The sequence below is a fragment of the Lepisosteus platostomus genome, chromosome 18, assembly GCF_059453375.1.
Source record: "Lepisosteus platostomus isolate fLepPlt1 chromosome 18, fLepPlt1.hap1, whole genome shotgun sequence".
NCBI lineage: Eukaryota > Metazoa > Chordata > Actinopteri > Semionotiformes > Lepisosteidae > Lepisosteus > Lepisosteus platostomus.
The window spans coordinates 18,019,237-18,307,594 of NC_142628.1; positions in this window are offsets into that span (position 1 = coordinate 18,019,237).

Here is a 288,358-nt window from a genome sequence, read left to right on the forward strand (position 1 = left end):
TTTTTCAGCAGAAATAAACATGTTTCTGCAAGTTTGGTCAACCCCATGTAAGTTATGGGGCAGTAACAGCTCACTTTTCAAATCGTGTTTTTCAGCCCGAAATAAACGCGTTTTTTCAGACAGCTGTATCCCTATGTAACTGCAAGGCTCAGAAGAGCCCACACACTCAGGTCTTAACCCCAGTGTGCTGAAAGTGTCAAAACATGTTTTTCAGCAGAAATAAACATGTTTCTGCAAGTTTGGTCAACCCCATGTAAGTTATGGGTCAGTAACAGCTCACTTTTCAAAACGTGTTTTTCAGCCCGAAATAAACGCGTTTTTTCAGACAGCTGTATCCCTATGTAACTGCAAGGCTCAGAAGAGCCCACACACTCAGGTCTTAACCCCAGTGTGCTGAAAGTGTCAAAACATGTTTTTCAGCAGAAATAAACATGTTTCTGCAAGTTTGGTCAACCCCATGTAAGTTATGGGTCAGTAACAGCTCACTTTTCAAAACGTGTTTTTCAGCCCGAAATAAACGCGTTTTTTCAGACAGCTGTATCCCTATGTAACTGCAAGGCTCAGAAGAGCCCACACACTCAGGTCTTAACCCCAGTGTGCTGAAAGTGTCAAAACATGTTTTTCAGCAGAAATAAACATGTTTCTGCAAGTTTGGTCAACCCCATGTAACTTATGGGGCAGTAACAGCTCACTTTTCAAAACGTGTTTTTCAGCACGAAATAAACGCGTTTTTTCAGACAGCTGTATCCCTATGTAACTGCAAGGTTCAGAAGAGCCCACACACTCAGGTCTTACCCCAGTGTGCTGAAAGTGTCAAAACATGTTTTTCAGCAGAAATAAACATGTTTCTGCAAGTTTGGTCAACCCCATGTAAGTTATGGGGCAGTAACAGCTCACTTTTCAAAACGTGTTTTTCAGCCCGAAATAAACGCGTTTTTTCAGACAGCTGTATCCCTATGTAACTGCAAGGTTCAGAAGAGCCCACACACTCAGGTCTTAACCCCAGTGTGCTGAAAGTGTCAAAACATGTTTTTCAGCAGAAATAAACATGTTTCTGCAAGTTTGGTCAACCCCATGTAACTTATGGGGCAGTAACAGCTCACTTTTCAAAACGTGTTTTTCAGCCCGAAATAAACACGTTTTTTCAGACAGCTGTATCCCTATGTAACTGCAAGGCTCAGAAGAGCCCACACACTCAGGTCTTAACCCCAGTGTGCTGAAAGTGTCAAAACATGTTTTTCAGCAGAAATAAACATGTTTCTGCAAGTTTGGTCAACCCCATGTAAGTTATGGGGCAGTAACAGCTCACTTTTCAAAACGTGTTTTTCAGCCCGAAATAAACGCGTTTTTTCAGACAGCTGTATCCCTATGTAACTGCAAGGCTCAGAAGAGCCCACACACTCAGGTCTTAACCCCAGTGTGCTGAAAGTGTCAAAACATGTTTTTCAGCAGAAATAAACATGTTTCTGCAAGTTTGGTCAACCCCATGTAAGTTATGGGTCAGTAACAGCTCACTTTTCAAAACGTGTTTTTCATCCCGAAATAAACGCGTTTTTTCAGACAGCTGTATCCCTATGTAACTGCAAGGCTCAGAAGAGCCCACACACTCAGGTCTTAACCCCAGTGTGCTGAAAGTGTCAAAACATGTTTTTCAGCAGAAATAAACATGTTTCTGCAAGTTTGGTCAACCCCATGTAACTTACGGGGCAGTAACAGCTCACTTTTCAAAACGTGTTTTTCAGCCCGAAATAAACACGTTTTTTCAGACAGCTGTATCCCTATGTAACTGCAAGGCTCAGAAGAGCCCACACACTCAGGTCTTAACCCCAGTGTGCTGAAAGTGTCAAAACATGTTTTTCAGCAGAAATAAACATGTTTCTGCAAGTTTGGTCAACCCCATGTAAGTTATGGGGCAGTAACAGCTCACTTTTCAAAACGTGTTTTTCAGCCCGAAATAAACGCGTTTTTTCAGACAGCTGTATCCCTATGTAACTGCAAGGCTCAGAAGAGCCCACACACTCAGGTCTTAACCCCAGTGTGCTGAAAGTGTCAAAACATGTTTTTCAGCAGAAATAAACATGTTTCTGCAAGTTTGGTCAACCCCATGTAAGTTATGGGTTAGTAACAGCTCACTTTTCAAAACGTGTTTTTCAGCCCGAAATAAACGCGTTTTTTCAGACAGCTGTATCCCTATGTAACTGCAAGGCTCAGAAGAGCCCACACACTCAGGTCTTAACCCCAGTGTGCTGAAAGTGTCAAAACATGTTTTTCAGCAGAAATAAACATGTTTCTGCAAGTTTGGTCAACCCCATGTAAGTTATGGGTCAGTAACAGCTCACTTTTCAAAACGTGTTTTTCAGCCCGAAATAAACGCGTTTTTTCAGACAGCTGTATCCCTATGTAACTGCAAGGCTCAGAAGAGCCCACACACTCAGGTCTTAACCCCAGTGTGCTGAAAGTGTCAAAACATGTTTTTCAGCAGAAATAAACATGTTTCTGCAAGTTTGGTCAACCCCATGTAAGTTATGGGGCAGTAACAGCTCACTTTTCAAAACGTGTTTTTCAGCCCGAAATAAACGCGTTTTTTCAGACAGCTGTATCCCTATGTAACTGCAAGGCTCAGAAGAGCCCACACACTCAGGTCTTAACCCCAGTGTGCTGAAAGTGTCAAAACATGTTTTTCAGCAGAAATAAACATGTTTCTGCAAGTTTGGTCAACCCCATGTAAGTTATGGGTTAGTAACAGCTCACTTTTCAAAACGTGTTTTTCAGCCCGAAATAAACGCGTTTTTTCAGACAGCTGTATCCCTATGTAACTGCAAGGCTCAGAAGAGCCCACACACTCAGGTCTTAACCCCAGTGTGCTGAAAGTGTCAAAACATGTTTTTCAGCAGAAATAAACATGTTTCTGCAAGTTTGGTCAACCCCATGTAACTAATGGGGCAGTAACAGCTCACTTTTCAAAACGTGTTTTTCAGCCCGAAATAAACACGTTTTTTCAGACATCTGTATCCCTATGTAACTGCAAGGCTCAGAAGAGCCCACACACTCAGGTCTTAACCCCAGTGTGCTGAAAGTGTCAAAACATGTTTTTCAGCAGAAATAAACATGTTTCTGCAAGTTTGGTCAACCCCATGTAACTTATGGGGCAGTAACAGCTCACTTTTCAAAACGTGTTTTTCAGCCCGAAATAAACGCGTTTTTTCAGACAGCTGTATCCCTATGTAACTGCAAGGCTCAGAAGAGCCCACACACTCAGGTCTTAACCCCAGTGTGCTGAAAGTGTCAAAACATGTTTTTCAGCAGAAATAAACATGTTTCTGCAAGTTTGGTCAACCCCATGTAACTTATGGGGCAGTAACAGCTCACTTTTCAAAACGTGTTTTTCAGCCCGAAATAAACACGTTTTTTCAGACAGCTGTATCCCTATGTAACTGCAAGGCTCAGAAGAGCCCACACACTCAGGTCTTAACCCCAGTGTGCTGAAAGTGTCAAAACATGTTTTTCAGCAGAAATAAACATGTTTCTGCAAGTTTGGTCAACCCCATGTAAGTTATGGGGCAGTAACAGCTCACTTTTCAAAACGTGTTTTTCAGCCCGAAATAAACGCGTTTTTTCAGACAGCTGTATCCCTATGTAACTGCAAGGCTCAGAAGAGCCCACACACTCAGGTCTTAACCCCAGTGTGCTGAAAGTGTCAAAACATGTTTTTCAGCAGAAATAAACATGTTTCTGCAAGTTTGGTCAACCCCATGTAAGTTATGGGGCAGTAACAGCTCACTTTTCAAAACGTGTTTTTCAGCCCGAAATAAACACGTTTTTTCAGACAGCTGTATCCCTATGTAACTGCAAGGCTCAGAAGAGCCCACACACTCAGGTCTTAACCCCAGTGTGCTGAAAGTGTCAAAACATGTTTTTCAGCAGAAATAAACATGTTTCTGCAAGTTTGGTTAACCCCATGTAAGTTATGGGGCAGTAACAGCTCACTTTTCAAAACGTGTTTTTCAGCCCGAAATAAACGCGTTTTTTCAGACAGCTGTATCCCTATGTAACTGCAAGGCTCAGAAGAGCCCACACACTCAGGTCTTAACCCCAGTGTGCTGAAAGTGTCAAAACATGTTTTTCAGCAGAAATAAACATGTTTCTGCAAGTTTGGTCAACCCCATGTAAGTTATGGGGAGGTAACAGCTCACTTTTCAAAACGTGTTTTTCAGCCCGAAATAAACGCGTTTTTTCAGACAGCTGTATCCCTATGTAACTGCAAGGCTCAGAAGAGCCCACACACTCAGGTCTTAACCCCAGTGTGCTGAAAGTGTCAAAACATGTTTTTCAGCAGAAATAAACATGTTTCTGCAAGTTTGGTCAACCCCATGTAAGTTATGGGTCAGTAACAGCTCACTTTTCAAAACGTGTTTTTCAGCCCGAAATAAACGCGTTTTTTCAGACAGCTGTATCCCTATGTAACTGCAAGGCTCAGAAGAGCCCACACACTCAGGTCTTAACCCCAGTGTGCTGAAAGTGTCAAAACATGTTTTTCAGCAGAAATAAACATGTTTCTGCAAGTTTGGTCAACCCCATGTAACTTATGGGGCAGTAACAGCTCACTTTTCAAAACGTGTTTTTCAGCCCGAAATAAACGCGTTTTTTCAGACAGCTGTATCCCTATGTAACTGCAAGGTTCAGAAGAGCCCACACACTCAGGTCTTAACCCCAGTGTGCTGAAAGTGTCAAAACATGTTTTTCAGCAGAAATAAACATGTTTCTGCAAGTTTGGTCAACCCCATGTAAGTTATGGGTCAGTAACAGCTCACTTTTCAAAACGTGTTTTTCAGCCCGAAATAAACACGTTTTTTCAGACAGCTGTATTCCTATGTAACTGCAAGGCTCAGAAGAGCCCACACACTCAGGTCTTAACCCCAGTGTGCTGAAAGTGTCAAAACATGTTTTTCAGCAGAAATAAACATGTTTCTGCAAGTTTGGTTAACCCCATGTAAGTTATGGGGCAGTAACAGCTCACTTTTCAAAACGTGTTTTTCAGCCCGAAATAAACGCGTTTTTTCAGACAGCTGTATCCCTATGTAACTGCAAGGCTCAGAAGAGCCCACACACTCAGGTCTTAACCCCAGTGTGCTGAAAGTGTCAAAACATGTTTTTCAGCAGAAATAAACATGTTTCTGCAAGTTTGGTCAACCCCATGTAACTTATGGGGCAGTAACAGCTCACTTTTCAAAACGTGTTTTTCAGCCCGAAATAAACACGTTTTTTCAGACAGCTGTATCCCTATGTAACTGCAAGGCTCAGAAGAGCCCACACACTCAGGTCTTAACCCCAGTGTGCTCAAAGTGTCAAAACATGTTTTTCAGCAGAAATAAACATGTTTCTGCAAGTTTGGTCAACCCCATGTAACTTATGGGGCAGTAACAGCTCACTTTTCAAAACGTGTTTTTCAGCCCGAAATAAACGCGTTTTTTCAGACAGCTGTATCCCTATGTAACTGCAAGGCTCAGAAGAGCCCACACACTCAGGTCTTAACCCCAGTGTGCTGAAAGTGTCAAAACATGTTTTTCAGCAGAAATAAACATGTTTCTGCAAGTTTGGTCAACCCCATGTAACTTATGGGGCAGTAACAGCTCACTTTTCAAAACGTGTTTTCCAGCCCGAAATAAACGCGTTTTTTCAGACAGCTGTATCCCTATGTAACTGCAAGGCTCAGAAGAGCCCACACACTCAGGTCTTAACCCCAGTGTGCTGAAAGTGTCAAAACATGTTTTTCAGCAGAAATAAACATGTTTCTGCAAGTTTGGTCAACCCCATGTAAGTTATGGGTCAGTAACAGCTCACTTTTCAAAACGTGTTTTTCAGCCCGAAATAAACACGTTTTTTCAGACAGCTGTATCCCTATGTAACTGCAAGGCTCAGAAGAGCCCACACACTCAGGTCTTAACCCCAGTGTGCTGAAAGTGTCAAAACATGTTTTTCAGCAGAAATAAACATGTTTCTGCAAGTTTGGTTAACCCCATGTAAGTTATGGGGCAGTAACAGCTCACTTTTCAAAACGTGTTTTTCAGCCCGAAATAAACGCGTTTTTTCAGACAGCTGTATCCCTATGTAACTGCAAGGCTCAGAAGAGCCCACACACTCAGGTCTTAACCCAAGTGTGCTGAAAGTGTCAAAACATGTTTTTCAGCAGAAATAAACATGTTTCTGCAAGTTTGGTCAACCCCATGTAACTTATGGGGCAGTAACAGCTCAATTTTCAAAACGTGTTTTTCAGCCCGAAATAAACGCGTTTTTTCAGACAGCTGTATCCCTATGTAACTGCAAGGTTCAGAAGAGCCCACACACTCAGGTCTTAACCCCAGTGTGCTGAAAGTGTCAAAACATGTTTTTCAGCAGAAATAAACATGTTTCTGCAAGTTTGGTCAACCCCATGGAAGTTATGGGTCAGTAACAGCTCACTTTTCAAAACGTGTTTTTCAGCCCGAAATAAACACGTTTTTTCAGACAGCTGTATCCCTATGTAACTGCAAGGCTCAGAAGAGCCCACACACTCAGGTCTTAACCCCAGTGTGCTGAAAGTGTCAAAACATGTTTTTCAGCAGAAATAAACATGTTTCTGCAAGTTTGGTCAACCCCATGTAAGTTATGGGGAGGTAACAGCTCACTTTTCAAAACGTGTTTTTCAGCCCGAAATAAACGCGTTTTTTCAGACAGCTGTATCCCTATGTAACTGCAAGGCTCAGAAGAGCCCACACACTCAGGTCTTAACCCCAGTGTGCTGAAAGTGTCAAAACATGTTTTTCAGCAGAAATAAACATGTTTCTGCAAGTTTGGTCAACCCCTTGTAAGTTATGGGTCAGTAACAGCTCACTTTTCAAAACGTGTTTTTCAGCCCGAAATAAACGCGTTTTTTCAGACAGCTGTATCCCTATGTAACTGCAAGGCTCAGAAGAGCCCACACACTCAGGTCTTAACCCCAGTGTGCTGAAAGTGTCAAAACATGTTTTTCAGCAGAAATAAACATGTTTCTGCAAGTTTGGTCAACCCCATGTAACTTATGGGGCAGTAACAGCTCACTTTTCAAAACGTGTTTTTCAGCCCGAAATAAACGCGTTTTTTCAGACAGCTGTATCCCTATGTAACTGCAAGGTTCAGAAGAGCCAACACACTCAGGTCTTAACCCCAGTGTGCTGAAAGTGTCAAAACATGTTTTTCAGCAGAAATAAACATGTTTCTGCAAGTTTGGTCAACCCCATGTAAGTTATGGGTCAGTAACAGCTCACTTTTCAAAACGTGTTTTTCAGCCCGAAATAAACACGTTTTTTCAGACAGCTGTATCCCTATGTAACTGCAAGGCTCAGAAGAGCCCACACACTCAGGTCTTAACCCCAGTGTGCTGAAAGTGTCAAAACATGTTTTTCAGCAGAAATAAACATGTTTCTGCAAGTTTGGTTAACCCCATGTAAGTTATGGGTCAGTAACAGCTCACTTTTCAAAACGTGTTTTTCAGCCCGAAATAAACGCGTTTTTTCAGACAGCTGTATCCCTATGTAACTGCAAGGCTCAGAAGAGCCCACACACTCAGGTCTTAACCCCAGTGTGCTGAAAGTGTCAAAACATGTTTTTCAGCAGAAATAAACATGTTTCTGCAAGTTTGGTCAACCCCATGTAAGTTATGGGGAGGTAACAGCTCACTTTTCAAAACGTGTTTTTCAGCCCGAAATAAACGCGTTTTTTCAGACAGCTGTATCCCTATGTAACTGCAAGGCTCAGAAGAGCCCACACACTCAGGTCTTAACCCCAGTGTGCTGAAAGTGTCAAAACATGTTTTTCAGCAGAAATAAACATGTTTCTGCAAGTTTGGTCAACCCCATGTAAGTTATGGGTCAGTAACAGCTCACTTTTCAAAACGTGTTTTTCAGCCCGAAATAAACGCGTTTTTTCAGACAGCTGTATCCCTATGTAACTGCAAGGCTCAGAAGAGCCCACACACTCAGGTCTTAACCCCAGTGTGCTGAAAGTGTCAAAACATGTTTTTCAGCAGAAATAAACATGTTTCTGCAAGTTTGGTCAACCCCATGTAACTTATGGGGCAGTAACAGCTCACTTTTCAAAACGTGTTTTTCAGCCCGAAATAAACGCGTTTTTTCAGACAGCTGTATCCCTATGTAACTGCAAGGTTCAGAAGAGCCAACACACTCAGGTCTTAACCCCAGTGTGCTGAAAGTGTCAAAACATGTTTTTCAGCAGAAATAAACATGTTTCTGCAAGTTTGGTCAACCCCATGTAAGTTATGGGTCAGTAACAGCTCACTTTTCAAAACGTGTTTTTCAGCCCGAAATAAACACGTTTTTTCAGACAGCTGTATCCCTATGTAACTGCAAGGCTCAGAAGAGCCCACACACTCAGGTCTTAACCCCAGTGTGCTGAAAGTGTCAAAACATGTTTTTCAGCAGAAATAAACATGTTTCTGCAAGTTTGGTTAACCCCATGTAAGTTATGGGGCAGTAACAGCTCACTTTTCAAAACGTGTTTTTCAGCCCGAAATAAACGCGTTTTTTCAGACAGCTGTATCCCTATGTAACTGCAAGGCTCAGAAGAGCCCACACACTCAGGTCTTAACCCCAGTGTGCTGAAAGTGTCAAAACATGTTTTTCAGCAGAAATAAACATGTTTCTGCAAGTTTGGTCAACCCCATGTAACTTATGGGGCAGTAACAGCTCACTTTTCAAAACGTGTTTTTCAGCCCGAAATAAACACGTTTTTTCAGACAGCTGTATCCCTATGTAACTGCAAGGCTCAGAAGAGCCCACACACTCAGGTCTTAACCCCAGTGTGCTGAAAGTGTCAAAACATGTTTTTCAGCAGAAATAAACATGTTTCTGCAAGTTTGGTCAACCCCATGTAACTTATGGGGCAGTAACAGCTCACTTTTCAAAACGTGTTTTTCAGCCCGAAATAAACACGTTTTTTCAGACAGCTGTATCCCTATGTAACTGCAAGGCTCAGAAGAGCCCACACACTCAGGTCTTAACCCCAGTGTGCTCAAAGTGTCAAAACATGTTTTTCAGCAGAAATAAACATGTTTCTGCAAGTTTGGTCAACCCCATGTAACTTATGGGGCAGTAACAGCTCACTTTTCAAAACGTGTTTTTCAGCCCGAAATAAACGCGTTTTTTCAGACAGCTGTATCCCTATGTAACTGCAAGGCTCAGAAGAGCCCACACACTCAGGTCTTAACCCCAGTGTGCTGAAAGTGTCAAAACATGTTTTTCAGCAGAAATAAACATGTTTCTGCAAGTTTGGTCAACCCCATGTAACTTATGGGGCAGTAACAGCTCACTTTTCAAAACGTGTTTTCCAGCCCGAAATAAACGCGTTTTTTCAGACAGCTGTATCCCTATGTAACTGCAAGGCTCAGAAGAGCCCACACACTCAGGTCTTAACCCCACTGTGCTGAAAGTGTCAAAACATGTTTTTCAGCAGAAATAAACATGTTTCTGCAAGTTTGGTCAACCCCATGTAAGTTATGGGTCAGTAACAGCTCACTTTTCAAAACGTGTTTTTCAGCCCGAAATAAACACGTTTTTTCAGACAGCTGTATCCCTATGTAACTGCAAGGCTCAGAAGAGCCCACACACTCAGGTCTTAACCCCAGTGTGCTGAAAGTGTCAAAACATGTTTTTCAGCAGAAATAAACATGTTTCTGCAAGTTTGGTTAACCCCATGTAAGTTATGGGGCAGTAACAGCTCACTTTTCAAAACGTGTTTTTCAGCCCGAAATAAACGCGTTTTTTCAGACAGCTGTATCCCTATGTAACTGCAAGGCTCAGAAGAGCCCACACACTCAGGTCTTAACCCAAGTGTGCTGAAAGTGTCAAAACATGTTTTTCAGCAGAAATAAACATGTTTCTGCAAGTTTGGTCAACCCCATGTAACTTATGGGGCAGTAACAGCTCAATTTTCAAAACGTGTTTTTCAGCCCGAAATAAACGCGTTTTTTCAGACAGCTGTATCCCTATGTAACTGCAAGGTTCAGAAGAGCCCACACACTCAGGTCTTAACCCCAGTGTGCTGAAAGTGTCAAAACATGTTTTTCAGCAGAAATAAACATGTTTCTGCAAGTTTGGTCAACCCCATGGAAGTTATGGGTCAGTAACAGCTCACTTTTCAAAACGTGTTTTTCAGCCCGAAATAAACACGTTTTTTCAGACAGCTGTATCCCTATGTAACTGCAAGGCTCAGAAGAGCCCACACACTCAGGTCTTAACCCCAGTGTGCTGAAAGTGTCAAAACATGTTTTTCAGCAGAAATAAACATGTTTCTGCAAGTTTGGTCAACCCCATGTAAGTTATGGGGAGGTAACAGCTCACTTTTCAAAACGTGTTTTTCAGCCCGAAATAAACGCGTTTTTTCAGACAGCTGTATCCCTATGTAACTGCAAGGCTCAGAAGAGCCCACACACTCAGGTCTTAACCCCAGTGTGCTGAAAGTGTCAAAACATGTTTTTCAGCAGAAATAAACATGTTTCTGCAAGTTTGGTCAACCCCATGTAAGTTATGGGTCAGTAACAGCTCACTTTTCAAAACGTGTTTTTCAGCCCGAAATAAACGCGTTTTTTCAGACAGCTGTATCCCTAAGTAACTGCAAGGCTCAGAAGAGCCCACACACTCAGGTCTTAACCCCAGTGTGCTGAAAGTGTCAAAACATGTTTTTCAGCAGAAATAAACATGTTTCTGCAAGTTTGGTCAACCCCATGTAACTTATGGGGCAGTAACAGCTCACTTTTCAAAACGTGTTTTTCAGCCCGAAATAAACGCGTTTTTTCAGACAGCTGTATCCCTATGTAACTGCAAGGCTCAGAAGAGCCCACACACTCAGGTCTTAACCCCAGTGTGCTGAAAGTGTCAAAACATGTTTTTCAGCAGAAATAAACATGTTTCTGCAAGTTTGGTCAACCCCATGTAAGTTATGGGTCAGTAACAGCTCACTTTTCAAAACGTGTTTTTCAGCCCGAAATAAACACGTTTTTTCAGACAGCTGTATCCCTATGTAACTGCAAGGCTCAGAAGAGCCCACACACTCAGGTCTTAACCCCAGTGTGCTGAAAGTGTCAAAACATGTTTTTCAGCAGAAATAAACATGTTTCTGCAAGTTTGGTTAACCCCATGTAAGTTATGGGGCAGTAACAGCTCACTTTTCAAAACGTGTTTTTCAGCCCGAAATAAACGCGTTTTTTCAGACAGCTGTATCCCTATGTAACTGCAAGGCTCAGAAGAGCCCACACACTCAGGTCTTAACCCCAGTGTGCTGAAAGTGTCAAAACATGTTTTTCAGCAGAAATAAACATGTTTCTGCAAGTTTGGTCAACCCCATGTAACTTATGGGGCAGTAACAGCTCACTTTTCAAAACGTGTTTTTCAGCCCGAAATAAACACCTTTTTTCAGACAGCTGTATCCCTATGTAACTGCAAGGCTCAGAAGAGCCCACACACTCAGGTCTTAACCCCAGTGTGCTCAAAGTGTCAAAACATGTTTTTCAGCAGAAATAAACATGTTTCTGCAAGTTTGGTCAACCCCATGTAACTTATGGGGCAGTAACAGCTCACTTTTCAAAACGTGTTTTTCAGCCCGAAATAAACGCGTTTTTTCAGACAGCTGTATCCCTATGTAACTGCAAGGCTCAGAAGAGCCCACACACTCAGGTCTTAACCCCAGTGTGCTGAAAGTGTCAAAACATGTTTTTCAGCAGAAATAAACATGTTTCTGCAAGTTTGGTCAACCCCATGTAACTTATGGGGCAGTAACAGCTCACTTTTCAAAACGTGTTTTCCAGCCCGAAATAAACGCGTTTTTTCAGACAGCTGTATCCCTATGTAACTGCAAGGCTCAGAAGAGCCCACACACTCAGGTCTTAACCCCAGTGTGCTGAAAGTGTCAAAACATGTTTTTCAGCAGAAATAAACATGTTTCTGCAAGTTTGGTCAACCCCATGTAAGTTATGGGTCAGTAACAGCTCACTTTTCAAAACGTGTTTTTCAGCCCGAAATAAACACGTTTTTTCAGACAGCTGTATCCCTATGTAACTGCAAGGCTCAGAAGAGCCCACACACTCAGGTCTTAACCCCAGTGTGCTGAAAGTGTCAAAACATGTTTTTCAGCAGAAATAAACATGTTTCTGCAAGTTTGGTTAACCCCATGTAAGTTATGGGGCAGTAACAGCTCACTTTTCAAAACGTGTTTTTCAGCCCGAAATAAACGCGTTTTTTCAGACAGCTGTATCCCTATGTAACTGCAAGGCTCAGAAGAGCCCACACACTCAGGTCTTAACCCCAGTGTGCTGAAAGTGTCAAAACATGTTTTTCAGCAGAAATAAACATGTTTCTGCAAGTTTGGTCAACCCCATGTAACTTATGGGGCAGTAACAGCTCAATTTTCAAAACGTGTTTTTCAGCCCGAAATAAACGCGTTTTTTCAGACAGCTGTATCCCTATGTAACTGCAAGGTTCAGAAGAGCCCACACACTCAGGTCTTAACCTCAGTGTGCTGAAAGTGTCAAAACATGTTTTTCAGCAGAAATAAACATGTTTCTGCAAGTTTGGTCAACCCCATGTAAGTTATGGGTCAGTAACAGCTCACTTTTCAAAACGTGTTTTTCAGCCCGAAATAAACACGTTTTTTCAGACAGCTGTATCCCTATGTAACTGCAAGGCTCAGAAGAGCCCACACACTCAGGTCTTAACCCCAGTGTGCTGAAAGTGTCAAAACATGTTTTTCAGCAGAAATAAACATGTTTCTGCAAGTTTGGTTAACCCCATGTAAGTTATGGGGCAGTAACAGCTCACTTTTCAAAACGTGTTTTTCAGCCCGAAATAAACGCGTTTTTTCAGACAGCTGTATCCCTATGTAACTGCAAGGCTCAGAAGAGCCCACACACTCAGGTCTTAACCCCAGTGTGCTGAAAGTGTCAAAACATGTTTTTCAGCAGAAATAAACATGTTTCTGCAAGTTTGGTCAACCCCATGTAACTTATGGGGCAGTAACAGCTCACTTTTCAAAACGTGTTTTTCAGCCCGAAATAAACACGTTTTTTCAGACAGCTGTATCCCTATGTAACTGCAAGGCTCAGAAGAGCCCACACACTCAGGTCTTAACCCCAGTGTGCTGAAAGTGTCAAAACATGTTTTTCAGCAGAAATAAACATGTTTCTGCAAGTTTGGTCAACCCCATGTAACTTATGGGGCAGTAACAGCTCACTTTTCAAAACGTGTTTTTCAGCCCGAAATAAACGCGTTTTTTCAGACAGCTGTATCCCTATGTAACTGCAAGGCTCAGAAGAGCCCACACACTCAGGTCTTAACCCCAGTGTGCTGAAAGTGTCAAAACATGTTTTTCAGCAGAAATAAACATGTTTCTGCAAGTTTGGTCAACCCCATGTAACTTATGGGGCAGTAACAGCTCACTTTTCAAAACGTGTTTTCCAGCCCGAAATAAACGCGTTTTTTCAGACAGCTGTATCCCTATGTAACTGCAAGGCTCAGAAGAGCCCACACACTCAGGTCTTAACCCCAGTGTGCTGAAAGTGTCAAAACATGTTTTTCAGCAGAAATAAACATGTTTCTGCAAGTTTGGTCAACCCCATGTAACTTATGGGGCAGTAACAGCTCACTTTTCAAAACGTGTTTTTCAGCCCGAAATAAACACGTTTTTTCAGACAGCTGTATCCCTATGTAACTGCAAGGCTCAGAAGAGCCCACACACTCAGGTCTTAACCCCAGTGTGCTCAAAGTGTCAAAACATGTTTTTCAGCAGAAATAAACATGTTTCTGCAAGTTTGGTTAACCCCATGTAAGTTATGGGGCAGTAACAGCTCACTTTTCAAAACGTGTTTTTCAGCCCGAAATAAACGCGTTTTTTCAGACAGCTGTATCCCTATGTAACTGCAAGGCTCAGAAGAGCCCACACACTCAGGTCTTAACCCCAGTGTGCTGAAAGTGTCAAAACATGTTTTTCAGCAGAAATAAACATGTTTCTGCAAGTTTGGTCAACCCCATGTAACTTATGGGGCAGTAACAGCTCAATTTTCAAAACGTGTTTTTCAGCCCGAAATAAACGCGTTTTTTCAGACAGCTGTATCCCTATGTAACTGCAAGGCTCAGAAGAGCCCACACACTCAGGTCTTAACCCCAGTGTACTGAAAGTGTCAAAACATGTTTTTCAGCAGAAATAAACATGTTTCTGCAAGTTTGGTCAACCCCATGTAAGTTATGGGGCAGTAACAGCTCACTTTTCAAAACGTGTTTTTCAGCCCGAAATAAACGCGTTTTTTCAGACAGCTGTATCCCTATGTAACTGCAAGGCTCAGAAGAGCCCACACACTCAGGTCTTAACCCCAGTGTGCTGAAAGTGTCAAAACATGTTTTTCAGCAGAAATAAACATGTTTCTGCAAGTTTGGTCAACCCCATGTAAGTTATGGGGAGGTAACAGCTCACTTTTCAAAACGTGTTTTTCAGCCCGAAATAAACGCGTTTTTTCAGACAGCTGTATCCCTATGTAACTGCAAGGCTCAGAAGAGCCCACACACTCAGGTCTTAACCCCAGTGTGCTGAAAGTGTCAAAACATGTTTTTCAGCAGAAATAAACATGTTTCTGCAAGTTTGGTCAACCCCATGTAAGTTATGGGGCAGTAACAGCTCACTTTTCAAATCGTGTTTTTCAGCCCGAAATAAACGCGTTTTTTCAGACAGCTGTATCCCTATGTAACTGCAAGGCTCAGAAGAGCCCACACACTCAGGTCTTAACCCCAGTGTGCTGAAAGTGTCAAAACATGTTTTTCAGCAGAAATAAACATGTTTCTGCAAGTTTGGTCAACCCCATGTAAGTTATGGGGCAGTAACAGCTCACTTTTCAAAACGTGTTTTTCAGCCCGAAATAAACGCGTTTTTTCAGACAGCTGTATCCCTATGTAACTGCAAGGCTCAGAAGAGCCCACACACTCAGGTCTTAACCCCAGTGTGCTGAAAGTGTCAAAACATGTTTTTCAGCAGAAATAAACATGTTTCTGCAAGTTTGGTTAACCCCATGTAAGTTATGGGGCAGTAACAGCTCACTTTTCAAAACGTGTTTTTCAGCCCGAAATAAACGCGTTTTTTCAGACAGCTGTATCCCTATGTAACTGCAAGGCTCAGAAGAGCCCACACACTCAGGTCTTAACCCCAGTGTGCTGAAAGTGTCAAAACATGTTTTTCAGCAGAAATAAACATGTTTCTGCAAGTTTGGTCAACCCCATGTAACTTATGGGGCAGTAACAGCTCACTTTTCAAAACGTGTTTTTCAGCCCGAAATAAACACGTTTTTTCAGACAGCTGTATCCCTATGTAACTGCAAGGCTCAGAAGAGCCCACACACTCAGGTCTTAACCCCAGTGTGCTCAAAGTGTCAAAACATGTTTTTCAGCAGAAATAAACATGTTTCTGCAAGTTTGGTCAACCCCATGTAACTTATGGGGCAGTAACAGCTCACTTTTCAAAACGTGTTTTTCAGCCCGAAATAAACGCGTTTTTTCAGACAGCTGTATCCCTATGTAACTGCAAGGCTCAGAAGAGCCCACACACTCAGGTCTTAACCCCAGTGTGCTGAAAGGGTCAAAACATGTTTTTCAGCAGAAATAAACATGTTTCTGCAAGTTTGGTCAACCCCATGTAAGTTATGGGTCAGTAACAGCTCACTTTTCAAAACGTGTTTTCCAGCCCGAAATAAACGCGTTTTTTCAGACAGCTGTATCCCTATGTAACTGCAAGGCTCAGAAGAGCCCACACACTCAGGTCTTAACCCCAGTGTGCTGAAAGTGTCAAAACATGTTTTTCAGCAGAAATAAACATGTTTCTGCAAGTTTGGTTAACCCCATGTAAGTTATGGGGCAGTAACAGCTCACTTTTCAAAACGTGTTTTTCAGCCCGAAATAAACGCGTTTTTTCAGACAGCTGTATCCCTATGTAACTGCAAGGCTCAGAAGAGCCCACACACTCAGGTCTTAACCCCAGTGTGCTGAAAGTGTCAAAACATGTTTTTCAGCAGAAATAAACATGTTTCTGCAAGTTTGGTCAACCCCATGTAAGTTATGGGTCAGTAACAGCTCACTTTTCAAAACGTGTTTTTCAGCCCGAAATAAACGCGTTTTTTCAGACAGCTGTATCCCTATGTAACTGCAAGGCTCAGAAGAGCCCACACACTCAGGTCTTAACCCCAGTGTGCTGAAAGTGTCAAAACATGTTTTTCAGCAGAAATAAACATGTTTCTGCAAGTTTGGTCAACCCCATGTAACTAATGGGGCAGTAACAGCTCACTTTTCAAAACGTGTTTTTCAGCCCGAAATAAACACGTTTTTTCAGACAGCTGTATCCCTATGTAACTGCAAGGCTCAGAAGAGCCCACACACTCAGGTCTTAACCCCAGTGTGCTGAAAGTGTCAAAACATGTTTTTCAGCAGAAATAAACATGTTTCTGCAAGTTTGGTCAACCCCATGTAAGTTATGGGTCAGTAACAGCTCACTTTTCAAAACATGTTTTTCAGCCCGAAATAAACGCGTTTTTTCAGACAGCTGTATCCCTATGTAACTGCAAGGCTCAGAAGAGCCCACACACTCAGGTCTTAACCCCAGTGTGCTGAAAGTGTCAAAACATGTTTTTCAGCAGAAATAAACATGTTTCTGCAAGTTTGGTTAACCCCATGTAAGTTATGGGGCAGTAACAGCTCACTTTTCAAAACGTGTTTTTCAGCCCGAAATAAACGCGTTTTTTCAGACAGCTGTATCCCTATGTAACTGCAAGGCTCAGAAGAGCCCACACACTCAGGTCTTAACCCCAGTGTGCTGAAAGTGTCAAAACATGTTTTTCAGCAGAAATAAACATGTTTCTGCAAGTTTGGTCAACCCCATGTAACTTATGGGGCAGTAACAGCTCACTTTTCAAAACGTGTTTTTCAGCCCGAAATAAACACGTTTTTTCAGACAGCTGTATCCCTATGTAACTGCAAGGCTCAGAAGAGCCCACACACTCAGGTCTTAACCCCAGTGTGCTCAAAGTGTCAAAACATGTTTTTCAGCAGAAATAAACATGTTTCTGCAAGTTTGGTCAACCCCATGTAACTTATGGGGCAGTAACAGCTCACTTTTCAAAACGTGTTTTTCAGCCCGAAATAAACGCGTTTTTTCAGACAGCTGTATCCCTATGTAACTGCAAGGCTCAGAAGAGCCCACACACTCAGGTCTTAACCCCAGTGTGCTGAAAGTGTCAAAACATGTTTTTCAGCAGAAATAAACATGTTTCTGCAAGTTTGGTCAACCCCATGTAACTTATGGGGCAGTAACAGCTCACTTTTCAAAACGTGTTTTCCAGCCCGAAATAAACGCGTTTTTTCAGACAGCTGTATCCCTATGTAACTGCAAGGCTCAGAAGAGCCCACACACTCAGGTCTTAACCCCAGTGTGCTGAAAGTGTCAAAACATGTTTTTCAGCAGAAATAAACATGTTTCTGCAAGTTTGGTCAACCCCATGTAAGTTATGGGTCAGTAACAGCTCACTTTTCAAAACGTGTTTTTCAGCCCGAAATAAACACGTTTTTTCAGACAGCTGTATCCCTATGTAACTGCAAGGCTCAGAAGAGCCCACACACTCAGGTCTTAACCCCAGTGTGCTGAAAGTGTCAAAACATGTTTTTCAGCAGAAATAAACATGTTTCTGCAAGTTTGGTTAACCCCATGTAAGTTATGGGGCAGTAACAGCTCACTTTTCAAAACGTGTTTTTCAGCCCGAAATAAACGCGTTTTTTCAGACAGCTGTATCCCTATGTAACTGCAAGGCTCAGAAGAGCCCACACACTCAGGTCTTAACCCCAGTGTGCTGAAAGTGTCAAAACATGTTTTTCAGCAGAAATAAACATGTTTCTGCAAGTTTGGTCAACCCCATGTAACTTATGGGGCAGTAACAGCTCAATTTTCAAAACGTGTTTTTCAGCCCGAAATAAACGCGTTTTTTCAGACAGCTGTATCCCTATGTAACTGCAAGGTTCAGAAGAGCCCACACACTCAGGTCTTAACCCCAGTGTGCTGAAAGTGTCAAAACATGTTTTTCAGCAGAAATAAACATGTTTCTGCAAGTTTGGTCAACCCCATGTAAGTTATGGGTCAGTAACAGCTCACTTTTCAAAACGTGTTTTTCAGCCCGAAATAAACACGTTTTTTCAGACAGCTGTATCCCTATGTAACTGCAAGGCTCAGAAGAGCCCACACACTCAGGTCTTAACCCCAGTGTGCTGAAAGTGTCAAAACATGTTTTTCAGCAGAAATAAACATGTTTCTGCAAGTTTGGTTAACCCCATGTAAGTTATGGGGCAGTAACAGCTCACTTTTCAAAACGTGTTTTTCAGCCCGAAATAAACGCGTTTTTTCAGACAGCTGTATCCCTATGTAACTGCAAGGCTCAGAAGAGCCCACACACTCAGGTCTTAACCCCAGTGTGCTGAAAGTGTCAAAACATGTTTTTCAGCAGAAATAAACATGTTTCTGCAAGTTTGGTCAACCCCATGTAACTTATGGGGCAGTAACAGCTCACTTTTCAAAACGTGTTTTTCAGCCCGAAATAAACACGTTTTTTCAGACAGCTGTATCCCTATGTAACTGCAAGGCTCAGAAGAGCCCACACACTCAGGTCTTAACCCCAGTGTGCTGAAAGTGTCAAAACATGTTTTTCAGCAGAAATAAACATGTTTCTGCAAGTTTGGTCAACCCCATGTAACTTATGGGGCAGTAACAGCTCACTTTTCAAAACGTGTTTTTCAGCCCGAAATAAACACGTTTTTTCAGACAGCTGTATCCCTATGTAACTGCAAGGCTCAGAAGAGCCCACACACTCAGGTCTTAACCCCAGTGTGCTGAAAGTGTCAAAACATGTTTTTCAGCAGAAATAAACATGTTTCTGCAAGTTTGGTCAACCCCATGTAAGTTATGGGGCAGTAACAGCTCACTTTTCAAAACGTGTTTTTCAGCCCGAAATAAACGCGTTTTTTCAGACAGCTGTATCCCTATGTAACTGCAAGGTTCAGAAGAGCCCACACACTCAGGTCTTACCCCAGTGTGCTGAAAGTGTCAAAACATGTTTTTCAGCAGAAATAAACATGTTTCTGCAAGTTTGGTCAACCCCATGTAACTTATGGGGCAGTAACAGCTCACTTTTCAAAACGTGTTTTTCAGCCCGAAATAAACGCGTTTTTTCAGACAGCTGTATCCCTATGTAACTGCAAGGTTCAGAAGAGCCCACACACTAAGGTCTTAACCCCAGTGTGCTGAAAGTGTCAAAACATGTTTTTCAGCAGAAATAAACATGTTTCTGCAAGTTTGGTCAACCCCATGTAAGTTATGGGTCAGTAACAGCTCACTTTTCAAGACGTGTTTTTCAGCCCGAAATAAACGCGTTTTTTCAGACAGCTGTATCCCTATGTAACTGCAAGGCTCAGAAGAGCCCACACACTCAGGTCTTAACCCCAGTGTGCTGAAAGTGTCAAAACATGTTTTTCAGCAGAAATAAACATGTTTCTGCAAGTTTGGTCAACCCCATGTAACTTATGGGGCAGTAACAGCTCACTTTTCAAAACGTGTTTTTCAGCCCGAAATAAACACGTTTTTTCAGACAGCTGTATCCCTATGTAACTGCAAGGCTCAGAAGAGCCCACACACTCAGGTCTTAACCCCAGTGTGCTGAAAGTGTCAAAACATGTTTTTCAGCAGAAATAAACATGTTTCTGCAAGTTTGGTCAACCCCATGTAAGTTATGGGTCAGTAACAGCTCACTTTTCAAAACGTGTTTTTCAGCCCGAAATAAACGCGTTTTTTCAGACAGCTGTATCCCTATGTAACTGCAAGGCTCAGAAGAGCCCACACACTCAGGTCTTAACCCCAGTGTGCTGAAAGTGTCAAAACATGTTTTTCAGCAGAAATAAACATGTTTCTGCAAGTTTGGTCAACCCCATGTAAGTTATGGGTCAGTAACAGCTCACTTTTCAAAACGTGTTTTTCATCCCGAAATAAACGCGTTTTTTCAGACAGCTGTATCCCTATGTAACTGCAAGGCTCAGAAGAGCCCACACACTCAGGTCTTAACCCCAGTGTGCTGAAAGTGTCAAAACATGTTTTTCAGCAGAAATAAACATGTTTCTGCAAGTTTGGTCAACCCCATGTAAGTTATGGGGCAGTAACAGCTCACTTTTCAAAACGTGTTTTTCAGCCTGAAATAAACGCGTTTTTTCAGACAGCTGTATCCCTATGTAACTGCAAGGCTCAGAAGAGCCCACACACTCAGGTCTTAACCCCAGTGTGCTGAAAGTGTCAAAACATGTTTTTCAGCAGAAATAAACATGTTTCTGCAAGTTTGGTCAACCCCATGTAAGTTATGGGTTAGTAACAGCTCACTTTTCAAAACGTGTTTTTCAGCCCGAAATAAACGCGTTTTTTCAGACAGCTGTATCCCTATGTAACTGCAAGGCTCAGAAGAGCCCACACACTCAGGTCTTAACCCCAGTGTGCTGAAAGTGTCAAAACATGTTTTTCAGCAGAAATAAACATGTTTCTGCAAGTTTGGTCAACCCCATGTAACTAATGGGTCAGTAACAGCTCACTTTTCAAAACGTGTTTTTCAGCCCGAAATAAACGCGTTTTTTCAGACAGCTGTATCCCTATGTAACTGCAAGGCTCAGAAGAGCCCACACACTCAGGTCTTAACCCCAGTGTGCTGAAAGTGTCAAAACATGTTTTTCAGCAGAAATAAACATGTTTCTGCAAGTTTGGTCAACCCCATGTAAGTTATGGGGCAGTAACAGCTCACTTTTCAAAACGTGTTTTTCAGCCCGAAATAAACGCGTTTTTTCAGACAGCTGTATCCCTATGTAACTGCAAGGCTCAGAAGAGCCCACACACTCAGGTCTTAACCCCAGTGTGCTCAAAGTGTCAAAACATGTTTTTCAGCAGAAATAAACATGTTTCTGCAAGTTTGGTCAACCCCATGTAACTTATGGGGCAGTAACAGCTCACTTTTCAAAACGTGTTTTTCAGCCCGAAATAAACGCGTTTTTTCAGACAGCTGTATCCCTATGTAACTGCAAGGCTCAGAAGAGCCCACACACTCAGGTCTTAACCCCAGTGTGCTGAAAGTGTCAAAACATGTTTTTCAGCAGAAATAAACATGTTTCTGCAAGTTTGGTCAACCCCATGTAACTTATGGGGCAGTAACAGCTCACTTTTCAAAACGTGTTTTCCAGCCCGAAATAAACGCGTTTTTTCAGACAGCTGTATCCCTATGTAACTGCAAGGCTCAGAAGAGCCCACACACTCAGGTCTTAACCCCAGTGTGCTGAAAGTGTCAAAACATGTTTTTCAGCAGAAATAAACATGTTTCTGCAAGTTTGGTTAACCCCATGTAAGTTATGGGGCAGTAACAGCTCACTTTTCAAAACGTGTTTTTCAGCCCGAAATAAACGCGTTTTTTCAGACAGCTGTATCCCTATGTAACTGCAAGGCTCAGAAGAGCCCACACACTCAGGTCTTAACCCCAGTGTGCTGAAAGTGTCAAAACATGTATTTCAGCAGAAATAAACATGTTTCTGCAAGTTTGGTCAACCCCATGTAACTTATGGGGCAGTAACAGCTCAATTTTCAAAACGTGTTTTTCAGCCCGAAATAAACGCGTTTTTTCAGACAGCTGTATCCCTATGTAACTGCAAGGTTCAGAAGAGCCCACACACTCAGGTCTTAACCCCAGTGTGCTGAAAGTGTCAAAACATGTTTTTCAGCAGAAATAAACATGTTTCTGCAAGTTTGGTCAACCCCATGTAAGTTATGGGTCAGTAACAGCTCACTTTTCAAAACGTGTTTTTCAGCCCGAAATAAACACGTTTTTTCAGACAGCTGTATCCCTATGTAACTGCAAGGCTCAGAAGAGCCCACACACTCAGGTCTTAACCCCAGTGTGCTGAAAGTGTCAAAACATGTTTTTCAGCAGAAATAAACATGTTTCTGCAAGTTTGGTTAACCCCATGTAAGTTATGGGGCAGTAACAGCTCACTTTTCAAAACGTGTTTTTCAGCCCGAAATAAACGCGTTTTTTCAGACAGCTGTATCCCTATGTAACTGCAAGGCTCAGAAGAGCCCACACACTCAGGTCTTAACCCCAGTGTGCTGAAAGTGTCAAAACATGTTTTTCAGCAGAAATAAACATGTTTCTGCAAGTTTGGTCAACCCCATGTAACTTATGGGGCAGTAACAGCTCAATTTTCAAAACGTGTTTTTCAGCCCGAAATAAACGCGTTTTTTCAGACAGCTGTATCCCTATGTAACTGCAAGGTTCAGAAGAGCCCACACACTCAGGTCTTAACCCCAGTGTGCTGAAAGTGTCAAAACATGTTTTTCAGCAGAAATAAACATGTTTCTGCAAGTTTGGTCAACCCCATGTAAGTTATGGGTCAGTAACAGCTCACTTTTCAAAACGTGTTTTTCAGCCCGAAATAAACACGTTTTTTCAGACAGCTGTATCCCTATGTAACTGCAAGGCTCAGAAGAGCCCACACACTCAGGTCTTAACCCCAGTGTGCTGAAAGTTTCAAAACATGTTTTTCAGCAGAAATAAACATGTTTCTGCAAGTTTGGTTAACCCCATGTAAGTTATGGGGCAGTAACAGCTCACTTTTCAAAACGTGTTTTTCAGCCCGAAATAAACGCGTTTTTTCAGACAGCTGTATCCCTATGTAACTGCAAGGCTCAGAAGAGCCCACACACTCAGGTCTTAACCCCAGTGTGCTGAAAGTGTCAAAACATGTTTTTCAGCAGAAATAAACATGTTTCTGCAAGTTTGGTCAACCCCATGTAACTTATGGGGCAGTAACAGCTCACTTTTCAAAACGTGTTTTTCAGCCCGAAATAAACACGTTTTTTCAGACAGCTGTATCCCTATGTAACTGCAAGGCTCAGAAGAGCCCACACACTCAGGTCTTAACCCCAGTGTGCTCAAAGTGTCAAAACATGTTTTTCAGCAGAAATAAACATGTTTCTGCAAGTTTGGTCAACCCCATGTAAGTTATGGGTCAGTAACAGCTCACTTTTCAAAACGTGTTTTTCAGCCCGAAATAAACGCGTTTTTTCAGACAGCTGTATCCCTATGTAACTGCAAGGCTCAGAAGAGCCCACACACTCAGGTCTTAACCCCAGTGTGCTGAAAGTGTCAAAACATGTTTTTCAGCAGAAATAAACATGTTTCTGCAAGTTTGGTCAACCCCATGTAACTTATGGGGCAGTAACAGCTCACTTTTCAAAACGTGTTTTTCAGCCCGAAATAAACGCGTTTTTTCAGACAGCTGTATCCCTATGTAACTGCAAGGTTCAGAAGAGCCAACACACTCAGGTCTTAACCCCAGTGTGCTGAAAGTGTCAAAACATGTTTTTCAGCAGAAATAAACATGTTTCTGCAAGTTTGGTCAACCCCATGTAAGTTATGGGTCAGTAACAGCTCACTTTTCAAAACGTGTTTTTCAGCCCGAAATAAACACGTTTTTTCAGACAGCTGTATCCCTATGTAACTGCAAGGCTCAGAAGAGCCCACACACTCAGGTCTTAACCCCAGTGTGCTGAAAGTTTCAAAACATGTTTTTCAGCAGAAATAAACATGTTTCTGCAAGTTTGGTTAACCCCATGTAAGTTATGGGGCAGTAACAGCTCACTTTTCAAAACGTGTTTTTCAGCCCGAAATAAACGCGTTTTTTCAGACAGCTGTATCCCTATGTAACTGCAAGGCTCAGAAGAGCCCACACACTCAGGTCTTAACCCCAGTGTGCTGAAAGTGTCAAAACATGTTTTTCAGCAGAAATAAACATGTTTCTGCAAGTTTGGTCAACCCCATGTAACTTATGGGGCAGTAACAGCTCACTTTTCAAAACGTGTTTTTCAGCCCGAAATAAACACGTTTTTTCAGACAGCTGTATCCCTATGTAACTGCAAGGCTCAGAAGAGCCCACACACTCAGGTCTTAACCCCAGTGTGCTCAAAGTGTCAAAACATGTTTTTCAGCAGAAATAAACATGTTTCTGCAAGTTTGGTCAACCCCATGTAAGTTATGGGTCAGTAACAGCTCACTTTTCAAAACGTGTTTTTCAGCCCGAAATAAACGCGTTTTTTCAGACAGCTGTATCCCTATGTAACTGCAAGGCTCAGAAGAGCCCACACACTCAGGTCTTAACCCCAGTGTGCTGAAAGTGTCAAAACATGTTTTTCAGCAGAAATAAACATGTTTCTGCAAGTTTGGTCAACCCCATGTAACTTATGGGGCAGTAACAGCTCACTTTTCAAAACGTGTTTTTCAGCCCGAAATAAACGCGTTTTTTCAGACAGCTGTATCCCTATGTAACTGCAAGGTTCAGAAGAGCCAACACACTCAGGTCTTAACCCCAGTGTGCTGAAAGTGTCAAAACATGTTTTTCAGCAGAAATAAACATGTTTCTGCAAGTTTGGTCAACCCCATGTAAGTTATGGGTCAGTAACAGCTCACTTTTCAAAACGTGTTTTTCAGCCCGAAATAAACACGTTTTTTCAGACAGCTGTATCCCTATGTAACTGCAAGGCTCAGAAGAGCCCACACACTCAGGTCTTAACCCCAGTGTGCTGAAAGTGTCAAAACATGTTTTTCAGCAGAAATAAACATGTTTCTGCAAGTTTGGTTAACCCCATGTAAGTTATGGGGCAGTAACAGCTCACTTTTCAAAACGTGTTTTTCAGCCCGAAATAAACGCGTTTTTTCAGACAGCTGTATCCCTATGTAACTGCAAGGCTCAGAAGAGCCCACACACTCAGGTCTTAACCCCAGTGTGCTGAAAGTGTCAAAACATGTTTTTCAGCAGAAATAAACATGTTTCTGCAAGTTTGGTCAATCCCATGTAACTTATGGGGCAGTAACAGCTCACTTTTCAAAACGTGTTTTTCAGCCCGAAATAAACACGTTTTTTCAGACAGCTGTATCCCTATGTAACTGCAAGGCTCAGAAGAGCCCACACACTCAGGTCTTAACCCCAGTGTGCTGAAAGTGTCAAAACATGTTTTTCAGCAGAAATAAACATGTTTCTGCAAGTTTGGTCAACCCCATGTAACTTATGGGGCAGTAACAGCTCACTTTTCAAAACGTGTTTTTCAGCCCGAAATAAACACGTTTTTTCAGACAGCTGTATCCCTATGTAACTGCAAGGCTCAGAAGAGCCCACACACTCAGGTCTTAACCCCAGTGTGCTCAAAGTGTCAAAACATGTTTTTCAGCAGAAATAAACATGTTTCTGCAAGTTTGGTCAACCCCATGTAACTTATGGGGCAGTAACAGCTCACTTTTCAAAACGTGTTTTTCAGCCCGAAATAAACGCGTTTTTTCAGACAGCTGTATCCCTATGTAACTGCAAGGCTCAGAAGAGCCCACACACTCAGGTCTTAACCCCAGTGTGCTGAAAGTGTCAAAACATGTTTTTCAGCAGAAATAAACATGTTTCTGCAAGTTTGGTCAACCCCATGTAACTTATGGGGCAGTAACAGCTCACTTTTCAAAACGTGTTTTCCAGCCCGAAATAAACGCGTTTTTTCAGACAGCTGTATCCCTATGTAACTGCAAGGCTCAGAAGAGCCCACACACTCAGGTCTTAACCCCACTGTGCTGAAAGTGTCAAAACATGTTTTTCAGCAGAAATAAACATGTTTCTGCAAGTTTGGTCAACCCCATGTAAGTTATGGGTCAGTAACAGCTCACTTTTCAAAACGTGTTTTTCAGCCCGAAATAAACACGTTTTTTCAGACAGCTGTATCCCTATGTAACTGCAAGGCTCAGAAGAGCCCACACACTCAGGTCTTAACCCCAGTGTGCTGAAAGTGTCAAAACATGTTTTTCAGCAGAAATAAACATGTTTCTGCAAGTTTGGTTAACCCCATGTAAGTTATGGGGCAGTAACAGCTCACTTTTCAAAACGTGTTTTTCAGCCCGAAATAAACGCGTTTTTTCAGACAGCTGTATCCCTATGTAACTGCAAGGCTCAGAAGAGCCCACACACTCAGGTCTTAACCCAAGTGTGCTGAAAGTGTCAAAACATGTTTTTCAGCAGAAATAAACATGTTTCTGCAAGTTTGGTCAACCCCATGTAACTTATGGGGCAGTAACAGCTCAATTTTCAAAACGTGTTTTTCAGCCCGAAATAAACGCGTTTTTTCAGACAGCTGTATCCCTATGTAACTGCAAGGTTCAGAAGAGCCCACACACTCAGGTCTTAACCCCAGTGTGCTGAAAGTGTCAAAACATGTTTTTCAGCAGAAATAAACATGTTTCTGCAAGTTTGGTCAACCCCATGGAAGTTATGGGTCAGTAACAGCTCACTTTTCAAAACGTGTTTTTCAGCCCGAAATAAACACGTTTTTTCAGACAGCTGTATCCCTATGTAACTGCAAGGCTCAGAAGAGCCCACACACTCAGGTCTTAACCCCAGTGTGCTGAAAGTGTCAAAACATGTTTTTCAGCAGAAATAAACATGTTTCTGCAAGTTTGGTCAACCCCATGTAAGTTATGGGGAGGTAACAGCTCACTTTTCAAAACGTGTTTTTCAGCCCGAAATAAACGCGTTTTTTCAGACAGCTGTATCCCTATGTAACTGCAAGGCTCAGAAGAGCCCACACACTCAGGTCTTAACCCCAGTGTGCTGAAAGTGTCAAAACATGTTTTTCAGCAGAAATAAACATGTTTCTGCAAGTTTGGTCAACCCCATGTAAGTTATGGGTCAGTAACAGCTCACTTTTCAAAACGTGTTTTTCAGCCCGAAATAAACGCGTTTTTTCAGACAGCTGTATCCCTATGTAACTGCAAGGCTCAGAAGAGCCCACACACTCAGGTCTTAACCCCAGTGTGCTGAAAGTGTCAAAACATGTTTTTCAGCAGAAATAAACATGTTTCTGCAAGTTTGGTCAACCCCATGTAACTTATGGGGCAGTAACAGCTCACTTTTCAAAACGTGTTTTTCAGCCCGAAATAAACGCGTTTTTTCAGACAGCTGTATCCCTATGTAACTGCAAGGTTCAGAAGAGCCCACACACTCAGGTCTTAACCCCAGTGTGCTGAAAGTGTCAAAACATGTTTTTCAGCAGAAATAAACATGTTTCTGCAAGTTTGGTCAACCCCATGTAAGTTATGGGTCAGTAACAGCTCACTTTTCAAAACGTGTTTTTCAGCCCGAAATAAACACGTTTTTTCAGACAGCTGTATCCCTATGTAACTGCAAGGCTCAGAAGAGCCCACACACTCAGGTCTTAACCCCAGTGTGCTGAAAGTGTCAAAACATGTTTTTCAGCAGAAATAAACATGTTTCTGCAAGTTTGGTCAACCCCATGTAACTTATGGGGCAGTAACAGCTCACTTTTCAAAACGTGTTTTTCAGCCCGAAATAAACACGTTTTTTCAGACAGCTGTATCCCTATGTAACTGCAAGGCTCAGAAGAGCCCACACACTCAGGTCTTAACCCCAGTGTGCTCAAAGTGTCAAAACATGTTTTTCAGCAGAAATAAACATGTTTCTGCAAGTTTGGTCAACCCCATGTAACTTATGGGGCAGTAACAGCTCACTTTTCAAAACGTGTTTTTCAGCCCGAAATAAACGCGTTTTTTCAGACAGCTGTATCCCTATGTAACTGCAAGGCTCAGAAGAGCCCACACACTCAGGTCTTAACCCCAGTGTGCTGAAAGTGTCAAAACATGTTTTTCAGCAGAAATAAACATGTTTCTGCAAGTTTGGTCAACCCCATGTAACTTATGGGGCAGTAACAGCTCACTTTTCAAAACGTGTTTTCCAGCCCGAAATAAACGCGTTTTTTCAGACAGCTGTATCCCTATGTAACTGCAAGGCTCAGAAGAGCCCACACACTCAGGTCTTAACCCCAGTGTGCTGAAAGTGTCAAAACATGTTTTTCAGCAGAAATAAACATGTTTCTGCAAGTTTGGTCAACCCCATGTAAGTTATGGGTCAGTAACAGCTCACTTTTCAAAACGTGTTTTTCAGCCCGAAATAAACACGTTTTTTCAGACAGCTGTATCCCTATGTAACTGCAAGGCTCAGAAGAGCCCACACACTCAGGTCTTAACCCCAGTGTGCTGAAAGTGTCAAAACATGTTTTTCAGCAGAAATAAACATGTTTCTGCAAGTTTGGTTAACCCCATGTAAGTTATGGGGCAGTAACAGCTCACTTTTCAAAACGTGTTTTTCAGCCCGAAATAAACGCGTTTTTTCAGACAGCTGTATCCCTATGTAACTGCAAGGCTCAGAAGAGCCCACACACTCAGGTCTTAACCCCAGTGTGCTGAAAGTGTCAAAACATGTTTTTCAGCAGAAATAAACATGTTTCTGCAAGTTTGGTCAACCCCATGTAACTTATGGGGCAGTAACAGCTCAATTTTCAAAACGTGTTTTTCAGCCCGAAATAAACGCGTTTTTTCAGACAGCTGTATCCCTATGTAACTGCAAGGTTCAGAAGAGCCCACACACTCAGGTCTTAACCTCAGTGTGCTGAAAGTGTCAAAACATGTTTTTCAGCAGAAATAAACATGTTTCTGCAAGTTTGGTCAACCCCATGTAAGTTATGGGTCAGTAACAGCTCACTTTTCAAAACGTGTTTTTCAGCCCGAAATAAACACGTTTTTTCAGACAGCTGTATCCCTATGTAACTGCAAGGCTCAGAAGAGCCCACACACTCAGGTCTTAACCCCAGTGTGCTGAAAGTGTCAAAACATGTTTTTCAGCAGAAATAAACATGTTTCTGCAAGTTTGGTTAACCCCATGTAAGTTATGGGGCAGTAACAGCTCACTTTTCAAAACGTGTTTTTCAGCCCGAAATAAACGCGTTTTTTCAGACAGCTGTATCCCTATGTAACTGCAAGGCTCAGAAGAGCCCACACACTCAGGTCTTAACCCCAGTGTGCTGAAAGTGTCAAAACATGTTTTTCAGCAGAAATAAACATGTTTCTGCAAGTTTGGTCAACCCCATGTAACTTATGGGGCAGTAACAGCTCACTTTTCAAAACGTGTTTTTCAGCCCGAAATAAACACGTTTTTTCAGACAGCTGTATCCCTATGTAACTGCAAGGCTCAGAAGAGCCCACACACTCAGGTCTTAACCCCAGTGTGCTGAAAGTGTCAAAACATGTTTTTCAGCAGAAATAAACATGTTTCTGCAAGTTTGGTCAACCCCATGTAACTTATGGGGCAGTAACAGCTCACTTTTCAAAACGTGTTTTTCAGCCCGAAATAAACGCGTTTTTTCAGACAGCTGTATCCCTATGTAACTGCAAGGCTCAGAAGAGCCCACACACTCAGGTCTTAACCCCAGTGTGCTGAAAGTGTCAAAACATGTTTTTCAGCAGAAATAAACATGTTTCTGCAAGTTTGGTCAACCCCATGTAACTTATGGGGCAGTAACAGCTCACTTTTCAAAACGTGTTTTCCAGCCCGAAATAAACGCGTTTTTTCAGACAGCTGTATCCCTATGTAACTGCAAGGCTCAGAAGAGCCCACACACTCAGGTCTTAACCCCAGTGTGCTGAAAGTGTCAAAACATGTTTTTCAGCAGAAATAAACATGTTTCTGCAAGTTTGGTCAACCCCATGTAAGTTATGGGTCAGTAACAGCTCACTTTTCAAAACGTGTTTTTCAGCCCGAAATAAACACGTTTTTTCAGACAGCTGTATCCCTATGTAACTGCAAGGCTCAGAAGAGCCCACACACTCAGGTCTTAACCCCAGTGTGCTGAAAGTGTCAAAACATGTTTTTCAGCAGAAATAAACATGTTTCTGCAAGTTTGGTTAACCCCATGTAAGTTATGGGGCAGTAACAGCTCACTTTTCAAAACGTGTTTTTCAGCCCGAAATAAACGCGTTTTTTCAGACAGCTGTATCCCTATGTAACTGCAAGGCTCAGAAGAGCCCACACACTCAGGTCTTAACCCCAGTGTGCTGAAAGTGTCAAAACATGTTTTTCAGCAGAAATAAACATGTTTCTGCAAGTTTGGTCAACCCCATGTAACTTATGGGGCAGTAACAGCTCAATTTTCAAAACGTGTTTTTCAGCCCGAAATAAACGCGTTTTTTCAGACAGCTGTATCCCTATGTAACTGCAAGGCTCAGAAGAGCCCACACACTCAGGTCTTAACCCCAGTGTACTGAAAGTGTCAAAACATGTTTTTCAGCAGAAATAAACATGTTTCTGCAAGTTTGGTCAACCCCATGTAACTTATGGGGCAGTAACAGCTCACTTTTCAAAACGTGTTTTTCAGCCCGAAATAAACGCGTTTTTTCAGACAGCTGTATCCCTATGTAACTGCAAGGCTCAGAAGAGCCCACACACTCAGGTCTTAACCCCAGTGTGCTGAAAGTGTCAAAACATGTTTTTCAGCAGAAATAAACATGTTTCTGCAAGTTTGGTCAACCCCATGTAACTTATGGGGCAGTAACAGCTCACTTTTCAAAACGTGTTTTCCAGCCCGAAATAAACGCGTTTTTTCAGACAGCTGTATCCCTATGTAACTGCAAGGCTCAGAAGAGCCCACACACTCAGGTCTTAACCCCACTGTGCTGAAAGTGTCAAAACATGTTTTTCAGCAGAAATAAACATGTTTCTGCAAGTTTGGTCAACCCCATGTAAGTTATGGGTCAGTAACAGCTCACTTTTCAAAACGTGTTTTTCAGCCCGAAATAAACACGTTTTTTCAGACAGCTGTATCCCTATGTAACTGCAAGGCTCAGAAGAGCCCACACACTCAGGTCTTAACCCCAGTGTGCTGAAAGTGTCAAAACATGTTTTTCAGCAGAAATAAACATGTTTCTGCAAGTTTGGTTAACCCCATGTAAGTTATGGGGCAGTAACAGCTCACTTTTCAAAACGTGTTTTTCAGCCCGAAATAAACGCGTTTTTTCAGACAGCTGTATCCCTATGTAACTGCAAGGCTCAGAAGAGCCCACACACTCAGGTCTTAACCCAAGTGTGCTGAAAGTGTCAAAACATGTTTTTCAGCAGAAATAAACATGTTTCTGCAAGTTTGGTCAACCCCATGTAACTTATGGGGCAGTAACAGCTCAATTTTCAAAACGTGTTTTTCAGCCCGAAATAAACGCGTTTTTTCAGACAGCTGTATCCCTATGTAACTGCAAGGTTCAGAAGAGCCCACACACTCAGGTCTTAACCCCAGTGTGCTGAAAGTGTCAAAACATGTTTTTCAGCAGAAATAAACATGTTTCTGCAAGTTTGGTCAACCCCATGGAAGTTATGGGTCAGTAACAGCTCACTTTTCAAAACGTGTTTTTCAGCCCGAAATAAACGCGTTTTTTCAGACAGCTGTATCCCTATGTAACTGCAAGGCTCAGAAGAGCCCACACACTCAGGTCTTAACCCCAGTGTGCTGAAAGTGTCAAAACATGTTTTTCAGCAGAAATAAACATGTTTCTGCAAGTTTGGTCAACCCCATGTAACTTATGGGGCAGTAACAGCTCACTTTTCAAAACGTGTTTTTCAGCCCGAAATAAACGCGTTTTTTCAGACAGCTGTATCCCTATGTAACTGCAAGGTTCAGAAGAGCCCACACACTCAGGTCTTAACCCCAGTGTGCTGAAAGTGTCAAAACATGTTTTTCAGCAGAAATAAACATGTTTCTGCAAGTTTGGTCAACCCCATGGAAGTTATGGGTCAGTAACAGCTCACTTTTCAAAACGTGTTTTTCAGCCCGAAATAAACACGTTTTTTCATACAGCTGTATCCCTATGTAACTGCAAGGCTCAGAAGAGCCCACACACTCAGGTCTTAACCCCAGTGTGCTGAAAGTGTCAAAACATGTTTTTCAGCAGAAATAAACATGTTTCTGCAAGTTTGGTCAACCCCATGTAACTTATGGGGCAGTAACAGCTCACTTTTCAAAACGTGTTTTTCAGCCCGAAATAAACACGTTTTTTCAGACAGCTGTATCCCTATGTAACTGCAAGGCTCAGAAGAGCCCACACACTCAGGTCTTAACCCCAGTGTGCTCAAAGTGTCAAAACATGTTTTTCAGCAGAAATAAACATGTTTCTGCAAGTTTGGTCAACCCCATGTAACTTATGGGGCAGTAACAGCTCACTTTTCAAAACGTGTTTTTCAGCCCGAAATAAACGCGTTTTTTCAGACAGCTGTATCCCTATGTAACTGCAAGGCTCAGAAGAGCCCACACACTCAGGTCTTAACCCCAGTGTGCTGAAAGTGTCAAAACATGTTTTTCAGCAGAAATAAACATGTTTCTGCAAGTTTGGTCAACCCCATGTAACTTATGGGGCAGTAACAGCTCACTTTTCAAAACGTGTTTTCCAGCCCGAAATAAACGCGTTTTTTCAGACAGCTGTATCCCTATGTAACTGCAAGGCTCAGAAGAGCCCACACACTCAGGTCTTAACCCCAGTGTGCTGAAAGTGTCAAAACATGTTTTTCAGCAGAAATAAACATGTTTCTGCAAGTTTGGTCAACCCCATGTAAGTTATGGGTCAGTAACAGCTCACTTTTCAAAACGTGTTTTTCAGCCCGAAATAAACACGTTTTTTCAGACAGCTGTATCCCTATGTAACTGCAAGGCTCAGAAGAGCCCACACACTCAGGTCTTAACCCCAGTGTGCTGAAAGTGTCAAAACATGTTTTTCAGCAGAAATAAACATGTTTCTGCAAGTTTGGTTAACCCCATGTAAGTTATGGGGCAGTAACAGCTCACTTTTCAAAACGTGTTTTTCAGCCCGAAATAAACGCGTTTTTTCAGACAGCTGTATCCCTATGTAACTGCAAGGCTCAGAAGAGCCCACACACTCAGGTCTTAACCCCAGTGTGCTGAAAGTGTCAAAACATGTTTTTCAGCAGAAATAAACATGTTTCTGCAAGTTTGGTCAACCCCATGTAACTTATGGGGCAGTAACAGCTCAATTTTCAAAACGTGTTTTTCAGCCCGAAATAAACGCGTTTTTTCAGACAGCTGTATCCCTATGTAACTGCAAGGTTCAGAAGAGCCCACACACTCAGGTCTTAACCTCAGTGTGCTGAAAGTGTCAAAACATGTTTTTCAGCAGAAATAAACATGTTTCTGCAAGTTTGGTCAACCCCATGTAAGTTATGGGTCAGTAACAGCTCACTTTTCAAAACGTGTTTTTCAGCCCGAAATAAACACGTTTTTTCAGACAGCTGTATCCCTATGTAACTGCAAGGCTCAGAAGAGCCCACACACTCAGGTCTTAACCCCAGTGTGCTGAAAGTGTCAAAACATGTTTTTCAGCAGAAATAAACATGTTTCTGCAAGTTTGGTTAACCCCATGTAAGTTATGGGGCAGTAACAGCTCACTTTTCAAAACGTGTTTTTCAGCCCGAAATAAACGCGTTTTTTCAGACAGCTGTATCCCTATGTAACTGCAAGGCTCAGAAGAGCCCACACACTCAGGTCTTAACCCCAGTGTGCTGAAAGTGTCAAAACATGTTTTTCAGCAGAAATAAACATGTTTCTGCAAGTTTGGTCAACCCCATGTAACTTATGGGGCAGTAACAGCTCACTTTTCAAAACGTGTTTTTCAGCCCGAAATAAACACGTTTTTTCAGACAGCTGTATCCCTATGTAACTGCAAGGCTCAGAAGAGCCCACACACTCAGGTCTTAACCCCAGTGTGCTGAAAGTGTCAAAACATGTTTTTCAGCAGAAATAAACATGTTTCTGCAAGTTTGGTCAACCCCATGTAACTTATGGGGCAGTAACAGCTCACTTTTCAAAACGTGTTTTTCAGCCCGAAATAAACGCGTTTTTTCAGACAGCTGTATCCCTATGTAACTGCAAGGCTCAGAAGAGCCCACACACTCAGGTCTTAACCCCAGTGTGCTGAAAGTGTCAAAACATGTTTTTCAGCAGAAATAAACATGTTTCTGCAAGTTTGGTCAACCCCATGTAACTTATGGGGCAGTAACAGCTCACTTTTCAAAACGTGTTTTCCAGCCCGAAATAAACGCGTTTTTTCAGACAGCTGTATCCCTATGTAACTGCAAGGCTCAGAAGAGCCCACACACTCAGGTCTTAACCCCAGTGTGCTGAAAGTGTCAAAACATGTTTTTCAGCAGAAATAAACATGTTTCTGCAAGTTTGGTCAACCCCATGTAAGTTATGGGTCAGTAACAGCTCACTTTTCAAAACGTGTTTTTCAGCCCGAAATAAACACGTTTTTTCAGACAGCTGTATCCCTATGTAACTGCAAGGCTCAGAAGAGCCCACACACTCAGGTCTTAACCCCAGTGTGCTGAAAGTGTCAAAACATGTTTTTCAGCAGAAATAAACATGTTTCTGCAAGTTTGGTTAACCCCATGTAAGTTATGGGGCAGTAACAGCTCACTTTTCAAAACGTGTTTTTCAGCCCGAAATAAACGCGTTTTTTCAGACAGCTGTATCCCTATGTAACTGCAAGGCTCAGAAGAGCCCACACACTCAGGTCTTAACCCCAGTGTGCTGAAAGTGTCAAAACATGTTTTTCAGCAGAAATAAACATGTTTCTGCAAGTTTGGTCAACCCCATGTAACTTATGGGGCAGTAACAGCTCAATTTTCAAAACGTGTTTTTCAGCCCGAAATAAACGCGTTTTTTCAGACAGCTGTATCCCTATGTAACTGCAAGGCTCAGAAGAGCCCACACACTCAGGTCTTAACCCCAGTGTACTGAAAGTGTCAAAACATGTTTTTCAGCAGAAATAAACATGTTTCTGCAAGTTTGGTCAACCCCATGTAAGTTATGGGGCAGTAACAGCTCACTTTTCAAAACGTGTTTTTCAGCCCGAAATAAACGCGTTTTTTCAGACAGCTGTATCCCTATGTAACTGCAAGGCTCAGAAGAGCCCACACACTCAGGTCTTAACCCCAGTGTGCTGAAAGTGTCAAAACATGTTTTTCAGCAGAAATAAACATGTTTCTGCAAGTTTGGTCAACCCCATGTAAGTTATGGGGAGGTAACAGCTCACTTTTCAAAACGTGTTTTTCAGCCCGAAATAAACGCGTTTTTTCAGACAGCTGTATCCCTATGTAACTGCAAGGCTCAGAAGAGCCCACACACTCAGGTCTTAACCCCAGTGTGCTGAAAGTGTCAAAACATGTTTTTCAGCAGAAATAAACATGTTTCTGCAAGTTTGGTCAACCCCATGTAAGTTATGGGGCAGTAACAGCTCACTTTTCAAATCGTGTTTTTCAGCCCGAAATAAACGCGTTTTTTCAGACAGCTGTATCCCTATGTAACTGCAAGGCTCAGAAGAGCCCACACACTCAGGTCTTAACCCCAGTGTGCTGAAAGTGTCAAAACATGTTTTTCAGCAGAAATAAACATGTTTCTGCAAGTTTGGTCAACCCCATGTAAGTTATGGGGCAGTAACAGCTCACTTTTCAAAACGTGTTTTTCAGCCCGAAATAAACGCGTTTTTTCAGACAGCTGTATCCCTATGTAACTGCAAGGCTCAGAAGAGCCCACACACTCAGGTCTTAACCCCAGTGTGCTGAAAGTGTCAAAACATGTTTTTCAGCAGAAATAAACATGTTTCTGCAAGTTTGGTCAACCCCATGTAACTTATGGGGCAGTAACAGCTCAATTTTCAAAACGTGTTTTTCAGCCCGAAATAAACGCGTTTTTTCAGACAGCTGTATCCCTATGTAACTGCAAGGTTCAGAAGAGCCCACACACTCAGGTCTTAACCCCAGTGTGCTGAAAGTGTCAAAACATGTTTTTCAGCAGAAATAAACATGTTTCTGCAAGTTTGGTCAACCCCATGTAAGTTATGGGTCAGTAACAGCTCACTTTTCAAAACGTGTTTTTCAGCCCGAAATAAACACGTTTTTTCAGACAGCTGTATCCCTATGTAACTGCAAGGCTCAGAAGAGCCCACACACTCAGGTCTTAACCCCAGTGTGCTGAAAGTGTCAAAACATGTTTTTCAGCAGAAATAAACATGTTTCTGCAAGTTTGGTTAACCCCATGTAAGTTATGGGGCAGTAACAGCTCACTTTTCAAAACGTGTTTTTCAGCCCGAAATAAACGCGTTTTTTCAGACAGCTGTATCCCTATGTAACTGCAAGGCTCAGAAGAGCCCACACACTCAGGTCTTAACCCCAGTGTGCTGAAAGTGTCAAAACATGTTTTTCAGCAGAAATAAACATGTTTCTGCAAGTTTGGTCAACCCCATGTAACTTATGGGGCAGTAACAGCTCACTTTTCAAAACGTGTTTTTCAGCCCGAAATAAACACGTTTTTTCAGACAGCTGTATCCCTATGTAACTGCAAGGCTCAGAAGAGCCCACACACTCAGGTCTTAACCCCAGTGTGCTCAAAGTGTCAAAACATGTTTTTCAGCAGAAATAAACATGTTTCTGCAAGTTTGGTCAACCCCATGTAACTTATGGGGCAGTAACAGCTCACTTTTCAAAACGTGTTTTTCAGCCCGAAATAAACGCGTTTTTTCAGACAGCTGTATCCCTATGTAACTGCAAGGCTCAGAAGAGCCCACACACTCAGGTCTTAACCCCAGTGTGCTGAAAGGGTCAAAACATGTTTTTCAGCAGAAATAAACATGTTTCTGCAAGTTTGGTCAACCCCATGTAAGTTATGGGTCAGTAACAGCTCACTTTTCAAAACGTGTTTTCCAGCCCGAAATAAACGCGTTTTTTCAGACAGCTGTATCCCTATGTAACTGCAAGGCTCAGAAGAGCCCACACACTCAGGTCTTAACCCCAGTGTGCTGAAAGTGTCAAAACATGTTTTTCAGCAGAAATAAACATGTTTCTGCAAGTTTGGTCAACCCCATGTAAGTTATGGGTCAGTAACAGCTCACTTTTCAAAACGTGTTTTTCAGCCCGAAATAAACACGTTTTTTCAGACAGCTGTATCCCTATGTAACTGCAAGGCTCAGAAGAGCCCACACACTCAGGTCTTAACCCCAGTGTGCTGAAAGTGTCAAAACATGTTTTTCAGCAGAAATAAACATGTTTCTGCAAGTTTGGTTAACCCCATGTAAGTTATGGGGCAGTAACAGCTCACTTTTCAAAACGTGTTTTTCAGCCCGAAATAAACGCGTTTTTTCAGACAGCTGTATCCCTATGTAACTGCAAGGCTCAGAAGAGCCCACACACTCAGGTCTTAACCCCAGTGTGCTGAAAGTGTCAAAACATGTTTTTCAGCAGAAATAAACATGTTTCTGCAAGTTTGGTCAACCCCATGTAAGTTATGGGTCAGTAACAGCTCACTTTTCAAAACGTGTTTTTCAGCCCGAAATAAACGCGTTTTTTCAGACAGCTGTATCCCTATGTAACTGCAAGGCTCAGAAGAGCCCACACACTCAGGTCTTAACCCCAGTGTGCTGAAAGTGTCAAAACATGTTTTTCAGCAGAAATAAACATGTTTCTGCAAGTTTGGTCAACCCCATGTAACTAATGGGGCAGTAACAGCTCACTTTTCAAAACGTGTTTTTCAGCCCGAAATAAACACGTTTTTTCAGACAGCTGTATCCCTATGTAACTGCAAGGCTCAGAAGAGCCCACACACTCAGGTCTTAACCCCAGTGTGCTGAAAGTGTCAAAACATGTTTTTCAGCAGAAATAAACATGTTTCTGCAAGTTTGGTCAACCCCATGTAAGTTATGGGTCAGTAACAGCTCACTTTTCAAAACATGTTTTTCAGCCCGAAATAAACGCGTTTTTTCAGACAGCTGTATCCCTATGTAACTGCAAGGCTCAGAAGAGCCCACACACTCAGGTCTTAACCCCAGTGTGCTGAAAGTGTCAAAACATGTTTTTCAGCAGAAATAAACATGTTTCTGCAAGTTTGGTTAACCCCATGTAAGTTATGGGGCAGTAACAGCTCACTTTTCAAAACGTGTTTTTCAGCCCGAAATAAACGCGTTTTTTCAGACAGCTGTATCCCTATGTAACTGCAAGGCTCAGAAGAGCCCACACACTCAGGTCTTAACCCCAGTGTGCTGAAAGTGTCAAAACATGTTTTTCAGCAGAAATAAACATGTTTCTGCAAGTTTGGTCAACCCCATGTAACTTATGGGGCAGTAACAGCTCACTTTTCAAAACGTGTTTTTCAGCCCGAAATAAACACGTTTTTTCAGACAGCTGTATCCCTATGTAACTGCAAGGCTCAGAAGAGCCCACACACTCAGGTCTTAACCCCAGTGTGCTCAAAGTGTCAAAACATGTTTTTCAGCAGAAATAAACATGTTTCTGCAAGTTTGGTCAACCCCATGTAACTTATGGGGCAGTAACAGCTCACTTTTCAAAACGTGTTTTTCAGCCCGAAATAAACGCGTTTTTTCAGACAGCTGTATCCCTATGTAACTGCAAGGCTCAGAAGAGCCCACACACTCAGGTCTTAACCCCAGTGTGCTGAAAGTGTCAAAACATGTTTTTCAGCAGAAATAAACATGTTTCTGCAAGTTTGGTCAACCCCATGTAACTTATGGGGCAGTAACAGCTCACTTTTCAAAACGTGTTTTCCAGCCCGAAATAAACGCGTTTTTTCAGACAGCTGTATCCCTATGTAACTGCAAGGCTCAGAAGAGCCCACACACTCAGGTCTTAACCCCAGTGTGCTGAAAGTGTCAAAACATGTTTTTCAGCAGAAATAAACATGTTTCTGCAAGTTTGGTCAACCCCATGTAAGTTATGGGTCAGTAACAGCTCACTTTTCAAAACGTGTTTTTCAGCCCGAAATAAACACGTTTTTTCAGACAGCTGTATCCCTATGTAACTGCAAGGCTCAGAAGAGCCCACACACTCAGGTCTTAACCCCAGTGTGCTGAAAGTGTCAAAACATGTTTTTCAGCAGAAATAAACATGTTTCTGCAAGTTTGGTTAACCCCATGTAAGTTATGGGGCAGTAACAGCTCACTTTTCAAAACGTGTTTTTCAGCCCGAAATAAACGCGTTTTTTCAGACAGCTGTATCCCTATGTAACTGCAAGGCTCAGAAGAGCCCACACACTCAGGTCTTAACCCCAGTGTGCTGAAAGTGTCAAAACATGTTTTTCAGCAGAAATAAACATGTTTCTGCAAGTTTGGTCAACCCCATGTAACTTATGGGGCAGTAACAGCTCAATTTTCAAAACGTGTTTTTCAGCCCGAAATAAACGCGTTTTTTCAGACAGCTGTATCCCTATGTAACTGCAAGGTTCAGAAGAGCCCACACACTCAGGTCTTAACCCCAGTGTGCTGAAAGTGTCAAAACATGTTTTTCAGCAGAAATAAACATGTTTCTGCAAGTTTGGTCAACCCCATGTAACTTATGGGGCAGTAACAGCTCAATTTTCAAAACGTGTTTTTCAGCCCGAAATAAACGCGTTTTTTCAGACAGCTGTATCCCTATGTAACTGCAAGGTTCAGAAGAGCCCACACACTCAGGTCTTAACCTCAGTGTGCTGAAAGTGTCAAAACATGTTTTTCAGCAGAAATAAACATGTTTCTGCAAGTTTGGTCAACCCCATGTAAGTTATGGGTCAGTAACAGCTCACTTTTCAAAACGTGTTTTTCAGCCCGAAATAAACACGTTTTTTCAGACAGCTGTATCCCTATGTAACTGCAAGGCTCAGAAGAGCCCACACACTCAGGTCTTAACCCCAGTGTGCTGAAAGTGTCAAAACATGTTTTTCAGCAGAAATAAACATGTTTCTGCAAGTTTGGTTAACCCCATGTAAGTTATGGGGCAGTAACAGCTCACTTTTCAAAACGTGTTTTTCAGCCCGAAATAAACGCGTTTTTTCAGACAGCTGTATCCCTATGTAACTGCAAGGCTCAGAAGAGCCCACACACTCAGGTCTTAACCCCAGTGTGCTGAAAGTGTCAAAACATGTTTTTCAGCAGAAATAAACATGTTTCTGCAAGTTTGGTCAACCCCATGTAACTTATGGGGCAGTAACAGCTCACTTTTCAAAACGTGTTTTTCAGCCCGAAATAAACACGTTTTTTCAGACAGCTGTATCCCTATGTAACTGCAAGGCTCAGAAGAGCCCACACACTCAGGTCTTAACCCCAGTGTGCTGAAAGTGTCAAAACATGTTTTTCAGCAGAAATAAACATGTTTCTGCAAGTTTGGTCAACCCCATGTAACTTATGGGGCAGTAACAGCTCACTTTTCAAAACGTGTTTTTCAGCCCGAAATAAACGCGTTTTTTCAGACAGCTGTATCCCTATGTAACTGCAAGGCTCAGAAGAGCCCACACACTCAGGTCTTAACCCCAGTGTGCTGAAAGTGTCAAAACATGTTTTTCAGCAGAAATAAACATGTTTCTGCAAGTTTGGTCAACCCCATGTAACTTATGGGGCAGTAACAGCTCACTTTTCAAAACGTGTTTTCCAGCCCGAAATAAACGCGTTTTTTCAGACAGCTGTATCCCTATGTAACTGCAAGGCTCAGAAGAGCCCACACACTCAGGTCTTAACCCCAGTGTGCTGAAAGTGTCAAAACATGTTTTTCAGCAGAAATAAACATGTTTCTGCAAGTTTGGTCAACCCCATGTAAGTTATGGGTCAGTAACAGCTCACTTTTCAAAACGTGTTTTTCAGCCCGAAATAAACACGTTTTTTCAGACAGCTGTATCCCTATGTAACTGCAAGGCTCAGAAGAGCCCACACACTCAGGTCTTAACCCCAGTGTGCTGAAAGTGTCAAAACATGTTTTTCAGCAGAAATAAACATGTTTCTGCAAGTTTGGTTAACCCCATGTAAGTTATGGGGCAGTAACAGCTCACTTTTCAAAACGTGTTTTTCAGCCCGAAATAAACGCGTTTTTTCAGACAGCTGTATCCCTATGTAACTGCAAGGCTCAGAAGAGCCCACACACTCAGGTCTTAACCCCAGTGTGCTGAAAGTGTCAAAACATGTTTTTCAGCAGAAATAAACATGTTTCTGCAAGTTTGGTCAACCCCATGTAACTTATGGGGCAGTAACAGCTCAATTTTCAAAACGTGTTTTTCAGCCCGAAATAAACGCGTTTTTTCAGACAGCTGTATCCCTATGTAACTGCAAGGCTCAGAAGAGCCCACACACTCAGGTCTTAACCCCAGTGTACTGAAAGTGTCAAAACATGTTTTTCAGCAGAAATAAACATGTTTCTGCAAGTTTGGTCAACCCCATGTAACTTATGGGGCAGTAACAGCTCACTTTTCAAAACGTGTTTTTCAGCCCGAAATAAACGCGTTTTTTCAGACAGCTGTATCCCTATGTAACTGCAAGGCTCAGAAGAGCCCACACACTCAGGTCTTAACCCCAGTGTGCTGAAAGTGTCAAAACATGTTTTTCAGCAGAAATAAACATGTTTCTGCAAGTTTGGTCAACCCCATGTAACTTATGGGGCAGTAACAGCTCACTTTTCAAAACGTGTTTTCCAGCCCGAAATAAACGCGTTTTTTCAGACAGCTGTATCCCTATGTAACTGCAAGGCTCAGAAGAGCCCACACACTCAGGTCTTAACCCCACTGTGCTGAAAGTGTCAAAACATGTTTTTCAGCAGAAATAAACATGTTTCTGCAAGTTTGGTCAACCCCATGTAAGTTATGGGTCAGTAACAGCTCACTTTTCAAAACGTGTTTTTCAGCCCGAAATAAACACGTTTTTTCAGACAGCTGTATCCCTATGTAACTGCAAGGCTCAGAAGAGCCCACACACTCAGGTCTTAACCCCAGTGTGCTGAAAGTGTCAAAACATGTTTTTCAGCAGAAATAAACATGTTTCTGCAAGTTTGGTTAACCCCATGTAAGTTATGGGGCAGTAACAGCTCACTTTTCAAAACGTGTTTTTCAGCCCGAAATAAACGCGTTTTTTCAGACAGCTGTATCCCTATGTAACTGCAAGGCTCAGAAGAGCCCACACACTCAGGTCTTAACCCAAGTGTGCTGAAAGTGTCAAAACATGTTTTTCAGCAGAAATAAACATGTTTCTGCAAGTTTGGTCAACCCCATGTAACTTATGGGGCAGTAACAGCTCAATTTTCAAAACGTGTTTTTCAGCCCGAAATAAACGCGTTTTTTCAGACAGCTGTATCCCTATGTAACTGCAAGGTTCAGAAGAGCCCACACACTCAGGTCTTAACCCCAGTGTGCTGAAAGTGTCAAAACATGTTTTTCAGCAGAAATAAACATGTTTCTGCAAGTTTGGTCAACCCCATGGAAGTTATGGGTCAGTAACAGCTCACTTTTCAAAACGTGTTTTTCAGCCCGAAATAAACACGTTTTTTCAGACAGCTGTATCCCTATGTAACTGCAAGGCTCAGAAGAGCCCACACACTCAGGTCTTAACCCCAGTGTGCTGAAAGTGTCAAAACATGTTTTTCAGCAGAAATAAACATGTTTCTGCAAGTTTGGTCAACCCCATGTAAGTTATGGGGAGGTAACAGCTCACTTTTCAAAACGTGTTTTTCAGCCCGAAATAAACGCGTTTTTTCAGACAGCTGTATCCCTATGTAACTGCAAGGCTCAGAAGAGCCCACACACTCAGGTCTTAACCCCAGTGTGCTGAAAGTGTCAAAACATGTTTTTCAGCAGAAATAAACATGTTTCTGCAAGTTTGGTCAACCCCATGTAAGTTATGGGTCAGTAACAGCTCACTTTTCAAAACGTGTTTTTCAGCCCGAAATAAACGCGTTTTTTCAGACAGCTGTATCCCTATGTAACTGCAAGGCTCAGAAGAGCCCACACACTCAGGTCTTAACCCCAGTGTGCTGAAAGTGTCAAAACATGTTTTTCAGCAGAAATAAACATGTTTCTGCAAGTTTGGTCAACCCCATGTAACTTATGGGGCAGTAACAGCTCACTTTTCAAAACGTGTTTTTCAGCCCGAAATAAACGCGTTTTTTCAGACAGCTGTATCCCTATGTAACTGCAAGGTTCAGAAGAGCCCACACACTCAGGTCTTAACCCCAGTGTGCTGAAAGTGTCAAAACATGTTTTTCAGCAGAAATAAACATGTTTCTGCAAGTTTGGTCAACCCCATGTAAGTTATGGGTCAGTAACAGCTCACTTTTCAAAACGTGTTTTTCAGCCCGAAATAAACACGTTTTTTCAGACAGCTGTATCCCTATGTAACTGCAAGGCTCAGAAGAGCCCACACACTCAGGTCTTAACCCCAGTGTGCTGAAAGTGTCAAAACATGTTTTTCAGCAGAAATAAACATGTTTCTGCAAGTTTGGTCAACCCCATGTAACTTATGGGGCAGTAACAGCTCACTTTTCAAAACGTGTTTTTCAGCCCGAAATAAACACGTTTTTTCAGACAGCTGTATCCCTATGTAACTGCAAGGCTCAGAAGAGCCCACACACTCAGGTCTTAACCCCAGTGTGCTCAAAGTGTCAAAACATGTTTTTCAGCAGAAATAAACATGTTTCTGCAAGTTTGGTCAACCCCATGTAACTTATGGGGCAGTAACAGCTCACTTTTCAAAACGTGTTTTTCAGCCCGAAATAAACGCGTTTTTTCAGACAGCTGTATCCCTATGTAACTGCAAGGCTCAGAAGAGCCCACACACTCAGGTCTTAACCCCAGTGTGCTGAAAGTGTCAAAACATGTTTTTCAGCAGAAATAAACATGTTTCTGCAAGTTTGGTCAACCCCATGTAACTTATGGGGCAGTAACAGCTCACTTTTCAAAACGTGTTTTCCAGCCCGAAATAAACGCGTTTTTTCAGACAGCTGTATCCCTATGTAACTGCAAGGCTCAGAAGAGCCCACACACTCAGGTCTTAACCCCAGTGTGCTGAAAGTGTCAAAACATGTTTTTCAGCAGAAATAAACATGTTTCTGCAAGTTTGGTCAACCCCATGTAAGTTATGGGTCAGTAACAGCTCACTTTTCAAAACGTGTTTTTCAGCCCGAAATAAACACGTTTTTTCAGACAGCTGTATCCCTATGTAACTGCAAGGCTCAGAAGAGCCCACACACTCAGGTCTTAACCCCAGTGTGCTGAAAGTGTCAAAACATGTTTTTCAGCAGAAATAAACATGTTTCTGCAAGTTTGGTTAACCCCATGTAAGTTATGGGGCAGTAACAGCTCACTTTTCAAAACGTGTTTTTCAGCCCGAAATAAACGCGTTTTTTCAGACAGCTGTATCCCTATGTAACTGCAAGGCTCAGAAGAGCCCACACACTCAGGTCTTAACCCCAGTGTGCTGAAAGTGTCAAAACATGTTTTTCAGCAGAAATAAACATGTTTCTGCAAGTTTGGTCAACCCCATGTAACTTATGGGGCAGTAACAGCTCAATTTTCAAAACGTGTTTTTCAGCCCGAAATAAACGCGTTTTTTCAGACAGCTGTATCCCTATGTAACTGCAAGGTTCAGAAGAGCCCACACACTCAGGTCTTAACCTCAGTGTGCTGAAAGTGTCAAAACATGTTTTTCAGCAGAAATAAACATGTTTCTGCAAGTTTGGTCAACCCCATGTAAGTTATGGGTCAGTAACAGCTCACTTTTCAAAACGTGTTTTTCAGCCCGAAATAAACACGTTTTTTCAGACAGCTGTATCCCTATGTAACTGCAAGGCTCAGAAGAGCCCACACACACAGGTCTTAACCCCAGTGTGCTGAAAGTGTCAAAACATGTTTTTCAGCAGAAATAAACATGTTTCTGCAAGTTTGGTTAACCCCATGTAAGTTATGGGGCAGTAACAGCTCACTTTTCAAAACGTGTTTTTCAGCCCGAAATAAACGCGTTTTTTCAGACAGCTGTATCCCTATGTAACTGCAAGGCTCAGAAGAGCCCACACACTCAGGTCTTAACCCCAGTGTGCTGAAAGTGTCAAAACATGTTTTTCAGCAGAAATAAACATGTTTCTGCAAGTTTGGTCAACCCCATGTAACTTATGGGGCAGTAACAGCTCACTTTTCAAAACGTGTTTTTCAGCCCGAAATAAACACGTTTTTTCAGACAGCTGTATCCCTATGTAACTGCAAGGCTCAGAAGAGCCCACACACTCAGGTCTTAACCCCAGTGTGCTGAAAGTGTCAAAACATGTTTTTCAGCAGAAATAAACATGTTTCTGCAAGTTTGGTCAACCCCATGTAACTTATGGGGCAGTAACAGCTCACTTTTCAAAACGTGTTTTTCAGCCCGAAATAAACGCGTTTTTTCAGACAGCTGTATCCCTATGTAACTGCAAGGCTCAGAAGAGCCCACACACTCAGGTCTTAACCCCAGTGTGCTGAAAGTGTCAAAACATGTTTTTCAGCAGAAATAAACATGTTTCTGCAAGTTTGGTCAACCCCATGTAACTTATGGGGCAGTAACAGCTCACTTTTCAAAACGTGTTTTCCAGCCCGAAATAAACGCGTTTTTTCAGACAGCTGTATCCCTATGTAACTGCAAGGCTCAGAAGAGCCCACACACTCAGGTCTTAACCCCAGTGTGCTGAAAGTGTCAAAACATGTTTTTCAGCAGAAATAAACATGTTTCTGCAAGTTTGGTCAACCCCATGTAAGTTATGGGTCAGTAACAGCTCACTTTTCAAAACGTGTTTTTCAGCCCGAAATAAACACGTTTTTTCAGACAGCTGTATCCCTATGTAACTGCAAGGCTCAGAAGAGCCCACACACTCAGGTCTTAACCCCAGTGTGCTGAAAGTGTCAAAACATGTTTTTCAGCAGAAATAAACATGTTTCTGCAAGTTTGGTTAACCCCATGTAAGTTATGGGGCAGTAACAGCTCACTTTTCAAAACGTGTTTTTCAGCCCGAAATAAACGCGTTTTTTCAGACAGCTGTATCCCTATGTAACTGCAAGGCTCAGAAGAGCCCACACACTCAGGTCTTAACCCCAGTGTGCTGAAAGTGTCAAAACATGTTTTTCAGCAGAAATAAACATGTTTCTGCAAGTTTGGTCAACCCCATGTAACTTATGGGGCAGTAACAGCTCAATTTTCAAAACGTGTTTTTCAGCCCGAAATAAACGCGTTTTTTCAGACAGCTGTATCCCTATGTAACTGCAAGGCTCAGAAGAGCCCACACACTCAGGTCTTAACCCCAGTGTACTGAAAGTGTCAAAACATGTTTTTCAGCAGAAATAAACATGTTTCTGCAAGTTTGGTCAACCCCATGTAAGTTATGGGGCAGTAACAGCTCACTTTTCAAAACGTGTTTTTCAGCCCGAAATAAACGCGTTTTTTCAGACAGCTGTATCCCTATGTAACTGCAAGGCTCAGAAGAGCCCACACACTCAGGTCTTAACCCCAGTGTACTGAAAGTGTCAAAACATGTTTTTCAGCAGAAATAAACATGTTTCTGCAAGTTTGGTCAACCCCATGTAACTTATGGGGCAGTAACAGCTCACTTTTCAAAACGTGTTTTTCAGCCCGAAATAAACGCGTTTTTTCAGACAGCTGTATCCCTATGTAACTGCAAGGCTCAGAAGAGCCCACACACTCAGGTCTTAACCCCAGTGTGCTGAAAGTGTCAAAACATGTTTTTCAGCAGAAATAAACATGTTTCTGCAAGTTTGGTCAACCCCATGTAACTTATGGGGCAGTAACAGCTCACTTTTCAAAACGTGTTTTCCAGCCCGAAATAAACGCGTTTTTTCAGACAGCTGTATCCCTATGTAACTGCAAGGCTCAGAAGAGCCCACACACTCAGGTCTTAACCCCACTGTGCTGAAAGTGTCAAAACATGTTTTTCAGCAGAAATAAACATGTTTCTGCAAGTTTGGTCAACCCCATGTAAGTTATGGGTCAGTAACAGCTCACTTTTCAAAACGTGTTTTTCAGCCCGAAATAAACACGTTTTTTCAGACAGCTGTATCCCTATGTAACTGCAAGGCTCAGAAGAGCCCACACACTCAGGTCTTAACCCCAGTGTGCTGAAAGTGTCAAAACATGTTTTTCAGCAGAAATAAACATGTTTCTGCAAGTTTGGTTAACCCCATGTAAGTTATGGGGCAGTAACAGCTCACTTTTCAAAACGTGTTTTTCAGCCCGAAATAAACGCGTTTTTTCAGACAGCTGTATCCCTATGTAACTGCAAGGCTCAGAAGAGCCCACACACTCAGGTCTTAACCCAAGTGTGCTGAAAGTGTCAAAACATGTTTTTCAGCAGAAATAAACATGTTTCTGCAAGTTTGGTCAACCCCATGTAACTTATGGGGCAGTAACAGCTCAATTTTCAAAACGTGTTTTTCAGCCCGAAATAAACGCGTTTTTTCAGACAGCTGTATCCCTATGTAACTGCAAGGTTCAGAAGAGCCCACACACTCAGGTCTTAACCCCAGTGTGCTGAAAGTGTCAAAACATGTTTTTCAGCAGAAATAAACATGTTTCTGCAAGTTTGGTCAACCCCATGGAAGTTATGGGTCAGTAACAGCTCACTTTTCAAAACGTGTTTTTCAGCCCGAAATAAACACGTTTTTTCAGACAGCTGTATCCCTATGTAACTGCAAGGCTCAGAAGAGCCCACACACTCAGGTCTTAACCCCAGTGTGCTGAAAGTGTCAAAACATGTTTTTCAGCAGAAATAAACATGTTTCTGCAAGTTTGGTCAACCCCATGTAAGTTATGGGGAGGTAACAGCTCACTTTTCAAAACGTGTTTTTCAGCCCGAAATAAACGCGTTTTTTCAGACAGCTGTATCCCTATGTAACTGCAAGGCTCAGAAGAGCCCACACACTCAGGTCTTAACCCCAGTGTGCTGAAAGTGTCAAAACATGTTTTTCAGCAGAAATAAACATGTTTCTGCAAGTTTGGTCAACCCCATGTAAGTTATGGGTCAGTAACAGCTCACTTTTCAAAACGTGTTTTTCAGCCCGAAATAAACGCGTTTTTTCAGACAGCTGTATCCCTATGTAACTGCAAGGCTCAGAAGAGCCCACACACTCAGGTCTTAACCCCAGTGTGCTGAAAGTGTCAAAACATGTTTTTCAGCAGAAATAAACATGTTTCTGCAAGTTTGGTCAACCCCATGTAACTTATGGGGCAGTAACAGCTCACTTTTCAAAACGTGTTTTTCAGCCCGAAATAAACGCGTTTTTTCAGACAGCTGTATCCCTATGTAACTGCAAGGTTCAGAAGAGCCCACACACTCAGGTCTTAACCCCAGTGTGCTGAAAGTGTCAAAACATGTTTTTCAGCAGAAATAAACATGTTTCTGCAAGTTTGGTCAACCCCATGTAAGTTATGGGTCAGTAACAGCTCACTTTTCAAAACGTGTTTTTCAGCCCGAAATAAACACGTTTTTTCAGACAGCTGTATCCCTATGTAACTGCAAGGCTCAGAAGAGCCCACACACTCAGGTCTTAACCCCAGTGTGCTGAAAGTGTCAAAACATGTTTTTCAGCAGAAATAAACATGTTTCTGCAAGTTTGGTCAACCCCATGTAACTTATGGGGCAGTAACAGCTCACTTTTCAAAACGTGTTTTTCAGCCCGAAATAAACACGTTTTTTCAGACAGCTGTATCCCTATGTAACTGCAAGGCTCAGAAGAGCCCACACACTCAGGTCTTAACCCCAGTGTGCTCAAAGTGTCAAAACATGTTTTTCAGCAGAAATAAACATGTTTCTGCAAGTTTGGTCAACCCCATGTAACTTATGGGGCAGTAACAGCTCACTTTTCAAAACGTGTTTTTCAGCCCGAAATAAACGCGTTTTTTCAGACAGCTGTATCCCTATGTAACTGCAAGGCTCAGAAGAGCCCACACACTCAGGTCTTAACCCCAGTGTGCTGAAAGTGTCAAAACATGTTTTTCAGCAGAAATAAACATGTTTCTGCAAGTTTGGTCAACCCCATGTAACTTATGGGGCAGTAACAGCTCACTTTTCAAAACGTGTTTTCCAGCCCGAAATAAACGCGTTTTTTCAGACAGCTGTATCCCTATGTAACTGCAAGGCTCAGAAGAGCCCACACACTCAGGTCTTAACCCCAGTGTGCTGAAAGTGTCAAAACATGTTTTTCAGCAGAAATAAACATGTTTCTGCAAGTTTGGTCAACCCCATGTAAGTTATGGGTCAGTAACAGCTCACTTTTCAAAACGTGTTTTTCAGCCCGAAATAAACACGTTTTTTCAGACAGCTGTATCCCTATGTAACTGCAAGGCTCAGAAGAGCCCACACACTCAGGTCTTAACCCCAGTGTGCTGAAAGTGTCAAAACATGTTTTTCAGCAGAAATAAACATGTTTCTGCAAGTTTGGTTAACCCCATGTAAGTTATGGGGCAGTAACAGCTCACTTTTCAAAACGTGTTTTTCAGCCCGAAATAAACGCGTTTTTTCAGACAGCTGTATCCCTATGTAACTGCAAGGCTCAGAAGAGCCCACACACTCAGGTCTTAACCCCAGTGTGCTGAAAGTGTCAAAACATGTTTTTCAGCAGAAATAAACATGTTTCTGCAAGTTTGGTCAACCCCATGTAACTTATGGGGCAGTAACAGCTCAATTTTCAAAACGTGTTTTTCAGCCCGAAATAAACGCGTTTTTTCAGACAGCTGTATCCCTATGTAACTGCAAGGTTCAGAAGAGCCCACACACTCAGGTCTTAACCTCAGTGTGCTGAAAGTGTCAAAACATGTTTTTCAGCAGAAATAAACATGTTTCTGCAAGTTTGGTCAACCCCATGTAAGTTATGGGTCAGTAACAGCTCACTTTTCAAAACGTGTTTTTCAGCCCGAAATAAACACGTTTTTTCAGACAGCTGTATCCCTATGTAACTGCAAGGCTCAGAAGAGCCCACACACTCAGGTCTTAACCCCAGTGTGCTGAAAGTGTCAAAACATGTTTTTCAGCAGAAATAAACATGTTTCTGCAAGTTTGGTTAACCCCATGTAAGTTATGGGGCAGTAACAGCTCACTTTTCAAAACGTGTTTTTCAGCCCGAAATAAACGCGTTTTTTCAGACAGCTGTATCCCTATGTAACTGCAAGGCTCAGAAGAGCCCACACACTCAGGTCTTAACCCCAGTGTGCTGAAAGTGTCAAAACATGTTTTTCAGCAGAAATAAACATGTTTCTGCAAGTTTGGTCAACCCCATGTAACTTATGGGGCAGTAACAGCTCACTTTTCAAAACGTGTTTTTCAGCCCGAAATAAACACGTTTTTTCAGACAGCTGTATCCCTATGTAACTGCAAGGCTCAGAAGAGCCCACACACTCAGGTCTTAACCCCAGTGTGCTGAAAGTGTCAAAACATGTTTTTCAGCAGAAATAAACATGTTTCTGCAAGTTTGGTCAACCCCATGTAACTTATGGGGCAGTAACAGCTCACTTTTCAAAACGTGTTTTTCAGCCCGAAATAAACGCGTTTTTTCAGACAGCTGTATCCCTATGTAACTGCAAGGCTCAGAAGAGCCCACACACTCAGGTCTTAACCCCAGTGTGCTGAAAGTGTCAAAACATGTTTTTCAGCAGAAATAAACATGTTTCTGCAAGTTTGGTCAACCCCATGTAACTTATGGGGCAGTAACAGCTCACTTTTCAAAACGTGTTTTCCAGCCCGAAATAAACGCGTTTTTTCAGACAGCTGTATCCCTATGTAACTGCAAGGCTCAGAAGAGCCCACACACTCAGGTCTTAACCCCAGTGTGCTGAAAGTGTCAAAACATGTTTTTCAGCAGAAATAAACATGTTTCTGCAAGTTTGGTCAACCCCATGTAAGTTATGGGTCAGTAACAGCTCACTTTTCAAAACGTGTTTTTCAGCCCGAAATAAACACGTTTTTTCAGACAGCTGTATCCCTATGTAACTGCAAGGCTCAGAAGAGCCCACACACTCAGGTCTTAACCCCAGTGTGCTGAAAGTGTCAAAACATGTTTTTCAGCAGAAATAAACATGTTTCTGCAAGTTTGGTTAACCCCATGTAAGTTATGGGGCAGTAACAGCTCACTTTTCAAAACGTGTTTTTCAGCCCGAAATAAACGCGTTTTTTCAGACAGCTGTATCCCTATGTAACTGCAAGGCTCAGAAGAGCCCACACACTCAGGTCTTAACCCCAGTGTGCTGAAAGTGTCAAAACATGTTTTTCAGCAGAAATAAACATGTTTCTGCAAGTTTGGTCAACCCCATGTAACTTATGGGGCAGTAACAGCTCAATTTTCAAAACGTGTTTTTCAGCCCGAAATAAACGCGTTTTTTCAGACAGCTGTATCCCTATGTAACTGCAAGGCTCAGAAGAGCCCACACACTCAGGTCTTAACCCCAGTGTACTGAAAGTGTCAAAACATGTTTTTCAGCAGAAATAAACATGTTTCTGCAAGTTTGGTCAACCCCATGTAAGTTATGGGGCAGTAACAGCTCACTTTTCAAAACGTGTTTTTCAGCCCGAAATAAACGCGTTTTTTCAGACAGCTGTATCCCTATGTAACTGCAAGGCTCAGAAGAGCCCACACACTCAGGTCTTAACCCCAGTGTGCTGAAAGTGTCAAAACATGTTTTTCAGCAGAAATAAACATGTTTCTGCAAGTTTGGTCAACCCCATGTAAGTTATGGGGAGGTAACAGCTCACTTTTCAAAACGTGTTTTTCAGCCCGAAATAAACGCGTTTTTTCAGACAGCTGTATCCCTATGTAACTGCAAGGCTCAGAAGAGCCCACACACTCAGGTCTTAACCCCAGTGTGCTGAAAGTGTCAAAACATGTTTTTCAGCAGAAATAAACATGTTTCTGCAAGTTTGGTCAACCCCATGTAAGTTATGGGGCAGTAACAGCTCACTTTTCAAATCGTGTTTTTCAGCCCGAAATAAACGCGTTTTTTCAGACAGCTGTATCCCTATGTAACTGCAAGGCTCAGAAGAGCCCACACACTCAGGTCTTAACCCCAGTGTGCTGAAAGTGTCAAAACATGTTTTTCAGCAGAAATAAACATGTTTCTGCAAGTTTGGTCAACCCCATGTAAGTTATGGGGCAGTAACAGCTCACTTTTCAAAACGTGTTTTTCAGCCCGAAATAAACGCGTTTTTTCAGACAGCTGTATCCCTATGTAACTGCAAGGCTCAGAAGAGCCCACACACTCAGGTCTTAACCCCAGTGTGCTGAAAGTGTCAAAACATGTTTTTCAGCAGAAATAAACATGTTTCTGCAAGTTTGGTCAACCCCATGTAACTTATGGGGCAGTAACAGCTCAATTTTCAAAACGTGTTTTTCAGCCCGAAATAAACGCGTTTTTTCAGACAGCTGTATCCCTATGTAACTGCAAGGTTCAGAAGAGCCCACACACTCAGGTCTTAACCCCAGTGTGCTGAAAGTGTCAAAACATGTTTTTCAGCAGAAATAAACATGTTTCTGCAAGTTTGGTCAACCCCATGTAAGTTATGGGTCAGTAACAGCTCACTTTTCAAAACGTGTTTTTCAGCCCGAAATAAACACGTTTTTTCAGACAGCTGTATCCCTATGTAACTGCAAGGCTCAGAAGAGCCCACACACTCAGGTCTTAACCCCAGTGTGCTGAAAGTGTCAAAACATGTTTTTCAGCAGAAATAAACATGTTTCTGCAAGTTTGGTTAACCCCATGTAAGTTATGGGGCAGTAACAGCTCACTTTTCAAAACGTGTTTTTCAGCCCGAAATAAACGCGTTTTTTCAGACAGCTGTATCCCTATGTAACTGCAAGGCTCAGAAGAGCCCACACACTCAGGTCTTAACCCCAGTGTGCTGAAAGTGTCAAAACATGTTTTTCAGCAGAAATAAACATGTTTCTGCAAGTTTGGTCAACCCCATGTAACTTATGGGGCAGTAACAGCTCACTTTTCAAAACGTGTTTTTCAGCCCGAAATAAACACGTTTTTTCAGACAGCTGTATCCCTATGTAACTGCAAGGCTCAGAAGAGCCCACACACTCAGGTCTTAACCCCAGTGTGCTGAAAGTGTCAAAACATGTTTTTCAGCAGAAATAAACATGTTTCTGCAAGTTTGGTTAACCCCATGTAAGTTATGGGGCAGTAACAGCTCACTTTTCAAAACGTGTTTTTCAGCCCGAAATAAACGCGTTTTTTCAGACAGCTGTATCCCTATGTAACTGCAAGGCTCAGAAGAGCCCACACACTCAGGTCTTAACCCCAGTGTGCTGAAAGTGTCAAAACATGTTTTTCAGCAGAAATAAACATGTTTCTGCAAGTTTGGTCAACCCCATGTAACTTATGGGGCAGTAACAGCTCACTTTTCAAAACGTGTTTTCCAGCCCGAAATAAACGCGTTTTTTCAGACAGCTGTATCCCTATGTAACTGCAAGGCTCAGAAGAGCCCACACACTCAGGTCTTAACCCCAGTGTGCTGAAAGTGTCAAAACATGTTTTTCAGCAGAAATAAACATGTTTCTGCAAGTTTGGTCAACCCCATGTAAGTTATGGGTCAGTAACAGCTCACTTTTCAAAACGTGTTTTTCAGCCCGAAATAAACACGTTTTTTCAGACAGCTGTATCCCTATGTAACTGCAAGGCTCAGAAGAGCCCACACACTCAGGTCTTAACCCCAGTGTGCTGAAAGTGTCAAAACATGTTTTTCAGCAGAAATAAACATGTTTCTGCAAGTTTGGTTAACCCCATGTAAGTTATGGGGCAGTAACAGCTCACTTTTCAAAACGTGTTTTTCAGCCCGAAATAAACGCGTTTTTTCAGACAGCTGTATCCCTATGTAACTGCAAGGCTCAGAAGAGCCCACACACTCAGGTCTTAACCCCAGTGTGCTGAAAGTGTCAAAACATGTTTTTCAGCAGAAATAAACATGTTTCTGCAAGTTTGGTCAACCCCATGTAACTTATGGGGCAGTAACAGCTCAATTTTCAAAACGTGTTTTTCAGCCCGAAATAAACGCGTTTTTTCAGACAGCTGTATCCCTATGTAACTGCAAGGCTCAGAAGAGCCCACACACTCAGGTCTTAACCCCAGTGTACTGAAAGTGTCAAAACATGTTTTTCAGCAGAAATAAACATGTTTCTGCAAGTTTGGTCAACCCCATGTAAGTTATGGGGCAGTAACAGCTCACTTTTCAAAACGTGTTTTTCAGCCCGAAATAAACGCGTTTTTTCAGACAGCTGTATCCCTATGTAACTGCAAGGCTCAGAAGAGCCCACACACTCAGGTCTTAACCCCAGTGTGCTGAAAGTGTCAAAACATGTTTTTCAGCAGAAATAAACATGTTTCTGCAAGTTTGGTCAACCCCATGTAAGTTATGGGGAGGTAACAGCTCACTTTTCAAAACGTGTTTTTCAGCCCGAAATAAACGCGTTTTTTCAGACAGCTGTATCCCTATGTAACTGCAAGGCTCAGAAGAGCCCACACACTCAGGTCTTAACCCCAGTGTGCTGAAAGTGTCAAAACATGTTTTTCAGCAGAAATAAACATGTTTCTGCAAGTTTGGTCAACCCCATGTAAGTTATGGGGCAGTAACAGCTCACTTTTCAAATCGTGTTTTTCAGCCCGAAATAAACGCGTTTTTTCAGACAGCTGTATCCCTATGTAACTGCAAGGCTCAGAAGAGCCCACACACTCAGGTCTTAACCCCAGTGTGCTGAAAGTGTCAAAACATGTTTTTCAGCAGAAATAAACATGTTTCTGCAAGTTTGGTCAACCCCATGTAAGTTATGGGGCAGTAACAGCTCACTTTTCAAAACGTGTTTTTCAGCCCGAAATAAACGCGTTTTTTCAGACAGCTGTATCCCTATGTAACTGCAAGGCTCAGAAGAGCCCACACACTCAGGTCTTAACCCCAGTGTGCTGAAAGTGTCAAAACATGTTTTTCAGCAGAAATAAACATGTTTCTGCAAGTTTGGTCAACCCCATGTAACTTATGGGGCAGTAACAGCTCAATTTTCAAAACGTGTTTTTCAGCCCGAAATAAACGCGTTTTTTCAGACAGCTGTATCCCTATGTAACTGCAAGGTTCAGAAGAGCCCACACACTCAGGTCTTAACCCCAGTGTGCTGAAAGTGTCAAAACATGTTTTTCAGCAGAAATAAACATGTTTCTGCAAGTTTGGTCAACCCCATGTAAGTTATGGGTCAGTAACAGCTCACTTTTCAAAACGTGTTTTTCAGCCCGAAATAAACACGTTTTTTCAGACAGCTGTATCCCTATGTAACTGCAAGGCTCAGAAGAGCCCACACACTCAGGTCTTAACCCCAGTGTGCTGAAAGTGTCAAAACATGTTTTTCAGCAGAAATAAACATGTTTCTGCAAGTTTGGTTAACCCCATGTAAGTTATGGGGCAGTAACAGCTCACTTTTCAAAACGTGTTTTTCAGCCCGAAATAAACGCGTTTTTTCAGACAGCTGTATCCCTATGTAACTGCAAGGCTCAGAAGAGCCCACACACTCAGGTCTTAACCCCAGTGTGCTGAAAGTGTCAAAACATGTTTTTCAGCAGAAATAAACATGTTTCTGCAAGTTTGGTCAACCCCATGTAACTTATGGGGCAGTAACAGCTCACTTTTCAAAACGTGTTTTTCAGCCCGAAATAAACACGTTTTTTCAGACAGCTGTATCCCTATGTAACTGCAAGGCTCAGAAGAGCCCACACACTCAGGTCTTAACCCCAGTGTGCTCAAAGTGTCAAAACATGTTTTTCAGCAGAAATAAACATGTTTCTGCAAGTTTGGTCAACCCCATGTAACTTATGGGGCAGTAACAGCTCACTTTTCAAAACGTGTTTTTCAGCCCGAAATAAACGCGTTTTTTCAGACAGCTGTATCCCTATGTAACTGCAAGGCTCAGAAGAGCCCACACACTCAGGTCTTAACCCCAGTGTGCTGAAAGGGTCAAAACATGTTTTTCAGCAGAAATAAACATGTTTCTGCAAGTTTGGTCAACCCCATGTAAGTTATGGGTCAGTAACAGCTCACTTTTCAAAACGTGTTTTCCAGCCCGAAATAAACGCGTTTTTTCAGACAGCTGTATCCCTATGTAACTGCAAGGCTCAGAAGAGCCCACACACTCAGGTCTTAACCCCAGTGTGCTGAAAGTGTCAAAACATGTTTTTCAGCAGAAATAAACATGTTTCTGCAAGTTTGGTCAACCCCATGTAAGTTATGGGTCAGTAACAGCTCACTTTTCAAAACGTGTTTTTCAGCCCGAAATAAACACGTTTTTTCAGACAGCTGTATCCCTATGTAACTGCAAGGCTCAGAAGAGCCCACACACTCAGGTCTTAACCCCAGTGTGCTGAAAGTGTCAAAACATGTTTTTCAGCAGAAATAAACATGTTTCTGCAAGTTTGGTTAACCCCATGTAAGTTATGGGGCAGTAACAGCTCACTTTTCAAAACGTGTTTTTCAGCCCGAAATAAACGCGTTTTTTCAGACAGCTGTATCCCTATGTAACTGCAAGGCTCAGAAGAGCCCACACACTCAGGTCTTAACCCCAGTGTGCTGAAAGTGTCAAAACATGTTTTTCAGCAGAAATAAACATGTTTCTGCAAGTTTGGTCAACCCCATGTAAGTTATGGGTCAGTAACAGCTCACTTTTCAAAACGTGTTTTTCAGCCCGAAATAAACGCGTTTTTTCAGACAGCTGTATCCCTATGTAACTGCAAGGCTCAGAAGAGCCCACACACTCAGGTCTTAACCCCAGTGTGCTGAAAGTGTCAAAACATGTTTTTCAGCAGAAATAAACATGTTTCTGCAAGTTTGGTCAACCCCATGTAACTAATGGGGCAGTAACAGCTCACTTTTCAAAACGTGTTTTTCAGCCCGAAATAAACACGTTTTTTCAGACAGCTGTATCCCTATGTAACTGCAAGGCTCAGAAGAGCCCACACACTCAGGTCTTAACCCCAGTGTGCTGAAAGTGTCAAAACATGTTTTTCAGCAGAAATAAACATGTTTCTGCAAGTTTGGTCAACCCCATGTAAGTTATGGGTCAGTAACAGCTCACTTTTCAAAACATGTTTTTCAGCCCGAAATAAACGCGTTTTTTCAGACAGCTGTATCCCTATGTAACTGCAAGGCTCAGAAGAGCCCACACACTCAGGTCTTAACCCCAGTGTGCTGAAAGTGTCAAAACATGTTTTTCAGCAGAAATAAACATGTTTCTGCAAGTTTGGTTAACCCCATGTAAGTTATGGGGCAGTAACAGCTCACTTTTCAAAACGTGTTTTTCAGCCCGAAATAAACGCGTTTTTTCAGACAGCTGTATCCCTATGTAACTGCAAGGCTCAGAAGAGCCCACACACTCAGGTCTTAACCCCAGTGTGCTGAAAGTGTCAAAACATGTTTTTCAGCAGAAATAAACATGTTTCTGCAAGTTTGGTCAACCCCATGTAACTTATGGGGCAGTAACAGCTCACTTTTCAAAACGTGTTTTTCAGCCCGAAATAAACACGTTTTTTCAGACAGCTGTATCCCTATGTAACTGCAAGGCTCAGAAGAGCCCACACACTCAGGTCTTAACCCCAGTGTGCTCAAAGTGTCAAAACATGTTTTTCAGCAGAAATAAACATGTTTCTGCAAGTTTGGTCAACCCCATGTAACTTATGGGGCAGTAACAGCTCACTTTTCAAAACGTGTTTTTCAGCCCGAAATAAACGCGTTTTTTCAGACAGCTGTATCCCTATGTAACTGCAAGGCTCAGAAGAGCCCACACACTCAGGTCTTAACCCCAGTGTGCTGAAAGTGTCAAAACATGTTTTTCAGCAGAAATAAACATGTTTCTGCAAGTTTGGTCAACCCCATGTAACTTATGGGGCAGTAACAGCTCACTTTTCAAAACGTGTTTTCCAGCCCGAAATAAACGCGTTTTTTCAGACAGCTGTATCCCTATGTAACTGCAAGGCTCAGAAGAGCCCACACACTCAGGTCTTAACCCCAGTGTGCTGAAAGTGTCAAAACATGTTTTTCAGCAGAAATAAACATGTTTCTGCAAGTTTGGTCAACCCCATGTAAGTTATGGGTCAGTAACAGCTCACTTTTCAAAACGTGTTTTTCAGCCCGAAATAAACACGTTTTTTCAGACAGCTGTATCCCTATGTAACTGCAAGGCTCAGAAGAGCCCACACACTCAGGTCTTAACCCCAGTGTGCTGAAAGTGTCAAAACATGTTTTTCAGCAGAAATAAACATGTTTCTGCAAGTTTGGTTAACCCCATGTAAGTTATGGGGCAGTAACAGCTCACTTTTCAAAACGTGTTTTTCAGCCCGAAATAAACGCGTTTTTTCAGACAGCTGTATCCCTATGTAACTGCAAGGCTCAGAAGAGCCCACACACTCAGGTCTTAACCCCAGTGTGCTGAAAGTGTCAAAACATGTTTTTCAGCAGAAATAAACATGTTTCTGCAAGTTTGGTCAACCCCATGTAACTTATGGGGCAGTAACAGCTCAATTTTCAAAACGTGTTTTTCAGCCCGAAATAAACGCGTTTTTTCAGACAGCTGTATCCCTATGTAACTGCAAGGTTCAGAAGAGCCCACACACTCAGGTCTTAACCCCAGTGTGCTGAAAGTGTCAAAACATGTTTTTCAGCAGAAATAAACATGTTTCTGCAAGTTTGGTCAACCCCATGTAAGTTATGGGTCAGTAACAGCTCACTTTTCAAAACGTGTTTTTCAGCCCGAAATAAACACGTTTTTTCAGACAGCTGTATCCCTATGTAACTGCAAGGCTCAGAAGAGCCCACACACTCAGGTCTTAACCCCAGTGTGCTGAAAGTGTCAAAACATGTTTTTCAGCAGAAATAAACATGTTTCTGCAAGTTTGGTTAACCCCATGTAAGTTATGGGGCAGTAACAGCTCACTTTTCAAAACGTGTTTTTCAGCCCGAAATAAACGCGTTTTTTCAGACAGCTGTATCCCTATGTAACTGCAAGGCTCAGAAGAGCCCACACACTCAGGTCTTAACCCCAGTGTGCTGAAAGTGTCAAAACATGTTTTTCAGCAGAAATAAACATGTTTCTGCAAGTTTGGTCAACCCCATGTAACTTATGGGGCAGTAACAGCTCACTTTTCAAAACGTGTTTTTCAGCCCGAAATAAACACGTTTTTTCAGACAGCTGTATCCCTATGTAACTGCAAGGCTCAGAAGAGCCCACACACTCAGGTCTTAACCCCAGTGTGCTCAAAGTGTCAAAACATGTTTTTCAGCAGAAATAAACATGTTTCTGCAAGTTTGGTCAACCCCATGTAACTTATGGGGCAGTAACAGCTCACTTTTCAAAACGTGTTTTTCAGCCCGAAATAAACACGTTTTTTCAGACAGCTGTATCCCTATGTAACTGCAAGGCTCAGAAGAGCCCACACACTCAGGTCTTAACCCCAGTGTGCTGAAAGTGTCAAAACATGTTTTTCAGCAGAAATAAACATGTTTCTGCAAGTTTGGTCAACCCCATGTAAGTTATGGGGCAGTAACAGCTCACTTTTCAAAACGTGTTTTTCAGCCCGAAATAAACGCGTTTTTTCAGACAGCTGTATCCCTATGTAACTGCAAGGTTCAGAAGAGCCCACACACTCAGGTCTTACCCCAGTGTGCTGAAAGTGTCAAAACATGTTTTTCAGCAGAAATAAACATGTTTCTGCAAGTTTGGTCAACCCCATGTAACTTATGGGGCAGTAACAGCTCACTTTTCAAAACGTGTTTTTCAGCCCGAAATAAACGCGTTTTTTCAGACAGCTGTATCCCTATGTAACTGCAAGGTTCAGAAGAGCCCACACACTCAGGTCTTAACCCCAGTGTGCTGAAAGTGTCAAAACATGTTTTTCAGCAGAAATAAACATGTTTCTGCAAGTTTGGTCAACCCCATGTAAGTTATGGGTCAGTAACAGCTCACTTTTCAAGACGTGTTTTTCAGCCCGAAATAAACGCTTTTTTTCAGACAGCTGTATCCCTATGTAACTGCAAGGCTCAGAAGAGCCCACACACTCAGGTCTTAACCCCAGTGTGCTGAAAGTGTCAAAACATGTTTTTCAGCAGAAATAAACATGTTTCTGCAAGTTTGGTCAACCCCATGTAACTTATGGGGCAGTAACAGCTCACTTTTCAAAACGTGTTTTTCAGCCCGAAATAAACACGTTTTTTCAGACAGCTGTATCCCTATGTAACTGCAAGGCTCAGAAGAGCCCACACACTCAGGTCTTAACCCCAGTGTGCTGAAAGTGTCAAAACATGTTTTTCAGCAGAAATAAACATGTTTCTGCAAGTTTGGTCAACCCCATGTAAGTTATGGGTCAGTAACAGCTCACTTTTCAAAACGTGTTTTTCAGCCCGAAATAAACGCGTTTTTTCAGACAGCTGTATCCCTATGTAACTGCAAGGCTCAGAAGAGCCCACACACTCAGGTCTTAACCCCAGTGTGCTGAAAGTGTCAAAACATGTTTTTCAGCAGAAATAAACATGTTTCTGCAAGTTTGGTCAACCCCATGTAAGTTATGGGTCAGTAACAGCTCACTTTTCAAAACGTGTTTTTCATCCCGAAATAAACGCGTTTTTTCAGACAGCTGTATCCCTATGTAACTGCAAGGCTCAGAAGAGCCCACACACTCAGGTCTTAACCCCAGTGTGCAGAAAGTGTCAAAACATGTTTTTCAGCAGAAATAAACATGTTTCTGCAAGTTTGGTCAACCCCATGTAACTTACGGGGCAGTAACAGCTCACTTTTCAAAACGTGTTTTTCAGCCCGAAATAAACACGTTTTTTCAGACAGCTGTATCCCTATGTAACTGCAAGGCTCAGAAGAGCCCACACACTCAGGTCTTAACCCCAGTGTGCTGAAAGTGTCAAAACATGTTTTTCAGCAGAAATAAACATGTTTCTGCAAGTTTGGTCAACCCCATGTAAGTTATGGGGCAGTAACAGCTCACTTTTCAAAACGTGTTTTTCAGCCTGAAATAAACGCGTTTTTTCAGACAGCTGTATCCCTATGTAACTGCAAGGCTCAGAAGAGCCCACACACTCAGGTCTTAACCCCAGTGTGCTGAAAGTGTCAAAACATGTTTTTCAGCAGAAATAAACATGTTTCTGCAAGTTTGGTCAACCCCATGTAAGTTATGGGTTAGTAACAGCTCACTTTTCAAAACGTGTTTTTCAGCCCGAAATAAACGCGTTTTTTCAGACAGCTGTATCCCTATGTAACTGCAAGGCTCAGAAGAGCCCACACACTCAGGTCTTAACCCCAGTGTGCTGAAAGTGTCAAAACATGTTTTTCAGCAGAAATAAACATGTTTCTGCAAGTTTGGTCAACCCCATGTAACTAATGGGTCAGTAACAGCTCACTTTTCAAAACGTGTTTTTCAGCCCGAAATAAACGCGTTTTTTCAGACAGCTGTATCCCTATGTAACTGCAAGGCTCAGAAGAGCCCACACACTCAGGTCTTAACCCCAGTGTGCTGAAAGTGTCAAAACATGTTTTTCAGCAGAAATAAACATGTTTCTGCAAGTTTGGTCAACCCCATGTAAGTTATGGGGCAGTAACAGCTCACTTTTCAAAACGTGTTTTTCAGCCCGAAATAAACGCGTTTTTTCAGACAGCTGTATCCCTATGTAACTGCAAGGCTCAGAAGAGCCCACACACTCAGGTCTTAACCCCAGTGTGCTCAAAGTGTCAAAACATGTTTTTCAGCAGAAATAAACATGTTTCTGCAAGTTTGGTCAACCCCATGTAACTTATGGGGCAGTAACAGCTCACTTTTCAAAACGTGTTTTTCAGCCCGAAATAAACGCGTTTTTTCAGACAGCTGTATCCCTATGTAACTGCAAGGCTCAGAAGAGCCCACACACTCAGGTCTTAACCCCAGTGTGCTGAAAGTGTCAAAACATGTTTTTCAGCAGAAATAAACATGTTTCTGCAAGTTTGGTCAACCCCATGTAAGTTATGGGGCAGTAACAGCTCACTTTTCAAAACGTGTTTTCCAGCCCGAAATAAACGCGTTTTTTCAGACAGCTGTATCCCTATGTAACTGCAAGGCTCAGAAGAGCCCACACACTCAGGTCTTAACCCCAGTGTGCTGAAAGTGTCAAAACATGTTTTTCAGCAGAAATAAACATGTTTCTGCAAGTTTGGTTAACCCCATGTAAGTTATGGGGCAGTAACAGCTCACTTTTCAAAACGTGTTTTTCAGCCCGAAATAAACGCGTTTTTTCAGACAGCTGTATCCCTATGTAACTGCAAGGCTCAGAAGAGCCCACACACTCAGGTCTTAACCCCAGTGTGCTGAAAGTGTCAAAACATGTATTTCAGCAGAAATAAACATGTTTCTGCAAGTTTGGTCAACCCCATGTAACTTATGGGGCAGTAACAGCTCAATTTTCAAAACGTGTTTTTCAGCCCGAAATAAACGCGTTTTTTCAGACAGCTGTATCCCTATGTAACTGCAAGGTTCAGAAGAGCCCACACACTCAGGTCTTAACCCCAGTGTGCTGAAAGTGTCAAAACATGTTTTTCAGCAGAAATAAACATGTTTCTGCAAGTTTGGTCAACCCCATGTAAGTTATGGGTCAGTAACAGCTCACTTTTCAAAACGTGTTTTTCAGCCCGAAATAAACACGTTTTTTCAGACAGCTGTATCCCTATGTAACTGCAAGGCTCAGAAGAGCCCACACACTCAGGTCTTAACCCCAGTGTGCTGAAAGTGTCAAAACATGTTTTTCAGCAGAAATAAACATGTTTCTGCAAGTTTGGTTAACCCCATGTAAGTTATGGGGCAGTAACAGCTCACTTTTCAAAACGTGTTTTTCAGCCCGAAATAAACGCGTTTTTTCAGACAGCTGTATCCCTATGTAACTGCAAGGCTCAGAAGAGCCCACACACTCAGGTCTTAACCCCAGTGTGCTGAAAGTGTCAAAACATGTTTTTCAGCAGAAATAAACATGTTTCTGCAAGTTTGGTCAACCCCATGTAACTTATGGGGCAGTAACAGCTCAATTTTCAAAACGTGTTTTTCAGCCCGAAATAAACGCGTTTTTTCAGACAGCTGTATCCCTATGTAACTGCAAGGTTCAGAAGAGCCCACACACTCAGGTCTTAACCCCAGTGTGCTGAAAGTGTCAAAACATGTTTTTCAGCAGAAATAAACATGTTTCTACAAGTTTGGTCAACCCCATGTAAGTTATGGGTCAGTAACAGCTCACTTTTCAAAACGTGTTTTTCAGCCCGAAATAAACACGTTTTTTCAGACAGCTGTATCCCTATGTAACTGCAAGGCTCAGAAGAGCCCACACACTCAGGTCTTAACCCCAGTGTGCTGAAAGTTTCAAAACATGTTTTTCAGCAGAAATAAACATGTTTCTGCAAGTTTGGTTAACCCCATGTAAGTTATGGGGCAGTAACAGCTCACTTTTCAAAACGTGTTTTTCAGCCCGAAATAAACGCGTTTTTTCAGACAGCTGTATCCCTATGTAACTGCAAGGCTCAGAAGAGCCCACACACTCAGGTCTTAACCCCAGTGTGCTGAAAGTGTCAAAACATGTTTTTCAGCAGAAATAAACATGTTTCTGCAAGTTTGGTCAACCCCATGTAACTTATGGGGCAGTAACAGCTCACTTTTCAAAACGTGTTTTTCAGCCCGAAATAAACACGTTTTTTCAGACAGCTGTATCCCTATGTAACTGCAAGGCTCAGAAGAGCCCACACACTCAGGTCTTAACCCCAGTGTGCTCAAAGTGTCAAAACATGTTTTTCAGCAGAAATAAACATGTTTCTGCAAGTTTGGTCAACCCCATGTAACTTATGGGGCAGTAACAGCTCACTTTTCAAAACGTGTTTTTCAGCCCGAAATAAACGCGTTTTTTCAGACAGCTGTATCCCTATGTAACTGCAAGGCTCAGAAGAGCCCACACACTCAGGTCTTAACCCCAGTGTGCTGAAAGTGTCAAAACATGTTTTTCAGCAGAAATAAACATGTTTCTGCAAGTTTGGTCAACCCCATGTAAGTTATGGGGCAGTAACAGCTCACTTTTCAAAACGTGTTTTTCAGCCCGAAATAAACGCGTTTTTTCAGACAGCTGTATCCCTATGTAACTGCAAGGTTCAGAAGAGCCCACACACTCAGGTCTTACCCCAGTGTGCTGAAAGTGTCAAAACATGTTTTTCAGCAGAAATAAACATGTTTCTGCAAGTTTGGTCAACCCCATGTAACTTATGGGGCAGTAACAGCTCACTTTTCAAAACGTGTTTTTCAGCCCGAAATAAACACGTTTTTTCAGACAGCTGTATCCCTATGTAACTGCAAGGCTCAGAAGAGCCCACACACTCAGGTCTTAACCCCAGTGTGCTGAAAGTGTCAAAACATGTTTTTCAGCAGAAATAAACATGTTTCTGCAAGTTTGGTCAACCCCATGTAAGTTATGGGTCAGTAACAGCTCACTTTTCAAAACGTGTTTTTCAGCCCGAAATAAACGCGTTTTTTCAGACAGCTGTATCCCTATGTAACTGCAAGGCTCAGAAGAGCCCACACACTCAGGTCTTAACCCCAGTGTGCTGAAAGTGTCAAAACATGTTTTTCAGCAGAAATAAACATGTTTCTGCAAGTTTGGTCAACCCCATGTAAGTTATGGGTCAGTAACAGCTCACTTTTCAAAACGTGTTTTTCATCCCGAAATAAACGCGTTTTTTCAGACAGCTGTATCCCTATGTAACTGCAAGGCTCAGAAGAGCCCACACACTCAGGTCTTAACCACAGTGTGCTGAAAGTGTCAAAACATGTTTTTCAGCAGAAATAAACATGTTTCTGCAAGTTTGGTCAACCCCATGTAACTTACGGGGCAGTAACAGCTCACTTTTCAAAACGTGTTTTTCAGCACGAAATAAACACGTTTTTTCAGACAGCTGTATCCCTATGTAACTGCAAGGCTCAGAAGAGCCCACACACTCAGGTCTTAACCCCAGTGTGCTGAAAGTGTCAAAACATGTTTTTCAGCAGAAATAAACATGTTTCTGCAAGTTTGGTCAACCCCATGTAAGTTATGGGGCAGTAACAGCTCACTTTTCAAAACGTGTTTTTCAGCCCGAAATAAACGCGTTTTTTCAGACAGCTGTATCCCTATGTAACTGCAAGGCTCAGAAGAGCCCACACACTCAGGTCTTAACCCCAGTGTGCTGAAAGTGTCAAAACATGTTTTTCAGCAGAAATAAACATGTTTCTGCAAGTTTGGTCAACCCCATGTAAGTTATGGGTTAGTAACAGCTCACTTTTCAAAACGTGTTTTTCAGCCCGAAATAAACGCGTTTTTTCAGACAGCTGTATCCCTATGTAACTGCAAGGCTCAGAAGAGCCCACACACTCAGGTCTTAACCCCAGTGTGCTGAAAGTGTCAAAACATGTTTTTCAGCAGAAATAAACATGTTTCTGCAAGTTTGGTCAACCCCATGTAACTAATGGGGCAGTAACAGCTCACTTTTCAAAACGTGTTTTTCAGCCCGAAATAAACACGTTTTTTCAGACAGCTGTATCCCTATGTAACTGCAAGGCTCAGAAGAGCCCACACACTCAGGTCTTAACCCCAGTGTGCTGAAAGTGTCAAAACATGTTTTTCAGCAGAAATAAACATGTTTCTGCAAGTTTGGTCAACCCCATGTAAGTTATGGGTCAGTAACAGCTCACTTTTCAAAACGTGTTTTTCAGCCCGAAATAAACGCGTTTTTTCAGACAGCTGTATCCCTATGTAACTGCAAGGCTCAGAAGAGCCCACACACTCAGGTCTTAACCCCAGTGTGCTGAAAGTGTCAAAACATGTTTTTCAGCAGAAATAAACATGTTTCTGCAAGTTTGGTCAACCCCATGTAAGTTATGGGGCAGTAACAGCTCACTTTTCAAAACGTGTTTTTCAGCCCGAAATAAACGCGTTTTTTCAGACAGCTGTATCCCTATGTAACTGCAAGGCTCAGAAGAGCCCACACACTCAGGTCTTAACCCCAGTGTGCTGAAAGTGTCAAAACATGTTTTTCAGCAGAAATAAACATGTTTCTGCAAGTTTGGTCAACCCCATGTAAGTTATGGGTTAGTAACAGCTCACTTTTCAAAACGTGTTTTTCAGCCCGAAATAAACGCGTTTTTTCAGACAGCTGTATCCCTATGTAACTGCAAGGCTCAGAAGAGCCCACACACTCAGGTCTTAACCCCAGTGTGCTGAAAGTGTCAAAACATGTTTTTCAGCAGAAATAAACATGTTTCTGCAAGTTTGGTCAACCCCATGTAACTAATGGGGCAGTAACAGCTCACTTTTCAAAACGTGTTTTTCAGCCCGAAATAAACACGTTTTTTCAGACAGCTGTATCCCTATGTAACTGCAAGGCTCAGAAGAGCCCACACACTCAGGTCTTAACCCCAGTGTGCTGAAAGTGTCAAAACATGTTTTTCAGCAGAAATAAACATGTTTCTGCAAGTTTGGTCAACCCCATGTAACTTATGGGTCAGTAACAGCTCACTTTTCAAAACGTGTTTTTCAGCCCGAAATAAACACGTTTTTTCAGACAGCTGTATCCCTATGTAACTGCAAGGCTCAGAAGAGCCCACACACTCAGGTCTTAACCCCAGTGTGCTGAAAGCGTCAAAACATGTTTTTCAGCAGAAATAAACATGTTTCTGCAAGTTTGGTTAACCCCATGTAAGTTATGGGGCAGTAACAGCTCACTTTTCAAAACGTGTTTTTCAGCCCGAAATAAACGCGTTTTTTCAGACAGCTGTATCCCTATGTAACTGCAAGGCTCAGAAGAGCCCACACACTCAGGTCTTAACCCCAGTGTGCTGAAAGTGTCAAAACATGCTTTTCAGCAGAAATAAACATGTTTCTGCAAGTTTGGTCAACCCCATGTAAGTTATGGGTCAGTAACAGCTCACTTTTCAAAACGTGTTTTTCAGCCCGAAATAAACACGTTTTTTCAGACAGCTGTATCCCTATGTAACTGCAAGGCTCAGAAGAGCCCACACACTCAGGTCTTAACCCCAGTGTGCTGAAAGTGTCAAAACATGTTTTTCAGCAGAAATAAACATGTTTCTGCAAGTTTGGTCAACCCCATGTAACTTACGGGGCAGTAACAGCTCACTTTTCAAAACGTGTTTTTCAGCCCGAAATAAACACGTTTTTTCAGACAGCTGTATCCCTATGTAACTGCAAGGCTCAGAAGAGCCCACACACTCAGGTCTTAACCCCAGTGTGCTGAAAGTGTCAAAACATGTTTTTCAGCAGAAATAAACATGTTTCTGCAAGTTTGGTCAACCCCATGTAAGTTATGGGGCAGTAACAGCTCACTTTTCAAAACGTGTTTTTCAGCCCGAAATAAACGCGTTTTTTCAGACAGCTGTATCCCTATGTAACTGCAAGGCTCAGAAGAGCCCACACACTCAGGTCTTAACCCCAGTGTGCTGAAAGTGTCAAAACATGTTTTTCAGCAGAAATAAACATGTTTCTGCAAGTTTGGTCAACCCCATGTAAGTTATGGGTTAGTAACAGCTCACTTTTCAAAACGTGTTTTTCAGCCCGAAATAAACGCGTTTTTTCAGACAGCTGTATCCCTATGTAACTGCAAGGCTCAGAAGAGCCCACACACTCAGGTCTTAACCCCAGTGTGCTGAAAGTGTCAAAACATGTTTTTCAGCAGAAATAAACATGTTTCTGCAAGTTTGGTCAACCCCATGTAACTAATGGGGCAGTAACAGCTCACTTTTCAAAACGTGTTTTTCAGCCCGAAATAAACACGTTTTTTCAGACAGCTGTATCCCTATGTAACTGCAAGGCTCAGAAGAGCCCACACACTCAGGTCTTAACCCCAGTGTGCTGAAAGTGTCAAAACATGTTTTTCAGCAGAAATAAACATGTTTCTGCAAGTTTGGTCAACCCCATGTAAGTTATGGGGCAGTAACAGCTCACTTTTCAAAACGTGTTTTTCAGCCCGAAATAAACGCGTTTTTTCAGACAGCTGTATCCCTATGTAACTGCAAGGCTCAGAAGAGCCCACACACTCAGGTCTTAACCCCAGTGTGCTGAAAGTGTCAAAACATGTTTTTCAGCAGAAATAAACATGTTTCTGCAAGTTTGGTCAACCCCATGTAAGTTATGGGGCAGTAACAGCTCACTTTTCAAAACGTGTTTTTCAGCCCGAAATAAACGCGTTTTTTCAGACAGCTGTATCCCTATGTAACTGCAAGGCTCAGAAGAGCCCACACACTCAGGTCTTAACCCCAGTGTGCTGAAAGTGTCAAAACATGTTTTTTCAGCAGAAATAAACATGTTTCTGCAAGTTTGGTCAACCCCATGTAAGTTATGGGTTAGTAACAGCTCACTTTTCAAAACGTGTTTTTCAGCCCGAAATAAACGCGTTTTTTCAGACAGCTGTATCCCTATGTAACTGCAAGGCTCAGAAGAGCCCACACACTCAGGTCTTAACCCCAGTGTGCTGAAAGTGTCAAAACATGTTTTTCAGCAGAAATAAACATGTTTCTGCAAGTTTGGTCAACCCCATGTAACTAATGGGGCAGTAACAGCTCACTTTTCAAAACGTGTTTTTCAGCCCGAAATAAACACGTTTTTTCAGACAGCTGTATCCCTATGTAACTGCAAGGCTCAGAAGAGCCCACACACTCAGGTCTTAACCCCAGTGTGCTGAAAGTGTCAAAACATGTTTTTCAGCAGAAATAAACATGTTTCTGCAAGTTTGGTCAACCCCATGTAACTTATGGGTCAGTAACAGCTCACTTTTCAAAACGTGTTTTTCAGCCCGAAATAAACACGTTTTTTCAGACAGCTGTATCCCTATGTAACTGCAAGGCTCAGAAGAGCCCACACACTCAGGTCTTAACCCCAGTGTGCTGAAAGTGTCAAAACATGTTTTTCAGCAGAAATAAACATGTTTCTGCAAGTTTGGTCAACCCCATGTAACTTATGGGGCAGTAACAGCTCACTTTTCAAAACGTGTTTTCCAGCCCGAAATAAACGCGTTTTTTCAGACAGCTGTATCCCTATGTAACTGCAAGGCTCAGAAGAGCCCACACACTCAGGTCTTAACCCCAGTGTGCTGAAAGTGTCAAAACATGTTTTTCAGCAGAAATAAACATGTTTCTGCAAGTTTGGTCAACCCCATGTAAGTTATGGGTCAGTAACAGCTCACTTTTCAAAACGTGTTTTTCAGCCCGAAATAAACACGTTTTTTCAGACAGCTGTATCCCTATGTAACTGCAAGGCTCAGAAGAGCCCACACACTCAGGTCTTAACCCCAGTGTGCTGAAAGTGTCAAAACATGTTTTTCAGCAGAAATAAACATGTTTCTGCAAGTTTGGTTAACCCCATGTAAGTTATGGGGCAGTAACAGCTCACTTTTCAAAACGTGTTTTTCAGCCCGAAATAAACGCGTTTTTTCAGACAGCTGTATCCCTATGTAACTGCAAGGCTCAGAAGAGCCCACACACTCAGGTCTTAACCCAAGTGTGCTGAAAGTGTCAAAACATGTTTTTCAGCAGAAATAAACATGTTTCTGCAAGTTTGGTCAACCCCATGTAACTTATGGGGCAGTAACAGCTCAATTTTCAAAACGTGTTTTTCAGCCCGAAATAAACGCGTTTTTTCAGACAGCTGTATCCCTATGTAACTGCAAGGTTCAGAAGAGCCCACACACTCAGGTCTTAACCCCAGTGTGCTGAAAGTGTCAAAACATGTTTTTCAGCAGAAATAAACATGTTTCTGCAAGTTTGGTCAACCCCATGGAAGTTATGGGTCAGTAACAGCTCACTTTTCAAAACGTGTTTTTCAGCCCGAAATAAACACGTTTTTTCAGACAGCTGTATCCCTATGTAACTGCAAGGCTCAGAAGAGCCCACACACTCAGGTCTTAACCCCAGTGTGCTGAAAGTGTCAAAACATGTTTTTCAGCAGAAATAAACATGTTTCTGCAAGTTTGGTCAACCCCATGTAAGTTATGGGGAGGTAACAGCTCACTTTTCAAAACGTGTTTTTCAGCCCGAAATAAACGCGTTTTTTCAGACAGCTGTATCCCTATGTAACTGCAAGGCTCAGAAGAGCCCACACACTCAGGTCTTAACCCCAGTGTGCTGAAAGTGTCAAAACATGTTTTTCAGCAGAAATAAACATGTTTCTGCAAGTTTGGTCAACCCCATGTAAGTTATGGGTCAGTAACAGCTCACTTTTCAAAACGTGTTTTTCAGCCCGAAATAAACGCGTTTTTTCAGACAGCTGTATCCCTATGTAACTGCAAGGCTCAGAAGAGCCCACACACTCAGGTCTTAACCCCAGTGTGCTGAAAGTGTCAAAACATGTTTTTCAGCAGAAATAAACATGTTTCTGCAAGTTTGGTCAACCCCATGTAACTTATGGGGCAGTAACAGCTCACTTTTCAAAACGTGTTTTTCAGCCCGAAATAAACGCGTTTTTTCAGACAGCTGTATCCCTATGTAACTGCAAGGTTCAGAAGAGCCAACACACTCAGGTCTTAACCCCAGTGTGCTGAAAGTGTCAAAACATGTTTTTCAGCAGAAATAAACATGTTTCTGCAAGTTTGGTCAACCCCATGTAAGTTATGGGTCAGTAACAGCTCACTTTTCAAAACGTGTTTTTCAGCCCGAAATAAACACGTTTTTTCAGACAGCTGTATCCCTATGTAACTGCAAGGCTCAGAAGAGCCCACACACTCAGGTCTTAACCCCAGTGTGCTGAAAGTGTCAAAACATGTTTTTCAGCAGAAATAAACATGTTTCTGCAAGTTTGGTTAACCCCATGTAAGTTATGGGTCAGTAACAGCTCACTTTTCAAAACGTGTTTTTCAGCCCGAAATAAACGCGTTTTTTCAGACAGCTGTATCCCTATGTAACTGCAAGGCTCAGAAGAGCCCACACACTCAGGTCTTAACCCCAGTGTGCTGAAAGTGTCAAAACATGTTTTTCAGCAGAAATAAACATGTTTCTGCAAGTTTGGTCAACCCCATGTAAGTTATGGGGAGGTAACAGCTCACTTTTCAAAACGTGTTTTTCAGCCCGAAATAAACGCGTTTTTTCAGACAGCTGTATCCCTATGTAACTGCAAGGCTCAGAAGAGCCCACACACTCAGGTCTTAACCCCAGTGTGCTGAAAGTGTCAAAACATGTTTTTCAGCAGAAATAAACATGTTTCTGCAAGTTTGGTCAACCCCATGTAACTTATGGGGCAGTAACAGCTCACTTTTCAAAACGTGTTTTTCAGCCCGAAATAAACGCGTTTTTTCAGACAGCTGTATCCCTATGTAACTGCAAGGCTCAGAAGAGCCCACACACTCAGGTCTTAACCCCAGTGTGCTGAAAGTGTCAAAACATGTTTTTCAGCAGAAATAAACATGTTTCTGCAAGTTTGGTCAACCCCATGTAACTTATGGGGCAGTAACAGCTCACTTTTCAAAACGTGTTTTTCAGCCCGAAATAAACGCGTTTTTTCAGACAGCTGTATCCCTATGTAACTGCAAGGTTCAGAAGAGCCAACACACTCAGGTCTTAACCCCAGTGTGCTGAAAGTGTCAAAACATGTTTTTCAGCAGAAATAAACATGTTTCTGCAAGTTTGGTCAACCCCATGTAAGTTATGGGTCAGTAACAGCTCACTTTTCAAAACGTGTTTTTCAGCCCGAAATAAACACGTTTTTTCAGACAGCTGTATCCCTATGTAACTGCAAGGCTCAGAAGAGCCCACACACTCAGGTCTTAACCCCAGTGTGCTGAAAGTGTCAAAACATGTTTTTCAGCAGAAATAAACATGTTTCTGCAAGTTTGGTTAACCCCATGTAAGTTATGGGGCAGTAACAGCTCACTTTTCAAAACGTGTTTTTCAGCCCGAAATAAACGCGTTTTTTCAGACAGCTGTATCCCTATGTAACTGCAAGGCTCAGAAGAGCCCACACACTCAGGTCTTAACCCCAGTGTGCTGAAAGTGTCAAAACATGTTTTTCAGCAGAAATAAACATGTTTCTGCAAGTTTGGTCAACCCCATGTAACTAATGGGGCAGTAACAGCTCACTTTTCAAAACGTGTTTTTCAGCCCGAAATAAACACGTTTTTTCAGACAGCTGTATCCCTATGTAACTGCAAGGCTCAGAAGAGCCCACACACTCAGGTCTTAACCCCAGTGTGCTGAAAGTGTCAAAACATGTTTTTCAGCAGAAATAAACATGTTTCTGCAAGTTTGGTCAACCCCATGTAACTTATGGGGCAGTAACAGCTCACTTTTCAAAACGTGTTTTCCAGCCCGAAATAAACGCGTTTTTTCAGACAGCTGTATCCCTATGTAACTGCAAGGCTCAGAAGAGCCCACACACTCAGGTCTTAACCCCAGTGTGCTGAAAGTGTCAAAACATGTTTTTCAGCAGAAATAAACATGTTTCTGCAAGTTTGGTCAACCCCATGTAAGTTATGGGTCAGTAACAGCTCACTTTTCAAAACGTGTTTTTCAGCCCGAAATAAACACGTTTTTTCAGACAGCTGTATCCCTATGTAACTGCAAGGCTCAGAAGAGCCCACACACTCAGGTCTTAACCCCAGTGTGCTGAAAGTGTCAAAACATGTTTTTCAGCAGAAATAAACATGTTTCTGCAAGTTTGGTTAACCCCATGTAAGTTATGGGTCAGTAACAGCTCACTTTTCAAAACGTGTTTTTCAGCCCGAAATAAACGCGTTTTTTCAGACAGCTGTATCCCTATGTAACTGCAAGGCTCAGAAGAGCCCACACACTCAGGTCTTAACCCAAGTGTGCTGAAAGTGTCAAAACATGTTTTTCAGCAGAAATAAACATGTTTCTGCAAGTTTGGTCAACCCCATGTAACTTATGGGGCAGTAACAGCTCAATTTTCAAAACGTGTTTTTCAGCCCGAAATAAACGCGTTTTTTCAGACAGCTGTATCCCTATGTAACTGCAAGGTTCAGAAGAGCCCACACACTCAGGTCTTAACCCCAGTGTGCTGAAAGTGTCAAAACATGTTTTTCAGCAGAAATAAACATGTTTCTGCAAGTTTGGTCAACCCCATGGAAGTTATGGGTCAGTAACAGCTCACTTTTCAAAACGTGTTTTTCAGCCCGAAATAAACACGTTTTTTCAGACAGCTGTATCCCTATGTAACTGCAAGGCTCAGAAGAGCCCACACACTCAGGTCTTAACCCCAGTGTGCTGAAAGTGTCAAAACATGTTTTTCAGCAGAAATAAACATGTTTCTGCAAGTTTGGTCAACCCCATGTAAGTTATGGGGAGGTAACAGCTCACTTTTCAAAACGTGTTTTTCAGCCCGAAATAAACGCGTTTTTTCAGACAGCTGTATCCCTATGTAACTGCAAGGCTCAGAAGAGCCCACACACTCAGGTCTTAACCCCAGTGTGCTGAAAGTGTCAAAACATGTTTTTCAGCAGAAATAAACATGTTTCTGCAAGTTTGGTCAACCCCATGTAAGTTATGGGTCAGTAACAGCTCACTTTTCAAAACGTGTTTTTCAGCCCGAAATAAACGCGTTTTTTCAGACAGCTGTATCCCTATGTAACTGCAAGGCTCAGAAGAGCCCACACACTCAGGTCTTAACCCCAGTGTGCTGAAAGTGTCAAAACATGTTTTTCAGCAGAAATAAACATGTTTCTGCAAGTTTGGTCAACCCCATGTAACTTATGGGGCAGTAACAGCTCACTTTTCAAAACGTGTTTTTCAGCCCGAAATAAACGCGTTTTTTCAGACAGCTGTATCCCTATGTAACTGCAAGGTTCAGAAGAGCCCACACACTCAGGTCTTAACCCCAGTGTGCTGAAAGTGTCAAAACATGTTTTTCAGCAGAAATAAACATGTTTCTGCAAGTTTGGTCAACCCCATGTAAGTTATGGGGAGGTAACAGCTCACTTTTCAAAACGTGTTTTTCAGCCCGAAATAAACGCGTTTTTTCAGACAGCTGTATCCCTATGTAACTGCAAGGCTCAGAAGAGCCCACACACTCAGGTCTTAACCCCAGTGTGCTGAAAGTGTCAAAACATGTTTTTCAGCAGAAATAAACATGTTTCTGCAAGTTTGGTCAACCCCATGTAAGTTATGGGTCAGTAACAGCTCACTTTTCAAAACGTGTTTTTCAGCCCGAAATAAACGCGTTTTTTCAGACAGCTGTATCCCTATGTAACTGCAAGGCTCAGAAGAGCCCACACACTCAGGTCTTAACCACAGTGTGCTGAAAGTGTCAAAACATGTTTTTCAGCAGAAATAAACATGTTTCTGCAAGTTTGGTCAACCCCATGTAACTTACGGGGCAGTAACAGCTCACTTTTCAAAACGTGTTTTTCAGCACGAAATAAACACGTTTTTTCAGACAGCTGTATCCCTATGTAACTGCAAGGCTCAGAAGAGCCCACACACTCAGGTCTTAACCCCAGTGTGCTGAAAGTGTCAAAACATGTTTTTCAGCAGAAATAAACATGTTTCTGCAAGTTTGGTCAACCCCATGTAAGTTATGGGGCAGTAACAGCTCACTTTTCAAAACGTGTTTTTCAGCCCGAAATAAACGCGTTTTTTCAGACAGCTGTATCCCTATGTAACTGCAAGGCTCAGAAGAGCCCACACACTCAGGTCTTAACCCCAGTGTGCTGAAAGTGTCAAAACATGTTTTTCAGCAGAAATAAACATGTTTCTGCAAGTTTGGTCAACCCCATGTAAGTTATGGGTTAGTAACAGCTCACTTTTCAAAACGTGTTTTTCAGCCCGAAATAAACGCGTTTTTTCAGACAGCTGTATCCCTATGTAACTGCAAGGCTCAGAAGAGCCCACACACTCAGGTCTTAACCCCAGTGTGCTGAAAGTGTCAAAACATGTTTTTCAGCAGAAATAAACATGTTTCTGCAAGTTTGGTCAACCCCATGGAAGTTATGGGTCAGTAACAGCTCACTTTTCAAAACGTGTTTTTCAGCCCGAAATAAACACGTTTTTTCAGACAGCTGTATCCCTATGTAACTGCAAGGCTCAGAAGAGCCCACACACTCAGGTCTTAACCCCAGTGTGCTGAAAGTGTCAAAACATGTTTTTCAGCAGAAATAAACATGTTTCTGCAAGTTTGGTCAACCCCATGTAAGTTATGGGGAGGTAACAGCTCACTTTTCAAAACGTGTTTTTCAGCCCGAAATAAACGCGTTTTTTCAGACAGCTGTATCCCTATGTAACTGCAAGGCTCAGAAGAGCCCACACACTCAGGTCTTAACCCCAGTGTGCTGAAAGTGTCAAAACATGTTTTTCAGCAGAAATAAACATGTTTCTGCAAGTTTGGTCAACCCCATGTAAGTTATGGGGCAGTAACAGCTCACTTTTCAAAACGTGTTTTTCAGCCCGAAATAAACGCGTTTTTTCAGACAGCTGTATCCCTATGTAACTGCAAGGCTCAGAAGAGCCCACACACTCAGGTCTTAACCCCAGTGTGCTGAAAGTGTCAAAACATGTTTTTCAGCAGAAATAAACATGTTTCTGCAAGTTTGGTCAACCCCATGTAACTTATGGGGCAGTAACAGCTCACTTTTCAAAACGTGTTTTTCAGGCCGAAATAAACGCGTTTTTTCAGACAGCTGTATCCCTATGTAACTGCAAGGTTCAGAAGAGCCCACACACTCAGGTCTTAACCCCAGTGTGCTGAAAGTGTCAAAACATGTTTTTCAGCAGAAATAAACATGTTTCTGCAAGTTTGGTCAACCCCATGTAAGTTATGGGGAGGTAACAGCTCACTTTTCAAAACGTGTTTTTCAGCCCGAAATAAACGCGTTTTTTCAGACAGCTGTATCCCTATGTAACTGCAAGGCTCAGAAGAGCCCACACACTCAGGTCTTAACCCCAGTGTGCTGAAAGTGTCAAAACATGTTTTTCAGCAGAAATAAACATGTTTCTGCAAGTTTGGTCAACCCCATGTAAGTTATGGGTCAGTAACAGCTCACTTTTCAAAACGTGTTTTTCAGCCCGAAATAAACGCGTTTTTTCAGACAGCTGTATCCCTATGTAACTGCAAGGCTCAGAAGAGCCCACACACTCAGGTCTTAACCACAGTGTGCTGAAAGTGTCAAAACATGTTTTTCAGCAGAAATAAACATGTTTCTGCAAGTTTGGTCAACCCCATGTAACTTACGGGGCAGTAACAGCTCACTTTTCAAAACGTGTTTTTCAGCACGAAATAAACACGTTTTTTCAGACAGCTGTATCCCTATGTAACTGCAAGGCTCAGAAGAGCCCACACACTCAGGTCTTAACCCCAGTGTGCTGAAAGTGTCAAAACATGTTTTTCAGCAGAAATAAACATGTTTCTGCAAGTTTGGTCAACCCCATGTAAGTTATGGGGCAGTAACAGCTCACTTTTCAAAACGTGTTTTTCAGCCCGAAATAAACGCGTTTTTTCAGACAGCTGTATCCCTATGTAACTGCAAGGCTCAGAAGAGCCCACACACTCAGGTCTTAACCCCAGTGTGCTGAAAGTGTCAAAACATGTTTTTCAGCAGAAATAAACATGTTTCTGCAAGTTTGGTCAACCCCATGTAAGTTATGGGTTAGTAACAGCTCACTTTTCAAAACGTGTTTTTCAGCCCGAAATAAACGCGTTTTTTCAGACAGCTGTATCCCTATGTAACTGCAAGGCTCAGAAGAGCCCACACACTCAGGTCTTAACCCCAGTGTGCTGAAAGTGTCAAAACATGTTTTTCAGCAGAAATAAACATGTTTCTGCAAGTTTGGTCAACCCCATGTAACTAATGGGGCAGTAACAGCTCACTTTTCAAAACGTGTTTTTCAGCCCGAAATAAACACGTTTTTTCAGACAGCTGTATCCCTATGTAACTGCAAGGCTCAGAAGAGCCCACACACTCAGGTCTTAACCCCAGTGTGCTGAAAGTGTCAAAACATGTTTTTCAGCAGAAATAAACATGTTTCTGCAAGTTTGGTCAACCCCATGTAAGTTATGGGTCAGTAACAGCTCACTTTTCAAAACGTGTTTTTCAGCCCGAAATAAACGCGTTTTTTCAGACAGCTGTATCCCTATGTAACTGCAAGGCTCAGAAGAGCCCACACACTCAGGTCTTAACCCCAGTGTGCTGAAAGTGTCAAAACATGTTTTTCAGCAGAAATAAACATGTTTCTGCAAGTTTGGTCAACCCCATGTAAGTTATGGGGCAGTAACAGCTCACTTTTCAAAACGTGTTTTTCAGCCCGAAATAAACGCGTTTTTTCAGACAGCTGTATCCCTATGTAACTGCAAGGCTCAGAAGAGCCCACACACTCAGGTCTTAACCCCAGTGTGCTGAAAGTGTCAAAACATGTTTTTCAGCAGAAATAAACATGTTTCTGCAAGTTTGGTCAACCCCATGTAAGTTATGGGTTAGTAACAGCTCACTTTTCAAAACGTGTTTTTCAGCCCGAAATAAACGCGTTTTTTCAGACAGCTGTATCCCTATGTAACTGCAAGGCTCAGAAGAGCCCACACACTCAGGTCTTAACCCCAGTGTGCTGAAAGTGTCAAAACATGTTTTTCAGCAGAAATAAACATGTTTCTGCAAGTTTGGTCAACCCCATGTAACTAATGGGGCAGTAACAGCTCACTTTTCAAAACGTGTTTTTCAGCCCGAAATAAACACGTTTTTTCAGACAGCTGTATCCCTATGTAACTGCAAGGCTCAGAAGAGCCCACACACTCAGGTCTTAACCCCAGTGTGCTGAAAGTGTCAAAACATGTTTTTCAGCAGAAATAAACATGTTTCTGCAAGTTTGGTCAACCCCATGTAACTTATGGGTCAGTAACAGCTCACTTTTCAAAACGTGTTTTTCAGCCCGAAATAAACACGTTTTTTCAGACAGCTGTATCCCTATGTAACTGCAAGGCTCAGAAGAGCCCACACACTCAGGTCTTAACCCCAGTGTGCTGAAAGCGTCAAAACATGTTTTTCAGCAGAAATAAACATGTTTCTGCAAGTTTGGTTAACCCCATGTAAGTTATGGGGCAGTAACAGCTCACTTTTCAAAACGTGTTTTTCAGCCCGAAATAAACGCGTTTTTTCAGACAGCTGTATCCCTATGTAACTGCAAGGCTCAGAAGAGCCCACACACTCAGGTCTTAACCCCAGTGTGCTGAAAGTGTCAAAACATGTTTTTCAGCAGAAATAAACATGTTTCTGCAAGTTTGGTCAACCCCATGTAAGTTATGGGTCAGTAACAGCTCACTTTTCAAAACGTGTTTTTCAGCCCGAAATAAACACGTTTTTTCAGACAGCTGTATCCCTATGTAACTGCAAGGCTCAGAAGAGCCCACACACTCAGGTCTTAACCCCAGTGTGCTGAAAGTGTCAAAACATGTTTTTCAGCAGAAATAAACATGTTTCTGCAAGTTTGGTCAACCCCATGTAACTTACGGGGCAGTAACAGCTCACTTTTCAAAACGTGTTTTTCAGCCCGAAATAAACACGTTTTTTCAGACAGCTGTATCCCTATGTAACTGCAAGGCTCAGAAGAGCCCACACACTCAGGTCTTAACCCCAGTGTGCTGAAAGTATCAAAACATGTTTTTCAGCAGAAATAAACATCTTTCTGCAAGTTTGGTCAACCCCATGTAAGTTATGGGGCAGTAACAGCTCACTTTTCAAAACGTGTTTTTCAGCCCGAAATAAACGCGTTTTTTCAGACAGCTGTATCCCTATGTAACTGCAAGGCTCAGAAGAGCCCACACACTCAGGTCTTAACCCCAGTGTGCTGAAAGTGTCAAAACATGTTTTTCAGCAGAAATAAACATGTTTCTGCAAGTTTGGTCAACCCCATGTAAGTTATGGGTTAGTAACAGCTCACTTTTCAAAACGTGTTTTTCAGCCCGAAATAAACGCGTTTTTACAGACAGCTGTATCCCTATGTAACTGCAAGGCTCAGAAGAGCCCACACACTCAGGTCTTAACCCCAGTGTGCTGAAAGTGTCAAAACATGTTTTTCAGCAGAAATAAACATGTTTCTGCAAGTTTGGTCAACCCCATGTAACTAATGGGGCAGTAACAGCTCACTTTTCAAAACGTGTTTTTCAGCCCGAAATAAACACGTTTTTTCAGACAGCTGTATCCCTATGTAACTGCAAGGCTCAGAAGAGCCCACACACTCAGGTCTTAACCCCAGTGTGCTGAAAGTGTCAAAACATGTTTTTCAGCAGAAATAAACATGTTTCTGCAAGTTTGGTCAACCCCATGTAAGTTATGGAGCAGTAACAGCTCACTTTTCAAAACGTGTTTTTCAGCCCGAAATAAACGCGTTTTTTCAGACAGCTGTATCCCTATGTAACTGCAAGGCTCAGAAGAGCCCACACACTCAGGTCTTAACCCCAGTGTGCTGAAAGTGTCAAAACATGTTTTTCAGCAGAAATAAACATGTTTCTGCAAGTTTGGTCAACCCCATGTAAGTTATGGGGCAGTAACAGCTCACTTTTCAAAACGTGTTTTTCAGCCCGAAATAAACGCGTTTTTTCAGACAGCTGTATCCCTATGTAACTGCAAGGCTCAGAAGAGCCCACACACTCAGGTCTTAACCCCAGTGTGCTGAAAGTGTCAAAACATGTTTTTCAGCAGAAATAAACATGTTTCTGCAAGTTTGGTCAACCCCATGTAAGTTATGGGTTAGTAACAGCTCACTTTTCAAAACGTGTTTTTCAGCCCGAAATAAACGCGTTTTTACAGACAGCTGTATCCCTATGTAACTGCAAGGCTCAGAAGAGCCCACACACTCAGGTCTTAACCCCAGTGTGCTGAAAGTGTCAAAACATGTTTTTCAGCAGAAATAAACATGTTTCTGCAAGTTTGGTCAACCCCATGTAACTAATGGGGCAGTAACAGCTCACTTTTCAAAACGTGTTTTTCAGCCCGAAATAAACACGTTTTTTCAGACAGCTGTATCCCTATGTAACTGCAAGGCTCAGAAGAGCCCACACACTCAGGTCTTAACCCCAGTGTGCTGAAAGTGTCAAAACATGTTTTTCAGCAGAAATAAACATGTTTCTGCAAGTTTGGTCAACCCCATGTAAGTTATGGAGCAGTAACAGCTCACTTTTCAAAACGTGTTTTTCAGCCCGAAATAAACGCGTTTTTTCAGACAGCTGTATCCCTATGTAACTGCAAGGCTCAGAAGAGCCCACACACTCAGGTCTTAACCCCAGTGTGCTGAAAGTGTCAAAACATGTTTTTCAGCAGAAATAAACATGTTTCTGCAAGTTTGGTCAACCCCATGTAAGTTATGGGGCAGTAACAGCTCACTTTTCAAAACGTGTTTTTCAGCCCGAAATAAACGCGTTTTTTCAGACAGCTGTATCCCTATGTAACTGCAAGGCTCAGAAGAGCCCACACACTCAGGTCTTAACCCCAGTGTGCTGAAAGTGTCAAAACATGTTTTTTCAGCAGAAATAAACATGTTTCTGCAAGTTTGGTCAACCCCATGTAAGTTATGGGTTAGTAACAGCTCACTTTTCAAAACGTGTTTTTCAGCCCGAAATAAACGCGTTTTTTCAGACAGCTGTATCCCTATGTAACTGCAAGGCTCAGAAGAGCCCACACACTCAGGTCTTAACCCCAGTGTGCTGAAAGTGTCAAAACATGTTTTTCAGCAGAAATAAACATGTTTCTGCAAGTTTGGTCAACCCCATGTAACTAATGGGGCAGTAACAGCTCACTTTTCAAAACGTGTTTTTCAGCCCGAAATAAACACGTTTTTTCAGACAGCTGTATCCCTATGTAACTGCAAGGCTCAGAAGAGCCCACACACTCAGGTCTTAACCCCAGTGTGCTGAAAGTGTCAAAACATGTTTTTCAGCAGAAATAAACATGTTTCTGCAAGTTTGGTCAACCCCATGTAACTTATGGGTCAGTAACAGCTCACTTTTCAAAACGTGTTTTTCAGCCCGAAATAAACACGTTTTTTCAGACAGCTGTATCCCTATGTAACTGCAAGGCTCAGAAGAGCCCACACACTCAGGTCTTAACCCCAGTGTGCTGAAAGCGTCAAAACATGTTTTTCAGCAGAAATAAACATGTTTCTGCAAGTTTGGTTAACCCCATGTAAGTTATGGGGCAGTAACAGCTCACTTTTCAAAACGTGTTTTTCAGCCCGAAATAAACGCGTTTTTTCAGACAGCTGTATCCCTATGTAACTGCAAGGCTCAGAAGAGCCCACACACTCAGGTCTTAACCCCAGTGTGCTGAAAGTGTCAAAACATGTTTTTCAGCAGAAATAAACATGTTTCTGCAAGTTTGGTCAACCCCATGTAACTTATGGGGCAGTAACAGCTCACTTTTCAAAACGTGTTTTTCAGCCTGAAATAAACACGTTTTTTCAGACAGCTGTATCCCTATGTAACTGCAAGGCTCAGAAGAGCCCACACACTCAGGTCTTAACCCCAGTGTGCTGAAAGTGTCAAAACATGTTTTTCAGCAGAAATAAACATGTTTCTGCAAGTTTGGTCAACCCCATGTAAGTTATGGGTCAGTAACAGCTCACTTTTCAAAACGTGTTTTTCAGCCCGAAATAAACACGTTTTTTCAGACAGCTGTATCCCTATGTAACTGCAAGGCTCAGAAGAGCCCACACACTCAGGTCTTAACCCCAGTGTGCTGAAAGTGTCAAAACATGTTTTTCAGCAGAAATAAACATGTTTCTGCAAGTTTGGTTAACCCCATGTAAGTTATGGGGCAGTAACAGCTCACTTTTCAAAACGTGTTTTTCAGCCCGAAATAAACGCGTTTTTTCAGACAGCTGTATCCCTATGTAACTGCAAGGCTCAGAAGAGCCCACACACTCAGGTCTTAACCCCAGTGTGCTGAAAGTGTCAAAACATGTTTTTCAGCAGAAATAAACACGTTTCTGCAAGTTTGGTCAACCCCATGTAACTTATGGGTCAGTAACAGCTCACTTTTCAAAACGTGTTTTTCAGCCCGAAATAAACGCGTTTTTTCAGACAGCTGTATCCCTATGTAACTGCAAGGCTCAGAAGAGCCCACACACTCAGGTCTTAACCCCAGTGTGCTGAAAGTGTCAAAACATGTTTTTCAGCAGAAATAAACATGTTTCTGCAAGTTTGGTTAACCCCATGTAAGTTATGGGGCAGTAACAGCTCACTTTTCAAAACGTGTTTTTCAGCCCGAAATAAACGCGTTTTTTCAGACAGCTGTATCCCTATGTAACTGCAAGGCTCAGAAGAGCCCACACACTCAGGTCTTAACCCCAGTGTGCTGAAAGTGTCAAAACATGTTTTTCAGCAGAAATAAACATGTTTCTGCAAGTTTGGTCAACCCCTTGTAACTTATGGGGCAGTAACAGCTCACTTTTCAAAACGTGTTTTTCAGCCCGAAATAAACACGTTTTTTCAGACAGCTGTATCCCTATGTAACTGCAAGGCTCAGAAGAGCCCACACACTCAGGTCTTAACCCCAGTGTGCTGAAAGTGTCAAAACATGTTTTTCAGCAGAAATAAACATGTTTCTGCAAGTTTGGTCAACCCCATGTAAGTTATGGGTCAGTAACAGCTCACTTTTCAAAACGTGTTTTTCAGCCCGAAATAAACACGTTTTTTCAGACAGCTGTATCCCTATGTAACTGCAAGGCTCAGAAGAGCCCACACACTCAGGTCTTAACCCCAGTGTGCTGAAAGTGTCAAAACATGTTTTTCAGCAGAAATAAACATGTTTCTGCAAGTTTGGTTAACCCCATGTAAGTTATGGGGCAGTAACAGCTCACTTTTCAAAACGTGTTTTTCAGCCCGAAATAAACGCGTTTTTTCAGACAGCTGTATCCCTATGTAACTGCAAGGCTCAGAAGAGCCCACACACTCAGGTCTTAACCCCAGTGTGCTGAAAGTGTCAAAACATGTTTTTCAGCAGAAATAAACATGTTTCTGCAAGTTTGGTCAACCCCATGTAACTTATGGGGCAGTAACAGCTCAATTTTCAAAACGTGTTTTTCAGCCCGAAATAAACGCGTTTTTTTCAGACAGCTGTATCCCTATGTAACTGCAAGGTTCAGAAGAGCCCACACACTCAGGTCTTAACCCCAGTGTGCTGAAAGTGTCAAAACATGTTTTTCAGCTGAAATAAACATGTTTCTGCAAGTTTGGTCAACCCCATGTAAGTTATGGGTCAGTAACAGCTCACTTTTCAAAACGTGTTTTTCAGCCCGAAATAAACACGTTTTTTCAGACAGCTGTATCCCTATGTAACTGCAAGGCTCAGAAGAGCCCACACACTCAGGTCTTAACCCCAGTGTGCTGAAAGTGTCAAAACATGTTTTTCAGCAGAAATAAACATGTTTCTGCAAGTTTGGTTAACCCCATGTAAGTTATGGGGCAGTAACAGCTCACTTTTCAAAACGTGTTTTTCAGCCCGAAATAAACACGTTTTTTCAGACAGCTGTATCCCTATGTAACTGCAAGGCTCAGAAGAGCCCACACACTCAGGTCTTAACCCCAGTGTGCTGAAAGTGTCAAAACATGTTTTTCAGCAGAAATAAACATGTTTCTGCAAGTTTGGTCAACCCCATGTAACTTATGGGGCAGTAACAGCTCACTTTTCAAAACGTGTTTTTCAGCCCGAAATAAACACGTTTTTTCAGACAGCTGTATCCCTATGTAACTGCAAGGCTCAGAAGAGCCCACACACTCAGGTCTTAACCCCAGTGTGCTGAAGGTGTCAAAACATGTTTTTCAGCAGAAATAAACATGTTTCTGCAAGTTTGGTCAACCCCATGTAACTTATGGGGCAGTAACAGCTCACTTTTCAAAACGTGTTTTCCAGCCCGAAATAAACGCGTTTTTTCAGACAGCTGTATCCCTATGTATCTGCAAGGCTCAGAAGAGCCCACACACTCAGGTCTTAACCCCAGTGTGCTGAAAGTGTCAAAACATGTTTTTCAGCAGAAATAAACATGTTTCTGCAAGTTTGGTCAACCCCATGTAAGTTATGGGTCAGTAACAGCTCACTTTTCAAAACGTGTTTTTCAGCCCGAAATAAACACGTTTTTTCAGACAGCTGTATCCCTATGTAACTGCAAGGCTCAGAAGAGCCCACACACTCAGGTCTTAACCCCAGTGTGCTGAAAGTGTCAAAACATGTTTTTCAGCAGAAATAAACATGTTTCTGCAAGTTTGGTTAACCCCATGTAAGTTATGGGGCAGTAACAGCTCACTTTTCAAAACGTGTTTTTCAGCCCGAAATAAACGCGTTTTTTCAGACAGCTGTATCCCTATGTAACTGCAAGGCTCAGAAGAGCCCACACACTCAGGTCTTAACCCCAGTGTGCTGAAAGTGTCAAAACATGTTTTTCAGCAGAAATAAACATGTTTCTGCAAGTTTGGTCAACCCCATGTAACTTATGGGGCAGTAACAGCTCACTTTTCAAAACGTGTTTTTCAGCCCGAAATAAACACGTTTTTTCAGACAGCTGTATCCCTATGTAACTGCAAGGCTCAGAAGAGCCCACACACTCAGGTCTTAACCCCAGTGTGCTGAAAGTGTCAAAACATGTTTTTCAGCAGAAATAAACATGTTTCTGCAAGTTTGGTCAACCCCATGTAAGTTATGGGTCAGTAACAGCTCACTTTTCAAAACGTGTTTTTCAGCCCGAAATAAACGCGTTTTTTCAGACAGCTGTATCCCTATGTAACTGCAAGGCTCAGAAGAGCCCACACACTCAGGTCTTAACCCCAGTGTGCTGAAAGTGTCAAAACATGTTTTTCAGCAGAAATAAACATGTTTCTGCAAGTTTGGTCAACCCCATGTAAGTTATGGGTCAGTAACAGCTCACTTTTCAAAACGTGTTTTTCATCCCGAAATAAACGCGTTTTTTCAGACAGCTGTATCCCTATGTAACTGCAAGGCTCAGAAGAGCCCACACACTCAGGTCTTAACCCCAGTGTGCTGAAAGTGTCAAAACATGTTTTTCAGCAGAAATAAACATGTTTCTGCAAGTTTGGTCAACCCCATGTAACTTACGGGGCAGTAACAGCTCACTTTTCAAAACGTGTTTTTCAGCCCGAAATAAACACGTTTTTTCAGACAGCTGTATCCCTATGTAACTGCAAGGCTCAGAAGAGCCCACACACTCAGGTCTTAACCCCAGTGTGCTGAAAGTGTCAAAACATGTTTTTCAGCAGAAATAAACATGTTTCTGCAAGTTTGGTCAACCCCATGTAAGTTATGGGGCAGTAACAGCTCACTTTTCAAAACGTGTTTTTCAGCCCGAAATAAACGCGTTTTTTCAGACAGCTGTATCCCTATGTAACTGCAAGGCTCAGAAGAGCCCACACACTCAGGTCTTAACCCCAGTGTGCTGAAAGTGTCAAAACATGTTTTTCAGCAGAAATAAACATGTTTCTGCAAGTTTGGTCAACCCCATGTAAGTTATGGGTTAGTAACAGCTCACTTTTCAAAACGTGTTTTTCAGCCCGAAATAAACGCGTTTTTTCAGACAGCTGTATCCCTATGTAACTGCAAGGCTCAGAAGAGCCCACACACTCAGGTCTTAACCCCAGTGTGCTGAAAGTGTCAAAACATGTTTTTCAGCAGAAATAAACATGTTTCTGCAAGTTTGGTCAACCCCATGTAAGTTATGGGGCAGTAACAGCTCACTTTTCAAAACGTGTTTTTCAGCCCGAAATAAACGCGTTTTTTCAGACAGCTGTATCCCTATGTAACTGCAAGGCTCAGAAGAGCCCACACACTCAGGTCTTAACCCCAGTGTGCTGAAAGTGTCAAAACATGTTTTTCAGCAGAAATAAACATGTTTCTGCAAGTTTGGTCAACCCCATGTAAGTTATGGGTTAGTAACAGCTCACTTTTCAAAACGTGTTTTTCAGCCCGAAATAAACGCGTTTTTTCAGACAGCTGTATCCCTATGTAACTGCAAGGCTCAGAAGAGCCCACACACTCAGGTCTTAACCCCAGTGTGCTGAAAGTGTCAAAACATGTTTTTCAGCAGAAATAAACATGTTTCTGCAAGTTTGGTCAACCCCATGTAACTAATGGGGCAGTAACAGCTCACTTTTCAAAACGTGTTTTTCAGCCCGAAATAAACACGTTTTTTCAGACAGCTGTATCCCTATGTAACTGCAAGGCTCAGAAGAGCCCACACACTCAGGTCTTAACCCCAGTGTGCTGAAAGTGTCAAAACATGTTTTTCAGCAGAAATAAACATGTTTCTGCAAGTTTGGTCAACCCCATGTAACTTATGGGTCAGTAACAGCTCACTTTTCAAAACGTGTTTTTCAGCCCGAAATAAACACGTTTTTTCAGACAGCTGTATCCCTATGTAACTGCAAGGCTCAGAAGAGCCCACACACTCAGGTCTTAACCCCAGTGTGCTGAAAGCGTCAAAACATGTTTTTCAGCAGAAATAAACATGTTTCTGCAAGTTTGGTTAACCCCATGTAAGTTATGGGGCAGTAACAGCTCACTTTTCAAAACGTGTTTTTCAGCCCGAAATAAACGCGTTTTTTCAGACAGCTGTATCCCTATGTAACTGCAAGGCTCAGAAGAGCCCACACACTCAGGTCTTAACCCCAGTGTGCTGAAAGTGTCAAAACATGTTTTTCAGCAGAAATAAACATGTTTCTGCAAGTTTGGTCAACCCCATGTAACTTATGGGGCAGTAACAGCTCAATTTTCAAAACGTGTTTTTCAGCCCGAAATAAACGCGTTTTTTCAGACAGCTGTATCCCTATGTAACTGCAAGGTTCAGAAGAGCCCACACACTCAGGTCTTAACCCCAGTGTGCTGAAAGTGTCAAAACATGTTTTTCAGCAGAAATAAACATGTTTCTGCAAGTTTGGTTAACCCCATGTAAGTTATGGGGCAGTAACAGCTCACTTTTCAAAACGTGTTTTTCAGCCCGAAATAAACGCGTTTTTTCAGACAGCTGTATCCCTATGTAACTGCAAGGCTCAGAAGAGCCCACACACTCAGGTCTTAACCCCAGTGTGCTGAAAGTGTCAAAACATGTTTTTCAGCAGAAATAAACATGTTTCTGCAAGTTTGGTCAACCCCATGTAACTTATGGGGCAGTAACAGCTCAATTTTCAAAACGTGTTTTTCAGCCCGAAATAAACGCGTTTTTTCAGACAGCTGTATCCCTATGTAACTGCAAGGTTCAGAAGAGCCCACACACTCAGGTCTTAACCCCAGTGTGCTGAAAGTGTCAAAACATGTTTTTCAGCAGAAATAAACATGTTTCTGCAAGTTTGGTCAACCCCATGTAACTTATGGGGCAGTAACAGCTCACTTTTCAAAACGTGTTTTTCAGCCCGAAATAAACACGTTTTTTCAGACAGCTGTATCCCTATGTAACTGCAAGGCTCAGAAGAGCCCACACACTCAGGTCTTAACCCCAGTGTGCTGAAAGTGTCAAAACATGTTTTTCAGCAGAAATAAACATGTTTCTGCAAGTTTGGTCAACCCCATGTAACTTATGGGGCAGTAACAGCTCACTTTTCAAAACGTGTTTTCTAGCCCGAAATAAACGCGTTTTTTCAGACAGCTGTATCCCTATGTAACTGCAAGGCTCAGAAGAGCCCACACACTCAGGTCTTAACCCCAGTGTGCTGAAAGTGTCAAAACATGTTTTTCAGCAGAAATAAACATGTTTCTGCAAGTTTGGTCAACCCCATGTAAGTTATGGGTCAGTAACAGCTCACTTTTCAAAACGTGTTTTTCAGCCCGAAATAAACACGTTTTTTCAGACAGCTGTATCCCTATGTAACTGCAAGGCTCAGAAGAGCCCACACACTCAGGTCTTAACCCCAGTGTGCTGAAAGTGTCAAAACATGTTTTTCAGCAGAAATAAACATGTTTCTGCAAGTTTGGTTAACCCCATGTAAGTTATGGGGCAGTAACAGCTCACTTTTCAAAACGTGTTTTTCAGCCCGAAATAAACGCGTTTTTTCAGACAGCTGTATCCCTATGTAACTGCAAGGCTCAGAAGAGCCCACACACTCAGGTCTTAACCCCAGTGTGCTGAAAGTGTCAAAACATGTTTTTCAGCAGAAATAAACATGTTTCTGCAAGTTTGGTCAACCCCATGTAACTTATGGGGCAGTAACAGCTCACTTTTCAAAACGTGTTTTTCAGCCCGAAATAATCACGTTTTTTCAGACAGCTGTATCCCTATGTAACTGCAAGGCTCAGAAGAGCCCACACACTCAGGTCTTAACCCCAGTGTGCTGAAAGTGTCAAAACATGTTTTTCAGCAGAAATAAACATGTTTCTGCAAGTTTGGTCAACCCCATGTAACTTAAGGGGCAGTAACAGCTCACTTTTCAAAACGTGTTTTTCAGCCCGAAATAAACACGTTTTTTCAGACAGCTGTATCCCTATGTAACTGCAAGGCTCAGAAGAGCCCACACACTCAGGTCTTAACCCCAGTGTGCTGAAAGTGTCAAAACATGTTTTTCAGCAGAAATAAACATGTTTCTGCAAGTTTGGTCAACCCCATGTAACTTATGGGGCAGTAACAGCTCACTTTTCAAAACGTGTTTTCCAGCCCGAAATAAACGCGTTTTTTCAGACAGCTGTATCCCTATGTAACTGCAAGGCTCAGAAGAGCCCACACACTCAGGTCTTAACCCCAGTGTGCTGAAAGTGTCAAAACATGTTTTTCAGCAGAAATAAACATGTTTCTGCAAGTTTGGTCAACCCCATGTAAGTTATGGGTCAGTAACAGCTCACTTTTCAAAACGTGTTTTTCAGCCCGAAATAAACACGTTTTTTCAGACAGCTGTATCCCTATGTAACTGCAAGGCTCAGAAGAGCCCACACACTCAGGTCTTAACCCCAGTGTGCTGAAAGTGTCAAAACATGTTTTTCAGCAGAAATAAACATGTTTCTGCAAGTTTGGTTAACCCCATGTAAGTTATGGGGCAGTAACAGCTCACTTTTCAAAACGTGTTTTTCAGCCCGAAATAAACGCGTTTTTTCAGACAGCTGTATCCCTATGTAACTGCAAGGCTCAGAAGAGCCCACACACTCAGGTCTTAACCCCAGTGTGCTGAAAGTGTCAAAACATGTTTTTCAGCAGAAATAAACATGTTTCTGCAAGTTTGGTCAACCCCATGTAACTTATGGGGCAGTAACAGCTCACTTTTCAAAACGTGTTTTTCAGCCCGAAATAAACACGTTTTTTCAGACAGCTGTATCACTATGTAACTGCAAGGCTCAGAAGAGCCCACACACTCAGGTCTTAACCCCAGTGTGCTGAAAGTGTCAAAACATGTTTTTCAGCAGAAATAAACATGTTTCTGCAAGTTTGGTCAACCCCATGTAAGTTATGGGTCAGTAACAGCTCACTTTTCAAAACGTGTTTTTCAGCCCGAAATAAACGCGTTTTTTCAGACAGCTGTATCCCTATGTAACTGCAAGGCTCAGAAGAGCCCACACACTCAGGTCTTAACCCCAGTGTGCTGAAAGTGTCAAAACATGTTTTTCAGCAGAAATAAACATGTTTCTGCAAGTTTGGTCAACCCCATGTAAGTTATGGGTCAGTAACAGCTCACTTTTCAAAACGTGTTTTTCATCCCGAAATAAACGCGTTTTTTCAGACAGCTGTATCCCTATGTAACTGCAAGGCTCAGAAGAGCCCACACACTCAGGTCTTAACCCCAGTGTGCTGAAAGTGTCAAAACATGTTTTTCAGCAGAAATAAACATGTTTCTGCAAGTTTGGTCAACCCCATGTAACTTACGGGGCAGTAACAGCTCACTTTTCAAAACGTGTTTTTCAGCCCGAAATAAACACGTTTTTTCAGACAGCTGTATCCCTATGTAACTGCAAGGCTCAGAAGAGCCCACACACTCAGGTCTTAACCCCAGTGTGCTGAAAGTGTCAAAACATGTTTTTCAGCAGAAATAAACATGTTTCTGCAAGTTTGGTCAACCCCATGTAAGTTATGGGGCAGTAACAGCTCACTTTTCAAAACGTGTTTTTCAGCCCGAAATAAACGCGTTTTTTCAGACAGCTGTATCCCTATGTAACTGCAAGGCTCAGAAGAGCCCACACACTCAGGTCTTAACCCCAGTGTGCTGAAAGTGTCAAAACATGTTTTTCAGCAGAAATAAACATGTTTCTGCAAGTTTGGTCAACCCCATGTAAGTTATGGGTTAGTAACAGCTCACTTTTCAAAACGTGTTTTTCAGCCCGAAATAAACGCGTTTTTTCAGACAGCTGTATCCCTATGTAACTGCAAGGCTCAGAAGAGCCCACACACTCAGGTCTTAACCCCAGTGTGCTGAAAGTGTCAAAACATGTTTTTCAGCAGAAATAAACATGTTTCTGCAAGTTTGGTCAACCCCATGTAACTAATGGGGCAGTAACAGCTCACTTTTCAAAACGTGTTTTTCAGCCCGAAATAAACACGTTTTTTCAGACAGCTGTATCCCTATGTAACTGCAAGGCTCAGAAGAGCCCACACACTCAGGTCTTAACCCCAGTGTGCTGAAAGTGTCAAAACATGTTTTTCAGCAGAAATAAACATGTTTCTGCAAGTTTGGTCAACCCCATGTAAGTTATGGGTCAGTAACAGCTCACTTTTCAAAACGTGTTTTTCAGCCCGAAATAAACGCGTTTTTTCAGACAGCTGTATCCCTATGTAACTGCAAGGCTCAGAAGAGCCCACACACTCAGGTCTTAACCCCAGTGTGCTGAAAGTGTCAAAACATGTTTTTCAGCAGAAATAAACATGTTTCTGCAAGTTTGGTCAACCCCATGTAACTTATGGGGCAGTAACAGCTCACTTTTCAAAACGTGTTTTTCAGCCCGAAATAAACACGTTTTTTCAGACAGCTGTATCCCTATGTAACTGCAAGGCTCAGAAGAGCCCACACACTCAGGTCTTAACCCCAGTGTGCTGAAAGTGTCAAAACATGTTTTTCAGCAGAAATAAACATGTTTCTGCAAGTTTGGTCAACCCCATGTAACTTATGGGGCAGTAACAGCTCACTTTTCAAAACGTGTTTTTCAGCCCGAAATAAACGCGTTTTTTCAGACAGCTGTATCCCTATGTAACTGCAAGGCTCAGAAGAGCCCACACACTCAGGTCTTAACCCCAGTGTGCTGAAAGTGTCAAAACATGTTTTTCAGCAGAAATAAACATGTTTCTGCAAGTTTGGTCAACCCCATGTAACTTATGGGGCAGTAACAGCTCACTTTTCAAAACGTGTTTTCCAGCCCGAAATAAACGCGTTTTTTCAGACAGCTGTATCCCTATGTAACTGCAAGGCTCAGAAGAGCCCACACACTCAGGTCTTAACCCCAGTGTGCTGAAAGTGTCAAAACATGTTTTTCAGCAGAAATAAACATGTTTCTGCAAGTTTGGTTAACCCCATGTAAGTTATGGGGCAGTAACAGCTCACTTTTCAAAACGTGTTTTTCAGCCCGAAATAAACGCGTTTTTTCAGACAGCTGTATCCCTATGTAACTGCAAGGCTCAGAAGAGCCCACACACTCAGGTCTTAACCCCAGTGTGCTGAAAGTGTCAAAACATGTTTTTCAGCAGAAATAAACATGTTTCTGCAAGTTTGGTCAACCCCATGTAACTTATGGGGCAGTAACAGCTCAATTTTCAAAACGTGTTTTTCAGCCCGAAATAAACGCGTTTTTTCAGACAGCTGTATCCCTATGTAACTGCAAGGCTCAGAAGAGCCCACACACTCAGGTCTTAACCCCAGTGTACTGAAAGTGTCAAAACATGTTTTTCAGCAGAAATAAACATGTTTCTGCAAGTTTGGTCAACCCCATGTAAGTTATGGGGCAGTAACAGCTCACTTTTCAAAACGTGTTTTTCAGCCCGAAATAAACGCGTTTTTTCAGACAGCTGTATCCCTATGTAACTGCAAGGCTCAGAAGAGCCCACACACTCAGGTCTTAACCCCAGTGTGCTGAAAGTGTCAAAACATGTTTTTCAGCAGAAATAAACATGTTTCTGCAAGTTTGGTCAACCCCATGTAAGTTATGGGGAGGTAACAGCTCACTTTTCAAAACGTGTTTTTCAGCCCGAAATAAACGCGTTTTTTCAGACAGCTGTATCCCTATGTAACTGCAAGGCTCAGAAGAGCCCACACACTCAGGTCTTAACCCCAGTGTGCTGAAAGTGTCAAAACATGTTTTTCAGCAGAAATAAACATGTTTCTGCAAGTTTGGTCAACCCCATGTAAGTTATGGGGCAGTAACAGCTCACTTTTCAAATCGTGTTTTTCAGCCCGAAATAAACGCGTTTTTTCAGACAGCTGTATCCCTATGTAACTGCAAGGCTCAGAAGAGCCCACACACTCAGGTCTTAACCCCAGTGTGCTGAAAGTGTCAAAACATGTTTTTCAGCAGAAATAAACATGTTTCTGCAAGTTTGGTCAACCCCATGTAAGTTATGGGGCAGTAACAGCTCACTTTTCAAAACGTGTTTTTCAGCCCGAAATAAACGCGTTTTTTCAGACAGCTGTATCCCTATGTAACTGCAAGGCTCAGAAGAGCCCACACACTCAGGTCTTAACCCCAGTGTGCTGAAAGTGTCAAAACATGTTTTTCAGCAGAAATAAACATGTTTCTGCAAGTTTGGTCAACCCCATGTAACTTATGGGGCAGTAACAGCTCAATTTTCAAAACGTGTTTTTCAGCCCGAAATAAACGCGTTTTTTCAGACAGCTGTATCCCTATGTAACTGCAAGGTTCAGAAGAGCCCACACACTCAGGTCTTAACCCCAGTGTGCTGAAAGTGTCAAAACATGTTTTTCAGCAGAAATAAACATGTTTCTGCAAGTTTGGTCAACCCCATGTAAGTTATGGGTCAGTAACAGCTCACTTTTCAAAACGTGTTTTTCAGCCCGAAATAAACACGTTTTTTCAGACAGCTGTATCCCTATGTAACTGCAAGGCTCAGAAGAGCCCACACACTCAGGTCTTAACCCCAGTGTGCTGAAAGTGTCAAAACATGTTTTTCAGCAGAAATAAACATGTTTCTGCAAGTTTGGTTAACCCCATGTAAGTTATGGGGCAGTAACAGCTCACTTTTCAAAACGTGTTTTTCAGCCCGAAATAAACGCGTTTTTTCAGACAGCTGTATCCCTATGTAACTGCAAGGCTCAGAAGAGCCCACACACTCAGGTCTTAACCCCAGTGTGCTGAAAGTGTCAAAACATGTTTTTCAGCAGAAATAAACATGTTTCTGCAAGTTTGGTCAACCCCATGTAACTTATGGGGCAGTAACAGCTCACTTTTCAAAACGTGTTTTTCAGCCCGAAATAAACACGTTTTTTCAGACAGCTGTATCCCTATGTAACTGCAAGGCTCAGAAGAGCCCACACACTCAGGTCTTAACCCCAGTGTGCTCAAAGTGTCAAAACATGTTTTTCAGCAGAAATAAACATGTTTCTGCAAGTTTGGTCAACCCCATGTAACTTATGGGGCAGTAACAGCTCACTTTTCAAAACGTGTTTTTCAGCCCGAAATAAACGCGTTTTTTCAGACAGCTGTATCCCTATGTAACTGCAAGGCTCAGAAGAGCCCACACACTCAGGTCTTAACCCCAGTGTGCTGAAAGTGTCAAAACATGTTTTTCAGCAGAAATAAACATGTTTCTGCAAGTTTGGTCAACCCCATGTAAGTTATGGGTCAGTAACAGCTCACTTTTCAAAACGTGTTTTCCAGCCCGAAATAAACGCGTTTTTTCAGACAGCTGTATCCCTATGTAACTGCAAGGCTCAGAAGAGCCCACACACTCAGGTCTTAACCCCAGTGTGCTGAAAGTGTCAAAACATGTTTTTCAGCAGAAATAAACATGTTTCTGCAAGTTTGGTCAACCCCATGTAAGTTATGGGTCAGTAACAGCTCACTTTTCAAAACGTGTTTTTCAGCCCGAAATAAACACGTTTTTTCAGACAGCTGTATCCCTATGTAACTGCAAGGCTCAGAAGAGCCCACACACTCAGGTCTTAACCCCAGTGTGCTGAAAGTGTCAAAACATGTTTTTCAGCAGAAATAAACATGTTTCTGCAAGTTTGGTTAACCCCATGTAAGTTATGGGGCAGTAACAGCTCACTTTTCAAAACGTGTTTTTCAGCCCGAAATAAACGCGTTTTTTCAGACAGCTGTATCCCTATGTAACTGCAAGGCTCAGAAGAGCCCACACACTCAGGTCTTAACCCCAGTGTGCTGAAAGTGTCAAAACATGTTTTTCAGCAGAAATAAACATGTTTCTGCAAGTTTGGTCAACCCCATGTAAGTTATGGGTCAGTAACAGCTCACTTTTCAAAACGTGTTTTTCAGCCCGAAATAAACGCGTTTTTTCAGACAGCTGTATCCCTATGTAACTGCAAGGCTCAGAAGAGCCCACACACTCAGGTCTTAACCCCAGTGTGCTGAAAGTGTCAAAACATGTTTTTCAGCAGAAATAAACATGTTTCTGCAAGTTTGGTCAACCCCATGTAACTAATGGGGCAGTAACAGCTCACTTTTCAAAACGTGTTTTTCAGCCCGAAATAAACACGTTTTTTCAGACAGCTGTATCCCTATGTAACTGCAAGGCTCAGAAGAGCCCACACACTCAGGTCTTAACCCCAGTGTGCTCAAAGTGTCAAAACATGTTTTTCAGCAGAAATAAACATGTTTCTGCAAGTTTGGTCAACCCCATGTAACTTATGGGGCAGTAACAGCTCACTTTTCAAAACGTGTTTTTCAGCCCGAAATAAACGCGTTTTTTCAGACAGCTGTATCCCTATGTAACTGCAAGGCTCAGAAGAGCCCACACACTCAGGTCTTAACCCCAGTGTGCTGAAAGTGTCAAAACATGTTTTTCAGCAGAAATAAACATGTTTCTGCAAGTTTGGTCAACCCCATGTAACTTATGGGGCAGTAACAGCTCACTTTTCAAAACGTGTTTTCCAGCCCGAAATAAACGCGTTTTTTCAGACAGCTGTATCCCTATGTAACTGCAAGGCTCAGAAGAGCCCACACACTCAGGTCTTAACCCCAGTGTGCTGAAAGTGTCAAAACATGTTTTTCAGCAGAAATAAACATGTTTCTGCAAGTTTGGTCAACCCCATGTAAGTTATGGGTCAGTAACAGCTCACTTTTCAAAACGTGTTTTTCAGCCCGAAATAAACACGTTTTTTCAGACAGCTGTATCCCTATGTAACTGCAAGGCTCAGAAGAGCCCACACACTCAGGTCTTAACCCCAGTGTGCTGAAAGTGTCAAAACATGTTTTTCAGCAGAAATAAACATGTTTCTGCAAGTTTGGTTAACCCCATGTAAGTTATGGGGCAGTAACAGCTCACTTTTCAAAACGTGTTTTTCAGCCCGAAATAAACGCGTTTTTTCAGACAGCTGTATCCCTATGTAACTGCAAGGCTCAGAAGAGCCCACACACTCAGGTCTTAACCCCAGTGTGCTGAAAGTGTCAAAACATGTTTTTCAGCAGAAATAAACATGTTTCTGCAAGTTTGGTCAACCCCATGTAACTTATGGGGCAGTAACAGCTCAATTTTCAAAACGTGTTTTTCAGCCCGAAATAAACGCGTTTTTTCAGACAGCTGTATCCCTATGTAACTGCAAGGTTCAGAAGAGCCCACACACTCAGGTCTTAACCCCAGTGTGCTGAAAGTGTCAAAACATGTTTTTCAGCAGAAATAAACATGTTTCTGCAAGTTTGGTCAACCCCATGTAAGTTATGGGTCAGTAACAGCTCACTTTTCAAAACGTGTTTTTCAGCCCGAAATAAACACGTTTTTTCAGACAGCTGTATCCCTATGTAACTGCAAGGCTCAGAAGAGCCCACACACTCAGGTCTTAACCCCAGTGTGCTGAAAGTGTCAAAACATGTTTTTCAGCAGAAATAAACATGTTTCTGCAAGTTTGGTCAACCCCATGTAACTTATGGGGCAGTAACAGCTCACTTTTCAAAACGTGTTTTTCAGCCCGAAATAAACACGTTTTTTCAGACAGCTGTATCCCTATGTAACTGCAAGGCTCAGAAGAGCCCACACACTCAGGTCTTAACCCCAGTGTGCTCAAAGTGTCAAAACATGTTTTTCAGCAGAAATAAACATGTTTCTGCAAGTTTGGTCAACCCCATGTAACTTATGGGGCAGTAACAGCTCACTTTTCAAAACGTGTTTTTCAGCCCGAAATAAACACGTTTTTTCAGACAGCTGTATCCCTATGTAACTGCAAGGCTCAGAAGAGCCCACACACTCAGGTCTTAACCCCAGTGTGCTGAAAGTGTCAAAACATGTTTTTCAGCAGAAATAAACATGTTTCTGCAAGTTTGGTCAACCCCATGTAAGTTATGGGGCAGTAACAGCTCACTTTTCAAAACGTGTTTTTCAGCCCGAAATAAACGCGTTTTTTCAGACAGCTGTATCCCTATGTAACTGCAAGGTTCAGAAGAGCCCACACACTCAGGTCTTACCCCAGTGTGCTGAAAGTGTCAAAACATGTTTTTCAGCAGAAATAAACATGTTTCTGCAAGTTTGGTCAACCCCATGTAAGTTATGGGTCAGTAACAGCTCACTTTTCAAAACGTGTTTTTCAGCCCGAAATAAACGCGTTTTTTCAGACAGCTGTATCCCTATGTAACTGCAAGGCTCAGAAGAGCCCACACACTCAGGTCTTAACCCCAGTGTGCTGAAAGTGTCAAAACATGTTTTTCAGCAGAAATAAACATGTTTCTGCAAGTTTGGTCAACCCCATGTAACTTATGGGGCAGTAACAGCTCAATTTTCAAAACGTGTTTTTCAGCCCGAAATAAACGCGTTTTTTCAGACAGCTGTATCCCTATGTAACTGCAAGGTTCAGAAGAGCCCACACACTCAGGTCTTAACCCCAGTGTGCTGAAAGTGTCAAAACATGTTTTTCAGCAGAAATAAACATGTTTCTGCAAGTTTGGTCAACCCCATGTAAGTTATGGGTCAGTAACAGCTCACTTTTCAAAACGTGTTTTTCAGCCCGAAATAAACACGTTTTTTCAGACAGCTGTATCCCTATGTAACTGCAAGGCTCAGAAGAGCCCACACACTCAGGTCTTAACCCCAGTGTGCTGAAAGTGTCAAAACATGTTTTTCAGCAGAAATAAACATGTTTCTGCAAGTTTGGTCAACCCCATGTAACTTATGGGGCAGTAACAGCTCACTTTTCAAAACGTGTTTTTCAGCCCGAAATAAACACGTTTTTTCAGACAGCTGTATCCCTATGTAACTGCAAGGCTCAGAAGAGCCCACACACTCAGGTCTTAACCCCAGTGTGCTCAAAGTGTCAAAACATGTTTTTCAGCAGAAATAAACATGTTTCTGCAAGTTTGGTCAACCCCATGTAACTTATGGGGCAGTAACAGCTCACTTTTCAAAACGTGTTTTTCAGCCCGAAATAAACACGTTTTTTCAGACAGCTGTATCCCTATGTAACTGCAAGGCTCAGAAGAGCCCACACACTCAGGTCTTAACCCCAGTGTGCTGAAAGTGTCAAAACATGTTTTTCAGCAGAAATAAACATGTTTCTGCAAGTTTGGTCAACCCCATGTAAGTTATGGGGCAGTAACAGCTCACTTTTCAAAACGTGTTTTTCAGCCCGAAATAAACGCGTTTTTTCAGACAGCTGTATCCCTATGTAACTGCAAGGTTCAGAAGAGCCCACACACTCAGGTCTTACCCCAGTGTGCTGAAAGTGTCAAAACATGTTTTTCAGCAGAAATAAACATGTTTCTGCAAGTTTGGTCAACCCCATGTAAGTTATGGGTCAGTAACAGCTCACTTTTCAAGACGTGTTTTTCAGCCCGAAATAAACGCGTTTTTTCAGACAGCTGTATCCCTATGTAACTGCAAGGCTCAGAAGAGCCCACACACTCAGGTCTTAACCCCAGTGTGCTGAAAGTGTCAAAACATGTTTTTCAGCAGAAATAAACATGTTTCTGCAAGTTTGGTCAACCCCATGTAACTTATGGGGCAGTAACAGCTCACTTTTCAAAACGTGTTTTTCAGCCCGAAATAAACACGTTTTTTCAGACAGCTGTATCCCTATGTAACTGCAAGGCTCAGAAGAGCCCACACACTCAGGTCTTAACCCCAGTGTGCTGAAAGTGTCAAAACATGTTTTTCAGCAGAAATAAACATGTTTCTGCAAGTTTGGTCAACCCCATGTAAGTTATGGGTCAGTAACAGCTCACTTTTCAAAACGTGTTTTTCAGCCCGAAATAAACGCGTTTTTTCAGACAGCTGTATCCCTATGTAACTGCAAGGCTCAGAAGAGCCCACACACTCAGGTCTTAACCCCAGTGTGCTGAAAGTGTCAAAACATGTTTTTCAGCAGAAATAAACATGTTTCTGCAAGTTTGGTCAACCCCATGTAAGTAATGGGTCAGTAACAGCTCACTTTTCAAAACGTGTTTTTCATCCCGAAATAAACGCGTTTTTTCAGACAGCTGTATCCCTATGTAACTGCAAGGCTCAGAAGAGCCCACACACTCAGGTCTTAACCCCAGTGTGCAGAAAGTGTCAAAACATGTTTTTCAGCAGAAATAAACATGTTTCTGCAAGTTTGGTCAACCCCATGTAACTTACGGGGCAGTAACAGCTCACTTTTCAAAACGTGTTTTTCAGCCCGAAATAAACACGTTTTTTCAGACAGCTGTATCCCTATGTAACTGCAAGGCTCAGAAGAGCCCACACACTCAGGTCTTAACCCCAGTGTGCTGAAAGTGTCAAAACATGTTTTTCAGCAGAAATAAACATGTTTCTGCAAGTTTGGTCAACCCCATGTAAGTTATGGGGCAGTAACAGCTCACTTTTCAAAACGTGTTTTTCAGCCCGAAATAAACGCGTTTTTTCAGACAGCTGTATCCCTATGTAACTGCAAGGCTCAGAAGAGCCCACACACTCAGGTCTTAACCCCAGTGTGCTGAAAGTGTCAAAACATGTTTTTCAGCAGAAATAAACATGTTTCTGAAAGTTTGGTCAACCCCATGTAAGTTATGGGTTAGTAACAGCTCACTTTTCAAAACGTGTTTTTCAGCCCGAAATAAACGCGTTTTTTCAGACAGCTGTATCCCTATGTAACTGCAAGGCTCAGAAGAGCCCACACACTCAGGTCTTAACCCCAGTGTGCTGAAAGTGTCAAAACATGTTTTTCAGCAGAAATAAACATGTTTCTGCAAGTTTGGTCAACCCCATGTAACTAATGGGTCAGTAACAGCTCACTTTTCAAAACGTGTTTTTCAGCCCGAAATAAACGCGTTTTTTCAGACAGCTGTATCCCTATGTAACTGCAAGGCTCAGAAGAGCCCACACACTCAGGTCTTAACCCCAGTGTGCTGAAAGTGTCAAAACATGTTTTTCAGCAGAAATAAACATGTTTCTGCAAGTTTGGTCAACCCCATGTAAGTTATGGGGCAGTAACAGCTCACTTTTCAAAACGTGTTTTTCAGCCCGAAATAAACGCGTTTTTTCAGACAGCTGTATCCCTATGTAACTGCAAGGCTCAGAAGAGCCCACACACTCAGGTCTTAACCCCAGTGTGCTGAAAGTGTCAAAACATGTTTTTCAGCAGAAATAAACATGTTTCTGCAAGTTTGGTCAACCCCATGTAAGTTATGGGTTAGTAACAGCTCACTTTTCAAAACGTGTTTTTCAGCCCGAAATAAACACGTTTTTTCAGACAGCTGTATCCCTATGTAACTGCAAGGCTCAGAAGAGCCCACACACTCAGGTCTTAACCCCAGTGTGCTCAAAGTGTCAAAACATGTTTTTCAGCAGAAATAAACATGTTTCTGCAAGTTTGGTCAACCCCATGTAACTTATGGGGCAGTAACAGCTCACTTTTCAAAACGTGTTTTTCAGCCCGAAATAAACGCGTTTTTTCAGACAGCTGTATCCCTATGTAACTGCAAGGCTCAGAAGAGCCCACACACTCAGGTCTTAACCCCAGTGTGCTGAAAGTGTCAAAACATGTTTTTCAGCAGAAATAAACATGTTTCTGCAAGTTTGGTCAACCCCATGTAACTTATGGGGCAGTAACAGCTCACTTTTCAAAACGTGTTTTCCAGCCCGAAATAAACGCGTTTTTTCAGACAGCTGTATCCCTATGTAACTGCAAGGCTCAGAAGAGCCCACACACTCAGGTCTTAACCCCAGTGTGCTGAAAGTGTCAAAACATGTTTTTCAGCAGAAATAAACATGTTTCTGCAAGTTTGGTTAACCCCATGTAAGTTATGGGGCAGTAACAGCTCACTTTTCAAAACGTGTTTTTCAGCCCGAAATAAACGCGTTTTTTCAGACAGCTGTATCCCTATGTAACTGCAAGGCTCAGAAGAGCCCACACACTCAGGTCTTAACCCCAGTGTGCTGAAAGTGTCAAAACATGTTTTTCAGCAGAAATAAACATGTTTCTGCAAGTTTGGTCAACCCCATGTAACTTATGGGGCAGTAACAGCTCAATTTTCAAAACGTGTTTTTCAGCCCGAAATAAACGCGTTTTTTCAGACAGCTGTATCCCTATGTAACTGCAAGGTTCAGAAGAGCCCACACACTCAGGTCTTAACCCCAGTGTGCTGAAAGTGTCAAAACATGTTTTTCAGCAGAAATAAACATGTTTCTGCAAGTTTGGTCAACCCCATGTAAGTTATGGGTCAGTAACAGCTCACTTTTCAAAACGTGTTTTTCAGCCCGAAATAAACACGTTTTTTCAGACAGCTGTATCCCTATGTAACTGCAAGGCTCAGAAGAGCCCACACACTCAGGTCTTAACCCCAGTGTGCTGAAAGTGTCAAAACATGTTTTTCAGCAGAAATAAACATGTTTCTGCAAGTTTGGTTAACCCCATGTAAGTTATGGGGCAGTAACAGCTCACTTTTCAAAACGTGTTTTTCAGCCCGAAATAAACGCGTTTTTTCAGACAGCTGTATCCCTATGTAACTGCAAGGCTCAGAAGAGCCCACACACTCAGGTCTTAACCCCAGTGTGCTGAAAGTGTCAAAACATGTTTTTCAGCAGAAATAAACATGTTTCTGCAAGTTTGGTCAACCCCATGTAACTTATGGGGCAGTAACAGCTCAATTTTCAAAACGTGTTTTTCAGCCCGAAATAAACGCGTTTTTTCAGACAGCTGTATCCCTATGTAACTGCAAGGTTCAGAAGAGCCCACACACTCAGGTCTTAACCCCAGTGTGCTGAAAGTGTCAAAACATGTTTTTCAGCAGAAATAAACATGTTTCTGCAAGTTTGGTCAACCCCATGTAAGTTATGGGTCAGTAACAGCTCACTTTTCAAAACGTGTTTTTCAGCCCGAAATAAACACGTTTTTTCAGACAGCTGTATCCCTATGTAACTGCAAGGCTCAGAAGAGCCCACACACTCAGGTCTTAACCCCAGTGTGCTGAAAGTTTCAAAACATGTTTTTCAGCAGAAATAAACATGTTTCTGCAAGTTTGGTTAACCCCATGTAAGTTATGGGGCAGTAACAGCTCACTTTTCAAAACGTGTTTTTCAGCCCGAAATAAACGCATTTTTTCAGACAGCTGTATCCCTATGTAACTGCAAGGCTCAGAAGAGCCCACACACTCAGGTCTTAACCCCAGTGTGCTGAAAGTGTCAAAACATGTTTTTCAGCAGAAATAAACATGTTTCTGCAAGTTTGGTCAACCCCATGTAACTTATGGGGCAGTAACAGCTCACTTTTCAAAACGTGTTTTTCAGCCCGAAATAAACGCGTTTTTTCAGACAGCTGTATCCCTATGTAACTGCAAGGTTCAGAAGAGCCCACACACTCAGGTCTTAACCCCAGTGTGCTGAAAGTGTCAAAACATGTTTTTCAGCAGAAATAAACATGTTTCTGCAAGTTTGGTCAACCCCATGTAAGTTATGGGTCAGTAACAGCTCACTTTTCAAGACGTGTTTTTCAGCCCGAAATAAACGCGTTTTTTCAGACAGCTGTATCCCTATGTAACTGCAAGGCTCAGAAGAGCCCACACACTCAGGTCTTAACCCCAGTGTGCTGAAAGTGTCAAAACATGTTTTTCAGCAGAAATAAACATGTTTCTGCAAGTTTGGTCAACCCCATGTAACTTATGGGGCAGTAACAGCTCACTTTTCAAAACGTGTTTTTCAGCCCGAAATAAACACGTTTTTTCAGACAGCTGTATCCCTATGTAACTGCAAGGCTCAGAAGAGCCCACACACTCAGGTCTTAACCCCAGTGTGCTGAAAGTGTCAAAACATGTTTTTCAGCAGAAATAAACATGTTTCTGCAAGTTTGGTCAACCCCATGTAAGTTATGGGTCAGTAACAGCTCACTTTTCAAGACGTGTTTTTCAGCCCGAAATAAACGCGTTTTTTCAGACAGCTGTATCCCTATGTAACTGCAAGGCTCAGAAGAGCCCACACACTCAGGTCTTAACCCCAGTGTGCTGAAAGTGTCAAAACATGTTTTTCAGCAGAAATAAACATGTTTCTGCAAGTTTGGTCAACCCCATGTAAGTTATGGGTCAGTAACAGCTCACTTTTCAAAACGTGTTTTTCATCCCGAAATAAACGCGTTTTTTCAGACAGCTGTATCCCTATGTAACTGCAAGGCTCAGAAGAGCCCACACACTCAGGTCTTAACCCCAGTGTGCAGAAAGTGTCAAAACATGTTTTTCAGCAGAAATAAACATGTTTCTGCAAGTTTGGTCAACCCCATGTAACTTACGGGGCAGTAACAGCTCACTTTTCAAAACGTGTTTTTCAGCCCGAAATAAACACGTTTTTTCAGACAGCTGTATCCCTTTGTAACTGAAAGGCTCAGAAGAGCCCACACACTCAGGTCTTAACCCCAGTGTGCTGAAAGTGTCAAAACATGTTTTTCAGCAGAAATAAACATGTTTCTGCAAGTTTGGTCAACCCCATGTAAGTTATGGGGCAGTAACAGCTCACTTTTCAAAACGTGTTTTTCAGCCCGAAATAAACGCGTTTTTTCAGACAGCTGTATCCCTATGTAACTGCAAGGCTCAGAAGAGCCCACACACTCAGGTCTTAACCCCAGTGTGCTGAAAGTGTCAAAACATGTTTTTCAGCAGAAATAAACATGTTTCTGCAAGTTTGGTCAACCCCATGTAAGTTATGGGTTAGTAACAGCTCACTTTTCAAAACGTGTTTTTCAGCCCGAAATAAACGCGTTTTTTCAGACAGCTGTATCCCTATGTAACTGCAAGGCTCAGAAGAGCCCACACACTCAGGTCTTAACCCCAGTGTGCTGAAAGTGTCAAAACATGTTTTTCAGCAGAAATAAACATGTTTCTGCAAGTTTGGTCAACCCCATGTAACTAATGGGTCAGTAACAGCTCACTTTTCAAAACGTGTTTTTCAGCCCGAAATAAACGCGTTTTTTCAGACAGCTGTATCCCTATGTAACTGCAAGGCTCAGAAGAGCCCACACACTCAGGTCTTAACCCCAGTGTGCTGAAAGTGTCAAAACATGTTTTTCAGCAGAAATAAACATGTTTCTGCAAGTTTGGTCAACCCCATGTAAGTTATGGGGCAGTAACAGCTCACTTTTCAAAACGTGTTTTTCAGCCCGAAATAAACGCGTTTTTTCAGACAGCTGTATCCCTATGTAACTGCAAGGCTCAGAAGAGCCCACACACTCAGGTCTTAACCCCAGTGTGCTGAAAGTGTCAAAACATGTTTTTCAGCAGAAATAAACATGTTTCTGCAAGTTTGGTCAACCCCATGTAAGTTATGGGTTAGTAACAGCTCACTTTTCAAAACGTGTTTTTCAGCCCGAAATAAACACGTTTTTTCAGACAGCTGTATCCCTATGTAACTGCAAGGCTCAGAAGAGCCCACACACTCAGGTCTTAACCCCAGTGTGCTCAAAGTGTCAAAACATGTTTTTCAGCAGAAATAAACATGTTTCTGCAAGTTTGGTCAACCCCATGTAACTTATGGGGCAGTAACAGCTCACTTTTCAAAACGTGTTTTTCAGCCCGAAATAAACGCGTTTTTTCAGACAGCTGTATCCCTATGTAACTGCAAGGCTCAGAAGAGCCCACACACTCAGGTCTTAACCCCAGTGTGCTGAAAGTGTCAAAACATGTTTTTCAGCAGAAATAAACATGTTTCTGCAAGTTTGGTCAACCCCATGTAACTTATGGGGCAGTAACAGCTCACTTTTCAAAACGTGTTTTCCAGCCCGAAATAAACGCGTTTTTTCAGACAGCTGTATCCCTATGTAACTGCAAGGCTCAGAAGAGCCCACACACTCAGGTCTTAACCCCAGTGTGCTGAAAGTGTCAAAACATGTTTTTCAGCAGAAATAAACATGTTTCTGCAAGTTTGGTTAACCCCATGTAAGTTATGGGGCAGTAACAGCTCACTTTTCAAAACGTGTTTTTCAGCCCGAAATAAACGCGTTTTTTCAGACAGCTGTATCCCTATGTAACTGCAAGGCTCAGAAGAGCCCACACACTCAGGTCTTAACCCCAGTGTGCTGAAAGTGTCAAAACATGTTTTTCAGCAGAAATAAACATGTTTCTGCAAGTTTGGTCAACCCCATGTAACTTATGGGGCAGTAACAGCTCAATTTTCAAAACGTGTTTTTCAGCCCGAAATAAACGCGTTTTTTCAGACAGCTGTATCCCTATGTAACTGCAAGGTTCAGAAGAGCCCACACACTCAGGTCTTAACCCCAGTGTGCTGAAAGTGTCAAAACATGTTTTTCAGCAGAAATAAACATGTTTCTGCAAGTTTGGTCAACCCCATGTAAGTTATGGGTCAGTAACAGCTCACTTTTCAAAACGTGTTTTTCAGCCCGAAATAAACACGTTTTTTCAGACAGCTGTATCCCTATGTAACTGCAAGGCTCAGAAGAGCCCACACACTCAGGTCTTAACCCCAGTGTGCTGAAAGTGTCAAAACATGTTTTTCAGCAGAAATAAACATGTTTCTGCAAGTTTGGTTAACCCCATGTAAGTTATGGGGCAGTAACAGCTCACTTTTCAAAACGTGTTTTTCAGCCCGAAATAAACGCGTTTTTTCAGACAGCTGTATCCCTATGTAACTGCAAGGCTCAAAAGAGCCCACACACTCAGGTCTTAACCCCAGTGTGCTGAAAGTGTCAAAACATGTTTTTCAGCAGAAATAAACATGTTTCTGCAAGTTTGGTCAACCCCATGTAACTTATGGGGCAGTAACAGCTCAATTTTCAAAACGTGTTTTTCAGCCCGAAATAAACGCGTTTTTTCAGACAGCTGTATCCCTATGTAACTGCAAGGTTCAGAAGAGCCCACACACTCAGGTCTTAACCCCAGTGTGCTGAAAGTGTCAAAACATGTTTTTCAGCAGAAATAAACATGTTTCTGCAAGTTTGGTCAACCCCATGTAAGTTATGGGTCAGTAACAGCTCACTTTTCAAAACGTGTTTTTCAGCCCGAAATAAACACGTTTTTTCAGACAGCTGTATCCCTATGTAACTGCAAGGCTCAGAAGAGCCCACACACTCAGGTCTTAACCCCAGTGTGCTGAAAGTTTCAAAACATGTTTTTCAGCAGAAATAAACATGTTTCTGCAAGTTTGGTTAACCCCATGTAAGTTATGGGGCAGTAACAGCTCACTTTTCAAAACGTGTTTTTCAGCCCGAAATAAACGCGTTTTTTCAGACAGCTGTATCCCTATGTAACTGCAAGGCTCAGAAGAGCCCACACACTCAGGTCTTAACCCCAGTGTGCTGAAAGTGTCAAAACATGTTTTTCAGCAGAAATAAACATGTTTCTGCAAGTTTGGTCAACCCCATGTAACTTATGGGGCAGTAACAGCTCACTTTTCAAAACGTGTTTTTCAGCCCGAAATAAACACGTTTTTTCAGACAGCTGTATCCCTATGTAACTGCAAGGCTCAGAAGAGCCCACACACTCAGGTCTTAACCCCAGTGTGCTCAAAGTGTCAAAACATGTTTTTCAGCAGAAATAAACATGTTTCTGCAAGTTTGGTCAACCCCATGTAACTTATGGGGCAGTAACAGCTCACTTTTCAAAACGTGTTTTTCAGCCCGAAATAAACGCGTTTTTTCAGACAGCTGTATCCCTATGTAACTGCAAGGCTCAGAAGAGCCCACACACTCAGGTCTTAACCCCAGTGTGCTGAAAGTGTCAAAACATGTTTTTCAGCAGAAATAAACATGTTTCTGCAAGTTTGGTCAACCCCATGTAAGTTATGGGGCAGTAACAGCTCACTTTTCAAAACGTGTTTTTCAGCCCGAAATAAACGCGTTTTTTCAGACAGCTGTATCCCTATGTAACTGCAAGGTTCAGAAGAGCCCACACACTCAGGTCTTACCCCAGTGTGCTGAAAGTGTCAAAACATGTTTTTCAGCAGAAATAAACATGTTTCTGCAAGTTTGGTCAACCCCATGTAACTTATGGGGCAGTAACATCTCACTTTTCAAAACGTGTTTTTCAGCCCGAAATAAACACGTTTTTTCAGACAGCTGTATCCCTATGTAACTGCAAGGCTCAGAAGAGCCCACACACTCAGGTCTTAACCCCAGTGTGCTGAAAGTGTCAAAACATGTTTTTCAGCAGAAATAAACATGTTTCTGCAAGTTTGGTCAACCCCATGTAAGTTATGGGTCAGTAACAGCTCACTTTTCAAAACGTGTTTTTCAGCCCGAAATAAACGCGTTTTTTCAGACAGCTGTATCCCTATGTAACTGCAAGGCTCAGAAGAGCCCACACACTCAGGTCTTAACCCCAGTGTGCTGAAAGTGTCAAAACATGTTTTTCAGCAGAAATAAACATGTTTCTGCAAGTTTGGTCAACCCCATGTAAGTTATGGGTCAGTAACAGCTCACTTTTCAAAACGTGTTTTTCATCCCGAAATAAACGCGTTTTTTCAGACAGCTGTATCCCTATGTAACTGCAAGGCTCAGAAGAGCCCACACACTCAGGTCTTAACCCCAGTGTGCTGAAAGTGTCAAAACATGTTTTTCAGCAGAAATAAACATGTTTCTGCAAGTTTGGTCAACCCCATGTAAGTTATGGGTCAGTAACAGCTCACTTTTCAAAACGTGTTTTTCATCCCGAAATAAACGCGTTTTTTCAGACAGCTGTATCCCTATGTAACTGCAAGGTTCAGAAGAGCCCACACACTCAGGTCTTACCCCAGTGTGCTGAAAGTGTCAAAACATGTTTTTCAGCAGAAATAAACATGTTTCTGCAAGTTTGGTCAACCCCATGTAACTTATGGGGCAGTAACAGCTCACTTTTCAAAACGTGTTTTTCAGCCCGAAATAAACACGTTTTTTCAGACAGCTGTATCCCTATGTAACTGCAAGGCTCAGAAGAGCCCACACACTCAGGTCTTAACCCCAGTGTGCTGAAAGTGTCAAAACATGTTTTTCAGCAGAAATAAACATGTTTCTGCAAGTTTGGTCAACCCCATGTAAGTTATGGGTCAGTAACAGCTCACTTTTCAAGACGTGTTTTTCAGCCCGAAATAAACGCGTTTTTTCAGACAGCTGTATCCCTATGTAACTGCAAGGCTCAGAAGAGCCCACACACTCAGGTCTTAACCCCAGTGTGCTGAAAGTGTCAAAACATGTTTTTCAGCAGAAATAAACATGTTTCTGCAAGTTTGGTCAACCCCATGTAACTTACGGGGCAGTAACAGCTCACTTTTCAAAACGTGTTTTTCAGCCCGAAATAAACACGTTTTTTCAGACAGCTGTATCCCTATGTAACTGCAAGGCTCAGAAGAGCCCACACACTCAGGTCTTAACCCCAGTGTGCTGAAAGTGTCAAAACATGTTTTTCAGCAGAAATAAACATGTTTCTGCAAGTTTGGTCAACCCCATGTAAGTTATGGGGCAGTAACAGCTCACTTTTCAAAACGTGTTTTTCAGCCCGAAATAAACGCGTTTTTTCAGACAGCTGTATCCCTATGTAACTGCAAGGCTCAGAAGAGCCCACACACTCAGGTCTTAACCCCAGTGTGCTGAAAGTGTCAAAACATGTTTTTCAGCAGAAATAAACATGTTTCTGCAAGTTTGGTCAACCCCATGTAAGTTATGGGTTAGTAACAGCTCACTTTTCAAAACGTGTTTTTCAGCCCGAAATAAACGCGTTTTTTCAGACAGCTGTATCCCTATGTAACTGCAAGGCTCAGAAGAGCCCACACACTCAGGTCTTAACCCCAGTGTGCTGAAAGTGTCAAAACATGTTTTTCAGCAGAAATAAACATGTTTCTGCAAGTTTGGTCAACCCCATGTAACTAATGGGGCAGTAACAGCTCACTTTTCAAAACGTGTTTTTCAGCCCGAAATAAACACGTTTTTTCAGACAGCTGTATCCCTATGTAACTGCAAGGCTCAGAAGAGCCCACACACTCAGGTCTTAACCCCAGTGTGCTGAAAGTGTCAAAACATGTTTTTCAGCAGAAATAAACATGTTTCTGCAAGTTTGGTCAACCCCATGTAAGTTATGGGTCAGTAACAGCTCACTTTTCAAAACGTGTTTTTCAGCCCGAAATAAACGCGTTTTTTCAGACAGCTGTATCCCTATGTAACTGCAAGGCTCAGAAGAGCCCACACACTCAGGTCTTAACCCCAGTGTGCTGAAAGTGTCAAAACATGTTTTTCAGCAGAAATAAACATGTTTCTGCAAGTTTGGTCAACCCCATGTAAGTTATGGGGCAGTAACAGCTCACTTTTCAAAACGTGTTTTTCAGCCCGAAATAAACGCGTTTTTTCAGACAGCTGTATCCCTATGTAACTGCAAGGCTCAGAAGAGCCCACACACTCAGGTCTTAACCCCAGTGTGCTGAAAGTGTCAAAACATGTTTTTCAGCAGAAATAAACATGTTTCTGCAAGTTTGGTCAACCCCATGTAAGTTATGGGTTAGTAACAGCTCACTTTTCAAAACGTGTTTTTCAGCCCGAAATAAACGCGTTTTTTCAGACAGCTGTATCCCTATGTAACTGCAAGGCTCAGAAGAGCCCACACACTCAGGTCTTAACCCCAGTGTGCTGAAAGTGTCAAAACATGTTTTTCAGCAGAAATAAACATGTTTCTGCAAGTTTGGTCAACCCCATGTAACTTATGGGGCAGTAACAGCTCACTTTTCAAAACGTGTTTTTCAGCCCGAAATAAACACGTTTTTTCAGACAGCTGTATCCCTATGTAACTGCAAGGCTCAGAAGAGCCCACACACTCAGGTCTTAACCCCAGTGTGCTGAAAGTGTCAAAACATGTTTTTCAGCAGAAATAAACATGTTTCTGCAAGTTTGGTCAACCCCATGTAACTTATGGGTCAGTAACAGCTCACTTTTCAAAACGTGTTTTTCAGCCCGAAATAAACGCGTTTTTTCAGACAGCTGTATCCCTATGTAACTGCAAGGCTCAGAAGAGCCCACACACTCAGGTCTTAACCCCAGTGTGCTGAAAGTGTCAAAACATGTTTTTCAGCAGAAATAAACATGTTTCTGCAAGTTTGGTCAACCCCATGTAAGTTATGGGTCAGTAACAGCTCACTTTTCAAAACGTGTTTTTCAGCCCGAAATAAACACGTTTTTTCAGACAGCTGTATCCCTATGTAACTGCAAGGCTCAGAAGAGCCCACACACTCAGGTCTTAACCCCAGTGTGCTGAAAGTGTCAAAACATGTTTTTCAGCAGAAATAAACATGTTTCTGCAAGTTTGGTTAACCCCATGTAAGTTATGGGGCAGTAACAGCTCACTTTTCAAAACGTGTTTTTCATCCCGAAATAAACGCGTTTTTTCAGACAGCTGTATCCCTATGTAACTGCAAGGCTCAGAAGAGCCCACACACTCAGGTCTTAACCCCAGTGTGCTGAAAGTGTCAAAACATGTTTTTCAGCAGAAATAAACATGTTTCTGCAAGTTTGGTCAACCCCATGTAACTTACGGGGCAGTAACAGCTCACTTTTCAAAACGTGTTTTTCAGCCCGAAATAAACACGTTTTTTCAGACAGCTGTATCCCTATGTAACTGCAAGGCTCAGAAGAGCCCACACACTCAGGTCTTAACCCCAGTGTGCTGAAAGTGTCAAAACATGTTTTTCAGCAGAAATAAACATGTTTCTGCAAGTTTGGTCAACCCCATGTAAGTTATGGGGCAGTAACAGCTCACTTTTCAAAACGTGTTTTTCAGCCCGAAATAAACGCGTTTTTTCAGACAGCTGTATCCCTATGTAACTGCAAGGCTCAGAAGAGCCCACACACTCAGGTCTTAACCCCAGTGTGCTGAAAGTGTCAAAACATGTTTTTCAGCAGAAATAAACATGTTTCTGCAAGTTTGGTCAACCCCATGTAAGTTATGGGTTAGTAACAGCTCACTTTTCAAAACGTGTTTTTCAGCCCGAAATAAACGCGTTTTTTCAGACAGCTGTATCCCTATGTAACTGCAAGGCTCAGAAGAGCCCACACACTCAGGTCTTAACCCCAGTGTGCTGACAGTGTCAAAACATGTTTTTCAGCAGAAATAAACATGTTTCTGCAAGTTTGGTCAACCCCATGTAACTAATGGGGCAGTAACAGCTCACTTTTCAAAACGTGTTTTTCAGCCCGAAATAAACACGTTTTTTCAGACAGCTGTATCCCTATGTAACTGCAAGGCTCAGAAGAGCCCACACACTCAGGTCTTAACCCCAGTGTGCTGAAAGTGTCAAAACATGTTTTTCAGCAGAAATAAACATGTTTCTGCAAGTTTGGTCAACCCCATGTAAGTTATGGGTCAGTAACAGCTCACTTTTCAAAACGTGTTTTTCAGCCCGAAATAAACGCGTTTTTTCAGACAGCTGTATCCCTATGTAACTGCAAGGCTCAGAAGAGCCCACACACTCAGGTCTTAACCCCAGTGTGCTGAAAGTGTCAAAACATGTTTTTCAGCAGAAATAAACATGTTTCTGCAAGTTTGGTCAACCCCATGTAAGTTATGGGGCAGTAACAGCTCACTTTTCAAAACGTGTTTTTCAGCCCGAAATAAACGCGTTTTTTCAGACAGCTGTATCCCTATGTAACTGCAAGGCTCAGAAGAGCCCACACACTCAGGTCTTAACCCCAGTGTGCTGAAAGTGTCAAAACATGTTTTTCAGCAGAAATAAACATGTTTCTGCAAGTTTGGTCAACCCCATGTAAGTTATGGGTTAGTAACAGCTCACTTTTCAAAACGTGTTTTTCAGCCCGAAATAAACGCGTTTTTTCAGACAGCTGTATCCCTATGTAACTGCAAGGCTCAGAAGAGCCCACACACTCAGGTCTTAACCCCAGTGTGCTGAAAGTGTCAAAACATGTTTTTCAGCAGAAATAAACATGTTTCTGCAAGTTTGGTCAACCCCATGTAACTAATGGGGCAGTAACAGCTCACTTTTCAAAACGTGTTTTTCAGCCCGAAATAAACACGTTTTTTCAGACAGCTGTATCCCTATGTAACTGCAAGGCTCAGAAGAGCCCACACACTCAGGTCTTAACCCCAGTGTGCTGAAAGTGTCAAAACATGTTTTTCAGCAGAAATAAACATGTTTCTGCAAGTTTGGTCAACCCCATGTAACTTATGGGTCAGTAACAGCTCACTTTTCAAAACGTGTTTTTCAGCCCGAAATAAACACGTTTTTTCAGACAGCTGTATCCCTATGTAACTGCAAGGCTCAGAAGAGCCCACACACTCAGGTCTTAACCCCAGTGTGCTGAAAGCGTCAAAACATGTTTTTCAGCAGAAATAAACATGTTTCTGCAAGTTTGGTTAACCCCATGTAAGTTATGGGGCAGTAACAGCTCACTTTTCAAAACGTGTTTTTCAGCCCGAAATAAACGCGTTTTTTCAGACAGCTGTATCCCTATGTAACTGCAAGGCTCAGAAGAGCCCACACACTCAGGTCTTAACCCCAGTGTGCTGAAAGTGTCAAAACATGTTTTTCAGCAGAAATAAACATGTTTCTGCAAGTTTGGTCAACCCCATGTAACTTATGGGGCAGTAACAGCTCACTTTTCAAAACGTGTTTTTCAGCCCGAAATAAACACGTTTTTTCAGACAGCTGTATCCCTATGTAACTGCAAGGCTCAGAAGAGCCCACACACTCAGGTCTTAACCCCAGTGTGCTGAAAGTGTCAAAACATGTTTTTCAGCAGAAATAAACATGTTTCTGCAAGTTTGGTCAACCCCATGTAAGTTATGGGGCAGTAACAGCTCACTTTTCAAAACGTGTTTTTCAGCCCGAAATAAACACGTTTTTTCAGACAGCTGTATCCCTATGTAACTGCAAGGCTCAGAAGAGCCCACACACTCAGGTCTTAACCCCAGTGTGCTGAAAGTGTCAAAACATGTTTTTCAGCAGAAATAAACATGTTTCTGCAAGTTTGGTCAACCCCATGTAAGTTATGGGTCAGTAACAGCTCACTTTTCAAAACGTGTTTTTCAGCCCGAAATAAACACGTTTTTTCAGACAGCTGTATCCCTATGTAACTGCAAGGCTCAGAAGAGCCCACACACTCAGGTCTTAACCCCAGTGTGCTGAAAGTGTCAAAACATGTTTTTCAGCAGAAATAAACATGTTTCTGCAAGTTTGGTTAACCCCATGTAAGTTATGGGGCAGTAACAGCTCACTTTTCAAAACGTGTTTTTCAGCCCGAAATAAACGCGTTTTTTCAGACAGCTGTATCCCTATGTAACTGCAAGGCTCAGAAGAGCCCACACACTCAGGTCTTAACCCCAGTGTGCTGAAAGTGTCAAAACATGTTTTTCAGCAGAAATAAACATGTTTCTGCAAGTTTGGTCAACCCCATGTAACTTATGGGGCAGTAACAGCTCACTTTTCAAAACGTGTTTTTCAGCCCGAAATAAACACGTTTTTTCAGACAGCTGTATCCCTATGTAACTGCAAGGCTCAGAAGAGCCCACACACTCAGGTCTTAACCCCAGTGTGCTGAAAGTGTCAAAACATGTTTTTCAGCAGAAATAAACATGTTTCTGCAAGTTTGGTCAACCCCATGTAAGTTATGGGGCAGTAACAGCTCAATTTTCAAAACGTGTTTTTCAGCCCGAAATAAACGCGTTTTTTCAGACAGCTGTATCCCTATGTAACTGCAAGGCTCAGAAGAGCCCACACACTCAGGTCTTAACCCCAGTGTACTGAAAGTGTCAAAACATGTTTTTCAGCAGAAATAAACATGTTTCTGCAAGTTTGGTCAACCCCATGTAAGTTATGGGGCAGTAACAGCTCACTTTTCAAAACGTGTTTTTCAGCCCGAAATAAACGCGTTTTTTCAGACAGCTGTATCCCTATGTAACTGCAAGGCTCAGAAGAGCCCACACACTCAGGTCTTAACCCCAGTGTGCTGAAAGTGTCAAAACATGTTTTTCAGCAGAAATAAACATGTTTCTGCAAGTTTGGTCAACCCCATGTAAGTTATGGGTTAGTAACAGCTCACTTTTCAAAACGTGTTTTTCAGCCCGAAATAAACGCGTTTTTTCAGACAGCTGTATCCCTATGTAACTGCAAGGCTCAGAAGAGCCCACACACTCAGGTCTTAACCCCAGTGTGCTGAAAGTGTCAAAACATGTTTTTCAGCAGAAATAAACATGTTTCTGCAAGTTTGGTCAACCCCATGTAACTAATGGGGCAGTAACAGCTCACTTTTCAAAACGTGTTTTTCAGCCCGAAATAAACACGTTTTTTCAGACAGCTGTATCCCTATGTAACTGCAAGGCTCAGAAGAGCCCACACACTCAGGTCTTAACCCCAGTGTGCTGAAAGTGTCAAAACATGTTTTTCAGCAGAAATAAACATGTTTCTGCAAGTTTGGTCAACCCCATGTAACTTATGGGTCAGTAACAGCTCACTTTTCAAAACGTGTTTTTCAGCCCGAAATAAACACGTTTTTTCAGACAGCTGTATCCCTATGTAACTGCAAGGCTCAGAAGAGCCCACACACTCAGGTCTTAACCCCAGTGTGCTGAAAGCGTCAAAACATGTTTTTCAGCAGAAATAAACATGTTTCTGCAAGTTTGGTTAACCCCATGTAAGTTATGGGGCAGTAACAGCTCACTTTTCAAAACGTGTTTTTCAGCCCGAAATAAACGCGTTTTTTCAGACAGCTGTATCCCTATGTAACTGCAAGGCTCAGAAGAGCCCACACACTCAGGTCTTAACCCCAGTGTGCTGAAAGTGTCAAAACATGTTTTTCAGCAGAAATAAACATGTTTCTGCAAGTTTGGTCAACCCCATGTAACTTATGGGGCAGTAACAGCTCACTTTTCAAAACGTGTTTTTCAGCCCGAAATAAACACGTTTTTTCAGACAGCTGTATCCCTATGTAACTGCAAGGCTCAGAAGAGCCCACACACTCAGGTCTTAACCCCAATGTGCTGAAAGTGTCAAAACATGTTTTTCAGCAGAAATAAACATGTTTCTGCAAGTTTGGTCAACCCCATGTAAGTTATGGGGCAGTAACAGCTCACTTTTCAAAACGTGTTTTTCAGCCCGAAATAAACACGTTTTTTCAGACAGCTGTATCCCTATGTAACTGCAAGGCTCAGAAGAGCCCACACACTCAGGTCTTAACCCCAGTGTGCTGAAAGTGTCAAAACATGTTTTTCAGCAGAAATAAACATGTTTCTGCAAGTTTGGTCAACCCCATGTAAGTTATGGGTCAGTAACAGCTCACTTTTCAAAACGTGTTTTTCAGCCCGAAATAAACACGTTTTTTCAGACAGCTGTATCCCTATGTAACTGCAAGGCTCAGAAGAGCCCACACACTCAGGTCTTAACCCCAGTGTGCTGAAAGTGTCAAAACATGTTTTTCAGCAGAAATAAACATGTTTCTGCAAGTTTGGTTAACCCCATGTAAGTTATGGGGCAGTAACAGCTCACTTTTCAAAACGTGTTTTTCAGCCCGAAATAAACGCGTTTTTTCAGACAGCTGTATCCCTATGTAACTGCAAGGCTCAGAAGAGCCCACACACTCAGAACTTAACCCCAGTGTGCTGAAAGTGTCAAAACATGTTTTTCAGCAGAAATAAACATGTTTCTGCAAGTTTGGTCAACCCCATGTAACTTATGGGGCAGTAACAGCTCACTTTTCAAAACGTGTTTTTCAGCCCGAAATAAACACGTTTTTTCAGACAGCTGTATCCCTATGTAACTGCAAGGCTCAGAAGAGCCCACACACTCAGGTCTTAACCCCAGTGTGCTGAAAGTGTCAAAACATGTTTTTCAGCAGAAATAAACATGTTTCTGCAAGTTTGGTCAACCCCATGTAAGTTATGGGGCAGTAACAGCTCACTTTTCAAAACGTGTTTTCCAGCCCGAAATAAACGCGTTTTTTCAGACAGCTGTATCCCTATGTAACTGCAAGGCTCAGAAGAGCCCACACACTCAGGTCTTAACCCCAGTGTGCTGAAAGTGTCAAAACATGTTTTTCAGCAGAAATAAACATGTTTCTGCAAGTTTGGTCAACCCCATGTAACTAATGGGGCAGTAACAGCTCACTTTTCAAAACGTGTTTTTCAGCCCGAAATAAACACGTTTTTTCAGACAGCTGTATCCCTATGTAACTGCAAGGCTCAGAAGAGCCCACACACTCAGGTCTTAACCCCAGTGTGCTGAAAGTGTCAAAACATGTTTTTCAGCAGAAATAAACATGTTTCTGCAAGTTTGGTCAACCCCATGTAAGTTATGGGTCAGTAACAGCTCACTTTTCAAAACGTGTTTTTCAGCCCGAAATAAACGCGTTTTTTCAGACAGCTGTATCCCTATGTAACTGCAAGGCTCAGAAGAGCCCACACACTCAGGTCTTAACCCCAGTGTGCTGAAAGTGTCAAAACATGTTTTTCAGCAGAAATAAACATGTTTCTGCAAGTTTGGTCAACCCCATGTAAGTTATGGGGCAGTAACAGCTCACTTTTCAAAACGTGTTTTTCAGCCCGAAATAAACGCGTTTTTTCAGACAGCTGTATCCCTATGTAACTGCAAGGCTCAGAAGAGCCCACACACTCAGGTCTTAACCCCAGTGTGCTGAAAGTGTCAAAACATGTTTTTCAGCAGAAATAAACATGTTTCTGCAAGTTTGGTCAACCCCATGTAAGTTATGGGTTAGTAACAGCTCACTTTTCAAAACGTGTTTTTCAGCCCGAAATAAACGCGTTTTTTCAGACAGCTGTATCCCTATGTAACTGCAAGGCTCAGAAGAGCCCACACACTCAGGTCTTAACCCCAGTGTGCTGAAAGTGTCAAAACATGTTTTTCAGCAGAAATAAACATGTTTCTGCAAGTTTGGTCAACCCCATGTAACTAATGGGGCAGTAACAGCTCACTTTTCAAAACGTGTTTTTCAGCCCGAAATAAACACGTTTTTTCAGACAGCTGTATCCCTATGTAACTGCAAGGCTCAGAAGAGCCCACACACTCAGGTCTTAACCCCAGTGTGCTGAAAGTGTCAAAACATGTTTTTCAGCAGAAATAAACATGTTTCTGCAAGTTTGGTCAACCCCATGTAACTTATGGGTCAGTAACAGCTCACTTTTCAAAACGTGTTTTTCAGCCCGAAATAAACACGTTTTTTCAGACAGCTGTATCCCTATGTAACTGCAAGGCTCAGAAGAGCCCACACACTCAGGTCTTAACCCCAGTGTGCTGAAAGCGTCAAAACATGTTTTTCAGCAGAAATAAACATGTTTCTGCAAGTTTGGTTAACCCCATGTAAGTTATGGGGCAGTAACAGCTCACTTTTCAAAACGTGTTTTTCAGCCCGAAATAAACGCGTTTTTTCAGACAGCTGTATCCCTATGTAACTGCAAGGCTCAGAAGAGCCCACACACTCAGGTCTTAACCCCAGTGTGCTGAAAGTGTCAAAACATGTTTTTCAGCAGAAATAAACATGTTTCTGCAAGTTTGGTCAACCCCATGTAACTTATGGGGCAGTAACAGCTCACTTTTCAAAACGTGTTTTTCAGCCCGAAATAAACACGTTTTTTCAGACAGCTGTATCCCTATGTAACTGCAAGGCTCAGAAGAGCCCACACACTCAGGTCTTAACCCCAGTGTGCTGAAAGTGTCAAAACATGTTTTTCAGCAGAAATAAACATGTTTCTGCAAGTTTGGTCAACCCCATGTAAGTTATGGGGCAGTAACAGCTCACTTTTCAAAACGTGTTTTTCAGCCCGAAATAAACGCGTTTTTTCAGACAGCTGTATCCCTATGTAACTGCAAGGCTCAGAAGAGCCCACACACTCAGGTCTTAACCCCAGTGTGCTGAAAGTGTCAAAACATGTTTTTCAGCAGAAATAAACATGTTTCTGCAAGTTTGGTCAACCCCATGTAAGTTATGGGTCAGTAACAGCTCACTTTTCAAAACGTGTTTTTCAGCCCGAAATAAACACGTTTTTTCAGACAGCTGTATCCCTATGTAACTGCAAGGCTCAGAAGAGCCCACACACTCAGGTCTTAACCCCAGTGTGCTGAAAGTGTCAAAACATGTTTTTCAGCAGAAATAAACATGTTTCTGCAAGTTTGGTTAACCCCATGTAAGTTATGGGGCAGTAACAGCTCACTTTTCAAAACGTGTTTTTCAGCCCGAAATAAACGCGTTTTTTCAGACAGCTGTATCCCTATGTAACTGCAAGGCTCAGAAGAGCCCACACACTCAGGTCTTAACCCCAGTGTGCTGAAAGTGTCAAAACATGTTTTTCAGCAGAAATAAACATGTTTCTGCAAGTTTGGTCAACCCCATGTAAGTTATGGGGAGGTAACAGCTCACTTTTCAAAACGTGTTTTTCAGCCCGAAATAAACGCGTTTTTTCAGACAGCTGTATCCCTATGTAACTGCAAGGCTCAGAAGAGCCCACACACTCAGGTCTTAACCCCAGTGTGCTGAAAGTGTCAAAACATGTTTTTCAGCAGAAATAAACATGTTTCTGCAAGTTTGGTCAACCCCATGTAACTTATGGGGCAGTAACAGCTCACTTTTCAAAACGTGTTTTTCAGCCCGAAATAAACGCGTTTTTTCAGACAGCTGTATCCCTATGTAACTGCAAGGTTCAGAAGAGCCCACACACTCAGGTCTTAACCCCAGTGTGCTGAAAGTGTCAAAACATGTTTTTCAGCAGAAATAAACATGTTTCTGCAAGTTTGGTCAACCCCATGTAAGTTATGGGTCAGTAACAGCTCACTTTTCAAAACGTGTTTTTCAGCCCGAAATAAACGCGTTTTTTCAGACAGCTGTATCCCTATGTAACTGCAAGGCTCAGAAGAGCCCACACACTCAGGTCTTAACCCCAGTGTGCTGAAAGTGTCAAAACATGTTTTTCAGCAGAAATAAACATGTTTCTGCAAGTTTGGTCAACCCCATGTAACTTATGGGGCAGTAACAGCTCACTTTTCAAAACGTGTTTTCCAGCCCGAAATAAACGCGTTTTTTCAGACAGCTGTATCCCTATGTAACTGCAAGGCTCAGAAGAGCCCACACACTCAGGTCTTAACCCCAGTGTGCTGAAAGTGTCAAAACATGTTTTTCAGCAGAAATAAACATGTTTCTGCAAGTTTGGTCAACCCCATGTAAGTTATGGGTCAGTAACAGCTCACTTTTCAAAACGTGTTTTTCAGCCCGAAATAAACACGTTTTTTCAGACAGCTGTATCCCTATGTAACTGCAAGGCTCAGAAGAGCCCACACACTCAGGTCTTAACCCCAGTGTGCTGAAAGTGTCAAAACATGTTTTTCAGCAGAAATAAACATGTTTCTGCAAGTTTGGTTAACCCCATGTAAGTTATGGGGCAGTAACAGCTCACTTTTCAAAACGTGTTTTTCAGCCCGAAATAAACGCGTTTTTTCAGACAGCTGTATCCCTATGTAACTGCAAGGCTCAGAAGAGCCCACACACTCAGGTCTTAACCCAAGTGTGCTGAAAGTGTCAAAACATGTTTTTCAGCAGAAATAAACATGTTTCTGCAAGTTTGGTCAACCCCATGTAACTTATGGGGCAGTAACAGCTCACTTTTCAAAACGTGTTTTTCAGCCCGAAATAAACGCGTTTTTTCAGACAGCTGTATCCCTATGTAACTGCAAGGTTCAGAAGAGCCCACACACTCAGGTCTTAACCCCAGTGTGCTGAAAGTGTCAAAACATGTTTTTCAGCAGAAATAAACATGTTTCTGCAAGTTTGGTCAACCCCATGGAAGTTATGGGTCAGTAACAGCTCACTTTTCAAAACGTGTTTTTCAGCCCGAAATAAACACGTTTTTTCAGACAGCTGTATCCCTATGTAACTGCAAGGCTCAGAAGAGCCCACACACTCAGGTCTTAACCCCAGTGTGCTGAAAGTGTCAAAACATGTTTTTCAGCAGAAATAAACATGTTTCTGCAAGTTTGGTCAACCCCATGTAAGTTATGGGGAGGTAACAGCTCACTTTTCAAAACGTGTTTTTCAGCCCGAAATAAACGCGTTTTTTCAGACAGCTGTATCCCTATGTAACTGCAAGGCTCAGAAGAGCCCACACACTCAGGTCTTAACCCCAGTGTGCTGAAAGTGTCAAAACATGTTTTTCAGCAGAAATAAACATGTTTCTGCAAGTTTGGTCAACCCCATGTAAGTTATGGGTCAGTAACAGCTCACTTTTCAAAACGTGTTTTTCAGCCCGAAATAAACGCGTTTTTTCAGACAGCTGTATCCCTATGTAACTGCAAGGCTCAGAAGAGCCCACACACTCAGGTCTTAACCCCAGTGTGCTGAAAGTGTCAAAACATGTTTTTCAGCAGAAATAAACATGTTTCTGCAAGTTTGGTCAACCCCATGTAACTTATGGGGCAGTAACAGCTCACTTTTCAAAACGTGTTTTTCAGCCCGAAATAAACGCGTTTTTTCAGACAGCTGTATCCCTATGTAACTGCAAGGTTCAGAAGAGCCCACACACTCAGGTCTTAACCCCAGTGTGCTGAAAGTGTCAAAACATGTTTTTCAGCAGAAATAAACATGTTTCTGCAAGTTTGGTCAACCCCATGTAAGTTATGGGTCAGTAACAGCTCACTTTTCAAAACGTGTTTTTCAGCCCGAAATAAACACGTTTTTTCAGACAGCTGTATCCCTATGTAACTGCAAGGCTCAGAAGAGCCCACACACTCAGGTCTTAACCCCAGTTTGCTGAAAGTGTCAAAACATGTTTTTCAGCAGAAATAAACATGTTTCTGCAAGTTTGGTTAACCCCATGTAAGTTATGGGGCAGTAACAGCTCACTTTTCAAAACGTGTTTTTCAGCCCGAAATAAACGCGTTTTTTCAGACAGCTGTATCCCTATGTAACTGCAAGGCTCAGAAGAGCCCACACACTCAGGTCTTAACCCCAGTGTGCTGAAAGTGTCAAAACATGTTTTTCAGCAGAAATAAACATGTTTCTGCAAGTTTGGTCAACCCCATGTAACTTATGGGGCAGTAACAGCTCACTTTTCAAAACGTGTTTTTCAGCCCGAAATAAACACGTTTTTTCAGACAGCTGTATCCCTATGTAACTGCAAGGCTCAGAAGAGCCCACACACTCAGGTCTTAACCCCAGTGTGCTCAAAGTGTCAAAACATGTTTTTCAGCAGAAATAAACATGTTTCTGCAAGTTTGGTCAACCCCATGTAACTTATGGGGCAGTAACAGCTCACTTTTCAAAACGTGTTTTTCAGCCCGAAATAAACGCGTTTTTTCAGACAGCTGTATCCCTATGTAACTGCAAGGCTCAGAAGAGCCCACACACTCAGGTCTTAACCCCAGTGTGCTGAAAGTGTCAAAACATGTTTTTCAGCAGAAATAAACATGTTTCTGCAAGTTTGGTCAACCCCATGTAACTTATGGGGCAGTAACAGCTCACTTTTCAAAACGTGTTTTCCAGCCCGAAATAAACGCGTTTTTTCAGACAGCTGTATCCCTATGTAACTGCAAGGCTCAGAAGAGCCCACACACTCAGGTCTTAACCCCAGTGTGCTGAAAGTGTCAAAACATGTTTTTCAGCAGAAATAAACATGTTTCTGCAAGTTTGGTCAACCCCATGTAAGTTATGGGTCAGTAACAGCTCACTTTTCAAAACGTGTTTTTCAGCCCGAAATAAACACGTTTTTTCAGACAGCTGTATCCCTATGTAACTGCAAGGCTCAGAAGAGCCCACACACTCAGGTCTTAACCCCAGTGTGCTGAAAGTGTCAAAACATGTTTTTCAGCAGAAATAAACATGTTTCTGCAAGTTTGGTTAACCCCATGTAAGTTATGGGGCAGTAACAGCTCACTTTTCAAAACGTGTTTTTCAGCCCGAAATAAACGCGTTTTTTCAGACAGCTGTATCCCTATGTAACTGCAAGGCTCAGAAGAGCCCACACACTCAGGTCTTAACCCCAGTGTGCTGAAAGTGTCAAAACATGTTTTTCAGCAGAAATAAACATGTTTCTGCAAGTTTGGTCAACCCCATGTAACTTATGGGGCAGTAACAGCTCAATTTTCAAAACGTGTTTTTCAGCCCGAAATAAACGCGTTTTTTCAGACAGCTGTATCCCTATGTAACTGCAAGGTTCAGAAGAGCCCACACACTCAGGTCTTAACCTCAGTGTGCTGAAAGTGTCAAAACATGTTTTTCAGCAGAAATAAACATGTTTCTGCAAGTTTGGTCAACCCCATGTAAGTTATGGGTCAGTAACAGCTCACTTTTCAAAACGTGTTTTTCAGCCCGAAATAAACACGTTTTTTCAGACAGCTGTATCCCTATGTAACTGCAAGGCTCAGAAGAGCCCACACACTCAGGTCTTAACCCCAGTGTGCTGAAAGTGTCAAAACATGTTTTTCAGCAGAAATAAACATGTTTCTGCAAGTTTGGTCAACCCCATGTAACTTATGGGGCAGTAACAGCTCACTTTTCAAAACGTGTTTTTCAGCCCGAATAAACACGTTTTTTCAGACAGCTGTATCCCTATGTAACTGCAAGGCTCAGAAGAGCCCACACACTCAGGTCTTAACCCCAGTGTGCTCAAAGTGTCAAAACATGTTTTTCAGCAGAAATAAACATGTTTCTGCAAGTTTGGTCAACCCCATGTAACTTATGGGGCAGTAACAGCTCACTTTTCAAAACGTGTTTTTCAGCCCGAAATAAACGCGTTTTTTCAGACAGCTGTATCCCTATGTAACTGCAAGGCTCAGAAGAGCCCACACACTCAGGTCTTAACCCCAGTGTGCTGAAAGTGTCAAAACATGTTTTTCAGCAGAAATAAACATGTTTCTGCAAGTTTGGTCAACCCCATGTAACTTATGGGGCAGTAACAGCTCACTTTTCAAAACGTGTTTTCCAGCCCGAAATAAACGCGTTTTTTCAGACAGCTGTATCCCTATGTAACTGCAAGGCTCAGAAGAGCCCACACACTCAGGTCTTAACCCCAGTGTGCTGAAAGTGTCAAAACATGTTTTTCAGCAGAAATAAACATGTTTCTGCAAGTTTGGTCAACCCCATGTAAGTTATGGGTCAGTAACAGCTCACTTTTCAAAACGTGTTTTTCAGCCCGAAATAAACACGTTTTTTCAGACAGCTGTATCCCTATGTAACTGCAAGGCTCAGAAGAGCCCACACACTCAGGTCTTAACCCCAGTGTGCTGAAAGTGTCAAAACATGTTTTTCAGCAGAAATAAACATGTTTCTGCAAGTTTGGTTAACCCCATGTAAGTTATGGGGCAGTAACAGCTCACTTTTCAAAACGTGTTTTTCAGCCCGAAATAAACGCGTTTTTTCAGACAGCTGTATCCCTATGTAACTGCAAGGCTCAGAAGAGCCCACACACTCAGGTCTTAACCCCAGTGTGCTGAAAGTGTCAAAACATGTTTTTCAGCAGAAATAAACATGTTTCTGCAAGTTTGGTCAACCCCATGTAACTTATGGGGCAGTAACAGCTCAATTTTCAAAACGTGTTTTTCAGCCCGAAATAAACGCGTTTTTTCAGACAGCTGTATCCCTATGTAACTGCAAGGCTCAGAAGAGCCCACACACTCAGGTCTTAACCCCAGTGTACTGAAAGTGTCAAAACATGTTTTTCAGCAGAAATAAACATGTTTCTGCAAGTTTGGTCAACCCCATGTAAGTTATGGGGCAGTAACAGCTCACTTTTCAAAACGTGTTTTTCAGCCCGAAATAAACGCGTTTTTTCAGACAGCTGTATCCCTATGTAACTGCAAGGCTCAGAAGAGCCCACACACTCAGGTCTTAACCCCAGTGTGCTGAAAGTGTCAAAACATGTTTTTCAGCAGAAATAAACATGTTTCTGCAAGTTTGGTCAACCCCATGTAAGTTATGGGGAGGTAACAGCTCACTTTTCAAAACGTGTTTTTCAGCCCGAAATAAACGCGTTTTTTCAGACAGCTGTATCCCTATGTAACTGCAAGGCTCAGAAGAGCCCACACACTCAGGTCTTAACCCCAGTGTGCTGAAAGTGTCAAAACATGTTTTTCAGCAGAAATAAACATGTTTCTGCAAGTTTGGTCAACCCCATGTAAGTTATGGGGCAGTAACAGCTCACTTTTCAAATCGTGTTTTTCAGCCCGAAATAAACGCGTTTTTTCAGACAGCTGTATCCCTATGTAACTGCAAGGCTCAGAAGAGCCCACACACTCAGGTCTTAACCCCAGTGTGCTGAAAGTGTCAAAACATGTTTTTCAGCAGAAATAAACATGTTTCTGCAAGTTTGGTCAACCCCATGTAAGTTATGGGGCAGTAACAGCTCACTTTTCAAAACGTGTTTTTCAGCCCGAAATAAACGCGTTTTTTCAGACAGCTGTATCCCTATGTAACTGCAAGGCTCAGAAGAGCCCACACACTCAGGTCTTAACCCCAGTGTGCTGAAAGTGTCAAAACATGTTTTTCAGCAGAAATAAACATGTTTCTGCAAGTTTGGTCAACCCCATGTAACTTATGGGGCAGTAACAGCTCAATTTTCAAAACGTGTTTTTCAGCCCGAAATAAACGCGTTTTTTCAGACAGCTGTATCCCTATGTAACTGCAAGGTTCAGAAGAGCCCACACACTCAGGTCTTAACCCCAGTGTGCTGAAAGTGTCAAAACATGTTTTTCAGCAGAAATAAACATGTTTCTGCAAGTTTGGTCAACCCCATGTAAGTTATGGGTCAGTAACAGCTCACTTTTCAAAACGTGTTTTTCAGCCCGAAATAAACACGTTTTTTCAGACAGCTGTATCCCTATGTAACTGCAAGGCTCAGAAGAGCCCACACACTCAGGTCTTAACCCCAGTGTGCTGAAAGTGTCAAAACATGTTTTTCAGCAGAAATAAACATGTTTCTGCAAGTTTGGTTAACCCCATGTAAGTTATGGGGCAGTAACAGCTCACTTTTCAAAACGTGTTTTTCAGCCCGAAATAAACGCGTTTTTTCAGACAGCTGTATCCCTATGTAACTGCAAGGCTCAGAAGAGCCCACACACTCAGGTCTTAACCCCAGTGTGCTGAAAGTGTCAAAACATGTTTTTCAGCAGAAATAAACATGTTTCTGCAAGTTTGGTCAACCCCATGTAACTTATGGGGCAGTAACAGCTCACTTTTCAAAACGTGTTTTTCAGCCCGAAATAAACACGTTTTTTCAGACAGCTGTATCCCTATGTAACTGCAAGGCTCAGAAGAGCCCACACACTCAGGTCTTAACCCCAGTGTGCTCAAAGTGTCAAAACATGTTTTTCAGCAGAAATAAACATGTTTCTGCAAGTTTGGTCAACCCCATGTAACTTATGGGGCAGTAACAGCTCACTTTTCAAAACGTGTTTTTCAGCCCGAAATAAACGCGTTTTTTCAGACAGCTGTATCCCTATGTAACTGCAAGGCTCAGAAGAGCCCACACACTCAGGTCTTAACCCCAGTGTGCTGAAAGTGTCAAAACATGTTTTTCAGCAGAAATAAACATGTTTCTGCAAGTTTGGTCAACCCCATGTAAGTTATGGGTCAGTAACAGCTCACTTTTCAAAACGTGTTTTCCAGCCCGAAATAAACGCGTTTTTTCAGACAGCTGTATCCCTATGTAACTGCAAGGCTCAGAAGAGCCCACACACTCAGGTCTTAACCCCAGTGTGCTGAAAGTGTCAAAACATGTTTTTCAGCAGAAATAAACATGTTTCTGCAAGTTTGGTCAACCCCATGTAAGTTATGGGTCAGTAACAGCTCACTTTTCAAAACGTGTTTTTCAGCCCGAAATAAACACGTTTTTTCAGACAGCTGTATCCCTATGTAACTGCAAGGCTCAGAAGAGCCCACACACTCAGGTCTTAACCCCAGTGTGCTGAAAGTGTCAAAACATGTTTTTCAGCAGAAATAAACATGTTTCTGCAAGTTTGGTTAACCCCATGTAAGTTATGGGGCAGTAACAGCTCACTTTTCAAAACGTGTTTTTCAGCCCGAAATAAACGCGTTTTTTCAGACAGCTGTATCCCTATGTAACTGCAAGGCTCAGAAGAGCCCACACACTCAGGTCTTAACCCCAGTGTGCTGAAAGTGTCAAAACATGTTTTTCAGCAGAAATAAACATGTTTCTGCAAGTTTGGTCAACCCCATGTAAGTTATGGGTCAGTAACAGCTCACTTTTCAAAACGTGTTTTTCAGCCCGAAATAAACGCGTTTTTTCAGACAGCTGTATCCCTATGTAACTGCAAGGCTCAGAAGAGCCCACACACTCAGGTCTTAACCCCAGTGTGCTGAAAGTGTCAAAACATGTTTTTCAGCAGAAATAAACATGTTTCTGCAAGTTTGGTCAACCCCATGTAACTAATGGGGCAGTAACAGCTCACTTTTCAAAACGTGTTTTTCAGCCCGAAATAAACACGTTTTTTCAGACAGCTGTATCCCTATGTAACTGCAAGGCTCAGAAGAGCCCACACACTCAGGTCTTAACCCCAGTGTGCTGAAAGTGTCAAAACATGTTTTTCAGCAGAAATAAACATGTTTCTGCAAGTTTGGTCAACCCCATGTAAGTTATGGGTCAGTAACAGCTCACTTTTCAAAACATGTTTTTCAGCCCGAAATAAACGCGTTTTTTCAGACAGCTGTATCCCTATGTAACTGCAAGGCTCAGAAGAGCCCACACACTCAGGTCTTAACCCCAGTGTGCTGAAAGTGTCAAAACATGTTTTTCAGCAGAAATAAACATGTTTCTGCAAGTTTGGTTAACCCCATGTAAGTTATGGGGCAGTAACAGCTCACTTTTCAAAACGTGTTTTTCAGCCCGAAATAAACGCGTTTTTTCAGACAGCTGTATCCCTATGTAACTGCAAGGCTCAGAAGAGCCCACACACTCAGGTCTTAACCCCAGTGTGCTGAAAGTGTCAAAACATGTTTTTCAGCAGAAATAAACATGTTTCTGCAAGTTTGGTCAACCCCATGTAACTTATGGGGCAGTAACAGCTCACTTTTCAAAACGTGTTTTTCAGCCCGAAATAAACACGTTTTTTCAGACAGCTGTATCCCTATGTAACTGCAAGGCTCAGAAGAGCCCACACACTCAGGTCTTAACCCCAGTGTGCTCAAAGTGTCAAAACATGTTTTTCAGCAGAAATAAACATGTTTCTGCAAGTTTGGTCAACCCCATGTAACTTATGGGGCAGTAACAGCTCACTTTTCAAAACGTGTTTTTCAGCCCGAAATAAACGCGTTTTTTCAGACAGCTGTATCCCTATGTAACTGCAAGGCTCAGAAGAGCCCACACACTCAGGTCTTAACCCCAGTGTGCTGAAAGTGTCAAAACATGTTTTTCAGCAGAAATAAACATGTTTCTGCAAGTTTGGTCAACCCCATGTAACTTATGGGGCAGTAACAGCTCACTTTTCAAAACGTGTTTTCCAGCCCGAAATAAACGCGTTTTTTCAGACAGCTGTATCCCTATGTAACTGCAAGGCTCAGAAGAGCCCACACACTCAGGTCTTAACCCCAGTGTGCTGAAAGTGTCAAAACATGTTTTTCAGCAGAAATAAACATGTTTCTGCAAGTTTGGTCAACCCCATGTAAGTTATGGGTCAGTAACAGCTCACTTTTCAAAACGTGTTTTTCAGCCCGAAATAAACACGTTTTTTCAGACAGCTGTATCCCTATGTAACTGCAAGGCTCAGAAGAGCCCACACACTCAGGTCTTAACCCCAGTGTGCTGAAAGTGTCAAAACATGTTTTTCAGCAGAAATAAACATGTTTCTGCAAGTTTGGTTAACCCCATGTAAGTTATGGGGCAGTAACAGCTCACTTTTCAAAACGTGTTTTTCAGCCCGAAATAAACGCGTTTTTTCAGACAGCTGTATCCCTATGTAACTGCAAGGCTCAGAAGAGCCCACACACTCAGGTCTTAACCCCAGTGTGCTGAAAGTGTCAAAACATGTTTTTCAGCAGAAATAAACATGTTTCTGCAAGTTTGGTCAACCCCATGTAACTTATGGGGCAGTAACAGCTCAATTTTCAAAACGTGTTTTTCAGCCCGAAATAAACGCGTTTTTTCAGACAGCTGTATCCCTATGTAACTGCAAGGTTCAGAAGAGCCCACACAATCAGGTCTTAACCCCAGTGTGCTGAAAGTGTCAAAACATGTTTTTCAGCAGAAATAAACATGTTTCTGCAAGTTTGGTCAACCCCATGTAAGTTATGGGTCAGTAACAGCTCACTTTTCAAAACGTGTTTTTCAGCCCGAAATAAACACGTTTTTTCAGACAGCTGTATCCCTATGTAACTGCAAGGCTCAGAAGAGCCCACACACTCAGGTCTTAACCCCAGTGTGCTCAAAGTGTCAAAACATGTTTTTCAGCAGAAATAAACATGTTTCTGCAAGTTTGGTCAACCCCATGTAACTTATGGGGCAGTAACAGCTCACTTTTCAAAACGTGTTTTTCAGCCCGAAATAAACACGTTTTTTCAGACAGCTGTATCCCTATGTAACTGCAAGGCTCAGAAGAGCCCACACACTCAGGTCTTAACCCCAGTGTGCTGAAAGTGTCAAAACATGTTTTTCAGCAGAAATAAACATGTTTCTGCAAGTTTGGTCAACCCCATGTAAGTTATGGGGCAGTAACAGCTCACTTTTCAAAACGTGTTTTTCAGCCCGAAATAAACGCGTTTTTTCAGACAGCTGTATCCCTATGTAACTGCAAGGTTCAGAAGAGCCCACACACTCAGGTCTTACCCCAGTGTGCTGAAAGTGTCAAAACATGTTTTTCAGCAGAAATAAACATGTTTCTGCAAGTTTGGTCAACCCCATGTAACTTATGGGGCAGTAACAGCTCACTTTTCAAAACGTGTTTTTCAGCCCGAAATAAACGCGTTTTTTCAGACAGCTGTATCCCTATGTAACTGCAAGGTTCAGAAGAGCCCACACACTCAGGTCTTAACCCCAGTGTGCTGAAAGTGTCAAAACATGTTTTTCAGCAGAAATAAACATGTTTCTGCAAGTTTGGTCAACCCCATGTAAGTTATGGGTCAGTAACAGCTCACTTTTCAAGACGTGTTTTTCAGCCCGAAATAAACGCGTTTTTTCAGACAGCTGTATCCCTATGTAACTGCAAGGCTCAGAAGAGCCCACACACTCAGGTCTTAACCCCAGTGTGCTGAAAGTGTCAAAACATGTTTTTCAGCAGAAATAAACATGTTTCTGCAAGTTTGGTCAACCCCATGTAACTTATGGGGCAGTAACAGCTCACTTTTCAAAACGTGTTTTTCAGCCCGAAATAAACACGTTTTTTCAGACAGCTGTATCCCTATGTAACTGCAAGGCTCAGAAGAGCCCACACACTCAGGTCTTAACCCCAGTGTGCTGAAAGTGTCAAAACATGTTTTTCAGCAGAAATAAACATGTTTCTGCAAGTTTGGTCAACCCCATGTAAGTTATGGGTCAGTAACAGCTCACTTTTCAAAACGTGTTTTTCAGCCCGAAATAAACGCGTTTTTTCAGACAGCTGTATCCCTATGTAACTGCAAGGCTCAGAAGAGCCCACACACTCAGGTCTTAACCCCAGTGTGCTGAAAGTGTCAAAACATGTTTTTCAGCAGAAATAAACATGTTTCTGCAAGTTTGGTCAACCCCATGTAAGTTATGGGTCAGTAACAGCTCACTTTTCAAAACGTGTTTTTCATCCCGAAATAAACGCGTTTTTTCAGACAGCTGTATCCCTATGTAACTGCAAGGCTCAGAAGAGCCCACACACTCAGGTCTTAACCCCAGTGTGCAGAAAGTGTCAAAACATGTTTTTCAGCAGAAATAAACATGTTTCTGCAAGTTTGGTCAACCCCATGTAACTTACGGGGCAGTAACAGCTCACTTTTCAAAACGTGTTTTTCAGCCCGAAATAAACACGTTTTTTCAGACAGCTGTATCCCTATGTAACTGCAAGGCTCAGAAGAGCCCACACACTCAGGTCTTAACCCCAGTGTGCTGAAAGTGTCAAAACATGTTTTTCAGCAGAAATAAACATGTTTCTGCAAGTTTGGTCAACCCCATGTAAGTTATGGGGCAGTAACAGCTCACTTTTCAAAACGTGTTTTTCAGCCCGAAATAAACGCGTTTTTTCAGACAGCTGTATCCCTATGTAACTGCAAGGCTCAGAAGAGCCCACACACTCAGGTCTTAACCCCAGTGTGCTGAAAGTGTCAAAACATGTTTTTCAGCAGAAATAAACATGTTTCTGCAAGTTTGGTCAACCCCATGTAAGTTATGGGTTAGTAACAGCTCACTTTTCAAAACGTGTTTTTCAGCCCGAAATAAACGCGTTTTTTCAGACAGCTGTATCCCTATGTAACTGCAAGGCTCAGAAGAGCCCACACACTCAGGTCTTAACCCCAGTGTGCTGAAAGTGTCAAAACATGTTTTTCAGCAGAAATAAACATGTTTCTGCAAGTTTGGTCAACCCCATGTAACTAATGGGGCAGTAACAGCTCACTTTTCAAAACGTGTTTTTCAGCCCGAAATAAACACGTTTTTTCAGACAGCTTTATCCCTATATAACTGCAAGGCTCAGAAGAGCCCACACACTCAGGTCTTAACCCCAGTGTGCTGAAAGTGTCAAAACATGTTTTTCAGCAGAAATAAACATGTTTCTGCAAGTTTGGTCAACCCCATGTAAGTTATGGGTCAGTAACAGCTCACTTTTCAAAACGTGTTTTTCAGCCCGAAATAAACGCGTTTTTTCAGACAGCTGTATCCCTATGTAACTGCAAGGCTCAGAAGAGCCCACACACTCAGGTCTTAACCCCAGTGTGCTGAAAGTGTCAAAACATGTTTTTCAGCAGAAATAAACATGTTTCTGCAAGTTTGGTCAACCCCATGTAAGTTATGGGGCAGTAACAGCTCACTTTTCAAAACGTGTTTTTCAGCCCGAAATAAACGCGTTTTTTCAGACAGCTGTATCCCTATGTAACTGCAAGGCTCAGAAGAGCCCACACACTCAGGTCTTAACCCCAGTGTGCTGAAAGTGTCAAAACATGTTTTTCAGCAGAAATAAACATGTTTCTGCAAGTTTGGTCAACCCCATGTAAGTTATGGGTTAGTAACAGCTCACTTTTCAAAACGTGTTTTTCAGCCCGAAATAAACACGTTTTTTCAGACAGCTGTATCCCTATGTAACTGCAAGGCTCAGAAGAGCCCACACACTCAGGTCTTAACCCCAGTGTGCTCAAAGTGTCAAAACATGTTTTTCAGCAGAAATAAACATGTTTCTGCAAGTTTGGTCAACCCCATGAAACTTATGGGGCAGTAACAGCTCACTTTTCAAAACGTGTTTTTCAGCCCGAAATAAACGCGTTTTTTCAGACAGCTGTATCCCTATGTAACTGCAAGGCTCAGAAGAGCCCACACACTCAGGTCTTAACCCCAGTGTGCTGAAAGTGTCAAAACATGTTTTTCAGCAGAAATAAACATGTTTCTGCAAGTTTGGTCAACCCCATGTAACTTATGGGGCAGTAACAGCTCACTTTTCAAAACGTGTTTTCCAGCCCGAAATAAACGCGTTTTTTCAGACAGCTGTATCCCTATGTAACTGCAAGGCTCAGAAGAGCCCACACACTCAGGTCTTAACCCCAGTGTGCTGAAAGTGTCAAAACATGTTTTTCAGCAGAAATAAACATGTTTCTGCAAGTTTGGTTAACCCCATGTAAGTTATGGGGCAGTAACAGCTCACTTTTCAAAACGTGTTTTTCAGCCCGAAATAAACGCGTTTTTTCAGACAGCTGTATCCCTATGTAACTGCAAGGCTCAGAAGAGCCCACACACTCAGGTCTTAACCCCAGTGTGCTGAAAGTGTCAAAACATGTTTTTCAGCAGAAATAAACATGTTTCTGCAAGTTTGGTCAACCCCATGTAACTTATGGGGCAGTAACAGCTCAATTTTCAAAACGTGTTTTTCAGCCCGAAATAAACGCGTTTTTTCAGACAGCTGTATCCCTATGTAACTGCAAGGTTCAGAAGAGCCCACACACTCAGGTCTTAACCCCAGTGTGCTGAAAGTGTCAAAACATGTTTTTCAGCAGAAATAAACATGTTTCTGCAAGTTTGGTCAACCCCATGTAAGTTATGGGTCAGTAACAGCTCACTTTTCAAAACGTGTTTTTCAGCCCGAAATAAACACGTTTTTTCAGACAGCTGTATCCCTATGTAACTGCAAGGCTCAGAAGAGCCCACACACTCAGGTCTTAACCCCAGTGTGCTGAAAGTGTCAAAACATGTTTTTCAGCAGAAATAAACATGTTTCTGCAAGTTTGGTTAACCCCATGTAAGTTATGGGGCAGTAACAGCTCACTTTTCAAAACGTGTTTTTCAGCCCGAAATAAACGCGTTTTTTCAGACAGCTGTATCCCTATGTAACTGCAAGGCTCAGAAGAGCCCACACACTCAGGTCTTAACCCCAGTGTGCTGAAAGTGTCAAAACATGTTTTTCAGCAGAAATAAACATGTTTCTGCAAGTTTGGTCAACCCCATGTAACTTATGGGGCAGTAACAGCTCAATTTTCAAAACGTGTTTTTCAGCCCGAAATAAACGCGTTTTTTCAGACAGCTGTATCCCTATGTAACTGCAAGGTTCAGAAGAGCCCACACACTCAGGTCTTAACCCCAGTGTGCTGAAAGTGTCAAAACATGTTTTTCAGCAGAAATAAACATGTTTCTGCAAGTTTGGTCAACCCCATGTAAGTTATGGGTAAGTAACAGCTCACTTTTCAAAACGTGTTTTTCAGCCCGAAATAAACACGTTTTTTCAGACAGCTGTATCCCTATGTAACTGCAAGGCTCAGAAGAGCCCACACACTCAGGTCTTAACCCCAGTGTGCTGAAAGTGTCAAAACATGTTTTTCAGCAGAAATAAACATGTTTCTGCAAGTTTGGTTAACCCCATGTAAGTTATGGGGCAGTAACAGCTCACTTTTCAAAACGTGTTTTTCAGCCCGAAATAAACGCGTTTTTTCAGACAGCTGTATCCCTATGTAACTGCAAGGCTCAGAAGAGCCCACACACTCAGGTCTTAACCCCAGTGTGCTGAAAGTGTCAAAACATGTTTTTCAGCAGAAATAAACATGTTTCTGCAAGTTTGGTCAACCCCATGTAAGTTATGGGTCAGTAACAGCTCACTTTTCAAAACGTGTTTTTCAGCCCGAAATAAACACGTTTTTTCAGACAGCTGTATCCCTATGTAACTGCAAGGCTCAGAAGAGCCCACACACTCAGGTCTTAACCCCAGTGTGCTGAAAGTGTCAAAACATGTTTTTCAGCAGAAATAAACATGTTTCTGCAAGTTTGGTTAACCCCATGTAAGTTATGGGGCAGTAACAGCTCACTTTTCAAAACGTGTTTTTCAGCCCGAAATAAACACGTTTTTTCAGACAGCTGTATCCCTATGTAACTGCAAGGCTCAGAAGAGCCCACACACTCAGGTCTTAACCCCAGTGTGCTGAAAGTGTCAAAACATGTTTTTCAGCAGAAATAAACATGTTTCTGCAAGTTTGGTCAACCCCATGTAAGTTATGGGTCAGTAACAGCTCACTTTTCAAAACGTGTTTTTCAGCCCGAAATAAACGCGTTTTTTCAGACAGCTGTATCCCTATGTAACTGCAAGGCTCAGAAGAGCCCACACACTCAGGTCTTAACCCCAGTGTGCTGAAAGTGTCAAAACATGTTTTTCAGCAGAAATAAACATGTTTCTGCAAGTTTGGTCAACCCCATGTAACTAATGGGGCAGTAACAGCTCACTTTTCAAAACATGTTTTTCAGCCCGAAATAAACACGTTTTTTCAGACAGCTGTATCCCTATGTAACTGCAAGGCTCAGAAGAGCCCACACACTCAGGTCTTAACCCCAGTGTGCTGAAAGTGTCAAAACATGTTTTTCAGCAGAAATAAACATGTTTCTGCAAGTTTGGTTAACCCCATGTAAGTTATGGGGCAGTAACAGCTCACTTTTCAAAACGTGTTTTTCAGCCCGAAATAAACGCGTTTTTTCAGACAGCTGTATCCCTATGTAACTGCAAGGCTCAGAAGAGCCCACACACTCAGGTCTTAACCCCAGTGTGCTGAAAGTGTCAAAACATGTTTTTCAGCAGAAATAAACATGTTTCTGCAAGTTTGGTCAACCCCATGTAACTTATGGGGCAGTAACAGCTCACTTTTCAAAACGTGTTTTTCAGCCCGAAATAAACACGTTTTTTCAGACAGCTGTATCCCTATGTAACTGCAAGGCTCAGAAGAGCCCACACACTCAGGTCTTAACCCCAGTGTGCTCAAAGTGTCAAAACATGTTTTTCAGCAGAAATAAACATGTTTCTGCAAGTTTGGTCAACCCCATGTAACTTATGGGGCAGTAACAGCTCACTTTTCAAAACGTGTTTTTCAGCCCGAAATAAACGCGTTTTTTCAGACAGCTGTATCCCTATGTAACTGCAAGGCTCAGAAGAGCCCACACACTCAGGTCTTAACCCCAGTGTGCTGAAAGTGTCAAAACATGTTTTTCAGCAGAAATAAACATGTTTCTGCAAGTTTGGTCAACCCCATGTAACTTATGGGGCAGTAACAGCTCACTTTTCAAAACGTGTTTTCCAGCCCGAAATAAACGCGTTTTTTCAGACAGCTGTATCCCTATGTAACTGCAAGGCTCAGAAGAGCCCACACACTCAGGTCTTAACCCCAGTGTGCTGAAAGTGTCAAAACATGTTTTTCAGCAGAAATAAACATGTTTCTGCAAGTTTGGTCAACCCCATGTAAGTTATGGGTCAGTAACAGCTCACTTTTCAAAACGTGTTTTTCAGCCCGAAATAAACACGTTTTTTCAGACAGCTGTATCCCTATGTAACTGCAAGGCTCAGAAGAGCCCACACACTCAGGTCTTAACCCCAGTGTGCTGAAAGTGTCAAAACATGTTTTTCAGCAGAAATAAACATGTTTCTGCAAGTTTGGTTAACCCCATGTAAGTTATGGGGCAGTAACAGCTCACTTTTCAAAACGTGTTTTTCAGCCCGAAATAAACGCGTTTTTTCAGACAGCTGTATCCCTATGTAACTGCAAGGCTCAGAAGAGCCCACACACTCAGGTCTTAACCCCAGTGTGCTGAAAGTGTCAAAACATGTTTTTCAGCAGAAATAAACATGTTTCTGCAAGTTTGGTCAACCCCATGTAACTTATGGGGCAGTAACAGCTCAATTTTCAAAACGTGTTTTTCAGCCCGAAATAAACGCGTTTTTTCAGACAGCTGTATCCCTATGTAACTGCAAGGTTCAGAAGAGCCCACACACTCAGGTCTTAACCCCAGTGTGCTGAAAGTGTCAAAACATGTTTTTCAGCAGAAATAAACATGTTTCTGCAAGTTTGGTCAACCCCATGTAAGTTATGGGTCAGTAACAGCTCACTTTTCAAAACGTGTTTTTCAGCCCGAAATAAACACGTTTTTTCAGACAGCTGTATCCCTATGTAACTGCAAGGCTCAGAAGAGCCCACACACTCAGGTCTTAACCCCAGTGTGCTGAAAGTGTCAAAACATGTTTTTCAGCAGAAATAAACATGTTTCTGCAAGTTTGGTTAACCCCATGTAAGTTATGGGGCAGTAACAGCTCACTTTTCAAAACGTGTTTTTCAGCCCGAAATAAACGCGTTTTTTCAGACAGCTGTATCCCTATGTAACTGCAAGGCTCAGAAGAGCCCACACACTCAGGTCTTAACCCCAGTGTGCTGAAAGTGTCAAAACATGTTTTTCAGCAGAAATAAACATGTTTCTGCAAGTTTGGTCAACCCCATGTAACTTATGGGGCAGTAACAGCTCACTTTTCAAAACGTGTTTTTCAGCCCGAAATAAACACGTTTTTTCAGACAGCTGTATCCCTATGTAACTGCAAGGCTCAGAAGAGCCCACACACTCAGGTCTTAACCCCAGTGTGCTGAAAGTGTCAAAACATGTTTTTCAGCAGAAATAAACATGTTTCTGCAAGTTTGGTCAACCCCATGTAAGTTATGGGGCAGTAACAGCTCACTTTTCAAAACGTGTTTTTCAGCCCGAAATAAACGCGTTTTTTCAGACAGCTGTATCCCTATGTAACTGCAAGGCTCAGAAGAGCCCACACACTCAGGTCTTAACCCCAGTGTGCTGAAAGTGTCAAAACATGTTTTTCAGCAGAAATAAACATGTTTCTGCAAGTTTGGTCAACCCCATGTAAGTTATGGGTTAGTAACAGCTCACTTTTCAAAACGTGTTTTTCAGCCCGAAATAAACGCGTTTTTTCAGACAGCTGTATCCCTATGTAACTGCAAGGCTCAGAAGAGCCCACACACTCAGGTCTTAACCCCAGTGTGCTGAAAGTGTCAAAACATGTTTTTCAGCAGAAATAAACATGTTTCTGCAAGTTTGGTCAACCCCATGTAACTAATGGGGCAGTAACAGCTCACTTTTCAAAACGTGTTTTTCAGCCCGAAATAAACACGTTTTTTCAGACAGCTGTATCCCTATGTAACTGCAAGGCTCAGAAGAGCCCACACACTCAGGTCTTAACCCCAGTGTGCTGAAAGTGTCAAAACATGTTTTTCAGCAGAAATAAACATGTTTCTGCAAGTTTGGTCAACCCCATGTAAGTTATGGGTCAGTAACAGCTCACTTTTCAAAACGTGTTTTTCAGCCCGAAATAAACGCGTTTTTTCAGACAGCTGTATCCCTATGTAACTGCAAGGCTCAGAAGAGCCCACACACTCAGGTCTTAACCCCAGTGTGCTGAAAGTGTCAAAACATGTTTTTCAGCAGAAATAAACATGTTTCTGCAAGTTTGGTCAACCCCATGTAAGTTATGGGGCAGTAACAGCTCACTTTTCAAAACGTGTTTTTCAGCCCGAAATAAACGCGTTTTTTCAGACAGCTGTATCCCTATGTAACTGCAAGGCTCAGAAGAGCCCACACACTCAGGTCTTAACCCCAGTGTGCTGAAAGTGTCAAAACATGTTTTTCAGCAGAAATAAACATGTTTCTGCAAGTTTGGTCAACCCCATGTAAGTTATGGGTTAGTAACAGCTCACTTTTCAAAACGTGTTTTTCAGCCCGAAATAAACACGTTTTTTCAGACAGCTGTATCCCTATGTAACTGCAAGGCTCAGAAGAGCCCACACACTCAGGTCTTAACCCCAGTGTGCTCAAAGTGTCAAAACATGTTTTTCAGCAGAAATAAACATGTTTCTGCAAGTTTGGTCAACCCCATGTAACTTATGGGGCAGTAACAGCTCACTTTTCAAAACGTGTTTTTCAGCCCGAAATAAACGCGTTTTTTCAGACAGCTGTATCCCTATGTAACTGCAAGGCTCAGAAGAGCCCACACACTCAGGTCTTAACCCCAGTGTGCTGAAAGTGTCAAAACATGTTTTTCAGCAGAAATAAACATGTTTCTGCAAGTTTGGTCAACCCCATGTAACTTATGGGGCAGTAACAGCTCACTTTTCAAAACGTGTTTTCCAGCCCGAAATAAACGCGTTTTTTCAGACAGCTGTATCCCTATGTAACTGCAAGGCTCAGAAGAGCCCACACACTCAGGTCTTAACCCCAGTGTGCTGAAAGTGTCAAAACATGTTTTTCAGCAGAAATAAACATGTTTCTGCAAGTTTGGTTAACCCCATGTAAGTTATGGGGCAGTAACAGCTCACTTTTCAAAACGTGTTTTTCAGCCCGAAATAAACGCGTTTTTTCAGACAGCTGTATCCCTATGTAACTGCAAGGCTCAGAAGAGCCCACACACTCAGGTCTTAACCCCAGTGTGCTGAAAGTGTCAAAACATGTTTTTCAGCAGAAATAAACATGTTTCTGCAAGTTTGGTCAACCCCATGTAACTTATGGGGCAGTAACAGCTCAATTTTCAAAACGTGTTTTTCAGCCCGAAATAAACGCGTTTTTTCAGACAGCTGTATCCCTATGTAACTGCAAGGTTCAGAAGAGCCCACACACTCAGGTCTTAACCCCAGTGTGCTGAAAGTGTCAAAACATGTTTTTCAGCAGAAATAAACATGTTTCTGCAAGTTTGGTCAACCCCATGTAAGTTATGGGTCAGTAACAGCTCACTTTTCAAAACGTGTTTTTCAGCCCGAAATAAACACGTTTTTTCAGACAGCTGTATCCCTATGTAACTGCAAGGCTCAGAAGAGCCCACACACTCAGGTCTTAACCCCAGTGTGCTCAAAGTGTCAAAACATGTTTTTCAGCAGAAATAAACATGTTTCTGCAAGTTTGGTCAACCCCATGTAACTTATGGGGCAGTAACAGCTCACTTTTCAAAACGTGTTTTTCAGCCCGAAATAAACGCGTTTTTTCAGACAGCTGTATCCCTATGTAACTGCAAGGCTCAGAAGAGCCCACACACTCAGGTCTTAACCCCAGTGTGCTGAAAGTGTCAAAACATGTTTTTCAGCAGAAATAAACATGTTTCTGCAAGTTTGGTCAACCCCATGTAACTTATGGGGCAGTAACAGCTCACTTTTCAAAACGTGTTTTTCAGCCCGAAATAAACACGTTTTTTCAGACAGCTGTATCCCTATGTAACTGCAAGGCTCAGAAGAGCCCACACACTCAGGTCTTAACCCCAGTGTGCTGAAAGTGTCAAAACATGTTTTTCAGCAGAAATAAACATGTTTCTGCAAGTTTGGTCAACCCCATGTAACTTATGGGTCAGTAACAGCTCACTTTTCAAAACGTGTTTTTCAGCCCGAAATAAACGCGTTTTTTCAGACAGCTGTATCCCTATGTAACTGCAAGGCTCAGAAGAGCCCACACACTCAGGTCTTAACCCCAGTGTGCTGAAAGTGTCAAAACATGTTTTTCAGCAGAAATAAACATGTTTCTGCAAGTTTGGTCAACCCCATGTAAGTTATGGGTCAGTAACAGCTCACTTTTCAAAACGTGTTTTTCAGCCCGAAATAAACACGTTTTTTCAGACAGCTGTATCCCTATGTAACTGCAAGGCTCAGAAGAGCCCACACACTCAGGTCTTAACCCCAGTGTGCTGAAAGTGTCAAAACATGTTTTTCAGCAGAAATAAACATGTTTCTGCAAGTTTGGTTAACCCCATGTAAGTTATGGGGCAGTAACAGCTCACTTTTCAAAACGTGTTTTTCATCCCGAAATAAACGCGTTTTTTCAGACAGCTGTATCCCTATGTAACTGCAAGGCTCAGAAGAGCCCACACACTCAGGTCTTAACCCCAGTGTGCTGAAAGTGTCAAAACATGTTTTTCAGCAGAAATAAACATGTTTCTGCAAGTTTGGTCAACCCCATGTAACTTACGGGGCAGTAACAGCTCACTTTTCAAAACGTGTTTTTCAGCCCGAAATAAACACGTTTTTTCAGACAGCTGTATCCCTATGTAACTGCAAGGCTCAGAAGAGCCCACACACTCAGGTCTTAACCCCAGTGTGCTGAAAGTGTCAAAACATGTTTTTCAGCAGAAATAAACATGTTTCTGCAAGTTTGGTCAACCCCATGTAAGTTATGGGGCAGTAACAGCTCACTTTTCAAAACGTGTTTTTCAGCCCGAAATAAACGCGTTTTTTCAGACAGCTGTATCCCTATGTAACTGCAAGGCTCAGAAGAGCCCACACACTCAGGTCTTAACCCCAGTGTGCTGAAAGTGTCAAAACATGTTTTTCAGCAGAAATAAACATGTTTCTGCAAGTTTGGTCAACCCCATGTAAGTTATGGGTTAGTAACAGCTCACTTTTCAAAACGTGTTTTTCAGCCCGAAATAAACGCGTTTTTTCAGACAGCTGTATCCCTATGTAACTGCAAGGCTCAGAAGAGCCCACACACTCAGGTCTTAACCCCAGTGTGCTGAAAGTGTCAAAACATGTTTTTCAGCAGAAATAAACATGTTTCTGCAAGTTTGGTCAACCCCATGTAACTAATGGGGCAGTAACAGCTCACTTTTCAAAACGTGTTTTTCAGCCCGAAATAAACACGTTTTTTCAGACAGCTGTATCCCTATGTAACTGCAAGGCTCAGAAGAGCCCACACACTCAGGTCTTAACCCCAGTGTGCTGAAAGTGTCAAAACATGTTTTTCAGCAGAAATAAACATGTTTCTGCAAGTTTGGTCAACCCCATGTAAGTTATGGGTCAGTAACAGCTCACTTTTCAAAACGTGTTTTTCAGCCCGAAATAAACGCGTTTTTTCAGACAGCTGTATCCCTATGTAACTGCAAGGCTCAGAAGAGCCCACACACTCAGGTCTTAACCCCAGTGTGCTGAAAGTGTCAAAACATGTTTTTCAGCAGAAATAAACATGTTTCTGCAAGTTTGGTCAACCCCATGTAACTTATGGGGCAGTAACAGCTCACTTTTCAAAACGTGTTTTTCAGCCCGAAATAAACGCGTTTTTTCAGACAGCTGTATCCCTATGTAACTGCAAGGCTCAGAAGAGCCCACACACTCAGGTCTTAACCCCAGTGTGCTGAAAGTGTCAAAACATGTTTTTCAGCAGAAATAAACATGTTTCTGCAAGTTTGGTCAACCCCATGTAAGTTATGGGTTAGTAACAGCTCACTTTTCAAAACGTGTTTTTCAGCCCGAAATAAACGCGTTTTTTCAGACAGCTGTATCCCTATGTAACTGCAAGGCTCAGAAGAGCCCACACACTCAGGTCTTAACCCCAGTGTGCTGAAAGTGTCAAAACATGTTTTTCAGCAGAAATAAACATGTTTCTGCAAGTTTGGTCAACCCCATGTAACTAATGGGGCAGTAACAGCTCACTTTTCAAAACGTGTTTTTCAGCCCGAAATAAACACGTTTTTTCAGACAGCTGTATCCCTATGTAACTGCAAGGCTCAGAAGAGCCCACACACTCAGGTCTTAACCCCAGTGTGCTGAAAGTGTCAAAACATGTTTTTCAGCAGAAATAAACATGTTTCTGCAAGTTTGGTCAACCCCATGTAACTTATGGGTCAGTAACAGCTCACTTTTCAAAACGTGTTTTTCAGCCCGAAATAAACACGTTTTTTCAGACAGCTGTATCCCTATGTAACTGCAAGGCTCAGAAGAGCCCACACACTCAGGTCTTAACCCCAGTGTGCTGAAAGCGTCAAAACATGTTTTTCAGCAGAAATAAACATGTTTCTGCAAGTTTGGTTAACCCCATGTAAGTTATGGGGCAGTAACAGCTCACTTTTCAAAACGTGTTTTTCAGCCCGAAATAAACGCGTTTTTTCAGACAGCTGTATCCCTATGTAACTGCAAGGCTCAGAAGAGCCCACACACTCAGGTCTTAACCCCAGTGTGCTGAAAGTGTCAAAACATGTTTTTCAGCAGAAATAAACATGTTTCTGCAAGTTTGGTCAACCCCATGTAACTTATGGGGCAGTAACAGCTCACTTTTCAAAACGTGTTTTTCAGCCCGAAATAAACACGTTTTTTCAGACAGCTGTATCCCTATGTAACTGCAAGGCTCAGAAGAGCCCACACACTCAGGTCTTAACCCCAGTGTGCTGAAAGTGTCAAAACATGTTTTTCAGCAGAAATAAACATGTTTCTGCAAGTTTGGTCAACCCCATGTAAGTTATGGGGCAGTAACAGCTCACTTTTCAAAACGTGTTTTTCAGCCCGAAATAAACACGTTTTTTCAGACAGCTGTATCCCTATGTAACTGCAAGGCTCAGAAGAGCCCACACACTCAGGTCTTAACCCCAGTGTGCTGAAAGTGTCAAAACATGTTTTTCAGCAGAAATAAACATGTTTCTGCAAGTTTGGTCAACCCCATGTAAGTTATGGGTCAGTAACAGCTCACTTTTCAAAACGTGTTTTTCAGCCCGAAATAAACACGTTTTTTCAGACAGCTGTATCCCTATGTAACTGCAAGGCTCAGAAGAGCCCACACACTCAGGTCTTAACCCCAGTGTGCTGAAAGTGTCAAAACATGTTTTTCAGCAGAAATAAACATGTTTCTGCAAGTTTGGTTAACCCCATGTAAGTTATGGGGCAGTAACAGCTCACTTTTCAAAACGTGTTTTTCAGCCCGAAATAAACGCGTTTTTTCAGACAGCTGTATCCCTATGTAACTGCAAGGCTCAGAAGAGCCCACACACTCAGGTCTTAACCCCAGTGTGCTGAAAGTGTCAAAACATGTTTTTCAGCAGAAATAAACATGTTTCTGCAAGTTTGGTCAACCCCATGTAACTTATGGGGCAGTAACAGCTCACTTTTCAAAACGTGTTTTTCAGCCCGAAATAAACACGTTTTTTCAGACAGCTGTATCCCTATGTAACTGCAAGGCTCAGAAGAGCCCACACACTCAGGTCTTAACCCCAGTGTGCTGAAAGTGTCAAAACATGTTTTTCAGCAGAAATAAACATGTTTCTGCAAGTTTGGTCAACCCCATGTAAGTTATGGGGCAGTAACAGCTCAATTTTCAAAACGTGTTTTTCAGCCCGAAATAAACGCGTTTTTTCAGACAGCTGTATCCCTATGTAACTGCAAGGCTCAGAAGAGCCCACACACTCAGGTCTTAACCCCAGTGTACTGAAAGTGTCAAAACATGTTTTTCAGCAGAAATAAACATGTTTCTGCAAGTTTGGTCAACCCCATGTAAGTTATGGGGCAGTAACAGCTCACTTTTCAAAACGTGTTTTTCAGCCCGAAATAAACGCGTTTTTTCAGACAGCTGTATCCCTATGTAACTGCAAGGCTCAGAAGAGCCCACACACTCAGGTCTTAACCCCAGTGTGCTGAAAGTGTCAAAACATGTTTTTCAGCAGAAATAAACATGTTTCTGCAAGTTTGGTCAACCCCATGTAAGTTATGGGGAGGTAACAGCTCACTTTTCAAAACGTGTTTTTCAGCCCGAAATAAACGCGTTTTTTCAGACAGCTGTATCCCTATGTAACTGCAAGGCTCAGAAGAGCCCACACACTCAGGTCTTAACCCCAGTGTGCTGAAAGTGTCAAAACATGTTTTTCAGCAGAAATAAACATGTTTCTGCAAGTTTGGTCAACCCCATGTAACTTATGGGGCAGTAACAGCTCACTTTTCAAAACGTGTTTTCCAGCCCGAAATAAACGCGTTTTTTCAGACAGCTGTATCCCTATGTAACTGCAAGGCTCAGAAGAGCCCACACACTCAGGTCTTAACCCCAGTGTGCTGAAAGTGTCAAAACATGTTTTTCAGCAGAAATAAACATGTTTCTGCAAGTTTGGTCAACCCCATGTAACTAATGGGGCAGTAACAGCTCACTTTTCAAAATGTGTTTTTCAGCCCGAAATAAACACGTTTTTTCAGACAGCTGTATCCCTATGTAACTGCAAGGCTCAGAAGAGCCCACACACTCAGGTCTTAACCCCAGTGTGCTGAAAGCGTCAAAACATGTTTTTCAGCAGAAATAAACATGTTTCTGCAAGTTTGGTTAACCCCATGTAAGTTATGGGGCAGTAACAGCTCACTTTTCAAAACGTGTTTTTCAGCCCGAAATAAACGCGTTTTTTCAGACAGCTGTATCCCTATGTAACTGCAAGGCTCAGAAGAGCCCACACACTCAGGTCTTAACCCCAGTGTGCTGAAAGTGTCAAAACATGTTTTTCAGCAGAAATAAACATGTTTCTGCAAGTTTGGTCAACCCCATGTAAGTTATGGGGAGGTAACAGCTCACTTTTCAAAACGTGTTTTTCAGCCCGAAATAAACGCGTTTTTTCAGACAGCTGTATCCCTATGTAACTGCAAGGCTCAGAAGAGCCCACACACTCAGGTCTTCACCCCAGTGTGCTGAAAGTGTCAAAACATGTTTTTCAGCAGAAATAAACATGTTTCTGCAAATTTGGTCAACCCCATGTAAGTTATGGGTCAGTAACAGCTCACTTTTCAAAACGTGTTTTTCAGCCCGAAATAAACGCGTTTTTTCAGACAGCTGTATCCCTATGTAACTGCAAGGCTCAGAAGAGCCCACACACTCAGGTCTTAACCCCAGTGTGCTGAAAGTGTCAAAACATGTTTTTCAGCAGAAATAAACATGTTTCTGCAAGTTTGGTCAACCCCATGTAACTTATGGGGCAGTAACAGCTCACTTTTCAAAACGTGTTTTTCAGCCCGAAATAAACGCGTTTTTTCAGACAGCTGTATCCCTATGTAACTGCAAGGTTCAGAAGAGCCCACACACTCAGGTCTTAACCCCAGTGTGCTGAAAGTGTCAAAACATGTTTTTCAGCAGAAATAAACATGTTTCTGCAAGTTTGGTCAACCCCATGTAAGTTATGGGTCAGTAACAGCTCACTTTTCAAAACGTGTTTTTCAGCCCGAAATAAACGCGTTTTTTCAGACAGCTGTATCCCTATGTAACTGCAAGGCTCAGAAGAGCCCACACACTCAGGTCTTAACCCCAGTGTGCTGAAAGTGTCAAAACATGTTTTTCAGCAGAAATAAACATGTTTCTGCAAGTTTGGTCAACCCCATGTAACTTATGGGGCAGTAACAGCTCACTTTTCAAAACGTGTTTTCCAGCCCGAAATAAACGCGTTTTTTCAGACAGCTGTATCCCTATGTAACTGCAAGGCTCAGAAGAGCCCACACACTCAGGTCTTAACCCCAGTGTGCTGAAAGTGTCAAAACATGTTTTTCAGCAGAAATAAACATGTTTCTGCAAGTTTGGTCAACCCCATGTAAGTTATGGGTCAGTAACAGCTCACTTTTCAAAACGTGTTTTTCAGCCCGAAATAAACACGTTTTTTCAGACAGCTGTATCCCTATGTAACTGCAAGGCTCAGAAGAGCCCACACACTCAGGTCTTAACCCCAGTGTGCTGAAAGTGTCAAAACATGTTTTTCAGCAGAAATAAACATGTTTCTGCAAGTTTGGTTAACCCCATGTAAGTTATGGGGCAGTAACAGCTCACTTTTCAAAACGTGTTTTTCAGCCCGAAATAAACGCGTTTTTTCAGACAGCTGTATCCCTATGTAACTGCAAGGCTCAGAAGAGCCCACACACTCAGGTCTTAACCCAAGTGTGCTGAAAGTGTCAAAACATGTTTTTCAGCAGAAATAAACATGTTTCTGCAAGTTTGGTCAACCCCATGTAACTTATGGGGCAGTAACAGCTCACTTTTCAAAACGTGTTTTTCAGCCCGAAATAAACGCGTTTTTTCAGACAGCTGTATCCCTATGTAACTGCAAGGTTCAGAAGAGCCCACACACTCAGGTCTTAACCCCAGTGTGCTGAAAGTGTCAAAACATGTTTTTCAGCAGAAATAAACATGTTTCTGCAAGTTTGGTCAACCCCATGGAAGTTATGGGTCAGTAACAGCTCACTTTTCAAAACGTGTTTTTCAGCCCGAAATAAACACGTTTTTTCAGACAGCTGTATCCCTATGTAACTGCAAGGCTCAGAAGAGCCCACACACTCAGGTCTTAACCCCAGTGTGCTGAAAGTGTCAAAACATGTTTTTCAGCAGAAATAAACATGTTTCTGCAAGTTTGGTCAACCCCATGTAAGTTATGGGGAGGTAACAGCTCACTTTTCAAAACGTGTTTTTCAGCCCGAAATAAACGCGTTTTTTCAGACAGCTGTATCCCTATGTAACTGCAAGGCTCAGAAGAGCCCACACACTCAGGTCTTAACCCCAGTGTGCTGAAAGTGTCAAAACATGTTTTTCAGCAGAAATAAACATGTTTCTGCAAGTTTGGTCAACCCCATGTAAGTTATGGGTCAGTAACAGCTCACTTTTCAAAACGTGTTTTTCAGCCCGAAATAAACGCGTTTTTTCAGACAGCTGTATCCCTATGTAACTGCAAGGCTCAGAAGAGCCCACACACTCAGGTCTTAACCCCAGTGTGCTGAAAGTGTCAAAACATGTTTTTCAGCAGAAATAAACATGTTTCTGCAAGTTTGGTCAACCCCATGTAACTTATGGGGCAGTAACAGCTCACTTTTCAAAACGTGTTTTTCAGCCCGAAATAAACGCGTTTTTTCAGACAGCTGTATCCCTATGTAACTGCAAGGTTCAGAAGAGCCCACACACTCAGGTCTTAACCCCAGTGTGCTGAAAGTGTCAAAACATGTTTTTCAGCAGAAATAAACATGTTTCTGCAAGTTTGGTCAACCCCATGTAAGTTATGGGTCAGTAACAGCTCACTTTTCAAAACGTGTTTTTCAGCCCGAAATAAACACGTTTTTTCAGACAGCTGTATCCCTATGTAACTGCAAGGCTCAGAAGAGCCCACACACTCAGGTCTTAACCCCAGTTTGCTGAAAGTGTCAAAACATGTTTTTCAGCAGAAATAAACATGTTTCTGCAAGTTTGGTTAACCCCATGTAAGTTATGGGGCAGTAACAGCTCACTTTTCAAAACGTGTTTTTCAGCCCGAAATAAACGCGTTTTTTCAGACAGCTGTATCCCTATGTAACTGCAAGGCTCAGAAGAGCCCACACACTCAGGTCTTAACCCCAGTGTGCTGAAAGTGTCAAAACATGTTTTTCAGCAGAAATAAACATGTTTCTGCAAGTTTGGTCAACCCCATGTAACTTATGGGGCAGTAACAGCTCACTTTTCAAAACGTGTTTTTCAGCCCGAAATAAACACGTTTTTTCAGACAGCTGTATCCCTATGTAACTGCAAGGCTCAGAAGAGCCCACACACTCAGGTCTTAACCCCAGTGTGCTCAAAGTGTCAAAACATGTTTTTCAGCAGAAATAAACATGTTTCTGCAAGTTTGGTCAACCCCATGTAACTTATGGGGCAGTAACAGCTCACTTTTCAAAACGTGTTTTTCAGCCCGAAATAAACGCGTTTTTTCAGACAGCTGTATCCCTATGTAACTGCAAGGCTCAGAAGAGCCCACACACTCAGGTCTTAACCCCAGTGTGCTGAAAGTGTCAAAACATGTTTTTCAGCAGAAATAAACATGTTTCTGCAAGTTTGGTCAACCCCATGTAACTTATGGGGCAGTAACAGCTCACTTTTCAAAACGTGTTTTCCAGCCCGAAATAAACGCGTTTTTTCAGACAGCTGTATCCCTATGTAACTGCAAGGCTCAGAAGAGCCCACACACTCAGGTCTTAACCCCAGTGTGCTGAAAGTGTCAAAACATGTTTTTCAGCAGAAATAAACATGTTTCTGCAAGTTTGGTCAACCCCATGTAAGTTATGGGTCAGTAACAGCTCACTTTTCAAAACGTGTTTTTCAGCCCGAAATAAACACGTTTTTTCAGACAGCTGTATCCCTATGTAACTGCAAGGCTCAGAAGAGCCCACACACTCAGGTCTTAACCCCAGTGTGCTGAAAGTGTCAAAACATGTTTTTCAGCAGAAATAAACATGTTTCTGCAAGTTTGGTTAACCCCATGTAAGTTATGGGGCAGTAACAGCTCACTTTTCAAAACGTGTTTTTCAGCCCGAAATAAACGCGTTTTTTCAGACAGCTGTATCCCTATGTAACTGCAAGGCTCAGAAGAGCCCACACACTCAGGTCTTAACCCCAGTGTGCTGAAAGTGTCAAAACATGTTTTTCAGCAGAAATAAACATGTTTCTGCAAGTTTGGTCAACCCCATGTAACTTATGGGGCAGTAACAGCTCAATTTTCAAAACGTGTTTTTCAGCCCGAAATAAACGCGTTTTTTCAGACAGCTGTATCCCTATGTAACTGCAAGGTTCAGAAGAGCCCACACACTCAGGTCTTAACCTCAGTGTGCTGAAAGTGTCAAAACATGTTTTTCAGCAGAAATAAACATGTTTCTGCAAGTTTGGTCAACCCCATGTAAGTTATGGGTCAGTAACAGCTCACTTTTCAAAACGTGTTTTTCAGCCCGAAATAAACACGTTTTTTCAGACAGCTGTATCCCTATGTAACTGCAAGGCTCAGAAGAGCCCACACACTCAGGTCTTAACCCCAGTGTGCTGAAAGTGTCAAAACATGTTTTTCAGCAGAAATAAACATGTTTCTGCAAGTTTGGTCAACCCCATGTAACTTATGGGGCAGTAACAGCTCACTTTTCAAAACGTGTTTTTCAGCCCGAATAAACACGTTTTTTCAGACAGCTGTATCCCTATGTAACTGCAAGGCTCAGAAGAGCCCACACACTCAGGTCTTAACCCCAGTGTGCTCAAAGTGTCAAAACATGTTTTTCAGCAGAAATAAACATGTTTCTGCAAGTTTGGTCAACCCCATGTAACTTATGGGGCAGTAACAGCTCACTTTTCAAAACGTGTTTTTCAGCCCGAAATAAACGCGTTTTTTCAGACAGCTGTATCCCTATGTAACTGCAAGGCTCAGAAGAGCCCACACACTCAGGTCTTAACCCCAGTGTGCTGAAAGTGTCAAAACATGTTTTTCAGCAGAAATAAACATGTTTCTGCAAGTTTGGTCAACCCCATGTAACTTATGGGGCAGTAACAGCTCACTTTTCAAAACGTGTTTTCCAGCCCGAAATAAACGCGTTTTTTCAGACAGCTGTATCCCTATGTAACTGCAAGGCTCAGAAGAGCCCACACACTCAGGTCTTAACCCCAGTGTGCTGAAAGTGTCAAAACATGTTTTTCAGCAGAAATAAACATGTTTCTGCAAGTTTGGTCAACCCCATGTAAGTTATGGGTCAGTAACAGCTCACTTTTCAAAACGTGTTTTTCAGCCCGAAATAAACACGTTTTTTCAGACAGCTGTATCCCTATGTAACTGCAAGGCTCAGAAGAGCCCACACACTCAGGTCTTAACCCCAGTGTGCTGAAAGTGTCAAAACATGTTTTTCAGCAGAAATAAACATGTTTCTGCAAGTTTGGTTAACCCCATGTAAGTTATGGGGCAGTAACAGCTCACTTTTCAAAACGTGTTTTTCAGCCCGAAATAAACGCGTTTTTTCAGACAGCTGTATCCCTATGTAACTGCAAGGCTCAGAAGAGCCCACACACTCAGGTCTTAACCCCAGTGTGCTGAAAGTGTCAAAACATGTTTTTCAGCAGAAATAAACATGTTTCTGCAAGTTTGGTCAACCCCATGTAACTTATGGGGCAGTAACAGCTCAATTTTCAAAACGTGTTTTTCAGCCCGAAATAAACGCGTTTTTTCAGACAGCTGTATCCCTATGTAACTGCAAGGCTCAGAAGAGCCCACACACTCAGGTCTTAACCCCAGTGTACTGAAAGTGTCAAAACATGTTTTTCAGCAGAAATAAACATGTTTCTGCAAGTTTGGTCAACCCCATGTAAGTTATGGGGCAGTAACAGCTCACTTTTCAAAACGTGTTTTTCAGCCCGAAATAAACGCGTTTTTTCAGACAGCTGTATCCCTATGTAACTGCAAGGCTCAGAAGAGCCCACACACTCAGGTCTTAACCCCAGTGTGCTGAAAGTGTCAAAACATGTTTTTCAGCAGAAATAAACATGTTTCTGCAAGTTTGGTCAACCCCATGTAAGTTATGGGGAGGTAACAGCTCACTTTTCAAAACGTGTTTTTCAGCCCGAAATAAACGCGTTTTTTCAGACAGCTGTATCCCTATGTAACTGCAAGGCTCAGAAGAGCCCACACACTCAGGTCTTAACCCCAGTGTGCTGAAAGTGTCAAAACATGTTTTTCAGCAGAAATAAACATGTTTCTGCAAGTTTGGTCAACCCCATGTAAGTTATGGGGCAGTAACAGCTCACTTTTCAAATCGTGTTTTTCAGCCCGAAATAAACGCGTTTTTTCAGACAGCTGTATCCCTATGTAACTGCAAGGCTCAGAAGAGCCCACACACTCAGGTCTTAACCCCAGTGTGCTGAAAGTGTCAAAACATGTTTTTCAGCAGAAATAAACATGTTTCTGCAAGTTTGGTCAACCCCATGTAAGTTATGGGGCAGTAACAGCTCACTTTTCAAAACGTGTTTTTCAGCCCGAAATAAACGCGTTTTTTCAGACAGCTGTATCCCTATGTAACTGCAAGGCTCAGAAGAGCCCACACACTCAGGTCTTAACCCCAGTGTGCTGAAAGTGTCAAAACATGTTTTTCAGCAGAAATAAACATGTTTCTGCAAGTTTGGTCAACCCCATGTAACTTATGGGGCAGTAACAGCTCAATTTTCAAAACGTGTTTTTCAGCCCGAAATAAACGCGTTTTTTCAGACAGCTGTATCCCTATGTAACTGCAAGGTTCAGAAGAGCCCACACACTCAGGTCTTAACCCCAGTGTGCTGAAAGTGTCAAAACATGTTTTTCAGCAGAAATAAACATGTTTCTGCAAGTTTGGTCAACCCCATGTAAGTTATGGGTCAGTAACAGCTCACTTTTCAAAACGTGTTTTTCAGCCCGAAATAAACACGTTTTTTCAGACAGCTGTATCCCTATGTAACTGCAAGGCTCAGAAGAGCCCACACACTCAGGTCTTAACCCCAGTGTGCTGAAAGTGTCAAAACATGTTTTTCAGCAGAAATAAACATGTTTCTGCAAGTTTGGTTAACCCCATGTAAGTTATGGGGCAGTAACAGCTCACTTTTCAAAACGTGTTTTTCAGCCCGAAATAAACGCGTTTTTTCAGACAGCTGTATCCCTATGTAACTGCAAGGCTCAGAAGAGCCCACACACTCAGGTCTTAACCCCAGTGTGCTGAAAGTGTCAAAACATGTTTTTCAGCAGAAATAAACATGTTTCTGCAAGTTTGGTCAACCCCATGTAACTTATGGGGCAGTAACAGCTCACTTTTCAAAACGTGTTTTTCAGCCCGAAATAAACACGTTTTTTCAGACAGCTGTATCCCTATGTAACTGCAAGGCTCAGAAGAGCCCACACACTCAGGTCTTAACCCCAGTGTGCTCAAAGTGTCAAAACATGTTTTTCAGCAGAAATAAACATGTTTCTGCAAGTTTGGTCAACCCCATGTAACTTATGGGGCAGTAACAGCTCACTTTTCAAAACGTGTTTTTCAGCCCGAAATAAACGCGTTTTTTCAGACAGCTGTATCCCTATGTAACTGCAAGGCTCAGAAGAGCCCACACACTCAGGTCTTAACCCCAGTGTGCTGAAAGTGTCAAAACATGTTTTTCAGCAGAAATAAACATGTTTCTGCAAGTTTGGTCAACCCCATGTAAGTTATGGGTCAGTAACAGCTCACTTTTCAAAACGTGTTTTCCAGCCCGAAATAAACGCGTTTTTTCAGACAGCTGTATCCCTATGTAACTGCAAGGCTCAGAAGAGCCCACACACTCAGGTCTTAACCCCAGTGTGCTGAAAGTGTCAAAACATGTTTTTCAGCAGAAATAAACATGTTTCTGCAAGTTTGGTCAACCCCATGTAAGTTATGGGTCAGTAACAGCTCACTTTTCAAAACGTGTTTTTCAGCCCGAAATAAACACGTTTTTTCAGACAGCTGTATCCCTATGTAACTGCAAGGCTCAGAAGAGCCCACACACTCAGGTCTTAACCCCAGTGTGCTGAAAGTGTCAAAACATGTTTTTCAGCAGAAATAAACATGTTTCTGCAAGTTTGGTTAACCCCATGTAAGTTATGGGGCAGTAACAGCTCACTTTTCAAAACGTGTTTTTCAGCCCGAAATAAACGCGTTTTTTCAGACAGCTGTATCCCTATGTAACTGCAAGGCTCAGAAGAGCCCACACACTCAGGTCTTAACCCCAGTGTGCTGAAAGTGTCAAAACATGTTTTTCAGCAGAAATAAACATGTTTCTGCAAGTTTGGTCAACCCCATGTAAGTTATGGGTCAGTAACAGCTCACTTTTCAAAACGTGTTTTTCAGCCCGAAATAAACGCGTTTTTTCAGACAGCTGTATCCCTATGTAACTGCAAGGCTCAGAAGAGCCCACACACTCAGGTCTTAACCCCAGTGTGCTGAAAGTGTCAAAACATGTTTTTCAGCAGAAATAAACATGTTTCTGCAAGTTTGGTCAACCCCATGTAACTAATGGGGCAGTAACAGCTCACTTTTCAAAACGTGTTTTTCAGCCCGAAATAAACACGTTTTTTCAGACAGCTGTATCCCTATGTAACTGCAAGGCTCAGAAGAGCCCACACACTCAGGTCTTAACCCCAGTGTGCTGAAAGTGTCAAAACATGTTTTTCAGCAGAAATAAACATGTTTCTGCAAGTTTGGTCAACCCCATGTAAGTTATGGGTCAGTAACAGCTCACTTTTCAAAACATGTTTTTCAGCCCGAAATAAACGCGTTTTTTCAGACAGCTGTATCCCTATGTAACTGCAAGGCTCAGAAGAGCCCACACACTCAGGTCTTAACCCCAGTGTGCTGAAAGTGTCAAAACATGTTTTTCAGCAGAAATAAACATGTTTCTGCAAGTTTGGTTAACCCCATGTAAGTTATGGGGCAGTAACAGCTCACTTTTCAAAACGTGTTTTTCAGCCCGAAATAAACGCGTTTTTTCAGACAGCTGTATCCCTATGTAACTGCAAGGCTCAGAAGAGCCCACACACTCAGGTCTTAACCCCAGTGTGCTGAAAGTGTCAAAACATGTTTTTCAGCAGAAATAAACATGTTTCTGCAAGTTTGGTCAACCCCATGTAACTTATGGGGCAGTAACAGCTCACTTTTCAAAACGTGTTTTTCAGCCCGAAATAAACACGTTTTTTCAGACAGCTGTATCCCTATGTAACTGCAAGGCTCAGAAGAGCCCACACACTCAGGTCTTAACCCCAGTGTGCTCAAAGTGTCAAAACATGTTTTTCAGCAGAAATAAACATGTTTCTGCAAGTTTGGTCAACCCCATGTAACTTATGGGGCAGTAACAGCTCACTTTTCAAAACGTGTTTTTCAGCCCGAAATAAACGCGTTTTTTCAGACAGCTGTATCCCTATGTAACTGCAAGGCTCAGAAGAGCCCACACACTCAGGTCTTAACCCCAGTGTGCTGAAAGTGTCAAAACATGTTTTTCAGCAGAAATAAACATGTTTCTGCAAGTTTGGTCAACCCCATGTAACTTATGGGGCAGTAACAGCTCACTTTTCAAAACGTGTTTTCCAGCCCGAAATAAACGCGTTTTTTCAGACAGCTGTATCCCTATGTAACTGCAAGGCTCAGAAGAGCCCACACACTCAGGTCTTAACCCCAGTGTGCTGAAAGTGTCAAAACATGTTTTTCAGCAGAAATAAACATGTTTCTGCAAGTTTGGTCAACCCCATGTAAGTTATGGGTCAGTAACAGCTCACTTTTCAAAACGTGTTTTTCAGCCCGAAATAAACACGTTTTTTCAGACAGCTGTATCCCTATGTAACTGCAAGGCTCAGAAGAGCCCACACACTCAGGTCTTAACCCCAGTGTGCTGAAAGTGTCAAAACATGTTTTTCAGCAGAAATAAACATGTTTCTGCAAGTTTGGTTAACCCCATGTAAGTTATGGGGCAGTAACAGCTCACTTTTCAAAACGTGTTTTTCAGCCCGAAATAAACGCGTTTTTTCAGACAGCTGTATCCCTATGTAACTGCAAGGCTCAGAAGAGCCCACACACTCAGGTCTTAACCCCAGTGTGCTGAAAGTGTCAAAACATGTTTTTCAGCAGAAATAAACATGTTTCTGCAAGTTTGGTCAACCCCATGTAACTTATGGGGCAGTAACAGCTCAATTTTCAAAACGTGTTTTTCAGCCCGAAATAAACGCGTTTTTTCAGACAGCTGTATCCCTATGTAACTGCAAGGTTCAGAAGAGCCCACACACTCAGGTCTTAACCCCAGTGTGCTGAAAGTGTCAAAACATGTTTTTCAGCAGAAATAAACATGTTTCTGCAAGTTTGGTCAACCCCATGTAAGTTATGGGTCAGTAACAGCTCACTTTTCAAAACGTGTTTTTCAGCCCGAAATAAACACGTTTTTTCAGACAGCTGTATCCCTATGTAACTGCAAGGCTCAGAAGAGCCCACACACTCAGGTCTTAACCCCAGTGTGCTCAAAGTGTCAAAACATGTTTTTCAGCAGAAATAAACATGTTTCTGCAAGTTTGGTCAACCCCATGTAACTTATGGGGCAGTAACAGCTCACTTTTCAAAACGTGTTTTTCAGCCCGAAATAAACACGTTTTTTCAGACAGCTGTATCCCTATGTAACTGCAAGGCTCAGAAGAGCCCACACACTCAGGTCTTAACCCCAGTGTGCTGAAAGTGTCAAAACATGTTTTTCAGCAGAAATAAACATGTTTCTGCAAGTTTGGTCAACCCCATGTAAGTTATGGGGCAGTAACAGCTCACTTTTCAAAACGTGTTTTTCAGCCCGAAATAAACGCGTTTTTTCAGACAGCTGTATCCCTATGTAACTGCAAGGTTCAGAAGAGCCCACACACTCAGGTCTTACCCCAGTGTGCTGAAAGTGTCAAAACATGTTTTTCAGCAGAAATAAACATGTTTCTGCAAGTTTGGTCAACCCCATGTAACTTATGGGGCAGTAACAGCTCACTTTTCAAAACGTGTTTTTCAGCCCGAAATAAACGCGTTTTTTCAGACAGCTGTATCCCTATGTAACTGCAAGGTTCAGAAGAGCCCACACACTCAGGTCTTAACCCCAGTGTGCTGAAAGTGTCAAAACATGTTTTTCAGCAGAAATAAACATGTTTCTGCAAGTTTGGTCAACCCCATGTAAGTTATGGGTCAGTAACAGCTCACTTTTCAAGACGTGTTTTTCAGCCCGAAATAAACGCGTTTTTTCAGACAGCTGTATCCCTATGTAACTGCAAGGCTCAGAAGAGCCCACACACTCAGGTCTTAACCCCAGTGTGCTGAAAGTGTCAAAACATGTTTTTCAGCAGAAATAAACATGTTTCTGCAAGTTTGGTCAACCCCATGTAACTTATGGGGCAGTAACAGCTCACTTTTCAAAACGTGTTTTTCAGCCCGAAATAAACACGTTTTTTCAGACAGCTGTATCCCTATGTAACTGCAAGGCTCAGAAGAGCCCACACACTCAGGTCTTAACCCCAGTGTGCTGAAAGTGTCAAAACATGTTTTTCAGCAGAAATAAACATGTTTCTGCAAGTTTGGTCAACCCCATGTAAGTTATGGGTCAGTAACAGCTCACTTTTCAAAACGTGTTTTTCAGCCCGAAATAAACGCGTTTTTTCAGACAGCTGTATCCCTATGTAACTGCAAGGCTCAGAAGAGCCCACACACTCAGGTCTTAACCCCAGTGTGCTGAAAGTGTCAAAACATGTTTTTCAGCAGAAATAAACATGTTTCTGCAAGTTTGGTCAACCCCATGTAAGTTATGGGTCAGTAACAGCTCACTTTTCAAAACGTGTTTTTCATCCCGAAATAAACGCGTTTTTTCAGACAGCTGTATCCCTATGTAACTGCAAGGCTCAGAAGAGCCCACACACTCAGGTCTTAACCCCAGTGTGCAGAAAGTGTCAAAACATGTTTTTCAGCAGAAATAAACATGTTTCTGCAAGTTTGGTCAACCCCATGTAACTTACGGGGCAGTAACAGCTCACTTTTCAAAACGTGTTTTTCAGCCCGAAATAAACACGTTTTTTCAGACAGCTGTATCCCTATGTAACTGCAAGGCTCAGAAGAGCCCACACACTCAGGTCTTAACCCCAGTGTGCTGAAAGTGTCAAAACATGTTTTTCAGCAGAAATAAACATGTTTCTGCAAGTTTGGTCAACCCCATGTAAGTTATGGGGCAGTAACAGCTCACTTTTCAAAACGTGTTTTTCAGCCCGAAATAAACGCGTTTTTTCAGACAGCTGTATCCCTATGTAACTGCAAGGCTCAGAAGAGCCCACACACTCAGGTCTTAACCCCAGTGTGCTGAAAGTGTCAAAACATGTTTTTCAGCAGAAATAAACATGTTTCTGCAAGTTTGGTCAACCCCATGTAAGTTATGGGTTAGTAACAGCTCACTTTTCAAAACGTGTTTTTCAGCCCGAAATAAACGCGTTTTTTCAGACAGCTGTATCCCTATGTAACTGCAAGGCTCAGAAGAGCCCACACACTCAGGTCTTAACCCCAGTGTGCTGAAAGTGTCAAAACATGTTTTTCAGCAGAAATAAACATGTTTCTGCAAGTTTGGTCAACCCCATGTAACTAATGGGGCAGTAACAGCTCACTTTTCAAAACGTGTTTTTCAGCCCGAAATAAACACGTTTTTTCAGACAGCTTTATCCCTATGTAACTGCAAGGCTCAGAAGAGCCCACACACTCAGGTCTTAACCCCAGTGTGCTGAAAGTGTCAAAACATGTTTTTCAGCAGAAATAAACATGTTTCTGCAAGTTTGGTCAACCCCATGTAAGTTATGGGTCAGTAACAGCTCACTTTTCAAAACGTGTTTTTCAGCCCGAAATAAACGCGTTTTTTCAGACAGCTGTATCCCTATGTAACTGCAAGGCTCAGAAGAGCCCACACACTCAGGTCTTAACCCCAGTGTGCTGAAAGTGTCAAAACATGTTTTTCAGCAGAAATAAACATGTTTCTGCAAGTTTGGTCAACCCCATGTAAGTTATGGGGCAGTAACAGCTCACTTTTCAAAACGTGTTTTTCAGCCCGAAATAAACGCGTTTTTTCAGACAGCTGTATCCCTATGTAACTGCAAGGCTCAGAAGAGCCCACACACTCAGGTCTTAACCCCAGTGTGCTGAAAGTGTCAAAACATGTTTTTCAGCAGAAATAAACATGTTTCTGCAAGTTTGGTCAACCCCATGTAAGTTATGGGTTAGTAACAGCTCACTTTTCAAAACGTGTTTTTCAGCCCGAAATAAACACGTTTTTTCAGACAGCTGTATCCCTATGTAACTGCAAGGCTCAGAAGAGCCCACACACTCAGGTCTTAACCCCAGTGTGCTCAAAGTGTCAAAACATGTTTTTCAGCAGAAATAAACATGTTTCTGCAAGTTTGGTCAACCCCATGAAACTTATGGGGCAGTAACAGCTCACTTTTCAAAACGTGTTTTTCAGCCCGAAATAAACGCGTTTTTTCAGACAGCTGTATCCCTATGTAACTGCAAGGCTCAGAAGAGCCCACACACTCAGGTCTTAACCCCAGTGTGCTGAAAGTGTCAAAACATGTTTTTCAGCAGAAATAAACATGTTTCTGCAAGTTTGGTCAACCCCATGTAACTTATGGGGCAGTAACAGCTCACTTTTCAAAACGTGTTTTCCAGCCCGAAATAAACGCGTTTTTTCAGACAGCTGTATCCCTATGTAACTGCAAGGCTCAGAAGAGCCCACACACTCAGGTCTTAACCCCAGTGTGCTGAAAGTGTCAAAACATGTTTTTCAGCAGAAATAAACATGTTTCTGCAAGTTTGGTTAACCCCATGTAAGTTATGGGGCAGTAACAGCTCACTTTTCAAAACGTGTTTTTCAGCCCGAAATAAACGCGTTTTTTCAGACAGCTGTATCCCTATGTAACTGCAAGGCTCAGAAGAGCCCACACACTCAGGTCTTAACCCCAGTGTGCTGAAAGTGTCAAAACATGTTTTTCAGCAGAAATAAACATGTTTCTGCAAGTTTGGTCAACCCCATGTAACTTATGGGGCAGTAACAGCTCAATTTTCAAAACGTGTTTTTCAGCCCGAAATAAACGCGTTTTTTCAGACAGCTGTATCCCTATGTAACTGCAAGGTTCAGAAGAGCCCACACACTCAGGTCTTAACCCCAGTGTGCTGAAAGTGTCAAAACATGTTTTTCAGCAGAAATAAACATGTTTCTGCAAGTTTGGTCAACCCCATGTAAGTTATGGGTCAGTAACAGCTCACTTTTCAAAACGTGTTTTTCAGCCCGAAATAAACACGTTTTTTCAGACAGCTGTATCCCTATGTAACTGCAAGGCTCAGAAGAGCCCACACACTCAGGTCTTAACCCCAGTGTGCTGAAAGTGTCAAAACATGTTTTTCAGCAGAAATAAACATGTTTCTGCAAGTTTGGTTAACCCCATGTAAGTTATGGGGCAGTAACAGCTCACTTTTCAAAACGTGTTTTTCAGCCCGAAATAAACGCGTTTTTTCAGACAGCTGTATCCCTATGTAACTGCAAGGCTCAGAAGAGCCCACACACTCAGGTCTTAACCCCAGTGTGCTGAAAGTGTCAAAACATGTTTTTCAGCAGAAATAAACATGTTTCTGCAAGTTTGGTCAACCCCATGTAACTTATGGGGCAGTAACAGCTCAATTTTCAAAACGTGTTTTTCAGCCCGAAATAAACGCGTTTTTTCAGACAGCTGTATCCCTATGTAACTGCAAGGTTCAGAAGAGCCCACACACTCAGGTCTTAACCCCAGTGTGCTGAAAGTGTCAAAACATGTTTTTCAGCAGAAATAAACATGTTTCTGCAAGTTTGGTCAACCCCATGTAAGTTATGGGTCAGTAACAGCTCACTTTTCAAAACGTGTTTTTCAGCCCGAAATAAACACGTTTTTTCAGACAGCTGTATCCCTATGTAACTGCAAGGCTCAGAAGAGCCCACACACTCAGGTCTTAACCCCAGTGTGCTGAAAGTGTCAAAACATGTTTTTCAGCAGAAATAAACATGTTTCTGCAAGTTTGGTCAACCCCATGTAAGTTATGGGGCAGTAACAGCTCACTTTTCAAAACGTGTTTTTCAGCCCGAAATAAACGCGTTTTTTCAGACAGCTGTATCCCTATGTAACTGCAAGGCTCAGAAGAGCCCACACACTCAGGTCTTAACCCCAGTGTGCTGAAAGTGTCAAAACATGTTTTTCAGCAGAAATAAACATGTTTCTGCAAGTTTGGTCAACCCCATGTAAGTTATGGGTCAGTAACAGCTCACTTTTCAAAACGTGTTTTTCAGCCCGAAATAAACGCGTTTTTTCAGACAGCTGTATCCCTATGTAACTGCAAGGCTCAGAAGAGCCCACACACTCAGGTCTTAACCCCAGTGTGCTGAAAGTGTCAAAACATGTTTTTCAGCAGAAATAAACATGTTTCTGCAAGTTTGGTCAACCCCATGTAACTAATGGGGCAGTAACAGCTCACTTTTCAAAACATGTTTTTCAGCCCGAAATAAACACGTTTTTTCAGACAGCTGTATCCCTATGTAACTGCAAGGCTCAGAAGAGCCCACACACTCAGGTCTTAACCCCAGTGTGCTGAAAGTGTCAAAACATGTTTTTCAGCAGAAATAAACATGTTTCTGCAAGTTTGGTCAACCCCATGTAAGTTATGGGTCAGTAACAGCTCACTTTTCAAAACATGTTTTTCAGCCCGAAATAAACGCGTTTTTTCAGACAGCTGTATCCCTATGTAACTGCAAGGCTCAGAAGAGCCCACACACTCAGGTCTTAACCCCAGTGTGCTGAAAGTGTCAAAACATGTTTTTCAGCAGAAATAAACATGTTTCTGCAAGTTTGGTTAACCCCATGTAAGTTATGGGGCAGTAACAGCTCACTTTTCAAAACGTGTTTTTCAGCCCGAAATAAACGCGTTTTTTCAGACAGCTGTATCCCTATGTAACTGCAAGGCTCAGAAGAGCCCACACACTCAGGTCTTAACCCCAGTGTGCTGAAAGTGTCAAAACATGTTTTTCAGCAGAAATAAACATGTTTCTGCAAGTTTGGTCAACCCCATGTAACTAATGGGGCAGTAACAGCTCACTTTTCAAAACATGTTTTTCAGCCCGAAATAAACACGTTTTTTCAGACAGCTGTATCCCTATGTAACTGCAAGGCTCAGAAGAGCCCACACACTCAGGTCTTAACCCCAGTGTGCTGAAAGTGTCAAAACATGTTTTTCAGCAGAAATAAACATGTTTCTGCAAGTTTGGTCAACCCCATGTAAGTTATGGGTCAGTAACAGCTCACTTTTCAAAACATGTTTTTCAGCCCGAAATAAACGCGTTTTTTCAGACAGCTGTATCCCTATGTAACTGCAAGGCTCAGAAGAGCCCACACACTCAGGTCTTAACCCCAGTGTGCTGAAAGTGTCAAAACATGTTTTTCAGCAGAAATAAACATGTTTCTGCAAGTTTGGTTAACCCCATGTAAGTTATGGGGCAGTAACAGCTCACTTTTCAAAACGTGTTTTTCAGCCCGAAATAAACGCGTTTTTTCAGACAGCTGTATCCCTATGTAACTGCAAGGCTCAGAAGAGCCCACACACTCAGGTCTTAACCCCAGTGTGCTGAAAGTGTCAAAACATGTTTTTCAGCAGAAATAAACATGTTTCTGCAAGTTTGGTCAACCCCATGTAACTTATGGGGCAGTAACAGCTCACTTTTCAAAACGTGTTTTTCAGCCCGAAATAAACACGTTTTTTCAGACAGATGTATCCCTATGTAACTGCAAGGCTCAGAAGAGCCCACACACTCAGGTCTTAACCCCAGTGTGCTCAAAGTGTCAAAACATGTTTTTCAGCAGAAATAAACATGTTTCTGCAAGTTTGGTCAACCCCATGTAACTTATGGGGCAGTAACAGCTCACTTTTCAAAACGTGTTTTTCAGCCCGAAATAAACGCGTTTTTTCAGACAGCTGTATCCCTATGTAACTGCAAGGCTCAGAAGAGCCCACACACTCAGGTCTTAACCCCAGTGTGCTGAAAGTGTCAAAACATGTTTTTCAGCAGAAATAAACATGTTTCTGCAAGTTTGGTCAACCCCATGTAACTTATGGGGCAGTAACAGCTCACTTTTCAAAACGTGTTTTCCAGCCCGAAATAAACGCGTTTTTTCAGACAGCTGTATCCCTATGTAACTGCAAGGCTCAGAAGAGCCCACACACTCAGGTCTTAACCCCAGTGTGCTGAAAGTGTCAAAACATGTTTTTCAGCAGAAATAAACATGTTTCTGCAAGTTTGGTCAACCCCATGTAAGTTATGGGTCAGTAACAGCTCACTTTTCAAAACGTGTTTTTCAGCCCGAAATAAACACGTTTTTTCAGACAGCTGTATCCCTATGTAACTGCAAGGCTCAGAAGAGCCCACACACTCAGGTCTTAACCCCAGTGTGCTGAAAGTGTCAAAACATGTTTTTCAGCAGAAATAAACATGTTTCTGCAAGTTTGGTTAACCCCATGTAAGTTATGGGGCAGTAACAGCTCACTTTTCAAAACGTGTTTTTCAGCCCGAAATAAACGCGTTTTTTCAGACAGCTGTATCCCTATGTAACTGCAAGGCTCAGAAGAGCCCACACACTCAGGTCTTAACCCCAGTGTGCTGAAAGTGTCAAAACATGTTTTTCAGCAGAAATAAACATGTTTCTGCAAGTTTGGTCAACCCCATGTAACTTATGGGGCAGTAACAGCTCAATTTTCAAAACGTGTTTTTCAGCCCGAAATAAACGCGTTTTTTCAGACAGCTGTATCCCTATGTAACTGCAAGGTTCAGAAGAGCCCACACACTCAGGTCTTAACCCCAGTGTGCTGAAAGTGTCAAAACATGTTTTTCAGCAGAAATAAACATGTTTCTGCAAGTTTGGTCAACCCCATGTAAGTTATGGGTCAGTAACAGCTCACTTTTCAAAACGTGTTTTTCAGCCCGAAATAAACACGTTTTTTCAGACAGCTGTATCCCTATGTAACTGCAAGGCTCAGAAGAGCCCACACACTCAGGTCTTAACCCCAGTGTGCTGAAAGTGTCAAAACATGTTTTTCAGCAGAAATAAACATGTTTCTGCAAGTTTGGTTAACCCCATGTAAGTTATGGGGCAGTAACAGCTCACTTTTCAAAACGTGTTTTTCAGCCCGAAATAAACGCGTTTTTTCAGACAGCTGTATCCCTAAGTAACTGCAAGGCTCAGAAGAGCCCACACACTCAGGTCTTAACCCCAGTGTGCTGAAAGTGTCAAAACATGTTTTTCAGCAGAAATAAACATGTTTCTGCAAGTTTGGTCAACCCCATGTAACTTATGGGGCAGTAACAGCTCACTTTTCAAAACGTGTTTTTCAGCCCGAAATAAACACGTTTTTTCAGACAGCTGTATCCCTATGTAACTGCAAGGCTCAGAAGAGCCCACACACTCAGGTCTTAACCCCAGTGTGCTGAAAGTGTCAAAACATGTTTTTCAGCAGAAATAAACATGTTTCTGCAAGTTTGGTCAACCCCATGTAAGTTATGGGGCAGTAACAGCTCACTTTTCAAAACGTGTTTTTCAGCCCGAAATAAACGCGTTTTTTCAGACAGCTGTATCCCTATGTAACTGCAAGGCTCAGAAGAGCCCACACACTCAGGTCTTAACCCCAGTGTGCTGAAAGTGTCAAAACATGTTTTTCAGCAGAAATAAACATGTTTCTGCAAGTTTGGTCAACCCCATGTAAGTTATGGGGCAGTAACAGCTCACTTTTCAAAACGTGTTTTTCATCCCGAAATAAACGCGTTTTTTCAGACAGCTGTATCCCTATGTAACTGCAAGGCTCAGAAGAGCCCACACACTCAGGTCTTAACCCCAGTGTGCTGAAAGTGTCAAAACATGTTTTTCAGCAGAAATAAACATGTTTCTGCAAGTTTGGTCAACCCCATGTAAGTTATGGGTCAGTAACAGCTCACTTTTCAAAACGTGTTTTTCATCCCGAAATAAACGCGTTTTTTCAGACAGCTGTATCCCTATGTAACTGCAAGGCTCAGAAGAGCCCACACACTCAGGTCTTAACCCCAGTGTGCAGAAAGTGTCAAAACATGTTTTTCAGCAGAAATAAACATGTTTCTGCAAGTTTGGTCAACCCCATGTAACTTACGGGGCAGTAACAGCTCACTTTTCAAAACGTGTTTTTCAGCCCGAAATAAACACGTTTTTTCAGACAGCTGTATCCCTATGTAACTGCAAGGCTCAGAAGAGCCCACACACTCAGGTCTTAACCCCAGTGTGCTGAAAGTGTCAAAACATGTTTTTCAGCAGAAATAAACATGTTTCTGCAAGTTTGGTCAACCCCATGTAAGTTATGGGGCAGTAACAGCTCACTTTTCAAAACGTGTTTTTCAGCCCGAAATAAACGCGTTTTTTCAGACAGCTGTATCCCTATGTAACTGCAAGGCTCAGAAGAGCCCACACACTCAGGTCTTAACCCCAGTGTGCTGAAAGTGTCAAAACATGTTTTTCAGCAGAAATAAACATGTTTCTGCAAGTTTGGTCAACCCCATGTAAGTTATGGGTTAGTAACAGCTCACTTTTCAAAACGTGTTTTTCAGCCCGAAATAAACGCGTTTTTTCAGACAGCTGTATCCCTATGTAACTGCAAGGCTCAGAAGAGCCCACACACTCAGGTCTTAACCCCAGTGTGCTGAAAGTGTCAAAACATGTTTTTCAGCAGAAATAAACATGTTTCTGCAAGTTTGGTCAACCCCATGTAACTAATGGGGCAGTAACAGCTCACTTTTCAAAACGTGTTTTTCAGCCCGAAATAAACACGTTTTTTCAGACAGCTGTATCCCTATGTAACTGCAAGGCTCAGAAGAGCCCACACACTCAGGTCTTAACCCCAGTGTGCTGAAAGTGTCAAAACATGTTTTTCAGCAGAAATAAACATGTTTCTGCAAGTTTGGTCAACCCCATGTAAGTTATGGGTCAGTAACAGCTCACTTTTCAAAACGTGTTTTTCAGCCCGAAATAAACGCGTTTTTTCAGACAGCTGTATCCCTATGTAACTGCAAGGCTCAGAAGAGCCCACACACTCAGGTCTTAACCCCAGTGTGCTGAAAGTGTCAAAACATGTTTTTCAGCAGAAATAAACATGTTTCTGCAAGTTTGGTCAACCCCATGTAAGTTATGGGGCAGTAACAGCTCACTTTTCAAAACGTGTTTTTCAGCCCGAAATAAACGCGTTTTTTCAGACAGCTGTATCCCTATGTAACTGCAAGGCTCAGAAGAGCCCACACACTCAGGTCTTAACCCCAGTGTGCTGAAAGTGTCAAAACATGTTTTTCAGCAGAAATAAACATGTTTCTGCAAGTTTGGTCAACCCCATGTAAGTTATGGGTTAGTAACAGCTCACTTTTCAAAACGTGTTTTTCAGCCCGAAATAAACACGTTTTTTCAGACAGCTGTATCCCTATGTAACTGCAAGGCTCAGAAGAGCCCACACACTCAGGTCTTAACCCCAGTGTGCTCAAAGTGTCAAAACATGTTTTTCAGCAGAAATAAACATGTTTCTGCAAGTTTGGTCAACCCCATGTAACTTATGGGGCAGTAACAGCTCACTTTTCAAAACGTGTTTTTCAGCCCGAAATAAACGCGTTTTTTCAGACAGCTGTATCCCTATGTAACTGCAAGGCTCAGAAGAGCCCACACACTCAGGTCTTAACCCCAGTGTGCTGAAAGTGTCAAAACATGTTTTTCAGCAGAAATAAACATGTTTCTGCAAGTTTGGTCAACCCCATGTAACTTATGGGGCAGTAACAGCTCACTTTTCAAAACGTGTTTTCCAGCCCGAAATAAACGCGTTTTTTCAGACAGCTGTATCCCTATGTAACTGCAAGGCTCAGAAGAGCCCACACACTCAGGTCTTAACCCCAGTGTGCTGAAAGTGTCAAAACATGTTTTTCAGCAGAAATAAACATGTTTCTGCAAGTTTGGTTAACCCCATGTAAGTTATGGGGCAGTAACAGCTCACTTTTCAAAACGTGTTTTTCAGCCCGAAATAAACGCGTTTTTTCAGACAGCTGTATCCCTATGTAACTGCAAGGCTCAGAAGAGCCCACACACTCAGGTCTTAACCCCAGTGTGCTGAAAGTGTCAAAACATGTTTTTCAGCAGAAATAAACATGTTTCTGCAAGTTTGGTCAACCCCATGTAACTTATGGGGCAGTAACAGCTCAATTTTCAAAACGTGTTTTTCAGCCCGAAATAAACGCGTTTTTTCAGACAGCTGTATCCCTATGTAACTGCAAGGTTCAGAAGAGCCCACACACTCAGGTCTTAACCCCAGTGTGCTGAAAGTGTCAAAACATGTTTTTCAGCAGAAATAAACATGTTTCTGCAAGTTTGGTCAACCCCATGTAAGTTATGGGTCAGTAACAGCTCACTTTTCAAAACGTGTTTTTCAGCCCGAAATAAACACGTTTTTTCAGACAGCTGTATCCCTATGTAACTGCAAGGCTCAGAAGAGCCCACACACTCAGGTCTTAACCCCAGTGTGCTCAAAGTGTCAAAACATGTTTTTCAGCAGAAATAAACATGTTTCTGCAAGTTTGGTCAACCCCATGTAACTTATGGGGCAGTAACAGCTCACTTTTCAAAACGTGTTTTTCAGCCCGAAATAAACGCGTTTTTTCAGACAGCTGTATCCCTATGTAACTGCAAGGCTCAGAAGAGCCCACACACTCAGGTCTTAACCCCAGTGTGCTGAAAGTGTCAAAACATGTTTTTCAGCAGAAATAAACATGTTTCTGCAAGTTTGGTCAACCCCATGTAACTTATGGGGCAGTAACAGCTCACTTTTCAAAACGTGTTTTCCAGCCCGAAATAAACGCGTTTTTTCAGACAGCTGTATCCCTATGTAACTGCAAGGCTCAGAAGAGCCCACACACTCAGGTCTTAACCCCAGTGTGCTGAAAGTGTCAAAACATGTTTTTCAGCAGAAATAAACATGTTTCTGCAAGTTTGGTTAACCCCATGTAAGTTATGGGGCAGTAACAGCTCACTTTTCAAAACGTGTTTTTCAGCCCGAAATAAACGCGTTTTTTCAGACAGCTGTATCCCTATGTAACTGCAAGGCTCAGAAGAGCCCACACACTCAGGTCTTAACCCCAGTGTGCTGAAAGTGTCAAAACATGTTTTTCAGCAGAAATAAACATGTTTCTGCAAGTTTGGTCAACCCCATGTAACTTATGGGGCAGTAACAGCTCAATTTTCAAAACGTGTTTTTCAGCCCGAAATAAACGCGTTTTTTCAGACAGCTGTATCCCTATGTAACTGCAAGGTTCAGAAGAGCCCACACACTCAGGTCTTAACCTCAGTGTGCTGAAAGTGTCAAAACATGTTTTTCAGCAGAAATAAACATGTTTCTGCAAGTTTGGTCAACCCCATGTAAGTTATGGGTCAGTAACAGCTCACTTTTCAAAACGTGTTTTTCAGCCCGAAATAAACACGTTTTTTCAGACAGCTGTATCCCTATGTAACTGCAAGGCTCAGAAGAGCCCACACACTCAGGTCTTAACCCCAGTGTGCTGAAAGTGTCAAAACATGTTTTTCAGCAGAAATAAACATGTTTCTGCAAGTTTGGTTAACCCCATGTAAGTTATGGGGCAGTAACAGCTCACTTTTCAAAACGTGTTTTTCAGCCCGAAATAAACGCGTTTTTTCAGACAGCTGTATCCCTATGTAACTGCAAGGCTCAGAAGAGCCCACACACTCAGGTCTTAACCCCAGTGTGCTGAAAGTGTCAAAACATGTTTTTCAGCAGAAATAAACATGTTTCTGCAAGTTTGGTCAACCCCATGTAACTTATGGGGCAGTAACAGCTCACTTTTCAAAACGTGTTTTTCAGCCCGAAATAAACACGTTTTTTCAGACAGCTGTATCCCTATGTAACTGCAAGGCTCAGAAGAGCCCACACACTCAGGTCTTAACCCCAGTGTGCTCAAAGTGTCAAAACATGTTTTTCAGCAGAAATAAACATGTTTCTGCAAGTTTGGTCAACCCCATGTAACTTATGGGGCAGTAACAGCTCACTTTTCAAAACGTGTTTTTCAGCCCGAAATAAACGCGTTTTTTCAGACAGCTGTATCCCTATGTAACTGCAAGGCTCAGAAGAGCCCACACACTCAGGTCTTAACCCCAGTGTGCTGAAAGTGTCAAAACATGTTTTTCAGCAGAAATAAACATGTTTCTGCAAGTTTGGTCAACCCCATGTAACTTATGGGGCAGTAACAGCTCACTTTTCAAAACGTGTTTTCCAGCCCGAAATAAACGCGTTTTTTCAGACAGCTGTATCCCTATGTAACTGCAAGGCTCAGAAGAGCCCACACACTCAGGTCTTAACCCCAGTGTGCTGAAAGTGTCAAAACATGTTTTTCAGCAGAAATAAACATGTTTCTGCAAGTTTGGTCAACCCCATGTAAGTTATGGGTCAATAACAGCTCACTTTTCAAAACGTGTTTTTCAGCCCGAAATAAACACGTTTTTTCAGACAGCTGTATCCCTATGTAACTGCAAGGCTCAGAAGAGCCCACACACTCAGGTCTTAACCCCAGTGTGCTGAAAGTGTCAAAACATGTTTTTCAGCAGAAATAAACATGTTTCTGCAAGTTTGGTCAACCCCATGTAACTTATGGGGCAGTAACAGCTCAATTTTCAAAACGTGTTTTTCAGCCCGAAATAAACGCGTTTTTTCAGACAGCTGTATCCCTATGTAACTGCAAGGCTCAGAAGAGCCCACACACTCAGGTCTTAACCCCAGTGTACTGAAAGTGTCAAAACATGTTTTTCAGCAGAAATAAACATGTTTCTGCAAGTTTGGTCAACCCCATGTAAGTTATGGGGCAGTAACAGCTCACTTTTGAAAACGTGTTTTTCAGCCCGAAATAAACGCGTTTTTTCAGACAGCTGTATCCCTATGTAACTGCAAGGCTCAGAAGAGCCCACACACTCAGGTCTTAACCCCAGTGTGCTGAAAGTGTCAAAACATGTTTTTCAGCAGAAATAAACATGTTTCTGCAAGTTTGGTCAACCCCATGTAAGTTATGGGGAGGTAACAGCTCACTTTTCAAAACGTGTTTTTCAGCCCGAAATAAACGCGTTTTTTCAGACAGCTGTATCCCTATGTAACTGCAAGGCTCAGAAGAGCCCACACACTCAGGTCTTAACCCCAGTGTGCTGAAAGTGTCAAAACATGTTTTTCAGCAGAAATAAACATGTTTCTGCAAGTTTGGTCAACCCCATGTAAGTTATGGGGCAGTAACAGCTCACTTTTCAAATCGTGTTTTTCAGCCCGAAATAAACGCGTTTTTTCAGACAGCTGTATCCCTATGTAACTGCAAGGCTCAGAAGAGCCCACACACTCAGGTCTTAACCCCAGTGTGCTGAAAGTGTCAAAACATGTTTTTCAGCAGAAATAAACATGTTTCTGCAAGTTTGGTCAACCCCATGTAACTTATGGGGCAGTAACAGCTCACTTTTCAAAACGTGTTTTTCAGCCCGAAATAAACACGTTTTTTCAGACAGCTGTATCCCTATGTAACTGCAAGGCTCAGAAGAGCCCACACACTCAGGTCTTAACCCCAGTGTGCTCAAAGTGTCAAAACATGTTTTTCAGCAGAAATAAACATGTTTCTGCAAGTTTGGTCAACCCCATGTAACTTATGGGGCAGTAACAGCTCACTTTTCAAAACGTGTTTTTCAGCCCGAAATAAACGCGTTTTTTCAGACAGCTGTATCCCTATGTAACTGCAAGGCTCAGAAGAGCCCACACACTCAGGTCTTAACCCCAGTGTGCTGAAAGTGTCAAAACATGTTTTTCAGCAGAAATAAACATGTTTCTGCAAGTTTGGTCAACCCCATGTAACTTATGGGGCAGTAACAGCTCACTTTTCAAAACGTGTTTTCCAGCCCGAAATAAACGCGTTTTTTCAGACAGCTGTATCCCTATGTAACTGCAAGGCTCAGAAGAGCCCACACACTCAGGTCTTAACCCCAGTGTGCTGAAAGTGTCAAAACATGTTTTTCAGCAGAAATAAACATGTTTCTGCAAGTTTGGTCAACCCCATGTAAGTTATGGGTCAATAACAGCTCACTTTTCAAAACGTGTTTTTCAGCCCGAAATAAACACGTTTTTTCAGACAGCTGTATCCCTATGTAACTGCAAGGCTCAGAAGAGCCCACACACTCAGGTCTTAACCCCAGTGTGCTGAAAGTGTCAAAACATGTTTTTCAGCAGAAATAAACATGTTTCTGCAAGTTTGGTCAACCCCATGTAACTTATGGGGCAGTAACAGCTCAATTTTCAAAACGTGTTTTTCAGCCCGAAATAAACGCGTTTTTTCAGACAGCTGTATCCCTATGTAACTGCAAGGCTCAGAAGAGCCCACACACTCAGGTCTTAACCCCAGTGTACTGAAAGTGTCAAAACATGTTTTTCAGCAGAAATAAACATGTTTCTGCAAGTTTGGTCAACCCCATGTAAGTTATGGGGCAGTAACAGCTCACTTTTGAAAACGTGTTTTTCAGCCCGAAATAAACGCGTTTTTTCAGACAGCTGTATCCCTATGTAACTGCAAGGCTCAGAAGAGCCCACACACTCAGGTCTTAACCCCAGTGTGCTGAAAGTGTCAAAACATGTTTTTCAGCAGAAATAAACATGTTTCTGCAAGTTTGGTCAACCCCATGTAAGTTATGGGGAGGTAACAGCTCACTTTTCAAAACGTGTTTTTCAGCCCGAAATAAACGCGTTTTTTCAGACAGCTGTATCCCTATGTAACTGCAAGGCTCAGAAGAGCCCACACACTCAGGTCTTAACCCCAGTGTGCTGAAAGTGTCAAAACATGTTTTTCAGCAGAAATAAACATGTTTCTGCAAGTTTGGTCAACCCCATGTAAGTTATGGGGCAGTAACAGCTCACTTTTCAAATCGTGTTTTTCAGCCCGAAATAAACGCGTTTTTTCAGACAGCTGTATCCCTATGTAACTGCAAGGCTCAGAAGAGCCCACACACTCAGGTCTTAACCCCAGTGTGCTGAAAGTGTCAAAACATGTTTTTCAGCAGAAATAAACATGTTTCTGCAAGTTTGGTCAACCCCATGTAAGTTATGGGGCAGTAACAGCTCACTTTTCAAAACGTGTTTTTCAGCCCGAAATAAACGCGTTTTTTCAGACAGCTGTATCCCTATGTAACTGCAAGGCTCAGAAGAGCCCACACACTCAGGTCTTAACCCCAGTGTGCTGAAAGTGTCAAAACATGTTTTTCAGCAGAAATAAACATGTTTCTGCAAGTTTGGTCAACCCCATGTAACTTATGGGGCAGTAACAGCTCAATTTTCAAAACGTGTTTTTCAGCCCGAAATAAACGCGTTTTTTCAGACAGCTGTATCCCTATGTAACTGCAAGGTTCAGAAGAGCCCACACACTCAGGTCTTAACCCCAGTGTGCTGAAAGTGTCAAAACATGTTTTTCAGCAGAAATAAACATGTTTCTGCAAGTTTGGTCAACCCCATGTAAGTTATGGGTCAGTAACAGCTCACTTTTCAAAACGTGTTTTTCAGCCCGAAATAAACACGTTTTTTCAGACAGCTGTATCCCTATGTAACTGCAAGGCTCAAAAGAGCCCACACACTCAGGTCTTAACCCCAGTGTGCTGAAAGTGTCAAAACATGTTTTTCAGCAGAAATAAACATGTTTCTGCAAGTTTGGTTAACCCCATGTAAGTTATGGGGCAGTAACAGCTCACTTTTCAAAACGTGTTTTTCAGCCCGAAATAAACGCGTTTTTTCAGACAGCTGTATCCCTATGTAACTGCAAGGCTCAGAAGAGCCCACACACTCAGGTCTTAACCCCAGTGTGCTGAAAGTGTCAAAACATGTTTTTCAGCAGAAATAAACATGTTTCTGCAAGTTTGGTCAACCCCATGTAACTTATGGGGCAGTAACAGCTCACTTTTCAAAACGTGTTTTTCAGCCCGAAATAAACACGTTTTTTCAGACAGCTGTATCCCTATGTAACTGCAAGGCTCAGAAGAGCCCACACACTCAGGTCTTAACCCCAGTGTGCTCAAAGTGTCAAAACATGTTTTCCAGCAGAAATAAACATGTTTCTGCAAGTTTGGTCAACCCCATGTAACTTATGGGGCAGTAACAGCTCACTTTTCAAAACGTGTTTTTCAGCCCGAAATAAACACGTTTTTTCAGACAGCTGTATCCCTATGTAACTGCAAGGCTCAGAAGAGCCCACACACTCAGGTCTTAACCCCAGTGTGCTGAAAGTGTCAAAACATGTTTTTCAGCAGAAATAAACATGTTTCTGCAAGTTTGGTCAACCCCATGTAAGTTATGGGTCAGTAACAGCTCACTTTTCAAAACGTGTTTTCCAGCCCGAAATAAACGCGTTTTTTCAGACAGCTGTATCCCTATGTAACTGCAAGGCTCAGAAGAGCCCACACACTCAGGTCTTAACCCCAGTGTGCTGAAAGTGTCAAAACATGTTTTTCAGCAGAAATAAACATGTTTCTGCAAGTTTGGTCAACCCCATGTAAGTTATGGGTCAGTAACAGCTCACTTTTCAAAACGTGTTTTTCAGCCCGAAATAAACACGTTTTTTCAGACAGCTGTATCCCTATGTAACTGCAAGGCTCAGAAGAGCCCACACACTCAGGTCTTAACCCCAGTGTGCTGAAAGTGTCAAAACATGTTTTTCAGCAGAAATAAACATGTTTCTGCAAGTTTGGTTAACCCCATGTAAGTTATGGGGCAGTAACAGCTCACTTTTCAAAACGTGTTTTTCAGCCCGAAATAAACGCGTTTTTTCAGACAGCTGTATCCCTATGTAACTGCAAGGCTCAGAAGAGCCCACACACTCAGGTCTTAACCCCAGTGTGCTGAAAGTGTCAAAACATGTTTTTCAGCAGAAATAAACATGTTTCTGCAAGTTTGGTCAACCCCATGTAAGTTATGGGTCAGTAACAGCTCACTTTTCAAAACGTGTTTTTCAGCCCGAAATAAACGCGTTTTTTCAGACAGCTGTATCCCTATGTAACTGCAAGGCTCAGAAGAGCCCACACACTCAGGTCTTAACCCCAGTGTGCTGAAAGTGTCAAAACATGTTTTTCAGCAGAAATAAACATGTTTCTGCAAGTTTGGTCAACCCCATGTAACTAATGGGGCAGTAACAGCTCACTTTTCAAAACGTGTTTTTCAGCCCGAAATAAACACGTTTTTTCAGACAGCTGTATCCCTATGTAACTGCAAGGCTCAGAAGAGCCCACACACTCAGGTCTTAACCCCAGTGTGCTGAAAGTGTCAAAACATGTTTTTCAGCAGAAATAAACATGTTTCTGCAAGTTTGGTCAACCCCATGTAAGTTATGGGTCAGTAACAGCTCACTTTTCAAAACATGTTTTTCAGCCCGAAATAAACGCGTTTTTTCAGACAGCTGTATCCCTATGTAACTGCAAGGCTCAGAAGAGCCCACACACTCAGGTCTTAACCCCAGTGTGCTGAAAGTGTCAAAACATGTTTTTCAGCAGAAATAAACATGTTTCTGCAAGTTTGGTTAACCCCATGTAAGTTATGGGGCAGTAACAGCTCACTTTTCAAAACGTGTTTTTCAGCCCGAAATAAACGCGTTTTTTCAGACAGCTGTATCCCTATGTAACTGCAAGGCTCAGAAGAGCCCACACACTCAGGTCTTAACCCCAGTGTGCTGAAAGTGTCAAAACATGTTTTTCAGCAGAAATAAACATGTTTCTGCAAGTTTGGTCAACCCCATGTAACTTATGGGGCAGTAACAGCTCACTTTTCAAAACGTGTTTTTCAGCCCGAAATAAACACGTTTTTTCAGACAGCTGTATCCCTATGTAACTGCAAGGCTCAGAAGAGCCCACACACTCAGGTCTTAACCCCAGTGTGCTCAAAGTGTCAAAACATGTTTTTCAGCAGAAATAAACATGTTTCTGCAAGTTTGGTCAACCCCATGTAACTTATGGGGCAGTAACAGCTCACTTTTCAAAACGTGTTTTTCAGCCCGAAATAAACGCGTTTTTTCAGACAGCTGTATCCCTATGTAACTGCAAGGCTCAGAAGAGCCCACACACTCAGGTCTTAACCCCAGTGTGCTGAAAGTGTCAAAACATGTTTTTCAGCAGAAATAAACATGTTTCTGCAAGTTTGGTCAACCCCATGTAACTTATGGGGCAGTAACAGCTCACTTTTCAAAACGTGTTTTCCAGCCCGAAATAAACGCGTTTTTTCAGACAGCTGTATCCCTATGTAACTGCAAGGCTCAGAAGAGCCCACACACTCAGGTCTTAACCCCAGTGTGCTGAAAGTGTCAAAACATGTTTTTCAGCAGAAATAAACATGTTTCTGCAAGTTTGGTCAACCCCATGTAAGTTATGGGTCAGTAACAGCTCACTTTTCAAAACGTGTTTTTCAGCCCGAAATAAACACGTTTTTTCAGACAGCTGTATCCCTATGTAACTGCAAGGCTCAGAAGAGCCCACACACTCAGGTCTTAACCCCAGTGTGCTGAAAGTGTCAAAACATGTTTTTCAGCAGAAATAAACATGTTTCTGCAAGTTTGGTTAACCCCATGTAAGTTATGGGGCAGTAACAGCTCACTTTTCAAAACGTGTTTTTCAGCCCGAAATAAACGCGTTTTTTCAGACAGCTGTATCCCTATGTAACTGCAAGGCTCAGAAGAGCCCACACACTCAGGTCTTAACCCCAGTGTGCTGAAAGTGTCAAAACATGTTTTTCAGCAGAAATAAACATGTTTCTGCAAGTTTGGTCAACCCCATGTAACTTATGGGGCAGTAACAGCTCAATTTTCAAAACGTGTTTTTCAGCCCGAAATAAACGCGTTTTTTCAGACAGCTGTATCCCTATGTAACTGCAAGGTTCAGAAGAGCCCACACACTCAGGTCTTAACCCCAGTGTGCTGAAAGTGTCAAAACATGTTTTTCAGCAGAAATAAACATGTTTCTGCAAGTTTGGTCAACCCCATGTAAGTTATGGGTCAGTAACAGCTCACTTTTCAAAACGTGTTTTTCAGCCCGAAATAAACACGTTTTTTCAGACAGCTGTATCCCTATGTAACTGCAAGGCTCAGAAGAGCCCACACACTCAGGTCTTAACCCCAGTGTGCTGAAAGTGTCAAAACATGTTTTTCAGCAGAAATAAACATGTTTCTGCAAGTTTGGTTAACCCCATGTAAGTTATGGGGCAGTAACAGCTCACTTTTCAAAACGTGTTTTTCAGCCCGAAATAAACGCGTTTTTTCAGACAGCTGTATCCCTATGTAACTGCAAGGCTCAGAAGAGCCCACACACTCAGGTCTTAACCCCAGTGTGCTGAAAGTGTCAAAACATGTTTTTCAGCAGAAATAAACATGTTTCTGCAAGTTTGGTCAACCCCATGTAACTTATGGGGCAGTAACAGCTCACTTTTCAAAACGTGTTTTTCAGCCCGAAATAAACACGTTTTTTCAGACAGCTGTATCCCTATGTAACTGCAAGGCTCAGAAGAGCCCACACACTCAGGTCTTAACCCCAGTGTGCTCAAAGTGTCAAAACATGTTTTTCAGCAGAAATAAACATGTTTCTGCAAGTTTGGTCAACCCCATGTAACTTATGGGGCAGTAACAGCTCACTTTTCAAAACGTGTTTTTCAGCCCGAAATAAACACGTTTTTTCAGACAGCTGTATCCCTATGTAACTGCAAGGCTCAGAAGAGCCCACACACTCAGGTCTTAACCCCAGTGTGCTGAAAGTGTCAAAACATGTTTTTCAGCAGAAATAAACATGTTTCTGCAAGTTTGGTCAACCCCATGTAAGTTATGGGGCAGTAACAGCTCACTTTTCAAAACGTGTTTTTCAGCCCGAAATAAACGCGTTTTTTCAGACAGCTGTATCCCTATGTAACTGCAAGGTTCAGAAGAGCCCACACACTCAGGTCTTACCCCAGTGTGCTGAAAGTGTCAAAACATGTTTTTCAGCAGAAATAAACATGTTTCTGCAAGTTTGGTCAACCCCATGTAACTTATGGGGCAGTAACAGCTCACTTTTCAAAACGTGTTTTTCAGCCCGAAATAAACGCGTTTTTTCAGACAGCTGTATCCCTATGTAACTGCAAGGCTCAGAAGAGCCCACACACTCAGGTCTTAACCCCAGTGTGCTGAAAGTGTCAAAACATGTTTTTCAGCAGAAATAAACATGTTTCTGCAAGTTTGGTCAACCCCATGTAAGTTATGGGTTAGTAACAGCTCACTTTTCAAAACGTGTTTTTCAGCCCGAAATAAACACGTTTTTTCAGACAGCTGTATCCCTATGTAACTGCAAGGCTCAGAAGAGCCCACACACTCAGGTCTTAACCCCAGTGTGCTCAAAGTGTCAAAACATGTTTTTCAGCAGAAATAAACATGTTTCTGCAAGTTTGGTCAACCCCATGTAACTTATGGGGCAGTAACAGCTCACTTTTCAAAACGTGTTTTTCAGCCCGAAATAAACGCGTTTTTTCAGACAGCTGTATCCCTATGTAACTGCAAGGCTCAGAAGAGCCCACACACTCAGGTCTTAACCCCAGTGTGCTGAAAGTGTCAAAACATGTTTTTCAGCAGAAATAAACATGTTTCTGCAAGTTTGGTCAACCCCATGTAACTTATGGGGCAGTAACAGCTCACTTTTCAAAACGTGTTTTCCAGCCCGAAATAAACGCGTTTTTTCAGACAGCTGTATCCCTATGTAACTGCAAGGCTCAGAAGAGCCCACACACTCAGGTCTTAACCCCAGTGTGCTGAAAGTGTCAAAACATGTTTTTCAGCAGAAATAAACATGTTTCTGCAAGTTTGGTTAACCCCATGTAAGTTATGGGGCAGTAACAGCTCACTTTTCAAAACGTGTTTTTCAGCCCGAAATAAACGCGTTTTTTCAGACAGCTGTATCCCTATGTAACTGCAAGGCTCAGAAGAGCCCACACACTCAGGTCTTAACCCCAGTGTGCTGAAAGTGTCAAAACATGTTTTTCAGCAGAAATAAACATGTTTCTGCAAGTTTGGTCAACCCCATGTAACTTATGGGGCAGTAACAGCTCAATTTTCAAAACGTGTTTTTCAGCCCGAAATAAACGCGTTTTTTCAGACAGCTGTATCCCTATGTAACTGCAAGGTTCAGAAGAGCCCACACACTCAGGTCTTAACCCCAGTGTGCTGAAAGTGTCAAAACATGTTTTTCAGCAGAAATAAACATGTTTCTGCAAGTTTGGTCAACCCCATGTAAGTTATGGGTCAGTAACAGCTCACTTTTCAAAACGTGTTTTTCAGCCCGAAATAAACACGTTTTTTCACACAGCTGTATCCCTATGTAACTGCAAGGCTCAGAAGAGCCCACACACTCAGGTCTTAACCCCAGTGTGCTCAAAGTGTCAAAACATGTTTTTCAGCAGAAATAAACATGTTTCTGCAAGTTTGGTCAACCCCATGTAAGTTATGGGGCAGTAACAGCTCACTTTTCAAAACGTGTTTTTCAGCCCGAAATAAACGCGTTTTTTCAGACAGCTGTATCCCTATGTAACTGCAAGGCTCAGAAGAGCCCACACACTCAGGTCTTAACCCCAGTGTGCTGAAAGTGTCAAAACATGTTTTTCAGCAGAAATAAACATGTTTCTGCAAGTTTGGTCAACCCCATGTAACTTATGGGGCAGTAACAGCTCACTTTTCAAAACGTGTTTTCCAGCCCGAAATAAACGCGTTTTTTCAGACAGCTGTATCCCTATGTAACTGCAAGGCTCAGAAGAGCCCACACACTCAGGTCTTAACCCCAGTGTGCTGAAAGTGTCAAAACATGTTTTTCAGCAGAAATAAACATGTTTCTGCAAGTTTGGTCAACCCCATGTAAGTTATGGGTCAGTAACAGCTCACTTTTCAAAACGTGTTTTTCAGCCCGAAATAAACACGTTTTTTCAGACAGCTGTATCCCTATGTAACTGCAAGGCTCAGAAGAGCCCACACACTCAGGTCTTAACCCCAGTGTGCTGAAAGTGTCAAAACATGTTTTTCAGCAGAAATAAACATGTTTCTGCAAGTTTGGTTAACCCCATGTAAGTTATGGGGCAGTAACAGCTCACTTTTCAAAACGTGTTTTTCAACCCGAAATAAACGCGTTTTTTCAGACAGCTGTATCCCTATGTAACTGCAAGGCTCAGAAGAGCCCACACACTCAGGTCTTAACCCCAGTGTGCTGAAAGTGTCAAAACATGTTTTTCAGCAGAAATAAACATGTTTCTGCAAGTTTGGTCAACCCCATGTAACTTATGGGGCAGTAACAGCTCAATTTTCAAAACGTGTTTTTCAGCCCGAAATAAACGCGTTTTTTCAGACAGCTGTATCCCTATGTAACTGCAAGGTTCAGAAGAGCCCACACACTCAGGTCTTAACCTCAGTGTGCTGAAAGTGTCAAAACATGTTTTTCAGCAGAAATAAACATGTTTCTGCAAGTTTGGTCAACCCCATGTAAGTTATGGGTCAGTAACAGCTCACTTTTCAAAACGTGTTTTTCAGCCCGAAATAAACACGTTTTTTCAGACAGCTGTATCCCTATGTAACTGCAAGGCTCAGAAGAGCCCACACACTCAGGTCTTAACCCCAGTGTGCTGAAAGTGTCAAAACATGTTTTTCAGCAGAAATAAACATGTTTCTGCAAGTTTGGTTAACCCCATGTAAGTTATGGGGCAGTAACAGCTCACTTTTCAAAACGTGTTTTTCAGCCCGAAATAAACGCGTTTTTTCAGACAGCTGTATCCCTATGTAACTGCAAGGCTCAGAAGAGCCCACACACTCAGGTCTTAACCCCAGTGTGCTGAAAGTGTCAAAACATGTTTTTCAGCAGAAATAAACATGTTTCTGCAAGTTTGGTCAACCCCATGTAACTTATGGGGCAGTAACAGCTCACTTTTCAAAACGTGTTTTTCAGCCCGAAATAAACACGTTTTTTCAGACAGCTGTATCCCTATGTAACTGCAAGGCTCAGAAGAGCCCACACACTCAGGTCTTAACCCCAGTGTGCTCAAAGTGTCAAAACATGTTTTTCAGCAGAAATAAACATGTTTCTGCAAGTTTGGTCAACCCCATGTAACTTATGGGGCAGTAACAGCTCACTTTTCAAAACGTGTTTTTCAGCCCGAAATAAACGCGTTTTTTCAGACAGCTGTATCCCTATGTAACTGCAAGGCTCAGAAGAGCCCACACACTCAGGTCTTAACCCCAGTGTGCTGAAAGTGTCAAAACATGTTTTTCAGCAGAAATAAACATGTTTCTGCAAGTTTGGTCAACCCCATGTAACTTATGGGGCAGTAACAGCTCACTTTTCAAAACGTGTTTTCCAGCCCGAAATAAACGCGTTTTTTCAGACAGCTGTATCCCTATGTAACTGCAAGGCTCAGAAGAGCCCACACACTCAGGTCTTAACCCCAGTGTGCTGAAAGTGTCAAAACATGTTTTTCAGCAGAAATAAACATGTTTCTGCAAGTTTGGTCAACCCCATGTAAGTTATGGGTCAGTAACAGCTCACTTTTCAAAACGTGTTTTTCAGCCCGAAATAAACACGTTTTTTCAGACAGCTGTATCCCTATGTAACTGCAAGGCTCAGAAGAGCCCACACACTCAGGTCTTAACCCCAGTGTGCTGAAAGTGTCAAAACATGTTTTTCAGCAGAAATAAACATGTTTCTGCAAGTTTGGTTAACCCCATGTAAGTTATGGGGCAGTAACAGCTCACTTTTCAAAACGTGTTTTTCAGCCCGAAATAAACGCGTTTTTTCAGACAGCTGTATCCCTATGTAACTGCAAGGCTCAGAAGAGCCCACACACTCAGGTCTTAACCCCAGTGTGCTGAAAGTGTCAAAACATGTTTTTCAGCAGAAATAAACATGTTTCTGCAAGTTTGGTCAACCCCATGTAACTTATGGGGCAGTAACAGCTCAATTTTCAAAACGTGTTTTTCAGCCCGAAATAAACGCGTTTTTTCAGACAGCTGTATCCCTATGTAACTGCAAGGCTCAGAAGAGCCCACACACTCAGGTCTTAACCCCAGTGTACTGAAAGTGTCAAAACATGTTTTTCAGCAGAAATAAACATGTTTCTGCAAGTTTGGTCAACCCCATGTAAGTTATGGGGCAGTAACAGCTCACTTTTCAAAACGTGTTTTTCAGCCCGAAATAAACGCGTTTTTTCAGACAGCTGTATCCCTATGTAACTGCAAGGCTCAGAAGAGCCCACACACTCAGGTCTTAACCCCAGTGTGCTGAAAGTGTCAAAACATGTTTTTCAGCAGAAATAAACATGTTTCTGCAAGTTTGGTCAACCCCATGTAAGTTATGGGGAGGTAACAGCTCACTTTTCAAAACGTGTTTTTCAGCCCGAAATAAACGCGTTTTTTCAGACAGCTGTATCCCTATGTAACTGCAAGGCTCAGAAGAGCCCACACACTCAGGTCTTAACCCCAGTGTGCTGAAAGTGTCAAAACATGTTTTTCAGCAGAAATAAACATGTTTCTGCAAGTTTGGTCAACCCCATGTAAGTTATGGGGCAGTAACAGCTCACTTTTCAAATCGTGTTTTTCAGCCCGAAATAAACGCGTTTTTTCAGACAGCTGTATCCCTATGTAACTGCAAGGCTCAGAAGAGCCCACACACTCAGGTCTTAACCCCAGTGTGCTGAAAGTGTCAAAACATGTTTTTCAGCAGAAATAAACATGTTTCTGCAAGTTTGGTCAACCCCATGTAAGTTATGGGGCAGTAACAGCTCACTTTTCAAAACGTGTTTTTCAGCCCGAAATAAACGCGTTTTTTCAGACAGCTGTATCCCTATGTAACTGCAAGGCTCAGAAGAGCCCACACACTCAGGTCTTAACCCCAGTGTGCTGAAAGTGTCAAAACATGTTTTTCAGCAGAAATAAACATGTTTCTGCAAGTTTGGTCAACCCCATGTAACTTATGGGGCAGTAACAGCTCAATTTTCAAAACGTGTTTTTCAGCCCGAAATAAACGCGTTTTTTCAGACAGCTGTATCCCTATGTAACTGCAAGGTTCAGAAGAGCCCACACACTCAGGTCTTAACCCCAGTGTGCTGAAAGTGTCAAAACATGTTTTTCAGCAGAAATAAACATGTTTCTGCAAGTTTGGTCAACCCCATGTAAGTTATGGGTCAGTAACAGCTCACTTTTCAAAACGTGTTTTTCAGCCCGAAATAAACACGTTTTTTCAGACAGCTGTATCCCTATGTAACTGCAAGGCTCAGAAGAGCCCACACACTCAGGTCTTAACCCCAGTGTGCTGAAAGTGTCAAAACATGTTTTTCAGCAGAAATAAACATGTTTCTGCAAGTTTGGTTAACCCCATGTAAGTTATGGGGCAGTAACAGCTCACTTTTCAAAACGTGTTTTTCAGCCCGAAATAAACGCGTTTTTTCAGACAGCTGTATCCCTATGTAACTGCAAGGCTCAGAAGAGCCCACACACTCAGGTCTTAACCCCAGTGTGCTGAAAGTGTCAAAACATGTTTTTCAGCAGAAATAAACATGTTTCTGCAAGTTTGGTCAACCCCATGTAACTTATGGGGCAGTAACAGCTCACTTTTCAAAACGTGTTTTTCAGCCCGAAATAAACACGTTTTTTCAGACAGCTGTATCCCTATGTAACTGCAAGGCTCAGAAGAGCCCACACACTCAGGTCTTAACCCCAGTGTGCTCAAAGTGTCAAAACATGTTTTTCAGCAGAAATAAACATGTTTCTGCAAGTTTGGTCAACCCCATGTAACTTATGGGGCAGTAACAGCTCACTTTTCAAAACGTGTTTTTCAGCCCGAAATAAACGCGTTTTTTCAGACAGCTGTATCCCTATGTAACTGCAAGGCTCAGAAGAGCCCACACACTCAGGTCTTAACCCCAGTGTGCTGAAAGTGTCAAAACATGTTTTTCAGCAGAAATAAACATGTTTCTGCAAGTTTGGTCAACCCCATGTAAGTTATGGGTCAGTAACAGCTCACTTTTCAAAACGTGTTTTCCAGCCCGAAATAAACGCGTTTTTTCAGACAGCTGTATCCCTATGTAACTGCAAGGCTCAGAAGAGCCCACACACTCAGGTCTTAACCCCAGTGTGCTGAAAGTGTCAAAACATGTTTTTCAGCAGAAATAAACATGTTTCTGCAAGTTTGGTCAACCCCATGTAAGTTATGGGTCAGTAACAGCTCACTTTTCAAAACGTGTTTTTCAGCCCGAAATAAACACGTTTTTTCAGACAGCTGTATCCCTATGTAACTGCAAGGCTCAGAAGAGCCCACACACTCAGGTCTTAACCCCAGTGTGCTGAAAGTGTCAAAACATGTTTTTCAGCAGAAATAAACATGTTTCTGCAAGTTTGGTTAACCCCATGTAAGTTATGGGGCAGTAACAGCTCACTTTTCAAAACGTGTTTTTCAGCCCGAAATAAACGCGTTTTTTCAGACAGCTGTATCCCTATGTAACTGCAAGGTTCAGAAGAGCCCACACACTCAGGTCTTAACCTCAGTGTGCTGAAAGTGTCAAAACATGTTTTTCAGCAGAAATAAACATGTTTCTGCAAGTTTGGTCAACCCCATGTAAGTTATGGGTCAGTAACAGCTCACTTTTCAAAACGTGTTTTTCAGCCCGAAATAAACACGTTTTTTCAGACAGCTGTATCCCTATGTAACTGCAAGGCTCAGAAGAGCCCACACACTCAGGTCTTAACCCCAGTGTGCTGAAAGTGTCAAAACATGTTTTTCAGCAGAAATAAACATGTTTCTGCAAGTTTGGTTAACCCCATGTAAGTTATGGGGCAGTAACAGCTCACTTTTCAAAACGTGTTTTTCAGCCCGAAATAAACGCGTTTTTTCAGACAGCTGTATCCCTATGTAACTGCAAGGCTCAGAAGAGCCCACACACTCAGGTCTTAACCCCAGTGTGCTGAAAGTGTCAAAACATGTTTTTCAGCAGAAATAAACATGTTTCTGCAAGTTTGGTCAACCCCATGTAAGTTATGGGTCAGTAACAGCTCACTTTTCAAAACGTGTTTTCCAGCCCGAAATAAACGCGTTTTTTCAGACAGCTGTATCCCTATGTAACTGCAAGGCTCAGAAGAGCCCACACACTCAGGTCTTAACCCCAGTGTGCTGAAAGTGTCAAAACATGTTTTTCAGCAGAAATAAACATGTTTCTGCAAGTTTGGTCAACCCCATATAAGTTATGGGTCAGTAACAGCTCACTTTTCAAAACATGTTTTTCAGCCCGAAATAAACGCGTTTTTTCAGACAGCTGTATCCCTATGTAACTGCAAGGCTCAGAAGAGCCCACACACTCAGGTCTTAACCCCAGTGTGCTGAAAGTGTCAAAACATGTTTTTCAGCAGAAATAAACATGTTTCTGCAAGTTTGGTTAACCCCATGTAAGTTATGGGGCAGTAACAGCTCACTTTTCAAAACGTGTTTTTCAGCCCGAAATAAACGCGTTTTTTCAGACAGCTGTATCCCTATGTAACTGCAAGGCTCAGAAGAGCCCACACACTCAGGTCTTAACCCCAGTGTGCTGAAAGTGTCAAAACATGTTTTTCAGCAGAAATAAACATGTTTCTGCAAGTTTGGTCAACCCCATGTAAGTTATGGGTCAGTAACAGCTCACTTTTCAAAACGTGTTTTTCAGCCGGAAATAAACGCGTTTTTTCAGACAGCTGTATCCCTATGTAACTGCAAGGCTCAGAAGAGCCCACACACTCAGGTCTTAACCCCAGTGTGCTGAAAGTGTCAAAACATGTTTTTCAGCAGAAATAAACATGTTTCTGCAAGTTTGGTCAACCCCATGTAACTAATGGGGCAGTAACAGCTCACTTTTCAAAACGTGTTTTTCAGCCCGAAATAAACACGTTTTTTCAGACAGCTGTATCCCTATGTAACTGCAAGGCTCAGAAGAGCCCACACACTCAGGTCTTAACCCCAGTGTGCTGAAAGTGTCAAAACATGTTTTTCAGCAGAAATAAACATGTTTCTGCAAGTTTGGTCAACCCCATGTAAGTTATGGGTCAGTAACAGCTCACTTTTCAAAACATGTTTTTCAGCCCGAAATAAACGCGTTTTTTCAGACAGCTGTATCCCTATTTAACTGCAAGGCTCAGAAGAGCCCACACACTCAGGTCTTAACCCCAGTGTGCTGAAAGTGTCAAAACATGTTTTTCAGCAGAAATAAACATGTTTCTGCAAGTTTGGTTAACCCCATGTAAGTTATGGGGCAGTAACAGCTCACTTTTCAAAACGTGTTTTTCAGCCCGAAATAAACGCGTTTTTTCAGACAGCTGTATCCCTATGTAACTGCAAGGCTCAGAAGAGCCCACACACTCAGGTCTTAACCCCAGTGTGCTGAAAGTGTCAAAACATGTTTTTCAGCAGAAATAAACATGTTTCTGCAAGTTTGGTCAACCCCATGTAACTTATGGGGCAGTAACAGCTCACTTTTCAAAACGTGTTTTTCAGCCCGAAATAAACACGTTTTTTCAGACAGCTGTATCCCTATGTAACTGCAAGGCTCAGAAGAGCCCACACACTCAGGTCTTAACCCCAGTGTGCTCAAAGTGTCAAAACATGTTTTTCAGCAGAAATAAACATGTTTCTGCAAGTTTGGTCAACCCCATGTAACTTATGGGGCAGTAACAGCTCACTTTTCAAAACGTGTTTTTCAGCCCGAAATAAACGCGTTTTTTCAGACAGCTGTATCCCTATGTAACTGCAAGGCTCAGAAGAGCCCACACACTCAGGTCTTAACCCCAGTGTGCTGAAAGTGTCAAAACATGTTTTTCAGCAGAAATAAACATGTTTCTGCAAGTTTGGTCAACCCCATGTAAGTTATGGGGCAGTAACAGCTCACTTTTCAAAACGTGTTTTTCAGCCCGAAATAAACGCGTTTTTTCAGACAGCTGTATCCCTATGTAACTGCAAGGCTCAGAAGAGCCCACACACTCAGGTCTTAACCCCAGTGTGCTGAAAGTGTCAAAACATGTTTTTCAGCAGAAATAAACATGTTTCTGCAAGTTTGGTCAACCCCATGTAACTTATGGGGCAGTAACAGCTCAATTTTCAAAACGTGTTTTTCAGCCCGAAATAAACGCGTTTTTTCAGACAGCTGTATCCCTATGTAACTGCAAGGTTCAGAAGAGCCCACACACTCAGGTCTTAACCCCAGTGTGCTGAAAGTGTCAAAACATGTTTTTCAGCAGAAATAAACATGTTTCTGCAAGTTTGGTCAACCCCATGTAAGTTATGGGTCAGTAACAGCTCACTTTTCAAAACGTGTTTTTCAGCCCGAAATAAACACGTTTTTTCAGACAGCTGTATCCCTATGTAACTGCAAGGCTCAGAAGAGCCCACACACTCAGGTCTTAACCCCAGTGTGCTGAAAGTGTCAAAACATGTTTTTCAGCAGAAATAAACATGTTTCTGCAAGTTTGGTTAACCCCATGTAAGTTATGGGGCAGTAACAGCTCACTTTTCAAAACGTGTTTTTCAGCCCGAAATAAACGCGTTTTTTCAGACAGCTGTATCCCTATGTAACTGCAAGGCTCAGAAGAGCCCACACACTCAGGTCTTAACCCCAGTGTGCTGAAAGTGTCAAAACATGTTTTTCAGCAGAAATAAACATGTTTCTGCAAGTTTGGTCAACCCCATGTAACTTATGGGGCAGTAACAGCTCACTTTTCAAAACGTGTTTTTCAGCCCGAAATAAACACGTTTTTTCAGACAGCTGTATCCCTATGTAACTGCAAGGCTCAGAAGAGCCCACACACTCAGGTCTTAACCCCAGTGTGCTCAAAGTGTCAAAACATGTTTTTCAGCAGAAATAAACATGTTTCTGCAAGTTTGGTCAACCCCATGTAACTTATGGGGCAGTAACAGCTCACTTTTCAAAACGTGTTTTTCAGCCCGAAATAAACGCGTTTTTTCAGACAGCTGTATCCCTATGTAACTGCAAGGCTCAGAAGAGCCCACACACTCAGGTCTTAACCCCAGTGTGCTGAAAGTGTCAAAACATGTTTTTCAGCAGAAATAAACATGTTTCTGCAAGTTTGGTCAACCCCATGTAAGTTATGGGTCAGTAACAGCTCACTTTTCAAAACGTGTTTTCCAGCCCGAAATAAACGCGTTTTTTCAGACAGCTGTATCCCTATGTAACTGCAAGGCTCAGAAGAGCCCACACACTCAGGTCTTAACCCCAGTGTGCTGAAAGTGTCAAAACATGTTTTTCAGCAGAAATAAACATGTTTCTGCAAGTTTGGTCAACCCCATGTAAGTTATGGGTCAGTAACAGCTCACTTTTCAAAACGTGTTTTTCAGCCCGAAATAAACACGTTTTTTCAGACAGCTGTATCCCTATGTAACTGCAAGGCTCAGAAGAGCCCACACACTCAGGTCTTAACCCCAGTGTGCTGAAAGTGTCAAAACATGTTTTTCAGCAGAAATAAACATGTTTCTGCAAGTTTGGTTAACCCCATGTAAGTTATGGGGCAGTAACAGCTCACTTTTCAAAACGTGTTTTTCAGCCCGAAATAAACGCGTTTTTTCAGACAGCTGTATCCCTATGTAACTGCAAGGCTCAGAAGAGCCCACACACTCAGGTCTTAACCCCAGTGTGCTGAAAGTGTCAAAACATGTTTTTCAGCAGAAATAAACATGTTTCTGCAAGTTTGGTCAACCCCATGTAAGTTATGGGTCAGTAACAGCTCACTTTTCAAAACGTGTTTTTCAGCCGGAAATAAACGCGTTTTTTCAGACAGCTGTATCCCTATGTAACTGCAAGGCTCAGAAGAGCCCACACACTCAGGTCTTAACCCCAGTGTGCTGAAAGTGTCAAAACATGTTTTTCAGCAGAAATAAACATGTTTCTGCAAGTTTGGTCAACCCCATGTAACTAATGGGGCAGTAACAGCTCACTTTTCAAAACGTGTTTTTCAGCCCGAAATAAACACGTTTTTTCAGACAGCTGTATCCCTATGTAACTGCAAGGCTCAGAAGAGCCCACACACTCAGGTCTTAACCCCAGTGTGCTGAAAGTGTCAAAACATGTTTTTCAGCAGAAATAAACATGTTTCTGCAAGTTTGGTCAACCCCATGTAAGTTATGGGTCAGTAACAGCTCACTTTTCAAAACATGTTTTTCAGCCCGAAATAAACGCGTTTTTTCAGACAGCTGTATCCCTATGTAACTGCAAGGCTCAGAAGAGCCCACACACTCAGGTCTTAACCCCAGTGTGCTGAAAGTGTCAAAACATGTTTTTCAGCAGAAATAAACATGTTTCTGCAAGTTTGGTTAACCCCATGTAAGTTATGGGGCAGTAACAGCTCACTTTTCAAAACGTGTTTTTCAGCCCGAAATAAACGCGTTTTTTCAGACAGCTGTATCCCTATGTAACTGCAAGGCTCAGAAGAGCCCACACACTCAGGTCTTAACCCCAGTGTGCTGAAAGTGTCAAAACATGTTTTTCAGCAGAAATAAACATGTTTCTGCAAGTTTGGTCAACCCCATGTAACTTATGGGGCAGTAACAGCTCACTTTTCAAAACGTGTTTTTCAGCCCGAAATAAACACGTTTTTTCAGACAGCTGTATCCCTATGTAACTGCAAGGCTCAGAAGAGCCCACACACTCAGGTCTTAACCCCAGTGTGCTCAAAGTGTCAAAACATGTTTTTCAGCAGAAATAAACATGTTTCTGCAAGTTTGGTCAACCCCATGTAACTTATGGGGCAGTAACAGCTCACTTTTCAAAACGTGTTTTTCAGCCCGAAATAAACGCGTTTTTTCAGACAGCTGTATCCCTATGTAACTGCAAGGCTCAGAAGAGCCCACACACTCAGGTCTTAACCCCAGTGTGCTGAAAGTGTCAAAACATGTTTTTCAGCAGAAATAAACATGTTTCTGCAAGTTTGGTCAACCCCATGTAACTTATGGGGCAGTAACAGCTCACTTTTCAAAACGTGTTTTCCAGCCCGAAATAAACGCGTTTTTTCAGACAGCTGTATCCCTATGTAACTGCAAGGCTCAGAAGAGCCCACACACTCAGGTCTTAACCCCAGTGTGCTGAAAGTGTCAAAACATGTTTTTCAGCAGAAATAAACATGTTTCTGCAAGTTTGGTCAACCCCATGTAAGTTATGGGTCAGTAACAGCTCACTTTTCAAAACGTGTTTTTCAGCCCGAAATAAACACGTTTTTTCAGACAGCTGTATCCCTATGTAACTGCAAGGCTCAGAAGAGCCCACACACTCAGGTCTTAACCCCAGTGTGCTGAAAGTGTCAAAACATGTTTTTCAGCAGAAATAAACATGTTTCTGCAAGTTTGGTTAACCCCATGTAAGTTATGGGGCAGTAACAGCTCACTTTTCAAAACGTGTTTTTCAGCCCGAAATAAACGCGTTTTTTCAGACAGCTGTATCCCTATGTAACTGCAAGGCTCAGAAGAGCCCACACACTCAGGTCTTAACCCCAGTGTGCTGAAAGTGTCAAAACATGTTTTTCAGCAGAAATAAACATGTTTCTGCAAGTTTGGTCAACCCCATGTAACTTATGGGGCAGTAACAGCTCAATTTTCAAAACGTGTTTTTCAGCCCGAAATAAACGCGTTTTTTCAGACAGCTGTATCCCTATGTAACTGCAAGGTTCAGAAGAGCCCACACACTCAGGTCTTAACCCCAGTGTGCTGAAAGTGTCAAAACATGTTTTTCAGCAGAAATAAACATGTTTCTGCAAGTTTGGTCAACCCCATGTAAGTTATGGGTCAGTAACAGCTCACTTTTCAAAACGTGTTTTTCAGCCCGAAATAAACACGTTTTTTCAGACAGCTGTATCCCTATGTAACTGCAAGGCTCAGAAGAGCCCACACACTCAGGTCTTAACCCCAGTGTGCTGAAAGTGTCAAAACATGTTTTTCAGCAGAAATAAACATGTTTCTGCAAGTTTGGTCAACCCCATGTAAGTTATGGGTCAGTAACAGCTCACTTTTCAAAACGTGTTTTTCAGCCCGAAATAAACACGTTTTTTCAGACAGCTGTATCCCTATGTAACTGCAAGGCTCAGAAGAGCCCACACACTCAGGTCTTAACCCCAGTGTGCTGAAAGTGTCAAAACATGTTTTTCAGCAGAAATAAACATGTTTCTGCAAGTTTGGTCAACCCCATGTAAGTTATGGGGAGGTAACAGCTCACTTTTCAAAACGTGTTTTTCAGCCCGAAATAAACGCGTTTTTTCAGACAGCTGTATCCCTATGTAACTGCAAGGCTCAGAAGAGCCCACACACTCAGGTCTTAACCCCAGTGTGCTGAAAGTGTCAAAACATGTTTTTCAGCAGAAATAAACATGTTTCTGCAAGTTTGGTCAACCCCATGTAAGTTATGGGGCAGTAACAGCTCACTTTTCAAATCGTGTTTTTCAGCCCGAAATAAACGCGTTTTTTCAGACAGCTGTATCCCTATGTAACTGCAAGGCTCAGAAGAGCCCACACACTCAGGTCTTAACCCCAGTGTGCTGAAAGTGTCAAAACATGTTTTTCAGCAGAAATAAACATGTTTCTGCAAGTTTGGTCAACCCCATGTAAGTTATGGGGCAGTAACAGCTCACTTTTCAAAACGTGTTTTTCAGCCCGAAATAAACGCGTTTTTTCAGACAGCTGTATCCCTATGTAACTGCAAGGCTCAGAAGAGCCCACACACTCAGGTCTTAACCCCAGTGTGCTGAAAGTGTCAAAACATGTTTTTCAGCAGAAATAAACATGTTTCTGCAAGTTTGGTCAACCCCATGTAACTTATGGGGCAGTAACAGCTCAATTTTCAAAACGTGTTTTTCAGCCCGAAATAAACGCGTTTTTTCAGACAGCTGTATCCCTATGTAACTGCAAGGTTCAGAAGAGCCCACACACTCAGGTCTTAACCCCAGTGTGCTGAAAGTGTCAAAACATGTTTTTCAGCAGAAATAAACATGTTTCTGCAAGTTTGGTCAACCCCATGTAAGTTATGGGTCAGTAACAGCTCACTTTTCAAAACGTGTTTTTCAGCCCGAAATAAACACGTTTTTTCAGACAGCTGTATCCCTATGTAACTGCAAGGCTCAGAAGAGCCCACACACTCAGGTCTTAACCCCAGTGTGCTGAAAGTGTCAAAACATGTTTTTCAGCAGAAATAAACATGTTTCTGCAAGTTTGGTTAACCCCATGTAAGTTATGGGGCAGTAACAGCTCACTTTTCAAAACGTGTTTTTCAGCCCGAAATAAACGCGTTTTTTCAGACAGCTGTATCCCTATGTAACTGCAAGGCTCAGAAGAGCCCACACACTCAGGTCTTAACCCCAGTGTGCTGAAAGTGTCAAAACATGTTTTTCAGCAGAAATAAACATGTTTCTGCAAGTTTGGTCAACCCCATGTAACTTATGGGGCAGTAACAGCTCACTTTTCAAAACGTGTTTTTCAGCCCGAAATAAACACGTTTTTTCAGACAGCTGTATCCCTATGTAACTGCAAGGCTCAGAAGAGCCCACACACTCAGGTCTTAACCCCAGTGTGCTCAAAGTGTCAAAACATGTTTTTCAGCAGAAATAAACATGTTTCTGCAAGTTTGGTCAACCCCATGTAACTTATGGGGCAGTAACAGCTCACTTTTCAAAACGTGTTTTTCAGCCCGAAATAAACGCGTTTTTTCAGACAGCTGTATCCCTATGTAACTGCAAGGCTCAGAAGAGCCCACACACTCAGGTCTTAACCCCAGTGTGCTGAAAGTGTCAAAACATGTTTTTCAGCAGAAATAAACATGTTTCTGCAAGTTTGGTCAACCCCATGTAAGTTATGGGTCAGTAACAGCTCACTTTTCAAAACGTGTTTTCCAGCCCGAAATAAACGCGTTTTTTCAGACAGCTGTATCCCTATGTAACTGCAAGGCTCAGAAGAGCCCACACACTCAGGTCTTAACCCCAGTGTGCTGAACGTGTCAAAACATGTTTTTCAGCAGAAATAAACATGTTTCTGCAAGTTTGGTCAACCCCATGTAAGTTATGGGTCAGTAACAGCTCACTTTTCAAAACGTGTTTTTCAGCCCGAAATAAACACGTTTTTTCAGACAGCTGTATCCCTATGTAACTGCAAGGCTCAGAAGAGCCCACACACTCAGGTCTTAACCCCAGTGTGCTGAAAGTGTCAAAACATGTTTTTCAGCAGAAATAAACATGTTTCTGCAAGTTTGGTTAACCCCATGTAAGTTATGGGGCAGTAACAGCTCACTTTTCAAAACGTGTTTTTCAGCCCGAAATAAACGCGTTTTTTCAGACAGCTGTATCCCTATGTAACTGCAAGGCTCAGAAGAGCCCACACACTCAGGTCTTAACCCCAGTGTGCTGAAAGTGTCAAAACATGTTTTTCAGCAGAAATAAACATGTTTCTGCAAGTTTGGTCAACCCCATGTAAGTTATGGGTCAGTAACAGCTCACTTTTCAAAACGTGTTTTTCAGCCGGAAATAAACGCGTTTTTTCAGACAGCTGTATCCCTATGTAACTGCAAGGCTCAGAAGAGCCCACACACTCAGGTCTTAACCCCAGTGTGCTGAAAGTGTCAAAACATGTTTTTCAGCAGAAATAAACATGTTTCTGCAAGTTTGGTCAACCCCATGTAACTAATGGGGCAGTAACAGCTCACTTTTCAAAACGTGTTTTTCAGCCCGAAATAAACACGTTTTTTCAGACAGCTGTATCCCTATGTAACTGCAAGGCTCAGAAGAGCCCACACACTCAGGTCTTAACCCCAGTGTGCTGAAAGTGTCAAAACATGTTTTTCAGCAGAAATAAACATGTTTCTGCAAGTTTGGTCAACCCCATGTAAGTTATGGGTCAGTAACAGCTCACTTTTCAAAACATGTTTTTCAGCCCGAAATAAACGCGTTTTTTCAGACAGCTGTATCCCTATGTAACTGCAAGGCTCAGAAGAGCCCACACACTCAGGTCTTAACCCCAGTGTGCTGAAAGTGTCAAAACATGTTTTTCAGCAGAAATAAACATGTTTCTGCAAGTTTGGTTAACCCCATGTAAGTTATGGGGCAGTAACAGCTCACTTTTCAAAACGTGTTTTTCAGCCCGAAATAAACGCGTTTTTTCAGACAGCTGTATCCCTATGTAACTGCAAGGCTCAGAAGAGCCCACACACTCAGGTCTTAACCCCAGTGTGCTGAAAGTGTCAAAACATGTTTTTCAGCAGAAATAAACATGTTTCTGCAAGTTTGGTCAACCCCATGTAACTTATGGGGCAGTAACAGCTCACTTTTCAAAACGTGTTTTTCAGCCCGAAATAAACACGTTTTTTCAGACAGCTGTATCCCTATGTAACTGCAAGGCTCAGAAGAGCCCACACACTCAGGTCTTAACCCCAGTGTGCTCAAAGTGTCAAAACATGTTTTTCAGCAGAAATAAACATGTTTCTGCAAGTTTGGTCAACCCCATGTAACTTATGGGGCAGTAACAGCTCACTTTTCAAAACGTGTTTTTCAGCCCGAAATAAACGCGTTTTTTCAGACAGCTGTATCCCTATGTAACTGCAAGGCTCAGAAGAGCCCACACACTCAGGTCTTAACCCCAGTGTGCTGAAAGTGTCAAAACATGTTTTTCAGCAGAAATAAACATGTTTCTGCAAGTTTGGTCAACCCCATGTAACTTATGGGGCAGTAACAGCTCACTTTTCAAAACGTGTTTTCCAGCCCGAAATAAACGCGTTTTTTCAGACAGCTGTATCCCTATGTAACTGCAAGGCTCAGAAGAGCCCACACACTCAGGTCTTAACCCCAGTGTGCTGAAAGTGTCAAAACATGTTTTTCAGCAGAAATAAACATGTTTCTGCAAGTTTGGTCAACCCCATGTAAGTTATGGGTCAGTAACAGCTCACTTTTCAAAACGTGTTTTTCAGCCCGAAATAAACACGTTTTTTCAGACAGCTGTATCCCTATGTAACTGCAAGGCTCAGAAGAGCCCACACACTCAGGTCTTAACCCCAGTGTGCTGAAAGTGTCAAAACATGTTTTTCAGCAGAAATAAACATGTTTCTGCAAGTTTGGTTAACCCCATGTAAGTTATGGGGCAGTAACAGCTCACTTTTCAAAACGTGTTTTTCAGCCCGAAATAAACGCGTTTTTTCAGACAGCTGTATCCCTATGTAACTGCAAGGCTCAGAAGAGCCCACACACTCAGGTCTTAACCCCAGTGTGCTGAAAGTGTCAAAACATGTTTTTCAGCAGAAATAAACATGTTTCTGCAAGTTTGGTCAACCCCATGTAACTTATGGGGCAGTAACAGCTCAATTTTCAAAACGTGTTTTTCAGCCCGAAATAAACGCGTTTTTTCAGACAGCTGTATCCCTATGTAACTGCAAGGTTCAGAAGAGCCCACACACTCAGGTCTTAACCCCAGTGTGCTGAAAGTGTCAAAACATGTTTTTCAGCAGAAATAAACATGTTTCTGCAAGTTTGGTCAACCCCATGTAAGTTATGGGTCAGTAACAGCTCACTTTTCAAAACGTGTTTTTCAGCCCGAAATAAACACGTTTTTTCAGACAGCTGTATCCCTATGTAACTGCAAGGCTCAGAAGAGCCCACACACTCAGGTCTTAACCCCAGTGTGCTGAAAGTGTCAAAACATGTTTTTCAGCAGAAATAAACATGTTTCTGCAAGTTTGGTCAACCCCATGTAAGTTATGGGTCAGTAACAGCTCACTTTTCAAAACGTGTTTTTCAGCCCGAAATAAACACGTTTTTTCAGACAGCTGTATCCCTATGTAACTGCAAGGCTCAGAAGAGCCCACACACTCAGGTCTTAACCCCAGTGTGCTGAAAGTGTCAAAACATGTTTTTCAGCAGAAATAAACATGTTTCTGCAAGTTTGGTTAACCCCATGTAAGTTATGGGGCAGTAACAGCTCACTTTTCAAAACGTGTTTTTCAGCCCGAAATAAACGCGTTTTTTCAGACAGCTGTATCCCTATGTAACTGCAAGGCTCAGAAGAGCCCACACACTCAGGTCTTAACCCCAGTGTGCTGAAAGTGTCAAAACATGTTTTTCAGCAGAAATAAACATGTTTCTGCAAGTTTGGTCAACCCCATGTAACTTATGGGGCAGTAACAGCTCAATTTTCAAAACGTGTTTTTCAGCCCGAAATAAACGCGTTTTTTCAGACAGCTGTATCCCTATGTAACTGCAAGGTTCAGAAGAGCCCACACACTCAGGTCTTAACCTCAGTGTGCTGAAAGTGTCAAAACATGTTTTTCAGCAGAAATAAACATGTTTCTGCAAGTTTGGTCAACCCCATGTAAGTTATGGGTCAGTAACAGCTCACTTTTCAAAACGTGTTTTTCAGCCCGAAATAAACACGTTTTTTCAGACAGCTGTATCCCTATGTAACTGCAAGGCTCAGAAGAGCCCACACACTCAGGTCTTAACCCCAGTGTGCTGAAAGTGTCAAAACATGTTTTTCAGCAGAAATAAACATGTTTCTGCAAGTTTGGTTAACCCCATGTAAGTTATGGGGCAGTAACAGCTCACTTTTCAAAACGTGTTTTTCAGCCCGAAATAAACGCGTTTTTTCAGACAGCTGTATCCCTATGTAACTGCAAGGCTCAGAAGAGCCCACACACTCAGGTCTTAACCCCAGTGTGCTGAAAGTGTCAAAACATGTTTTTCAGCAGAAATAAACATGTTTCTGCAAGTTTGGTCAACCCCATGTAACTTATGGGGCAGTAACATCTCACTTTTCAAAACGTGTTTTTCAGCCCGAAATAAACACGTTTTTTCAGACAGCTGTATCCCTATGTAACTGCAAGGCTCAGAAGAGCCCACACACTCAGGTCTTAACCCCAGTGTGCTCAAAGTGTCAAAACATGTTTTTCAGCAGAAATAAACATGTTTCTGCAAGTTTGGTCAACCCCATGTAACTTATGGGGCAGTAACAGCTCACTTTTCAAAACGTGTTTTTCAGCCCGAAATAAACGCGTTTTTTCAGACAGCTGTATCCCTATGTAACTGCAAGGCTCAGAAGAGCCCACACACTCAGGTCTTAACCCCAGTGTGCTGAAAGTGTCAAAACATGTTTTTCAGCAGAAATAAACATGTTTCTGCAAGTTTGGTCAACCCCATGTAACTTATGGGGCAGTAACAGCTCACTTTTCAAAACGTGTTTTCCAGCCCGAAATAAACGCGTTTTTTCAGACAGCTGTATCCCTATGTAACTGCAAGGCTCAGAAGAGCCCACACACTCAGGTCTTAACCCCAGTGTGCTGAAAGTGTCAAAACATGTTTTTCAGCAGAAATAAACATGTTTCTGCAAGTTTGGTCAACCCCATGTAAGTTATGGGTCAGTAACAGCTCACTTTTCAAAACGTGTTTTTCAGCCCGAAATAAACACGTTTTTTCAGACAGCTGTATCCCTATGTAACTGCAAGGCTCAGAAGAGCCCACACACTCAGGTCTTAACCCCAGTGTGCTGAAAGTGTCAAAACATGTTTTTCAGCAGAAATAAACATGTTTCTGCAAGTTTGGTCAACCCCATGTAACTTATGGGGCAGTAACAGCTCAATTTTCAAAACGTGTTTTTCAGCCCGAAATAAACGCGTTTTTTCAGACAGCTGTATCCCTATGTAACTGCAAGGCTCAGAAGAGCCCACACACTCAGGTCTTAACCCCAGTGTACTGAAAGTGTCAAAACATGTTTTTCAGCAGAAATAAACATGTTTCTGCAAGTTTGGTCAACCCCATGTAAGTTATGGGGCAGTAACAGCTCACTTTTCAAAACGTGTTTTTCAGCCCGAAATAAACGCGTTTTTTCAGACAGCTGTATCCCTATGTAACTGCAAGGCTCAGAAGAGCCCACACACTCAGGTCTTAACCCCAGTGTGCTGAAAGTGTCAAAACATGTTTTTCAGCAGAAATAAACATGTTTCTGCAAGTTTGGTCAACCCCATGTAAGTTATGGGGAGGTAACAGCTCACTTTTCAAAACGTGTTTTTCAGCCCGAAATAAACGCGTTTTTTCAGACAGCTGTATCCCTATGTAACTGCAAGGCTCAGAAGAGCCCACACACTCAGGTCTTAACCCCAGTGTGCTGAAAGTGTCAAAACATGTTTTTCAGCAGAAATAAACATGTTTCTGCAAGTTTGGTCAACCCCATGTAAGTTATGGGGCAGTAACAGCTCACTTTTCAAATCGTGTTTTTCAGCCCGAAATAAACGCGTTTTTTCAGACAGCTGTATCCCTATGTAACTGCAAGGCTCAGAAGAGCCCACACACTCAGGTCTTAACCCCAGTGTGCTGAAAGTGTCAAAACATGTTTTTCAGCAGAAATAAACATGTTTCTGCAAGTTTGGTCAACCCCATGTAAGTTATGGGGCAGTAACAGCTCACTTTTCAAAACGTGTTTTTCAGCCCGAAATAAACGCGTTTTTTCAGACAGCTGTATCCCTATGTAACTGCAAGGCTCAGAAGAGCCCACACACTCAGGTCTTAACCCCAGTGTGCTGAAAGTGTCAAAACATGTTTTTCAGCAGAAATAAACATGTTTCTGCAAGTTTGGTCAACCCCATGTAACTTATGGGGCAGTAACAGCTCAATTTTCAAAACGTGTTTTTCAGCCCGAAATAAACGCGTTTTTTCAGACAGCTGTATCCCTATGTAACTGCAAGGTTCAGAAGAGCCCACACACTCAGGTCTTAACCCCAGTGTGCTGAAAGTGTCAAAACATGTTTTTCAGCAGAAATAAACATGTTTCTGCAAGTTTGGTCAACCCCATGTAAGTTATGGGTCAGTAACAGCTCACTTTTCAAAACGTGTTTTTCAGCCCGAAATAAACACGTTTTTTCAGACAGCTGTATCCCTATGTAACTGCAAGGCTCAGAAGAGCCCACACACTCAGGTCTTAACCCCAGTGTGCTGAAAGTGTCAAAACATGTTTTTCAGCAGAAATAAACATGTTTCTGCAAGTTTGGTTAACCCCATGTAAGTTATGGGGCAGTAACAGCTCACTTTTCAAAACGTGTTTTTCAGCCCGAAATAAACGCGTTTTTTCAGACAGCTGTATCCCTATGTAACTGCAAGGCTCAGAAGAGCCCACACACTCAGGTCTTAACCCCAGTGTGCTGAAAGTGTCAAAACATGTTTTTCAGCAGAAATAAACATGTTTCTGCAAGTTTGGTCAACCCCATGTAACTTATGGGGCAGTAACAGCTCACTTTTCAAAACGTGTTTTTCAGCCCGAAATAAACACGTTTTTTCAGACAGCTGTATCCCTATGTAACTGCAAGGCTCAGAAGAGCCCACACACTCAGGTCTTAACCCCAGTGTGCTCAAAGTGTCAAAACATGTTTTTCAGCAGAAATAAACATGTTTCTGCAAGTTTGGTCAACCCCATGTAACTTATGGGGCAGTAACAGCTCACTTTTCAAAACGTGTTTTTCAGCCCGAAATAAACGCGTTTTTTCAGACAGCTGTATCCCTATGTAACTGCAAGGCTCAGAAGAGCCCACACACTCAGGTCTTAACCCCAGTGTGCTGAAAGTGTCAAAACATGTTTTTCAGCAGAAATAAACATGTTTCTGCAAGTTTGGTCAACCCCATGTAACTTATGGGGCAGTAACAGCTCACTTTTCAAAACGTGTTTTCCAGCCCGAAATAAACGCGTTTTTTCAGACAGCTGTATCCCTATGTAACTGCAAGGCTCAGAAGAGCCCACACACTCAGGTCTTAACCCCAGTGTGCTGAAAGTGTCAAAACATGTTTTTCAGCAGAAATAAACATGTTTCTGCAAGTTTGGTCAACCCCATGTAAGTTATGGGTCAGTAACAGCTCACTTTTCAAAACGTGTTTTTCAGCCCGAAATAAACACGTTTTTTCAGACAGCTGTATCCCTATGTAACTGCAAGGCTCAGAAGAGCCCACACACTCAGGTCTTAACCCCAGTGTGCTGAAAGTGTCAAAACATGTTTTTCAGCAGAAATAAACATGTTTCTGCAAGTTTGGTTAACCCCATGTAAGTTATGGGGCAGTAACAGCTCACTTTTCAAAACGTGTTTTTCAGCCCGAAATAAACGCGTTTTTTCAGACAGCTGTATCCCTATGTAACTGCAAGGCTCAGAAGAGCCCACACACTCAGGTCTTAACCCCAGTGTGCTGAAAGTGTCAAAACATGTTTTTCAGCAGAAATAAACATGTTTCTGCAAGTTTGGTCAACCCCATGTAAGTTATGGGTCAGTAACAGCTCACTTTTCAAAACGTGTTTTTCAGCCCGAAATAAACGCGTTTTTTCAGACAGCTGTATCCCTATGTAACTGCAAGGCTCAGAAGAGCCCACACACTCAGGTCTTAACCCCAGTGTGCTGAAAGTGTCAAAACATGTTTTTCAGCAGAAATAAACATGTTTCTGCAAGTTTGGTCAACCCCATGTAACTAATGGGGCAGTAACAGCTCACTTTTCAAAACGTGTTTTTCAGCCCGAAATAAACACGTTTTTTCAGACAGCTGTATCCCTATGTAACTGCAAGGCTCAGAAGAGCCCACACACTCAGGTCTTAACCCCAGTGTGCTGAAAGTGTCAAAACATGTTTTTCAGCAGAAATAAACATGTTTCTGCAAGTTTGGTCAACCCCATGTAAGTTATGGGTCAGTAACAGCTCACTTTTCAAAACATGTTTTTCAGCCCGAAATAAACGCGTTTTTTCAGACAGCTGTATCCCTATGTAACTGCAAGGCTCAGAAGAGCCCACACACTCAGGTCTTAACCCCAGTGTGCTGAAAGTGTCAAAACATGTTTTTCAGCAGAAATAAACATGTTTCTGCAAGTTTGGTTAACCCCATGTAAGTTATGGGGCAGTAACAGCTCACTTTTCAAAACGTGTTTTTCAGCCCGAAATAAACGCGTTTTTTCAGACAGCTGTATCCCTATGTAACTGCAAGGCTCAGAAGAGCCCACACACTCAGGTCTTAACCCCAGTGTGCTGAAAGTGTCAAAACATGTTTTTCAGCAGAAATAAACATGTTTCTGCAAGTTTGGTCAACCCCATGTAACTTATGGGGCAGTAACAGCTCACTTTTCAAAACGTGTTTTTCAGCCCGAAATAAACACGTTTTTTCAGACAGCTGTATCCCTATGTAACTGCAAGGCTCAGAAGAGCCCACACACTCAGGTCTTAACCCCAGTGTGCTCAAAGTGTCAAAACATGTTTTTCAGCAGAAATAAACATGTTTCTGCAAGTTTGGTCAACCCCATGTAACTTATGGGGCAGTAACAGCTCACTTTTCAAAACGTGTTTTTCAGCCCGAAATAAACGCGTTTTTTCAGACAGCTGTATCCCTATGTAACTGCAAGGCTCAGAAGAGCCCACACACTCAGGTCTTAACCCCAGTGTGCTGAAAGTGTCAAAACATGTTTTTCAGCAGAAATAAACATGTTTCTGCAAGTTTGGTCAACCCCATGTAACTTATGGGTCAGTAACAGCTCACTTTTCAAAACGTGTTTTTCAGCCCGAAATAAACACGTTTTTTCAGACAGCTGTATCCCTATGTAACTGCAAGGCTCAGAAGAGCCCACACACTCAGGTCTTAACCCCAGTGTGCTGAAAGTGTCAAAACATGTTTTTCAGCAGAAATAAACATGTTTCTGCAAGTTTGGTTAACCCCATGTAAGTTATGGGGCAGTAACAGCTCACTTTTCAAAACGTGTTTTTCAGCCCGAAATAAACGCGTTTTTTCAGACAGCTGTATCCCTATGTAACTGCAAGGCTCAGAAGAGCCCACACACTCAGGTCTTAACCCCAGTGTGCTGAAAGTGTCAAAACATGTTTTTCAGCAGAAATAAACATGTTTCTGCAAGTTTGGTCAACCCCATGTAACTTATGGGGCAGTAACAGCTCAATTTTCAAAACGTGTTTTTCAGCCCGAAATAAACGCGTTTTTTCAGACAGCTGTATCCCTATGTAACTGCAAGGTTCAGAAGAGCCCACACACTCAGGTCTTAACCCCAGTGTGCTGAAAGTGTCAAAACATGTTTTTCAGCAGAAATAAACATGTTTCTGCAAGTTTGGTCAACCCCATGTAAGTTATGGGTCAGTAACAGCTCACTTTTCAAAACGTGTTTTTCAGCCCGAAATAAACACGTTTTTTCAGACAGCTGTATCCCTATGTAACTGCAAGGCTCAGAAGAGCCCACACACTCAGGTCTTAACCCCAGTGTGCTCAAAGTGTCAAAACATGTTTTTCAGCAGAAATAAACATGTTTCTGCAAGTTTGGTCAACCCCATGTAACTTATGGGGCAGTAACAGCTCACTTTTCAAAACGTGTTTTTCAGCCCGAAATAAACACGTTTTTTCAGACAGCTGTATCCCTATGTAACTGCAAGGCTCAGAAGAGCCCACACACTCAGGTCTTAACCCCAGTGTGCTGAAAGTGTCAAAACATGTTTTTCAGCAGAAATAAACATGTTTCTGCAAGTTTGGTCAACCCCATGTAAGTTATGGGGCAGTAACAGCTCACTTTTCAAAACGTGTTTTTCAGCCCGAAATAAACGCGTTTTTTCAGACAGCTGTATCCCTATGTAACTGCAAGGTTCAGAAGAGCCCACACACTCAGGTCTTACCCCAGTGTGCTGAAAGTGTCAAAACATGTTTTTCAGCAGAAATAAACATGTTTCTGCAAGTTTGGTCAACCCCATGTAACTTATGGGGCAGTAACAGCTCACTTTTCAAAACGTGTTTTTCAGCCCGAAATAAACGCGTTTTTTCAGACAGCTGTATCCCTATGTAACTGCAAGGTTCAGAAGAGCCCACACACTCAGGTCTTAACCCCAGTGTGCTGAAAGTGTCAAAACATGTTTTTCAGCAGAAATAAACATGTTTCTGCAAGTTTGGTCAACCCCATGTAAGTTATGGGTCAGTAACAGCTCACTTTTCAAGACGTGTTTTTCAGCCCGAAATAAACGCGTTTTTTCAGACAGCTGTATCCCTATGTAACTGCAAGGCTCAGAAGAGCCCACACACTCAGGTCTTAACCCCAGTGTGCTGAAAGTGTCAAAACATGTTTTTCAGCAGAAATAAACATGTTTCTGCAAGTTTGGTCAACCCCATGTAACTTATGGGGCAGTAACAGCTCACTTTTCAAAACGTGTTTTTCAGCCCGAAATAAACACGTTTTTTCAGACAGCTGTATCCCTATGTAACTGCAAGGCTCAGAAGAGCCCACACACTCAGGTCTTAACCCCAGTGTGCTGAAAGTGTCAAAACATGTTTTTTCAGCAGAAATAAACATGTTTCTGCAAGTTTGGTCAACCCCATGTAAGTTATGGGTCAGTAACAGCTCACTTTTCAAAACGTGTTTTTCAGCCCGAAATAAACGCGTTTTTTCAGACAGCTGTATCCCTATGTAACTGCAAGGCTCAGAAGAGCCCACACACTCAGGTCTTAACCCCAGTGTGCTGAAAGTGTCAAAACATGTTTTTCAGCAGAAATAAACATGTTTCTGCAAGTTTGGTCAACCCCATGTAAGTTATGGGTCAGTAACAGCTCACTTTTCAAAACGTGTTTTTCATCCCGAAATAAACGCGTTTTTTCAGACAGCTGTATCCCTATGTAACTGCAAGGCTCAGAAGAGCCCACACACTCAGGTCTTAACCCCAGTGTGCAGAAAGTGTCAAAACATGTTTTTCAGCAGAAATAAACATGTTTCTGCAAGTTTGGTCAACCCCATGTAACTTACGGGGCAGTAACAGCTCACTTTTCAAAACGTGTTTTTCAGCCCGAAATAAACACGTTTTTTCAGACAGCTGTATCCCTATGTAACTGCAAGGCTCAGAAGAGCCCACACACTCAGGTCTTAACCCCAGTGTGCTGAAAGTGTCAAAACATGTTTTTCAGCAGAAATAAACATGTTTCTGCAAGTTTGGTCAACCCCATGTAAGTTATGGGGCAGTAACAGCTCACTTTTCAAAACGTGTTTTTCAGCCCGAAATAAACGCGTTTTTTCAGACAGCTGTATCCCTATGTAACTGCAAGGCTCAGAAGAGCCCACACACTCAGGTCTTAACCCCAGTGTGCTGAAAGTGTCAAAACATGTTTTTCAGCAGAAATAAACATGTTTCTGCAAGTTTGGTCAACCCCATGTAAGTTATGGGTTAGTAACAGCTCACTTTTCAAAACGTGTTTTTCAGCCCGAAATAAACGCGTTTTTTCAGACAGCTGTATCCCTATGTAACTGCAAGGCTCAGAAGAGCCCACACACTCAGGTCTTAACCCCAGTGTGCTGAAAGTGTCAAAACATGTTTTTCAGCAGAAATAAACATGTTTCTGCAAGTTTGGTCAACCCCATGTAACTAATGGGGCAGTAACAGCTCACTTTTCAAAACGTGTTTTTCAGCCCGAAATAAACACGTTTTTTCAGACAGCTTTATCCCTATGTAACTGCAAGGCTCAGAAGAGCCCACACACTCAGGTCTTAACCCCAGTGTGCTGAAAGTGTCAAAACATGTTTTTCAGCAGAAATAAACATGTTTCTGCAAGTTTGGTCAACCCCATGTAAGTTATGGGTCAGTAACAGCTCACTTTTCAAAACGTGTTTTTCAGCCCGAAATAAACGCGTTTTTTCAGACAGCTGTATCCCTATGTAACTGCAAGGCTCAGAAGAGCCCACACACTCAGGTCTTAACCCCAGTGTGCTGAAAGTGTCAAAACATGTTTTTCAGCAGAAATAAACATGTTTCTGCAAGTTTGGTCAACCCCATGTAAGTTATGGGGCAGTAACAGCTCACTTTTCAAAACGTGTTTTCCAAGCCCGAAATAAACGCGTTTTTTCAGACAGCTGTATCCCTATGTAACTGCAAGGCTCAGAAGAGCCCACACACTCAGGTCTTAACCCCAGTGTGCTGAAAGTGTCAAAACATGTTTTTCAGCAGAAATAAACATGTTTCTGCAAGTTTGGTCAACCCCATGTAAGTTATGGGTCAGTAACAGCTCACTTTTCAAAACGTGTTTTTCAGCCCGAAATAAACACGTTTTTTCAGACAGCTGTATCCCTATGTAACTGCAAGGCTCAGAAGAGCCCACACACTCAGGTCTTAACCCCAGTGTGCTGAAAGTGTCAAAACATGTTTTTCAGCAGAAATAAACATGTTTCTGCAAGTTTGGTTAACCCCATGTAAGTTATGGGGCAGTAACAGCTCACTTTTCAAAACGTGTTTTTCAGCCCGAAATAAACGCGTTTTTTCAGACAGCTGTATCCCTATGTAACTGCAAGGCTCAGAAGAGCCCACACACTCAGGTCTTAACCCCAGTGTGCTGAAAGTGTCAAAACATGTTTTTCAGCAGAAATAAACATGTTTCTGCAAGTTTGGTCAACCCCATGTAAGTTATGGGTCAGTAACAGCTCACTTTTCAAAACGTGTTTTTCAGCCCGAAATAAACGCGTTTTTTCAGACAGCTGTATCCCTATGTAACTGCAAGGCTCAGAAGAGCCCACACACTCAGGTCTTAACCCCAGTGTGCTGAAAGTGTCAAAACATGTTTTTCAGCAGAAATAAACATGTTTCTGCAAGTTTGGTCAACCCCATGTAACTAATGGGGCAGTAACAGCTCACTTTTCAAAACGTGTTTTTCAGCCCGAAATAAACACGTTTTTTCAGACAGCTGTATCCCTATGTAACTGCAAGGCTCAGAAGAGCCCACACACTCAGGTCTTAACCCCAGTGTGCTGAAAGTGTCAAAACATGTTTTTCAGCAGAAATAAACATGTTTCTGCAAGTTTGGTCAACCCCATGTAAGTTATGGGTCAGTAACAGCTCACTTTTCAAAACATGTTTTTCAGCCCGAAATAAACGCGTTTTTTCAGACAGCTGTATCCCTATGTAACTGCAAGGCTCAGAAGAGCCCACACACTCAGGTCTTAACCCCAGTGTGCTGAAAGTGTCAAAACATGTTTTTCAGCAGAAATAAACATGTTTCTGCAAGTTTGGTTAACCCCATGTAAGTTATGGGGCAGTAACAGCTCACTTTTCAAAACGTGTTTTTCAGCCCGAAATAAACGCGTTTTTTCAGACAGCTGTATCCCTATGTAACTGCAAGGCTCAGAAGAGCCCACACACTCAGGTCTTAACCCCAGTGTGCTGAAAGTGTCAAAACATGTTTTTCAGCAGAAATAAACATGTTTCTGCAAGTTTGGTCAACCCCATGTAAGTTATGGGTCAGTAACAGCTCACTTTTCAAAACGTGTTTTTCAGCCCGAAATAAACGCGTTTTTTCAGACAGCTGTATCCCTATGTAACTGCAAGGCTCAGAAGAGCCCACACACTCAGGTCTTAACCCCAGTGTGCTGAAAGTGTCAAAACATGTTTTTCAGCAGAAATAAACATGTTTCTGCAAGTTTGGTCAACCCCATGTAACTAATGGGGCAGTAACAGCTCACTTTTCAAAACGTGTTTTTCAGCCCGAAATAAACACGTTTTTTCAGACAGCTGTATCCCTATGTAACTGCAAGGCTCAGAAGAGCCCACACACTCAGGTCTTAACCCCAGTGTGCTGAAAGTGTCAAAACATGTTTTTCAGCAGAAATAAACATGTTTCTGCAAGTTTGGTCAACCCCATGTAAGTTATGGGTCAGTAACAGCTCACTTTTCAAAACATGTTTTTCAGCCCGAAATAAACGCGTTTTTTCAGACAGCTGTATCCCTATGTAACTGCAAGGCTCAGAAGAGCCCACACACTCAGGTCTTAACCCCAGTGTGCTGAAAGTGTCAAAACATGTTTTTCAGCAGAAATAAACATGTTTCTGCAAGTTTGGTTAACCCCATGTAAGTTATGGGGCAGTAACAGCTCACTTTTCAAAACGTGTTTTTCAGCCCGAAATAAACGCGTTTTTTCAGACAGCTGTATCCCTATGTAACTGCAAGGCTCAGAAGAGCCCACACACTCAGGTCTTAACCCCAGTGTGCTGAAAGTGTCAAAACATGTTTTTCAGCAGAAATAAACATGTTTCTGCAAGTTTGGTCAACCCCATGTAACTTATGGGGCAGTAACAGCTCACTTTTCAAAACGTGTTTTTCAGCCCGAAATAAACACGTTTTTTCAGACAGCTGTATCCCTATGTAACTGCAAGGCTCAGAAGAGCCCACACACTCAGGTCTTAACCCCAGTGTGCTCAAAGTGTCAAAACATGTTTTTCAGCAGAAATAAACATGTTTCTGCAAGTTTGGTCAACCCCATGTAACTTATGGGGCAGTAACAGCTCACTTTTCAAAACGTGTTTTTCAGCCCGAAATAAACGCGTTTTTTCAGACAGCTGTATCCCTATGTAACTGCAAGGCTCAGAAGAGCCCACACACTCAGGTCTTAACCCCAGTGTGCTGAAAGTGTCAAAACATGTTTTTCAGCAGAAATAAACATGTTTCTGCAAGTTTGGTCAACCCCATGTAACTTATGGGGCAGTAACAGCTCACTTTTCAAAACGTGTTTTCCAGCCCGAAATAAACGCGTTTTTTCAGACAGCTGTATCCCTATGTAACTGCAAGGCTCAGAAGAGCCCACACACTCAGGTCTTAACCCCAGTGTGCTGAAAGTGTCAAAACATGTTTTTCAGCAGAAATAAACATGTTTCTGCAAGTTTGGTCAACCCCATGTAAGTTATGGGTCAGTAACAGCTCACTTTTCAAAACGTGTTTTTCAGCCCGAAATAAACACGTTTTTTCAGACAGCTGTATCCCTATGTAACTGCAAGGCTCAGAAGAGCCCACACACTCAGGTCTTAACCCCAGTGTGCTGAAAGTGTCAAAACATGTTTTTCAGCAGAAATAAACATGTTTCTGCAAGTTTGGTTAACCCCATGTAAGTTATGGGGCAGTAACAGCTCACTTTTCAAAACGTGTTTTTCAGCCCGAAATAAACGCGTTTTTTCAGACAGCTGTATCCCTATGTAACTGCAAGGCTCAGAAGAGCCCACACACTCAGGTCTTAACCCCAGTGTGCTGAAAGTGTCAAAACATGTTTTTCAGCAGAAATAAACATGTTTCTGCAAGTTTGGTCAACCCCATGTAACTTATGGGGCAGTAACAGCTCAATTTTCAAAACGTGTTTTTCAGCCCGAAATAAACGCGTTTTTTCAGACAGCTGTATCCCTATGTAACTGCAAGGTTCAGAAGAGCCCACACACTCAGGTCTTAACCCCAGTGTGCTGAAAGTGTCAAAACATGTTTTTCAGCAGAAATAAACATGTTTCTGCAAGTTTGGTCAACCCCATGTAAGTTATGGGTCAGTAACAGCTCACTTTTCAAAACGTGTTTTTCAGCCCGAAATAAACACGTTTTTTCAGACAGCTGTATCCCTATGTAACTGCAAGGCTCAGAAGAGCCCACACACTCAGGTCTTAACCCCAGTGTGCTCAAAGTGTCAAAACATGTTTTTCAGCAGAAATAAACATGTTTCTGCAAGTTTGGTCAACCCCATGTAACTTATGGGGCAGTAACAGCTCACTTTTCAAAACGTGTTTTTCAGCCCGAAATAAACACGTTTTTTCAGACAGCTGTATCCCTATGTAACTGCAAGGCTCAGAAGAGCCCACACACTCAGGTCTTAACCCCAGTGTGCTGAAAGTGTCAAAACATGTTTTTCAGCAGAAATAAACATGTTTCTGCAAGTTTGGTCAACCCCATGTAAGTTATGGGGCAGTAACAGCTCACTTTTCAAAACGTGTTTTTCAGCCCGAAATAAACGCGTTTTTTCAGACAGCTGTATCCCTATGTAACTGCAAGGTTCAGAAGAGCCCACACACTCAGGTCTTACCCCAGTGTGCTGAAAGTGTCAAAACATGTTTTTCAGCAGAAATAAACATGTTTCTGCAAGTTTGGTCAACCCCATGTAACTTATGGGGCAGTAACAGCTCACTTTTCAAAACGTGTTTTTCAGCCCGAAATAAACGCGTTTTTTCAGACAGCTGTATCCCTATGTAACTGCAAGGTTCAGAAGAGCCCACACACTCAGGTCTTAACCCCAGTGTGCTGAAAGTGTCAAAACATGTTTTTCAGCAGAAATAAACATGTTTCTGCAAGTTTGGTCAACCCCATGTAAGTTAGGGGTCAGTAACAGCTCACTTTTCAAGACGTGTTTTTCAGCCCGAAATAAACGCGTTTTTTCAGACAGCTGTATCCCTATGTAACTGCAAGGCTCAGAAGAGCCCACACACTCAGGTCTTAACCCCAGTGTGCTGAAAGTGTCAAAACATGTTTTTCAGCAGAAATAAACATGTTTCTGCAAGTTTGGTCAACCCCATGTAACTTATGGGGCAGTAACAGCTCACTTTTCAAAACGTGTTTTTCAGCCCGAAATAAACACGTTTTTTCAGACAGCTGTATCCCTATGTAACTGCAAGGCTCAGAAGAGCCCACACACTCAGGTCTTAACCCCAGTGTGCTGAAAGTGTCAAAACATGTTTTTCAGCAGAAATAAACATGTTTCTGCAAGTTTGGTCAACCCCATGTAAGTTATGGGTCAGTAACAGCTCACTTTTCAAAACGTGTTTTTCAGCCCGAAATAAACGCGTTTTTTCAGACAGCTGTATCCCTATGTAACTGCAAGGCTCAGAAGAGCCCACACACTCAGGTCTTAACCCCAGTGTGCTGAAAGTGTCAAAACATGTTTTTCAGCAGAAATAAACATGTTTCTGCAAGTTTGGTCAACCCCATGTAAGTTATGGGTCAGTAACAGCTCACTTTTCAAAACGTGTTTTTCATCCCGAAATAAACGCGTTTTTTCAGACAGCTGTATCCCTATGTAACTGCAAGGCTCAGAAGAGCCCACACACTCAGGTCTTAACCCCAGTGTGCAGAAAGTGTCAAAACATGTTTTTCAGCAGAAATAAACATGTTTCTGCAAGTTTGGTCAACCCCATGTAACTTACGGGGCAGTAACAGCTCACTTTTCAAAACGTGTTTTTCAGCCCGAAATAAACACGTTTTTTCAGACAGCTGTATCCCTATGTAACTGCAAGGCTCAGAAGAGCCCACACACTCAGGTCTTAACCCCAGTGTGCTGAAAGTGTCAAAACATGTTTTTCAGCAGAAATAAACATGTTTCTGCAAGTTTGGTCAACCCCATGTAAGTTATGGGGCAGTAACAGCTCACTTTTCAAAACGTGTTTTTCAGCCCGAAATAAACGCGTTTTTTCAGACAGCTGTATCCCTATGTAACTGCAAGGCTCAGAAGAGCCCACACACTCAGGTCTTAACCCCAGTGTGCTGAAAGTGTCAAAACATGTTTTTCAGCAGAAATAAACATGTTTCTGCAAGTTTGGTCAACCCCATGTAAGTTATGGGTTAGTAACAGCTCACTTTTCAAAACGTGTTTTTCAGCCCGAAATAAACGCGTTTTTTCAGACAGCTGTATCCCTATGTAACTGCAAGGCTCAGAAGAGCCCACACACTCAGGTCTTAACCCCAGTGTGCTGAAAGTGTCAAAACATGTTTTTCAGCAGAAATAAACATGTTTCTGCAAGTTTGGTCAACCCCATGTAACTAATGGGGCAGTAACAGCTCACTTTTCAAAACGTGTTTTTCAGCCCGAAATAAACACGTTTTTTCAGACAGCTTTATCCCTATGTAACTGCAAGGCTCAGAAGAGCCCACACACTCAGGTCTTAACCCCAGTGTGCTGAAAGTGTCAAAACATGTTTTTCAGCAGAAATAAACATGTTTCTGCAAGTTTGGTCAACCCCATGTAAGTTATGGGTCAGTAACAGCTCACTTTTCAAAACGTGTTTTTCAGCCCGAAATAAACGCGTTTTTTCAGACAGCTGTATCCCTATGTAACTGCAAGGCTCAGAAGAGCCCACACACTCAGGTCTTAACCCCAGTGTGCTGAAAGTGTCAAAACATGTTTTTCAGCAGAAATAAACATGTTTCTGCAAGTTTGGTCAACCCCATGTAAGTTATGGGGCAGTAACAGCTCACTTTTCAAAACGTGTTTTTCAGCCCGAAATAAACGCGTTTTTTCAGACAGCTGTATCCCTATGTAACTGCAAGGCTCAGAAGAGCCCACACACTCAGGTCTTAACCCCAGTGTGCTGAAAGTGTCAAAACATGTTTTTCAGCAGAAATAAACATGTTTCTGCAAGTTTGGTCAACCCCATGTAAGTTATGGGTTAGTAACAGCTCACTTTTCAAAACGTGTTTTTCAGCCCGAAATAAACACGTTTTTTCAGACAGCTGTATCCCTATGTAACTGCAAGGCTCAGAAGAGCCCACACACTCAGGTCTTAACCCCAGTGTGCTCAAAGTGTCAAAACATGTTTTTCAGCAGAAATAAACATGTTTCTGCAAGTTTGGTCAACCCCATGTAACTTATGGGGCAGTAACAGCTCACTTTTCAAAACGTGTTTTTCAGCCCGAAATAAACGCGTTTTTTCAGACAGCTGTATCCCTATGTAACTGCAAGGCTCAGAAGAGCCCACACACTCAGGTCTTAACCCCAGTGTGCTGAAAGTGTCAAAACATGTTTTTCAGCAGAAATAAACATGTTTCTGCAAGTTTGGTCAACCCCATGTAACTTATGGGGCAGTAACAGCTCACTTTTCAAAACGTGTTTTCCAGCCCGAAATAAACGCGTTTTTTCAGACAGCTGTATCCCTATGTAACTGCAAGGCTCAGAAGAGCCCACACACTCAGGTCTTAACCCCAGTGTGCTGAAAGTGTCAAAACATGTTTTTCAGCAGAAATAAACATGTTTCTGCAAGTTTGGTTAACCCCATGTAAGTTATGGGGCAGTAACAGCTCACTTTTCAAAACGTGTTTTTCAGCCCGAAATAAACGCGTTTTTTCAGACAGCTGTATCCCTATGTAACTGCAAGGCTCAGAAGAGCCCACACACTCAGGTCTTAACCCCAGTGTGCTGAAAGTGTCAAAACATGTTTTTCAGCAGAAATAAACATGTTTCTGCAAGTTTGGTCAACCCCATGTAACTTATGGGGCAGTAACAGCTCAATTTTCAAAACGTGTTTTTCAGCCCGAAATAAACGCGTTTTTTCAGACAGCTGTATCCCTATGTAACTGCAAGGTTCAGAAGAGCCCACACACTCAGGTCTTAACCCCAGTGTGCTGAAAGTGTCAAAACATGTTTTTCAGCAGAAATAAACATGTTTCTGCAAGTTTGGTCAACCCCATGTAAGTTATGGGTCAGTAACAGCTCACTTTTCAAAACGTGTTTTTCAGCCCGAAATAAACACGTTTTTTCAGACAGCTGTATCCCTATGTAACTGCAAGGCTCAGAAGAGCCCACACACTCAGGTCTTAACCCCAGTGTGCTGAAAGTGTCAAAACATGTTTTTCAGCAGAAATAAACATGTTTCTGCAAGTTTGGTTAACCCCATGTAAGTTATGGGGCAGTAACAGCTCACTTTTCAAAACGTGTTTTTCAGCCCGAAATAAACGCGTTTTTTCAGACAGCTGTATCCCTATGTAACTGCAAGGCTCAGAAGAGCCCACACACTCAGGTCTTAACCCCAGTGTGCTGAAAGTGTCAAAACATGTTTTTCAGCAGAAATAAACATGTTTCTGCAAGTTTGGTCAACCCCATGTAACTTATGGGGCAGTAACAGCTCAATTTTCAAAACGTGTTTTTCAGCCCGAAATAAACGCGTTTTTTCAGACAGCTGTATCCCTATGTAACTGCAAGGTTCAGAAGAGCCCACACACTCAGGTCTTAACCCCAGTGTGCTGAAAGTGTCAAAACATGTTTTTCAGCAGAAATAAACATGTTTCTGCAAGTTTGGTCAACCCCATGTAAGTTATGGGTCAGTAACAGCTCACTTTTCAAAACGTGTTTTTCAGCCCGAAATAAACACGTTTTTTCAGACAGCTGTATCCCTATGTAACTGCAAGGCTCAGAAGAGCCCACACACTCAGGTCTTAACCCCAGTGTGCTGAAAGTGTCAAAACATGTTTTTCAGCAGAAATAAACATGTTTCTGCAAGTTTGGTTAACCCCATGTAAGTTATGGGGCAGTAACAGCTCACTTTTCAAAACGTGTTTTTCAGCCCGAAATAAACGCGTTTTTTCAGACAGCTGTATCCCTATGTAACTGCAAGGCTCAGAAGAGCCCACACACTCAGGTCTTAACCCCAGTGTGCTGAAAGTGTCAAAACATGTTTTTCAGCAGAAATAAACATGTTTCTGCAAGTTTGGTCAACCCCATGTAAGTTATGGGTCAGTAACAGCTCACTTTTCAAAACGTGTTTTTCAGCCCGAAATAAACACGTTTTTTCAGACAGCTGTATCCCTATGTAACTGCAAGGCTCAGAAGAGCCCACACACTCAGGTCTTAACCCCAGTGTGCTGAAAGTGTCAAAACATGTTTTTCAGCAGAAATAAACATGTTTCTGCAAGTTTGGTTAACCCCATGTAAGTTATGGGGCAGTAACAGCTCACTTTTCAAAACGTGTTTTTCAGCCCGAAATAAACGCGTTTTTTCAGACAGCTGTATCCCTATGTAACTGCAAGGCTCAGAAGAGCCCACACACTCAGGTCTTAACCCCAGTGTGCTGAAAGTGTCAAAACATGTTTTTCAGCAGAAATAAACATGTTTCTGCAAGTTTGGTCAACCCCATGTAAGTTATGGGTCAGTAACAGCTCACTTTTCAAAACGTGTTTTTCAGCCCGAAATAAACGCGTTTTTTCAGACAGCTGTATCCCTATGTAACTGCAAGGCTCAGAAGAGCCCACACACTCAGGTCTTAACCCCAGTGTGCTGAAAGTGTCAAAACATGTTTTTCAGCAGAAATAAACATGTTTCTGCAAGTTTGGTCAACCCCATGTAACTAATGGGGCAGTAACAGCTCACTTTTCAAAACATGTTTTTCAGCCCGAAATAAACACGTTTTTTCAGACAGCTGTATCCCTATGTAACTGCAAGGCTCAGAAGAGCCCACACACTCAGGTCTTAACCCCAGTGTGCTGAAAGTGTCAAAACATGTTTTTCAGCAGAAATAAACATGTTTCTGCAAGTTTGGTCAACCCCATGTAAGTTATGGGTCAGTAACAGCTCACTTTTCAAAACATGTTTTTCAGCCCGAAATAAACGCGTTTTTTCAGACAGCTGTATCCCTATGTAACTGCAAGGCTCAGAAGAGCCCACACACTCAGGTCTTAACCCCAGTGTGCTGAAAGTGTCAAAACATGTTTTTCAGCAGAAATAAACATGTTTCTGCAAGTTTGGTTAACCCCATGTAAGTTATGGGGCAGTAACAGCTCACTTTTCAAAACGTGTTTTTCAGCCCGAAATAAACGCGTTTTTTCAGACAGCTGTATCCCTATGTAACTGCAAGGCTCAGAAGAGCCCACACACTCAGGTCTTAACCCCAGTGTGCTGAAAGTGTCAAAACATGTTTTTCAGCAGAAATAAACATGTTTCTGCAAGTTTGGTCAACCCCATGTAACTTATGGGGCAGTAACAGCTCACTTTTCAAAACGTGTTTTTCAGCCCGAAATAAACACGTTTTTTCAGACAGCTGTATCCCTATGTAACTGCAAGGCTCAGAAGAGCCCACACACTCAGGTCTTAACCCCAGTGTGCTCAAAGTGTCAAAACATGTTTTTCAGCAGAAATAAACATGTTTCTGCAAGTTTGGTCAACCCCATGTAACTTATGGGGCAGTAACAGCTCACTTTTCAAAACGTGTTTTTCAGCCCGAAATAAACGCGTTTTTTCAGACAGCTGTATCCCTATGTAACTGCAAGGCTCAGAAGAGCCCACACACTCAGGTCTTAACCCCAGTGTGCTGAAAGTGTCAAAACATGTTTTTCAGCAGAAATAAACATGTTTCTGCAAGTTTGGTCAACCCCATGTAACTTATGGGGCAGTAACAGCTCACTTTTCAAAACGTGTTTTCCAGCCCGAAATAAACGCGTTTTTTCAGACAGCTGTATCCCTATGTAACTGCAAGGCTCAGAAGAGCCCACACACTCAGGTCTTAACCCCAGTGTGCTGAAAGTGTCAAAACATGTTTTTCAGCAGAAATAAACATGTTTCTGCAAGTTTGGTCAACCCCATGTAAGTTATGGGTCAGTAACAGCTCACTTTTCAAAACGTGTTTTTCAGCCCGAAATAAACACGTTTTTTCAGACAGCTGTATCCCTATGTAACTGCAAGGCTCAGAAGAGCCCACACACTCAGGTCTTAACCCCAGTGTGCTCAAAGTGTCAAAACATGTTTTTCAGCAGAAATAAACATGTTTCTGCAAGTTTGGTCAACCCCATGTAACTTATGGGGCAGTAACAGCTCACTTTTCAAAACGTGTTTTTCAGCCCGAAATAAACGCGTTTTTTCAGACAGCTGTATCCCTATGTAACTGCAAGGCTCAGAAGAGCCCACACACTCAGGTCTTAACCCCAGTGTGCTGAAAGTGTCAAAACATGTTTTTCAGCAGAAATAAACATGTTTCTGCAAGTTTGGTCAACCCCATGTAACTTATGGGGCAGTAACAGCTCACTTTTCAAAACGTGTTTTCCAGCCCGAAATAAACGCGTTTTTTCAGACAGCTGTATCCCTATGTAACTGCAAGGCTCAGAAGAGCCCACACACTCAGGTCTTAACCCCAGTGTGCTGAAAGTGTCAAAACATGTTTTTCAGCAGAAATAAACATGTTTCTGCAAGTTTGGTCAACCCCATGTAAGTTATGGGTCAGTAACAGCTCACTTTTCAAAACGTGTTTTTCAGCCCGAAATAAACACGTTTTTTCAGACAGCTGTATCCCTATGTAACTGCAAGGCTCAGAAGAGCCCACACACTCAGGTCTTAACCCCAGTGTGCTGAAAGTGTCAAAACATGTTTTTCAGCAGAAATAAACATGTTTCTGCAAGTTTGGTTAACCCCATGTAAGTTATGGGGCAGTAACAGCTCACTTTTCAAAACGTGTTTTTCAGCCCGAAATAAACGCGTTTTTTCAGACAGCTGTATCCCTATGTAACTGCAAGGCTCAGAAGAGCCCACACACTCAGGTCTTAACCCCAGTGTGCTGAAAGTGTCAAAACATGTTTTTCAGCAGAAATAAACATGTTTCTGCAAGTTTGGTCAACCCCATGTAACTTATGGGGCAGTAACAGCTCAATTTTCAAAACGTGTTTTTCAGCCCGAAATAAACGCGTTTTTTCAGACAGCTGTATCCCTATGTAACTGCAAGGTTCAGAAGAGCCCACACACTCAGGTCTTAACCCCAGTGTGCTGAAAGTGTCAAAACATGTTTTTCAGCAGAAATAAACATGTTTCTGCAAGTTTGGTCAACCCCATGTAAGTTATGGGTCAGTAACAGCTCACTTTTCAAAACGTGTTTTTCAGCCCGAAATAAACACGTTTTTTCAGACAGCTGTATCCCTATGTAACTGCAAGGCTCAGAAGAGCCCACACACTCAGGTCTTAACCCCAGTGTGCTGAAAGTGTCAAAACATGTTTTTCAGCAGAAATAAACATGTTTCTGCAAGTTTGGTTAACCCCATGTAAGTTATGGGGCAGTAACAGCTCACTTTTCAAAACGTGTTTTTCAGCCCGAAATAAACGCGTTTTTTCAGACAGCTGTATCCCTATGTAACTGCAAGGCTCAGAAGAGCCCACACACTCAGGTCTTAACCCCAGTGTGCTGAAAGTGTCAAAACATGTTTTTCAGCAGAAATAAACATGTTTCTGCAAGTTTGGTCAACCCCATGTAACTTATGGGGCAGTAACAGCTCACTTTTCAAAACGTGTTTTTCAGCCCGAAATAAACACGTTTTTTCAGACAGCTGTATCCCTATGTAACTGCAAGGCTCAGAAGAGCCCACACACTCAGGTCTTAACCCCAGTGTGCTCAAAGTGTCAAAACATGTTTTTCAGCAGAAATAAACATGTTTCTGCAAGTTTGGTCAACCCCATGTAACTTATGGGGCAGTAACAGCTCACTTTTCAAAACGTGTTTTTCAGCCCGAAATAAACACGTTTTTTCAGACAGCTGTATCCCTATGTAACTGCAAGGCTCAGAAGAGCCCACACACTCAGGTCTTAACCCCAGTGTGCTGAAAGTGTCAAAACATGTTTTTCAGCAGAAATAAACATGTTTCTGCAAGTTTGGTCAACCCCATGTAAGTTATGGGGCAGTAACAGCTCACTTTTCAAAACGTGTTTTTCAGCCCGAAATAAACGCGTTTTTTCAGACAGCTGTATCCCTATGTAACTGCAAGGTTCAGAAGAGCCCACACACTCAGGTCTTACCCCAGTGTGCTGAAAGTGTCAAAACATGTTTTTCAGCAGAAATAAACATGTTTCTGCAAGTTTGGTCAACCCCATGTAAGTTATGGGTTAGTAACAGCTCACTTTTCAAAACGTGTTTTTCAGCCCGAAATAAACACGTTTTTTCAGACAGCTGTATCCCTATGTAACTGCAAGGCTCAGAAGAGCCCACACACTCAGGTCTTAACCCCAGTGTGCTCAAAGTGTCAAAACATGTTTTTCAGCAGAAATAAACATGTTTCTGCAAGTTTGGTCAACCCCATGTAACTTATGGGGCAGTAACAGCTCACTTTTCAAAACGTGTTTTTCAGCCCGAAATAAACGCGTTTTTTCAGACAGCTGTATCCCTATGTAACTGCAAGGCTCAGAAGAGCCCACACACTCAGGTCTTAACCCCAGTGTGCTGAAAGTGTCAAAACATGTTTTTCAGCAGAAATAAACATGTTTCTGCAAGTTTGGTCAACCCCATGTAACTTATGGGGCAGTAACAGCTCACTTTTCAAAACGTGTTTTCCAGCCCGAAATAAACGCGTTTTTTCAGACAGCTGTATCCCTATGTAACTGCAAGGCTCAGAAGAGCCCACACACTCAGGTCTTAACCCCAGTGTGCTGAAAGTGTCAAAACATGTTTTTCAGCAGAAATAAACATGTTTCTGCAAGTTTGGTTAACCCCATGTAAGTTATGGGGCAGTAACAGCTCACTTTTCAAAACGTGTTTTTCAGCCCGAAATAAACGCGTTTTTTCAGACAGCTGTATCCCTATGTAACTGCAAGGCTCAGAAGAGCCCACACACTCAGGTCTTAACCCCAGTGTGCTGAAAGTGTCAAAACATGTTTTTCAGCAGAAATAAACATGTTTCTGCAAGTTTGGTCAACCCCATGTAACTTATGGGGCAGTAACAGCTCAATTTTCAAAACGTGTTTTTCAGCCCGAAATAAACGCGTTTTTTCAGACAGCTGTATCCCTATGTAACTGCAAGGTTCAGAAGAGCCCACACACTCAGGTCTTAACCCCAGTGTGCTGAAAGTGTCAAAACATGTTTTTCAGCAGAAATAAACATGTTTCTGCAAGTTTGGTCAACCCCATGTAAGTTATGGGTCAGTAACAGCTCACTTTTCAAAACGTGTTTTTCAGCCCGAAATAAACACGTTTTTTCAGACAGCTGTATCCCTATGTAACTGCAAGGCTCAGAAGAGCCCACACACTCAGGTCTTAACCCCAGTGTGCTCAAAGTGTCAAAACATGTTTTTCAGCAGAAATAAACATGTTTCTGCAAGTTTGGTCAACCCCATGTAAGTTATGGGGCAGTAACAGCTCACTTTTCAAAACGTGTTTTTCAGCCCGAAATAAACGCGTTTTTTCAGACAGCTGTATCCCTATGTAACTGCAAGGCTCAGAAGAGCCCACACACTCAGGTCTTAACCCCAGTGTGCTGAAAGTGTCAAAACATGTTTTTCAGCAGAAATAAACATGTTTCTGCAAGTTTGGTCAACCCCATGTAACTTATGGGGCAGTAACAGCTCACTTTTCAAAACGTGTTTTCCAGCCCGAAATAAACGCGTTTTTTCAGACAGCTGTATCCCTATGTAACTGCAAGGCTCAGAAGAGCCCACACACTCAGGTCTTAACCCCAGTGTGCTGAAAGTGTCAAAACATGTTTTTCAGCAGAAATAAACATGTTTCTGCAAGTTTGGTCAACCCCATGTAAGTTATGGGTCAGTAACAGCTCACTTTTCAAAACGTGTTTTTCAGCCCGAAATAAACACGTTTTTTCAGACAGCTGTATCCCTATGTAACTGCAAGGCTCAGAAGAGCCCACACACTCAGGTCTTAACCCCAGTGTGCTGAAAGTGTCAAAACATGTTTTTCAGCAGAAATAAACATGTTTCTGCAAGTTTGGTTAACCCCATGTAAGTTATGGGGCAGTAACAGCTCACTTTTCAAAACGTGTTTTTCAGCCCGAAATAAACGCGTTTTTTCAGACAGCTGTATCCCTATGTAACTGCAAGGCTCAGAAGAGCCCACACACTCAGGTCTTAACCCCAGTGTGCTGAAAGTGTCAAAACATGTTTTTCAGCAGAAATAAACATGTTTCTGCAAGTTTGGTCAACCCCATGTAACTTATGGGGCAGTAACAGCTCAATTTTCAAAACGTGTTTTTCAGCCCGAAATAAACGCGTTTTTTCAGACAGCTGTATCCCTATGTAACTGCAAGGTTCAGAAGAGCCCACACACTCAGGTCTTAACCTCAGTGTGCTGAAAGTGTCAAAACATGTTTTTCAGCAGAAATAAACATGTTTCTGCAAGTTTGGTCAACCCCATGTAAGTTATGGGTCAGTAACAGCTCACTTTTCAAAACGTGTTTTTCAGCCCGAAATAAACACGTTTTTTCAGACAGCTGTATCCCTATGTAACTGCAAGGCTCAGAAGAGCCCACACACTCAGGTCTTAACCCCAGTGTGCTGAAAGTGTCAAAACATGTTTTTCAGCAGAAATAAACATGTTTCTGCAAGTTTGGTTAACCCCATGTAAGTTATGGGGCAGTAACAGCTCACTTTTCAAAACGTGTTTTTCAGCCCGAAATAAACGCGTTTTTTCAGACAGCTGTATCCCTATGTAACTGCAAGGCTCAGAAGAGCCCACACACTCAGGTCTTAACCCCAGTGTGCTGAAAGTGTCAAAACATGTTTTTCAGCAGAAATAAACATGTTTCTGCAAGTTTGGTCAACCCCATGTAACTTATGGGGCAGTAACAGCTCACTTTTCAAAACGTGTTTTTCAGCCCGAAATAAACACGTTTTTTCAGACAGCTGTATCCCTATGTAACTGCAAGGCTCAGAAGAGCCCACACACTCAGGTCTTAACCCCAGTGTGCTCAAAGTGTCAAAACATGTTTTTCAGCAGAAATAAACATGTTTCTGCAAGTTTGGTCAACCCCATGTAACTTATGGGGCAGTAACAGCTCACTTTTCAAAACGTGTTTTTCAGCCCGAAATAAACGCGTTTTTTCAGACAGCTGTATCCCTATGTAACTGCAAGGCTCAGAAGAGCCAACACACTCAGGTCTTAACCCCAGTGTGCTGAAAGTGTCAAAACATGTTTTTCAGCAGAAATAAACATGTTTCTGCAAGTTTGGTCAACCCCATGTAACTTATGGGGCAGTAACAGCTCACTTTTCAAAACGTGTTTTCCAGCCCGAAATAAACGCGTTTTTTCAGACAGCTGTATCCCTATGTAACTGCAAGGCTCAGAAGAGCCCACACACTCAGGTCTTAACCCCAGTGTGCTGAAAGTGTCAAAACATGTTTTTCAGCAGAAATAAACATGTTTCTGCAAGTTTGGTCAACCCCATGTAAGTTATGGGTCAGTAACAGCTCAATTTTCAAAACGTGTTTTTCAGCCCGAAATAAACACGTTTTTTCAGACAGCTGTATCCCTATGTAACTGCAAGGCTCAGAAGAGCCCACACACTCAGGTCTTAACCCCAGTGTGCTGAAAGTGTCAAAACATGTTTTTCAGCAGAAATAAACATGTTTCTGCAAGTTTGGTTAACCCCATGTAAGTTATGGGGCAGTAACAGCTCACTTTTCAAAACGTGTTTTTCAGCCCGAAATAAACGCGTTTTTTCAGACAGCTGTATCCCTATGTAACTGCAAGGCTCAGAAGAGCCCACACACTCAGGTCTTAACCCCAGTGTGCTGAAAGTGTCAAAACATGTTTTTCAGCAGAAATAAACATGTTTCTGCAAGTTTGGTCAACCCCATGTAACTTATGGGGCAGTAACAGCTCAATTTTCAAAACGTGTTTTTCAGCCCGAAATAAACGCGTTTTTTCAGACAGCTGTATCCCTATGTAACTGCAAGGCTCAGAAGAGCCCACACACTCAGGTCTTAACCCCAGTGTACTGAAAGTGTCAAAACATGTTTTTCAGCAGAAATAAACATGTTTCTGCAAGTTTGGTCAACCCCATGTAAGTTATGGGGCAGTAACAGCTCACTTTTCAAAACGTGTTTTTCAGCCCGAAATAAACGCGTTTTTTCAGACAGCTGTATCCCTATGTAACTGCAAGGCTCAGAAGAGCCCACACACTCAGGTCTTAACCCCAGTGTGCTGAAAGTGTCAAAACATGTTTTTCAGCAGAAATAAACATGTTTCTGCAAGTTTGGTCAACCCCATGTAAGTTATGGGGAGGTAACAGCTCACTTTTCAAAACGTGTTTTTCAGCCCGAAATAAACGCGTTTTTTCAGACAGCTGTATCCCTATGTAACTGCAAGGCTCAGAAGAGCCCACACACTCAGGTCTTAACCCCAGTGTGCTGAAAGTGTCAAAACATGTTTTTCAGCAGAAATAAACATGTTTCTGCAAGTTTGGTCAACCCCATGTAAGTTATGGGGCAGTAACAGCTCACTTTTCAAATCGTGTTTTTCAGCCCGAAATAAACGCGTTTTTTCAGACAGCTGTATCCCTATGTAACTGCAAGGCTCAGAAGAGCCCACACACTCAGGTCTTAACCCCAGTGTGCTGAAAGTGTCAAAACATGTTTTTCAGCAGAAATAAACATGTTTCTGCAAGTTTGGTCAACCCCATGTAAGTTATGGGGCAGTAACAGCTCACTTTTCAAAACGTGTTTTTCAGCCCGAAATAAACGCGTTTTTTCAGACAGCTGTATCCCTATGTAACTGCAAGGCTCAGAAGAGCCCACACACTCAGGTCTTAACCCCAGTGTGCTGAAAGTGTCAAAACATGTTTTTCAGCAGAAATAAACATGTTTCTGCAAGTTTGGTCAACCCCATGTAACTTATGGGGCAGTAACAGCTCAATTTTCAAAACGTGTTTTTCAGCCCGAAATAAACGCGTTTTTTCAGACAGCTGTATCCCTATGTAACTGCAAGGTTCAGAAGAGCCCACACACTCAGGTCTTAACCCCAGTGTGCTGAAAGTGTCAAAACATGTTTTTCAGCAGAAATAAACATGTTTCTGCAAGTTTGGTCAACCCCATGTAAGTTATGGGTCAGTAACAGCTCACTTTTCAAAACGTGTTTTTCAGCCCGAAATAAACACGTTTTTTCAGACAGCTGTATCCCTATGTAACTGCAAGGCTCAGAAGAGCCCACACACTCAGGTCTTAACCCCAGTGTGCTGAAAGTGTCAAAACATGTTTTTCAGCAGAAATAAACATGTTTCTGCAAGTTTGGTTAACCCCATGTAAGTTATGGGGCAGTAACAGCTCACTTTTCAAAACGTGTTTTTCAGCCCGAAATAAACGCGTTTTTTCAGACAGCTGTATCCCTATGTAACTGCAAGGCTCAGAAGAGCCCACACACTCAGGTCTTAACCCCAGTGTGCTGAAAGTGTCAAAACATGTTTTTCAGCAGAAATAAACATGTTTCTGCAAGTTTGGTCAACCCCATGTAACTTATGGGGCAGTAACAGCTCACTTTTCAAAACGTGTTTTTCAGCCCGAAATAAACACGTTTTTTCAGACAGCTGTATCCCTATGTAACTGCAAGGCTCAGAAGAGCCCACACACTCAGGTCTTAACCCCAGTGTGCTCAAAGTGTCAAAACATGTTTTTCAGCAGAAATAAACATGTTTCTGCAAGTTTGGTCAACCCCATGTAACTTATGGGGCAGTAACAGCTCACTTTTCAAAACGTGTTTTTCAGCCCGAAATAAACGCGTTTTTTCAGACAGCTGTATCCCTATGTAACTGCAAGGCTCAGAAGAGCCCACACACACAGGTCTTAACCCCAGTGTGCTGAAAGTGTCAAAACATGTTTTTCAGCAGAAATAAACATGTTTCTGCAAGTTTGGTCAACCCCATGTAAGTTATGGGTCAGTAACAGCTCACTTTTCAAAACGTGTTTTCCAGCCCGAAATAAACGCGTTTTTTCAGACAGCTGTATCCCTATGTAACTGCAAGGCTCAGAAGAGCCCACACACTCAGGTCTTAACCCCAGTGTGCTGAAAGTGTCAAAACATGTTTTTCAGCAGAAATAAACATGTTTCTGCAAGTTTGGTCAACCCCATGTAAGTTATGGGTCAGTAACAGCTCACTTTTCAAAACGTGTTTTTCAGCCCGAAATAAACACGTTTTTTTCAGACAGCTGTATCCCTATGTAACTGCAAGGCTCAGAAGAGCCCACACACTCAGGTCTTAACCCCAGTGTGCTGAAAGTGTCAAAACATGTTTTTCAGCAGAAATAAACATGTTTCTGCAAGTTTGGTTAACCCCATGTAAGTTATGGGGCAGTAACAGCTCACTTTTCAAAACGTGTTTTTCAGCCCGAAATAAACGCGTTTTTTCAGACAGCTGTATCCCTATGTAACTGCAAGGCTCAGAAGAGCCCACACACTCAGGTCTTAACCCCAGTGTGCTGAAAGTGTCAAAACATGTTTTTCAGCAGAAATAAACATGTTTCTGCAAGTTTGGTCAACCCCATGTAAGTTATGGGTCAGTAACAGCTCACTTTTCAAAACGTGTTTTTCAGCCCGAAATAAACGCGTTTTTTCAGACAGCTGTATCCCTATGTAACTGCAAGGCTCAGAAGAGCCCACACACTCAGGTCTTAACCCCAGTGTGCTGAAAGTGTCAAAACATGTTTTTCAGCAGAAATAAACATGTTTCTGCAAGTTTGGTCAACCCCATGTAACTAATGGGGCAGTAACAGCTCACTTTTCAAAACGTGTTTTTCAGCCCGAAATAAACACGTTTTTTCAGACAGCTGTATCCCTATGTAACTGCAAGGCTCAGAAGAGCCCACACACTCAGGTCTTAACCCCAGTGTGCTGAAAGTGTCAAAACATGTTTTTCAGCAGAAATAAACATGTTTCTGCAAGTTTGGTCAACCCCATGTAAGTTATGGGTCAGTAACAGCTCACTTTTCAAAACATGTTTTTCAGCCCGAAATAAACGCGTTTTTTCAGACAGCTGTATCCCTATGTAACTGCAAGGCTCAGAAGAGCCCACACACTCAGGTCTTAACCCCAGTGTGCTGAAAGTGTCAAAACATGTTTTTCAGCAGAAATAAACATGTTTCTGCAAGTTTGGTTAACCCCATGTAAGTTATGGGGCAGTAACAGCTCACTTTTCAAAACGTGTTTTTCAGCCCGAAATAAACGCGTTTTTTCAGACAGCTGTATCCCTATGTAACTGCAAGGCTCAGAAGAGCCCACACACTCAGGTCTTAACCCCAGTGTGCTGAAAGTGTCAAAACATGTTTTTCAGCAGAAATAAACATGTTTCTGCAAGTTTGGTCAACCCCATGTAACTTATGGGGCAGTAACAGCTCACTTTTCAAAACGTGTTTTTCAGCCCGAAATAAACACGTTTTTTCAGACAGCTGTATCCCTATGTAACTGCAAGGCTCAGAAGAGCCCACACACTCAGGTCTTAACCCCAGTGTGCTCAATGTGTCAAAACATGTTTTTCAGCAGAAATAAACATGTTTCTGCAAGTTTGGTCAACCCCATGTAACTTATGGGGCAGTAACAGCTCACTTTTCAAAACGTGTTTTTCAGCCCGAAATAAACGCGTTTTTTCAGACAGCTGTATCCCTATGTAACTGCAAGGCTCAGAAGAGCCCACACACTCAGGTCTTAACCCCAGTGTGCTGAAAGTGTCAAAACATGTTTTTCAGCAGAAATAAACATGTTTCTGCAAGTTTGGTCAACCCCATGTAACTTATGGGGCAGTAACAGCTCACTTTTCAAAACGTGTTTTCCAGCCCGAAATAAACGCGTTTTTTCAGACAGCTGTATCCCTATGTAACTGCAAGGCTCAGAAGAGCCCACACACTCAGGTCTTAACCCCAGTGTGCTGAAAGTGTCAAAACATGTTTTTCAGCAGAAATAAACATGTTTCTGCAAGTTTGGTCAACCCCATGTAAGTTATGGGTCAGTAACAGCTCACTTTTCAAAACGTGTTTTTCAGCCCGAAATAAACACGTTTTTTCAGACAGCTGTATCCCTATGTAACTGCAAGGCTCAGAAGAGCCCACACACTCAGGTCTTAACCCCAGTGTGCTGAAAGTGTCAAAACATGTTTTTCAGCAGAAATAAACATGTTTCTGCAAGTTTGGTTAACCCCATGTAAGTTATGGGGCAGTAACAGCTCACTTTTCAAAACGTGTTTTTCAGCCCGAAATAAACGCGTTTTTTCAGACAGCTGTATCCCTATGTAACTGCAAGGCTCAGAAGAGCCCACACACTCAGGTCTTAACCCCAGTGTGCTGAAAGTGTCAAAACATGTTTTTCAGCAGAAATAAACATGTTTCTGCAAGTTTGGTCAACCCCATGTAACTTATGGGGCAGTAACAGCTCAATTTTCAAAACGTGTTTTTCAGCCCGAAATAAACGCGTTTTTTCAGACAGCTGTATCCCTATGTAACTGCAAGGTTCAGAAGAGCCCACACACTCAGGTCTTAACCCCAGTGTGCTGAAAGTGTCAAAACATGTTTTTCAGCAGAAATAAACATGTTTCTGCAAGTTTGGTCAACCCCATGTAAGTTATGGGTCAGTAACAGCTCACTTTTCAAAACGTGTTTTTCAGCCCGAAATAAACACGTTTTTTCAGACAGCTGTATCCCTATGTAACTGCAAGGCTCAGAAGAGCCCACACACTCAGGTCTTAACCCCAGTGTGCTGAAAGTGTCAAAACATGTTTTTCAGCAGAAATAAACATGTTTCTGCAAGTTTGGTTAACCCCATGTAAGTTATGGGGCAGTAACAGCTCACTTTTCAAAACGTGTTTTTCAGCCCGAAATAAACGCGTTTTTTCAGACAGCCGTATCCCTATGTAACTGCAAGGCTCAGAAGAGCCCACACACTCAGGTCTTAACCCCAGTGTGCTGAAAGTGTCAAAACATGTTTTTCAGCAGAAATAAACATGTTTCTGCAAGTTTGGTCAACCCCATGTAACTTATGGGGCAGTAACAGCTCACTTTTCAAAACGTGTTTTTCAGCCCGAAATAAACACGTTTTTTCAGACAGCTGTATCCCTATGTAACTGCAAGGCTCAGAAGAGCCCACACACTCAGGTCTTAACCCCAGTGTGCTCAAAGTGTCAAAACATGTTTTTCAGCAGAAATAAACATGTTTCTGCAAGTTTGGTCAACCCCATGTAACTTATGGGGCAGTAACAGCTCACTTTTCAAAACGTGTTTTTCAGCCCGAAATAAACACGTTTTTTCAGACAGCTGTATCCCTATGTAACTGCAAGGCTCAGAAGAGCCCACACACTCAGGTCTTAACCCCAGTGTGCTGAAAGTGTCAAAACATGTTTTTCAGCAGAAATAAACATGTTTCTGCAAGTTTGGTCAACCCCATGTAAGTTATGGGGCAGTAACAGCTCACTTTTCAAAACGTGTTTTTCAGCCCGAAATAAACGCGTTTTTTCAGACAGCTGTATCCCTATGTAACTGCAAGGTTCAGAAGAGCCCACACACTCAGGTCTTACCCCAGTGTGCTGAAAGTGTCAAAACATGTTTTTCAGCAGAAATAAACATGTTTCTGCAAGTTTGGTCAACCCCATGTAACTTATGGGGCAGTAACAGCTCACTTTTCAAAACGTGTTTTTCAGCCCGAAATAAACGCGTTTTTTCAGACAGCTGTATCCCTATGTAACTGCAAGGTTCAGAAGAGCCCACACACTCAGGTCTTAACCCCAGTGTGCTGAAAGTGTCAAAACATGTTTTTCAGCAGAAATAAACATGTTTCTGCAAGTTTGGTCAACCCCATGTAAGTTATGGGTCAGTAACAGCTCACTTTTCAAGACGTGTTTTTCAGCCCGAAATAAACGCGTTTTTTCAGACAGCTGTATCCCTATGTAACTGCAAGGCTCAGAAGAGCCCACACACTCAGGTCTTAACCCCAGTGTGCTGAAAGTGTCAAAACATGTTTTTCAGCAGAAATAAACATGTTTCTGCAAGTTTGGTCAACCCCATGTAACTTATGGGGCAGTAACAGCTCACTTTTCAAAACGTGTTTTTCAGCCCGAAATAAACACGTTTTTTCAGACAGCTGTATCCCTATGTAACTGCAAGGCTCAGAAGAGCCCACACACTCAGGTCTTAACCCCAGTGTGCTGAAAGTGTCAAAACATGTTTTTCAGCAGAAATAAACATGTTTCTGCAAGTTTGGTCAACCCCATGTAAGTTATGGGTCAGTAACAGCTCACTTTTCAAAACGTGTTTTTCAGCCCGAAATAAACGCGTTTTTTCAGACAGCTGTATCCCTATGTAACTGCAAGGCTCAGAAGAGCCCACACACTCAGGTCTTAACCCCAGTGTGCTGAAAGTGTCAAAACATGTTTTTCAGCAGAAATAAACATGTTTCTGCAAGTTTGGTCAACCCCATGTAAGTTATGGGGCAGTAACAGCTCACTTTTCAAAACGTGTTTTTCAGCCCGAAATAAACGCGTTTTTTCAGACAGCTGTATCCCTATGTAACTGCAAGGCTCAGAAGAGCCCACACACTCAGGTCTTAACCCCAGTGTGCTGAAAGTGTCAAAACATGTTTTTCAGCAGAAATAAACATGTTTCTGCAAGTTTGGTCAACCCCATGTAAGTTATGGGTTAGTAACAGCTCACTTTTCAAAACGTGTTTTTCAGCCCGAAATAAACACGTTTTTTCAGACAGCTGTATCCCTATGTAACTGCAAGGCTCAGAAGAGCCCACACACTCAGGTCTTAACCCCAGTGTGCTCAAAGTGTCAAAACATGTTTTTCAGCAGAAATAAACATGTTTCTGCAAGTTTGGTCAACCCCATGTAACTTATGGGGCAGTAACAGCTCACTTTTCAAAACGTGTTTTTCAGCCCGAAATAAACACGTTTTTTCAGACAGCTGTATCCCTATGTAACTGCAAGGCTCAGAAGAGCCCACACACTCAGGTCTTAACCCCAGTGTGCTGAAAGTGTCAAAACATGTTTTTCAGCAGAAATAAACATGTTTCTGCAAGTTTGGTCAACCCCATGTAAGTTATGGGGCAGTAACAGCTCACTTTTCAAAACGTGTTTTTCAGCCCGAAATAAACGCGTTTTTTCAGACAGCTGTATCCCTATGTAACTGCAAGGTTCAGAAGAGCCCACACACTCAGGTCTTACCCCAGTGTGCTGAAAGTGTCAAAACATGTTTTTCAGCAGAAATAAACATGTTTCTGCAAGTTTGGTCAACCCCATGTAACTTATGGGGCAGTAACAGCTCACTTTTCAAAACGTGTTTTTCAGCCCGAAATAAACGCGTTTTTTCAGACAGCTGTATCCCTATGTAACTGCAAGGTTCAGAAGAGCCCACACACTCAGGTCTTAACCCCAGTGTGCTGAAAGTGTCAAAACATGTTTTTCAGCAGAAATAAACATGTTTCTGCAAGTTTGGTCAACCCCATGTAAGTTATGGGTCAGTAACAGCTCACTTTTCAAGACGTGTTTTTCAGCCCGAAATAAACGCGTTTTTTCAGACAGCTGTATCCCTATGTAACTGCAAGGCTCAGAAGAGCCCACACACTCAGGTCTTAACCCCAGTGTGCTGAAAGTGTCAAAACATGTTTTTCAGCAGAAATAAACATGTTTCTGCAAGTTTGGTCAACCCCATGTAACTTATGGGGCAGTAACAGCTCACTTTTCAAAACGTGTTTTTCAGCCCGAAATAAACACGTTTTTTCAGACAGCTGTATCCCTATGTAACTGCAAGGCTCAGAAGAGCCCACACACTCAGGTCTTAACCCCAGTGTGCTGAAAGTGTCAAAACATGTTTTTCAGCAGAAATAAACATGTTTCTGCAAGTTTGGTCAACCCCATGTAAGTTATGGGTCAGTAACAGCTCACTTTTCAAAACGTGTTTTTCAGCCCGAAATAAACGCGTTTTTTCAGACAGCTGTATCCCTATGTAACTGCAAGGCTCAGAAGAGCCCACACACTCAGGTCTTAACCCCAGTGTGCTGAAAGTGTCAAAACATGTTTTTCAGCAGAAATAAACATGTTTCTGCAAGTTTGGTCAACCCCATGTAAGTTATGGGTCAGTAACAGCTCACTTTTCAAAACGTGTTTTTCATCCCGAAATAAACGCGTTTTTTCAGACAGCTGTATCCCTATGTAACTGCAAGGCTCAGAAGAGCCCACACACTCAGGTCTTAACCCCAGTGTGCTGAAAGTGTCAAAACATGTTTTTCAGCAGAAATAAACATGTTTCTGCAAGTTTGGTCAACCCCATGTAACTTACGGGGCAGTAACAGCTCACTTTTCAAAACGTGTTTTTCAGCCCGAAATAAACACGTTTTTTCAGACAGCTGTATCCCTATGTAACTGCAAGGCTCAGAAGAGCCCACACACTCAGGTCTTAACCCCAGTGTGCTGAAAGTGTCAAAACATGTTTTACAGCAGAAATAAACATGTTTCTGCAAGTTTGGTCAACCCCATGTAAGTTATGGAGCAGTAACAGCTCACTTTTCAAAACGTGTTTTTCAGCCCGAAATAAACGCGTTTTTTCAGACAGCTGTATCCCTATGTAACTGCAAGGCTCAGAAGAGCCCACACACTCAGGTCTTAACCCCAGTGTGCTGAAAGTGTCAAAACATGTTTTTCAGCAGAAATAAACATGTTTCTGCAAGTTTGGTCAACCCCATGTAAGTTATGGGTTAGTAACAGCTCACTTTTCAAAACGTGTTTTTCAGCCCGAAATAAACGCGTTTTTTCAGACAGCTGTATCCCTATGTAACTGCAAGGCTCAGAAGAGCCCACACACTCAGGTCTTAACCCCAGTGTGCTGAAAGTGTCAAAACATGTTTTTCAGCAGAAATAAACATGTTTCTGCAAGTTTGGTCAACCCCATGTAACTAATGGGGCAGTAACAGCTCACTTTTCAAAACGTGTTTTTCAGCCCGAAATAAACACGTTTTTTCAGACAGCTGTATCCCTATGTAACTGCAAGGCTCAGAAGAGCCCACACAGTCAGGTCTTAACCCCAGTGTGCTGAAAGTGTCAAAACATGTTTTTCAGCAGAAATAAACATGTTTCTGCAAGTTTGGTCAACCCCATGTAAGTTATGGGTCAGTAACAGCTCACTTTTCAAAACGTGTTTTTCAGCCCGAAATAAACGCGTTTTTTCAGACAGCTGTATCCCTATGTAGCTGCAAGGCTCAGAAGAGCCCACACACTCAGGTCTTAACCCCAGTGTGCTGAAAGTGTCAAAACATGTTTTTCAGCAGAAATAAACATGTTTCTGCAAGTTTGGTCAACCCCATGTAAGTTATGGGGCAGTAACAGCTCACTTTTCAAAACGTGTTTTTCAGCCCGAAATAAACGCGTTTTTTCAGACAGCTGTATCCCTATGTAACTGCAAGGCTCAGAAGAGCCCACACACTCAGGTCTTAACCCCAGTGTGCTGAAAGTGTCAAAACATGTTTTTCAGCAGAAATAAACATGTTTCTGCAAGTTTGGTCAACCCCATGTAACTTATGGGGCAGTAACAGCTCACTTTTCAAAACGTGTTTTTCAGCCCGAAATAAACGCGTTTTTTCAGACAGCTGTATCCCTATGTAACTGCAAGGCTCAGAAGAGCCCACACACTCAGGTCTTAACCCCAGTGTGCTGAAAGTGTCAAAACATGTTTTTCAGCAGAAATAAACATGTTTCTGCAAGTTTGGTCAACCCCATGTAACTTATGGGGCAGTAACAGCTCACTTTTCAAAACGTGTTTTCCAGCCCGAAATAAACGCGTTTTTTCAGACAGCTGTATCCCTATGTAACTGCAAGGCTCAGAAGAGCCCACACACTCAGGTCTTAACCCCAGTGTGCTGAAAGTGTCAAAACATGTTTTTCAGCAGAAATAAACATGTTTCTGCAAGTTTGGTTAACCCCATGTAAGTTATGGGGCAGTAACAGCTCACTTTTCAAAACGTGTTTTTCAGCCCGAAATAAACGCGTTTTTTCAGACAGCTGTATCCCTATGTAACTGCAAGGCTCAGAAGAGCCCACACACTCAGGTCTTAACCCCAGTGTGCTGAAAGTGTCAAAACATGTTTTTCAGCAGAAATAAACATGTTTCTGCAAGTTTGGTCAACCCCATGTAACTTATGGGGCAGTAACAGCTCAATTTTCAAAACGTGTTTTTCAGCCCGAAATAAACGCGTTTTTTCAGACAGCTGTATCCCTATGTAACTGCAAGGTTCAGAAGAGCCCACACACTCAGGTCTTAACCCCAGTGTGCTGAAAGTGTCAAAACATGTTTTTCAGCAGAAATAAACATGTTTCTGCAAGTTTGGTCAACCCCATGTAAGTTATGGGTCAGTAACAGCTCACTTTTCAAAACGTGTTTTTCAGCCCGAAATAAACACGTTTTTTCAGACAACTGTATCCCTATGTAACTGCAAGGCTCAGAAGAGCCCACACACTCAGGTCTTAACCCCAGTGTGCTGAAAGTGTCAAAACATGTTTTTCAGCAGAAATAAACATGTTTCTGCAAGTTTGGTTAACCCCATGTAAGTTATGGGGCAGTAACAGCTCACTTTTCAAAACGTGTTTTTCAGCCCGAAATAAACGCGTTTTTTCAGACAGCTGTATCCCTATGTAACTGCAAGGCTCAGAAGAGCCCACACACTCAGGTCTTAACCCCAGTGTGCTGAAAGTGTCAAAACATGTTTTTCAGCAGAAATAAACATGTTTCTGCAAGTTTGGTCAACCCCATGTAACTTATGGGGCAGTAACAGCTCAATTTTCAAAACGTGTTTTTCAGCCCGAAATAAACGCGTTTTTTCAGACAGCTGTATCCCTATGTAACTGCAAGGTTCAGAAGAGCCCACACACTCAGGTCTTAACCCCAGTGTGCTGAAAGTGTCAAAACATGTTTTTCAGCAGAAATAAACATGTTTCTGCAAGTTTGGTCAACCCCATGTAAGTTATGGGTCAGTAACAGCTCACTTTTCAAAACGTGTTTTTCAGCCCGAAATAAACACGTTTTTTCAGACAGCTGTATCCCTATGTAACTGCAAGGCTCAGAAGAGCCCACACACTCAGGTCTTAACCCCAGTGTGCTGAAAGTGTCAAAACATGTTTTTCAGCAGAAATAAACATGTTTCTGCAAGTTTGGTTAACCCCATGTAAGTTATGGGGCAGTAACAGCTCACTTTTCAAAACGTGTTTTTCAGCCCGAAATAAACGCGTTTTTTCAGACAGCTGTATCCCTATGTAACTGCAAGGCTCAGAAGAGCCCACACACTCAGGTCTTAACCCCAGTGTGCTGAAAGTGTCAAAACATGTTTTTCAGCAGAAATAAACATGTTTCTGCAAGTTTGGTCAACCCCATGTAAGTTATGGGTTAGTAACAGCTCACTTTTCAAAACGTGTTTTTCAGCCCGAAATAAACACGTTTTTTCAGACAGCTGTATCCCTATGTAACTGCAAGGCTCAGAAGAGCCCACACACTCAGGTCTTAACCCCAGTGTGCTCAAAGTGTCAAAACATGTTTTTCAGCAGAAATAAACATGTTTCTGCAAGTTTGGTCAACCCCATGTAACTTATGGGGCAGTAACAGCTCACTTTTCAAAACGTGTTTTTCAGCCCGAAATAAACACGTTTTTTCAGACAGCTGTATCCCTATGTAACTGCAAGGCTCAGAAGAGCCCACACACTCAGGTCTTAACCCCAGTGTGCTGAAAGTGTCAAAACATGTTTTTCAGCAGAAATAAACATGTTTCTGCAAGTTTGGTCAACCCCATGTAAGTTATGGGGCAGTAACAGCTCACTTTTCAAAACGTGTTTTTCAGCCCGAAATAAACGCGTTTTTTCAGACAGCTGTATCCCTATGTAACTGCAAGGTTCAGAAGAGCCCACACACTCAGGTCTTACCCCAGTGTGCTGAAAGTGTCAAAACATGTTTTTCAGCAGAAATAAACATGTTTCTGCAAGTTTGGTCAACCCCATGTAACTTATGGGGCAGTAACAGCTCACTTTTCAAAACGTGTTTTTCAGCCCGAAATAAACGCGTTTTTTCAGACAGCTGTATCCCTATGTAACTGCAAGGTTCAGAAGAGCCCACACACTCAGGTCTTAACCCCAGTGTGCTGAAAGTGTCAAAACATGTTTTTCAGCAGAAATAAACATGTTTCTGCAAGTTTGGTCAACCCCATGTAAGTTATGGGTCAGTAACAGCTCACTTTTCAAGACGTGTTTTTCAGCCCGAAATAAACGCGTTTTTTCAGACAGCTGTATCCCTATGTAACTGCAAGGCTCAGAAGAGCCCACACACTCAGGTCTTAACCCCAGTGTGCTGAAAGTGTCAAAACATGTTTTTCAGCAGAAATAAACATGTTTCTGCAAGTTTGGTCAACCCCATGTAACTTATGGGGCAGTAACAGCTCACTTTTCAAAACGTGTTTTTCAGCCCGAAATAAACACGTTTTTTCAGACAGCTGTATCCCTATGTAACTGCAAGGCTCAGAAGAGCCCACACACTCAGGTCTTAACCCCAGTGTGCTGAAAGTGTCAAAACATGTTTTTCAGCAGAAATAAACATGTTTCTGCAAGTTTGGTCAACCCCATGTAAGTTATGGGTCAGTAACAGCTCACTTTTCAAAACGTGTTTTTCAGCCCGAAATAAACGCGTTTTTTCAGACAGCTGTATCCCTATGTAACTGCAAGGCTCAGAAGAGCCCACACACTCAGGTCTTAACCCCAGTGTGCTGAAAGTGTCAAAACATGTTTTTCAGCAGAAATAAACATGTTTCTGCAAGTTTGGTCAACCCCATGTAAGTTATGGGTCAGTAACAGCTCACTTTTCAAAACGTGTTTTTCATCCCGAAATAAACGCGTTTTTTCAGACAGCTGTATCCCTATGTAACTGCAAGGCTCAGAAGAGCCCACACACTCAGGTCTTAACCCCAGTGTGCAGAAAGTGTCAAAACATGTTTTTCAGCAGAAATAAACATGTTTCTGCAAGTTTGGTCAACCCCATGTAACTTACGGGGCAGTAACAGCTCACTTTTCAAAACGTGTTTTTCAGCCCGAAATAAACACGTTTTTTCAGACAGCTGTATCCCTATGTAACTGCAAGGCTCAGAAGAGCCCACACACTCAGGTCTTAACCCCAGTGTGCTGAAAGTGTCAAAACATGTTTTACAGCAGAAATAAACATGTTTCTGCAAGTTTGGTCAACCCCATGTAAGTTATGGGGCAGTAACAGCTCACTTTTCAAAACGTGTTTTTCAGCCCGAAATAAACGCGTTTTTTCAGACAGCTGTATCCCTATGTAACTGCAAGGCTCAGAAGAGCCCACACACTCAGGTCTTAACCCCAGTGTGCTGAAAGTGTCAAAACATGTTTTTCAGCAGAAATAAACATGTTTCTGCAAGTTTGGTCAACCCCATGTAAGTTATGGGTTAGTAACAGCTCACTTTTCAAAACGTGTTTTTCAGCCCGAAATAAACGCGTTTTTTCAGACAGCTGTATCCCTATGTAACTGCAAGGCTCAGAAGAGCCCACACACTCAGGTCTTAACCCCAGTGTGCTGAAAGTGTCAAAACATGTTTTTCAGCAGAAATAAACATGTTTCTGCAAGTTTGGTCAACCCCATGTAACTAATGGGGCAGTAACAGCTCACTTTTCAAAACGTGTTTTTCAGCCCGAAATAAACACGTTTTTTCAGACAGCTGTATCCCTATGTAACTGCAAGGCTCAGAAGAGCCCACACACTCAGGTCTTAACCCCAGTGTGCTGAAAGTGTCAAAACATGTTTTTCAGCAGAAATAAACATGTTTCTGCAAGTTTGGTCAACCCCATGTAAGTTATGGGTCAGTAACAGCTCACTTTTCAAAACGTGTTTTTCAGCCCGAAATAAACGCGTTTTTTCAGACAGCTGTATCCCTATGTAGCTGCAAGGCTCAGAAGAGCCCACACACTCAGGTCTTAACCCCAGTGTGCTGAAAGTGTCAAAACATGTTTTTCAGCAGAAATAAACATGTTTCTGCAAGTTTGGTCAACCCCATGTAAGTTATGGGGCAGTAACAGCTCACTTTTCAAAACGTGTTTTTCAGCCCGAAATAAACGCGTTTTTTCAGACAGCTGTATCCCTATGTAACTGCAAGGCTCAGAAGAGCCCACACACTCAGGTCTTAACCCCAGTGTGCTGAAAGTGTCAAAACATGTTTTTCAGCAGAAATAAACATGTTTCTGCAAGTTTGGTCAACCCCATGTAACTTATGGGGCAGTAACAGCTCACTTTTCAAAACGTGTTTTTCAGCCCGAAATAAACGCGTTTTTTCAGACAGCTGTATCCCTATGTAACTGCAAGGCTCAGAAGAGCCCACACACTCAGGTCTTAACCCCAGTGTGCTGAAAGTGTCAAAACATGTTTTTCAGCAGAAATAAACATGTTTCTGCAAGTTTGGTCAACCCCATGTAACTTATGGGGCAGTAACAGCTCACTTTTCAAAACGTGTTTTCCAGCCCGAAATAAACGCGTTTTTTCAGACAGCTGTATCCCTATGTAACTGCAAGGCTCAGAAGAGCCCACACACTCAGGTCTTAACCCCAGTGTGCTGAAAGTGTCAAAACATGTTTTTCAGCAGAAATAAACATGTTTCTGCAAGTTTGGTTAACCCCATGTAAGTTATGGGGCAGTAACAGCTCACTTTTCAAAACGTGTTTTTCAGCCCGAAATAAACGCGTTTTTTCAGACAGCTGTATCCCTATGTAACTGCAAGGCTCAGAAGAGCCCACACACTCAGGTCTTAACCCCAGTGTGCTGAAAGTGTCAAAACATGTTTTTCAGCAGAAATAAACATGTTTCTGCAAGTTTGGTCAACCCCATGTAACTTATGGGGCAGTAACAGCTCAATTTTCAAAACGTGTTTTTCAGCCCGAAATAAACGCGTTTTTTCAGACAGCTGTATCCCTATGTAACTGCAAGGTTCAGAAGAGCCCACACACTCAGGTCTTAACCCCAGTGTGCTGAAAGTGTCAAAACATGTTTTTCAGCAGAAATAAACATGTTTCTGCAAGTTTGGTCAACCCCATGTAAGTTATGGGTCAGTAACAGCTCACTTTTCAAAACGTGTTTTTCAGCCCGAAATAAACACGTTTTTTCAGACAACTGTATCCCTATGTAACTGCAAGGCTCAGAAGAGCCCACACACTCAGGTCTTAACCCCAGTGTGCTGAAAGTGTCAAAACATGTTTTTCAGCAGAAATAAACATGTTTCTGCAAGTTTGGTTAACCCCATGTAAGTTATGGGGCAGTAACAGCTCACTTTTCAAAACGTGTTTTTCAGCCCGAAATAAACGCGTTTTTTCAGACAGCTGTATCCCTATGTAACTGCAAGGCTCAGAAGAGCCCACACACTCAGGTCTTAACCCCAGTGTGCTGAAAGTGTCAAAACATGTTTTTCAGCAGAAATAAACATGTTTCTGCAAGTTTGGTCAACCCCATGTAACTTATGGGGCAGTAACAGCTCAATTTTCAAAACGTGTTTTTCAGCCCGAAATAAACGCGTTTTTTCAGACAGCTGTATCCCTATGTAACTGCAAGGTTCAGAAGAGCCCACACACTCAGGTCTTAACCCCAGTGTGCTGAAAGTGTCAAAACATGTTTTTCAGCAGAAATAAACATGTTTCTGCAAGTTTGGTCAACCCCATGTAAGTTATGGGTCAGTAACAGCTCACTTTTCAAAACGTGTTTTTCAGCCCGAAATAAACACGTTTTTTCAGACAGCTGTATCCCTATGTAACTGCAAGGCTCAGAAGAGCCCACACACTCAGGTCTTAACCCCAGTGTGCTGAAAGTGTCAAAACATGTTTTTCAGCAGAAATAAACATGTTTCTGCAAGTTTGGTTAACCCCATGTAAGTTATGGGGCAGTAACAGCTCACTTTTCAAAACGTGTTTTTCAGCCCGAAATAAACGCGTTTTTTCAGACAGCTGTATCCCTATGTAACTGCAAGGCTCAGAAGAGCCCACACACTCAGGTCTTAACCCCAGTGTGCTGAAAGTGTCAAAACATGTTTTTCAGCAGAAATAAACATGTTTCTGCAAGTTTGGTCAACCCCATGTAAGTTATGGGTCAGTAACAGCTCACTTTTCAAAACGTGTTTTTCAGCCCGAAATAAACACGTTTTTTCAGACAGCTGTATCCCTATGTAACTGCAAGGCTCAGAAGAGCCCACACACTCAGGTCTTAACCCCAGTGTGCTGAAAGTGTCAAAACATGTTTTTCAGCAGAAATAAACATGTTTCTGCAAGTTTGGTTAACCCCATGTAAGTTATGGGGCAGTAACAGCTCACTTTTCAAAACGTGTTTTTCAGCCCGAAATAAACGCGTTTTTTCAGACAGCTGTATCCCTATGTAACTGCAAGGCTCAGAAGAGCCCACACACTCAGGTCTTAACCCCAGTGTGCTGAAAGTGTCAAAACATGTTTTTCAGCAGAAATAAACATGTTTCTGCAAGTTTGGTCAACCCCATGTAAGTTATGGGTCAGTAACAGCTCACTTTTCAAAACGTGTTTTTCAGCCCGAAATAAACGCGTTTTTTCAGACAGCTGTATCCCTATGTAACTGCAAGGCTCAGAAGAGCCCACACACTCAGGTCTTAACCCCAGTGTGCTGAAAGTGTCAAAACATGTTTTTCAGCAGAAATAAACATGTTTCTGCAAGTTTGGTCAACCCCATGTAACTAATGGGGCAGTAACAGCTCACTTTTCAAAACGTGTTTTTCAGCCCGAAATAAACACGTTTTTTCAGACAGCTGTATCCCTATGTAACTGCAAGGCTCAGAAGAGCCCACACACTCAGGTCTTAACCCCAGTGTGCTGAAAGTGTCAAAACATGTTTTTCAGCAGAAATAAACATGTTTCTGCAAGTTTGGTCAACCCCATGTAAGTTATGGGTCAGTAACAGCTCACTTTTCAAAACATGTTTTTCAGCCCGAAATAAACGCGTTTTTTCAGACAGCTGTATCCCTATGTAACTGCAAGGCTCAGAAGAGCCCACACACTCAGGTCTTAACCCCAGTGTGCTGAAAGTGTCAAAACATGTTTTTCAGCAGAAATAAACATGTTTCTGCAAGTTTGGTTAACCCCATGTAAGTTATGGGGCAGTAACAGCTCACTTTTCAAAACGTGTTTTTCAGCCCGAAATAAACGCGTTTTTTCAGACAGCTGTATCCCTATGTAACTGCAAGGCTCAGAAGAGCCCACACACTCAGGTCTTAACCCCAGTGTGCTGAAAGTGTCAAAACATGTTTTTCAGCAGAAATAAACATGTTTCTGCAAGTTTGGTTAACCCCATGTAAGTTATGGGGCAGTAACAGCTCACTTTTCAAAACGTGTTTTTCAGCCCGAAATAAACGCGTTTTTTCAGACAGCCGTATCCCTATGTAACTGCAAGGCTCAGAAGAGCCCACACACTCAGGTCTTAACCCCAGTGTGCTGAAATTGTCAAAACATGTTTTTCAGCAGAAATAAACATGTTTCTGCAAGTTTGGTTAACCCCATGTAAGTTATGGGGCAGTAACAGCTCACTTTTCAAAACGTGTTTTTCAGCCCGAAATAAACGCGTTTTTTCAGACAGCTGTATCCCTATGTAACTGCAAGGCTCAGAAGAGCCCACACACTCAGGTCTTAACCCCAGTGTGCTGAAAGTGTCAAAACATGTTTTTCAGCAGAAATAAACATGTTTCTGCAAGTTTGGTCAACCCCATGTAAGTTATGGGTCAGTAACAGCTCACTTTTCAAAACGTGTTTTTCAGCCCGAAATAAACACGTTTTTTCAGACAGCTGTATCCCTATGTAACTGCAAGGCTCAGAAGAGCCCACACACTCAGGTCTTAACCCCAGTGTGCTGAAAGTGTCAAAACATGTTTTTCAGCAGAAATAAACATGTTTCTGCAAGTTTGGTTAACCCCATGTAAGTTATGGGGCAGTAACAGCTCACTTTTCAAAACGTGTTTTTCAGCCCGAAATAAACGCGTTTTTTCAGACAGCTGTATCCCTATGTAACTGCAAGGCTCAGAAGAGCCCACACACTCAGGTCTTAACCCCAGTGTGCTGAAAGTGTCAAAACATGTTTTTCAGCAGAAATAAACATGTTTCTGCAAGTTTGGTCAACCCCATGTAAGTTATGGGTCAGTAACAGCTCACTTTTCAAAACGTGTTTTTCAGCCCGAAATAAACGCGTTTTTTCAGACAGCTGTATCCCTATGTAACTGCAAGGCTCAGAAGAGCCCACACACTCAGGTCTTAACCCCAGTGTGCTCAAAGTGTCAAAACATGTTTTTCAGCAGAAATAAACATGTTTCTGCAAGTTTGGTCAACCCCATGTAACTTATGGGGCAGTAACAGCTCACTTTTCAAAACGTGTTTTTCAGCCCGAAATAAACACGTTTTTTCAGACAGCTGTATCCCTATGTAACTGCAAGGCTCAGAAGAGCCCACACACTCAGGTCTTAACCCCAGTGTGCTGAAAGTGTCAAAACATGTTTTTCAGCAGAAATAAACATGTTTCTGCAAGTTTGGTCAACCCCATGTAAGTTATGGGGCAGTAACAGCTCACTTTTCAAAACGTGTTTTTCAGCCCGAAATAAACGCGTTTTTTCAGACAGCTGTATCCCTATGTAACTGCAAGGTTCAGAAGAGCCCACACACTCAGGTCTTACCCCAGTGTGCTGAAAGTGTCAAAACATGTTTTTCAGCAGAAATAAACATGTTTCTGCAAGTTTGGTCAACCCCATGTAACTTATGGGGCAGTAACAGCTCACTTTTCAAAACGTGTTTTTCAGCCCGAAATAAACGCGTTTTTTCAGACAGCTGTATCCCTATGTAACTGCAAGGTTCAGAAGAGCCCACACACTCAGGTCTTAACCCCAGTGTGCTGAAAGTGTCAAAACATGTTTTTCAGCAGAAATAAACATGTTTCTGCAAGTTTGGTCAACCCCATGTAAGTTATGGGTCAGTAACAGCTCACTTTTCAAGACGTGTTTTTCAGCCCGAAATAAACGCGTTTTTTCAGACAGCTGTATCCCTATGTAACTGCAAGGCTCAGAAGAGCCCACACACTCAGGTCTTAACCCCAGTGTGCTGAAAGTGTCAAAACATGTTTTTCAGCAGAAATAAACATGTTTCTGCAAGTTTGGTCAACCCCATGTAACTTATGGGGCAGTAACAGCTCACTTTTCAAAACGTGTTTTTCAGCCCGAAATAAACACGTTTTTTCAGACAGCTGTATCCCTATGTAACTGCAAGGCTCAGAAGAGCCCACACACTCAGGTCTTAACCCCAGTGTGCTGAAAGTGTCAAAACATGTTTTTCAGCAGAAATAAACATGTTTCTGCAAGTTTGGTCAACCCCATGTAAGTTATGGGTCAGTAACAGCTCACTTTTCAAAACGTGTTTTTCAGCCCGAAATAAACGCGTTTTTTCAGACAGCTGTATCCCTATGTAACTGCAAGGCTCAGAAGAGCCCACACACTCAGGTCTTAACCCCAGTGTGCTGAAAGTGTCAAAACATGTTTTTCAGCAGAAATAAACATGTTTCTGCAAGTTTGGTCAACCCCATGTAAGTTATGGGTCAGTAACAGCTCACTTTTCAAAACGTGTTTTTCATCCCGAAATAAACGCGTTTTTTCAGACAGCTGTATCCCTATGTAACTGCAAGGCTCAGAAGAGCCCACACACTCAGGTCTTAACCCCAGTGTGCAGAAAGTGTCAAAACATGTTTTTCAGCAGAAATAAACATGTTTCTGCAAGTTTGGTCAACCCCATGTAACTTACGGGGCAGTAACAGCTCACTTTTCAAAACGTGTTTTTCAGCCCGAAATAAACACGTTTTTTCAGACAGCTGTATCCCTATGTAACTGCAAGGCTCAGAAGAGCCCACACACTCAGGTCTTAACCCCAGTGTGCTGAAAGTGTCAAAACATGTTTTTCAGCAGAAATAAACATGTTTCTGCAAATTTGGTCAACCCCATGTAAGTTATGGGGCAGTAACAGCTCACTTTTCAAAACGTGTTTTTCAGCCCGAAATAAACGCGTTTTTTCAGACAGCTGTATCCCTATGTAACTGCAAGGCTCAGAAGAGCCCACACACTCAGGTCTTAACCCCAGTGTGCTGAAAGTGTCAAAACATGTTTTTCAGCAGAAATAAACATGTTTCTGCAAGTTTGGTCAACCCCATGTAAGTTATGGGTTAGTAACAGCTCACTTTTCAAAACGTGTTTTTCAGCCCGAAATAAACGCGTTTTTTCAGACAGCTGTATCCCTATGTAACTGCAAGGCTCAGAAGAGCCCACACACTCAGGTCTTAACCCCAGTGTGCTGAAAGTGTCAAAACATGTTTTTCAGCAGAAATAAACATGTTTCTGCAAGTTTGGTCAACCCCATGTAACTAATGGGGCAGTAACAGCTCACTTTTCAAAACGTGTTTTTCAGCCCGAAATAAACACGTTTTTTCAGACAGCTGTATCCCTATGTAACTGCAAGGCTCAGAAGAGCCCACACACTCAGGTCTTAACCCCAGTGTGCTGAAAGTGTCAAAACATGTTTTTCAGCAGAAATAAACATGTTTCTGCAAGTTTGGTCAACCCCATGTAAGTTATGGGTCAGTAACAGCTCACTTTTCAAAACGTGTTTTTCAGCCCGAAATAAACGCGTTTTTTCAGACAGCTGTATCCCTATGTAACTGCAAGGCTCAGAAGAGCCCACACACTCAGGTCTTAACCCCAGTGTGCTGAAAGTGTCAAAACATGTTTTTCAGCAGAAATAAACATGTTTCTGCAAGTTTGGTCAACCCCATGTAAGTTATGGGGCAGTAACAGCTCACTTTTCAAAACGTGTTTTTCAGCCCGAAATAAACGCGTTTTTTCAGACAGCTGTATCCCTATGTAACTGCAAGGCTCAGAAGAGCCCACACACTCAGGTCTTAACCCCAGTGTGCTGAAAGTGTCAAAACATGTTTTTCAGCAGAAATAAACATGTTTCTGCAAGTTTGGTCAACCCCATGTAAGTTATGGGTTAGTAACAGCTCACTTTTCAAAACGTGTTTTTCAGCCCGAAATAAACACGTTTTTTCAGACAGCTGTATCCCTATGTAACTGCAAGGCTCAGAAGAGCCCACACACTCAGGTCTTAACCCCAGTGTGCTCAAAGTGTCAAAACATGTTTTTCAGCAGAAATAAACATGTTTCTGCAAGTTTGGTCAACCCCATGTAACTTATGGGGCAGTAACAGCTCACTTTTCAAAACGTGTTTTTCAGCCCGAAATAAACACGTTTTTTCAGACAGCTGTATCCCTATGTAACTGCAAGGCTCAGAAGAGCCCACACACTCAGGTCTTAACCCCAGTGTGCTGAAAGTGTCAAAACATGTTTTTCAGCAGAAATAAACATGTTTCTGCAAGTTTGGTCAACCCCATGTAAGTTATGGGGCAGTAACAGCTCACTTTTCAAAACGTGTTTTTCAGCCCGAAATAAACGCGTTTTTTCAGACAGCTGTATCCCTATGTAACTGCAAGGTTCAGAAGAGCCCACACACTCAGGTCTTACCCCAGTGTGCTGAAAGTGTCAAAACATGTTTTTCAGCAGAAATAAACATGTTTCTGCAAGTTTGGTCAACCCCATGTAACTTATGGGGCAGTAACAGCTCACTTTTCAAAACGTGTTTTTCAGCCCGAAATAAACGCGTTTTTTCAGACAGCTGTATCCCTATGTAACTGCAAGGTTCAGAAGAGCCCACACACTCAGGTCTTAACCCCAGTGTGCTGAAAGTGTCAAAACATGTTTTTCAGCAGAAATAAACATGTTTCTGCAAGTTTGGTCAACCCCATGTAAGTTATGGGTCAGTAACAGCTCACTTTTCAAGACGTGTTTTTCAGCCCGAAATAAACGCGTTTTTTCAGACAGCTGTATCCCTATGTAACTGCAAGGCTCAGAAGAGCCCACACACTCAGGTCTTAACCCCAGTGTGCTGAAAGTGTCAAAACATGTTTTTCAGCAGAAATAAACATGTTTCTGCAAGTTTGGTCAACCCCATGTAAGTTATGGGTCAGTAACAGCTCACTTTTCAAAACGTGTTTTTCAGCCCGAAATAAACGCGTTTTTTCAGACAGCTGTATCCCTATGTAACTGCAAGGCTCAGAAGAGCCCACACACTCAGGTCTTAACCCCAGTGTGCTGAAAGTGTCAAAACATGTTTTTCAGCAGAAATAAACATGTTTCTGCAAGTTTGGTCAACCCCATGTAAGTTATGGGTCAGTAACAGCTCACTTTTCAAAACGTGTTTTTCATCCCGAAATAAACGCGTTTTTTCAGACAGCTGTATCCCTATGTAACTGCAAGGCTCAGAAGAGCCCACACACTCAGGTCTTAACCCCAGTGTGCAGAAAGTGTCAAAACATGTTTTTCAGCAGAAATAAACATGTTTCTGCAAGTTTGGTCAACCCCATGTAACTTACGGGGCAGTAACAGCTCACTTTTCAAAACGTGTTTTTCAGCCCGAAATAAACACGTTTTTTCAGACAGCTGTATCCCTATGTAACTGCAAGGCTCAGAAGAGCCCACACACTCAGGTCTTAACCCCAGTGTGCTGAAAGTGTCAAAACATGTTTTACAGCAGAAATAAACATGTTTCTGCAAGTTTGGTCAACCCCATGTAAGTTATGGGGCAGTAACAGCTCACTTTTCAAAACGTGTTTTTCAGCCCGAAATAAACGCGTTTTTTCAGACAGCTGTATCCCTATGTAACTGCAAGGCTCAGAAGAGCCCACACACTCAGGTCTTAACCCCAGTGTGCTGAAAGTGTCAAAACATGTTTTTCAGCAGAAATAAACATGTTTCTGCAAGTTTGGTCAACCCCATGTAAGTTATGGGTTAGTAACAGCTCACTTTTCAAAACGTGTTTTTCAGCCCGAAATAAACGCGTTTTTTCAGACAGCTGTATCCCTATGTAACTGCAAGGCTCAGAAGAGCCCACACACTCAGGTCTTAACCCCAGTGTGCTGAAAGTGTCAAAACATGTTTTTCAGCAGAAATAAACATGTTTCTGCAAGTTTGGTCAACCCCATGTAACTAATGGGGCAGTAACAGCTCACTTTTCAAAACGTGTTTTTCAGCCCGAAATAAACACGTTTTTTCAGACAGCTGTATCCCTATGTAACTGCAAGGCTCAGAAGAGCCCACACACTCAGGTCTTAACCCCAGTGTGCTGAAAGTGTCAAAACATGTTTTTCAGCAGAAATAAACATGTTTCTGCAAGTTTGGTCAACCCCATGTAAGTTATGGGTCAGTAACAGCTCACTTTTCAAAACGTGTTTTTCAGCCCGAAATAAACGCGTTTTTTCAGACAGCTGTATCCCTATGTAGCTGCAAGGCTCAGAAGAGCCCACACACTCAGGTCTTAACCCCAGTGTGCTGAAAGTGTCAAAACATGTTTTTCAGCAGAAATAAACATGTTTCTGCAAGTTTGGTCAACCCCATGTAAGTTATGGGGCAGTAACAGCTCACTTTTCAAAACGTGTTTTTCAGCCCGAAATAAACGCGTTTTTTCAGACAGCTGTATCCCTATGTAACTGCAAGGCTCAGAAGAGCCCACACACTCAGGTCTTAACCCCAGTGTGCTGAAAGTGTCAAAACATGTTTTTCAGCAGAAATAAACATGTTTCTGCAAGTTTGGTCAACCCCATGTAACTTATGGGGCAGTAACAGCTCACTTTTCAAAACGTGTTTTTCAGCCCGAAATAAACGCGTTTTTTCAGACAGCTGTATCCCTATGTAACTGCAAGGCTCAGAAGAGCCCACACACTCAGGTCTTAACCCCAGTGTGCTGAAAGTGTCAAAACATGTTTTTCAGCAGAAATAAACATGTTTCTGCAAGTTTGGTCAACCCCATGTAACTTATGGGGCAGTAACAGCTCACTTTTCAAAACGTGTTTTCCAGCCCGAAATAAACGCGTTTTTTCAGACAGCTGTATCCCTATGTAACTGCAAGGCTCAGAAGAGCCCACACACTCAGGTCTTAACCCCAGTGTGCTGAAAGTGTCAAAACATGTTTTTCAGCAGAAATAAACATGTTTCTGCAAGTTTGGTTAACCCCATGTAAGTTATGGGGCAGTAACAGCTCACTTTTCAAAACGTGTTTTTCAGCCCGAAATAAACGCGTTTTTTCAGACAGCTGTATCCCTATGTAACTGCAAGGCTCAGAAGAGCCCACACACTCAGGTCTTAACCCCAGTGTGCTGAAAGTGTCAAAACATGTTTTTCAGCAGAAATAAACATGTTTCTGCAAGTTTGGTCAACCCCATGTAACTTATGGGGCAGTAACAGCTCAATTTTCAAAACGTGTTTTTCAGCCCGAAATAAACGCGTTTTTTCAGACAGCTGTATCCCTATGTAACTGCAAGGTTCAGAAGAGCCCACACACTCAGGTCTTAACCCCAGTGTGCTGAAAGTGTCAAAACATGTTTTTCAGCAGAAATAAACATGTTTCTGCAAGTTTGGTCAACCCCATGTAAGTTATGGGTCAGTAACAGCTCACTTTTCAAAACGTGTTTTTCAGCCCGAAATAAACACGTTTTTTCAGACAACTGTATCCCTATGTAACTGCAAGGCTCAGAAGAGCCCACACACTCAGGTCTTAACCCCAGTGTGCTGAAAGTGTCAAAACATGTTTTTCAGCAGAAATAAACATGTTTCTGCAAGTTTGGTTAACCCCATGTAAGTTATGGGGCAGTAACAGCTCACTTTTCAAAACGTGTTTTTCAGCCCGAAATAAACGCGTTTTTTCAGACAGCTGTATCCCTATGTAACTGCAAGGCTCAGAAGAGCCCACACACTCAGGTCTTAACCCCAGTGTGCTGAAAGTGTCAAAACATGTTTTTCAGCAGAAATAAACATGTTTCTGCAAGTTTGGTCAACCCCATGTAACTTATGGGGCAGTAACAGCTCAATTTTCAAAACGTGTTTTTCAGCCCGAAATAAACGCGTTTTTTCAGACAGCTGTATCCCTATGTAACTGCAAGGTTCAGAAGAGCCCACACACTCAGGTCTTAACCCCAGTGTGCTGAAAGTGTCAAAACATGTTTTTCAGCAGAAATAAACATGTTTCTGCAAGTTTGGTCAACCCCATGTAAGTTATGGGTCAGTAACAGCTCACTTTTCAAAACGTGTTTTTCAGCCCGAAATAAACACGTTTTTTCAGACAGCTGTATCCCTATGTAACTGCAAGGCTCAGAAGAGCCCACACACTCAGGTCTTAACCCCAGTGTGCTGAAAGTGTCAAAACATGTTTTTCAGCAGAAATAAACATGTTTCTGCAAGTTTGGTTAACCCCATGTAAGTTATGGGGCAGTAACAGCTCACTTTTCAAAACGTGTTTTTCAGCCCGAAATAAACGCGTTTTTTCAGACAGCTGTATCCCTATGTAACTGCAAGGCTCAGAAGAGCCCACACACTCAGGTCTTAACCCCAGTGTGCTGAAAGTGTCAAAACATGTTTTTCAGCAGAAATAAACATGTTTCTGCAAGTTTGGTCAACCCCATGTAAGTTATGGGTTAGTAACAGCTCACTTTTCAAAACGTGTTTTTCAGCCCGAAATAAACACGTTTTTTCAGACAGCTGTATCCCTATGTAACTGCAAGGCTCAGAAGAGCCCACACACTCAGGTCTTAACCCCAGTGTGCTCAAAGTGTCAAAACATGTTTTTCAGCAGAAATAAACATGTTTCTGCAAGTTTGGTCAACCCCATGTAACTTATGGGGCAGTAACAGCTCACTTTTCAAAACGTGTTTTTCAGCCCGAAATAAACACGTTTTTTCAGACAGCTGCATCCCTATGTAACTGCAAGGCTCAGAAGAGCCCACACACTCAGGTCTTAACCCCAGTGTGCTGAAAGTGTCAAAACATGTTTTTCAGCAGAAATAAACATGTTTCTGCAAGTTTGGTCAACCCCATGTAAGTTATGGGGCAGTAACAGCTCACTTTTCAAAACGTGTTTTTCAGCCCGAAATAAACGCGTTTTTTCAGACAGCTGTATCCCTATGTAACTGCAAGGTTCAGAAGAGCCCACACACTCAGGTCTTACCCCAGTGTGCTGAAAGTGTCAAAACATGTTTTTCAGCAGAAATAAACATGTTTCTGCAAGTTTGGTCAACCCCATGTAACTTATGGGGCAGTAACAGCTCACTTTTCAAAACGTGTTTTTCAGCCCGAAATAAACGCGTTTTTTCAGACAGCTGTATCCCTATGTAACTGCAAGGTTCAGAAGAGCCCACACACTCAGGTCTTAACCCCAGTGTGCTGAAAGTGTCAAAACATGTTTTTCAGCAGAAATAAACATGTTTCTGCAAGTTTGGTCAACCCCATGTAAGTTATGGGTCAGTAACAGCTCACTTTTCAAGACTTGTTTTTCAGCCCGAAATAAACGCGTTTTTTCAGACAGCTGTATCCCTATGTAACTGCAAGGCTCAGAAGAGCCCACACACTCAGGTCTTAACCCCAGTGTGCTGAAAGTGTCAAAACATGTTTTTCAGCAGAAATAAACATGTTTCTGCAAGTTTGGTCAACCCCATGTAACTTATGGGGCAGTAACAGCTCACTTTTCAAAACGTGTTTTTCAGCCCGAAATAAACACGTTTTTTCAGACAGCTGTATCCCTATGTAACTGCAAGGCTCAGAAGAGCCCACACACTCAGGTCTTTACCCCAGTGTGCTGAAAGTGTCAAAACATGTTTTTCAGCAGAAATAAACATGTTTCTGCAAGTTTGGTCAACCCCATGTAAGTTATGGGTCAGTAACAGCTCACTTTTCAAAACGTGTTTTTCAGCCCGAAATAAACGCGTTTTTTCAGACAGCTGTATCCCTATGTAACTGCAAGGCTCAGAAGAGCCCACACACTCAGGTCTTAACCCCAGTGTGCTGAAAGTGTCAAAACATGTTTTTCAGCAGAAATAAACATGTTTCTGCAAGTTTGGTCAACCCCATGTAAGTTATGGGTCAGTAACAGCTCACTTTTCAAAACGTGTTTTTCATCCCGAAATAAACGCGTTTTTTCAGACAGCTGTATCCCTATGTAACTGCAAGGCTCAGAAGAGCCCACACACTCAGGTCTTAACCCCAGTGTGCAGAAAGTGTCAAAACATGTTTTTCAGCAGAAATAAACATGTTTCTGCAAGTTTGGTCAACCCCATGTAACTTACGGGGCAGTAACAGCTCACTTTTCAAAACGTGTTTTTCAGCCCGAAATAAACACGTTTTTTCAGACAGCTGTATCCCTATGTAACTGCAAGGCTCAGAAGAGCCCACACACTCAGGTCTTAACCCCAGTGTGCTGAAAGTGTCAAAACATGTTTTACAGCAGAAATAAACATGTTTCTGCAAGTTTGGTCAACCCCATGTAAGTTATGGGGCAGTAACAGCTCACTTTTCAAAACGTGTTTTTCAGCCCGAAATAAACGCGTTTTTTCAGACAGCTGTATCCCTATGTAACTGCAAGGCTCAGAAGAGCCCACACACTCAGGTCTTAACCCCAGTGTGCTGAAAGTGTCAAAACATGTTTTTCAGCAGAAATAAACATGTTTCTGCAAGTTTGGTCAACCCCATGTAAGTTATGGGTTAGTAACAGCTCACTTTTCAAAACGTGTTTTTCAGCCCGAAATAAACGCGTTTTTTCAGACAGCTGTATCCCTATGTAACTGCAAGGCTCAGAAGAGCCCACACACTCAGGTCTTAACCCCAGTGTGCTGAAAGTGTCAAAACATGTTTTTCAGCAGAAATAAACATGTTTCTGCAAGTTTGGTCAACCCCATGTAACTAATGGGACAGTAACAGCTCACTTTTCAAAACGTGTTTTTCAGCCCGAAATAAACACGTTTTTTCAGACAGCTGTATCCCTATGTAACTGCAAGGCTCAGAAGAGCCCACACACTCAGGTCTTAACCCCAGTGTGCTGAAAGTGTCAAAACATGTTTTTCAGCAGAAATAAACATGTTTCTGCAAGTTTGGTCAACCCCATGTAAGTTATGGGTCAGTAACAGCTCACTTTTCAAAACGTGTTTTTCAGCCCGAAATAAACGCGTTTTTTCAGACAGCTGTATCCCTATGTAGCTGCAAGGCTCAGAAGAGCCCACACACTCAGGTCTTAACCCCAGTGTGCTGAAAGTGTCAAAACATGTTTTTCAGCAGAAATAAACATGTTTCTGCAAGTTTGGTCAACCCCATGTAAGTTATGGGGCAGTAACAGCTCACTTTTCAAAACGTGTTTTTCAGCCCGAAATAAACGCGTTTTTTCAGACAGCTGTATCCCTATGTAACTGCAAGGCTCAGAAGAGCCCACACACTCAGGTCTTAACCCCAGTGTGCTGAAAGTGTCAAAACATGTTTTTCAGCAGAAATAAACATGTTTCTGCAAGTTTGGTCAACCCCATGTAACTTATGGGGCAGTAACAGCTCACTTTTCAAAACGTGTTTTTCAGCCCGAAATAAACGCGTTTTTTCAGACAGCTGTATCCCTATGTAACTGCAAGGCTCAGAAGAGCCCACACACTCAGGTCTTAACCCCAGTGTGCTGAAAGTGTCAAAACATGTTTTTCAGCAGAAATAAACATGTTTCTGCAAGTTTGGTCAACCCCATGTAACTTATGGGGCAGTAACAGCTCACTTTTCAAAACGTGTTTTCCAGCCCGAAATAAACGCGTTTTTTCAGACAGCTGTATCCCTATGTAACTGCAAGGCTCAGAAGAGCCCACACACTCAGGTCTTAACCCCAGTGTGCTGAAAGTGTCAAAACATGTTTTTCAGCAGAAATAAACATGTTTCTGCAAGTTTGGTTAACCCCATGTAAGTTATGGGGCAGTAACAGCTCACTTTTCAAAACGTGTTTTTCAGCCCGAAATAAACGCGTTTTTTCAGACAGCTGTATCCCTATGTAACTGCAAGGCTCAGAAGAGCCCACACACTCAGGTCTTAACCCCAGTGTGCTGAAAGTGTCAAAACATGTTTTTCAGCAGAAATAAACATGTTTCTGCAAGTTTGGTCAACCCCATGTAACTTATGGGGCAGTAACAGCTCAATTTTCAAAACGTGTTTTTCAGCCCGAAATAAACGCGTTTTTTCAGACAGCTGTATCCCTATGTAACTGCAAGGTTCAGAAGAGCCCACACACTCAGGTCTTAACCCCAGTGTGCTGAAAGTGTCAAAACATGTTTTTCAGCAGAAATAAACATGTTTCTGCAAGTTTGGTCAACCCCATGTAAGTTATGGGTCAGTAACAGCTCACTTTTCAAAACGTGTTTTTCAGCCCGAAATAAACACGTTTTTTCAGACAACTGTATCCCTATGTAACTGCAAGGCTCAGAAGAGCCCACACACTCAGGTCTTAACCCCAGTGTGCTGAAAGTGTCAAAACATGTTTTTCAGCAGAAATAAACATGTTTCTGCAAGTTTGGTTAACCCCATGTAAGTTATGGGGCAGTAACAGCTCACTTTTCAAAACGTGTTTTTCAGCCCGAAATAAACGCGTTTTTTCAGACAGCTGTATCCCTATGTAACTGCAAGGCTCAGAAGAGCCCACACACTCAGGTCTTAACCCCAGTGTGCTGAAAGTGTCAAAACATGTTTTTCAGCAGAAATAAACATGTTTCTGCAAGTTTGGTCAACCCCATGTAACTTATGGGGCAGTAACAGCTCAATTTTCAAAACGTGTTTTTCAGCCCGAAATAAACGCGTTTTTTCAGACAGCTGTATCCCTATGTAACTGCAAGGTTCAGAAGAGCCCACACACTCAGGTCTTAACCCCAGTGTGCTGAAAGTGTCAAAACATGTTTTTCAGCAGAAATAAACATGTTTCTGCAAGTTTGGTCAACCCCATGTAAGTTATGGGTCAGTAACAGCTCACTTTTCAAAACGTGTTTTTCAGCCCGAAATAAACACGTTTTTTCAGACAGCTGTATCCCTATGTAACTGCAAGGCTCAGAAGAGCCCACACACTCAGGTCTTAACCCCAGTGTGCTGAAAGTGTCAAAACATGTTTTTCAGCAGAAATAAACATGTTTCTGCAAGTTTGGTTAACCCCATGTAAGTTATGGGGCAGTAACAGCTCACTTTTCAAAACGTGTTTTTCAGCCCGAAATAAACGCGTTTTTTCAGACAGCTGTATCCCTATGTAACTGCAAGGCTCAGAAGAGCCCACACACTCAGGTCTTAACCCCAGTGTGCTGAAAGTGTCAAAACATGTTTTTCAGCAGAAATAAACATGTTTCTGCAAGTTTGGTCAACCCCATGTAAGTTATGGGTCAGTAACAGCTCACTTTTCAAAACGTGTTTTTCAGCCCGAAATAAACACGTTTTTTCAGACAGCTGTATCCCTATGTAACTGCAAGGCTCAGAAGAGCCCACACACTCAGGTCTTAACCCCAGTGTGCTGAAAGTGTCAAAACATGTTTTTCAGCAGAAATAAACATGTTTCTGCAAGTTTGGTTAACCCCATGTAAGTTATGGGGCAGTAACAGCTCACTTTTCAAAACGTGTTTTTCAGCCCGAAATAAACGCGTTTTTTCAGACAGCTGTATCCCTATGTAACTGCAAGGCTCAGAAGAGCCCACACACTCAGGTCTTAACCCCAGTGTGCTGAAAGTGTCAAAACATGTTTTTCAGCAGAAATAAACATGTTTCTGCAAGTTTGGTCAACCCCATGTAAGTTATGGGTCAGTAACAGCTCACTTTTCAAAACGTGTTTTTCAGCCCGAAATAAACGCGTTTTTTCAGACAGCTGTATCCCTATGTAACTGCAAGGCTCAGAAGAGCCCACACACTCAGGTCTTAACCCCAGTGTGCTGAAAGTGTCAAAACATGTTTTTCAGCAGAAATAAACATGTTTCTGCAAGTTTGGTCAACCCCATGTAACTAATGGGGCAGTAACAGCTCACTTTTCAAAACGTGTTTTTCAGCCCGAAATAAACACGTTTTTTCAGACAGCTGTATCCCTATGTAACTGCAAGGCTCAGAAGAGCCCACACACTCAGGTCTTAACCCCAGTGTGCTGAAAGTGTCAAAACATGTTTTTCAGCAGAAATAAACATGTTTCTGCAAGTTTGGTCAACCCCATGTAAGTTATGGGTCAGTAACAGCTCACTTTTCAAAACATGTTTTTCAGCCCGAAATAAACGCGTTTTTTCAGACAGCTGTATCCCTATGTAACTGCAAGGCTCAGAAGAGCCCACACACTCAGGTCTTAACCCCAGTGTGCTGAAAGTGTCAAAACATGTTTTTCAGCAGAAATAAACATGTTTCTGCAAGTTTGGTTAACCCCATGTAAGTTATGGGGCAGTAACAGCTCACTTTTCAAAACGTGTTTTTCAGCCCGAAATAAACGCGTTTTTTCAGACAGCTGTATCCCTATGTAACTGCAAGGCTCAGAAGAGCCCACACACTCAGGTCTTAACCCCAGTGTGCTGAAAGTGTCAAAACATGTTTTTCAGCAGAAATAAACATGTTTCTGCAAGTTTGGTCAACCCCATGTAACTTATGGGGCAGTAACAGCTCACTTTTCAAAACGTGTTTTTCAGCCCGAAATAAACACGTTTTTTCAGACAGCTGTATCCCTATGTAACTGCAAGGCTCAGAAGAGCCCACACACTCAGGTCTTAACCCCAGTGTGCTCAAAGTGTCAAAACATGTTTTTCAGCAGAAATAAACATGTTTCTGCAAGTTTGGTCAACCCCATGTAACTTATGGGGCAGTAACAGCTCACTTTTCAAAACGTGTTTTTCAGCCCGAAATAAACGCGTTTTTTCAGACAGCTGTATCCCTATGTAACTGCAAGGCTCAGAAGAGCCCACACACTCAGGTCTTAACCCCAGTGTGCTGAAAGTGTCAAAACATGTTTTTCAGCAGAAATAAACATGTTTCTGCAAGTTTGGTCAACCCCATGTAACTTATGGGGCAGTAACAGCTCACTTTTCAAAACGTGTTTTCCAGCCCGAAATAAACGCGTTTTTTCAGACAGCTGTATCCCTATGTAACTGCAAGGCTCAGAAGAGCCCACACACTCAGGTCTTAACCCCAGTGTGCTGAAAGTGTCAAAACATGTTTTTCAGCAGAAATAAACATGTTTCTGCAAGTTTGGTAAACCCCATGTAAGTTATGGGTCAGTAACAGCTCACTTTTCAAAACGTGTTTTTCAGCCCGAAATAAACACGTTTTTTCAGACAGCTGTATCCCTATGTAACTGCAAGGCTCAGAAGAGCCCACACACTCAGGTCTTAACCCCAGTGTGCTGAAAGTGTCAAAACATGTTTTTCAGCAGAAATAAACATGTTTCTGCAAGTTTGGTTAACCCCATGTAAGTTATGGGGCAGTAACAGCTCACTTTTCAAAACGTGTTTTTCAGCCCGAAATAAACGCGTTTTTTCAGACAGCTGTATCCCTATGTAACTGCAAGGCTCAGAAGAGCCCACACACTCAGGTCTTAACCCCAGTGTGCTGAAAGTGTCAAAACATGTTTTTCAGCAGAAATAAACATGTTTCTGCAAGTTTGGTCAACCCCATGTAACTTATGGGGCAGTAACAGCTCAATTTTCAAAACGTGTTTTTCAGCCCGAAATAAACGCGTTTTTTCAGACAGCTGTATCCCTATGTAACTGCAAGGTTCAGAAGAGCCCACACACTCAGGTCTTAACCCCAGTGTGCTGAAAGTGTCAAAACATGTTTTTCAGCAGAAATAAACATGTTTCTGCAAGTTTGGTCAACCCCATGTAAGTTATGGGTCAGTAACAGCTCACTTTTCAAAACGTGTTTTTCAGCCCGAAATAAACACGTTTTTTCAGACAGCTGTATCCCTATGTAACTGCAAGGCTCAGAAGAGCCCACACACTCAGGTCTTAACCCCAGTGTGCTGAAAGTGTCAAAACATGTTTTTCAGCAGAAATAAACATGTTTCTGCAAGTTTGGTTAACCCCATGTAAGTTATGGGGCAGTAACAGCTCACTTTTCAAAACGTGTTTTTCAGCCCGAAATAAACGCGTTTTTTCAGACAGCTGTATCCCTATGTAACTGCAAGGCTCAGAAGAGCCCACACACTCAGGTCTTAACCCCAGTGTGCTGAAAGTGTCAAAACATGTTTTTCAGCAGAAATAAACATGTTTCTGCAAGTTTGGTCAACCCCATGTAACTTATGGGGCAGTAACAGCTCACTTTTCAAAACGTGTTTTTCAGCCCGAAATAAACACGTTTTTTCAGACAGCTGTATCCCTATGTAACTGCAAGGCTCAGAAGAGCCCACACACTCAGGTCTTAACCCCAGTGTGCTCAAAGTGTCAAAACATGTTTTTCAGCAGAAATAAACATGTTTCTGCAAGTTTGGTCAACCCCATGTAACTTATGGGGCAGTAACAGCTCACTTTTCAAAACGTGTTTTTCAGCCCGAAATAAACACGTTTTTTCAGACAGCTGTATCCCTATGTAACTGCAAGGCTCAGAAGAGCCCACACACTCAGGTCTTAACCCCAGTGTGCTGAAAGTGTCAAAACATGTTTTTCAGCAGAAATAAACATGTTTCTGCAAGTTTGGTCAACCCCATGTAAGTTATGGGGCAGTAACAGCTCACTTTTCAAAACGTGTTTTTCAGCCCGAAATAAACGCGTTTTTTCAGACAGCTGTATCCCTATGTAACTGCAAGGTTCAGAAGAGCCCACACACTCAGGTCTTACCCCAGTGTGCTGAAAGTGTCAAAACATGTTTTTCAGCAGAAATAAACATGTTTCTGCAAGTTTGGTCAACCCCATGTAACTTATGGGGCAGTAACAGCTCACTTTTCAAAACGTGTTTTTCAGCCCGAAATAAACGCGTTTTTTCAGACAGCTGTATCCCTATGTAACTGCAAGGTTCAGAAGAGCCCACACACTCAGGTCTTAACCCCAGTGTGCTGAAAGTGTCAAAACATGTTTTTCAGCAGAAATAAACATGTTTCTGCAAGTTTGGTCAACCCCATGTAAGTTATGGGTCAGTAACAGCTCACTTTTCAAGACGTGTTTTTCAGCCCGAAATAAACGCGTTTTTTCAGACAGCTGTATCCCTATGTAACTGCAAGGCTCAGAAGAGCCCACACACTCAGGTCTTAACCCCAGTGTGCTGAAAGTGTCAAAACATGTTTTTCAGCAGAAATAAACATGTTTCTGCAAGTTTGGTCAACCCCATGTAACTTATGGGGCAGTAACAGCTCACTTTTCAAAACGTGTTTTTCAGCCCGAAATAAACACGTTTTTTCAGACAGCTGTATCCCTATGTAACTGCAAGGCTCAGAAGAGCCCACACACTCAGGTCTTAACCCCAGTGTGCTGAAAGTGTCAAAACATGTTTTTCAGCAGAAATAAACATGTTTCTGCAAGTTTGGTCAACCCCATGTAAGTTATGGGTCAGTAACAGCTCACTTTTCAAAACGTGTTTTTCAGCCCGAAATAAACGCGTTTTTTCAGACAGCTGTATCCCTATGTAACTGCAAGGCTCAGAAGAGCCCACACACTCAGGTCTTAACCCCAGTGTGCTGAAAGTGTCAAAACATGTTTTTCAGCAGAAATAAACTTGTTTCTGCAAGTTTGGTCAACCCCATGTAAGTTATGGGTCAGTAACAGCTCACTTTTCAAAACGTGTTTTTCATCCCGAAATAAACGCGTTTTTTCAGACAGCTGTATCCCTATGTAACTGCAAGGCTCAGAAGAGCCCACACACTCAGGTCTTAACCCCAGTGTGCAGAAAGTGTCAAAACATGTTTTTCAGCAGAAATAAACATGTTTCTGCAAGTTTGGTCAACCCCATGTAACTTACGGGGCAGTAACAGCTCACTTTTCAAAACGTGTTTTTCAGCCCGAAATAAACACGTTTTTTCAGACAGCTGTATCCCTATGTAACTGCAAGGCTCAGAAGAGCCCACACACTCAGGTCTTAACCCCAGTGTGCTGAAAGTGTCAAAACATGTTTTTCAGCAGAAATAAACATGTTTCTGCAAGTTTGGTCAACCCCATGTAAGTTATGGGTCAGTAACAGCTCACTTTTCAAAACGTGTTTTTCAGCCCGAAATAAACGCGTTTTTTCAGACAGCTGTATCCCTATGTAACTGCAAGGCTCAGAAGAGCCCACACACTCAGGTCTGAACCCCAGTGTGCTGAAAGTGTCAAAACATGTTTTTCAGCAGAAATAAACATGTTTCTGCAAGTTTGGTCAACCCCATGTAAGTTATGGGTTAGTAACAGCTCACTTTTCAAAACGTGTTTTTCAGCCCGAAATAAACGCGTTTTTTCAGACAGCTGTATCCCTATGTAACTGCAAGGCTCAGAAGAGCCCACACACTCAGGTCTTAACCCCAGTGTGCTGAAAGTGTCAAAACATGTTTTTCAGCAGAAATAAACATGTTTCTGCAAGTTTGGTCAACCCCATGTAACTAATGGGGCAGTAACAGCTCACTTTTCAAAACGTGTTTTTCAGCCCGAAATAAACGCGTTTTTTCAGACAGCTGTATCCCTATGTAACTGCAAGGCTCAGAAGAGCCCACACACTCAGGTCTTAACCCCAGTGTGCTGAAAGTGTCAAAACATGTTTTTCAGCAGAAATAAACTTGTTTCTGCAAGTTTGGTCAACCCCATGTAAGTTATGGGTCAGTAACAGCTCACTTTTCAAAACGTGTTTTTCATCCCGAAATAAACGCGTTTTTTCAGACAGCTGTATCCCTATGTAACTGCAAGGCTCAGAAGAGCCCACACACTCAGGTCTTAACCCCAGTGTGCAGAAAGTGTCAAAACATGTTTTTCAGCAGAAATAAACATGTTTCTGCAAGTTTGGTCAACCCCATGTAACTTACGGGGCAGTAACAGCTCACTTTTCAAAACGTGTTTTTCAGCCCGAAATAAACACGTTTTTTCAGACAGCTGTATCCCTATGTAACTGCAAGGCTCAGAAGAGCCCACACACTCAGGTCTTAACCCCAGTGTGCTGAAAGTGTCAAAACATGTTTTTCAGCAGAAATAAACATGTTTCTGCAAGTTTGGTCAACCCCATGTAAGTTATGGGTCAGTAACAGCTCACTTTTCAAAACGTGTTTTTCAGCCCGAAATAAACGCGTTTTTTCAGACAGCTGTATCCCTATGTAACTGCAAGGCTCAGAAGAGCCCACACACTCAGGTCTGAACCCCAGTGTGCTGAAAGTGTCAAAACATGTTTTTCAGCAGAAATAAACATGTTTCTGCAAGTTTGGTCAACCCCATGTAAGTTATGGGTTAGTAACAGCTCACTTTTCAAAACGTGTTTTTCAGCCCGAAATAAACGCGTTTTTTCAGACAGCTGTATCCCTATGTAACTGCAAGGCTCAGAAGAGCCCACACACTCAGGTCTTAACCCCAGTGTGCTGAAAGTGTCAAAACATGTTTTTCAGCAGAAATAAACATGTTTCTGCAAGTTTGGTCAACCCCATGTAACTAATGGGGCAGTAACAGCTCACTTTTCAAAACGTGTTTTTCAGCCCGAAATAAACACGTTTTTTCAGACAGCTGTATCCCTATGTAACTGCAAGGCTCAGAAGAGCCCACACACTCAGGTCTTAACCCCAGTGTGCTGAAAGTGTCAAAACATGTTTTTCAGCAGAAATAAACATGTTTCTGCAAGTTTGGTCAACCCCATGTAAGTTATGGGTCAGTAACAGCTCACTTTTCAAAACGTGTTTTTCAGCCCGAAATAAACGCGTTTTTTCAGACTGCTGTATCCCTATGTAACTGCAAGGCTCAGAAGAGCCCACACACTCAGGTCTTAACCCCAGTGTGCTGAAAGTGTCAAAACATGTTTTTCAGCAGAAATAAACATGTTTCTGCAAGTTTGGTCAACCCCATGTAAGTTATGGGGCAGTAACAGCTCACTTTTCAAAACGTGTTTTTCAGCCCGAAATAAACGCGTTTTTTCAGACAGCTGTATCCCTATGTAACTGCAAGGCTCAGAAGAGCCCACACACTCAGGTCTTAACCCCAGTGTGCTGAAAGTGTCAAAACATGTTTTTCAGCAGAAATAAACATGTTTCTGCAAGTTTGGTCAACCCCATGTAAGTTATGGGTTAGTAACAGCTCACTTTTCAAAACGTGTTTTTCAGCCCGAAATAAACACGTTTTTTCAGACAGCTGTATCCCTATGTAACTGCAAGGCTCAGAAGAGCCCACACACTCAGGTCTTAACCCCAGTGTGCTCAAAGTGTCAAAACATGTTTTTCAGCAGAAATAAACATGTTTCTGCAAGTTTGGTCAACCCCATGTAACTTATGGGGCAGTAACAGCTCACTTTTCAAAACGTGTTTTTCAGCCCGAAATAAACACGTTTTTTCAGACAGCTGTATCCCTATGTAACTGCAAGGCTCAGAAGAGCCCACACACTCAGGTCTTAACCCCAGTGTGCTGAAAGTGTCAAAACATGTTTTTCAGCAGAAATAAACATGTTTCTGCAAGTTTGGTCAACCCCATGTAACTTATGGGGCAGTAACAGCTCACTTTTCAAAACGTGTTTTCCAGCCCGAAATAAACGCGTTTTTTCAGACAGCTGTATCCCTATGTAACTGCAAGGCTCAGAAGAGCCCACACACTCAGGTCTTAACCCCAGTGTGCTGAAAGTGTCAAAACATGTTTTTCAGCAGAAATAAACATGTTTCTGCAAGTTTGGTTAACCCCATGTAAGTTATGGGGCAGTAACAGCTCACTTTTCAAAACGTGTTTTTCAGCCCGAAATAAACGCGTTTTTTCAGACAGCTGTATCCCTATGTAACTGCAAGGCTCAGAAGAGCCCACACACTCAGGTCTTAACCCCAGTGTGCTGAAAGTGTCAAAACATGTTTTTCAGCAGAAATAAACATGTTTCTGCAAGTTTGGTCAACCCCATGTAACTTATGGGGCAGTAACAGCTCAATTTTCAAAACGTGTTTTTCAGCCCGAAATAAACGCGTTTTTTCAGACAGCTGTATCCCTATGTAACTGCAAGGTTCAGAAGAGCCCACACACTCAGGTCTTAACCCCAGTGTGCTGAAAGTGTCAAAACATGTTTTTCAGCAGAAATAAACATGTTTCTGCAAGTTTGGTCAACCCCATGTAAGTTATGGGTCAGTAACAGCTCACTTTTCAAAACGTGTTTTTCAGCCCGAAATAAACACGTTTTTTCAGACAGCTGTATCCCTATGTAACTGCAAGGCTCAGAAGAGCCCACACACTCAGGTCTTAACCCCAGTGTGCTGAAAGTGTCAAAACATGTTTTTCAGCAGAAATAAACATGTTTCTGCAAGTTTGGTTAACCCCATGTAAGTTATGGGGCAGTAACAGCTCACTTTTCAAAACGTGTTTTTCAGCCCGAAATAAACGCGTTTTTTCAGACAGCTGTATCCCTATGTAACTGCAAGGCTCAGAAGAGCCCACACACTCAGGTCTTAACCCCAGTGTGCTGAAAGTGTCAAAACATGTTTTTCAGCAGAAATAAACATGTTTCTGCAAGTTTGGTCAACCCCATGTAACTTATGGGGCAGTAACAGCTCAATTTTCAAAACGTGTTTTTCAGCCCGAAATAAACGCGTTTTTTCAGACAGCTGTATCCCTATGTAACTGCAAGGTTCAGAAGAGCCCACACACTCAGGTCTTAACCCCAGTGTGCTGAAAGTGTCAAAACATGTTTTTCAGCAGAAATAAACATGTTTCTGCAAGTTTGGTCAACCCCATGTAAGTTATGGGTCAGTAACAGCTCACTTTTCAAAACGTGTTTTTCAGCCCGAAATAAACACGTTTTTTCAGACAGCTGTATCCCTATGTAACTGCAAGGCTCAGAAGAGCCCACACACTCAGGTCTTAACCCCAGTGTGCTGAAAGTGTCAAAACATGTTTTTCAGCAGAAATAAACATGTTTCTGCAAGTTTGGTTAACCCCATGTAAGTTATGGGGCAGTAACAGCTCACTTTTCAAAACGTGTTTTTCAGCCCGAAATAAACGCGTTTTTTCAGACAGCTGTATCCCTATGTAACTGCAAGGCTCAGAAGAGCCCACACACTCAGGTCTTAACCCCAGTGTGCTGAAAGTGTCAAAACATGTTTTTCAGCAGAAATAAACATGTTTCTGCAAGTTTGGTCAACCCCATGTAACTTATGGGGCAGTAACAGCTCACTTTTCAAAACGTGTTTTTCAGCCCGAAATAAACACGTTTTTTCAGACAGCTGTATCCCTATGTAACTGCAAGGCTCAGAAGAGCCCACACACTCAGGTCTTAACCCCAGTGTGCTCAAAGTGTCAAAACATGTTTTTCAGCAGAAATAAACATGTTTCTGCAAGTTTGGTCAACCCCATGTAACTTATGGGGCAGTAACAGCTCACTTTTCAAAACGTGTTTTTCAGCCCGAAATAAACGCGTTTTTTCAGACAGCTGTATCCCTATGTAACTGCAAGGCTCAGAAGAGCCCACACACTCAGGTCTTAACCCCAGTGTGCTGAAAGTGTCAAAACATGTTTTTCAGCAGAAATAAACATGTTTCTGCAAGTTTGGTCAACCCCATGTAAGTTATGGGGCAGTAACAGCTCACTTTTCAAAACGTGTTTTTCAGCCCGAAAAAAACGCGTTTTTTCAGACAGCTGTATCCCTATGTAACTGCAAGGTTCAGAAGAGCCCACACACTCAGGTCTTACCCCAGTGTGCTGAAAGTGTCAAAACATGTTTTTCAGCAGAAATAAACATGTTTCTGCAAGTTTGGTCAACCCCATGTAACTTATGGGGCAGTAACAGCTCACTTTTCAAAACGTGTTTTTCAGCCCGAAATAAACGCGTTTTTTCAGACAGCTGTATCCCTATGTAACTGCAAGGTTCAGAAGAGCCCACACACTCAGGTCTTAACCCCAGTGTGCTGAAAGTGTCAAAACATGTTTTTCAGCAGAAATAAACATGTTTCTGCAAGTTTGGTCAACCCCATGTAAGTTATGGGTCAGTAACAGCTCACTTTTCAAGACGTGTTTTTCAGCCCGAAATAAACGCGTTTTTTCAGACAGCTGTATCCCTATGTAACTGCAAGGCTCAGAAGAGCCCACACACTCAGGTCTTAACCCCAGTGTGCTGAAAGTGTCAAAACATGTTTTTCAGCAGAAATAAACATGTTTCTGCAAGTTTGGTCAACCCCATGTAACTTATGGGGCAGTAACAGCTCACTTTTCAAAACGTGTTTTTCAGCCCGAAATAAACACGTTTTTTCAGACAGCTGTATCCCTATGTAACTGCAAGGCTCAGAAGAGCCCACACACTCAGGTCTTAACCCCAGTGTGCTGAAAGTGTCAAAACATGTTTTTCAGCAGAAATAAACATGTTTCTGCAAGTTTGGTCAACCCCATGTAAGTTATGGGTCAGTAACAGCTCACTTTTCAAAACGTGTTTTTCAGCCCGAAATAAACGCGTTTTTTCAGACAGCTGTATCCCTATGTAACTGCAAGGCTCAGAAGAGCCCACACACTCAGGTCTTAACCCCAGTGTGCTGAAAGTGTCAAAACATGTTTTTCAGCAGAAATAAACATGTTTCTGCAAGTTTGGTCAACCCCATGTAAGTTATGGGTCAGTAACAGCTCACTTTTCAAAACGTGTTTTTCATCCCGAAATAAACGCGTTTTTTCAGACAGCTGTATCCCTATGTAACTGCAAGGCTCAGAAGAGCCCACACACTCAGGTCTTAACCCCAGTGTGCTGAAAGTGTCAAAACATGTTTTTCAGCAGAAATAAACATGTTTCTGCAAGTTTGGTCAACCCCATGTAACTTACGGGGCAGTAACAGCTCACTTTTCAAAACGTGTTTTTCAGCCCGAAATAAACACGTTTTTTCAGACAGCTGTATCCCTATGTAACTGCAAGGCTCAGAAGAGCCCACACACTCAGGTCTTAACCCCAGTGTGCTGAAAGTGTCAAAACATGTTTTTCAGCAGAAATAAACATGTTTCTGCAAGTTTGGTCAACCCCATGTAAGTTATGGGGCAGTAACAGCTCACTTTTCAAAACGTGTTTTTCAGCCCGAAATAAACGCGTTTTTTCAGACAGCTGTATCCCTATGTAACTGCAAGGCTCAGAAGAGCCCACACACTCAGGTCTTAACCCCAGTGTGCTGAAAGTGTCAAAACATGTTTTTCAGCAGAAATAAACATGTTTCTGCAAGTTTGGTCAACCCCATGTAAGTTATGGGTCAGTAACAGCTCACTTTTCAAAACGTGTTTTTCAGCCCGAAATAAACGCGTTTTTTCAGACAGCTGTATCCCTATGTAACTGCAAGGCTCAGAAGAGCCCACACACTCAGGTCTTAACCCCAGTGTGCTGAAAGTGTCAAAACATGTTTTTCAGCAGAAATAAACATGTTTCTGCAAGTTTGGTCAACCCCATGTAAGTTATGGGGCAGTAACAGCTCACTTTTCAAAACGTGTTTTTCAGCCCGAAATAAACGCGTTTTTTCAGACAGCTGTATCCCTATGTAACTGCAAGGCTCAGAAGAGCCCACACACTCAGGTCTTAACCCCAGTGTGCTGAAAGTGTCAAAACATGTTTTTCAGCAGAAATAAACATGTTTCTGCAAGTTTGGTCAACCCCATGTAAGTTATGGGTTAGTAACAGCTCACTTTTCAAAACGTGTTTTTCAGCCCGAAATAAACGCGTTTTTTCAGACAGCTGTATCCCTATGTAACTGCAAGGCTCAGAAGAGCCCACACACTCAGGTCTTAACCCCAGTGTGCTGAAAGTGTCAAAACATGTTTTTCAGCAGAAATAAACATGTTTCTGCAAGTTTGGTCAACCCCATGTAACTAATGGGGCAGTAACAGCTCACTTTTCAAAACGTGTTTTTCAGCCCGAAATAAACACGTTTTTTCAGACAGCTGTATCCCTATGTAACTGCAAGGCTCAGAAGAGCCCACACACTCAGGTCTTAACCCCAGTGTGCTGAAAGTGTCAAAACATGTTTTTCAGCAGAAATAAACATGTTTCTGCAAGTTTGGTCAACCCCATGTAACTTATGGGTCAGTAACAGCTCACTTTTCAAAACGTGTTTTTCAGCCCGAAATAAACACGTTTTTTCAGACAGCTGTATCCCTATGTAACTGCAAGGCTCAGAAGAGCCCACACACTCAGGTCTTAACCCCAGTGTGCTGAAAGCGTCAAAACATGTTTTTCAGCAGAAATAAACATGTTTCTGCAAGTTTGGTTAACCCCATGTAAGTTATGGGGCAGTAACAGCTCACTTTTCAAAACGTGTTTTTCAGCCCGAAATAAACGCGTTTTTTCAGACAGCTGTATCCCTATGTAACTGCAAGGCTCAGAAGAGCCCACACACTCAGGTCTTAACCCCAGTGTGCTGAAAGTGTCAAAACATGTTTTTCAGCAGAAATAAACATGTTTCTGCAAGTTTGGTCAACCCCATGTAACTTATGGGGCAGTAACAGCTCACTTTTCAAAACGTGTTTTTCAGCCCGAAATAAACACGTTTTTTCAGACAGCTGTATCCCTATGTAACTGCAAGGCTCAGAAGAGCCCACACACTCAGGTCTTAACCCCAGTGTGCTGAAAGTGTCAAAACATGTTTTTCAGCAGAAATAAACATGTTTCTGCAAGTTTGGTCAACCCCATGTAAGTTATGGGGCAGTAACAGCTCACTTTTCAAAACGTGTTTTTCAGCCCGAAATAAACGCGTTTTTTCAGACAGCTGTATCCCTATGTAACTGCAAGGCTCAGAAGAGCCCACACACTCAGGTCTTAACCCCAGTGTGCTGAAAGTGTCAAAACATGTTTTTCAGCAGAAATAAACATGTTTCTGCAAGTTTGGTCAACCCCATGTAAGTTATGGGTCAGTAACAGCTCACTTTTCAAAACGTGTTTTTCAGCCCGAAATAAACACGTTTTTTCAGACAGCTGTATCCCTATGTAACTGCAAGGCTCAGAAGAGCCCACACACTCAGGTCTTAACCCCAGTGTGCTGAAAGTGTCAAAACATGTTTTTCAGCAGAAATAAACATGTTTCTGCAAGTTTGGTTAACCCCATGTAAGTTATGGGGCAGTAACAGCTCACTTTTCAAAACGTGTTTTTCAGCCCGAAATAAACGCGTTTTTTCAGACAGCTGTATCCCTATGTAACTGCAAGGTTCAGAAGAGCCCACACACTCAGGTCTTAACCCCAGTGTGCTGAAAGTGTCAAAACATGTTTTTCAGCAGAAATAAACATGTTTCTGCAAGTTTGGTCAACCCCATGTAAGTTATGGGTCAGTAACAGCTCACTTTTCAAGACGTGTTTTTCAGCCCGAAATAAACGCGTTTTTTCAGACAGCTGTATCCCTATGTAACTGCAAGGCTCAGAAGAGCCCACACACTCAGGTCTTAACCCCAGTGTGCTGAAAGTGTCAAAACATGTTTTTCAGCAGAAATAAACATGTTTCTGCAAGTTTGGTCAACCCCATGTAACTTATGGGGCAGTAACAGCTCACTTTTCAAAACGTGTTTTTCAGCCCGAAATAAACACGTTTTTTCAGACAGCTGTATCCCTATGTAACTGCAAGGCTCAGAAGAGCCCACACACTCAGGTCTTAACCCCAGTGTGCTGAAAGTGTCAAAACATGTTTTTCAGCAGAAATAAACATGTTTCTGCAAGTTTGGTCAACCCCATGTAAGTTATGGGTCAGTAACAGCTCACTTTTCAAAACGTGTTTTTCATCCCGAAATAAACGCGTTTTTTCAGACAGCTGTATCCCTATGTAACTGCAAGGCTCAGAAGAGCCCACACACTCAGGTCTTAACCCCAGTGTGCTGAAAGTGTCAAAACATGTTTTTCAGCAGAAATAAACATGTTTCTGCAAGTTTGGTCAACCCCATGTAACTTACGGGGCAGTAACAGCTCACTTTTCAAAACGTGTTTTTCAGCCCGAAATAAACACGTTTTTTCAGACAGCTGTATCCCTATGTAACTGCAAGGCTCAGAAGAGCCCACACACTCAGGTCTTAACCCCAGTGTGCTGAAAGTGTCAAAACATGTTTTTCAGCAGAAATAAACATGTTTCTGCAAGTTTGGTCAACCCCATGTAAGTTATGGGGCAGTAACAGCTCACTTTTCAAAACGTGTTTTTCAGCCCGAAATAAACGCGTTTTTTCAGACAGCTGTATCCCTATGTAACTGCAAGGCTCAGAAGAGCCCACACACTCAGGTCTTAACCCCAGTGTGCTGAAAGTGTCAAAACATGTTTTTCAGCAGAAATAAACATGTTTCTGCAAGTTTGGTCAACCCCATGTAAGTTATGGGTTAGTAACAGCTCACTTTTCAAAACGTGTTTTTCAGCCCGAAATAAACGCGTTTTTTCAGACAGCTGTATCCCTATGTAACTGCAAGGCTCAGAAGAGCCCACACACTCAGGTCTTAACCCCAGTGTGCTGAAAGTGTCAAAACATGTTTTTCAGCAGAAATAAACATGTTTCTGCAAGTTTGGTCAACCCCATGTAACTAATGGGGCAGTAACAGCTCACTTTTCAAAACGTGTTTTTCAGCCCGAAATAAACACGTTTTTTCAGACAGCTGTATCCCTATGTAACTGCAAGGCTCAGAAGAGCCCACACACTCAGGTCTTAACCCCAGTGTGCTGAAAGTGTCAAAACATGTTTTTCAGCAGAAATAAACATGTTTCTGCAAGTTTGGTCAACCCCATGTAAGTTATGGGTCAGTAACAGCTCACTTTTCAAAACGTGTTTTTCAGCCCGAAATAAACGCGTTTTTTCAGACAGCTGTATCCCTATGTAACTGCAAGGCTCAGAAGAGCCCACACACTCAGGTCTTAACCCCAGTGTGCTGAAAGTGTCAAAACATGTTTTTCAGCAGAAATAAACATGTTTCTGCAAGTTTGGTCAACCCCATGTAAGTTATGGGGCAGTAACAGCTCACTTTTCAAAACGTGTTTTTCAGCCCGAAATAAACGCGTTTTTTCAGACAGCTGTATCCCTATGTAACTGCAAGGCTCAGAAGAGCCCACACACTCAGGTCTTAACCCCAGTGTGCTGAAAGTGTCAAAACATGTTTTTCAGCAGAAATAAACATGTTTCTGCAAGTTTGGTCAACCCCATGTAAGTTATGGGTTAGTAACAGCTCACTTTTCAAAACGTGTTTTTCAGCCCGAAATAAACGCGTTTTTTCAGACAGCTGTATCCCTATGTAACTGCAAGGCTCAGAAGAGCCCACACACTCAGGTCTTAACCCCAGTGTGCTGAAAGTGTCAAAACATGTTTTTCAGCAGAAATAAACATGTTTCTGCAAGTTTGGTCAACCCCATGTAACTAATGGGGCAGTAACAGCTCACTTTTCAAAACGTGTTTTTCAGCCCGAAATAAACACGTTTTTTCAGACAGCTGTATCCCTATGTAACTGCAAGGCTCAGAAGAGCCCACACACTCAGGTCTTAACCCCAGTGTGCTGAAAGTGTCAAAACATGTTTTTCAGCAGAAATAAACATGTTTCTGCAAGTTTGGTCAACCCCATGTAACTTATGGGTCAGTAACAGCTCACTTTTCAAAACGTGTTTTTCAGCCCGAAATAAACACGTTTTTTCAGACAGCTGTATCCCTATGTAACTGCAAGGCTCAGAAGAGCCCACACACTCAGGTCTTAACCCCAGTGTGCTGAAAGCGTCAAAACATGTTTTTCAGCAGAAATAAACATGTTTCTGCAAGTTTGGTTAACCCCATGTAAGTTATGGGGCAGTAACAGCTCACTTTTCAAAACGTGTTTTTCAGCCCGAAATAAACGCGTTTTTTCAGACAGCTGTATCCCTATGTAACTGCAAGGCTCAGAAGAGCCCACACACTCAGGTCTTAACCCCAGTGTGCTGAAAGTGTCAAAACATGTTTCTGCAAGTTTGGTCAACCCCATGTAACTTATGGGGCAGTAACAGCTCACTTTTCAAAACGTGTTTTTCAGCCCGAAATAAACACGTTTTTTCAGACAGCTGTATCCCTATGTAACTGCAAGGCTCAGAAGAGCCCACACACTCAGGTCTTAACCCCAGTGTGCTGAAAGTGTCAAAACATGTTTTTCAGCAGAAATAAACATGTTTCTGCAAGTTTGGTCAACCCCATGTAACTTATGGGGCAGTAACAGCTCACTTTTCAAAACGTGTTTTTCAGCCCGAAATAAACGCGTTTTTTCAGACAGCTGTATCCCTATGTAACTGCAAGGTTCAGAAGAGCCCACACACTCAGGTCTTAACCCCAGTGTGCTGAAAGTGTCAAAACATGTTTTTCAGCAGAAATAAACATGTTTCTGCAAGTTTGGTCAACCCCATGTAAGTTATGGGTCAGTAACAGCTCACTTTTCAAAACGTGTTTTTCAGCCCGAAATAAACACGTTTTTTCAGACAGCTGTATCCCTATGTAACTGCAAGGCTCAGAAGAGCCCACACACTCAGGTCTTAACCCCAGTGTGCTGAAAGTGTCAAAACATGTTTTTCAGCAGAAATAAACATGTTTCTGCAAGTTTGGTTAACCCCATGTAAGTTATGGGGCAGTAACAGCTCACTTTTCAAAACGTGTTTTTCAGCCCGAAATAAACGCGTTTTTTCAGACAGCTGTATCCCTATGTAACTGCAAGGCTCAGAAGAGCCCACACACTCAGGTCTTAACCCCAGTGTGCTGAAAGTGTCAAAACATGTTTTTCAGCAGAAATAAACATGTTTCTGCAAGTTTGGTCAACCCCATGTAACTTATGGGGCAGTAACAGCTCACTTTTCAAAACGTGTTTTTCAGCCCGAAATAAACACGTTTTTTCAGACAGCTGTATCCCTATGTAACTGCAAGGCTCAGAAGAGCCCACACACTCAGGTCTTAACCCCAGTGTGCTCAAAGTGTCAAAACATGTTTTTCAGCAGAAATAAACATGTTTCTGCAAGTTTGGTCAACCCCATGTAACTTATGGGGCAGTAACAGCTCACTTTTCAAAACGTGTTTTTCAGCCCGAAATAAACGCGTTTTTTCAGACAGCTGTATCCCTATGTAACTGCAAGGCTCAGAAGAGCCCACACACTCAGGTCTTAACCCCAGTGTGCTGAAAGTGTCAAAACATGTTTTTCAGCAGAAATAAACATGTTTCTGCAAGTTTGGTCAACCCCATGTAAGTTATGGGGCAGTAACAGCTCACTTTTCAAAACGTGTTTTTCAGCCCGAAATAAACACGTTTTTTCAGACAGCTGTATCCCTATGTAACTGCAAGGCTCAGAAGAGCCCACACACTCAGGTCTTAACCCCAGTGTGCTGAAAGTGTCAAAACATGTTTTTCAGCAGAAATAAACATGTTTCTGCAAGTTTGGTCAACCCCATGTAAGTTATGGGTCAGTAACAGCTCACTTTTCAAAACGTGTTTTTCAGCCCGAAATAAACACGTTTTTTCAGACAGCTGTATCCCTATGTAACTGCAAGGCTCAGAAGAGCCCACACACTCAGGTCTTAACCCCAGTGTGCTGAAAGTGTCAAAACATGTTTTTCAGCAGAAATAAACATGTTTCTGCAAGTTTGGTTAACCCCATGTAAGTTATGGGGCAGTAACAGCTCACTTTTCAAAACGTGTTTTTCAGCCCGAAATAAACGCGTTTTTTCAGACAGCTGTATCCCTATGTAACTGCAAGGCTCAGAAGAGCCCACACACTCAGGTCTTAACCCCAGTGTGCTGAAAGTGTCAAAACATGTTTTTCAGCAGAAATAAACATGTTTCTGCAAGTTTGGTCAACCCCATGTAACTTATGGGTCAGTAACAGCTCACTTTTCAAAACGTGTTTTTCAGCCCGAAATAAACACGTTTTTTCAGACAGCTGTATCCCTATGTAACTGCAAGGCTCAGAAGAGCCCACACACTCAGGTCTTAACCCCAGTGTGCTGAAAGCGTCAAAACATGTTTTTCAGCAGAAATAAACATGTTTCTGCAAGTTTGGTTAACCCCATGTAAGTTATGGGGCAGTAACAGCTCACTTTTCAAAACGTGTTTTTCAGCCCGAAATAAACGCGTTTTTTCAGACAGCTGTATCCCTATGTAACTGCAAGGCTCAGAAGAGCCCACACACTCAGGTCTTAACCCCAGTGTGCTGAAAGTGTCAAAACATGTTTCTGCAAGTTTGGTCAACCCCATGTAACTTATGGGGCAGTAACAGCTCACTTTTCAAAACGTGTTTTTCAGCCCGAAATAAACACGTTTTTTCAGACAGCTGTATCCCTATGTAACTGCAAGGCTCAGAAGAGCCCACACACTCAGGTCTTAACCCCAGTGTGCTGAAAGTGTCAAAACATGTTTTTCAGCAGAAATAAACATGTTTCTGCAAGTTTGGTCAACCCCATGTAAGTTATGGGGCAGTAACAGCTCACTTTTCAAAACGTGTTTTTCAGCCCGAAATAAACGCGTTTTTTCAGACAGCTGTATCCCTATGTAACTGCAAGGCTCAGAAGAGCCCACACACTCAGGTCTTAACCCCAGTGTGCTGAAAGTGTCAAAACATGTTTTTCAGCAGAAATAACCATGTTTCTGCAAGTTTGGTCAACCCCATGTAAGTTATGGGTCAGTAACAGCTCACTTTTCAAAACGTGTTTTTCAGCCCGAAATAAACGCGTTTTTTCAGACAGCTGTATCCCTATGTAACTGCAAGGCTCAGAAGAGCCCACACACTCAGGTCTTAACCCCAGTGTGCTGAAAGTGTCAAAACATGTTTTTCAGCAGAAATAAACATGTTTCTGCAAGTTTGGTCAACCCCATGTAAGTTATGGGGCAGTAACAGCTCAATTTTCAAAACGTGTTTTTCAGCCCGAAATAAACGCGTTTTTTCAGACAGCTGTATCCCTATGTAACTGCAAGGCTCAGAAGAGCCCACACACTCAGGTCTTAACCCCAGTGTACTGAAAGTGTCAAAACATGTTTTTCAGCAGAAATAAACATGTTTCTGCAAGTTTGGTCAACCCCATGTAAGTTATGGGGCAGTAACAGCTCACTTTTCAAAACGTGTTTTTCAGCCCGAAATAAACGCGTTTTTTCAGACAGCTGTATCCCTATGTAACTGCAAGGCTCAGAAGAGCCCACACACTCAGGTCTTAACCCCAGTGTGCTGAAAGTGTCAAAACATGTTTTTCAGCAGAAATAAACATGTTTCTGCAAGTTTGGTCAACCCCATGTAAGTTATGGGGAGGTAACAGCTCACTTTTCAAAACGTGTTTTTCAGCCCGAAATAAACGCGTTTTTTCAGACAGCTGTATCCCTATGTAACTGCAAGGCTCAGAAGAGCCCACACACTCAGGTCTTAACCCCAGTGTGCTGAAAGTGTCAAAACATGTTTTTCAGCAGAAATAAACATGTTTCTGCAAGTTTGGTCAACCCCATGTAAGTTATGGGTCAGTAACAGCTCACTTTTCAAAACGTGTTTTTCAGCCCGAAATAAACGCGTTTTTTCAGACAGCTGTATCCCTATGTAACTGCAAGGCTCAGAAGAGCCCACACACTCAGGTCTTAACCCCAGTGTGCTGAAAGTGTCAAAACATGTTTTTCAGCAGAAATAAACATGTTTCTGCAAGTTTGGTCAACCCCATGTAACTTATGGGGCAGTAACAGCTCACTTTTCAAAACGTGTTTTTCAGCCCGAAATAAACGCGTTTTTTCAGACAGCTGTATCCCTATGTAACTGCAAGGTTCAGAAGAGCCCACACACTCAGGTCTTAACCCCAGTGTGCTGAAAGTGTCAAAACATGTTTTTCAGCAGAAATAAACATGTTTCTGCAAGTTTGGTCAACCCCATGTAAGTTATGGGTCAGTAACAGCTCACTTTTCAAAACGTGTTTTTCAGCCCGAAATAAACACGTTTTTTCAGACAGCTGTATCCCTATGTAACTGCAAGGCTCAGAAGAGCCCACACACTCAGGTCTTAACCCCAGTGTGCTGAAAGTGTCAAAACATGTTTTTCAGCAGAAATAAACATGTTTCTGCAAGTTTGGTTAACCCCATGTAAGTTATGGGGCAGTAACAGCTCACTTTTCAAAACGTGTTTTTCAGCCCGAAATAAACGCGTTTTTTCAGACAGCTGTATCCCTATGTAACTGCAAGGCTCAGAAGAGCCCACACACTCAGGTCTTAACCCCAGTGTGCTGAAAGTGTCAAAACATGTTTTTCAGCAGAAATAAACATGTTTCTGCAAGTTTGGTCAACCCCATGTAACTTATGGGGCAGTAACAGCTCACTTTTCAAAACGTGTTTTTCAGCCCGAAATAAACACGTTTTTTCAGACAGCTGTATCCCTATGTAACTGCAAGGCTCAGAAGAGCCCACACACTCAGGTCTTAACCCCAGTGTGCTCAAAGTGTCAAAACATGTTTTTCAGCAGAAATAAACATGTTTCTGCAAGTTTGGTCAACCCCATGTAACTTATGGGGCAGTAACAGCTCACTTTTCAAAACGTGTTTTTCAGCCCGAAATAAACGCGTTTTTTCAGACAGCTGTATCCCTATGTAACTGCAAGGCTCAGAAGAGCCCACACACTCAGGTCTTAACCCCAGTGTGCTGAAAGTGTCAAAACATGTTTTTCAGCAGAAATAAACTTGTTTCTGCAAGTTTGGTCAACCCCATGTAAGTTATGGGGCAGTAACAGCTCACTTTTCAAAACGTGTTTTCCAGCCCGAAATAAACGCGTTTTTTCAGACAGCTGTATCCCTATGTAACTGCAAGGCTCAGAAGAGCCCACACACTCAGGTCTTAACCCCAGTGTGCTGAAAGTGTCAAAACATGTTTTTCAGCAGAAATAAACATGTTTCTGCAAGTTTGGTCAACCCCATGTAAGTTATGGGTCAGTAACAGCTCACTTTTCAAAACGTGTTTTTCAGCCCGAAATAAACACGTTTTTTCAGACAGCTGTATCCCTATGTAACTGCAAGGCTCAGAAGAGCCCACACACTCAGGTCTTAACCCCAGTGTGCTGAAAGTGTCAAAACATGTTTTTCAGCAGAAATAAACATGTTTCTGCAAGTTTGGTTAACCCCATGTAAGTTATGGGGCAGTAACAGCTCACTTTTCAAAACGTGTTTTTCAGCCCGAAATAAACGCGTTTTTTCAGACAGCTGTATCCCTATGTAACTGCAAGGCTCAGAAGAGCCCACACACTCAGGTCTTAACCCCAGTGTGCTGAAAGTGTCAAAACATGTTTTTCAGCAGAAATAAACATGTTTCTGCAAGTTTGGTCAACCCCATGTAACTTATGGGTCAGTAACAGCTCACTTTTCAAAACGTGTTTTTCAGCCCGAAATAAACACGTTTTTTCAGACAGCTGTATCCCTATGTAACTGCAAGGCTCAGAAGAGCCCACACACTCAGGTCTTAACCCCAGTGTGCTGAAAGCGTCAAAACATGTTTTTCAGCAGAAATAAACATGTTTCTGCAAGTTTGGTTAACCCCATGTAAGTTATGGGGCAGTAACAGCTCACTTTTCAAAACGTGTTTTTCAGCCCGAAATAAACGCGTTTTTTCAGACAGCTGTATCCCTATGTAACTGCAAGGCTCAGAAGAGCCCACACACTCAGGTCTTAACCCCAGTGTGCTGAAAGTGTCAAAACATGTTTCTGCAAGTTTGGTCAACCCCATGTAACTTATGGGGCAGTAACAGCTCACTTTTCAAAACGTGTTTTCCAGCCCGAAATAAACGCGTTTTTTCAGACAGCTGTATCCCTATGTAACTGCAAGGCTCAGAAGAGCCCACACACTCAGGTCTTAACCCCAGTGTGCTGAAAGTGTCAAAACATGTTTTTCAGCAGAAATAAACATGTTTCTGCAAGTTTGGTCAACCCCATGTAAGTTATGGGTCAGTAACAGCTCACTTTTCAAAACGTGTTTTTCAGCCCGAAATAAACACGTTTTTTCAGACAGCTGTATCCCTATGTAACTGCAAGGCTCAGAAGAGCCCACACACTCAGGTCTTAACCCCAGTGTGCTGAAAGTGTCAAAACATGTTTTTCAGCAGAAATAAACATGTTTCTGCAAGTTTGGTTAACCCCATGTAAGTTATGGGGCAGTAACAGCTCACTTTTCAAAACGTGTTTTTCAGCCCGAAATAAACGCGTTTTTTCAGACAGCTGTATCCCTATGTAACTGCAAGGCTCAGAAGAGCCCACACACTCAGGTCTTAACCCCAGTGTGCTGAAAGTGTCAAAACATGTTTTTCAGCAGAAATAAACATGTTTCTGCAAGTTTGGTCAACCCCATGTAACTTATGGGGCAGTAACAGCTCAATTTTCAAAACGTGTTTTTCAGCCCGAAATAAACGCGTTTTTTCAGACAGCTGTATCCCTATGTAACTGCAAGGCTCAGAAGAGCCCACACACTCAGGTCTTAACCCCAGTGTACTGAAAGTGTCAAAACATGTTTTTCAGCAGAAATAAACATGTTTCTGCAAGTTTGGTCAACCCCATGTAAGTTATGGGGCAGTAACAGCTCACTTTTCAAAACGTGTTTTTCAGCCCGAAATAAACGCGTTTTTTCAGACAGCTGTATCCCTATGTAACTGCAAGGCTCAGAAGAGCCCACACACTCAGGTCTTAACCCCAGTGTGCTGAAAGTGTCAAAACATGTTTTTCAGCAGAAATAAACATGTTTCTGCAAGTTTGGTCAACCCCATGTAAGTTATGGGGAGGTAACAGCTCACTTTTCAAAACGTGTTTTTCAGCCCGAAATAAACGCGTTTTTTCAGACAGCTGTATCCCTATGTAACTGCAAGGCTCAGAAGAGCCCACACACTCAGGTCTTAACCCCAGTGTGCTGAAAGTGTCAAAACATGTTTTTCAGCAGAAATAAACATGTTTCTGCAAGTTTGGTCAACCCCATGTAAGTTATGGGGCAGTAACAGCTCACTTTTCAAATCGTGTTTTTCAGCCCGAAATAAACGCGTTTTTTCAGACAGCTGTATCCCTATGTAACTGCAAGGCTCAGAAGAGCCCACACACTCAGGTCTTAACCCCAGTGTGCTGAAAGTGTCAAAACATGTTTTTCAGCAGAAATAAACATGTTTCTGCAAGTTTGGTCAACCCCATGTAACTTATGGGGCAGTAACAGCTCACTTTTCAAAACGTGTTTTTCAGCCCGAAATAAACGCGTTTTTTCAGACAGCTGTATCCCTATGTAACTGCAAGGCTCAGAAGAGCCCACACACTCAGGTCTTAACCCCAGTGTGCTGAAAGTGTCAAAACATGTTTTTCAGCAGAAATAAACATGTTTCTGCAAGTTTGGTCAACCCCATGTAACTTATGGGGCAGTAACAGCTCACTTTTCAAAACGTGTTTTTCAGCCCGAAATAAACACGTTTTTTCAGACAGCTGTATCCCTATGTAACTGCAAGGCTCAGAAGAGCCCACACACTCAGGTCTTAACCCCAGTGTGCTCAAAGTGTCAAAACATGTTTTTCAGCAGAAATAAACATGTTTCTGCAAGTTTGGTCAACCCCATGTAACTTATGGGGCAGTAACAGCTCACTTTTCAAAACGTGTTTTTCAGCCCGAAATAAACGCGTTTTTTCAGACAGCTGTATCCCTATGTAACTGCAAGGCTCAGAAGAGCCCACACACTCAGGTCTTAACCCCAGTGTGCTGAAAGTGTCAAAACATGTTTTTCAGCAGAAATAAACATGTTTCTGCAAGTTTGGTCAACCCCATGTAACTTATGGGGCAGTAACAGCTCACTTTTCAAAACGTGTTTTCCAGCCCGAAATAAACGCGTTTTTTCAGACAGCTGTATCCCTATGTAACTGCAAGGCTCAGAAGAGCCCACACACTCAGGTCTTAACCCCAGTGTGCTGAAAGTGTCAAAACATGTTTTTCAGCAGAAATAAACATGTTTCTGCAAGTTTGGTCAACCCCATGTAAGTTATGGGTCAGTAACAGCTCACTTTTCAAAACGTGTTTTTCAGCCCGAAATAAACACGTTTTTTCAGACAGCTGTATCCCTATGTAACTGCAAGGCTCAGAAGAGCCCACACACTCAGGTCTTAACCCCAGTGTGCTGAAAGTGTCAAAACATGTTTTTCAGCAGAAATAAACATGTTTCTGCAAGTTTGGTTAACCCCATGTAAGTTATGGGGCAGTAACAGCTCACTTTTCAAAACGTGTTTTTCAGCCCGAAATAAACGCGTTTTTTCAGACAGCTGTATCCCTATGTAACTGCAAGGCTCAGAAGAGCCCACACACTCAGGTCTTAACCCCAGTGTGCTGAAAGTGTCAAAACATGTTTTTCAGCAGAAATAAACATGTTTCTGCAAGTTTGGTCAACCCCATGTAAGTTATGGGGCAGTAACAGCTCACTTTTCAAATCGTGTTTTTCAGCCCGAAATAAACGCGTTTTTTCAGACAGCTGTATCCCTATGTAACTGCAAGGCTCAGAAGAGCCCACACACTCAGGTCTTAACCCCAGTGTGCTGAAAGTGTCAAAACATGTTTTTCAGCAGAAATAAACATGTTTCTGCAAGTTTGGTCAACCCCATGTAAGTTATGGGGCAGTAACAGCTCACTTTTCAAAACGTGTTTTTCAGCCCGAAATAAACGCGTTTTTTCAGACAGCTGTATCCCTATGTAACTGCAAGGCTCAGAAGAGCCCACACACTCAGGTCTTAACCCCAGTGTGCTGAAAGTGTCAAAACATGTTTTTCAGCAGAAATAAACATGTTTCTGCAAGTTTGGTCAACCCCATGTAACTTATGGGGCAGTAACAGCTCACTTTTCAAAACGTGTTTTTCAGCCCGAAATAAACACGTTTTTTCAGACAGCTGTATCCCTATGTAACTGCAAGGCTCAGAAGAGCCCACACACTCAGGTCTTAACCCCAGTGTGCTCAAAGTGTCAAAACATGTTTTTCAGCAGAAATAAACATGTTTCTGCAAGTTTGGTCAACCCCATGTAAGTTATGGGGCAGTAACAGCTCACTTTTCAAATCGTGTTTTTCAGCCCGAAATAAACGCGTTTTTTCAGACAGCTGTATCCCTATGTAACTGCAAGGCTCAGAAGAGCCCACACACTCAGGTCTTAACCCCAGTGTGCTGAAAGTGTCAAAACATGTTTTTCAGCAGAAATAAACATGTTTCTGCAAGTTTGGTCAACCCCATGTAAGTTATGGGGCAGTAACAGCTCACTTTTCAAAACGTGTTTTTCAGCCCGAAATAAACGCGTTTTTTCAGACAGCTGTATCCCTATGTAACTGCAAGGCTCAGAAGAGCCCACACACTCAGGTCTTAACCCCAGTGTGCTCAAAGTGTCAAAACATGTTTTTCAGCAGAAATAAACATGTTTCTGCAAGTTTGGTCAACCCCATGTAAGTTATGGGGCAGTAACAGCTCACTTTTCAAATCGTGTTTTTCAGCCCGAAATAAACGCGTTTTTTCAGACAGCTGTATCCCTATGTAACTGCAAGGCTCAGAAGAGCCCACACACTCAGGTCTTAACCCCAGTGTGCTGAAAGTGTCAAAACATGTTTTTCAGCAGAAATAAACATGTTTCTGCAAGTTTGGTCAACCCCATGTAAGTTATGGGGCAGTAACAGCTCACTTTTCAAAACGTGTTTTTCAGCCCGAAATAAACGCGTTTTTTCAGACAGCTGTATCCCTATGTAACTGCAAGGCTCAGAAGAGCCCACACACTCAGGTCTTAACCCCAGTGTGCTGAAAGTGTCAAAACATGTTTTTCAGCAGAAATAAACATGTTTCTGCAAGTTTGGTCAACCCCATGTAACTTATGGGGCAGTAACAGCTCACTTTTCAAAACGTGTTTTTCAGCCCGAAATAAACACGTTTTTTCAGACAGCTGTATCCCTATGTAACTGCAAGGCTCAGAAGAGCCCACACACTCAGGTCTTAACCCCAGTGTGCTCAAAGTGTCAAAACATGTTTTTCAGCAGAAATAAACATGTTTCTGCAAGTTTGGTCAACCCCATGTAACTTATGGGGCAGTAACAGCTCACTTTTCAAAACGTGTTTTTCAGCCCGAAATAAACGCGTTTTTTCAGACAGCTGTATCCCTATGTAACTGCAAGGCTCAGAAGAGCCCACACACTCAGGTCTTAACCCCAGTGTGCTGAAAGTGTCAAAACATGTTTTTCAGCAGAAATAAACATGTTTCTGCAAGTTTGGTCAACCCCATGTAACTTATGGGGCAGTAACAGCTCACTTTTCAAAACGTGTTTTCCAGCCCGAAATAAACGCGTTTTTTCAGACAGCTGTATCCCTATGTAACTGCAAGGCTCAGAAGAGCCCACACACTCAGGTCTTAACCCCAGTGTGCTGAAAGTGTCAAAACATGTTTTTCAGCAGAAATAAACATGTTTCTGCAAGTTTGGTCAACCCCATGTAAGTTATGGGTCAGTAACAGCTCACTTTTCAAAACGTGTTTTTCAGCCCGAAATAAACACGTTTTTTCAGACAGCTGTATCCCTATGTAACTGCAAGGCTCAGAAGAGCCCACACACTCAGGTCTTAACCCCAGTGTGCTGAAAGTGTCAAAACATGTTTTTCAGCAGAAATAAACATGTTTCTGCAAGTTTGGTTAACCCCATGTAAGTTATGGGGCAGTAACAGCTCACTTTTCAAAACGTGTTTTTCAGCCCGAAATAAACGCGTTTTTTCAGACAGCTGTATCCCTATGTAACTGCAAGGCTCAGAAGAGCCCACACACTCAGGTCTTAACCCCAGTGTGCTGAAAGTGTCAAAACATGTTTTTCAGCAGAAATAAACATGTTTCTGCAAGTTTGGTCAACCCCATGTAACTTATGGGGCAGTAACAGCTCAATTTTCAAAACGTGTTTTTCAGCCCGAAATAAACGCGTTTTTTCAGACAGCTGTATCCCTATGTAACTGCAAGGCTCAGAAGAGCCCACACACTCAGGTCTTAACCCCAGTGTACTGAAAGTGTCAAAACATGTTTTTCAGCAGAAATAAACATGTTTCTGCAAGTTTGGTCAACCCCATGTAAGTTATGGGGCAGTAACAGCTCACTTTTCAAAACGTGTTTTTCAGCCCGAAATAAACGCGTTTTTTCAGACAGCTGTATCCCTATGTAACTGCAAGGCTCAGAAGAGCCCACACACTCAGGTCTTAACCCCAGTGTGCTGAAAGTGTCAAAACATGTTTTTCAGCAGAAATAAACATGTTTCTGCAAGTTTGGTCAACCCCATGTAAGTTATGGGGAGGTAACAGCTCACTTTTCAAAACGTGTTTTTCAGCCCGAAATAAACGCGTTTTTTCAGACAGCTGTATCCCTATGTAACTGCAAGGCTCAGAAGAGCCCACACACTCAGGTCTTAACCCCAGTGTGCTGAAAGTGTCAAAACATGTTTTTCAGCAGAAATAAACATGTTTCTGCAAGTTTGGTCAACCCCATGTAAGTTATGGGGCAGTAACAGCTCACTTTTCAAATCGTGTTTTTCAGCCCGAAATAAACGCGTTTTTTCAGACAGCTGTATCCCTATGTAACTGCAAGGCTCAGAAGAGCCCACACACTCAGGTCTTAACCCCAGTGTGCTGAAAGTGTCAAAACATGTTTTTCAGCAGAAATAAACATGTTTCTGCAAGTTTGGTCAACCCCATGTAACTTATGGGGCAGTAACAGCTCACTTTTCAAAACGTGTTTTTCAGCCCGAAATAAACGCGTTTTTTCAGACAGCTGTATCCCTATGTAACTGCAAGGCTCAGAAGAGCCCACACACTCAGGTCTTAACCCCAGTGTGCTGAAAGTGTCAAAACATGTTTTTCAGCAGAAATAAACATGTTTCTGCAAGTTTGGTCAACCCCATGTAACTTATGGGGCAGTAACAGCTCACTTTTCAAAACGTGTTTTTCAGCCCGAAATAAACGCGTTTTTTCAGACAGCTGTATCCCTATGTAACTGCAAGGTTCAGAAGAGCCCACACACTCAGGTCTTAACCCCAGTGTGCTGAAAGTGTCAAAACATGTTTTTCAGCAGAAATAAACATGTTTCTGCAAGTTTGGTCAACCCCATGTAAGTTATGGGTCAGTAACAGCTCACTTTTCAAAACGTGTTTTTCAGCCCGAAATAAACACGTTTTTTCAGACAGCTGTATCCCTATGTAACTGCAAGGCTCAGAAGAGCCCACACACTCAGGTCTTAACCCCAGTGTGCTGAAAGTGTCAAAACATGTTTTTCAGCAGAAATAAACATGTTTCTGCAAGTTTGGTTAACCCCATGTAAGTTATGGGGCAGTAACAGCTCACTTTTCAAAACGTGTTTTTCAGCCCGAAATAAACGCGTTTTTTCAGACAGCTGTATCCCTATGTAACTGCAAGGCTCAGAAGAGCCCACACACTCAGGTCTTAACCCCAGTGTGCTGAAAGTGTCAAAACATGTTTTTCAGCAGAAATAAACATGTTTCTGCAAGTTTGGTCAACCCCATGTAAGTTATGGGTTAGTAACAGCTCACTTTTCAAAACGTGTTTTTCAGCCCGAAATAAACGCGTTTTTTCAGACAGCTGTATCCCTATGTAACTGCAAGGCTCAGAAGAGCCCACACACTCAGGTCTTAACCCCAGTGTGCTGAAAGTGTCAAAACATGTTTTTCAGCAGAAATAAACATGTTTCTGCAAGTTTGGTCAACCCCATGTAACTAATGGGGCAGTAACAGCTCACTTTTCAAAACGTGTTTTTCAGCCCGAAATAAACACGTTTTTTCAGACAGCTGTATCCCTATGTAACTGCAAGGCTCAGAAGAGCCCACACACTCAGGTCTTAACCCCAGTGTGCTGAAAGTGTCAAAACATGTTTTTCAGCAGAAATAAACATGTTTCTGCAAGTTTGGTCAACCCCATGTAAGTTATGGGTCAGTAACAGCTCACTTTTCAAAACGTGTTTTTCAGCCCGAAATAAACGCGTTTTTTCAGACAGCTGTATCCCTATGTAACTGCAAGGCTCAGAAGAGCCCACACACTCAGGTCTTAACCCCAGTGTGCTGAAAGTGTCAAAACATGTTTTTCAGCAGAAATAAACATGTTTCTGCAAGTTTGGTTAACCCCATGTAAGTTATGGGGCAGTAACAGCTCACTTTTCAAAACGTGTTTTTCAGCCCGAAATAAACGCGTTTTTTCAGACAGCTGTATCCCTATGTAACTGCAAGGCTCAGAAGAGCCCACACACTCAGGTCTTAACCCCAGTGTGCTGAAAGTGTCAAAACATGTTTTTCAGCAGAAATAAACATGTTTCTGCAAGTTTGGTCAACCCCATGTAACTTATGGGGCAGTAACAGCTCACTTTTCAAAACGTGTTTTTCAGCCCGAAATAAACACGTTTTTTCAGACAGCTGTATCCCTATGTAACTGCAAGGCTCAGAAGAGCCCACACACTCAAGTCTTAACCCCAGTGTGCTGAAAGTGTCAAAACATGTTTTTCAGCAGAAATAAACATGTTTCTGCAAGTTTGGTCAACCCCATGTAACTTATGGGGCAGTAACAGCTCACTTTTCAAAACGTGTTTTTCAGCCCGAAATAAACGCGTTTTTTCAGACAGCTGTATCCCTATGTAACTGCAAGGCTCAGAAGAGCCCACACACTCAGGTCTTAACCCCAGTGTGCTGAAAGTGTCAAAACATGTTTTTCAGCAGAAATAAACATGTTTCTGCAAGTTTGGTCAACCCCATGTAAGTTATGGGTCAGTAACAGCTCACTTTTCAAAACGTGTTTTTCAGCCCGAAATAAACACGTTTTTTCAGACAGCTGTATCCCTATGTAACTGCAAGGCTCAGAAGAGCCCACACACTCAGGTCTTAACCCCAGTGTGCTGAAAGTGTCAAAACATGTTTTTCAGCAGAAATAAACATGTTTCTGCAAGTTTGGTTAACCCCATGTAAGTTATGGGGCAGTAACAGCTCACTTTTCAAAACGTGTTTTTCAGCCCGAAATAAACGCGTTTTTTCAGACAGCTGTATCCCTATGTAACTGCAAGGCTCAGAAGAGCCCACACACTCAGGTCTTAACCCCAGTGTGCTGAAAGTGTCAAAACATGTTTTTCAGCAGAAATAAACATGTTTCTGCAAGTTTGGTCAACCCCATGTAAGTTATGGGTTAGTAACAGCTCACTTTTCAAAACGTGTTTTTCAGCCCGAAATAAACGCGTTTTTTCAGACAGCTGTATCCCTATGTAACTGCAAGGCTCAGAAGAGCCCACACACTCAGGTCTTAACCCCAGTGTGCTGAAAGTGTCAAAACATGTTTTTCAGCAGAAATAAACATGTTTCTGCAAGTTTGGTCAACCCCATGTAACTAATGGGGCAGTAACAGCTCACTTTTCAAAACGTGTTTTTCAGCCCGAAATAAACACGTTTTTTCAGACAGCTGTATCCCTATGTAACTGCAAGGCTCAGAAGAGCCCACACACTCAGGTCTTAACCCCAGTGTGCTGAAAGTGTCAAAACATGTTTTTCAGCAGAAATAAACATGTTTCTGCAAGTTTGGTCAACCCCATGTAAGTTATGGGTCAGTAACAGCTCACTTTTCAAAACGTGTTTTTCAGCCCGAAATAAACGCGTTTTTTCAGACAGCTGTATCCCTATGTAACTGCAAGGCTCAGAAGAGCCCACACACTCAGGTCTTAACCCCAGTGTGCTGAAAGTGTCAAAACATGTTTTTCAGCAGAAATAAACATGTTTCTGCAAGTTTGGTTAACCCCATGTAAGTTATGGGGCAGTAACAGCTCACTTTTCAAAACGTGTTTTTCAGCCCGAAATAAACGCGTTTTTTCAGACAGCTGTATCCCTATGTAACTGCAAGGCTCAGAAGAGCCCACACACTCAGGTCTTAACCCCAGTGTGCTGAAAGTGTCAAAACATGTTTTTCAGCAGAAATAAACATGTTTCTGCAAGTTTGGTCAACCCCATGTAACTTATGGGGCAGTAACAGCTCACTTTTCAAAACGTGTTTTTCAGCCCGAAATAAACACGTTTTTTCAGACAGCTGTATCCCTATGTAACTGCAAGGCTCAGAAGAGCCCACACACTCAGGTCTTAACCCCAGTGTGCTGAAAGTGTCAAAACATGTTTTTCAGCAGAAATAAACATGTTTCTGCAAGTTTGGTCAACCCCATGTAACTTATGGGGCAGTAACAGCTCACTTTTCAAAACGTGTTTTTCAGCCCGAAATAAACGCGTTTTTTCAGACAGCTGTATCCCTATGTAACTGCAAGGCTCAGAAGAGCCCACACACTCAGGTCTTAACCCCAGTGTGCTGAAAGTGTCAAAACATGTTTTTCAGCAGAAATAAACATGTTTCTGCAAGTTTGGTCAACCCCATGTAACTTATGGGGCAGTAACAGCTCACTTTTCAAAACGTGTTTTTCAGCCCGAAATAAACGCGTTTTTTCAGACAGCTGTATCCCTATGTAACTGCAAGGCTCAGAAGAGCCCACACACTCAGGTCTTAACCCCAGTGTGCTGAAAGTGTCAAAACATGTTTTTCAGCAGAAATAAACATGTTTCTGCAAGTTTGGTCAACCCCATGTAACTTATGGGGAGGTAACAGCTCACTTTTCAAAACGTGTTTTTCAGCCCGAAATAAACGCGTTTTTTCAGACAGCTGTATCCCTATGTAACTGCAAGGCTCAGAAGAGCCCACACACTCAGGTCTTAACCCCAGTGTGCTGAAAGTGTCAAAACATGTTTTTCAGCAGAAATAAACATGTTTCTGCAAGTTTGGTCAACCCCATGTAAGTTATGGGGCAGTAACAGCTCACTTTTCAAATCGTGTTTTTCAGCCCGAAATAAACGCGTTTTTTCAGACAGCTGTATCCCTATGTAACTGCAAGGCTCAGAAGAGCCCACACACTCAGGTCTTAACCCCAGTGTGCTGAAAGTGTCAAAACATGTTTTTCAGCAGAAATAAACATGTTTCTGCAAGTTTGGTCAACCCCATGTAAGTTATGGGGCAGTAACAGCTCACTTTTCAAAACGTGTTTTTCAGCCCGAAATAAACGCGTTTTTTCAGACAGCTGTATCCCTATGTAACTGCAAGGCTCAGAAGAGCCCACACACTCAGGTCTTAACCCCAGTGTGCTGAAAGTGTCAAAACATGTTTTTCAGCAGAAATAAACATGTTTCTGCAAGTTTGGTCAACCCCATGTAACTTATGGGGCAGTAACAGCTCACTTTTCAAAACGTGTTTTTCAGCCCGAAATAAACACGTTTTTTCAGACAGCTGTATCCCTATGTAACTGCAAGGCTCAGAAGAGCCCACACACTCAGGTCTTAACCCCAGTGTGCTCAAAGTGTCAAAACATGTTTTTCAGCAGAAATAAACATGTTTCTGCAAGTTTGGTCAACCCCATGTAACTTATGGGGCAGTAACAGCTCACTTTTCAAAACGTGTTTTTCAGCCCGAAATAAACGCGTTTTTTCAGACAGCTGTATCCCTATGTAACTGCAAGGCTCAGAAGAGCCCACACACTCAGGTCTTAACCCCAGTGTGCTGAAAGTGTCAAAACATGTTTTTCAGCAGAAATAAACATGTTTCTGCAAGTTTGGTCAACCCCATGTAACTTATGGGGCAGTAACAGCTCACTTTTCAAAACGTGTTTTCCAGCCCGAAATAAACGCGTTTTTTCAGACAGCTGTATCCCTATGTAACTGCAAGGCTCAGAAGAGCCCACACACTCAGGTCTTAACCCCAGTGTGCTGAAAGTGTCAAAACATGTTTTTCAGCAGAAATAAACATGTTTCTGCAAGTTTGGTCAACCCCATGTAAGTTATGGGTCAGTAACAGCTCACTTTTCAAAACGTGTTTTTCAGCCCGAAATAAACACGTTTTTTCAGACAGCTGTATCCCTATGTAACTGCAAGGCTCAGAAGAGCCCACACACTCAGGTCTTAACCCCAGTGTGCTGAAAGTGTCAAAACATGTTTTTCAGCAGAAATAAACATGTTTCTGCAAGTTTGGTTAACCCCATGTAAGTTATGGGGCAGTAACAGCTCACTTTTCAAAACGTGTTTTTCAGCCCGAAATAAACGCGTTTTTTCAGACAGCTGTATCCCTATGTAACTGCAAGGCTCAGAAGAGCCCACACACTCAGGTCTTAACCCCAGTGTGCTGAAAGTGTCAAAACATGTTTTTCAGCAGAAATAAACATGTTTCTGCAAGTTTGGTCAACCCCATGTAACTTATGGGGCAGTAACAGCTCAATTTTCAAAACGTGTTTTTCAGCCCGAAATAAACGCGTTTTTTCAGACAGCTGTATCCCTATGTAACTGCAAGGCTCAGAAGAGCCCACACACTCAGGTCTTAACCCCAGTGTACTGAAAGTGTCAAAACATGTTTTTCAGCAGAAATAAACATGTTTCTGCAAGTTTGGTCAACCCCATGTAAGTTATGGGGCAGTAACAGCTCACTTTTCAAAACGTGTTTTTCAGCCCGAAATAAACGCGTTTTTTCAGACAGCTGTATCCCTATGTAACTGCAAGGCTCAGAAGAGCCCACACACTCAGGTCTTAACCCCAGTGTGCTGAAAGTGTCAAAACATGTTTTTCAGCAGAAATAAACATGTTTCTGCAAGTTTGGTCAACCCCATGTAAGTTATGGGGAGGTAACAGCTCACTTTTCAAAACGTGTTTTTCAGCCCGAAATAAACGCGTTTTTTCAGACAGCTGTATCCCTATGTAACTGCAAGGCTCAGAAGAGCCCACACACTCAGGTCTTAACCCCAGTGTGCTGAAAGTGTCAAAACATGTTTTTCAGCAGAAATAAACATGTTTCTGCAAGTTTGGTCAACCCCATGTAAGTTATGGGGCAGTAACAGCTCACTTTTCAAATCGTGTTTTTCAGCCCGAAATAAACGCGTTTTTTCAGACAGCTGTATCCCTATGTAACTGCAAGGCTCAGAAGAGCCCACACACTCAGGTCTTAACCCCAGTGTGCTGAAAGTGTCAAAACATGTTTTTCAGCAGAAATAAACATGTTTCTGCAAGTTTGGTCAACCCCATGTAACTTATGGGGCAGTAACAGCTCACTTTTCAAAACGTGTTTTTCAGCCCGAAATAAACGCGTTTTTTCAGACAGCTGTATCCCTATGTAACTGCAAGGCTCAGAAGAGCCCACACACTCAGGTCTTAACCCCAGTGTGCTGAAAGTGTCAAAACATGTTTTTCAGCAGAAATAAACATGTTTCTGCAAGTTTGGTCAACCCCATGTAACTTATGGGGCAGTAACAGCTCACTTTTCAAAACGTGTTTTTCAGCCCGAAATAAACGCGTTTTTTCAGACAGCTGTATCCCTATGTAACTGCAAGGTTCAGAAGAGCCCACACACTCAGGTCTTAACCCCAGTGTGCTGAAAGTGTCAAAACATGTTTTTCAGCAGAAATAAACATGTTTCTGCAAGTTTGGTCAACCCCATGTAAGTTATGGGTCAGTAACAGCTCACTTTTCAAAACGTGTTTTTCAGCCCGAAATAAACACGTTTTTTCAGACAGCTGTATCCCTATGTAACTGCAAGGCTCAGAAGAGCCCACACACTCAGGTCTTAACCCCAGTGTGCTGAAAGTGTCAAAACATGTTTTTCAGCAGAAATAAACATGTTTCTGCAAGTTTGGTTAACCCCATGTAAGTTATGGGGCAGTAACAGCTCACTTTTCAAAACGTGTTTTTCAGCCCGAAATAAACGCGTTTTTTCAGACAGCTGTATCCCTATGTAACTGCAAGGCTCAGAAGAGCCCACACACTCAGGTCTTAACCCCAGTGTGCTGAAAGTGTCAAAACATGTTTTTCAGCAGAAATAAACATGTTTCTGCAAGTTTGGTCAACCCCATGTAAGTTATGGGTTAGTAACAGCTCACTTTTCAAAACGTGTTTTTCAGCCCGAAATAAACGCGTTTTTTCAGACAGCTGTATCCCTATGTAACTGCAAGGCTCAGAAGAGCCCACACACTCAGGTCTTAACCCCAGTGTGCTGAAAGTGTCAAAACATGTTTTTCAGCAGAAATAAACATGTTTCTGCAAGTTTGGTCAACCCCATGTAACTAATGGGGCAGTAACAGCTCACTTTTCAAAACGTGTTTTTCAGCCCGAAATAAACACGTTTTTTCAGACAGCTGTATCCCTATGTAACTGCAAGGCTCAGAAGAGCCCACACACTCAGGTCTTAACCCCAGTGTGCTGAAAGTGTCAAAACATGTTTTTCAGCAGAAATAAACATGTTTCTGCAAGTTTGGTCAACCCCATGTAAGTTATGGGTCAGTAACAGCTCACTTTTCAAAACGTGTTTTTCAGCCCGAAATAAACGCGTTTTTTCAGACAGCTGTATCCCTATGTAACTGCAAGGCTCAGAAGAGCCCACACACTCAGGTCTTAACCCCAGTGTGCTGAAAGTGTCAAAACATGTTTTTCAGCAGAAATAAACATGTTTCTGCAAGTTTGGTTAACCCCATGTAAGTTATGGGGCAGTAACAGCTCACTTTTCAAAACGTGTTTTTCAGCCCGAAATAAACGCGTTTTTTCAGACAGCTGTATCCCTATGTAACTGCAAGGCTCAGAAGAGCCCACACACTCAGGTCTTAACCCCAGTGTGCTGAAAGTGTCAAAACATGTTTTTCAGCAGAAATAAACATGTTTCTGCAAGTTTGGTCAACCCCATGTAACTTATGGGGCAGTAACAGCTCACTTTTCAAAACGTGTTTTTCAGCCCGAAATAAACACGTTTTTTCAGACAGCTGTATGCCTATGTAACTGCAAGGCTCAGAAGAGCCCACACACTCAAGTCTTAACCCCAGTGTGCTGAAAGTGTCAAAACATGTTTTTCAGCAGAAATAAACATGTTTCTGCAAGTTTGGTCAACCCCATGTAACTTATGGGGCAGTAACAGCTCACTTTTCAAAACGTGTTTTTCAGCCCGAAATAAACGCGTTTTTTCAGACAGCTGTATCCCTATGTAACTGCAAGGCTCAGAAGAGCCCACACACTCAGGTCTTAACCCCAGTGTGCTGAAAGTGTCAAAACATGTTTTTCAGCAGAAATAAACATGTTTCTGCAAGTTTGGTCAACCCCATGTAAGTTATGGGTCAGTAACAGCTCACTTTTCAAAACGTGTTTTTCAGCCCGAAATAAACACGTTTTTTCAGACAGCTGTATCCCTATGTAACTGCAAGGCTCAGAAGAGCCCACACACTCAGGTCTTAACCCCAGTGTGCTGAAAGTGTCAAAACATGTTTTTCAGCAGAAATAAACATGTTTCTGCAAGTTTGGTTAACCCCATGTAAGTTATGGGGCAGTAACAGCTCACTTTTCAAAACGTGTTTTTCAGCCCGAAATAAACGCGTTTTTTCAGACAGCTGTATCCCTATGTAACTGCAAGGCTCAGAAGAGCCCACACACTCAGGTCTTAACCCCAGTGTGCTGAAAGTGTCAAAACATGTTTTTCAGCAGAAATAAACATGTTTCTGCAAGTTTGGTCAACCCCATGTAAGTTATGGGTTAGTAACAGCTCACTTTTCAAAACGTGTTTTTCAGCCCGAAATAAACGCGTTTTTTCAGACAGCTGTATCCCTATGTAACTGCAAGGCTCAGAAGAGCCCACACACTCAGGTCTTAACCCCAGTGTGCTGAAAGTGTCAAAACATGTTTTTCAGCAGAAATAAACATGTTTCTGCAAGTTTGGTCAACCCCATGTAACTAATGGGGCAGTAACAGCTCACTTTTCAAAACGTGTTTTTCAGCCCGAAATAAACACGTTTTTTCAGACAGCTGTATCCCTATGTAACTGCAAGGCTCAGAAGAGCCCACACACTCAGGTCTTAACCCCAGTGTGCTGAAAGTGTCAAAACATGTTTTTCAGCAGAAATAAACATGTTTCTGCAAGTTTGGTCAACCCCATGTAAGTTATGGGTCAGTAACAGCTCACTTTTCAAAACGTGTTTTTCAGCCCGAAATAAACGCGTTTTTTCAGACAGCTGTATCCCTATGTAACTGCAAGGCTCAGAAGAGCCCACACACTCAGGTCTTAACCCCAGTGTGCTGAAAGTGTCAAAACATGTTTTTCAGCAGAAATAAACATGTTTCTGCAAGTTTGGTTAACCCCATGTAAGTTATGGGGCAGTAACAGCTCACTTTTCAAAACGTGTTTTTCAGCCCGAAATAAACGCGTTTTTTCAGACAGCTGTATCCCTATGTAACTGCAAGGCTCAGAAGAGCCCACACACTCAGGTCTTAACCCCAGTGTGCTGAAAGTGTCAAAACATGTTTTTCAGCAGAAATAAACATGTTTCTGCAAGTTTGGTCAACCCCATGTAACTTATGGGGCAGTAACAGCTCACTTTTCAAAACGTGTTTTTCAGCCCGAAATAAACACGTTTTTTCAGACAGCTGTATCCCTATGTAACTGCAAGGCTCAGAAGAGCCCACACACTCAGGTCTTAACCCCAGTGTGCTGAAAGTGTCAAAACATGTTTTTCAGCAGAAATAAACATGTTTCTGCAAGTTTGGTCAACCCCATGTAACTTATGGGGCAGTAACAGCTCACTTTTCAAAACGTGTTTTTCAGCCCGAAATAAACGCGTTTTTTCAGACAGCTGTATCCCTATGTAACTGCAAGGCTCAGAAGAGCCCACACACTCAGGTCTTAACCCCAGTGTGCTGAAAGTGTCAAAACATGTTTTTCAGCAGAAATAAACATGTTTCTGCAAGTTTGGTCAACCCCATGTAACTTATGGGGCAGTAACAGCTCACTTTTCAAAACGTGTTTTTCAGCCCGAAATAAACGCGTTTTTTCAGACAGCTGTATCCCTATGTAACTGCAAGGCTCAGAAGAGCCCACACACTCAGGTCTTAACCCCAGTGTGCTGAAAGTGTCAAAACATGTTTTTCAGCAGAAATAAACATGTTTCTGCAAGTTTGGTCAACCCCATGTAAGTTATGGGTCAGTAACAGCTCACTTTTCAAAACGTGTTTTTCAGCCCGAAATAAACACGTTTTTTCAGACAGCTGTATCCCTATGTAACTGCAAGGCTCAGAAGAGCCCACACACTCAGGTCTTAACCCCAGTGTGCTGAAAGTGTCAAAACATGTTTTTCAGCAGAAATAAACATGTTTCTGCAAGTTTGGTTAACCCCATGTAAGTTATGGGGCAGTAACAGCTCACTTTTCAAAACGTGTTTTTCAGCCCGAAATAAACGCGTTTTTTCAGACAGCTGTATCCCTATGTAACTGCAAGGCTCAGAAGAGCCCACACACTCAGGTCTTAACCCCAGTGTGCTGAAAGTGTCAAAACATGTTTTTCAGCAGAAATAAACATGTTTCTGCAAGTTTGGTCAACCCCATGTAACTTATGGGGCAGTAACAGCTCACTTTTCAAAATGTGTTTTTCAGCCCGAAATAAACACGTTTTTTCAGACAGCTGTATCCCTATGTAACTGCAAGGCTCAGAAGAGCCCACACACTCAGGTCTTAACCCCAGTGTGCTGAAAGTGTCAAAACATGTTTTTCAGCAGAAATAAACATGTTTCTGCAAGTTTGGTCAACCCCATGTAAGTTATGGGGCAGTAACAGCTCAATTTTCAAAACGTGTTTTTCAGCCCGAAATAAACGCGTTTTTTCAGACAGCTGTATCCCTATGTAACTGCAAGGCTCAGAAGAGCCCACACACTCAGGTCTTAACCCCAGTGTACTGAAAGTGTCAAAACATGTTTTTCAGCAGAAATAAACATGTTTCTTCAAGTTTGGTCAACCCCATGTACGTTATGGGGCAGTAACAGCTCACTTTTCAAAACGTGTTTTTCAGCCCGAAATAAACGCGTTTTTTCAGACAGCTGTATCCCTATGTAACTGCAAGGCTCAGAAGAGCCCACACACTCAGGTCTTAACCCCAGTGTGCTGAAAGTGTCAAAACATGTTTTTCAGCAGAAATAAACATGTTTCTGCAAGTTTGGTCAACCCCATGTAAGTTATGGGGAGGTAACAGCTCACTTTTCAAAACGTGTTTTTCAGCCCGAAATAAACGCGTTTTTTCAGACAGCTGTATCCCTATGTAACTGCAAGGCTCAGAAGAGCCCACACACTCAGGTCTTAACCCCAGTGTGCTGAAAGTGTCAAAACATGTTTTTCAGCAGAAATAAACATGTTTCTGCAAGTTTGGTCAACCCCATGTAAGTTATGGGTCAGTAACAGCTCACTTTTCAAAACGTGTTTTTCAGCCCGAAATAAACGCGTTTTTTCAGACAGCTGTATCCCTATGTAACTGCAAGGCTCAGAAGAGCCCACACACTCAGGTCTTAACCCCAGTGTGCTGAAAGTGTCAAAACATGTTTTTCAGCAGAAATAAACATGTTTCTGCAAGTTTGGTCAACCCCATGTAACTTATGGGGCAGTAACAGCTCTCTTTTCAAAACGTGTTTTTCAGCCCGAAATAAACACGTTTTTTCAGACAGCTGTATCCCTATGTAACTGCAAGGCTCAGAAGAGCCCACACACTCAGGTCTTAACCCCAGTGTGCTGAAAGTGTCAAAACATGTTTTTCAGCAGAAATAAACATGTTTCTGCAAGTTTGGTCAACCCCATGTAACTTATGGGGCAGTAACAGCTCACTTTTCAAAACGTGTTTTTCAGCCCGAAATAAACGCGTTTTTTCAGACAGCTGTATCCCTATGTAACTGCAAGGCTCAGAAGAGCCCACACACTCAGGTCTTAACCCCAGTGTGCTGAAAGTGTCAAAACATGTTTTTCAGCAGAAATAAACATGTTTCTGCAAGTTTGGTCAACCCCATGTAACTTATGGGGCAGTAACAGCTCACTTTTCAAAACGTGTTTTTCAGCCCGAAATAAACACGTTTTTTCAGACAGCTGTATCCCTATGTAACTGCAAGGCTCAGAAGAGCCCACACACTCAGGTCTTAACCCCAGTGTGCTGAAAGTGTCAAAACATGTTTTTCAGCAGAAATAAACATGTTTCTGCAAGTTTGGTCAACCCCATGTAACTTATGGGGCAGTAACAGCTCACTTTTCAAAACGTGTTTTTCAGCCCGAAATAAACACGTTTTTTCAGACAGCTGTATCCCTATGTAACTGCAAGGCTCAGAAGAGCCCACACACTCAGGTCTTAACCCCATGGTGCTGAAAGTGTCAAAACATGTTTTTCAGCAGAAATAAACATGTTTCTGCAAGTTTGGTCAACCCCATGTAACTTATGGGGCAGTAACAGCTCACTTTTCAAAACGTGTTTTTCAGCCCGAAATAAACGCGTTTTTTCAGACAGCTGTATCCCTATGTAACTGCAAGGCTCAGAAGAGCCCACACACTCAGGTCTTAACCCCAGTGTGCTGAAAGTGTCAAAACATGTTTTTCAGCAGAAATAAACATGTTTCTGCAAGTTTGGTCAACCCCATGTAAGTTATGGGTCAGTAACAGCTCACTTTTCAAAACGTGTTTTTCAGCCCGAAATAAACACGTTTTTTCAGACAGCTGTATCCCTATGTAACTGCAAGGCTCAGAAGAGCCCACACACTCAGGTCTTAACCCCAGTGTGCTGAAAGTGTCAAAACATGTTTTTCAGCAGAAATAAACATGTTTCTGCAAGTTTGGTTAACCCCATGTAAGTTATGGGGCAGTAACAGCTCACTTTTCAAAACGTGTTTTTCAGCCCGAAATAAACGCGTTTTTTCAGACAGCTGTATCCCTATGTAACTGCAAGGCTCAGAAGAGCCCACACACTCAGGTCTTAACCCCAGTGTGCTGAAAGTGTCAAAACATGTTTTTCAGCAGAAATAAACATGTTTCTGCAAGTTTGGTCAACCCCATGTAAGTTATGGGGCAGTAACAGCTCACTTTTCAAAACGTGTTTTTCAGCCCGAAATAAACGCGTTTTTTCAGACAGCTGTATCCCTATGTAACTGCAAGGCTCAGAAGAGCCCACACACTCAGGTCTTAACCCCAGTGTGCTGAAAGTGTCAAAACATGTTTTTCAGCAGAAATAAACATGTTTCTGCAAGTTTGGTCAACCCCATGTAACTTATGGGGCAGTAACAGCTCACTTTTCAAAACGTGTTTTTCAGCCCGAAATAAACACGTTTTTTCAGACAGCTGTATCCCTATGTAACTGCAAGGCTCAGAAGAGCCCACACACTCAGGTCTTAACCCCAATGTGCTCAAAGTGTCAAAACATGTTTTTCAGCAGAAATAAACATGTTTCTGCAAGTTTGGTCAAC